We start from the raw sequence: 288,358 nt of genomic DNA, 5'->3' as shown, positions 1-288,358 counted from the left end.
TCTTATCCGATCACCATTTGGTCTAGGATGCATGTGTGGTATAGGATTGTTTGATCCATATCTGCACTCAATATGTCTATGCCCATACATTCCACATGTGTAGCAATGACCTTCAAACTTTCTAAACACATACCTAGCATTAGTATTGTAATTTGCATTTCTGTTAGGTTTGTTTCTACAAAAATTTGCAGCATGACCAAGCTTGTGACAAACAAAGCAGACAGGTTTAAAAACCTTCTTACCGGTAGTCTTATTGACTTTAGAAGTAGTTTTGTTCTTTGCACTGGAGGATTCACCTTTTTCAGTTGTATGAAAATGAAGTCGAAAGATGTCACCCTTCATTCTATGTGATTGAATTTGTTCTTCCAGCATGGTAGAACTTTTGATGAACTTCTCCAATTTCTCATTGGCTTCAGTAAGCTTTTTGACAAGATCTTCATTATGCTTAGATAGGTTCTCTTTCAGAGACGATGCCAACACAAGATCTAGCTTTAGGTTCTCCTTTTCTTTTGTTTCAGCAATCAAGTCCTCATGTATACTATCTTTTTCCTATTTGATCTTTATGATTTCTTGATCTCTTACCTTGATAAGATCTTCATCAGCTCTTCTGGCTTCTAGTTCTTGACTCATGCGGATAGTGAGACCTTCTAGTTCTCTTCTTAGATTCAGTTTCTCACCATTCACCTTTTCAACTTCATCAGCTAAAGCTTCAATATTGGCTTCATATGAAGAACTATTATCAGATATTTCTAGCAGTTTTTCAGATAACTCTGTCCTTTTGGCTTGAGAGACTTTCAGTTTGTCCCTAAGGGATTCAATTTCATTTCTGCTAGCTTCTAGATCTCTAACCATCTCAAAGTAGTTCTTGTCCCCCATGGTAGTTTCAAGATTCCCTTCTAAGCGGTTAGGCTTCAAATAAGTTAGGCTCTGATACCAATTGATGGTCTTGAAAAGCATTGAGAGGGGGGGTGAATCAGTGACACCAAAACAAACACAAATTCAAACACTAACCGGTAGATGAACTTAACCAAGAATTTGAATAAAATACATGCTATCCAAAATGAAATGATAGCATCCACATAAAAGTAGAACATCCACCATAACACAAGTGTTTATACGTGGAAACCCCAAATAGGTAAAAACCACGATGAGATGGAACTCACAAGTTAACTATCTATAGTAATAGATAACTGACCGGTTAAGGTCTTACAAAGTGCTCTACTAGGAGCGAATCTTGTTAGAGATCTCAAGCTTGATTAGAAGCTTATACCCTATTAAGAGTAACCTTGCTAGAGGATTTTAGAATCCAAACTAATGGATCACCTTGTTAGAGGATTTTTACAATGAAGCTTGTTAGAGCTTACCCGGTTAGGGGATTTGATTATGTTGTAATGATTAGAAAACAACAAGAAAGATTTGACCTGTTCTGAGTTGCACAAGACTTGCTTGATCAGATCATTCTAAGTACATTCGACGCTGCTCTTCATCTAAACACTTATCGCTCTTCTAAAAAATATTTCACTCTTTATGCATATCAGTATTCGCATAAATCTCCTCTTCTATATCAGTTCTCTCTCTTTTTAAATGATTCACTAAGATGTCTTTAAATAGACATACAAATCTTATGTCGGCCATAGGAACACAATTTCCTAGGTGCAGTGTATCTAGACAATTAAACATAACTCATCACAAAAATGACTGCCAAATAAACGGTGTTGGTAACTCATCACAAAAATGGATACCGGTTAGAACAATCAATACCGGTATCCAAACCGAACCACAATCTTTGCATGTCGTGGCGGTGTTTTGGAAATTCAATGCCCACTAAAGTTAGACTTTATTAGTGTTGCTTGGCTGCTCCGCCTATGCCATACCTTGCGCTTGCTCAGCTCCTCTTCAGTTTGATCATCAGTTATCTCTTTCATGATCTTTCCTTCTTTAGGCGCGAAAGGAGAATATCCACCGCGACATCATTTATTACCTTCACTATAACAAAAACAACATACAAGGACATACATACGCATTTTATTTAATTAACACATCTATTAATTCACATATGATATTACCCTAAATAATCCACATAGCAACAGGAACAAATCACATGGCTGTAGGAATAAATGGCATGGCTGCAGGAATAGATGGGCAAAGTTCAAACATGATTTCATAAGTTTAGGTTTAACACATGGAATACATATAGTCAATTTATAATACATAACTACTACTATGCAAACCAAAACATGTCAAAAACCTAAGAGTTTTGATGATAAAAACATGACAAAGTCTCAACTTATCATGCCCCCCAACTTTAAGAGCTTGCTGATCCTACAACAAAAGGAAAATTTTTGACTCTTGCAATAACTCTCAAATCACCAATGGTGCCCTGACCTGTCCCCCTTGAAGCCAAGTTCCAATAAAATCCTTTCATTTTTTTAAACCTGAACCATCTAGTTGATTCTTCTGTGACTGCATCATAGTTCTATTTCGTAGGCTGACATGCCAAAAGCAGCCACATAACGATTGGGAGCTGAAAGATCAATGGTAGCCAATTGTTGGCTTTCTCTCTACCTAACTGTATATATCTGGGGGCTCTTTGCATGGCTACTTGAAAATTCTATAGTGAATAAGGTTCTCCTTGCTTTAACTGTTCTGTTAAACTATTCCAGCGCTGAGTTAACCCTTCTATTGCAGTTGTCCTACCCATCTAAACCAAATGCTCATATGCCTGATAGATTTCTTCTCTCATTGGAAGCACTAATTTTCTAACATCATCTCTTACTAGTAATTTCTGCCACTCATAATAAATAACTCTTGGTGCTTTTGATTCTCTCCTTAATGGTAATGGACAGTCAAACTCTAATTTTTCATTTTCCTTGGCTTGTGCCCCCATGATGATCTCATTTTGGATCCATGACATTAAAGCTTTGATATGGATATCCCCAATATACAATAAAGGGTTCCACTCACTGTCTGAGGGTACAACATAGTTATGTAAGTACAATTCATATAGAAAATTCTTCATAGCCGGTGGAGAGGTTTGGTAAGCATAAAAGAATTCTTCAAGTGTTTCTAAGGAGGGGCTAAGGTCCCTAATAATGCAGATTAGTTTGAAGTTCAAATACCACTCCTTCAAGTGCACTGCATAAACCCTTGGAGGTGACCTACACTGCATCAACTCAGGAACCATACCAGCAATTATTTCTACATTAGCCTCTAATTCCTCAATTCTGTTATCTCTCTTTTCAATTTCTTTTTGTTGTTTATCAATAATCCCTTGCAACCTAGCCCTCTCTATTTCCCATTGTCTATAAAATGTTAAAGCAATAGATAAACTACTTAGGGATGAAGCAGGTCTAATAGGTGCTACCTTAGATTATGGGATTTCCTCAATAAACTCCTCAATCTGTGTTGGCATCTCTCCAATATTTTCCTCAGACTGCTGTAGAATGTCTCCAACAATCTCTTCAAACTACTCAGGAATATCTCCTACAATTTCTTCAGGCTACGATGAAATATTTCTGACAGTTTTTTCAAGTTGTTGTGCCACAAAAGCAAGATTTTCTAGTCTATCCTCATCAACTTTTACTTGGATTTCAATATCTGCAGGGCTTCCTTCTTCTGAAGTTTCCACTGTAATAACCTATGTCGGATTACCCTCAGGATGAGCCTTTTGTGTCTTACTACGTGTTCTTCTCACATAAACCTTTGGAGTGGTTGGAGGAGTTTTTCTTTTTGTCCTATTCCTCTTGGCTATAGGAGGAATCTGAGTTACCTGCGGCTGGGCCATGGGTTCTTCATCTGTTTCATCCCTTTCCAACTCCTTCCCTTTTCTTCGAGGAACAGATGAATCTCTTTGAAGAGAAGTAGAGGGTTGTTCCACATTTGCCTCCACCGTCTCTTCCTCCATAATAACCGTGGCTCCTTCAACAACAAGCAAATCCTTGTCTTCAACAACTGCATGGGAAGAGGGTTCCGCAACATTTTCTTCTTCAACCGGCGGATTCTCTGCAATAGGGGCATCTTCAACCCTAAATTGCAGTATATCCTCAAATACGCCCCATTCCATTTGTGAAATGTCTCTCAAGGACCGTTATACAAGCGGCTTAACCAATCCATGATGGCTAACAAAGTGATTTCCATTTTTCCATGTCTCCTTAGCGCTTGTAAAAATGAGGTGGTATAAGAAATTAGGAACATTCACTCGTCGGCCATGTCGTAGATGACTAAGTAATTTAAAATGAGGTGAATGCAGATTTGAATATCGCCCCTCACATGTAATGTATTTCATAACATACAAAGCTACCTGAGGCAACTCTATTGGCAGAGAAACTCTTCTAGTTCCTTGTTTGTCCACCATTAGGGGTCCATCCATGGGAATTGTGAACTCTACCCTAGCACTCCTTGCATCTTTTGATTCTGGAAATAGTTCTCCTTCCTGCGGCAACCCCGTTACTTCTGCTATTCATTTCTTCGTAGCAATAACCCTCAAGCCTTTAACTGTATCTTCTCCTTCATTAAAGGAATGCATAAATTATGAAGTAATTTCCTTGTTATAATCTCTGATTTTCAAGAAGTAATCCATCCAGTCATGGTTCCTAAAATAATGCTCACAAGGAGCATCCTACAGCAACATTTCATGAACTATTGCTCATGGCGAATTGGATCACCACCAATCTCTTACTCTGCTATTTTTTACTCTGTAGCTGAGAAACAGAAGACCGAACTATCTAACAGACTTGCTAAATTGAAATTCCCATACATATCTCAATTCTGGTGGTAGAATTTATTATTCCCTTGCGTGAAATAATAGCATGATAAGAAATGATGGAAAGAAATCAATTCAGAGTACCAAAAAGGAAGGATAATCAATTACTTTGAAAACCGAACCATACAGCACCCCCCCCAACTTAACCTAGCACGTGTCCACACAAGTTGACGAGATTTCAGGGAGGAGTGGATTTAAAAAGGATATAATCATAATGAACTAATAAATGCATAATTAAAACAAAACACAATATACACATACCTATAGTTGTACGAAAAATGATGGCAAAATGAAGTGAAATGACAGGTAAGAATGTGGGATGGAATGACATGGATGGAATTTTATTTACGGAGAATAATATTCCCATAAGATATGAAAATATTTTATTATGAAGTGGCAAACATGTTCACCATAGAGGCTGCAGGAACTTTATCTTTATTACCTTGCTCAACTGCAGCAGGAAGCTGATGAGTTGTTGTAGGATCATTATTAGTTGTTGCAAGAACCTTGTCTTTTGTTGCAGGAACCTTTGTTTCATCCTGTCGAGCAAATTGCTGCAAGAACTCTTGTTTAGTGTTCATCTTATGATATAGACACAGTCGGTGACCATTTACTAAGAGTTTGAATCAAACAGGATCAATTATGGACAAACAAACAACTCCATTCTGGAAAACTTCTTCTATCTCATACAAACCTAACCACCTAGTTTGAAGTTTTCCCATAGCATCTTTATATCTAGAATCATACAGTAGTGCCCAGTCACCAGCTTTGAATTTCTTGTCCTTGATATATTTATCATGCCACTTTGTTCTTTGATTTTGAATCAATTCTGTCTATTGAACAACTGCTTTCCTCCATTCATCTAGAGCATTTAATTGTTGAATGCATTCTTTCTGTGCTTAAGATAATGTCATATTTAATTGCAAAGCTATCCTTAGATTTTTATGCTCAAATTTGATAGGCATCATTGTTGTTTTGCCATAAACCATCTCAAAAGGTGTAAAACCAATTGGTGTCATCCAAGTTGTCCAATATGCCCAAATTACTTCTGAAAGCCTATGAGACCAGCCTTTTTTATGAACAGATACTGTTTTGGTAAGAATAGCCTCAAGCTCTCTATTTGTAACTTCTACTTGTCCATTAGCTTGTGGATGACATGGAGTAGATTTTCTATGCCTTATATTGTATTCATTGACCAAAGTTGTTATCAATGTTGAAGTAAATTGAGGTCCCTGGTCTGAGACAATTTCCCTTGGTACTCCATATCTTGTAAATATCTCTTCATAAAGAAACTCAGCTACCTTATTATCTCTTACATGTGTCACGGCACGAGCTTCTACCCATTTTGTTACATAGTCTGTACATACCAAAATATAAGATCTGCCATTAGAAGGTGGATCAATTGGGCCAACAAAATCTAATCCCCACTTATCAAATGGTGCAACTGATATTTGTGGATATAGTGGCATCTCATCAAATTTTGTAGGTCTTCTCATTTGCTGACATCTGTCACATTTCCATGTGTACTATGTTGCATCCTTATGTAATGTGGGCCAATAGTATCTTGTATTGAGTATTTTTAGTGTTGTTCTTTTGGCAGCAAAATGACCTCCACATGGTTGATCATGACATGCATGCAGGATGTCATATGTTTCATCTTCTCTGACACATCTTCTCATGACTTGGTTAGGTCCAGTGTAAAATAGACAATTAGCAATCCATGAGAAGTTAAAAAAAATTCAACTAGCAACCTTCTTTCCTTAGGAGAGAAATAAATTGGCATCTTAGCAACAGCTAAATAGTTGGCAATATCAACATACCAAGGAGTGTGAGCTTGAATGAGAAACAAATGTTCATCTGGAAAAGTGTCATCTATCACTGTAGAATCTTCTTGTAATTGAAGTCTTGAAAGATAATCTGCAACCACATTAGACTTCCCTGGTTTATCAATAACTATGATATCAAATTCCCGCATCAATAATAACCAGTGAGCTAATCTACCAGTAATTGATGGCTTATTCATGAGATATCTAATTGCAGTATGATTTGTATGCACAAATATGGGATATCTTGTGATATAATGTCTAAATTAGTTAAGTGCATATATGACAGCTAGCATTTCCTTTACAGTTACTATGTAATTCAAGGTCCCTGCAAGTTCTTGCTAATATAATATATTGTATTTTACAATTTGTCAATTTTCTATCCTAACACTACTCCTATTGCATAATTAGATGCATCTATATGGATTTGGAATGGTAGAGACCAATTTGGGCCTTTAAGAACTGGTGCTTGAGTCAAAGCATGCTTAAGCTTTAAGAAAGCTTCATTGCATGTTGGGGTCCATTTAAATTCCATATCTTTAGTAAGCAGTGAATATAAGGGACTTGCAATTTTACTAAAATCTTTGATAAACCGTCTGTAGTATCCGGCATAACCAAGAAAACTTCTTACATCTTTTTTCTTCATAGGGTCATTGATATGTTGAATGACCTCAATTTTTGCTGGATCCACCTGGATGCCTTCTACAGAGATATGATGACCAAGGAATATTCCTTCTTCCATCATCATGAAACATTTTTCACTATTTAATGACAAATTGTAGTCTTCACATCACTGCAAAAAAAAATTTAGATTACCCAATGCTTGCTCAAATTCACAACCATAAGTTGTAAAGTCATCCATATAAATTTCCATAATGTCTTGAGAAATATCAGAAAAGATACTGATCACTGCTCTTTGAAAAGTGGCTGGAGCATTACACAACCCAAAAGGAAGAACATAATACGCATATGTGCCCCATGGATAAGTAAATGTTTTCTGCTATTGATCCTCGGGGGCTATCTAGATCTGATTGTAGCCACTGAATCCATCAAGGAATGAAAAATATCTTTTACCAGCCAGAGAATCCAATACCTGATCCACAAATGGTAATGGAAAATGATCTTTTCTTGTTGCTAAGTTCAGAGCTCTATAATCAACACATACCCTCCATTTTCCTCCTTTTTTAGGGACTATGACAAGAGGTGATACCCATTGGCTGTCAGAGATAGGATAGATAAACCTAGCTTTTAATAACTTCTATAATTTTTCTTTAACTATCTCTTTCAAGGCAGGATTGATTCTTCTTTGAGGCTATCTGAGTGGGCAACACTCTTCCTTTATATAAATACGGTGGGTGCAAACTGCTGGATCTATCCCACGCATATCCTTGTAATCCCATGCAAAAGCATTTTTATGAAGTTTCAGCAAGTCCACAAGGACCTCTTTTTGAGTATCTGATAGATCTCTATTGATATTCAAAAATTTATTCAACTCCACTTCTATCTTAATAGTAAGATCAATTTGGTTCATCTCAGAAAAATGAGAAGAAGATAATTCATGCGGCAACAGAGTATGCAGTATATCAGTGGTTGTAGGAAAGTCCAAACCTACAACATTCAGAACCAATTCCTGGAATTCGTGCTCTTCTATTAATTCATTTATCAAAATTTTATAAAAAAATTGATTCGTCATTATGTAATTGCATGAATGGCCCATCAACTTCCTCAGATTCTTCTCCCAAAATAGGCCAAATGGCTTGTTGTTGTTCAAGTTGGGGTCATGCTGGAGAATACAAGGCTAATGTTTTTGTAGAACTCCCATCTAAAATAGTCATATCCCCTGATCTACATCCAATATATGCATCAACTGTGGCAAGCCAAGGTCTACCCAAAATCACCAGATATCCTCCCAATGTTGCTTTTGGAGATAAAATCTTAAAGTCTACAGGATATTCTCAGGAATCCAAAATAACTACTACATCTTCAATGATACCATCAAGTCTCACTATAGAGCTATCAGCAAGCTGTAGAACTATGGGTATAGGCCTTAAACTATTGATCTCAAGTTGTTTCATTAATTCCCTTGTCATTACATTAATGGCTGCCCCTAAATCAATAAAAACATTTTTTATTTGACTGCCATTAATGACTAAATTCACAACAGGACTACCTGGATCAGAATACTTTGGAATGGCAATTTTGCCTAACATAATATCTGCCAGTTGACCCATAACATGCACTATTTGTGAATCCTTTTTCTTCCTATCAGGTTTTTTTAGACATGCTTCTCTTAGTGCCTTACCATATATGGGAACATCTTATTGCTTGCAACAATGGAATTTTAACACAAATATGCTTCAGTTGATCAATAATATCAAAGCTTTGTTGTTGTTCTATGGGAACTTCCTTTTCTTGCAATATGTGGGGGAATGGTGGCAATATTTGGTTCTGAGGTATTGTATTTGTTGGATGAGAGATTTCTTGTTCCTCGTGTACCTCAGTGATAACTGGATGAGAGGGATTAGACAGAGTTGTCCTAGATCAGAGGTGAATATCATTTAGAGATAAAGAATAGGCTGGGTATTGATTCAGATCAGCTGAATAAGCTTGTGGTTGTTGTTGAGACTTAATATTAGGATTTGGTAATGATTGAGTAGGCAACTGTGTTGGTTTAGGAGGTACAACAGTGGCTGCAGGAGGAGGCATTAGTGCAGGAGACTGTGGCTGATAACCAGAAGATTGAGCATTCCATCCCCCTCCATTGAGAAGTAAGTTGCCGATTCCCTTGAAATTGGTTTCCTTGGCCCTGAGGTGGGTACCAATTCCCTTGTGGCTACTGCCACTATGGCATTTGATTACCAAAATGCTGTCCTTGGCCTTGAGAAGCATACCAATTTTGATAATTACCAAAATTTTGAGAATATGGTGATTGCCATTGGTTATTCGGTGCATAAGAATTTCCACTATAACCAGGAAAAGAAAGTGGATCTGGAGGCATACCTTGTCGTTGGAAATTTGGTCTTCTTTGAGCAACATAGAAGACTTGCTCGTCCTCACCTTGAATTGGCTTGAAGTCAAGCACCTCCACATTTGCAACCATTTTACATCTGCAATCCTTCTTTCGTTGTTTACAATGAAGACATAATTCTGCAAGAAATGCATCAGCTTCCTCATGCTTCTTCTTAGTTGCCAGTGTATCCAACTGGGTAGCCATATTGTTTATAATGTCCTCCTTGAAGTCCTTTAACAAATGACTAAGTTCCAATCTAGAAACTCTAGTTCCAGATGCTGGTGATGGTGCTCCTGGTTTAAATCTCCCATTCTTCTTAGAAGTAGATCTGGAATACTTCTTGCAAATTTGTCCTATTTCAGCCCAAGTGGATTGTGTAATGTCACCTCCTCCCATAAGATCCAAAGATTCAGTGCATTCATCACTGATTCCCCTCAAAAATATCAACTTGAGGGAATCTTCATTGAGAGTACTATGCTTGGACTTTTTGACACTAAACAGGAACCTTTCCAGATAATCTTCAAGACTCCCATCTTCAGTTTGTGTCATTCTAAAGATATCATCACCATGACGATCAATACCTCTACAATAATCTTTGTATTTTGCAAGAAACAACCATTTCATCTCATCCCATGTATTGATTGTGCTACTACCCAAGCTCATAAACCATCTCAAGGATGACTCCTTCAAAATGGCAGGAAAATTTTTGAGTCTATGGGCATCTGTAGTATAGTCAAAACTCCTACAGAGAACATCAAACTCAAACAGAAATGTGTCTGGATCCTCTGTCACCAATCCATAGAATTCAGGGAGTGAAGATGCTAGAATGTTCTTGAGATTAGCATTATCATGTTGATCAGATATGGGAAACTCAAACGTTGGACCTGGTGGTGGTGGTGGATTATTCCCACTAGGAGGTGGGTTCCCTTGCATTAGACTTGTGGGGGTTGTTACTATAGGAAATTATTCTTCTTGAGAACTAAAGAGGAACTGAAGACTACCTTCCAGAAATTTAGATTCAGGGTGGTTCAAATTTTGTGGGGCTTGGTAAAGTTTAGCAAAAGGATTTATATCTAGGAAATTATCTTCTGCATGATTAGAATGAGTGGGCAGGAATCTACCTCTAGGGTCTCTTCTTCTTCTATACATGCAGATTCATGAAAAAAAATTTAAATGATCAGGTATACCAAAACAATAAACTAAAAACTGAAAAGAATAATAACCATAAGAGGTTATTAGTTTGACACCATCCCTAGTAGTGGCGCCAAAAATGTCTACTCCAACAATAATAATAATAACTCTAATTAAAGTCTCAACCCAAAGTTTGGACATTCATCTGGTAAAGTTACTATTTTCATGGCTAGTTCTCATTTAGTTATCAACCTAGGGACGTAGTACTTGAAATGGGTCTGCACTATATATGCACTAAGTTCCTTCAATGGATATTCTGCATTACTGCATCAACTAACATTATGCGAAAAGGAAAGGCAAGAATGGAAATTATGAAAGGCTACAGGAAAAACTTATAAAAACAATGCTGGAAAGATTTAATATCGATAACAGAAATTACTCTGTTCTGGCTTGGCTGCAGGAATAGTCAGTGGATCTGTTTCCAGTGGCTACAAGAACAATCAAAGCAAGAACTTCTACTGCAATTAAAGAAAAACTAATTTCAATGAGCACACATAGGATCACTCACCAAGTGGGCCCCCTTGGATGAGTGATATCAAGCTTCCATAAAACTACCTTTAACGGATCAGAACAAAAAATTTTAATCATTGCTTCCTGAAAATGATTACATATTTGAAAAGAAACTTAAGAATGCTTATTAAAAATCCTCTACTCTATTCCTTTCTCTTTTGTCTAACCTTCAAGAAAAAGCAAGAATTTATTATTAAAGAGAAGATCAACTACAATAGACAACACAAATCACGCCCAGAAGAAGAGGCGGATGATTGACTAATAAAGAAGATAACTAGAGCTTGGCTGCAGGAAAAGTGGATCTAAACCGAACCACAATCTTTGCATGTCATGGCAGTGTTTTGCAAATTCAATGCCCACTAAAGTTAGACTTCAGTAGTGTTGCTTGGCTGCTCCGCCTATGTCATACCTTGCGCTCGCTCAACTCCTCTTTAGTTTGATGATTAGTTATCACTTTCATGATCTTTCCTTCTTCAGGCGCGAAAGGAGAATATCCACCGTGGCATCATTTATTACCTGCACTACAACAAAAACAACATACAAGGACATACATACGCATTTTATTTAATTAATACATCTATTAATTCACATATGATATTACCCTAAATAATCCGCATAGTAACAGGAACAAATCACATGGTTGCAGGAATAAATAGCATGGCTGCAAGAATAGATGGGCAAAGTTCAAACATGATTTCATAAGTTCAGGTTTAACACATGGAATACATATAGTCAATTTACAATACATCACTACTACTATGCAAACCAAAAGATGTCAAAAACCTAAGAGTTTTGATGATAAAAACATGACAAAGTCTCAACTTATCTACCACAGGTTATCTCTTAGGCACATACCGGTTGACACAGAGTACCGGTTAGAGATAGACCTTAAACATACTAGTTAACAGTGTAAATCAATAAAGTTACACCGGTAGTCAATGTAAACATATGTATGTGAGAGTGTTTCATCAATGACAAGAAGTGATGAATACATGATAATCATCATCAAGCCAATAGTCAGTTTAGAGTTTGCATTGAGAGGTTGTTTTTGAAATTGGTGAAAGTTTATATCATTTTTCCATGTACTGATTCACCCCCCCCCCCCCCTCTCTTAGTAATTGACCAGATCCTTATTCTTTCATCATACCATCACAAGTATCGTTAAAATTTTCAATAATATATTATTAAGATAACAAATGTAATTCTAAATTTACTAAATTTATTAATATGTCTCTTACTTCTGTCAAAGCCACTGAACTTGCTACTAAAGCAACAACACCATGCTCCATTATCGCGTGAACAACAAGAGGACTCTCTAATGTCAACATCTGAAAATTAAACAATGTATATTGATCGATCACCAAAACTATCTATATTATTTAATAACAATATTAAAGAATAAATTTCTTACCTGGGTGAAAGATTCTCAATCAACTACACTGCGAGGTGTTGATGTTGAAGCTCCAACATCAAACTATTTGACATCCAAAATGAGTAATTATAAAAGCATTCACATAAGGTTCAACTATTCACATATAATAATTATATTTATTCACTCGTTCTATACATGTGGAGTCGATGAAGTCATGAAAAAGGGTGTTGTCGGAATGTTGCTAGTATTGTCAACACTTTGACCCTGATTTATTATTATAATCATTTACTAATTTAGATATATTTTAAAATTTCCATATAAAATATAATAAAAAGAATGAAATGAACTTGTAATGAAATTCACCTGGGTATCAATGCCAAATGTTTCATCCATCAAGGATTTTGTCATGACAATGTTCTATGTAGCAAATTGTGCTCGTGCACGTGCATGCTCACTGCTATTAGGTTCATAAGTGCAAAGAGAGCCACAAGATCGACAAAAATGAGCTAGAATTTGATACCTAGAAGAATCACCTGCATGAACCACATCACCCTCTACTAGAGGCCTGGCATACTACATAAGGGTCTGAGTGAGTGAGCTAATGGAGTCTAAGTTTCAAGCTCAACATTATCCTTCACAACGGAAGGCATAATGACATGCTCCACGATAGGTCTGGCCAAGGGTCTTGGTGGGAGATTTGAGTCACATTGTGCACCCGCTCTATCATGTGAGGAGCCACCACCTCTATCTTTTAAATCTAAAAAATCAAAATAGTTTGGGATCTCATTAAGGACAAACTCGCATTATAGTTTCCTCAAAAAGTATTGGGGTACCTCATGATTATTGCATGGGGGCTGATCAAATACCATCCACCACCTATCCCAAAAACTGTTCTTAATCCTTTCATGGTGACACCAATGGATAGGGAACCTCTTGCATCCAGGGTGTAAAGGTTGATTCGTTTGGGGGTCCGTAAAAAGGGCACACAAGTCAAATTTGCTAAAAAAAAATTCTTCACTGCTGCATATGATAATTTGTCAGCATTAAATTGTTTATGTTCTTCCTTTTTATTGGACCATTAATTGATTAACCCACTCACTGATTGTATGTGAGGTACAATAGATTGCAGAGAAATGCCAAGGTTTGTCCTATGGGAGTTTGTTCCAGTGGGATCTTTTAGCCTTGTGATTAAATCTTCAAGCTCTTTATGGCTATTTTCTATTTGCCCTAATAGGTTTTCTTGTGTACCTATGGGATGTCTAAGGATTGTAGGAGGTTCTTGATGTGCTTGCTCTTCATTATGGTCTTCATGAGGAGGTGATTGAGTGTTTTCAACATTTTCTTGTGCAATCTCAATTCTTGACAATTAAAATAAATTTAAATCAAGAAACCTACTCTAATCTTCAAATTAATAAAAAATTGACAATAAGAAAACAAAAATGCATACTGTAGACACTCAAAATTGTCCACTCTAATTAAATAAATATTTTATTTATTTAATTATCTAAGCCTAATTCTTCTATTAATTAAATAAATCTTTATTTATTTAATTAATTCATTTATCCTCTTCTAGCCTTATTTCTCATTTAAATAAATACATTTATTTATTTAAATTATCCTTTTCCTAAATTAAATAAATATCTTATTTATTTAATTGATCCCACTTCTTCTATAAATTAAATAAATCTTTATTTATTTAATTAATTCTTTAACCTTTTCTACCCATGACACATGTCATTCATCTCTTAATTCATACACTACCTACCCCTTTCATTATTTTGGTATTTCTTTTACCTACCCTCTAATCCTAGCCGACCTCCTTTTACACCTCTCAATCTTATCCCTCCATTTCATATTGTGTCTTCTATTTAAGGAGATGCCTTCTTCATTATCAAACCGGAATGAAGCTAATGAAGCATCCTAATCAACAATTTGGAGGACTCGACTACACTACGATCCTACTTGCAACCACATTCCGTTCTTTGTTGAGCTCTTGTGCACATAAAATCTGAGAGCAAATATATCAAGCAAGATCAATGGAGATAGGAAGAATGGAGATCAAAACCCTATTGGACATGTGATGGTATAATCTTTGTGATGTCATGTGATTTGCATTGTCTTAGGTAATCTTCATATGTTATGGTGGATCTTTGTTGATTGTTAGGCTAGGGTTTGGTGGTTGAATTCATTTAGCCTTTCAATATTGTTATTATTGTTATCCATTTTCACCGTACACACATACCTCTTCGAGCTCTTCGATGTCGTGGTGGCATTTTGATGAGAAATTGACAACTTAGGGCCCAATATCTTGCTTCTACAAAGCGCGAGCACGACTGTAGTACGCCTCCTCGATCAGACTCTTTTTGGACTTATGTTTGACTTCAGTTGACTATTCTATTGATACATTATTGTATATTGATTCAGACTTTATTTGATGTTATTTCATGTTTTAACTAGATATGCGATATATGCTATCTTGCAGTATTTCAGTACTTATGGTTAATGCTATTTTTATGGATTATTGTCATGGACTGACACTTTTACCTTACATATGTGATGTGTTATTTATATGTTGTGTGTTTTCAAGTGTATGGGATGCGAGGGGATGATTTTCCTTCACTCACTCTGGTGAGATAGGGAACGTCACGATTATCCTTCATCGGTGTGCATGTTGTATCTGATTATATATTTGTCTATATGCATGTGTGGTTCGTTGATGCAGGATATTGCAAGTACAAGTATCGGGTAGGTACGGGGTATCAACTCCACCTGGTTTCACAGGTCTGAGCATACCTTATTTGTCTAGTGGGAGTGGAGGAGATAGCAATTGGACCCTAACTTGACCCACATTCACACTCATGTGAGTGTTGTTAGTCGGTCATCTTTACCGTTTGACCAGTATGCGAGTCATAGTGTTTTAATATTTTCGCTTTGTGAATCATCTTTTGATCATTCCTTGTTTTGCATGCTTTCATCTATTTAAATGGTTGTTAAATTGAGTGAATGATGCTATTTTTGTGTTGACGTAATTAGTTGTTTAAATATGCCTTGAGTAATTGATTCAAATTAAATAGATAAAGTTTCTAGAATTGAATGTTAAAATGGCTTAATATGTTGTGTTAAATCGTATTAATATATTGGATAAATAAGTAAGTATATTCCTTTCTTTTTAAATTTCAAAATGTCATTTTGAGTTAAAATCTCTTAGAAAAGGGTAAAGGAAAAATAAATAATAAAGGCTTTTCCTCTCTACCTTTCTTTTTTGACTTTTGGTATTTAATTGTTGAAAGAAAAAGATTAATTCATGAGAATAAAGTAAATCAGATTTCCTTATTTGTTTATTAACTTTATTCTGATTGGGTGGGGAAAAACTTTTCAACCTAAATGTTTAGGTTGAAATATCTTTGAATATATGCCTATAAGTTCGCGAGAAGAGGGGATTCATTTTTGGAAGGTAAAATTTAAAAATTGTTTTGGAAGAAGGAACTAGGTTTGAGAATTTGGTTGCAGGGTTGAAGCTCTTCCACAAATTGCTTCCTAGATAGCTTCACCGGCTAGATAGCCTCTGCTTTTATTTTCATAAAAAAATTTAAATTTCTTCCTCTTCTTCCTGTGTGTTGTTTGAAATTTTTTTAAATGATTGTAGTTGTTTTGGAGTAGTTGCTATGAGATTTAATGGAAATTTCAGTTCATTATTTTTCTAGAATGCTTCTCCAATCTCCTTCCTTGTTTATTTCATGCTTTTAATTTAGCTTCAAATCAATTCCTCCATTTATGTCTCATGGATGGAATTGATTTTCTGAGTATGTTTTAGTTTTGATTTGTGAAATTTGGGGGGTTTATGCTGGCAAAATTTTGCCAAATTTACCCTCTTTGTGTTTCCAATTAAATTTCTTCCTCGGTGTTTTAAATTTAGAGGAATGAAGAATTTGAGTTAAATTTCCTCTTTCTCTGTTCTTTGCCATTCTTATTTTTGCCCAAAATTTTATTTGGGATTTGCCAATCTCTTTGGTTTTCAGCCAATTTGGCTTTATGGAAGAATTTCTTTTTAAAAATCGTGGTTTTTCATCCTCTGTTTTGTCGCAGAGATTTTGGTTTCTGGTAAATTTTTACCAGTAAATAATTTTTATGTTGGGCTTTAGTTTGTATTGAAATTTTTGTTAAATTAAAAAAAAAATTATTATTGTTATTGGGTCGCGTGGCGGGGAGCCGAGCTCAACCCGACCACACTACCCAAGCAGCGGTTGTTGCTACCACATACTTGTGGTAGCAGGCTTCATTGCCCTGCTATCACAAGCATGTGATAGCAATGCAGCGCTGCTATCACATGCTTGTGATAGCATGTGATAGCAGGGCAACTACCGGCGGTGGGCCATGGACCCCACCGCCACATTAAAATTATTTTATATTTTTTTTTATAATTTTTATAATTTTTTTTTTATTATTAATAAATTTTCAATTAAAGTATTAAATAGTATTTTAATACTTTTTGGTATTGAGTATTTTTTTAATTATTTTTTTAAAATGAAAAAAATAATAAATATAGTTAAATTAATATTATTGATGCGTATTTTAGTATTAAGTAATATTTCCAATCTTTTGAGTGTTGTAATTTAAACTGGTAAATTATTAATTATTAATCGATTATAATTATTATTATATATATATTTTTTGTTATATAATAATTGTTATTAATTTATTAATAATGTAATAAAGTGGTTTTATTTGTTGAGAATAAATGAGTTTTTAATTGGGAATATTTGTCCATTATTTTCATTATGATATTAAATGAATTAAATGGATTATTCAGATTAGTTAGATCCTTAGCCCTATCAGTGCAATGATGACTTGAATTTCTCATAATTTCATGATGTTGATTTGTTTAATTTGATCGATGAAAATTGCAAGTTTATATATAATTGTTGTTCTTTTAAAAGATTGATTGTGTTGGGTCTTAGTGATTTTAGCTTTTCTTGCAAGGAGGTTTAATTGGTTGTTATCCCTCGTTTATGTTAGTCATCCTGTGGTGACGTATTTTGGTATCTCTTGACCAAGCAATGTAGTATGAGCTCATTGTCGTAACCATGTAGTGCTTGATCCTTATGGTTAGTCAGGGGTTAGTATGTCCTTGTTTTTGGCCACTTGTATTTGGATAGTGGTGTTATGGCTTTTTGTTTCACCATAGGGTCCTCATAGAGTGACTATGTTTGTTGGTGTCCTATGAGAGAGTGGCTTTCAAGTGGGGGTCGCACCCGAAGTGGTTGGCAGGATAACCCCTCGAAAATCAATTAATAAGTGATAACCTAATAATTGATTAGGGGGTGGGTAGTTGTAATATTAATTAAGATATTGTACCCCGCACATGGTTGAGTGCTCATATAGGCTCAAGATGTAGTAGGAAGGCCTGGAATGAAAAACCTACCACCTTGTCTTCACGAAGGGTTGGTAGGGTCCGCATGAGAATTAGATGGAGTCGGGGGTTCGGGAAAGGTTACCAGGATAACCCAAGATGGGGGTCGGGACCTATGGAGACCTACCTAGGGTAACCATCTTAAGACATGCGATGACACTCTCTCTTTAGGGTCACTAGTGTATTGTGAGTTCAAGTCACATGGAGTATTGTGGAGTCATTTTGTACTGTCATCCTTGTCTTGTTTTCGCTTGCTTTCAAGGGTCCTCTGCTATCTCCTAGCACGGTGGGGTGATTCCATTTTGGGATCACATGATTGGGTGGTAGTACCACTTCCCATCAGATATTCTTGTCCGTACCTTCATGTGAGGATTGGCTTCGCAGGGGTCCTGTGGTTCGTGATTCATGCTCTAGCTCATGTTGGAGTTTATTCTTATGAGACCTATGTGGTCAATTGTATCATTAAATTTATGTAACCTTGTAATTGATATTGATGTTAACTTTAAATGTATATTGGAAACATTTGTTTTTATGGTCAATGTAATCCTAAGAGTTGGATGTTATTTATCATCTTTCAATATGATATGTGTAAATGCTTTATTTTAAAATAAATTATCTTGTTAATCTTTCAAACTCTTAATGGTGTAATCTGTTGTTGCATATGATTAGTTATGTTAATTGAGTAATGTTGGATTAATTGGATTAATCATAAATGTGTAATTTAACTTTTAGTTTTTATCTTCGTTGGTAACCCTTTAGGAATTCTGGTGTAAGTCTGCCGCTTGTGTTATTTTGTGCAATGTAGTAATTAATGCACTTATTGTCATTTATACTTTAAAAAAAAAAATTATTTCACCCCCTTGTTGCCTAGTTTTGTGGTATTCCTTTAGGGTTCCTGGTGGGGCATTACAGCGACACAAAGGCACAAGAAATTGCCAAAATACGGGCTTAGGAAGGAAAACTAATGCCCAAAATGCAGGTGACGGGTTTTGTTCAAAGAAAAAAATATAAGGCACGCACCTTATAATGCGCGTGCCCCATTTTAAAAAATTTTTGAAGTGTGGCACCTTTTTGGTACCACAACTTTGTGCATACGCCCTCCACATATATACTATATAGTACATCTATTCATGAAAGTTGGATATGTTGTTAAAAAGAGTTTATAGATGCCAAATTCAGGATTTGGTGCTCTGGATTGTTGTGTTAAGGAAGTTGCATTCACCAGTGTTTGATAGTGTTTCTGTGTGAAATGCATGCTCCGCATTTATCCACTTTGTGGTTTTTGATGTTGCAATTTTGGACATAAGTTGATAATGTCCTTAGATTAATTCTATTCAGTTGGGACGAGTACTTGGGCTTCAGAAACATGGTTTCAAAGTTTGATGGTGTTTCCTCTAGGTTTGATCGACCTTGGGTGTTTACACTTCACATTATTTCTTTGATGATTATGGATCAATGTATAATGTGTATGATGTTTACTTTGGTCTCAATTAAGATGTGTTCTAGTTCACTTTACATTATTTTCCACTGCAAGAATGTTCAGTGTCGACCTAATTTGAATTGTGTTTGGTTAAAATGCTTAGCCGACCTTGGGAGATTTTGCATATGTGAGGATGATATAAATAAAGGATAATTTATTGAGAATGATATGTGTGATGAGAGTGTGGAAATGTGAATGTAAAGGAAGTGATTCGTGGCATATGTGTATGTGATGAGGGTGTATGAAAGAGGATCTATCTCCCTAATCGTTTGATGAGTGTTGTTTGAGTTGGTGAAAAGTGTTGAGCAATGTGGAATTTCATGTGTTATCTATCGAAAGAAGTGAGCCGAAGGTATCTATAGATCTTACGGTTGCAGAGTTTATCAGTATTGGATTCTTTCTCTTTTATTCTTCTTCATCTGGACAATGATCCCTCTAGCAGTGAGTCTTTATTTCTTTCTTTGGGGCAATGAGCCCTATACTTGTGAGTTTTTCTTTGTAAAAATCACCTTAATCAGTGTCACCCTAATAGGTGTTCATATATTGAGAATATAATTATTCATATTTTTTCCCTTAACAAGGTCTTTTATGTAAAATATGGTGTTTCATTGTGTATGATGTATTTTTCTTTTCATATTCATATCTTTTTGTAGATTAAGTGATAAAAGTTAAGTTGTTGTGGATCCGATTTAAGGAAAAGCTTTTAGATTTGTTTGTACAACTGATTCACCCCTCCTCTTAGTTGCCTTGTGCATAAGAATATTCAACAAGTTGAACGTAATGAGTTGATTATTCTCTTTTGTTGATTTGATTGATTGGATAAGTTGAATGTTAGAACTAGGGTAAATGGTGCAAAATTAACAATAAATAGCATAAGTAAACAAATGTAGGATTGATAATCAAAGAACAAACCCAAATCTGGAAAGGGGATGCAAAGAGGAACCTATCATAAAAATTTGAGCTTAAAATAGGTGGATTATGGGGTTAGGCATCATAATCATGACAGGTGTTTGAGTGCATAATAGAGATCAAACTGAACACAGGAGCCTCTAATCTTCTATTTGGTCGAATTTTAGGTCAATACACCTGGACTATGGTGCTATGTTCCCTAATATTGGCAGGATATGGTGTTACATGCCCTAGTCCTCCGCTTTTCTATTGAAATTTGTCTCATTGGTCTTGTCTCTATCTGCACTGCACTCCCAAGTACTTGAAACCTATTTCCAAGGCTACATCTGTACAAAAGGAGATAAAATGGTTTTTGGATGTATAGGGGCTTGTCACAATTGAATCTCGGGTTGGAATTAACCCTACAATAATAATGAAATATAAATCATAAATGAAATGCTTGATGGAAATGCTTAATTGAAATGATTATACCTTCAATTGATGATACAATGCTCTTATGATAAGTCCTCCATTTGTTGATACAATAACATGATAAATCAGCTTAAGATCCATCAAAAATTTATCATGAAAACATAATAGAAGATGCCTTTGTTGTAGCATGTTACTCAAACTCATATTTTCTCTTGAATTACAATAATTGCTCTTGGAAGGAAAACTTGTAGATGTAAGAATGAGATGATGAAATGAATTAAGGATTATGCCTTATGTAGGGATATCAAAGTAAATTTATCTTTTGGCCAACTTAAAATAATCATTCTGTTCAAATTTAACATATATCTAGAAGTGGAAAGAATGACATATTATCCTCCCAAAATTCTAGCCAAAAACTATCAGACGTTGTTTGTGTAATCCCCAATTTCCCAACAAAAAAGGCCTAAATTTTTAGGGTCACCAGATAATAGAGCCCTAATACCATATTTGTAATTTATATGAAAGATGAAAATATTTAAGTGGCAGAAAAATGTGCATTGAACTTTAAAATGAGATAGGACCCATATAAGCTTAAAAATGAAATAAGATAAAGGGCACACTTAAAATATGGGCCCAAATAGGAGAATGTCGATGTATTAATGTAAAATATGACTCATAATATTAAATTAAATATTAGTTTAATGCAATAAATGTTGCAAATGTGAAGTTGATTGATGTTTCGGTATGGTTATCATTGATGTCAACATACTGATTATGTTTTTGTGCTTGGTTTTTGCTCTGGATGTTCAGACTTATTGTAGAGATATTCATGACATGTTGACACATTGTTGGATATTTCTTTGAGATTCTTCTTTTGTGGTTTGGTGGTTAGGAAGGTTTTCTCCAAATTTTATGTTGTGTTGATCATGCTTATCTGACAGAGTTTGCAGAGCTCTGCATTTCTCTACATCTTCAATTCTTTTGTTATGTTTTTGGTTTTATGCTTAGCTAGTGTGTATATCTTCGTTACTTTATTTTGAGACGTGTTGTTGTGCTCCAAAAGTGTTCTTACTTGGTTCGCTTAACCTCAGATGCTCTATATTTTGATCTAGTGATAGCGGCATTTGGATAACGTGTTGTTACATTGTGGATTGATCCACTTTTTCATTCCTCTCCATCATGGGAATGCTTAAGTGAAGACCTATTTTTGAATTATGTTTTATTATCTCCTTGGTCGACTTGAAAATTCTATTCTAGAGATCAGTATTATAAAGATCTCTTGTAATGAAAAATATATCAAGAAGCTTTGTAGAAGGAAGTTGATTGCAAAAGGAAGATCTATCTTTGGTGATGTGATGTGGCTAATCAATGTGGTTGTTTGCTGGTGTTGTTTGGTACTAGTGGTAGTGAGCCTAAGGTTTCTTGCGACATTGTAGAAGAGTGGCAATTGTGCCTTTTTTTTGGTGGATTCTTTCTTTCTTCCTCTGGGTAGTGAGCCCTCCTTTTTTGGCAATTTTAGTCAAGCAGTGAGCCCACCTTTAGTGAGCGATTCTAGCAGTGAGCCATCTTGTAAAAATCACCTTACCTGGTGTCACCCTAATAGGTGTTTTTATCCTAAGAACTAATTTTTTTTGTGGTTTTCCCCTCTTTGGGTTTTCCATGTCATATTTGGTGTCTCTTGTGTGTGCACTTTTCATGTTATCGTCTATTCATAGTTATGCAATCTAAGATTTAATTTGCCGGAGCAGTTTCTGTGAAAAAAAAAATAATTTTAATTGATAACTAATTCAACCCCCCCCCCACAGCTATCTAGAATGTTCAACAGTTGGCATCGGAGCTTTGGTTCCTAGAAAGTGAGACTAACCACTCGAGGAGATCCAATGGCACATAAATTGACTATCCCTACCTTTGAAGGATGTGACTATACTTTCTAGAAAGTAAAGATGTGAAGATATTTGATTTATATAAGTTACAAGACCTGGAAGGATGTGGAGACTAAATATTAGACATAAACAAATGGACCTACTACACCAAATGAGATTGAAGCTTATGAAGAAAATGAGCGAGCAAGGTATGCTATCTTTAGTGCTTTATCTAAAACTGAATTAGCGAAGGTTGTTGCTTTAGACACTATTTATGAAGTATGAGAAATGTTAAAAAGTATTTATGAAGGAAATGAAAGAGTCAAGCTATCTAAGATGCAAACTGCTAAAGGCACTATAATATCAAAAATATTATCCTTTGTAGTTAATGTGACAAATGATGCTTTTCCTCCATGTCATCGGAGGTCAAGATCCACCATCATGTCCTTTGGTCCACTCAAACCATCCATGTTAGCTCTGGCCGAAGCATTGCCAACTCTGCCAGCCTATCACTTTCGAGGACACAATCGTGGCGCGGAGACGTCTACATGGCAAGCTAGTGTCTCGCAAATCTGACAGTCCACAGGTGGTCATTTGAGCATTATGCCTGCACCCGAAAGAAATCATAACGCCCCTGCATGCATCCATCGATGTCTGAATTCCTTCCTGAGCCTTTATCTTTTACTGTGGAGGCATTTGAAGGGATTCTTTGGTAAGTTTGGCAATCTTCTTGTAGGTTGAGCTCTGGAGAACATTTTGGACAACATACTATCAACACCACCATTGTTGCAACGTTACCAAACATTCCAAGCATACCATTCCAAGCACTTCCAAGCATTCCAATCTTCGTTCGTGATAAGGGAGTTATCCTAATCCTCTCTCTTGCATATTTATCAACTTTATTTCCAATTTCACGTTCATTGTTATTCTCTTTATCATTTATCTTTCTTGTGGCTTTCTTGGGTTGTCCATGGAGGTGGAAACACCAAAATAGGGGTTTAAATTAGGCAAGCTCCAAAACACAACCCCCAACATTTTTCTTTCTTGCATGTGTGTAGGTACACTATCGTGAAGAGGAGATTAACTTTCAAGAGGCTTCATAGTGTGGACCTTTTGTTTGTCTATTTCTTTCCCTTTTCTTCTTTCATTCTATTTTGGTTATTTCATGTATCGTGTTTAACTAGTTTAGTTTCATTATTTTATATAATCTTATTGCATCATAATCGTACTTAGAGTTTGTTGTACAAACTTTGTACCTCGTCCATATAGGATGATAGCACATTGCGCTAGTGTCCCAGATCCACACGCTCGTCTCAAGGACAAAGGCTATGTAGAGTCGTCCAGAGACGCTTCTTGGGTGTTTGGAACTTCTTGCATAAATTTGCTATCCCCTGGCTCATCTTAGCACCAGTTCACAGAGGTAATTGGAAGGACAATTTGTTCTCAAGGATCCATCATCCTTGAGGTGGCAAATTCCCTCCATTACATTTTGGTGAACCCGACGTGAACCAGTATTATCTTTGCATTACTTTCTTTTCGCTTCATTTAGGTGCATTTAATCTTTTAAATTTTCAAAAGTTTAAAAATCTGAAAACCAAATAAATAAAAAAGAGGATAATCAAAAGCAACAAAACTTTCATTCGTATTTAGTTTAAATTTCTCCATTTTTTGTTTATCATTTAAAACCAACTTTATCATTCGGTGTCCCTGTAGTGTGGTCCTGAATGTCATGTAGCGTTTCTATGAGTTTTATGACTCAGACTACAACAGGAGTCGTAGTCAGGAGGTCGTCCAAGCTGAGTTTTCCCCCTGATCGTTATAGTCCTCCTCTACCCGGCACCATGCAGGATGAGCAGTCATCCAATCCCAATGATTTTTTGACCTCTAACAGTCTAAAATTTATTCTGACTGGGGGGGCTTCTCCTTCTAATTCGGAACCTAACTCTCCTAGGAATTCTACCTCGTCTTCCTCTCCTCTGGTCAATCAGGATTTTGCGGTCACTGTAGACTTTGAGAAGATCAATATGTTGGAGAAAAATCTGAGAGACTTTAAAGGTTTATTGAATAGACAGAATTTCCTCCCCTAGGCTGGGAATGTTGTGATTACCTTGAGAGACATTTTAATCTCTGACAAGAGAGGCCTGGAGATGTTGAGGGCCTTGTCCATAATTGTTAAAAACCATGTGCCCTGGCAGATGCACCCCTTGTGGATAATCAATATGATCCTTTTAGTTCCCAGGTTAGTGTTAGCATTCTAGGCCTGGGTGTGCACATGGTGGACTCCACCATACCTAGTGTTAGTGCTTCACTCACTCCTTTGGGCTATACAGGCATAGCTAGTAGTTTGACCTCTGCCAATGCTCGGGTTTTAGTAATCAACGCTAGTACTACATATGTCGGTAGCACTGGTCCTTCTAGAGGTTCCAATGGAGGTGGTGGTGGATCTGGCCCACCTCCACCTCCTCCGCCTTCAAATCCTATCCTGAATACAATCTTATAGAACATGGGACAGTTGCAGTTGCAGTTGACGAAATTAGCCTTTGCCTCTGGTCAATCATCTATATCTGCGTATTATAGGAAGAGTCCCCTTGACATTACCATCCTGAATACTATCCTTCCAATTGTTTTTGAGTCCTTGAAGTTTGATAGGTTCAATGGTGATGGGGACCCAAACATGCATATAGATTCCTTCATGACTATGTGTAGTGACTACCATAGTCTAGATTTCATGTTTCTGAAACTATTCTTGCGTTCCCTCAAGGGGACAACATTAGAAAGGTATAGCTCCTTAAGTGACCACTCTATTAGTACCTTTGATTAGCTTATGGATCTTTTCCTCAAGCAGTTTCAGGCGAACATTGGTAGCAGGGTCACTATCGTTGACCTTGTTCATTGTAAACAGAAGCCCAATGAAAAGATCATTGATTTTATTTTGATATATCAAGCTATCTCAACCAAGATTCCCTTTTCCCTACGAGATAGTGATCTGCAGAGGATGTTTATCGACAATCTACAGTCAGTATTGAGGGAGAAATTATCTCTTAACCGATATCAAAACTTCACTAACATGTGCTCTGCTCTCACTGATTACTAGCACACTATGTCGCAGTTCAAAGACAGTTCTTCGAACCCTCTTGGTGGGTCCTTTGCAAGCACGACCACAAATGGGTCCCGAAAGAATAAGGTTGTTGCTAATGTTGTACTTGTTCCTTTGATGGATGCTATGCAAGCCCTACAACATAATAGAGTCTTCACTAAGTTGAATGACTCCTACTTGAGCATAACACAATGATTGCTGAAAGACAACCTTATTACCCTTCCGAAAATAAAACCGTTGTTTGATAGTCAGCCTTATCTGCATTGGTATAATGGTTCAAAGTTTTGTCATTATCATCATGTGCCTGGTCACAACACTGAGTGATGTTATCATCTTCGACATGTTGTCGAAGACCACATCAATAGTGGTGCAATCAAGGTAGATGCATAGAAGCACAAATCAAACAAGTCTATTGATAAAACCAACAACAACTTGCAGATTTATACTAATCCTTTCCCTCCACATTCAACAAACTTTATCTCTACATCAGATCCTTCTTCGGATGATGGTCCATATGTAAACATGGTCACCATCACCCCTATTAGCTCACCTCCAGCCCAGAAGGGGAAGGTATCTGATCTATCCTTGTCATTTACCCCAATGGATGCCCTATATTATGGAGAGCCTACTCCTCTTTATGTCCCTGTCAAGCTAAACGATCAGAGTGTCATAGGTGTGATGGTTGACCCATCTAGCAAAGTCGATGTTATCACATAGGAGACTCTCTTTGTGAATTGTTGGCATAGACCGGAGCATGAATAGTGTCACGCAACTTTCAGGATGCATGATGGGTTCTCTATCCACCCCTTGGGTAGTCTCACCTTGATGGTCCTCGTAGGACCTAAGGTGGTGTCATCTATGTTTGTCATCATTCCTGAATCGGACCTCTTTCGAGTTAAGCTTGACGTTCCTTGGTTGATTGCTATGGAAGCAGTCCCCTCCGTTGTGCATAAATGTCTCAAGTTTCCCCATGAGGGCATAGTGCATTTCATTAGGACACTGGATACCAACCCTTGATCACCCTAGAGATTATTTGTTGGACCACTTTTGGCCTACTCTGGTGGGATCCATGCTTCCCCATGGTAATTTAATGTACCATTCTTATGATCAATATAAAATGGGGGATTCGGCCCCTACATCTGTGCATCCTAGTGTTTCATTGTGACCTCTTGCATAGACCTCTTCTCCATCGATTCTGGTCTTGGAGCGAGTAGTGCCTCATGTCTCCTCACCATCGGGGGCTAAGGCTAAGCCTGCTCCCTCAAATAGACCTCTACATCTGCCTAGGACCACACTAATGAATACTAAGAGGGGGGGTGAATTAGTATACAAAAAATACTGAACTCAAACACTTTATCAATCTAGCAGTAAACCGGTATAATAGTTTAACTAACAAACTGGTTAACACAAATGCAAACCAAACAACAAGTAAGGCATTCACCCATAGAAGCACAATCACCATAACACAATAGATTTTGACGTGGAAACCCAAATGGGAAAAACCACGGTGAGATGAAACTCACAAGTAACTATCTGCAGAATAGTAACCAGACCGATTAAGGTCATACAATGTTCTTTACAAGAACATATCCTGTTAGGAATCTCAATCTCTGTTAGGAGATAAGTCTGATTAAAGACTACTTGTGAGAGGATTTCAGATCCACAGATGTGAATCACCTTGTTAGAGGATTTACAAAGGCTTTTCTGGACCTACCCAGTTAAGGGTTTCTAACTTGTCAAAGATGTGAGTAATCAACAAGTGAATGATCTAGCAAATGACATAGTCTGCTTGGTTAGATCCATGATAGCTCATTGCTAATGCATTTCAGCATTACTTCAGTCTTTAGTAAATCCACACTCTATTACAACATACAGACTTGATCTTCTCTATTAAGATCACACATACAAGAACTCATCAACCACCAAAAACCCTAGACATGATGTCCATAAAAGAAATCTGATTTCATGTCGGTCCAATAGGATTACATTGCAAGTTCCTAGGTTCAATGTATCTAGGCACATTTGGTAACACAACACAAAATCACCATCAAAGTGTTGGTGGATGGTAACTCATCACAAAAATATACTGGTTGGTAACTCATCACAGAGTATTACCAGTTTATACAACTTTATCGATTACCGGTTTATACAACTTTACCGATTACCAGTTGGTAACTCAGAGTAATACTGGTTTAACTATTAAACAGATTACCGGTTGACAAAAATGAACACTGGGAAAATGATAACTACCGCTTCTAGTTCCTTTGCTCCTTTCCACTTGAGATCCTCGAAACACTTGAGGTCCTCATGCCACTTGAGATCGGTAAACACTTTCTGCAAGACACCGATAGTCTAAAGACTATAACATAATACCGATTTGAAACAAATACCGGTTGAGAATAACTCATACATACAAAAAGTGATCTCATAGCAAGTGTGTGTCCATGAATGACAATCACAACATAATCATAAAAAATGCCAACAATCTCCCCCTTTGGCATTGATGGCAACACTTAGGAAAATTTTGACATCTAAGTGTTTTACAAAAAAAAATATGCCATAATAAAAAATACTCCCCCTAAGCATATACACTATCCCTTTGTAGAAAATACAATGTATACTACTTCCTTACAGAGATAAACATGAGTATACATAGCATGCATCAAAATTTTAAATACCAGAATACTTCTCCCCCTTTGCCAACAATGACAAAATACAGTTGAATAACCCCTGTTTCTATTAGCTGAATAAATGTTTATGACAATAAAGAGTGAAATTTGTCAAAAATAGATTTAAAGTCCTGCATAAATTGCTTCATGGATAAGGAACATGACTCAAGTAATGAGGTAGCAACCTCACTCTCCATTTGCATCTGGGATACCTGTTCCTCCATGGCATCCAAGGTACTCATCTCTTGAGTAACCGTCAAGGCATCCATATTGAGATAGCACTTCTGAAGTATTTGCAGTCTAGGTAGTAGAACTAGTTGTAGTTCCTACAAATCCCTGGTCTGGTTGTTGATCTCCAAATCAATTCTTGCAACCTGAAGGTGAAACCGGTGAATAGTTTTCCCATAAGCGATCAAGGAATCATATGGGGTCTTGAAGGTGCTTATGAATGTCTGCAAATCAGTTTGCAGTTTGTCTTTCTGGGCAAGCACATCATCACAAAATAGATGGGGTTGACATATCTTACTGAGCAGTAATTTCCCCTCATCCATTGCATCTCTGATGTCCTTCTGTGCCTTTTGCAGATCAGATCGGATCTCATGTAACTTTTTAACCAAGGCAGTGTTCAAAGCCTTTTGATGCTCCTTCTTGGCATTAGCTTTAGCCACCTCTTCTAGGCTTTGTACCTGGTCCTCCACAACTGTGCATAAGAGTTTCAGTTGGGCCAGAGAGGAATCGGTACTTGGGAGGTTGGTACCAGATATCAAACCGGTAAGAGTGTCCACTGCAGCTTGGATCACATCTTGCTCCTTCTTCCTCCTTATCACCTCCAGGCGTTCTTGAGAAAGCTTAATGCTTTGCAGCAACTCCAATTTATTTGTAGATTGGAGGTCAATGGGACTGGTAATGTCAGCCAGTTTGGCTTGACTACCAGTTGCCTTTGGGGTCTCCACTTGAGTGCTCTATGTCGCTGCCTCCTTCTCTTTAGCCCTTCTCTTTTCCTCATCTGCCTTCTTTTTCTCCTCTTCCTTTGTCTTCCTTTTCTCTTCTTTCTTCTTCTCCTCTTCTTTCCACTTCTCTTCATCTTCATCCTGCTTCTTCTTTTCCTCTTCCTACTTCCTTTTCTCCTCTTCCTTTCTCTTCTCCTCTTCCTTTCTCTTCTCCTCTTCTTTTTTCCTCTCCTCTTCTTTTTTCTTTTCTTCTTCCTTCTCCGCTTCCTTCTTCTTCTTCTCTTCCTCTTGTCTCTTTTCTTCTTCCTTCCATTTCTTTTCCACTTCCTTCTCTTGTTTCTTATTTTTCTCTTCTTTCCTCCTGTCCTCTTCCTGTTTCCTCTTTTCTTCTTCTTTTCTCTTTGCCTCTTCATCTACCTATTTCTTCTTTTCTTCTTCTTGTTGCTTCTTCTCTTCCTCTGCCTATTTTTCTTGTCCTGCCAATTCAGTTGGTGTACCTGGAGTAACATCTTCACCACTCAAGACATCAACATCAATAGGTTCCATTTGATTAGTGACCGGTACTCCTTCACTGTCATATGCTTCATCCGATTGACTGATTTCTGGTTCTTGCTTAGCTTTTCGGTTGGCTTATGCCACTTGGTGCAACTTTAGAGCGGATTGAGCAAGAGAGTGGTTATCTTTAACCACTTCCGAGACTTTTTCTTCTAGCAATAGGAGTCTCCTTCTTCTCATGAAGAAGAGGCCCTTATATCTTTCCACCACTTCATAAAGTTCAGTTTTAGGCACATCAGGAAAGTATTGTGCAAATACTTCCTCTCTTATTTCCTATTCCTTCTCTATGGCAATGCGCCATTTGTTATCTAAAGAATTATATAAAGAATCAGGTGTCTCTGATTTAATTTTTGATGGCCACCGGTCATTAATACATAAATAATTAATGACTTCCTGTTCAACTTCTTCTTTTTCATCATCATTAAAATCATCAAAGCACTCTTTCAAATCACCAAGCACTTTTCTTCTAATATTCTTAATAGTTCTTTGACAATGTGTCAAAGGTTTGTAGGAGGAAATATGAATATTTACCGGTGCAGATGTTGTCAGTTCATTCTTTGTCTTTTTCCTCGTTTGCCTAGTCTTCTTAGGTTGTTCTTCAGACACAGTGTCCTCTGAGTCCGGTGTGGTGTCTTTTGTCTTTTACTTCCTCTCAAAGACTTTGGCGGGGGCAGCTTCTAGTTTCTTCTTTGCTAGTGACCGCTTGGTCACTTTGGGACTTGCTGTAGTAACCGGTGTCAATACTGAAGGCACTGCCTTTCCCTTCTTTACTAAAGGTTCTTCAACCGGTGTAACCCTTTCCAAATAGGTGTCGATTCTCTTTGCCTTTGGATCAAGGGGCGAGGCAAGTAGGGTAGAGGCATACCCATCTAGCATGTCATACATTACCTCATATCCCATGGGTTCTACTTCTTGTCTAGGCTCAACCGCCTCCATTATGCACTCATCAAATTTGATGGTGAAGCAGATATCATCTTCATATTTCTTGACAATATCACCTGATATTCTCACTCTTTAGCTCATTTTGCATCTGAACTCATTAAAGCATTTGTTCAGAACTTCTGGATAACTGGTTCCAACCGCTTGAAGGCTTTCCTTGATTTTCTTTGTAACTGGTTGGTCGGCAGACCACTGAATATCTCCGACTCCTAGGAAGTAACCTTGGAAGTAGAAGAACAACCCAACCAATAGTTGTCCAAACTTAAATCTCAAGGCATTGTCTTGTTTAATCGACTTTAGGTTCCCCAGAAGTTGCCTTTGCATACAAGTGCATAAATCAAATGATGCATCTTCTTTGATCATCTTGTAAGCAGCATTTATCGCTGCAGCAGAGATAGAGTTGATCCTGCTAACATAAAATGTCTGGTAACCTATTACCATGCAGGCATATTTGACTAGATCATCCTTGATGGGATTGATGGTCATTCCCCGTTGGTCGCTCATAGAACTGGTGAGCTTGGTCATTTTCGTCTTGTTGATCTTCCTTAGGGCTGGCACTTCACCGACGTTACAGAAACTGGTGATAGCATGAATCGCTTTTGGTGTGATGTCATGCGTCCGCTCTAAGTACATTTTATCACTATGCACTCTGCTCAGAATGATGCGGATATGATCATCTGAAAACTCTTCAAGGAAATAGACTACATTGTGAAGCTTCTTCTTTTCCAAGACATTGAATTATGGTTTGATCTTCTTGTCCTTTCTGCAAAACAAGATTAACTGAGAATGGATCATCAGAGATCCTAGGTCTTCAATTTTACAATCAATATAGTCTGAAATACCTTCCTCCACTATAACACCAGCGGGTATTTGAGATAGGGTATTATATTTTGCCTTTCATTGAATGAAGTCTACTGATTCAATGGGTGCACTAGATCTAGAGTGTGATGTGGAAGCCATGATAAACAGAGAAATTTGAAAAATAACTTCGTAAATCAAAATTTAGGGCTTGCAAATTATACTTCGCCACACACTCCTTCGGTTGCTGAAATACTGCTTTGTGTTCTACACTTGACCGATTGATATTTGCTTCTAATTATTCTTTAAGGTTTTGAAAAATTCTTCGAATCACAATCCAAATCACTTTTCATCACTCAGTGCTTAAAAAAACTTCTACTAAAAAATGAAAAATGACTTGAAAAATCTTTTTAAACAAGTTCTTCACCTACCATAATAAATGCTCCACTATTAGGGCATAAACCCTAATTTTCCTTTTACCATTTCTGGTCTTCTGCCAGTTGACAGGTATCACATATTGGTTAAGGTCTTTTATCAATGTAAACCGGGGGTTTGAAACATTTCACCGTTTGCTCCCCCTAAGCTTTTCTGATGCTGAGTTTTCCGGTTCAGTGACTTCCACACTAGGTGCAAAAACCGGTTCTTCTTGAGACACTTCTTCTGGCTTCTTCTTCCAGGTTTTCTTCATATCCGCTTGAATAGTTTCAACATCAATATTTCCTTCCGGAGTGACCGGTATATCATCCGACATGTTCTTTCTCGTTCTGCAGAATCTTGTTGTATGACCCGGTTTCTTGCAATGATAGAAAATCATTCCAGGTGATCTCCAAGGTCCATTGTTCATGTTTCCATTCTTCCTTCTGCATGTTGCAGCAGTGTGATCATTACCATGTCATATCAAACATATTTCTCTCCATCTAGTTGCCGCTTGATAGCCACTGCTTCGTGACTGATGATTATAGGTAGTAAACCGGTTTGGGCTCTGGTTCCCAGAGGGTTCAGAAAAAACTCTTTGACTCCTTTGAGGATACCTTCCGGTGTTGTGCATGACAGACCTGCATTCAAATGCTCTATGCCCAAACTTGTTGCATTCATAACAATTACCATTGAATCTATTGGGTGTAGGCTTATCGTTTAGAAAATAAGGAAAATTATTGTAAGCCTTACTTCTACATACATTAGTAGCATGTCCTTCCTTGAGACAATTAAAGCAAACAGGTTTGAACTTTTGCTTACCTTTATCCATTGGTGTCGGTTGCTTCTTTGATGCTCCATCTTTTGTTCTAGAGGTCTCACCTTCCTCATATTCAGAGAAACCAAGTCCATTTGTATTCTTTACCAGTTTAGCTGATTCAAGCTTTTGCTCTAGCTTAACAGAACTCTTATTGAATTTGGCAAGTATTTCCTTTGACTCAGTAAGTTCCTTGGTAATAGCAACATTAGATTCCTTCAAGGTTGCATTCTCAGAGATAGCCATGTTTATTTCACCTTGCATTTCCTCTTTTTCTACTTTGCTCTCTTGGAGATGAGCGGCAAGTGCACTGATCTCTTGCTTCAGCTTAGAGATCTCATGATCTTTGTCTTTTACCAGATCTTCAGCTTTCCTCCGATTCTCAAGCTCTTGACACATTCTGATAGTTAGTCCTTCAAGTTCCCTTCTTAGGTTGGCATTGGACTCATTCAGTTTTTCAACTTCTTGAACTAGGGCTTCCATGTCTGCTTCATCAGAAGAACTATTTTCAGTTAGCTCCATTAGTTTTTCAGCATGCTCTCTTCTTTTTGCCTGAGAGGCCTTATATTTGACTTTAAGTTCATCATAAGCTTGCTCAGTCTAAGTGAGCCGATGAGTAAGTTCCCTCACAGTGTATTCCCCCATATCTCTTTCCAAGTGGTTAGACTTATAGAAAGGTTGGCTCTGATACCAATTGATGAATACTAAGAGGGGGGTGAATTAGTATACAAAAAAATACTGAACTCAAACACTTTATCAGTCTAGCAGTAAACCGGTATAACAGTTTAACTAACAAACCGGTTAACACAAATGCAAACCAAACAACAAGTAAGGCATTCACCCACAGAAGCACAATCACCATAACACAAGAGATTTTGATGTGGAAACCCAAATGGGAAAAACCACAGTGAGATGAAACTCACAAGTAACTATCTGCAGAATAGTAACCAGACCGGTTAAGGTCAGACTGATTAACGTCATACAATGTTCTTTACCAGAACAGATCCTGTTAGGAATCTCAATCTCTGTTAGGAGATAAGTCTGATTAAAGACTACCTTGTGAGAGTATTTCAGATCCATAGATGTGAATCACCTTGTTAGAGGATTTACAAAGGCTTTTCTGGGCCTACCCGATTAAGGGTTTCTAACTTGTCAAACATGTGAGTAATCAACAAGTGAATGATCTAGAAAATGGCACAGTCTGCTTGGTTAGATCCATGATAGCTCATTGCTAATGCATTTCAGCATTACTTCAGTCTTCAGTAAATCCACACTCTGTTATAGCACACAGACTTGATCTTCTCTATTAAGATCGCACAGACAAGAACTCATCAACCACCAAAAACCCTAACAGCTACACACATATCCTAAAACCCTAGACATGATGTCCCTAAAAGGAATCTGATTTCATGCCAGTCCAATAGGATTACATTGCAAGTTCCTAGGTTCAATGTATCTAGGCACATTTGGTAACATAGCACAAAATCACCGTCAAAGTGTCGATGGATGGTAACTCATCACAAAAATATACCGGTTGGTAACTCAACACAGAGTGTTACCGGTTTTTACAACTTTACCAATTACCGGTTGGTAAGTCATCATAGAGTATTACCGGTTTATACAACTTGACCGATTACTGGTTGGTAACTCAGAGTAATAACGGTTGACAAAAATGAAGACTGGGAAAATGATAATTGTCGCTTCTAGTTCCTTTGCTCTGTTCCGCTTGAGATCCTCGAACCGCTTGAGGTCCTCATGCCGCTTGGGATCGGTAAACACTTTCTGCAAGACACCGATAGTCTAAAGACAATAACATAATACTAGTTTGAAACAAATACCGGTTGAGCATAACTCATACATACAAAAAGTGATCTCATAGCAAGTGTGTGTCCATCAATGACAATCAAAACATAATCATCAAAAATGCCAACACACACAGCCTCTAGCAGTATCTATTGTTCCTACGACTGTTCCTGGCAGAGCCAAGGGAAAGGCACCCATGTTGTCGAAGTTCGCAGCCTGCCCTCCCTTCAAGGTCCCAATGATGGTTGATATTCCTTGGCCCGCTCGTTATGAGAAAAGGGAGCTCTCTTCTCATGTCCCTTTGTCACAGCCTGTTCCAGCACCCTCTGTTCCTCCAACCGCTCCTTGAGCAATATGAGGTTGGGCGCCCATTGTTGTGAATGTGGTGCCTCTCCAGGATGCACCTCCTGTCTCATCAGTTAGGTCATCTCCCATCCTTGAAACAAATTCTGGAGGCCTCTCCTATGAAGCATGATGCTCTTAAATCTTCTCTGACTATGATTGGTGGTCCGCACCTCCATCAGAATCAGTGTGAACGTAAACGCTTTTGATGGGCCCGAGCTTGAGAGCGCGATGTTGCCTTACAATCTGCTAGTGTTGATCTGACACACAACACTGTTGTTTTAGAGTCTATTCCCTCGGTTACTCCTATCTCTACACCTGTTTTGGTCTCACTCCATGCTACTTCAGGGGCTTTAGATCAACCTCCCTCTAAACGGGTGTAGGTTTTCGCCCCTTATTTCGAGTCACCTCTTATTACTTATTTGTTGGACATGTCTCCCTTGTTTCGGCCCCTTAACATGGCACATACGCAGGTGGTACCTAGTGCAGCCTTGTCTACCCTCCCCACTTCGCCACTACTCTAGCATTGGAGTTTTCCTGGGGTCCTTCAATCTGCTACGATTGATAGGAGCCCTGAAACTCCTATCCTGTGTATATGCAAGTTTGACCAGGGCCCTGTTCTGGAGTTCTGACGATGCAAGTCTTCATAGGTATGTTCTTCATCCCTACCTTTGCCTATCTCAGTGACTATTGATTTGTCTATTTTTGTTTGCATGATCGAGAAGGTCCCGCCTTCCCCTGAGTTCATCACTGCCCCTCTTCCAGAGGTTGACAGTCTTGTTCTTGTTCCATCTTCTCCAATGAGTCACCTACTTCCTCCATGGAAGCTTGCATGTTCGACTCCTTGGAGGATATCCTGTCCTTGTCTACGATCTTCACATGATCGTTGACTCTTGCCTCCTCTGAGTCTGCAGACGAAGATGTCGTTGTTGCTTTGTCTCTTGCTCTCACTGTTGGTGAGGCGCCCAGTATGGCCCTTACGATAATCCATCTCTGAGCTCGCCCCCCTTCTCCCTATGACCTAGATTGGGAGGACGAGGCTCTTCTTGAGGATGATGATCTCCTGTCGTATGATCCTCTCCTAAGGGTTGATCATTAGAACTTTTATCTTTCCTCTACATCTACTTGCATGTGTGTGATTGTGTTTTCCTATGCTTGCTTTATCTGTTTGTTCCCTCTCGGAGGACCCAGGTCACTCTGTAGGTACTTGGATATGGGAGGTTGACTATTTTTATCCATTGTTCTCTCTTGAAGGACTCGAGTTACTCTGTAGGTGCTCGAATACAAGGGATTTTATGTTGTACACATTCCTCTATTTGTTACCTCTTTCTTCTATTTGTCGTATCTTGCTTTTCAACATTCAAGAATAATGCAAAGAGTTGGGGACATTCTTTGCCTTCTTCCATGTTGACCCAAATTTTATTTTTTTCTCTTTGTCTTCATGTTCTCTTCTTCAAATCCGAGAAATTTATAGGCACTATAACGATACACCCATCTCACAATGATACTATATGTATTTTTGACACTCTATGGGTTCTGATGCCAAACTATTGGATCCCCCTGCCTTCTTGCATTGCATTTTTGATGTTGTGTACATTTATGTGTCACTATCCCATGGTGGCATTCCACAAAAACATCTTGTTATGTTGATGTGCCACAACTACTCTTCTCCTTAGAATGACATGCCTTCCATGCCTATCATTCTAAGGGGGGCCATCATATCTACATTTTATCTTTTTGCTCTTGCATCAGTTTCATTTGCCAAGTTGCTTTTTCATGTTTGCCTAGGTGGGGGCCAAACCACTTGATCTTTTCCAAATATTGCCTACATGGGAACCAAACCATTCTTGATCTACATCTCTCTTGTTTGCCTTGGTAGGGGCCAATCTACTACTTACCAAATTTATCTTCCCTGTCGCATGGCTATCTAGCGTGTCTCTACCCATGTCGACAAATCTATCTTTATCTTACCTATCGCATGGCTATCTAGCGTGTCACTACCCATGTCGGCAAATCTATCTTTATTTGCCCTATTGCATGGCTATCTAGCATGTTGCTACCCATGCCAAAAAAATTTATCCTTATCTGCTCTATCGTATGGTTATCCATACCGACATATCATGCCCTATCGTATGGCCATCTATCATAATGCATATTGCTACCCATACTGGCGTATCTTATACCAATGACGACCGCTTATCTCGTATCCTTCCATAACCAGGGACTTTCCTCCAAGGCAAGGTTTGTTTTTGTTACGTTATCTTATTCCTTCCTTTACCTTAACATCCATCAGGCTAGTCTGCAGCTAGCATGTTTGCAATGTACCAAGAACCAATATTTATTCCAAATCATAGCATCATCTCGATGGGGGCAACCTCATCTGATCAACAAAAATCTGCCTCCCTATCGCGACTATTCTTTCTTTGTACCTTCCTCTACTCTAGCTTTGCATGCCTTGGTAAAGGCAAGCTCGCTAAAGTGGGGGCAAACTGTAATATCAAAAATATTATCCTTTGTAGTTAATGTGACAAATGGTTCTTTTCCTCCATGTCATCGGTGGCTAGGATCCACCATCATGTCATTTGGTCCACTCAAACCATCCATGTTAGCTCTGGTCAAAGCATTGCCAACCCTGCCAACCTGTCACTTTTGAGGACACAAGTGCGGCATGGAGACATCCGCTTGGCGCACTAGTGTCCCACGAATCTAAAAATCCGCAAGTGGCCATTTGAGCATTATGCTTGCACTCAAAAGGAATCGTAACGCCCCTGCATGCACCCATCGATGTCTAAATTCATTCTTGGGCCTTTATCTTTCACTTTGGAGGCATTTGAAGGGAATATATGGCAAGTTTGGCAATCTTCTTGCAGGTTGAGCTCTTCGAGACCATTTTGGACAATATACTAGCAACACCACCATTGTTGCAACATTACCAAGCATTCCAAGCATTCCAATCTCTGTTCGTGAAAGGGGAGTTATTTTAATCCTCTCTCTTGCATATTTATCAATTTTATTTCCAATTTCACGTTACATTGTTATTCTCTTTATCATTTATCTTTATCGTGGCTTTCTTGGGTTGTCCGTGGAGGTGGAAACTCCAAAACAGGGGTCTAACTTAGGTAGGCTCCAAAACACAACCCCCAACATTTTCCTTTATTGCATGTGTGTAGGTACACTACTGTGAAGAGGAGACTAACTTGCGGGAGGCTTCATAGCATGGAGCTTTCGTTTATCTATTTCTTTCCCTTTTCTCCTTTCATTCTATTGTGGTTCATGTATCGTGTTTAACTAGTTTAGTTTCATTATTTTTTGTACTCTTATTGCATCATAATCACACTTAGAGTTTCATGTACAAACTTTGTACCTCGTCCATACAAGACAACAGCATGTCATGTTAGTGTCCCAGATCCGCGAGCTCGTCCCAAGGATAGAGGCTCTGCAAAGTCGTCCAGAGACGCTTCTCAGGTGTCTGGCACTTCTTGCATATATTTTTTCTCCCCTAGCTCATCTTAGAGCCAGTTCATAGAGGAAATTGGAAGGCCAATTTGTTCTCAAGGATCCATCATCCTTGAGGTGGAAAATCCCCTCCATTATAGGCACCTATGAGAATTTGAGAATAGAAGAAGGTGAAGAAGTTGCGAGCTATTTTCAAAAGGTTGATAGTGCTCTGAATGAGATCAGAGATCTTGGTGGTGTTTTAGATGAGAAGGATGTGATACAGAAGATCATGAGAACCTTACTAGAGTAGGCCGAACATGGTCCATTTATTTAGGTAGAGTTATAGTGACAAGATATCAGCTATTACGGAGACCTATGATCCAACAAAATTTACTCGAGAACAGTTGTTTGGCACCTTACCTGCATTTGAGATGAGGAAGTTTAGTAGAGACAAAGAAAAATCAGAAACGGCCTTTAAAGCATCAAAAGATGCATATGAAGATTCAAATGATGAAAGCCTAGATGAGATGGAAGCAAAATTTGTGAGAAAACTGAAGAGAGATGCCGATAAGTATCAAGGTATGTTACCCCTTAAATGTTTTAAATGTAGAAAGATTGGTCAAATGTATGCATCTAGATGTCTAGAAAGAGGACCAAAACAAAAGTTTAAGGATAACAAAGTAAAATTCAATAAGAAAGCCTACTATGTTAGAGATGATGCTAGTATTTCTAATGGTGAGTCAAATTATGAGGATGGTGATTGTTTGTTCATGGTAGAGAAAGATGGAGCTAAATCTAATAAATCTAATATTGTTAAGATTGTGGCTTCAACATTGCATATTAGGAGAGATATAAATGAATGGTTGATTGATAGTGGATTTTCAAATCATACGAATGGCGACAAAAGTAAGTTTGTAAAGCTTGAGAGATATGATGGTGGTTATGTTAGATTTGGAGATGATTAGACTGCTCAAATTGTTGGAATTGGTTCTATTACTTTTGATGGAAAACATAACACTAACAATGTTTACTATCTAAAAGGATTGCATCATAATCTTTTGGGTGTTGGACAAATGTGCCAAAATGGTTACAATGTTGTCTTTCAGGATGGTAGTTAAGAGATTTGAAATTGTTATTGTTGTGGGGTAAAAGACTAGTACAAATATGTATCAATTGAAAGTTTCTACAAGATATTGCTTATTATCACAAATCAATGAGAGTTGGCTTTGGCACTAGAGGATGTGTCATATCAATTTTGATAATTTGGTGAAGATAAGTATGATAAAAGTTGTAAGGAACTTACCAAGACTAACTAAACTAGATAATAGTATTTGCAAAGAATGTCAAGTGGGAAAGCTATTGGCAACAACACAGCAAACTGAGAGGTGGTGAATCAGTTTGTACCAAAACTTATTGCAACTTAAACCACAAAACAGATCTGATAATTAACAATTAAAGCATGAAACAACACCACATCAATAACACACATAACACCAAGATTTTTGACATGAAAAAACCGGTTAAGGGAAAAACCATGGTGGGAACCTACCCACAATGAGATAATACCCTGTTAGGAGTAAATATGAATATTACAATGAGAATGCACGTACATTCAAGCGCACTTCCTAGAGCTCACTACTCAAGATAAGAAACCCAAAAAGGCTACAACCTTAAGGGAAGGCTCAATGACTTATAGGAAGTCTCACTGACTTACAAAGACATTTGGACTACAATCCGAATTACATGAACTTTGAAAATAGCATCTCCATATGCTTGAGTATAGTTTCAGTTAAGCGCACAGTCTTCTCTGCAACACTTCTCTTCTTCACACTTCTGAGAGATTAGATCACTTGTACACACATCCAACTCGATCTTATACTCGCATATACAACACAAACACTCGCAAACATACATCTTACATGATTATTACATATATTTATACAAACCCTCAACTCATATTTCAAGGTTGGCTAAACCCTTAATACAAATTATAAAATAATATCCTCGCATGCTACAACAATACATGCAAACCAAAACAATGTCGGCTAAGACATAGTCTAGACCCCAATCAATATAGCAAATACGCAACACCTCCAAAAATTATGCCTCGATCATCTGCAACATGCCACAATCACCAAGAATGTTGCATAACACAAAGAACATCACCGGACAAGGAAAATATTCAATAACACGCACAATAATCAAAGCAGACCGCCAATATGCATAGATCAAAATCTAGAGACATTCACAAGTAACGTGAATTGCATCACAACAACAATAACTCGGATTACCAAAATCATCATCATTTCTCTACCAGAGCATAGGAACATCAACATAACTGACTGTTAAACTAAAAGATTTTCTTGCGGTCCTCCAAATCATGAACTACTCAAATTGAAGACACTCATCAACATCCAAAACACATCCCACACATCCACAACCAAAGATAGAGAAATTTCAGAGCAATACTATAGACACCTAAAAATGGTCAACGCTTGCGAGGTCATACTTTAACATTTGCGCATTGCCTCATTTTAGGTTTTTGCGTCGCATTAACATTTCTCCTATGTCACGCACTTGGTTTTTATCATTTGCGAACATCGAGTCATTCTTCTACATTCTTCCTTTGTCTCGTGTTTGAATTTGGTCTTGTTGATAACACTATCCAGTCATGATTTTAATCGATCTTATCCTATTGCATCAATGTGCGTGCTTATTTGTCATCATTTTGGACATCGTCAATCCTAATTAAGGTTTTGTCCTCTTATTAATCTTATCATCAATCTTATCATTTTGGACATCGTCAATCCTAATTAAGGTTTTGTCCTCTTATTAATCTTATCATCAATCTTATCATTTTGGACATCGTCAATCCTAATTAGGGTTTTGTCCTCTTATCGATTTGTCATCAATCTTGTCATTTTAACGATCGATTTGTCATCGATCGTTGTCATGTTCGATCTTGTCATTTTGCGATCGATTTGTCATCGATCGTGGTCATTTTCAATCTTGTCGTCTTGCAATCTATTTTGTCATCGATCCTCGTCCTCTTGTCAATTTTGTCATTTTGCGATCATTTCGCTATCAATTGTTGTCTATCTCAATTATGTCAATTTGGATCAATTTGTCATTGTTCCTCATCAATTGGCGCATTTATCAATCCAAAATCAAATCGAATCGATATCAATTATCCTTTATCAAGACCTAATTGTCATCCTCGCATTGCTAATTCACCTTCTAGGGTTTCGTGATTTAGTCATTTAACCTTGCTTATCATTTTCTTCCTCTAGGATTACTAAATTATTTATTAATCCTAGGTCTTCTCATTACAATTAAATCTTTATTTAATTGGCTAATTATTCTTCCTCTTGTAAATTAATTAATAAATGGCAAATTATTAATTAATTTACCTAATTTCTTCTAGTTCCTAATTTCCTATTTTTCCATCAATTTCTAATTCCTAACTGTCATCAATTTCAATTTTCTAATTTTCTTAATTTCTAATTTATTTTCCCTCCTATTTCATCTCCTAATTCTATGGGAATGACATTTCAATTTGTCATAAATTGTCATAATTGATAATCAATCAATTTTGACATAGAATGTGTCATAATTTGTCATCAATTATCAATCAATCAAATTGTGCATGGAAAGTGCATAATTTGTCATATTGATTTGCAATTTCCATTTGAATTGCATCATGCTAATCTTGTCATTTATCCAATTCTTCTATAAATTGGATGATTTTCAATCAAAGCTAATCCTGAATCCCTAATCAAACTATCGAACTTATGCTTCTAGTACTCTTGATCAACAAACCAATATCAATCTTGCTTTCAATTGTATGTTGTGCACTTGTAAGTGAGATCCACAAATCCATTTGAAGAGGAAAGAAGAACAATGGAGCCGCATGGAAGAAGCATCCAAATCGTCATCTGGTTTGCATGAATATTTGCTTTTGAATGCTTTGTTTTTATGTCTCTATTGAGTGTGCTTAGGATTAGATCATCGCAATGTGCGTTTGGGATTGAGCTAATAATGAATAATATGTCTTTATATATATTGCTTTGATGATTCCTAATTCCGATGCTACAAATACAAAACACAAATCAAAATACTGAATAACACGAACAACTACATAACATCCTTAATACCGGATCTCATAACTCGATCAAATCATCATGTGGACCTCTACAAATGGGAATGAACCATCTACAGACAAAATACCAAAAACTCTTTAAACCACATCAGCTCATCTGCAACCCACATGCTAAACCAGCTCATCTAATCAAACTGCAACACTAGAATACATAGAAAATTGTCCAACAATCTCCACATATGTTGACATCAATGACAACATATCAGCCAATATCCAACAAAAGAAGACAAAAGGAACATTCAAAGGAAAGGAATAATTGTCTACCGGATTGTTGGATCTGATACACACATACCTATGCAGTTCAGCTAGAACAAGGAGTTTACAAGATGAGAGGTATTTCATGCTCTTAATTGATGATCATTCTAGAATGACTTGGGTTTCTTTTCTAAGAGAGAAGACAGAAGCCTTAGAAAAGTTGAAGATATTTAAAGCTATAGTTGAGAATGAATCAGATAGGAGAATCGAGTGCCCGAGATCTAATAGAGGAGAATTTATTTATGATGAATATGATACTTTATGTGAGGAATATGGAATTAGAAGGCAATTATCAGCTCCTAGGACACCTTAGTAGAATGGTGTAGCTGAAATGATGAACAGGACAATTCAAAAGGCGGAAAGAGCTATGATCAAGGAAGCAAGTATACCGGAAGTTTACTAGAGAGAAGCTATACACATTGTTGTGTATACCCTTAACAAAGTTTTATTTAGAAAGAAATTTGGGAAGACATCATATGAACTATGATATGGAAGGATCCCATCTATGAAGTATTTCAAATTTTTTGAAAGAACTTGCTGTATCCGGAGAGATGAAGGAAACCTCGGAAAGTTTGATAGCAGAGTAGATAAGGTATATTTCATGGTTATTTTACAAAGAGCAAAGCTTACAAATGTTATAACAAGAGTGAACAAAATTGTTGAAAGTGCAAATGTGAAGGTTGATGAGAATATTTCAAAAGAAGTTGTTATTCAAGCAAGGTACGAATCTGATGAAGGAGAAGAGAAGAACAGAGATGAAGAGAAGCAGAAAGAAACTCAGGTTGCTTCGGCAGTTACTATACCAAAAACCTCGAGGTATATACAGAAAAATCATTATGGGAATCAAATCATAGGAGATAAAAACAAAGGAGTCATTACAAGAAGCAAAGCTACTGATCAAGAACAAGTTATTTTGTGTTTACTTTTTGAGACCAAACCTAAGATGGTTGAAGAAGTCTGCAAAGATCAAAATTGGATGAAAGCTATGAAGGAAGAGATGGATCAAATTGAGAAAAATCAAACTTGGGAATTTGCACCTAGACCGGCAGATAACAATGTTATTGGAACAAAGTGGGTATTCTAGAATAAGTTGGATGAAGATGGTCAAGTTGTAAGAAATAAAGCAAGGTTGGTATGCAAAGGATACACATAGGTTGAAGGAATTGATTTTCAAGAAACTTATGCTCATGTTGCTACAATGGAGGCTATTAGGATGTTTTTGGCTTTTGCAACATATAAGGATTTCAAAGTCTATCAAATGGATGTAAACTCAACATTTCTTAATGGAGAATTAAAAAAAGTCTACATTGAACAACCAGAAGGATTCAAGTCATCAGATAATCCAGATGTTGTTTGCAGATTGAGAAAGGTGTTGTATGGATTAAAGCAAACACCTAGAGCTTGGTATGGAAGGTTAGATAAGTATCTATTGAATCAAGGATTTCAAAAAGGATATACTGACAACAATCTCTACTTCAAAGTTGAATCAAGTAAGATCTTAATTGTTGTTGTATGTGTGGATGACATATTTTTTGGTGGCAATGATGATATGTGCAAGGAATTTAAAATGTCTATGATTGGTGAGTTGAATTTCTTTCTTGGATTACAAGTAAATCAGAATAGTAAGTTAGGCATTTTCATTTCACAACCAAAATATGTTAAATAACTATTGAAAAAGTTTGGATTGGAGAATTCCAAACTAGTATGTACTCCAATGACTATTGGATGCAAGTTAGCTAATGATGATAAATCTCCTAAGACTGATGCAAGCAAGTACAAATCAATGATTGTGGGATTGTTATATTTGACTACTACAAGACCAAATATCATGTATGTTGTTTGTCTTGAGGCCAGATTTCAACAAGAACCAAAAGAGTCACATGTTGCAGCAAAAAGGATATTTGGATACTTAAAGGAACAAAGATCTTGGATTGTGGTACCCCAATGGATCAGAATTTACTCTAAAAGTCTATACTGATGCAGATTGCGCAAGAAGTGTTGATGACAGAAAAAGTACAAGTGGTGGAGCATTTTACCTTGGCTTTCGATTAGTGGCATGGCTAAGTAAGAAGCAGGATTTTGTATCTTTATCAACTGTAGAAGTTGATTACATTACAGCTGCTTCATGTTGCACTCAGGTACTTTGGATTAAAAAGACATTGAAGGATATTGGCGTATTATTTGATGAACCTGTCTCAATCATGTGTGATAATACCAGTGCAATCAATATTTCTAAGAACCCCATTTTGCATTCCAGAACAAAGCATATTTCTATTTCGTATCATTTATTGAAGGATAAAATTTTGGACAGTGAAGTAAAACTTGAATATATTGATGATTTTAGTAGAAGGACATGGGTATATTTTCTAAAGAGAAAATCTGAAGTTTTTCAGTCGATTTAAAGAATTTAAAGCAATGGTTGAGTTGCAGACTAGAAAGAAAATTAAAAGTTTGAGGATTGATAATGGCAGTGAATTTTTCTCTAATGATTTTGATAGATTTTGTAAAGATTGTGGCATTAACAGACAAAAAACAACTCTGTACTCTCCACAGCAGAATGGAATTGCAGAAAGAATGAACAACACACTGATGGAAAAGGCTAGGAGTGTGTTGAGTGGTGTTGGTCTAGAACAAAATTTTTGGGCTGAAATGGTTGCCAGTGCTTGCTACCTAATTAAAAGGTCTCCTACATCAACCCTTGTTGATAAAACGCCTATGGAAGCATGGTCGGGTCACAAGACTTCATTGAGACATCTTAGAGTTTTTGTTTGTGAGGCATATGCACATGTGCCAAAGGAGAAGCGGACAAAGTTGAAGAACAAGGTTGTGAAATGTATCTTCATCGGGTATAGTTATGGTGTGGAAGGATACAAGCTTTGGGACCCTATTGCACAAAAGGTAATTCATAGTAGAAGTGTTATTTTTAGACAAATTGAGTCTTCTTTTGCTACATTGTAGCCAAAACGGACTAAAAAGGAAGATGTGATTCAATTTCCTTCTACAGCTGAAAGAGTTTAATCGAGGCCACCAGATAGGCAAGAAGTTGAGGAGAGATCTTCTAGCTCTAAATCTTCAAAAGAGGAGGAAGAACCTCCAACTCAGCTTGTTCAAAGGTCTACATGACATAGACAACCACTTGAAAGGTATTCACCTGATGATTGCAAATGTATTTTTTCTTTGAATACTAATGTGGATGAACCGAAATCTGTAGAAGAGGCATTAGGTACGAATGATGCAGAATCCTGAAAGATTGCTATGGAAGAAGAAATGGCAGCTTTTAAAAAGAATGATACATTGGATCTTGTACCATTACCTAAAGGACGAAAGCATGTTGGTTGCAAATGGGTGTTCAAGAAAAAGATTAGTTTAGATGGAAGCATTGAGAAGTATAAAGCAAGGTTGGTTACAAAAGGCTACTCTCAGGTTGAGGGTGTTGATTATGGTGAGATATTTTCTCCTAATGCCAAAATGACATCCATTAGATTTTTGCTTTATATTGTTGCTACTTATGATTTAGAGGTTGAGCAAATGGATGTGAAAAATGCTTTCCTTCATGGTGATTTGGAGGAGGATATTTATATGACATAGTCGGAGCACTATGTGGTGAAAGGTAAAAGTAATTTGGTTTGTAAATTAAAGAAATCCCTGTATGGCCTCAAACAAAGTCCTAGGATGTGGTACTAGAAATTTGATACATATGTGTTGAGTTTGGGATTTGAGCGTTCTAAATCAGATCACTGTGTTTATTATAAATCTAATGGTGATCATTTCTTGTACATTGCATTGTATGTTGATGATATGTTATTCATTGGTAAAGGGAAAGGTATGATTTCAGAACTAAAGTCTCAACTCGCTGCTAAATTTGAAATGAAAGATCTTGGTGCAGTGAAACACATTCTTGGGATGGAAATTAGAAGAGATAGAGTGAATAGAAAGCTATGGCTAGGCCAAAGTAAGTATGTGAATTCAATGTTACAAAGGTTCAACATGCAGGATTGTAGACCATTGTGTGTTCCTTTTATAGTTGGAATAAAATTATCTATTGCAGATTGTCCTACATTCCCATCGGAGATGGAAGACATGAGAAGAGTGCCTTACCAATGTGCAGTTCAAAGTTTGATATATGTTATGGTCTATACTATACCAGACATTGCCCAAGCAGTGGGAGTTTTGTCTAGACATATGTCTAATCCTTGTAGAATTCATTAGGATGCAGTCAAAAGAGTCTTTAGATATTTGAAGGGTACCTCAGAGTATCCTTTGTGTTATCATGGTAACTTAATTGGAGACATGATTTCCCTTGATATTCATGGTTATGTGGATTCAGACTGGGTAGGTGATATTGATAGTAGAAGATCCACCAATTCTTATGTGTTTACATTATTTGGTAGTGCAATTAGCTGGATGAGTAAGCGACAGGTTGTGGTTTCTTTGTCTACTACTGAAGCAGAGTATATGGCAGCTACTCATGCTTGTAAAGAGGCCATTTGGATTAAGATATTGTGTTCAGACATTGGAATAAAACAAGGAGCCGTGACAATCAAAGTGTGATCTGCCTAACTAAGAACCTGACATTTCATGCCTGAATCAAGCACATTGATGTTCGGTATCATTTTGTCAGAGATATGGTCGAAGATGGCAGGGTGAAGTTGGTTAAGGTAGAAACTTTGATGAATGTTGCAGATTATTTAACTAAGGATGTGAGCACAGAGAAGTTCAGATGGTGCTCGGAGTCTATGGGCCTCATGGCCACTAGCAATTGATTTATTGTGTTGGTACTCCCTTTTCTCTTGCAAGGTGTTCGACAAGTGGGAGATTTGTTGCAAAAATGGTGTCTCAACCTTGCGTTTACATGAGGTTACTATTTATAGTAAGTTTTCATTTGAGCACGAAATGGTGCAAAATTCTCCTCGAAGCTTCAGTTGGCTAGATAAGCATTCTGGTAAAGTTATGTCGCAAGATCATAGCTAGTTTTGAAGATATTAAATTTTCCATTTTGGAGGGGTCCAATGAAAGGTTTAAATTTGATTTTGAGCACTTTAGAGGCCCCAAAACATCCTGAAAATTGGGTGTAAATGGTGTCACAATTTACGAGGTAATAGAGCACTTCACAAGCTTTCTAGCACTTCAAAGGGTTCGTCAATAGGACACACGGTTCTTAAGTTATGGCCTCCAAAATTTTGTACTCCTGAAATAGGAAATATAAAATATATCAGACACATAAATGAGTTGTAAAAAGGGAGGGACACGTCATAGGGAATCTAGAAGGGAGATAAGGTCGGCTACACCTTATTGGGTGGTTTTAGCCTATGGTTTTGTAATACCGTTTGACAGTTTCTTGTATTGTATCTCCTATATATGAGGTGTGTGAGATAGAGGTTGTGTGTAAGAGTCTTATAGCTATTGAGTTACCTCTGAATCTCTAATTAGTGGTACTCCTACGAAGAGCTTTCTTTGCAAGTATATTGTAATATGTTTTGATTGCAGAATAATATATTGGGCGACTTTTGGAGTGTGGGGTTTTTCTCCCGAAAGGGTTTTCCCCACATAAATCACTGTGTTATGGTTTGAATGTTATTATATCTATTTCTATTTTCTGTAACTGTTGTGATGATCTGTAAATGTTTTTGCATTACCCTCCTCTCAAGGTTAGTGTAGGAAGTTGTTTCACTACTTAACTTCCTTACAAAGATAGATTCCAACATCTTGAGGTAAAGGCACCCCAACTCCAAGCTAGGCCACCTAAAAATCTTCTTTGATCATTTCCTCGCTCAATTGTAAGATATTATCCTTATCTTGGCCTAAGTCAAAAAGAGACAATACAAAGTGAGAGAACACACCCATGTTATCTTTGTATCTGGTTTCTAAAACCAAAAACTCATCTCCAAGGATCCATTTAGTACCTCATATAACCAAGTATGTGTCAATTTTAAAAATGTGTTTCAAGCGCACATCTGAAATTGATCCCAGATAGGTCATTTGCCACAAAATTATTGTCAACCTAATTGACTTGTCCATGACTAAAGTGTTTGTCAAATACAAATAAGAAACTCTAACTAGTTTTACATGATTTTAAAAATGAAGCCTCGAGACTATAGTCAAAATGCATTGAGCTCACACTAGTGTAATCAACAAGAAAATATTCTTGCATTAATTCAGTTCATTCGATTTGGTAAATTGGTACCAAATCAGATAGAAGTGTATTAAATTTGAAATGTTTGTGCCATAGTAAGCCAGTGATGAGGTAGTTCACAAGTTGTCATAAATGACATGAAATTGGCTAGATTAATTCTCATGCGACTTAATTAATTGATACAAGTGTCACCTTTCTATTGTACAAGGATTTCATATCACAACTCAATAGAAGTGGTCCCACCTCAAAGTAGTGATGTAAAATTACTTGATGTGACTGCTATTTACTTATTGCATGGATTTTTTGATATAAAACTATGTTTATTTTTACTAGTCGGCGTTTTGGATCACACTTTGTGATCATCCATTAGGAAGAGGACAAAAATGAGTTATATTATAGATTTAAGGAATTATAAAGGATGAAGGTTACAAGATGGAGGAAAGAACTTAAAAAATAAAAAATCAAGAAAGGCACAAGGAAAATTAAAGAAGAGGAAAAGGTTAACATCTAGGTCAAGAAGAGAAATTCAACAAAAAGAAAACAATATAAATAAAGGAAAATAAATTACAAAGGAAACAATCCAAATAGAAATATCAAAAAGATCAAACAAAAAGGAAGTTGAACTACTAAATAAACGAAATAAACAAAAAAGAGAAAAAAATTGAGACGAGAAAGATAATAAAGAAAAATAAATGAAATAACAAAAAGAAAGAAAAGCTAAAAATATAAAGGACACCACAATCAAAAACAAAAAGAAACCATTAACTAAAACAAATATAAACAAATATTGAAAATAAATAAGAATAAATATCAAAACAAAAAATAAAAATAAAAACTAAAATTAAAAAATTAAACTAATAAGTAAAAACAATAGAAAAAAGAGAAAAAAATTAAATACGAAAATTAAACTAATAAAAAAAAAGAGAGAGAAAAAGTTAAATAAGAAAGATAATAAAGAAAAATAAATGAGGAAATAAAAGCTTAAAAAAGTCGAGGATAATACAATTATATATATAACAAAGTTCAAAACAAACCAAAGAATAAAATAAAAACAAGCATGAAAAACAATATGAATAATCAACAAAATTAAAAATTAAAAATAAAACAAACAAGTATAAAAGTAAAAAATTAAGAAAAACAAAAATAATAAAACAAGCAAGAAAAGAACAGATAATAAAATTAAAAAAACTCAAAATAAAGATAAAATCAAAGAATGACAAAATAAATAAATAAATAAAATGTAAGAAAAAAAAGGAAAGGAAAAAAATAAATAATTAACAACAAATTATCAAAAATTACAAATGCACTAAAAAAGGAAAGCAAAAACAATAGGCTAGACAAGTCAGCCAAAAATGGAAAGAAAATGGAAATAGAACTAAAATAAAAGAACAAGGTAAAAGGAACTCAAAAGATACAAGAATAGAGCAATGAAAGGAAGATAAATAGGAAGATAAAAATGTACGAGAAGGAAAGATCATGTAAATAAGGCAAAGAGAGGAAATGGTTGAGGAGTAAACAAAAAGGAAGGGAGAAGAACATTAAGAGAGCACGGGAGAAAGTTTTTAAACGAGAGAGTTTAGAAGAGGTTGTCAAACTAGGTTTATGTACCACCCTTCATCATGATTGAGGTTGTTAGTATGACTTTTAATGGCAATGGCTTCCTGATAAGATACATGAGGGATTAATGAAGATAGAGAAAAAAGACAAAACTATTAATTCCGAGTTCTATTCACTACCGTGTCACCTTTTGTTGTATGAGGGAAGAGGTAAATGGGACAAGGCTTTACAAATGACAATGAGGATGGGAAGAACAATAGAATACATGTCCAATGTTGGACATATATTTGAGATAAGCATTGCAACAATGCTAATTATGTTGTATTTCATAATTGTTTTGTTATAAGAAGCATGGACCATACTGAAGCATATATAAACAAGTTGTATCCCCAAATTGTCATAATTGAGGCCAAATGAAAGAAAATTAGATTTAAAGATTGATCACAACTAGGGTGATTGGTATCTACACACAAACCATACTATTTTTAGATTGTGTGGGTTCCTTGTTCCACTACACATCTTTCCCAAATGTGTGCCTTAGATAATAGCATACTTAGAGTATATGTGGCAGATGAATGAAGTGAAGAGGATGCACCTCAAAGGGAAAACGAAGGCAACATTTTGCCACATTTCATGGTTTTTGCAATTTGCACTTTAGATTAAGAAGGATTAGAAACCATATATTCAATCCCAAAGGGATACAGTCTATAAATAGGAACAACTAAAAATTTTGATCTTGAATGGTTCATCTACTAATTCCAAATGCAAATAAAAAGGTGAGATTTTAGGCATGAGGTGTAGTACAATGAGGATGTGATTAGTTGAACCATAGAAGTGTATAAAAGAAGAAGAAAGTAGGAAATCATCATGAGGGGGGAAGAGTAAAGAAATAAAAATAATTCTGATTATACAAAGGTATATTTTCAAATTATTGATCCTATTGAGAGGATCAATATGATTAGTGATAATTTTGAAAAGTTGAGTGGCAAGGCCCCTGCGGTTGAGAGTAGGCTTGTTCATAAGCCACCTCTAGTTGTGCAAATACCAAGGAAAACTAGTGTAAAAAATAATTGAGCTCGACACAAAATTTGTACAAGGTCCTTCTCTAGGTTCACCATAGCAATAGCCAGCCAAGAGACAAAGAATAGAGAAACCACACTTGGTTGCTTACTCTATGGTTGTAGGAGAAGAAGAAGCTAAGGTACTAGGTCGGTACAAGAAGAGGTTAATCAGCTTATGCCAACACCATTTGGCAAACAAATGCCACTCAAATACCAAAGAACAAAATAGACATGCATAGACAGGCCAAACCTAATGAACTTGGTGATGTGAGAGCATTGGCTTGTGCTCAATTCATAGCTAATGAAGTGTTTGTGAAAATCCCGAGCTTAAAGGAGTATGGCTTAAAATAAAGGGAAGAGAATTTTTTGAGAAGTTGGAGACAAATAAAATGGGCACTAACCCTTTAAAACATGATGAGATAGTTGCTTCAACAATGAATGAGGTTAATATTGATACTATTGAAATCACTCCCGACAAAGGAAAGAAAATGGTAGAAGAAAGTGGTGTCCTTCTCCTCCTCCCATGATGGACCCTTGCTTTTGCATTGCCCTTGGATGCAATCAAGGGTTAAGAAGATCATATTTTTGCAAATTAAATAGAGGTAGAGAAAGGACTAAAAGAATCAAGCTTCAACCCTATAGAAACCATGTGACAATGTGAGCCATTGCTCCTTCAACACAAGATGAGAGGGATTTTAATGGTTAAAATATTATCAGACACCTTTTCTCTTGAGGTGACAACACTAGCAGTTCATACTGCTATGCTCGGTCAAGTTGCAACCAAGAACCTACAAGATTATAATAATAAGCTCAAGGTGGACATGGTTAAATTGTATGATGCTAACAATAAGAAATGTCAAGGAAATACAAGGTTAAAGTGGATTGCAAGTACAAATCCTTCTAGCATGGTAGTGTATACACCATCCTCCCCTACTCCTCCATCTACAAATATCTTATAATACAAAGGGTGAATTGCAAGTAGAATTGAAGATGAAAACTCTAGCTTCCTTAGAGGAAATCCCTAAATATGTGGTGGAAAATATAATCAATAAGCTTGAGAATGTTCAAAGTAGTCATAAAGCATTGTGCTTAGCCTTTCCAAAGAGACACCCAAGTAGAATTGAAGATGAAAACTCTAGCTTCCTTAGAGGAAATCCCTAAATATGTGGTGGAAAATATAATCAATAAGCTTGAGAATGTTCAAAGTAGTCATAAAGCATTGTGCTTAGCCTTTCCAAAGAGAGAAAAAATTTCCATTGTTAAAGCTCAATTTTTATAGATGGTCACATAAGAGGGCTACATTGTCTACGATATGTCAGATTACTCAATATGAGCCAAATGCTCCAGAAGCCTTGAAGCCAACAAAGAAGATGACCAAACTTCTTGTGGAGGAATTTGGAAATTTGCAGACATTTTTCAAATTTTACATCATTGGACAATTGTCTAGATGCAAATCAACAAATAAATGATTATGATGAGTGGAGCTCAGAATTTGATTTATTAATATTGGTCATTGTATCATTTGTTGATTCAAGGGATAAAGTTGATTTAAAAAATATTAATATCACCTTGGATAAGGTCATTACATTAGAGCGTGATTTTAATAAATTTATCATGGAGACTAGATAAACATTGGATAGCAAGTAGCAAGAGCATTTGGCCAACATTCAACAAATTATTGCATTCAAGTGGTTACATGAAGTCATATACATCCAGTACATCCAGTAGCAAGAGAAGTATTGCAAGCCACTTATTGAATTCTCGCCACTCTTGGCTTTTTTAATTTTTAATCAGAATATCAACCTCAAAGAGCATATTTAAATGAAAATAATTGCAAAATTTGATTTGCATTTCAATTGGTCATCTTTGCAACTATCCTTGTTTTGATTTTTGGGATGAAGTAAATGTAGGGATTTGATTTACATCTCTATTTGTCAACAAAGAGAACTTCAAGTACCACATCATTAGACATAGATTTAATCAATTACCACTTCATCGGAGGAGATCAAATCTATTTTAGATCGATGTGCAGACATAGCTAGAGGATCATCAACAATAATGACATCCCAACTACCACCTGCAACAAAGGAGGACATCTTTTTTTCTTTTATAAACCTTTCAATATGCCTTTTTGTTATATTGTGACCTCAGACAGTTACCTACAAAAGTAACACTTGTACATGGACTGAAGCTCGCTGCTCCCTTGCTCTTATAAAAGGAAATCATGAGCCATTTTGAAGGGGTTGTTTGAAGTCTGAGTCTTAGATAGTCAAGTATATTAATTTTTCTTAAGTGTCATAGCAAAACAGTTTTTACTGTTATATGATATATTGTATGCCAAGGTTTTTAATAGAATGAATATATAATCTAGTGTTTATCTCAGATGTATCCATTTTCACTGTACAAGCCTTTGCAATTAATAAACAAGTTTTATTGGTTTCATCTGTTTACTTTCATGGTGTGTGTTTTTGCATCTTTTCAAGCAAAATATTAAAATTGCTCCAAGTAAAACATAACTGTTTGGGTGGAAGGTTTTCTCCAAGCAAAACTGTTGGTAAATCATGTATTGAGGGTATTATTACAAGTTGATAATACTAGGAATGTTATGATTTGTATGTTCTCAAAAGTTGACTTTGTAACCCTCACAATCGGTCAAACATCAGTCAAACATATTAACCCCTGAATTAGAATTGAATAACTGTCTAAATGAAAAAAGTTCATTTTCTTTTTTTTTCTTTTGTCGTAGATAGGTTTGAATTCTCTCATGACCAGCAAATGAGTAGGTTATCAAGTAAATAGTTGCAGCTACCAACATATTCTTAAAAGGAAATAATTAAATGTTCTAAATTAAACATAAGAAATTTACACACACACAAAATAACTCTACTATTTTCACATTTAGGCCAACTCCCAATGATCATATCAAAATATCAAGATTGGATCACAAATGATGAGAGTTGACACTTTGACATGTTCAAATTTGGGCCCATTTCCCACCTAGAAAAGGGCAAACTAAAGGTGTTTGTAAAGTGCATAAACCCAAGACATAGGATCAAGTCACCTCATTATCATATGACATGGATGTGATAAGGTCAAACATAGGTCTAAAATATCCCACAAGGAGTCGCACTAAAGCAAGGGCCCAAAGTGGAGTGTGAAATTGTAAAAGGATTATAGTGCATAACACTACAAATATATTTAAATGGTATTGTATCACTTGTTTTCCTTTCTTACATTCATGTTTATGTATGTTCTATAGCTTATCTATTACAAATGTTTATTTTTTCTCTTTTCTTCTTTCTTTTCTCTACCTTCCTCTCTCTACTTTTACTAGTCTCTTATCATCACTTGTTTCATATTTGCGACACCTTTACTCATATCCAAATTTAAGTAATGTCTCTTCATGTTGTTTTTTTTGGCTTGGTAACTACAACAATCTCTTTGTGGTGGATATTGCTCTACTAACAACTCGAATACCTAAAAAGCCTTGAGAAACAATATCCATGGGCTTTATTTTAGCTCGACCTAAGAATAAAAGGGTTGATGACCTTATTTTGTGATTGTTAATCATTTAGTAAGATAAATGCTTTTGTTGCTTGTAAAAAAATAGTAAAAAGGAGTGGTGCCATTTAGTTATTTTTTAATTATGTATGAATATATTTTACTATTTTAGAGTGCACATCCAACAGATGCCCCCAACAAACAAATGGACAATTAAAAAGTCTTGAAGAGAACTTTGGTATAACTACTAGATGGTTACAATCTAAGGTATTCAATGAAAATTTAGTATACATACAACACATAACAAGGTCATTCAATCTCCAATGAGTCTTTTCAATTACACATGTTTCAGTTTAGTGCCATCAAGCCCACTTGGCTCATTCTCCAATGAGTCTTTTCAATTACACATGTTTCAGTTTAGTACCTCAAGCCCACTTGGCAATGCTTTGGACAACCAAATAATGGCCTAAAAAGTATTGAAGTTGATAAGTTGAGGTTGATAAGGCTCACAAGTTCATGGAGAGGGCGAGGCAAATACACCTTTAGATCTAAAAGAGATTGAAAGTATAAACTTTGGTACAAGGAATGTCATGATCAACACCGAAATGACCATCACTTTATGTTGGCAACATGGTCTAAGTGTACTTGGGTAAAGAGAGGTAGCTTGAAATTTGAAATCCCTATTGTATGATCCATTTTAGATCATTAAGAAAGTAGCACATAATGCATTTTTATTAGAATTGCCCAAATATTCTCATCTTGTCTTAGTCAAAGGTCTCAACTATTAGACCATAATACGTCTTGATTGTTGGACCATAACAAGGTGCCTGATCAAGTTACATGACCAAGTAGCTCTACCAATTTTAACCTTCTCAAGTACTAGACCATAATACATCTCGATTGCTGGACCATAACAAGATGCCTTCATCAATTTACAAGACCACGTAGCTCTACCAATTTAACCATTGTGATATATATATATATATATATATATATATATATATATATATATATATATAGAGAGAGAGAGAGAGAGAGAGAGAGAGAGAGAGAGAGAGAGATGCATCTCAATAGTTGGACCATGCAAGATGGACTCATCAAGTCTTGATTACAAGACCACGTAGCTCTACCAATGTAACCATTGTGATATATATATATAGAGAGAGAGAGAGAGAGGGAGAGAGGGGAGAGAGATGCATCTCAATAGTTGGACCATGCAAGATGGACTGATCAAGTATTGATCACTGGTTGGACCATAATATGGCATCTTCATCACAAACACAACAAGGTGTCTTGATCAAGTTTCATGACCAAGTAGCTGTACCAGTGTTTTTTAATTTTTTCTTTCTGTTTATTTTTTGGGTTTGAGAGAGAGAACAATACATTATTTTTCCCTCAACACATAGTTGCATATAAAGAATTCTTAGGTGATAAACACATTACAAGTTATCATAGTTGCATATAAAGAATTCTTAGGTGATAAACACATTACAAGTTATCATAGTATCTATTAGTAACAATGGTCAAGGCAAGCATCCATACAATTTTTATCCATGGCAACGTAGAGCAAAGTCCAGATGTAAAAGATACCGAGAGAGATCTTGTGTTGTTAATACAATTTGTATTTTAAAGACGCCCAAGGGTATGGAAGAGAAGTGGGAGGGAGTGGCCGATGAAAGATGGATTTTCAAGCAAACTCGGTTTTCAAATTATCTCCCAATCATAAACGGCCATTTAGCGAGAGTAGGTGAGAGATCGTTGAGCTGTCTCGGTGTCAAATAAAACTAAACAACGGAAAAACAATCTACAAGCTAGACCCCAGAAACAAGCAAACTTGCAAGATGATTTAAGCCTGCAAGATTTTAGAATTCATTTTGTGCGTGAGAGAGCTGCCTTTCGTCTAAAATAAAACTAGACCCAGAAAAGCAAACTAGAAACTGCCTACAGTGAGAAGCGACAAAACTTTGAATGTGCAATTAAACTGCTAGCTGAGAGATAATAGGTCAATGCAAAAGCATGAACAATAAGGCAATCAGGACTCAGCTGAGAGCATAATATATAAAATCCAGATCTAAAAGCAAATATTAAGTCAAATAAATATATAAAAAAACTTTTTTACAGCACCTACAATATATAAACTGCATAACCAAAAAATGTTTGGCAGCTCCTAAGAAATGTTTATAGAATCCACAAAACGACCAAAGGGTTAAAATATGCAGATAAAAGAATTCCTTACAGAAAATACATTTGGGCAACAAGATTTTGTATATATGACATAATGACCCACAGGTACCCGCCAAGTAGATGAATTTTAAACCATCTATCTAAAATGAACCTCTTATTAAAGTATAACAGGTTCTGAAAAGTCAGTCAAATTTCATTAAGTCTGGGCTTAATTTTGAAAAATGGATACTCCAAAAATTCAGATGACATACTGATACACATGCACAGCATATAAAAACTACACCGCTTGTTTATTACCTCTTAAATGAGTTGCTTGATAACAGGAATACGCTGCCTCCTCTCACTCACGAGACCTCCAGCCATGCCAACTAATATTGAATATGACAATTAAATCAAAGAGCATGTGCATCCTAAATTAGAAAGGAACTAATGACCCTAATTCCTGAATTCAAATAATGATGATGAAAGCATGTCAAGCAGAACGAAGAGATAATGTATCTGCCTGGAAATAGAAACCTGCAAACAAATAATTCAAACAAGACTATGAAGGATTGGTGTGAACATCAAATAATATACGATGTCTTAAAAAAATAGTAGAATCACCACCCAAATCTCATTCCGAACATTTAGTTTCAAACTGGAACCATAAACTTCCAAATATCAGCACAGTACATAAAATTGGCTTTAGATCCAAGCATCATTTGATTTCAACGACATTATTAACATCCGTTGCCCCTGGCTCTGTCACTCCATCAGACCCAGCCACATGCACTAACAAGCTAACTTGAATGCAAGATAATATGTGTACAACGTAACCAAAATAATCCAAAGCAAAACCTTCAAATAAAAAAGAAACAAGTGAATTCAAAATTCTAGTCATCTGGGAATCTAGACATTTAAGATTATATGAACTATCTTTATTTTATTGTTATTCTACAGTTCCATTCATGGCAAATCCTACAGCAGTCCAAACTGAAAAGGAACCCTTCTTTTGCAGCTGACATGGTTGAAACTGTCGTGCAGCAATCCCGACAATTGCCATTGCAGCAGCACTTGGCATCATTTTCATTGGTCCAAATAGTTGTGGAAGACTTCCATGATTGATTTCCTTGTTAACTAATGAACTATGATGCATCTCCCACAGGGATGATGCAATCGGACATGAGGGTCGCCAGCGTTGAATCCAAGGATGTGATAATATGGAGGCCACATCTATCTTCTTTTGTAATCTTGAAGAAGCACCTTTACCAGGCGAAGAAACTTTTGTTTGCAAATCTATACTATTTGTAGAGTGTGATGAAGGATCCATAGTATTTTGTCCCGTTGTGGTACGGTTTACGGTGTTATCATCAAGAAAACTAGAACTCACTTGATGGTCAATGCAATGAGAGTGTTTATGAAGACAAGATGCCATTGCATCTACTTCGTTTGGTATGGGTGACTCGCAATTCTGCTTCGGGACATCTTTTTCACAAGCAGTTGATCTGTGATGTTCCAACACTTCCTTTGATGCCCTTGTAAAATCTACTGTGTGATGTAAGCTAACCAATTCTGAATTTCTGTTGCCTGAAAATCCACCACATTGATCAAGAATTTGCATCTTTTGCCCCTGGGTATCAAGTACCATATCTGAACTGGTGGATTCTTGCATTTTCTCATCAGAGTCAAGTGTCCATTTTAATCTTTTTCTCCATCTTTTTCGTGTGTTAACCATGCAAAATTCTGGGGATGACCGAATAACTGTATCCACCGGAGTTTCTATTATCGAAGGCTGTAAATTATGGTGAGATGAATTAGTCTTTTCTGGAGGCAAATTCTCAGTTTTCGAGTTACCAAGATCCCTGTCTTGTAAACTCTGCATCACCTGACATTAACATGGTTATAACGGAATGGTTAGTTCACTCAAAAACACAATAAAACTAAGTTCAATCAATTCTAAGTTCTTATTAGTGCATAATATATCCACACAAAAAGCATGAATTTCAAAGCATCAACTCTGATTTTTAATAACTATGTTTTACATCCACACAAAATATTAAAAAGCGCAAGTTTCAATGTCCATTGAAAATCTATACATATGAGTGGCAGACTGGAAAATCCCAGCTCATTAAAAGTGCAAAAATGATAATAAAAAAACTCTCATTAGTTGAATTTTTGTTCTAACGGAATGTTGACCAACACAAAGCTTTAGAATATTCTCATTGAAGCCAAAGCCCACTACCAGATTAAAAAGAAGTTCGAGATGCACATTAAATGCTGAAGGATGTTCTGCTGAAGTTTCGACACATTCCTTGAGAGACCAGTAACTATACTTAAAATTTAATTCACCAATAGAAATGCCATGACTACAACCGAAGAGCAAAAAACATGTTATGAACTATTGACCCACAACGAAAAAAGAGATGATACATTAAGGTTTATGTATAGAAAACTCCATTAGAGCAAATTTTTCCTTCAATATAAATAACAAACCTCCACTATCAAACTGTAATGTCCCCAAATTGGGATAGACCTGTTTTTGCCCATATTGACAATTCCAACAATGTGATTTATCTTTTAACAATAACATACTAAAGTAACTTCATCTAATTATTAATAGACTTAACAATCAATGAATACATACATGGAGTAATGAACAAATACATCATATGGAATGATAAACATTTTTAATAGCTAACTACCCCATAACCAATCATAGTTTAGTTAGATAGGAAACCCTCGAAAGGGCACCAGTGAACTGCTCAGCCCAACTAAGCCCAAGAGCACACAGCGTCTCACTAAGAAAACTCGCCCCTCGGCCAACAAGGGGCAACTGTTGAAATTAGCCTTTCAGATTAATATAAGAACCCAGAAATCAGAATTAGCTCCTAATTAGATTGTTTGCTAATAGATAGAGATAAGCAAAATGAACACAAAGACACAAGTAACCTGGGAAAACCTCCCTCTAGGAGGAAAAACCCAGCAACAACAGATCCTCAGATCTGATTAGGCAATAACCAATTGAATTTACAATGAGCTTCACACTTGAAGCTAAACTAATCACAGTAATAATTCTAACCTAGGGCACACTGTAATAGAGAGCTTATCTGCCGATGTTACAGTCACAAGAATGAAGTTTGATGTCCCTTAAATGGAATTTGCAGACCTCCAAAGGTGATCACTGTGCTCCTGAGCAAGTTCGCTATACTACCACTGCAATACCAATAGGGTTTGCTGTGTATTGATGATGTTCGCTGTCTTCTAGATATGTTCGCTGCTCACTAGATATGTTTGCTGTCTTCTAGATGAAATTCGCTGATCACTGAAGGTAGTTCGCTGCTTGATAACAGAGATAATATTCGCTGAATGTGTATATGCCTTTAAACCTTGCAAGTAGCTGAAATATATATGAGGTTCATCTTTTTACTTATCTCTAGGTCGGCCCATTTATCCTTGGGCGCTAAAACCATTTTGCATATAACAATGATGTGGATAGGTCCACACGTTTGGAGTGTAGGCTTAACTTAGTACATTTTAATATAGGGTCGGCCCTATAATGAAGCATGAGTTTCTTTTATGTTTGGCGTGGAGGATATAATGGGGCTAGCCTTATTTGTTTTACACATAAATACAATAGATAGAGCCCTGCCCCATCAGGATTCGGATGATGCCTGAAGGCAATCCGAATCCTATTTATTTTCTAACCTAGTTACAAAATCAACAGCAACGACATCCCATTAGAGACAATTCCATCCCTTGGGATGGCCTACTTAGCTTGGGGGAACCAGTAAACTGCATCTCCCAAGCTTATTTCCACCAACTTCACATTTAATTGATTGTGGGATAGAGTATATATATGATCAATTACATGTATAATGCAAAATGGCTATATGCCTGAATGTTATTCACTTATATCAGATCTCCACTTGATCGATTTATATTTGTATGACTGATTGATTGATTCAATGAATTCTTTTGATTGGATGATTTGAGGTATTGGTGAGTGATGACTAAGTGATTGTTGATTAGATGATTGATGAGTGATGATGTAATGAATGCTGGTTTGATATATGATTAAATGAATGCTGAATTTGATAGAATGATTTCTTTTGTGGATTCATGAGTGATGATTGATGGTTGAGTGATCCTTCAATGCTTGGAATGAATTCTCCTTTGTACCATAATGGTGAAAGAGTCACCACCTTTCATAAGAATTGAGTCACCACTTTTCATTGTTGCCTTCAAGAATAATAAATTATTCTCCAAATTGATCTTCCTTCCATCCCCTCCTCAAATGAAACCTTCTGCCCTTTATAACATCCAAAGGGAGATTCACATATCTTCATCATGCCTTCCCTTTGCAAGGGTCATGTTGTGACGTTTTCACATATCACCTCATTACAAATGGGGACCCCACATTTTTCTTTTTGGGTAGTTGTTTTGCTTAGTTGTCTTTAGATTGGCAATAGTTCGAGTCTTTAGCCTTTGCGTATTAGAGGGTTTGGTTTGGTTAGTCTGAGGTGTAGTGAGTCTTAGGACTTAGGAGTGCAAGGTTTGTCCTTAGGGTATGATTGAGTCAAATGGTGTTGTTTGATAAAAGCTGCTCGATGTTGTAGAACTTGTTGATATTGTCAAAAGTTGTCAATATTATCAAGGTTGTCAAAGATGCAAAAGAAGTTGCAAAAAATGATGTCAAGACAAATTGTTGAAAATGCAAGTTCAAATTCGGAATGGAAAATTTACTTGAGTCAGTCAGGAACTGCATCTCGCTTTACAATGATGAACACTAAAAAATTGTCAAGTGCAACATTGAGATTGTCAAAATGCAAGGTCTTGTTGAAAGTGTCAAGTTTTGAATATTGTATTTATGTCTAGGGGATTGAGCAACCTAAGAATTTTTTCACTAAGGCAAAGTGAGGTGGATGTTGATCGAATTACAAAACTTCAATGTTCTTAGGGGAGTCTTTCATTAAAAAGTGGGGAAATCTCCTAAACTCCGATCAAGGCATATGATAAAGAATGTCAAACTGAATGGAAGTCTGACATCAAATTGTTGAATTTCAAAGAACTTGGACCATGCAAATTGTGGAATTTTGATAAACTCCGATCATGAGAATTGTAAAACCTCTTGAAACTCTGCCAGCCAAAGGAAGGATGTTGAAATGCCTTGAAGTAAATGCCAATCTTGGAGAAGATTGCAGAACTTGTCAAAAGTCCGTCTTCATTTGGCAAAATGTAGGACTTTCAAAAACTCCAACAAGGAAAGGAGAAAAAGTGTCAAATTGGACTAAAGTCCGACATCACATTGTAAAAGTCTTACAAACTCTGATCAGCATTAATGAAGAACTGCTTCAAACTCCGATCAGCGATAATGCAGAATTGCAACAAACTCCGATCAGGTAAATATGCGGAACTCTTTGAAACTCCGCCCTTGCACATCAAGAGGGTAAATGTAATCCAAGTCAGCCACGGGTAAATGAAAGTTTGGAACTTCCGTAAACTCCTCTATATTGGTAGGATATATTGCAAAACTCACATAAAGTCAGACATAAAATTGACAAGAGTGCAAAACTACACACAAGTCCGCCATGGAGTAATGTAAAACAGAAACAAAGTCTGACATTGAGGGTTGAATAATGTAAAACTTGATATAAGTCCACCCTTACAAAATTGCAAAATCTTTACAAAGTCCAACCTGCCACTTGTCATGTTTATTAAATGAAGTGATTTAGGGAATTGTAAGGTCGGCTATGGGTGAAGGTGTAATGTCCCCACCCTTAGGAAATAGGGACAATTAAATTATAATTCAAGTGCAAGGGTTTCCTTTCCATTAACCTTTGCCAACATAAGCGAATTAGCTAAATTTATGCCAGAATTATAATGACCACTGACTTGTATACTGATGATTGGTTTCTTTGTTCAATGAGTTTGATGTATAAGGATTCACTTCTCTTAAAAGAATTTTAGACTATGCAATGTTAAGAGATTACATCGATAGCTGTATATCAATCTAATATAGACTAAAAAATATGAGAATGGTATCTCTGAAACATACTGATCCTTATCTGATCAAGAGTAATGCTGCTCCCAATAGTGCTATATAAAGATGCAAAGGGCTCCCTTTGATCAACCCAATTGCTTATGTGTCTTGTGAAATTGCGATATACTACTTATTGGTCAATCAACATTAGCTGGTATGGCTTTACTTCTATGCAACAATGAACTTGTTTGGGGTCTGATAAGACCTTCTGGCCTATACAAATGCTGGCCTGATCTACCCTATGCACAATAAGACTGCTGCACAACTGGAGCGCTCTATAAATGGATATGAAGTCGCAATAAAAGTACTTGCCTTGATATTCCCCTTCAATCCTTAATTTATATCTTCTTATCAATGAGACATATCTCTTTGTGAGAGGTAGTGTCTCTTGATAAAGCGCACCATTTGATATAACAACTATGTCTTTTCTTAGTCGCTGGATTTAGGGAAATAATAATAAGCCTTGTATAATGTCATCTCTATCTTGACCGCTAATACAAGCTTGCAGTTGCTTCCTTTATTAAAGTCTTTGCCTTCAATACTCAATTCGTATTGCTGTATATCGTATTGCTGTGTATCTAGCTTCTTCGACCCATATATATATTGATCCTTGTTCATGAATGTTTCTCCCACGATAATGATTGATGGTTGCTATTCTCTAACCCGTGACAAAGAAACAATTACCAAAAAGTATTCAAATCGCAGCATCAATGATATCAATATGGTCGTCCACCTTAAGCAGCTCCTGGAAGATAGTCGTTGTTCTTAGGATTGCTCTGTGTATCAATTGTTCTTTATATATTCTTTGACTGGTTCATTAAAACAGATACATGAAGTGCCCGATATGTCTTTCATCACGATTGCCAGCTTGATGATGTAATTCGACTCCTTGGCAATCGGCCTTTTGATATTAAGCTTCAAGCGCTTATAAAGGGGTGGGTTGCAACATCATTTCAGTTCAACTCTAAGAAAATTTCATCTGCAAGGCAACACAAATAGGGAGCAGAGATAAAGTTTGACTTGCAGATCTGAAACAAGGTTATTTGCAGTTCTAGAGATGGAATTTCATCAACCTATAAGGCAGATTTCTGATTGAACATAGAGTGAACGTACCAGGGTCTAAAGCATAGTTTTAAGACTCGTGGACTCGCAAGTCCAGTGGCACCACGAGTTGACTCGCCATGGACTCGCAAGGCAAGTCCTAGCGAGTCTTTTTGAAAGACTCGTGAGTCAATGCGAGTCTTTCACTTGGACTCGCGAGTCTTTTGACTAGACTCATGCAACCCAGAAAACAAGTCAAAAAATTATCTAAATCTTTTTTTTCAAGTCAGTCTCATTCCCTTCATCAGAATATATACATGAAATATAACATTTAAGTATAAGAAAAGAAAAAGACATATTATCAGAGTTACCCGAGGATGCGTCCCTGACCTGAAAACCCCCGTCCCCGTCCCGAGGACGTTTCGGGGACTTGGGGACGGCCAGGGGACGTTTTCCCCCGTCCCCAAATTGCCCTGTATTTTGAGGGGACGTCCCCGAAACGGAGGGATGCCTGCCCTAGCTCTGGGGAATGTTCGTACGTCCTGGGGACGGCTGGGGACGGCTGGGAGGTCCCCAATCCGTCCTAGGGATGGCCAGACGTCCCCCATATCTAAGGCCCTTAAAAAATATTAAAAAAATTTAAATAGTTGTATTTTCAATTTTTTATTTAAATTTTCTAATATAGGCCCCTTATTAATTCAAATTGTTATTAAAAATAAAAAAAATTAAAAGATAACAATAATTAAATTTTAAATTTATTAATTTAATTCATAATTTTGACAATGAAACTATATGGCAGCAGTGTAGCCTTTGGGCATTTTGACACAGACATTAGAAAATCGCCAAACTCGGCGAGTCAATAGAAAAATAACAACCAACACTTTTATTAAAGAATAAGTTTTTTTGGCTTCGCGGGGCCCTGCCCCTTGACCCCGCCCTGTATTGTGACAGGGAGCGTGCAAGGGGCGCTACCCCCAAACCCCCGTTGAAAAATATGGGGGGAAACTGTGTCGATAGAAGTAGGGAAAATTTAACCTCCAAGTCTATTGATATGCATATTGACAATGTGAATGAATTGAAATTTTGATTTATAAATGCATAATTGCATATTGTCTATTGAGTATTAACAATGTTGTATGTTCAGAATTTACATTCTTAAATGTTTTCAACTTTTCATAGTATCATACACATGCTATATCCATGTTTTATTGTTTTCATATGAATATATTATATAATGTATGTATGCATGCTTTATCCATGTTTTCATATGAACATTTAGAATTTTGAAATTTTCCTATATATTTTAAATTTTTCCTATGTTTTATATAGCCGTCCCCTTTGCCGTCCCCCGTCGTCTCCAAATTTGGCAAAACAAATTGCGTCCCAAAAAAGCGTCCCGCCGTCCCCTGCCGTCCTTGTCTCAGAAACTCGGGTTAATTTTTGCATATTATACTTTAAGTTATATTTCATGTATATATTGGCAGGATGTTTGAGATGTTTGAGAGTGGTTTCAGATCTCTAGGAATTGTAATGCAAATTTTAGGTTTTAGAAGATCTTTTAAATTTTCAGACTTGTCAAATTTCAGTAATCAGTAGGCTCCTATTAGAATTCTCTCGCCCTCTCTATCTCACTCACTTTATCTGCCTCGAATTTTAGACCTATCTATCTCCCTATCACTCTTCCTCTATCCCCTCTCTCTACCACTCTCTATCTCAGCCTCTCTTCTCTCCCCCAAGATCTAGACCTATCATTATATGTAATTTTGTATACATTTATAAACTTATGCTTCTATTATACATTTTAAAGTTTGAAACTATGAGTATGTACTACGAATGATGAAATTTCAAATATTGAGTGTTTGGAGATCATATGACATGTGTAATGTTTCAATTATGGCTCTTATGTTCTCTAAATGCATTAATTTCTTTATGTTTTTTTGTAAAACTACGGGTTTTTTTTTGCCGAGTCTTTTGCGAGTCTTTCACGAGTCCAATGTTTTGGTTTGCCGAGTCTATGGTGAGTCCGAGTTTTAAAACTTTGGTCTAAAGGATTGACTTGATCAAAATCAGAAGATAAGTAAAGGAAATCAAATCTGGAAGGGTGGAATCTGGCCTGTGGAGTTACCATTAGGAAGGGTTCTGAAAGTTTGATAATTGTAATGCTAAATGTTGAAATATATTTTATTACTATTGATTCCTAAATATTTTCTTTTTAGGTTTGACATTAGAAGAGGGAATATGGAGCGCGAAGACAGACTTATCGACATAAAGAACAAAATTTACAAGTCTGAGGACTATTTCAATCAACATCGTGAAGGGGCTCAGTGCATTCAAGGTTAAGAGGAAGTCAACATATACCCCTTTCACCTTCATGAAGGAGAGAGACATCATGACATCAAGGAATTCAACATGTGCAAGACAAGGAATCAAGTGAGAGGACTCAACAACTCAACATGAAGAAGTGAGAGGACTCAACAACTCAACATGAAGAAGAATCGACATAAGGAGAAGGCTTTATCACAATCTTCAATTTCCTTCGGAAATCTAAGAATCATTGCTAGTATAACACTAAGTCCGTAAACGTAAGTCCCCTTGTGATTCCAGCAATATCACATCATAACACTAAGTCTATCCCGAGCATTAAGTTGCATTGTTCGCATTGTAAACCTTGTAGTCATCTCATTTGATTATGTTGTATAGCATATGAGGTTTCTTTGTTCAAGAGAGGATAAAATACTCGGTATTCTATTATATGTTCGAGGTGCATAAAAACACATCAACAAGTCGCAACCTTTCATAATTACCACCCTAAGTTGCCGAATCAAGTACTGGAATAGGAACAGATACATGGGTACAAAATGCTGGTACGGCAAAAAAAAAAATTGGGAGTTGGGTACATAGTATGTTCATACAAATGTGTGTGTGTGTATGCATACATGTGTGTGTGTATATACATATATACATATATATATGTGTGTGTGTGTGTATATATATATATACATATATCTTTGTGTGTGTGTGTGTTTAGCTAAAAAATAGAATTAAGTTTAGAATGCCATATACCAATACATATGCTAAACAAAACCATTACAAATTTCAAATTTCGAAACATAACATACTAATTTAAGTTCAGTTTTCAATATCAGAAAGATCAAACTAGAATCTCATGATAGATAAGTTTTGAGTTTACTAATCAGCAGTGTGGGTCTTAAGAATATCAAAAAGATCAAACTAGAATCACTATACATTTCAGAAACATTTTTAAATCTAAAAACACGAACCCCAGACATACCCACGGGAGATTCATTTCAGAATCCGATTCTGGTACATTTTGTACCTGGAACCGCCCGAAAAATCCCACGATTCAGCAACTTAGTTACCACCCTTTCAAAGGGTGGCAACCTTTCATCATTCATGTTCTTGGAAAGTCAATTCCTTATTTTCTGCTCATTCCTTTCTTCTTCCATTAATCCTTCCTTACTCCCTATGCTCCATTCTTTCTTCCTCCCTCCATTCCATTCCTTGATCAAGGCCTTGATCAATGCCTGCACTTTTCTATATTAAACTCAGAATCAGAATTCCTACTCCCTCCACTTCATATTAATTATTTACTCTCGAGTCTTTTTATACCTTCATATCTCATTGAGGAGACACATCTCTTTGGAAAGAGACATCCCTTTAAAGGGTCATGTCTCCTCATTGCTGTCTTATTATTCAAATCAGATCTGCACTTCTCATTCTTGATTAACAATCCCCTTTCAAATGAAGTTCTCTTGTCCCTTTTATACCTCTTGTTTGAGGGAGTCACGACTTTTCATTTCATGCCTTTTGACCATTCAAACTTAACTAGATTTTAATTATTTTAATTTTATTCTTTTATATCTTAATTTTATTATTAGTATTTATTATTAAATCCTATTTCAAAATGGGGACATTACAGTCTGCCACGCCCAAGATTGTTTGTCCTCAAGCAATGGTCATGGAGTGTTCAAGAATCAAGATGATTCCCAATATGAGATGGCTTTGGAAACACACATGGAATAAACTTGCTGAAAACACACATCAAACATGATGCGAAGCATATTCAAGACATAAATCGGAAGGTACATACACATGAAGTAATCATGCTAAAAACATGACAGACATGGGGCAAACACATAAATACATGAAGCACAAAGCATATATAAAACACACATGGAGTAAACATGCTGAAAACACATCAGACATGAAACAAACATATAAATACGCATAAGATACGAAACATATCCATAAATACACATGAAGTATAGACATAAATACACGTTAAGGCATGGCATGAAGCATCTATGTAGGACATGTAAGGCATGAAGCTTCTACATATGACATGTAAGGCATGAAGTAATACATGTAAGGCATGAAGCATAAATACATGTAAGGCATACACATAAATACATGCATGGCATGAAGTGTACATGTAAGGCATGAAGCATCTACGCAATGCATGATGTAATAAACATAAATACACATAAGGCATATAGTGTATGCATAAGGCATGAAGCACACATTTGAAAGGCACACACATATAGAAGTGCAATGTTGGCCTATTTGATTTTATTCTTTGATTCACTTAAGGGGTTGAATAGTTAACCCTAATTGTATGGGGGTTAAGTAGGTTTGTCTTGCAGTTTGACAGGATTAATGCTTTGATACCAATTGTAATGTCCCCAAATTGACAATTCCAACAATATAATTTATCTTTTAACAATAGCATACTAAAGTAACTTCATCTAATCATTAATTAGATTAAGAATCAATGAATACATACATACATGGATAGTGAACAAATGCATCATATGGAATGATAAACATTATTATTAGCTAACTACCCCATAACCGATCATAGTTTAGTTTGATAGGAAAACTTTGAAAGGGCATCAGTGAACTACTCAGACCAACTAAGCCCAAGAGCATGCAGCATCCCACTAAGACAACTCGCCCCTAGACCCACAAGCGGCAGGAACGTCCCACTAACACAATTCCACCCCTTGGGGTGGCCTACTTAGCTTGGGGGAACCAATAAATTGCATCTCCCTAGCTTATTTCCACCAACTTCACATATATTTGATTATAGGACAGACCATATACATGATCAATTACTGTATAATGCACAGTGGTTGTATGCCTGAATATTATTCACTTATATCAGATCTCCACTTGATCTATTGATATTTGTAAGATCGATTGATTCAATGAATATAATTTGACATATTGGAGAGTGATGACTAAGTGGTTGTTGATTAGATGATTGATGAGTGATGATATAATGAATGTTGGTTTGATTTATGATTGAATGAATGCTGATTTTGATAGAATGATTTGCCTGATGAGCTAAGCATTATGAACTAGGAGGCCAAAAAAGAAGATTTGACTTCAATCAACGATAAAATACTCCTACAACAAAATCTAGCAAAATGGCCTGCAACACTACAAAGTGATCGAGAGCAACTTTCCAACAAAATCTTGTTTTTAGAATTGATGTTATAATGGAAAGTTACAGCAATTTGAAAACAAAAATCATATTAGGGCTTTAGGGGTGAATTTAGGCCCCTAGGGACTAGATGTTGGTTGCCCCATATGACCTCTAGTTGTGCTTTAGGTTTTGAAATAATGCCATTACCACCTAGGAAGAAAGCTAGTGAAGGTCAGGCAGTAAGCCTCGCCATCCACCTAGGTGGGGCCTGAACTTAGCCTTCTACTATGGTAGGAACCCCCGCTATGACATGTTTAAACACTACATTGATTTATTTATCAAAGAAATTCAATATTAAAAAACAGAAATTTATAATTATCGAGTTGTATCCTATTATATAGACTGATGCCAAAATGCAAGCCCACAAAGAATATGTCAATTTATTCAACGAATATTCTACCCAAATTCTGCCAACTACTAGTTGACACCTATGATGATACAGCTGTGTACGGATTCCTACGACTGTACAAATTCAGTACACTTATATGGCCAGTTTCCTACATAATCTTTAAACTTAAGCCAAAAATGCCCAAAAATTTCTACTCCAAAATATCAAGTGTCATTTATGAAAATCGAGGCTTTTGGGCCTTCTTGACTCAATGGTGAGGTCTATTTTACCCCAAGGTGCACCCAGCAAAAGTTGCTTCTACCATATTATCTCCTAGATTTGAAAAGGGGTTTGCAAATTTGAAGCTCTGATACCATGTTAAGAGTCACCAAGAGACTCATGCTCCCAAGATCACCTGCAAAACCAAAATATACCTTTCACAAGAGAGTAGCAAGACCCAAATATTGCTTGATTATACACACATTGGATTGATTTGAGATATATTGATCAAATGTACATAGATCCCTTGCTTACATAGGCAAAGTGAAAAGATAATATTAGACAAGATTGTAATCAGTGTTTTAATCATATGACATGAGACACAAAAAGTAAATGACAAGATAAGATAAGATCACATGAGACCTAATACTTCTAGAAGGATTCCTAGATTGTAATATCCCCTTCCTAAGCACTAACAACTTAGTGACCAAAATATACCTTTCACAAGAGAGTAGCAAGAGCCAAATATTGCTTGATTATACACACAATGGATTGATTTGAGATATATTGATCAAATGTACATAGATCCCTTGCTTACATAGGCAAAGTGAAAAGATAATATTAGATTGTAATCAGTGTTTTAATCATATGACATGAGACACAAAAAGTAAATGACAAGATAAGATAAGATCACATGAGACCTAGTACTTCTAGAAGGACTCCTGGATTGTAATATCCCCTTCCTAAGCACTAACAACTTAGTGACCGTAAGCCTATTCAGCTAGTTCTTGTAGGCTAATGTGGTTGGCTTAGGGTGTTATGTGACTTTTTCTCCAAGAGATGATAAAGTTAGAAAATAATTCTTTTAGAATTAAAAAAGGGAGATAAAAATAAAGGATATTATAATCCTTTGGTTAAAGAAATATTAGTAAAGAATGTTAATGAAGACTATCTTAAAAGAGAGTTATGATTATATTTATGAAAGGGTGACCTTTTCGAAAGGGTGTGATGGTTTGGAAACCACCCCTTAAAAGGTTATAGAAGTCATTTATGTGAGACTTGGAAGGGGGCATGGAGATCACTCATGGAAGAGGAAGAAGGTGGTGGCTTGGTGGGCTATGTGCATTAGTGAGAAGGGGCACACAGTGTATGTCCAACTCGGGGTACAGCAAACACCCAGGAGTGTCCTAGCCAGGGTTGTGTTTTTCATGGGTTGTGTTTTTCATGTTGTGAAGGCATTTGGGGTTTTGTATAACAACCGTGGGTTCTGTATAAGAATCGGTTTCCTCCGTGGGGTGCCATGGCCATAAAGGACCTAAGCCCACTGGAATCTTCTTAGAGTGAGAATGACCGTTCCAAGTGCTCAAGATTAAGATAAGTATTGGAACCCTTGATTCTATAAGATATTGAGAAGGTTTTATACATGATTTGATGATAATATGGTTGAGTTATGTTGCTATGTTATTCAGTTTATTATGCTAACAATTGAATTTATAATTCTTATTAGATTATTAAATGTCAGTCAATTTGTCTATTTACATCTAATTCAATATTATCACATCTTATAATTGATCTTAACTTTAATATTTAATCTATTAATTTTGTTGAAATTACTTAAGTCTAGGAGAAAAGTGCCATTACATAGGGAACTCTTTGGGTCTTGGAGACCCTGCAGTTCAGCTTATCCAACACTTACAGTTGTTGCTTTGAGATCAATTCAATTAGATATGTATTATGACACTTTCGGGGGCAATTTTGGACAATTTGTCTGTTTTTAACCCCTTTTAGTAAGTGTCAACCTAGGCACCAACTTGGTCAGTTAGCAGCAGTTTCACTTTGGGTTAGTCGGTGATTACATTTAATATTATTTATTTGGCAATCCAAAGAATTGTTTTTAACAACGTTAACTTTATAAGTTAAATTAAATATTTAACTAACATTATTTAATATATATTTAAGTGACTTTATAAAGTTGCATTAAGAGGACATAAGGAGACACTTTGAAAGTGAATTTAAGTTGCTTTTAAAGGGGGACGCCAACATGGGAGATATATGGGAGTTTTAAAATAAATTTAAATTCCCAAAGCTGGGCATGGGAATTGAAGGAGGGACGGGAGATATAAGGGGGTATTAAAATAAATAAAATAAATTTTAATTCCCAAAGCTGGGCGTGGGAATTGGAGGGAGATAAATAGCCCTTTTAAGCTCATTTTTGAGATTCATATTTTGGAGATTTCATGAGAGGATATTGCTGGTTTTGACATTTCTTTTAGAAGAATTTTGGAGAGCTTGTTTTGTAGGTTCAGTGTCCCGTAGGACGAAAACCCTTGGGACAATCAATGGATTGGACGAAAATCCAACTCCATTATGGGTGGATTCACTTCAGGATTCACATCCAGCTTCATTGCATGGGAAAATTGTGAAATCTTCCATGAAGACAATTTTCAGATGTATTGATCAAGTTTACAAAATAATGGTATTCTAAGAAATATAGATTTATTTAATTTTTAGAATAAAGACTTTGAAAAGAAAAATATTGATAATATGAATTAAATAATTTTGTAAATGCCTTTATTATGGAGCTGGCAGTTATATTTCTAAGAATTATTGAATTGGGGTTATTATATTTCAAAGGGTTAAAAAGTATTTGTGAGGAATTTGTGAAGAGGGGTTTGAACTCCTTGCCACTAACCACCCATTATATATGTAAGCCTCATTCATTGATTTGGAAGTGTGTAATGTTGTTTAAGAAGTTTAAAGAAGAAATTACCTCAGCTATAGGGATTATATTGTACAAAATATACAGATTTCATTATTGTTTCAGTTTACCAAGGTATTAGTAAGGTATCAATAGCAACACCAGCACTCACAAAGCTTCCAGACTTATACCATTGTCATAACCCCATTCAATTGCTAAACAAATCGCACCAAACTGATGTCTATGTCCATAGGCATTCCATGGGTGAGAGGACCGGTATAGTTAAGATTATCGCTGTCTAAAAGAAGAGCAATCAGATCGATCACAAAGTTAATTAGTTAAGCTAAACAGAGGCTAAGTCCAATTAGGGGTATGATTAGTTAAGTTGTTTGAAAGAGACATGGTTAAGGAGATACAACTCCTCACATCATGACCACTTGAAAAGCTATTAGAAAAGGTTCATGGTTTAGTTAAGATTATCGCTGTCTAAAAGAAGAGCAATCAGATCAATCACAAAGTTAATTAGTTAAGCTAATGATATTGTCCATAAACAGAGGCTAAGTCCAATTAGGTGTATGTGTTGGTGTTGGAAATAAGCCACACCCGGACCGATGATGGACTGGTCCAAGAGGGGCCAGTAGCTCAGTGGTAGAGCACTCCAGCAGCGTATGGAAGGTCCTAGGCTCGAGTCCTAGCTGGTCCATGTCTCAACATGGTATCAGAGCTCAGGCCTGTGAAGTTTAATTTGGAGGTTGGAGAGGGTTGGAGAATTCAGTTTTTTTAGAATTTTCAGTCTGAAATATGTAATTGTACGGCCCTTGGTTGGCCTCAAAATGAGGACTATAATATATGGATGGAAAGATCTGTGTTTCTAGTTTTCAAATATGTTTATCTCATCAAATTTGATTCAGTTTTGTGCAAGATATGACAACTTTGGTGCAGGTCACTTGAAACCCTACCTAGGGTTAGCAGTTTTGGGAAAAATGTCATAACTTTTGTTTTAACCATTGGATCTCGCTATAACTTGGAGGAAATGTTTGTAATTAGCTTTTCTAACATCTCACCGAAGAGATTGGATAAATTTGGTAAATTGCAAAAGTTACTAACGACTATGTGTGGCAGATCATAATGAAAGTTGGATCTCGCTATAACTTGGAGGAAATGTTTGTAATTAGCTTTTCTAACATCTCACCGAAGAGATTGGATAAATTTGGTAAATTGCAAAAGATATTAACGACTGTGTGTGGCAGATCATAATGAAAGTGTTGATCAAAATTATGAAAATGTTCTACATCATTCAAAGGGAATTATGATGAGAGATGATTCATGCGTGATATTTCTTATATGGGCTCACTTTATGAAAGGAAATGTTTTAAACTTAAGGACGAAAGCACAATAAAATTGAATTAAAGGGAGAAATAAAGATGCTTATAAACGAATTGATGATTGAGACCAAATGCAGAGGGAGTCTGACATTTCAAAAGAGAACAAGAGGTTGATACAAGAACTTGAGCTTCAGAGGGAGAAGATGGTTCAGTCAACTTGTGACAATTTCGATCATAGTGATTGAGAGGGATTTTCACTATTGAAGGTGAAACACTTATGAGGTAAATAATGCTAAAACACATGTATGCAAGTTAGAGAAAGCATTGTATGGATTAAAACAAGCTCCCAGAGCACGGTACGAAAGAATTGACAGTTACTCATTAGAGATAGGTTTCTCTAAGAACATTGCTGATCCAAATCTATATTTCAAAATAATCAAAGGTGAAATGTTGATACTCATATTATATGTAGATGACTTATTAATTACAGGCAAAGATCATCTCATTGCAAAATGCAAACAAGAACTAGCTTCAAAGTTTGAGATGAAGGATTTAGGTCTACTCCATTATTTCCTTGGATTAGAAGTATGGCAAAAACCAGATGGTATTTATCTAAATCAAGGTGTCTAAATCAAGGTAAATACACCATTGACATTCTGAAGAGATTTGGAATGATGAATTGTAAGCCAATGTCATCTCCTATGGAAACAAACCAACATAAACTAAAAGAAGCTATAGCAGATTCCAAATTTGCAGATCCAACATTATACAAACAGATTATTCGATCATTAATGTACCTAGTCAATACCAGACCTGATATATGTTATGCAGTAAATGCACTCAGCCAACACATAGTTGAACCCAAAGAAATACATTTGGTTGCAGTAAAGCATATATTGAGATATCTTCAAGGTACCTGTAGCGTCGTAAATTGTACGCACTTGCTAGGGTGGTACAATTTCACACCTAGTTTAGCACCCGCCTTGGCGCATTTTGCATTTTGCATTGCATTTCCCCTTTAGCACTTAATTAATTAAATTAATTAGGTCTAAGGTTCTATTTTATCATCTCCCATATCATAAAGTTGGGCCCTTTTCATTAAAGTGTGCCCCTTTCATTTTATTCCTCTAATACATCATTTAATCAAAAACCCTAATTAGGTCCTATTTTGAACTTTAAGGCCTGATTTCGAGGGTCAAAACATCTTGAAATCAGCTGTAACTTCGGGATTCTCTCTAAAATCATCATATCCGACGGCCCTGAAAATTTGGTGAAAAGTTGTCGGGACCATGGCGTCCGGAGTGCACATGGTCCCGGACATTTTTCCCGAAATTTTAGGAGCGCGATCCAATCATAAAATAAAGCTTAACCCCAAGAAATTGGCGGGAGATTCAATCTCTAGGTCGGCCAAAACTTGAAATTAAGACCTAGGGTTTCATATATAAAGGCTCTCTTTCTTCATTTGAAAGGATCCGGAATTTTGGTTTTCAGGGACCTTCTATGCAGCGAAAGAGCAGATCTTTGAAGACTTCAACAACATTCAACATCCATCCATCGAGCATTCATCAATTTCATTCATCCATTTAGGGCTTTGAAGACATTGAAGAGCAATAAGGGATCACCGACTGAAGATTGGCTTGTACCCCTCCCTTGGGGTTGGGTATGATTTCATGTTGTTTTCATGTCTTTGCATAAGCCTCATTATATCATTTGTATTCATGCTTTAGATCACTTTGCATCTTGATTTGGAGCATTTACATTATCATTTACAAGCAATTAGGGTTTACTTTCTAGGTTGCTCTAGTTTGCTTACTTGCATTTTAGGATCTTGCACACACACAAGGTTTGCACACACAACTTTTACTATACAACTTGGCTATTCGTGGAGGTGGAAATCACCAAAGCGGGGGTTTGACTAAGGCAAAACCCTATATAGCCGCCTACAACCCCTTTTCAGATATAAGTGCAGATTTCCGAATTCGAAGGACGCCGCAAGTTGCAGATCCGACGAGAGCAGACTGAGACGGGACAACATACCAAATTGCAGAACAGAAACCTAGGACAGGGGCGTGGGGCGCCCTGGTCCTGACAGGACAGGGGCGCTAGGCGCCCTGGTCCCTGGGACAGGGGCGCTGGGCGCCCTGGTCCCTCAGACAACAACAGTTTTCAGCACTTTTCGCCAGCTTTCAGGTTGCCAAAAGGAGCAGTTTCAGGTGCAGAATCAGGTCAGTGGCGCATGCGCCCCCGTCCCGAACATTTCCACTCAGATTTTAACCCCAGGTACACATCTGCATTCTCCTTTTATCCTTGTGTTTACAGCTTTTCATCACTTAATCTCAATCTTGCAATCTTGTTACTAGTTCATACTTGCACTCTAGGGCTAGTAGTTGAACTTGCATCATTTTATCTATCATTTGCAACAAAGGAATAGAAATCCTAATAGGTAGCCCGTGGCTCTCTCTCTCCACAAAAAGAAGTAGCCAATTGTGTGATACCTCTAGGCTCTTTCGTATTCCACAAGTGTGTGATTGAAAGTGAGATTAGGGCATGTTTGCTTAGTGTCACTTTTTCCCCTACACAGTACCTTGGACTATGGACTACATTATGAACACACTGCATTGAACCTACATGGATACTCTGATTCAGACTGGGCTGGAAGTGTGATAGACAGGAAGAGCACTTCAGGATGTTGTTTCAGCTTGGGATCAGCTATGGTATCTTAGATCTGCAGAAAACAATCATCCGTAGCTCAGAGCTCCACAGAAGTTGAATATATAGCTGCATCCATGGCAGCTAAGGAAGCCGTATGGTTGAGGAAATTGATAGTAGGACTCTTTGGTGAAAGTCTGAAGCCTACTATCATTCATTGTGACAATCAGAGCTGCATTAAACTTTCAGTGAATCCAGTTTTCCATGATAGATCCAAGCACATTGAGATCCCATATCACTATGTAAGAGACATGACAGAGAGAAAGGTAATAAGACTAGAATATGTCAATACAGGAGATCAGACAGCTGACATTCTCACCAAACCCCTAGCAAGGGTGAAAATTGATCACTTCAGGAGGTATCTTGGTATGGTTAAAATGTAATTGATGTCTAAAATTATGTAAACTTCTTGGTCATATACTTGAGAATATGAATTATGTAACCTTTCCCTGTGTTCATTTCTAAAGGATGACGATTCTTTAGTTAATGAACACTTGTATTTTAACATTGTAAGGTGACGATCTCATAAATGTTTGGAAGATCATATAAACTAAAAATCAAACAATTTGAATATCAGTAATATGATAAGTTATAGTAGACATTATGTAAGTGGATTAATGTCAGTGCACATACTATAACAGGGATATCAAAGTGAGTATATCCTTAGTATCACAGGCTGATACTTATAACAGGGATATCAAAGTGAGTATATCCTTAGTATCACAGGCTGATACTTATAACAAGGATATCAAAGTGATTCCTAGGTTCGAGTCCTAGCTGGTCCATGTCTCAACAGTATGATTAGTTAAGTTGTTTGAAAGAGACATGGTTAAGGAGATACAACTCCTCACATCATGACCACTTGAAAAGCTATTAGAAAAGGTTCGTGGTTCATCCAGGAGACATGGAAGACTGATATTTTTAATTATTCTATCTCAAATCCAAGAGCTCAAGGAGCCATGATTTGCCTAGTACTTGGAAGGCTCCTTATGATAACTTTCTTAGTGGGCCAGCCACGATCTGCCTAGTACTTGGAAGCATCAAGAAGTTGGGAACATTGATGGCACAAAAAGTAAACATAGTGACAAAACAATTTATTTTGGACTTCGTAGTCATCCCATTGCAAAAGAAGGCATACGACACACTCCTCGAAAGGATGGTTGATTACAGCCAAGGCGAATCATAACTGGAAGCAAAACACACTCTCGATCAAGAGTAAAGGGAGGAAGTGCCTCATCAATTGGAGGAATTAGGCGGTGAGCAAGGAACTGGCATCCTCCAAATCAGAATCCGAAGATGGAGAGTGGGGGATAGATGAAGGAAAACAATGGAACCTAATGACGAAGGGGAAGACTACTCTAAAAATGAGACAAGTTCCCGGAATGGACTATTCCACTAGCAAATGGAGGACTACGAGGTATATTTGCCAACATGTAATTTTCTTGAAGCTACAACCCTTAGTGAAGAGAAACCAATCAAAGCGTGTAAAGTTATGAAGGAACATCTTATAGTACGGAGATGGAAAATGGAAGGAAAAAGAAAAGGGAATCGAAGAGAATTAACAAATTAAGAAGGCAAAATATGGAGTTGGCCAATGAGAAAAAAATTTAAAATGGGGGTATTAGAATGGATGACACCCAACACGGGTATGACAATACTCATGCATGGCCTCCAAGGAGTTTTATAGTATGGCATCCAAGTCTCATTTCGTAAGGCAACATTGGAGGCCATCCAACAATCTTGGTACGACAAGATTTTGGCAACTACAATCTAAGGAACAGCATACAATACAGCATTCCCAAACCCTCACCATACAACAACTCCCTTCTCCACTCATACAAAGTAGTTCCGTACAGCACTTGGTTGCTACTCCCTTATGGTGGTTCCTTCGCCATGTACATCATTTACACTTTAGCGTACGAACCCCCCAACTTTTCCTTGTACGGCTTGGTAAGCAGTTGGCATGTGTGGGTTCGATATTACTCTACATTGGGAGTCCCTTCACCAAGTACAACATTTGAATCCTCAACCCATACGGCACATAAGTCTTATCCATTCCATACAGCATTGTTAGAAGTACGATTGAATGGACCGGAATACTAAGAGGGGGGGTGAATCAATATTCTCACAACAATAAAACTTTCCACTGATTTTAACCTTAGCAATTAATCTCATCAACATAAAACAACAAATGCAGTATAAATGAAAAACATAATCACAAGATAAACACCAATTTTTTATACATGGAAAACCCAAATGGGAAAAACCACAGGGAGGGTTAACTCTCAAGATAATATAACTAGTTATATGGTGTTTACAAAAGGGTGGCTCATTGCCGGTTGGCACACTGCCTGATAACAATGCGGCTTACTGCCGAATTACAACATGGCTTACTACCGGAATGCTCACTGCAATAGAAATAGTGAACTGAGGAAAATTGCATCTCCAAATACATGAAGTCAATTCCAAGGTAAGCTCAAATATCAAAACAACAACTTACAACAAATCCAGTAAAGGATCTCTCCAACCTATCCACAAATGCCTAGAGCAAATCCGGTAAGGGATTACTGCAACTCTGTCCACGACTGCACTCGTACTTTCCACACACACACCTTTGCTTTCCACTACTGATAACGCACACTGCTCGCATACACTTTGTTTCTCTGTCTCTTACTTCACTTGAATGCCACACTCACTACTACCATACCAATACACACATCCACATACATGTATATATATCGGTAGGCATATATACCAAGATAATATGTCGGCCAAGCACAAAGGGTTTATAAAAAATAATGAATTGCTCGAATCAACACACTACTTAATTATGCCTTAACCAAAAATAGATAACCAAGTCGGCCTTCACTAATCTTCTACACGCTTCCTTCTTACTTACTGGAACACACGCTTCAATTACAGGAACAAAACAAAGGTCTACCAGACCCATAGACACAAATTCCAAGCACAACAACTTTCGTCTTCAAGATACAAATACCACAGATTCTGGAGCATAGAATTTGTAGAACATATTGCAATACCAATGTTCGGATAGCAATTCAACTATCACAACTAATACCGACAAACCATGACCAACAAAACACTAGATTCTGAAGTAAAGGATCTTCTAGAAACAACTCCACCTGTCTTCCATTGCTGCTCATCATACTACATCCAGTCCTAACCGGATCACGGGGTTTGACATCAATGACAACATTCACACAAATATAACAGGCATATTAGTGTCCAACCTAGTATACAACAACATAACCACATACATCATTCTTGTCGAACTATATGGCTTCCTGTCAACATCTCCCACATACAGCAAGGAAGCAACCATGCATAGCATCAAAACTTGTCACACCACGTATGGCTAAGATCTCAATACGTACAACTTCCTTGGTTAAATATTTCCATACAACATCATAGATTGCATCGACCAAAATCCATATAGACAACACTCTAGGTGGCAAGCAATTACCCGTATGGTAAGCAGTATCTCCCCTCATACAACATCTTCATGGCAAGCTCACCATACGGCAGCTATATACTGTACGAGTACAACTCATAGAAAAGATCCTCCACATTTGGATGGATCTTCTTGGTTCGTGATTTGGCAACATACATGGCTCATTTGCACCATACAACTTCTCATTTATCATGTACGGCAACAACAAGTGATAGGATTGGTATGACAATATTATGCAAGCTCCGAACAACAACTTCTAGTACGGCCATATTTTTTGAAGTGTAGAGCACAACTTGATTAAAATTTTGACATTGAATCGTTGTTTTTTGGCACTATAAGCATTACTTTGGCATCTTAAAATATCAAAAAAATGATGTGCGCCATGGAGTATTGTGTGGTTTTGAAGGTCTTAATTTGGTGTTGGCTACCCTAGGACCCTACGAGGTGCACTGGTCCTCGACCCCGTTGGGGGTGTTGAATTTTAATATCTCAGATTAACAGTAAAACAGAAAATGGAATTAAGGTGTTGATTTTGTTAAATCAGATTACTAGATTTGATGACTTAAACCAAAAAATCAATAAAGTAAATGCACAAGAAGACTCAACATGAATTACCCTGGGAAAACCTCCACATCTTGAGGAAAAACCTAGCAAGAACGATCATCCGGTCTGATTATGTATTGTATCCAAATTGTAACTGTACAACACTTAGCTTTTAGAGCTTGATGATGATGTCTAGGTCTGTACAGCTTTTAGAGCTTGATGATGATGTCTAGGTCTGTACACCAACTTGCCTAGATCAGCCAACAATCTGAAGCATTTGATTCGTCAAGGATGAAGGGTTTCGTGCTTGCAGCCCATTTGGATTCATGCCTTTCAACATCAATGAGTCTTTTATAGGTTCGCATTCTGATTGAATCAGCCTTGCTCAGATCTGCACCAGGTCTATCCTTTTAATTCGCTTTCTTGACTGAAGCATGCACCAAAGGATTCGCTCTAGATCTGCTATTTTCGCATCAGGTATCTGATATAGGTTGCACGATATTTTGCACCAATCTTCTGATCTTTATCACACCAAGCATCTGATAGCATTCGCACTAATAATCAATTATAATTCGCAAGTAGCAGAGGGCAGAATTCAGACTAGTATTGCAGAGGTATTTTCGCCTTGTGGTTGGAGTGTATGTCAAATGACATTAGGTGCGCTGTATTTATAGGAGGTTGGTGCCTTATTGGGTCGGCCCAATAAGACCCAATAAGGCACCTTTTGGCGCCAATAACAAATTCGATTTTCCATTATAAAGTCGGCTTAGTGAAGAACCTTTCCCGTCATATAACTAAGCCTTGAAAAAGGCTAAGGTAAGGTGCGCTATCAAAGGAGAAAAGTGCCCAGCCCTATATTATTTTAGCTCATTATTTTTCGAGCTAAGTTACAAAATAAACAACACTCCCTCTTAACTAGGGAGAAAAATAATTACATAACCAGATTTTCATGTCATGAAAATTTATAATTGTTATGATTAGGGTCCATCCCTAAGTGATACATTCATTGTGCAATCTGTAATCTGAACTCAGCCAGCACTCCTTAGAGAGGATCACAACAAGTAGCCAGTAACCATAAGTAATAAGTAACCAAATCACATAATGGTAACTCATCATGGATCCTTTTATAATATTCATCTTGCCTTGCCTGTAGAGGATGAATCCAGAACTTTATCATGTACACCTACAAGACATGAATACAAACACAAGTATATATATGCACATCATGGACTCTTTCCATGATATCTATCACGCATATACACCATTCATTGCCTGCTAAGAATGATGAAGAACTTCCATTTCAATCTTCACTGAGAGAAGATTGCAGCACCAACTTTATTTGCACACGAGTATTCTCCTTAATCTTCTCCCAGAGAAGAATGCATTAACTTTACCTCAATCTTCTCCCAAAGAAGAATGTAACATCAGAAAATCATAATCTTTCATCTTTCTCACAAGCATAGAATGAAGTTACATAAACCATAGTCCTCCATTTTGCACACAAGCAAAGAATGAATAAACATAATCTTCTGTCTAGTGCACTTTCCATCCAGCACACAAGCATAGGATGAAATTCCATCTAGCACACAAGCATAGAGTGGATCTAGCACCTCTTTCATCCAGCACACAAGCATAGGATGAGATTCCTTCTAACACACAAGCATAGAGTGGATCCACCTTACATTGCCCGTAGAGGGTGAAGAGGATCTTTTCTACCATCTTACATTGCCCGCAGAGGATGGTAACAATTACTCTTCTCCCTAAGAAGATTACACTACCACCTTACATTACTGTTGTGACCATTTCACACATCGCCCCATTGCGAATGGGTACCCCTACTTTTTGCTTTCTAGGGTTTGTTTTCTAGGTCTTTTAGGGTTTTGTCTGTTAACCTTTAGCTTTCGAGTGTCGCCAAGGGGATCACCTGGATAGCAGGTTCTGCTTGAGTGAGGTCAAGTTGATGAGTGATGAAGTCTGGAATGTCCTAATCCTGAAATTTGGCTAAGTCTGGAATGTCCTGATCCTGAAATTTGGCTAAGTCTGGAATGTCCTGATCTTGATTGACTAAGCCTGGAAAACTGAAAAATCCTCCAAAAACTAGATTTTGCAATATAGCTCCTAGAGGTCTGAAACCACTCTCAAACATCCTGAAAGTATATATGGAATATAACTTAAAGTATAAGTTCTTATACTTAAATGTTATATTCCATAAAGTGATCCTGACGGAGAGTTCAAAAAGTCAAATTTCGCTCCTGACCCTTCCAGAGGGTCCAAAGCGAATTTCGCTCCTGACCCTTCCAGAGGGTCCAGGGCGAAAATCAACCTAAGACTCGTTTCTTGCCTTATTTGACCAAATTTTGACTTGCAAGGCATTTTGAAGGGAAAATTGGAAATGTTTGAAAACCTTGAAAAAATGATGGATTCTAGCCTGGAAGAGGAATTTCGCTCCTAACCCTCCCAAAGGGTCCAGAGCAAAATTCATCATAAACTTCATTTGCCACCTTGTTTGAGCTTGAAACCTTGTTCCTGGCCTTGAAAATGATCTAACCTTGTCTTGTGAAATGATTTCAAACTTGAAAATTGAGTAGTTTAGCCTGGGATGAAGATTTCGCTCCTGACCCTTCCAGAGGGTCCAGAGCGAAAATCTTATTTGAGCTTATTTGTCACTAATTTTGGCTAACTTTTTATGTGCAGGGTCTCTTGAAATGAAGATTGAACATCATTCAAAGATTTGGAAGCATGCAAAATGATGAATTCTGGACAAGGAAGGCAATTTCGCTCCTGACCCTTCCAGAGGGTCCTAAGCGAAATTTTGAATAGCTCTCATCTTGTAATGAAAAAAGTCAAGTTTTGGGCATGGATGAAACAACGACAACTCCTTTTTGCCTCCTGAGGATGTTTCAACTTGACAAAATGAAGGATTTTGGTCAAAATAGTGAAAATCGCTCCTGACCCTTCTAGAGGGCCCAGAGCGAAAAACCCTAAATCCATCTTTTTCTCCAAGTTTTGAATGAGACTAAGCCTTGTCTACAGTGAAACAACCTATTTGGAATGCCTGGAAGGGATCTAGACCTTTAAAAAATGAGAATTTTGAGCTCAGGAGAGAATTTCACTCCTGACCCTTCCAAAGGGTCCAGAGCGAAATTCCCCTAAATACACTATTTCCTAATTTTGATGAGCCAACTCAGTGATACAAGGAAATGGACCCTGGAGATCGCCTTGAAGGAGTTCAATGATCAAGCTAAGGTGAAATTTTGGCCTAAAATTGAAAAATCGCTCCTGACCCTTCCAGAGGGTCCAGGGCGAAATTCACATTTTCACCTAATTTCCTGACTTGATTAGGTCGAAACAAGCATAAGCTCGCCTTCCGGGAGATTTTGGAGTCAAGGTATGAGATATTCAAGTCTTAAATTGAAAAATCGCTCTTGACCCTTCCAGAGGGTCCAGGGCGAAATCATTAGGAAGCTTCACTAAGCCTCAATCAAACCTTGATATTCCCAAATTTCGCCAAATTTGCCAAATTCAAAATGTTTGGGAGGTTGAATTAAATTCGCATTTATGAAGGCATTGGCAATTTAATAAATTAATTTTTAGGCCTTAAAATAATTAAAAAATCCACCTTGGAGGCATTAAAATTAATTTTGAAAATGAAAAATTAAGTTGAGTGCTCAATATTTGTTATTTGCATTTATTTGCCAAGTCGGCCATCCTTTGAAAAGGATTTTGTTTTATTTTATTGCTAATTTGCTAGGTCGGCCTCAACAAGGATTAGGGTGAGCGCCCTATATAATGGGGGAGTCTTGCTTCAAGTTTCAAATCATTCATTCATCCCTTCTAAGTGCGAAATTGAGGAGCAATTTGAAGAGCGAAATCTTGCAGATTGGAGGCGAAATTTTGCTAAGTGTTGGAGGCTAGTGGAAGGCGAAAAGGGCTGATTGAGGCATATTTCATCCAAAAGAAGGCCAGAAATTCAATCTTTTTCCAGCAAGTTTTGAGCTTCTTTCTTCCATTTTTCAAAGTTCATAGTTACCCTTTCAAAGGAGGAGGTATGAAGAATCATTTTGAAATTCTTATTCAAGATTTATTTTGATTTCATTGCCATTAATTTGAAAAATTAGAATTCTAGATTTATCATGTCATTTCCAAATTAATATCTTAAATCATTCTCTTGGAAGATCCTAAATTCTATGCTTTAAGGTTTGATGCTCAAAGACCAACTTTAATCTTTTGTGTAGGCATCAAATGGCGAGCCCGGAGTCGGAAGATCAACTACTTAGCAGACTCTCAACGAAGAAGATCGGGCAAGGACAAGGGCGACCTCCTCCCGTCTAGCAATGACAAGGACGGACTTCCTCGGTCAAGCATCATCAGGAAAAGCTCTTCCAATCCAGCATTCTAAGGCGAGGTACATCATCATCCTGCACATCAAAGACAAAAGAAGTCAAAGCAAGGGTTCGTTGAAGAAGCAGATAGTTTCAGATGAATTGATCAAAGCTAGCTTCTCAGCATCATCGAATTGGATATCTACCAAGTTGCCAGGTGTTAGACAAGGTGGCATCCTAGTCATCACTCCTCCAGTTGGGTTGGTCCACCTCAGCATGTCCAGATCCAATGTACCTGACTCATTAAAGGTGGCACAAACTTCGATGTACCTACCCCAGCTATCCATTGGTCGAATATTCCAGAGAAGACATGTGTCCAATTAATACAATTATTTCATTGGTCAGAATTGAGTTTGTTGTAACAAACCCTAATTAGGGTTTTCATTGTAGAATCTTGGCCATTGATCTCAAATTGATCTTAGCCATTGAATTGTATTAAAGGGACTATATAAGCCCCGACTCTTCATTTGTAAAGAAAAATAGAAAATAGTTAGTCAATAGTGGAAAAATAGTGGGTAAATAGTTAGTGAATAGTCAGTTAATAGTATAGCAATTAGAGTAGAGTAGAGAGAGAAGGCAAAGATTGTTGCCAAGATGTTGTAAAAGACTTGTAAAACTTCATTGGAGAAATGGTGAAATCTATGGATCGATTCAACAAATTGCATGGTCTCTATACTTCTCAGTTTTGATTTCATGTTATTAGATGAGTGGAAGAAATGTGTTTGATTGATGGTGAAATTCGTATATCCATACTACTAGCAGTTTGTTGATTGCAGACTTGCCTTGTGTAGTCAACTGGAATCATTCAGCTTAAGCTTAACTTCAATTGTCGCTTCTTCACTGATATGCATCAGCTTGATGGTGTCTATGCCTGTAGCGATGATCTGAACATCATAAAAGCTTTCCTCCGAAGATCGCACTAACCTTGTGGAGATGGTCCTGGGATGTCAAAACAAGACTCAGTTAGAATTTCATCAAAGATCATTCATTGCTCCTACATTCTTAGTGTCAGAATTAGATCCTTTCCTCGACTTCGTCCTTTTTCCTTTTTTTCAAATCTAAGCCAGTAAAATCTTGTGATTCCAGCAAATCAGACGTTTAGGTCATCAAGTGTAAGTCCACTTGTGATTACAGCAAAATCACATCATACCACAAAGAGCTTATCCACACGTAGAGATCCTACATACAAAGAACCTTGAAGTCATCCCGATTGATCCTTTTCGCGACACCTTCAGCATTCGGAGACTTTATTCAAGAGAGGATAAGGTACCCTTTAGGTATTTTATTCTGTGTTCGCATGTGCATAAAAAACACATCAACAATTACCCGCAGAGGGTGGTTGATGAAACACAATGCATCACTGAGGTTGAGACTCCTTCTCAATCAAGGCGGTGTTCTCCACAACTCCAAGTCTATCTTCTGAAGTACTCAAGCTTCAAAAGACTTTGTGAGAACATTTGCAACACAAGATTATCCTGCCATAAGACGCTGAATTTTCAGGTATCTCTATAAGTCTCGGATAATAAATAATTATAAGAAACCATTCAACAAGAATTTGAAAAACCACACAATTTCCTTGATACAGTTCATGCTCCAATGAATTCAACTTCAACAGTACTCAGTGTGACTAAGGACTATTTGTTGTAGTCCAAAGAGATCATAGGGTATCCAAGTTACAACAAGAGATTGAAGTGACTTCCCTTATCTGAGATACTTCAGAATCTAAGTTAGCCTTCTGTAGTGATTACAGTCTTCCGCTCACAATCATTTGAGATTTTCAAAATGCAACAAGATATGCTTGGCAGCAACAACATGCTTCAACCTTGATCATGAATTAGCTAAGGCATCCACCAATCAGCTGCTTGTCTTCAGATGGATATGCAAAATCAGACTTTGCTACAGACATCCTCAATCTTTATGTTAGTTTTCATAAAGGTTTACAATCCATTATTCCAAAAAAAAGTATACTTGACTTGGAATAATTTGGTTAGATCCTTGACATATTTCTAATCCTAGAAGACAATAAATTTAGATCCTTGCGCTAATTATTCCTTATATTCCAATGATGAGAATAGAGTTAAATCATCACATCAAAAACCAAAATACTTCAAAAAAAAAAAGGAAGTTAGAACTTTACAAAAAAACCTAGACTTAACAAATGATTGTCGATTCTTTAATACCAAGTCTTTATTGAAGATAGGACTCCCTCTTAATCCTTAATCAAATAAGAATCAATAAAGGAACCAGAAATCAAACTAAAGATGCTACTTGCTTTTCTCTTACTTTCACCTTCTACAAGATGAGTTTTCAGAAAACCTTCATCTTTAACCCCAAGAGGCTGAGATACAAACTAGATCCCATCCGAATAACCATGCCTGAAAGGATCCTTATATACTTATAAAAAAAACAAGCGTGAGATTCAAGCAAGCAAAATTCATAAGCCAAATCATCTTTCAAACTGAACAACTGAAATTGAGATTTCTTAGAAACCCAATCACAAGATATAGTATGACTACATACATATGATTGATAAATATCAAGTAGAACAGAATCTTCATACTTTGCTAAACAAGATCCTAATTATATTCAGCTTTGGTGGAAGTAGAAGAAATTAACGAGTAAAATGCTTACCTCAACCGAAAGAGATCTCAATGCTAATCACAGAAGGAGACCACTGACTTATTCATCTTTCACTCTTCCTACATATGCTATTTACAACAATACATTCTAACTTCTACTATGTAGGAAAGAGCATCATCATAACCAATTAACTGAACGCAAACTATCATGCAGTTATTTTAACAGATAACTGACACATAATAAAACTGCATTTGTAACAACATTTAATGACATGAGCTCGAATGCAATGGGGACGATATAAGGATGATAACTCGGGATAACATAGGCACAAACTTGCTTGCAGACCTACAAGGATAAACACCTGTCACAGGGAACCCCAAAACATGATTGGTCCAATATGGGTTAATTCAAAGAGAATATCATTTTCCTTTCACACAACCCAACAGGGGTTTTACAAAACTAAGTAAGCACAAACCCATAGGAAGCAAGTATTGATAATGAAACCCTTATTATTACAACTTGACAAAGAAACCCCATATAAACAAATTGACAAAGTTATTCAACAGGAATACTTAACTTTCAATTATCATAAAGTCTCTCATCACAAAGTTAATAAAGAATTAAGAAAAATACACCTATTGATGTTTAGATGACACTGACACTGACACTGGAACCGAAAGCTTCCCCAAAAGAAACTATCTTTGCAGTCTATCTTCAAAAGCCATAATTCACAATCTCCTCTTGATGTGCCTTAGCACAGTCAGCTAGGGTTTGAAGATTGGTGGGAATACAACTGATTTTGTTAGCAATACAAAATAGTAGTTGCATGTCTAGTAGCAAAATAAATCTACCATACTATCAAAGATTCAATCATTATTAAAATTGGATTGGATCACATCAAGGGTTAAGAATCATGAAATATGTACCAATCTAGGGTTTAGACCAATTCTGAAGATCAACAACTCTGAAGATCTGAATAAGGTAATAACTCCACAGTAAACACTTTGCATTCCAGAGATCTGAAAATCTGAAAGGAGAAATATCAATTACTTCCTTCTTTGGTTCTTCACTCGAATATCCACAATCTTTAATGAATTAAAGAATGACTCCTTGATGAGGAACCGATGATGCCCTCTAACTTCACCCCTGTCATTATCTTAATAAAAGACAAACAGCAACCTGAAGGTAAGAGCTTACTGAAATCTGAGGGTTAGTATAACCTTAGCTCTGATACCATGTTGAATTTTAATATGTCAGATTAACAGTAAAACAGATAACAGAATTAAGGTGTTGATTTTGTTAAATCAGATTATTAGATTTGATGACTTAAACCAATAAATCAATAAAGTAAATGCACAAGAAGACTCAACATGAATTACCCTGGGAAAACCTCCACGTCTGGAGGAAAAACCCAGCAAGAACGATCATCCGATTTGATTATGTATTGTATCCAAATTGTAACTGTACAACACTTAGCTTTTAGAGCTTGATGATGATGTCTAGGTCTGTACACCAACTTGCCTAGATCAGCCAACAATCTGAAGCATTTGATTCGTCAAGGATGAAGGGTTTCGTGCTTGCAGCCCATTTGGATTCATGCCTTTCAACATCAATGAGTCTTTTATAGGTTCGCATTCTGATTGAATCAGCCTTGCTCAGATCTGCACCAGGTCTGTCCTCCTTTTAATTCGTTTTCTTGACTGAAGCATGCACCAAAGGATTCGCTCTGGATCTGCTATTTTCGCATCAGGTATCTGATATAGGTTGCACGATATTTTGCACCAATCTTCTGATCTTTATCACACCAAGCATCTGATAGCATTCGCACTAATAATCAATTATAATTCGCAAGTAGCAGAGGGCAGAATTCAGACTAGTATTGCAGAGGTATTTTCGCCTTGTGGTTGGAGTGTATGTCAAATGACATTAGGTGCGCTGTATTTATAGGAGGTTGGTGCCTTATTGGGTCGGCCCAATAAGGCACCTTTTGGTGCCAATAACAAATTCGATTTTCCATTATAAAGTCGGCTTAGTAAAGAACCTTTTCCGTCATATAACTAAGCCTTGAAAAAGGCTAAGGTAAGGTGCGCTGTCAAAGGAGAAAAGTGCCCAGCCCTATATTATTTTAGCTCATTATTTTTCGAGCTAAGTGACAAAATAAACAACAGGGGGCATTGCCCCCAAAACCCCATTTGATTTGGCAAGTTCAATACAAGTTGAGGTTGTCCAGTCTAAATCATTGTCTACACTCTTTTCGTCATTCTTTTCGAATATTACTTGATCTATACTTGTCTGGAAAGAACACTCCAATACTTATGCAGCGGAGTGTACAGTACATTAAGATTAGGCACTTCAAACTTATTCAACCAACTGCAACTACAACAACTATAGCAATTCCACTATTCAGTGGGATAAACAAATACGACACTTTCACTTTTTTCAATGAGAGGAGCATATACATCAAACAACAAGAAAGAAACCACCAAGGTACTACAATCCAGAGCAATTACAAAGTTAGCTCATATGCATTACAACATCATATAAAAAATTTAGGTTGAGAACACGATTATACTAAGAGGGGGGGTGAATTAGTATAACAACAAACTTTTACTTTTTCAACTTAATATCATAAGTATCTAAATTAATCTCATAAACATATTCATAGCATATTATCATGCAGATGAGATCTAACTATCATGTAACACAAATAGTAAATAAGATATATGTGAAAACCCTTACAAGAGAAAACTACAGCAAATTAAAGCTTTTATGTAAAATTTCTGTTTACTAAGTTTGTAGGCACCAACCTACTAGAGGTTTGTGAGAACTTTCCCACTAGAGGCACCAACCCCTCATTCAATTCATGAGCACCAACCCCTCATTCTCTTAGAGGCACCAACCCCTCATTCAAAATTGTCTTCACAAAAGTTGTACCTTTCTTCTTCAAACTGAAATAATTCCTTCTTCGATTCTGCTATAACTTGATCATAAATCCGCCATGGAAACTTCTCACAATACCCTCTTCAAAATGCTTCGTAAATCTGCTCCAAAGTCTTCTTTCTCTTTGCATGAAATCCTCATCAATCTTGTGTATATGCTTGATCCTCTTCCTTATTCACCACTCTCTCTTCTCAAGATCTTACTCTCTTTTATATCTTAATACCTTCATGAAAGGATGCAACTCTTCAAAAAGATACAACCACTCGAATGGTCATGTCTCTATCAAATCTGTCTTGATTCCTTACAGTCACATCTGCAAATAATCTTCTTTAAACTTTACTCTTCATGATATGTCTTCCACTTCACAATATACTTCAACTTTTGTCATCAAATCTGATTCTACATGATCTGCTTAATGCTCCACAACTTCTACCCTTTTCATACAATATTAGACTTGAAAACTTTATCACTCACTCATGCTTCTTGTCATACCATACTCTCTATCATTGTTGACCATACCACCAAGAGGCCATACTATTTGAAAAAGCCAAAAGCCAAAATCAGGCCATACAAATGCCAAATTTCTATCGTCAAGTGGGCAACAAGATTTTCAACTAATGCTAACCTATTATTCCAGCACAAACCTAGCCATACAAATGAGTATTGTACACATCTAACATGTTGTACTACTATATTGAGTGATATTCCATTTCTAATCGCTTGGGTCTCAAAACAAATTCAATCAAGTTTGCAATGATTCCTAATATAAATCAAATTGTACCTTTTCTAAGACTGGTCGTAAGTTTTTCAATGAAATTTGTGACATCATACCTAGTCAATATGGTGGCTGTGCAAATTGTAGAGTAGCCATCAAAAACTTTAAAATAATTGGAAAGCCATCATTAACTTGAAAATAATTGGAAGTTCAAATGTTGTGTCACCACTTCCTGCAAGTCGTACTCCCTCTAGATGTGTTGCAATTTCAATAATTTTTAGGTACATTTCATCTTTAGTATTTTGGTTTATATCGTTTCATGCAGAGTTATTAATTTATTTTAGTTTTCAGGATAATATTTTCAGTCTCATGGATTTGCAAATAATCATCGTATCACCTTTGCTTGCAACATTAAATATTGTAAAAACTAGTTAGTTTGCTGCCAATAGTTTATTTAATTACTAAGATCCTAGATAGTACACTGTTGGATCCCTTCTTTCATTGTAAGATCCTAGTCAATTCATTTGTTGGATCCATTTTATTTTCATTATATTATCTGCCAACTCGCCATGTATCAAAATCAGGTGATATTGTCTATCATTTTAGTGTTGACACAATTCCACTTGTACTTAACTAGTTTGTCTTGATCGGAATTTACATATCATTATCTATCATTTTGGTATTGATCAATTTTATTCCTTTGCCTCTATTGTAAATTGGTCAACTAGCTGCCAATATCATTCAATTTAACTCCATTGTCCTCATTCTAGTTTCAAAATGCTCTCACCTTGCCTGCGTCAAAAACTTGGTGACCAAAAAAAGCTAGGATTCGACTAATTGCAAACATTTCTTGTGGATTTGAGCTAATGCCCTATGAAGGATACTGCATGGCGATTCAGTCTTCAAACGCAAACTATATTTGTGAAACATTCGAATTGAAAGAATGGACTGCTGCATGAACACAGAGGATGATGCTGTCATGTGAAATCAGACATGGGAGCTTGTTGATATGCCAAAAGGAAAGAAACCCACAGGCTGCAAGTGAGTATTTCAAAAAAAGTACAAGGCAGAGGCATTGATTATGAAGACACATTTGCTCCAACAAAAACATTGAAAACAATCTAGCTTATTTTTTGCACTTGCCACACAATTTAGCTGGTGCATTCATCTTTTAATGGAGATCTTCAAGAGAAAGTCTAAATGCATCAACCTTAAGGATTTGTAGTCAAGGGCAAAGAAAACTAAGTATGTAGATTAGAAAAATTCTTGTATGGTATGAAGCAAGCATCTCGTGCATGGTACATCAAGATTGTCGAAAATTTATGCACGTGGGTTTTCTTGTAGCCTTTCAAATTATAATTAGTATATCAATAAGAACATGGAGAGATTGTAATCTTGACTGTATCTATTGATGAAATTGTCATCACAAGTGAAGAAACATCTATATAAGTCACTTTAGATGAATAATCTTGGATTGGAGGTGTGACATACTCAAGGTTGTGTTTTTATCTCTCAAACAAGGTATGCCAAGGAGTTGCTAGAAAAATTCAAGATAACTAAATTCAAACCAATAGTAACACTCATTGAAGCAGTCCTCTAAAAGATAAACGAAACTTTACAGGATATGGTAGGAAGTGTCATTTATCTTACCAGCACTAGACCAGCTCTGGGATTTTCAGGGAACTATCTCTCAAGATTCATGACAAAGCAAAGATGGTACGTGCAGAATGGTAATCACTTTTGACAAGATACACAAAATGCAGATTGGGAAGGATATAATGATGATCACAAGACAACACCTAGATATATGTTCAGCGTGGGCTCAAGAGCTGTCTGTTGGCTTAGCAGAAAACAACAAAATGTTGCTATTTCATCTACAGAAGCAGATTACAAAGCAGCACAAAGAGCTATATACAATCAAATACCCCATGTGGAGTGTTCTTCAGCTTAGATGTCACAACTAAGGGGTGCCTGTTCACACTACTTTTACAATACCCATCTCTTGGGTCCATGTGCTTCAAATAGTAGGAACAAAGTCCTAAAATTGGCATACAAGAAAAGGCCACAAGATTCCCCATGTGAAGATAAAGATTTGTTAGCAAATTTGTCATTAATGTCAAACAGTTGCAGACTCACTAAACGTATCGATTGCTTCTTACACAGTTTGCATTGATTTCAGATATGAAAGTTATTGGATTGGAATGTGTTTTACCTGTCAATACAGCATGAGTGCCATCACATGATATTGTTGTTCATGTTGCTGATAAGAACGCCTTGTATATGTCATCGGATATAGAAGACTGATTATTCTGTACACATTATCAGGTTACTCCAGACAGACGTTTCTAGTGTTTGAAGGATTTAATTTTGTAATAGAATTTTGTGTACTTCATGGCTTTGTCTGTACAGATGTGAATATCGTGTATATTCTGCTGATTTTCAGATTGTCTCCATGTATTGTTGTGTAAACATCATGAAGATCCAAACATTGTTTATAAACGTGATTACAGTAGGATCGATAAGGTTTGTGCTTGGTGATTCAGTTGAGTTTGTTCTCTGGTTGCTTTGATAGCTGCGAACTAAATGTTGTTTATCAAGCAAAACATATTCTTCAATGATGAAATGTACTGTTTGGTTGTAATTACCAACTAACTGATGGTTCAGTTGTAAACCATTTTCAAACTAGTTGAAAGTTCGATGCAAGAAGAGAGAATTTTATTGTCTTAAGCAAAGACTCATAAAGTGATTAGTTCGCTGAGTTGAATAACTGTTTGGACAGTTGCAAACTGCCTTCAAAACTGTTTTATAACTATCAACTGTCTGGACTTTGTTCATAAAAGAGAGTTGTAGTAACATGGTTTCGAAAAAAAATGAGTTGATGACTGCAATGTTTTTAAAACGTTGAATATGAGTATGATTTTGAGATAAGAATTCTGATACAGTGACTACGATAAGACAAAACTCTCTGCAGATGACAGAAGTACAAACAAGGGTAATGTTATTCATAAAAGTTTGATGAACATCTTGGAGTCATATTATATTGATGACATCGTTAAGTATTACGTTGAATAATACTTGTTTGCAGACACAGGTTGATATGAAGTGTGAATAACAGCAGTGACATTTTTTGACATTCTATCAATATATTTGGATTCAGAGTTTGTGTTGACAGGAGTTGTGAAGGTTACAAATTAATTTGAAGTGTGAATAACAGCAGTGACATTTTTTGACATTCTATCAATAAATTTGGATTCTGAGTTTGTGTTGACAGGAGTTGTGAAGGTTACAAATTAATTTCAGATCATAAACATCTTGTTTCGCAGATTTATAAGGTTACTAAGTACAAGGGTGTTCTACAGAATCTTATGAGAATATTTTTCAGTTTATAATCATTTGGTTATTCACATTCAATTCTGTGAATGTAATGACACAGATTAAAAAGAAACAACTGATAGAATGTTGAATTTTTATATGTGATGCTTCAAGTATACAAAGTTGGTGCTCAGTTTGTTATGTTGAGACATTATAGTGAGTTGGTGCTTGTAGAAGGGATTTGGTGATTCCTTGGGTTGGTACCCTAGAAGTTTGTAAATCATTTTAACTGTGAGGCTGGATTAGGACAGTAGATCCTAGCAGCATTTCTCACCGTGGTTTTCCCATCTTGGATTTCCAAGTATTCTCATGCATTGGTCTCATTGTGTGGCATTGTTTCATTTTTCAGTTTGGTGCTTTCATTTCAAAATTAAATTTAAAAGCTTTTAATAAGTTTTCCAAAAGATTTAAATTGGATAAGAGGATAAGTTTTATTTACTACTGATTCACCCTCCCCATCCCACTTCCCCCTCTTAGTAGTAAATTTGTGTTCTACAATTGGTATGAAAGCCTGTGCTTAAAAAGGACCTAATTAGTCTAAGTAGATCTTGGCTATAAAACACATGGCTAGTTTGGAAAGATCCTCATCTAATAAAGCACCTTTATTTGATGGTACCAGATGTTGATTGTAACTAGGTAGAATGCGGATTCCAACTGCCTTAAGGCAACATTGGAATCTGCCAAGGGCTGGACCCTTCTCTCCCTTCTCACACGCCACTCTTAGGGCTGAGCCCTCTCTCTCATGCCAACATAAAATAGGGCAGACCCTATCCTCACGCCACTTGATGTGGCTTTATAAAACATGCTAAGGAATAATAATAAATAAAATAAAAAGGTTATTTTATGCTAAGCCGACTTTAGAGGTTTATACCTAGAGGAAGATATATATATGAGTTCATCAAGTGAAGTAAACACATTCTATATATCACACATACAATGCGATCTGCTCTGCTCCTAAATGTGATCTACCCTCCTACACTTGGCGAATCTGCTCCTTGGTGAACTGCAAGAACATTTAGCTACATGCTGCTTCAGCCTATCGAAGTTATCTTCTGCTGGTGGATGTCTTGATTATCTACAACTAGGGCATCACTCTACATCACCTTGGCAACTTGCTGTTTGGACAGCAATCAGAGATAAGTGTTGTAATCAGAATATTGTATTTAAGGCATAATCAGATCTGAGGATCTTTCTTGCTGGGTTTTTCCTCCTAGGAGGTTTTCCCAGGGTACTTGTGTGTTGTGTGTTCATTTTGTTCATTTCTTAACTTTTACTTAATTCTGGAAATTCCTAAGTACTAACAACAATTCATATAATCTGGAAATTAAGTTAAATTCCTATTTTCTGAGTATTGAATTAATCTAAAAGACTAAAATCAACACCAAAAATACATTTTGGAGTATAAGAATGGAAAGCTATCTATCTTCTTTAGGATTTTGTTAGGCCGTAATTAGGAATAAAACTTTTTAAGTTATTGTTATGTCATTTTTGTTAAGTTTGGAGTCGGCCGTGTGGGTTCCCGTGTCAATTACGATGGTTGGTACCACGGCCAACCGTCAGATAGTATATATTGCCATGTAGGGGAACCCCGGCAAGAATGTTGATGTACTGAACATTTTGGAATGCAATAAAGGATATATTTTTCTTCCATATTATTGTGACTGTTACTTAATCAATGTTATGGATATAATTGTAATTGTTGGTTAGATGTTCTGTATGCATTTACTATTTATTCCACGAACTTGAACAACTCACCGTATGAAGCAAACATTTTGGCGTCGTTGCCTATTTGAATTCCGGAGATCAATATGGCGGCAGGCAGTAACCATTAATGGGCCGACCATTCCAACAGCAGTTAAAAGTCATTGAAGGTGATACACACGAAGAGCCCACGCAGGCGGAAGCTAGGGAGGTCAACTGACGGAGGATTTGGTGGAACTATGGGACGTTTCCATCACTCAATACGTGTAGAGGGAAGCTCGGGATAGAGCGGTCCCTGAGGGCACCGAACGTGAGGAACTCACAGTAAATTCTATCGTGTTTGATCTTCTAAGGAGCCTTCATAGACTATTGGCACGGAACCTCATTGAACGGCAAGCGCAGAGGGAAGAAATCAGTTGGGAACGTTGTCGGCAGCAAATCCTGCTATAGTACGAAGAAAGGAGCCGTAGGGAAGAGGAAGAGAGGGATACGAGCAGACGTCGTAAACCTGGCAATTAATACCCCTACATCCCAACAAAGACCGACGGCGTGACACCAACAGAGGAGTAGGCGTGATGCAGGAGCATCCCCAGTTCATAGCAATCTTGCATCAACCAAAAATATTTGCTTTCTGTTTTGCAGTTTCAGCATTTCTTTCTATATTTTCCCGCATTTGGCTCATCAGATCGTGTGGAGTTGGATTTTACTTGAGGACTTGATCGTCTACCTTATCCCCAAACCGTGGAGCATTTGAATCCTTTTTCCGGCAAGTTATCACTACCGGTTTCCGAGACAGTTTTCTGGTACCGGTTGCCTGGTTGTAATCTACCGGGATCTATCAGATCCCTTCCGTAACTTGTAGAGCCCTGAGTGTTGATTCTGATGTTCCTTGGCATGTGGCCGACCTTTCCCTTTGATCTACACTTCATCCTTTGGATTTTCCGGAGGAATTTCTTTGGCGGAGGCCGACCTTGTTGTTTTTACACGTTAGGTCTTGTTCTTCGACATTTGATCCTTTTTGGGTCGACCGGATCCCTTTGGATTGTATAAATCATTGTAATTGAGCATTAGAATGTAGTTCAAGAAAAGACATAGGACATGGAGGATAGATCCTAAGATTTGAGGTCCCGGTTGTGACTTGTTCTGTCATCAAGCATGTTTTAGCAGGCCAATGAGCCGGTTACTGTAACCCGGTTGCTATCGGTTGATTGTAAACAGTTTTCATGATATAATTCATTCAGTTTTGCATTGCCTCCATCATATCCTTGTGTTTCCGTTGTGTTTACTCTTGCTGACCGGCCCGGATTGATCTCTTTGAGGTCCCTCCTAACCAGTGACTGCACCAAGTGGTATCAGAGCGAGCTTTCGTTCCGAAGATTGCGTTGTCCTAAGAAATTTTGTTGTAGGATGGCGGACTGTGGATCCGACCTGCAGGTGCAGAGGACTAGCATGGAAATGGCGCAAAGAGGAAATAGGAATGGTGGAGTGCATGGGAATGCAGACCCTATTGTGATAGAAATGTTGCGAGGAATAGCAGCCCGGTTGGAAGTCGTTGAGACAGCCTAGAGAAGAGGCTGACATAATGAAGATGTAAGTGAAAATGAAGGAGAAGAAGCCCCGGCAGAACAAGCAAACCCACCGACAATTGCTCCGGATGAAGAAAGGTTTTTGAGGGTTTTGAGTAGGGTGAATACTAAACCTCATTTTACCTCATCGAAATATGATGGAAAGTTGGATTTAGATGAATTGATGGATTAGATCTCAAAGATGGAGAAATATTTTGATTTTGAAAACATTGCAGAAGAAAGGAAGGTGAAATATGCCTATACCCGGTTGAATGGTCATGCATCTCTTTGATGGCAGCATTTGCAGGTTGATAGACAGAGAAGAGGTAAAGAGAAGATCAAGACATGGGCTCGGATGGTTGCTAAGTTGAAATCAAAATTTATGCCAGTTGATTATCAAGTGAATCTAGTGTGAAGGAGTACACCGAGGCATTTTACAAGTTGAATATCAGATCCGGACATGTTGATGATGAAGTTGAACAAGTTGCAAGATATTTGAATGGATTGCGGATGTCTATACAAGATGAACTCAATTTGATCAAATTGCAGAGTGTCGAAGAAGCCAACCAGTATGCCCTGAAAACAAAAGAGAAGCTAAACAAAAGACATGAGCTGAGGCAGAGAGGCAGAGGTTGAAGGTTTTCCGGAGGGAGATTTCAAGGAGGAAGAGGATATACCGGAGGTAGAGGAACCTGTACGGATCAGAACAAGGACAAGGAAGTGAGCAAAGAAGGTAATTCATACCGGAAAGATGATAGAAATTTCTACCTGAGGAGAGAACCCTATAAGTGTGGAGGAGAAGGACATTGTGCTTTCGAGTGTAAGAAGACAGAGCAGTGGAGGGGTTTAAGAAAACCCCACCGGATCAACTAATAAACCGGAAGATGGAGAACTGTTGATGATGAGGAGAGCTTTGTGTCATACCGGGAAATATGAAGAGCCCTTGCAGAGGAAGAATCTGTTCAAGACCAGATGTAAGGTATCCGGTAAGTGCTGTAAAGTTCTCAATGATAGTGGTAGTTCAGATAATCTTGTTTCCGAAGAGATGGTGAATAAATTGAATTTGGAAAGATTGAAACACCCTAAGCCTTATCAGATAGCATGGATTCAAGATGATCATAAATTGTTAGTAAGTGAGCAATGTTTGGTGAAATTGAAAATTGGGAATTATCATGCTGAAGTCTTGTGTGATATTATGCCTATGGATATTTGTCACCTTTTGTTGGGCAGACCTTGGCAGTTTGATAGACAGGCAATACATGATGGGAGGAAGAATACATACACTATTGTGGCCAATGGGATGAAGCAAACCTTGTTGCCCTTGGAGGAGCCTTTGAAGAGTGAAGTCTGTACAATTGCTAGAATCTATTTGGTGGATGGAAGGAAATTCTTGGATGGAATGAAACATGAGAATGTGTGTTTTGCCTTAGTTCCTAAGAAGACTAAGAATCCGGAGCATGAAGACAAACAACCGGAAGAGATAAAAGATTTGCTGAGAGAATATGAAGACATCATTTCAGATAATGTGTCTGATGGATTACCACCTGTGAGAAGTATCAGTCATTGCATGGACCTAGTTCCCGGATCTAGTTTGCCTAACAAAGCTGCACACCAGATGACACCGGCGGAGAATGAAGAGTTGAATTGACAAGTGCAGGAGTTGCTGAAGAAAGGTTTGAACAGAGAAAGTCTGGGCCCTTGTGCAGTACCAACAATATTAGCACCTAAGAAGAATGGAGAATGGAGAATGTGTACTGATTCTAGAGCAATAAACAAGATCACAGTGAAATACCAGTTTCCTTTGCCTAGGATGGATGACATAATGGACTGTTTGAGCGGAGCCAAATACTTTACAAAAATAGACTTGAAGAGTGGATATCATCACATCAAGATCAGAGAAGGAGATGAGTGGAAGACAGTTTGAACAGAGAAAGTCTGAGCCCTTGTGCAATACCAGCAGTATTAGCACCAAAGAAGAATGGAGAATGGAGAATGTGTACTGATTCTAGAGCAATAAACAAGATCACAGTGAAATACCGGTTTCCTTTGCCTAGGATGGATGACATAATGGACTGTTTGAGCGGAGCCAAATACTTTACAAAAATAGACTTGAAGAGTGGATATCATCACATCAGGATCAGAGAAGGAGATGAGTGGAAGACAGCATTCAAGACAAATGAAGGACTGTATGAATGGTTGTGATGCCTTTTGGGTTAACTAATGCACCGAGTACTTTCATGAGGCTGATGAATGAGGTATTGAAGAAATTCTTGGGTAAGTTTGTTATGGTGTATTTGGATGACATTCTAATTTTCAATAAGACAAAAGAGGAGCATTTGTTGCATTTGAGACAAGTTTTGCAAAGGTTGAGAGAAGAAAAGTTGCTGATAAATCTTAAGTGTACTTTCATGGAGGAGTTAGTCTATTTGGGATTTGTGATATTTGAGGATGCTTTGAAGATGGACCCTGAGAAAGGAAAAGCAATTGTTGAATGGCCTACACCAAAAAGCATTGGAGAGGTAAGATCATTTCATGGATTGGCTAGTTTCTACCGGAAGTTCATTAGAAATTTCAGTTCAATTTGTAACCCTATGACTGAGACAATGAGGGGAGATAGGAAGGACTTCAAGTGGACCACCGAAGCAAACAACAGTTTTGAACTGTTGAAGCGGAAAGTGACTGAACAACCTATGTTAGCTTTACCAGATTTCAATAAAGTATTTCAAGTGGATTGTGATGCAAATGGAACAGCAATAGGAGCAGTCTTGAGTTAGGAAGGGAGAGCAGTAGCTTATTTCAGTGAGAAATTGAATGATGCCCGAAGGAGATATTCAATTTATGATTAAGAATTTTATGCCATAGTTCAAGCCTTGAAGTAGTGGATACATTACTTGTTGCCTAAGGAGTTTGTGTTGTACACAGATCATCAAGCTTTGCAGTATTTGAACAGTCAAAAACCTTGGAGAGCATGTAGAGAACCAATTACGGTAGACAGAAGCAAGTGGTTGGATTACTTCATTCAGGATGGGATGTTATTCAGAGGAGTTTAGTTGTGCATACCTAAGAGTTCTATGAGGGAGAATCTGATAAAGGAGAAACATAGTGGAGGATTAGCCGAACACTTTGGTGTTGATAAAACAGTAGCAGTGGTGAGTGAGCATTACTTTTGGCCCCAGATTCATAAGGATGTTAGGAAATATGTGCAAAGTTGTAGAGTTTGTCAAGTTGCAAAGGGTAGTAGTCAGAATGTGCGATTGTATAAACCTTTAACAATACCGGAAAGACATTGGGAAGATATAAGCATGGATTTCATACTAGGATTGCCTAAAACACGGAGAGGGAATGATTCTATATTTGTGATAGTGGATAGATTCTCGAAGATGGCCCATTTCATACCTTGTAAGAAAAAGTCAAATGCATTACATATAGCAGACCTATTTTTCAAGGAAGTAGTGAGATTGCACGGATTACCTAAGCTTAGTTTCAAACAGAGACACTAAGTTTGTTTGTTATTTTTGGAGAACAATCTGGAAGAAGATGAAGACAGATTTGAAGTTTAGTTCTACTTTTCACCCACAAACTGATGGACAAACAGAAGTAGTTAACCGGAGCTTGGGAAATTTGTTGAGATGTTTAGTTGGAGACAAAACTAGAAGTTGGGATTTGATTCTTGCACAAGCAGAGTTTGCCTACAATAATTCAGTAAATGGGAGTACCGGAAGGACACCTTTTGAGATTGTTACCGAAGCACACCCTAGAGGTATATCAGAATTAAGAGATATTAGCAGTGAAGACCGGAGAAGTTCAGAAGCAGAAGAATTTGCAAATCACAGGAAAGACTTACATATTCAAGTTAAGCAACATTTGGAGGACATGAACAACAAGTATAAGGAGAAAGCAGATGAGAAGAAGAGACATAAGGAATTTGAAGTTGGCAATGAAGTAATGGTGTATCTGAGAAAATAAAGATTCTCGGTTGGAACTTATAACAAGTTGCAGATGAGAGGACCTTGCAAGATTTTGAGAAAATTCAGTTCTGGAAATGCATATGAAGTGGACTTACCGGATAGTCTGAGTATTTCACCTGTATTTAACATTGCAGATCTTCATCAGTATCATGAACCAGAATTCAGTGAGGACAGTATTGCAGACTTGTAGAAACAGTTGCCCCGGAAGGAACCGGATCAGATTGAAGACATTTTGGACAGTAGGATTGGGCATAGTACCCAGAACAATCGGTATAAGGAGTATCTTGTGAAATGGAAGGACAGATCAGTTGAAGATTCATCTTGGATTTCTCAAGCAGAGGTAGACTGCCTTGGTTTTCCTCTGACCCCAGCAAAGTGAGAGACTCACTTTTTCAACAACCCTAGATGTCTGATGCAGGAGCATCCCCAGTTCATGCCAATCTTGCATCAACCAAAAATATTTCCTTTCTGTTTTGCTTTCTGTTTTGCAGTTTCAGCATTTCTTTCTGTATTTCCCCGGATTTGGCTCACCGGATCGTGTGGAGTTCGATTTTGCTTGACGACTTGATCATCTACCTTATCCCCAAACTGTGGAGCATTTGGATCCTTTTCCGGCAAGTTATCGCTACCGGTTTTCGAGAGTTGCCTGGTTGTAATCTACTGGGATCTACCGGATCCCTTCCATAGCTTGCGGAGCCCTGAGCGTTGATTTTGATGTTCCTTGGCGTGTGGCCGGCCTTTCCCTTTGATCTACACTTCATCCTTTGGATTTTTCGGAGGAATTTCTTTGTCGGAGGTTGACCTTGTTGTTTTTACACATTAGGTCTTGTTCTTCGGCATTTGATCATTTTTGGGCTGACCGGATCCCTTTGGATCGTATAAATCATTGTAATTGAGCATTAGAATGTAGTTCAAGAAAAGAGATAGGACATAGAAGATAGATCCTAAGATTTCAGGTCCCGGTTGTGACCTGTTCTGTAATCAAGCATGTTTTAGCAAGCCAGTGATCCAGTTACTATAACTCGGTTGCTACCGATTGGTTGTAAACAGTTTTCATGATATAATTCATTCAATTTTGCATTGCCTCCATCATATCCTTGTGTTTCCGTTGTGTTTACTCTTGCTGACCGGCCCGGATTGATCTCTTTGAGGTCCCTCCTAACCGGTGACTGCACCAAGGCGAGGGGTCGGGGTACGAATAGCCCTACGTATCAGGGAACAAGACAAGCCGAGACGTCGGCTGAGGGAGATTGTTGAAGGCTTGGAGGGCCCAAAAAGTCAGAGCAAGAGTTGGAGCCGAAGTCGGGAGAGGTAGAAACCACATACGTGGAACCAGTTGGTAGAGGTTGCGAGCAACCTACCACTGTCAGACGTAGCGGAGGACAATCTCACCGACCAGGCCGCTCACTTGACGTCGAGTGAAGAGTCTAAAACTCAGTCCGAGAGCAATCCGTTAGAGCACTCCAACCACGACAAAGGGGTTGTACGGGACCTGCAGGGTGAGGTCACCGAACTCTTTGAGAGTAACCTGTACCGAATTGGAAATTTGTCCCTTGGGGAATACTCAAAAATAGGTCAGACCCAGATACCTCGGGAAGGAGGGAGTATAGGAGTGAGGATGACCAAAGCACTGAGGACGCGGGTGGACGTATAGAAGGCTCGTGGACGGAGCAATATGGTCTGATCCGATCGAACGCGTATGGTACCTTTCAGGCATATAATACCTTCCAGGCGGCACATAAAACCCTCCAGATCAAGACAATGGCACACACCCCAAAGAAACAGAAGCTTCCAAGATTCATGGGAGACGGGTCAAAGGACCCCGTACGACACTACAAGACATGCATAACCATCTGGGAGGCAAACGGCCAAGACGACCAAGATTACTAGTTTAAAGCATTTTTGGCCACCCTTCGAGGGATAGCAATTGACTGGTACACTGACCTTGATGCCAGCATAAAACCTCATGAAACAATTTGAAGGCCTTCCAGGAGGAATTCAAACTCCTACGTGACGACAATGAAATTGTGGCGGAGATTTACAATACCAAACAAGAAAAAGGTGAAAGTGTCCAGGCTTATAACCGAAGGTTGAAGGAACTATTGAACAAAATGGAGAACCCGCCAGCAGATGGGCTGAAGAAGAGATGGTTTGTCGAAGGGCTCGTACCATCCCTCAGGCGGAAGATGAAGGTGGTCCCTCTGCTATCATATGATGAAGCTTACAACTGAGCGATGGATATTGAAAGCAAGAGGAAAACATCAAAGGGGAAATGGGAGGGCAAGTGATGATGACAATACGGACGGAAGTAGCGACGACGAGTCCAAAACCGTACAAGCTCTTCGGAAGGACATGTTGCGAATGATGGAGTTGAAAGCTGATAAAGAAAGTGGCAGAAATGGCAAGGAACTTTGGTGCACCGACTACAAGGCAGAAGGGCATACGAAGAGAACATGTTCAAAGAAAGCTTTTTGTGACATATGTCAGGTACTGAGCCATTCCACCAAGGAATGCCCATACAAAATAAAAACACAAAGCACACAAGTGCTCTACACTCAAGGCGAGCAAGCTACTCCACCAACCACACCACCTAAACAATCAACAAACTCGAAGGCTTCACCAAGAGGATACCGCAATAATCGGTGCGGGAACAACCGTTCCAATAATAACACGCCAAGGAGCAAAAATTCAATACGATACAAAAGGGCGGCCCATGATCCAATGTTGGAAATGTAACGAGTGTGGCCACTTTGCTCGGGAATGTCAAAACGGGAACAATGGTGGAGATTTGTTGTGCAAATGGTGTGGTCCTGGAAATCATGAGGACATTGACTGCCTGAAACAAAAGGGAGTAAATATGTTGGACGTGAAGGAGCCAGATGAGGAGGTACTAGCAATCACAAGATTGCAAGGTAGGAAGGCAGTGTACCCCAATCCCCGTACGGAGAAGGAGAGACTCTGGGAAGCAAAGGCCGATGTGGAACGAGCGATGGCGGAAGAACGTAGGGCCTCACAATACTGCCAGTACCCCACTCTAGTCAGAGTCCAAGAAAACTATCATCAAACAGATGTTGCAAACCATCGTACCCGTACGCATGTCTGACCTTCTGCAAACAATGCCACAATTGAAGATGGCTCTTACAAACATAGTCGGTGACAACATTGCCAACCAGGAACACTGTCAGATGGCAGCAAAACCATCTAGCGCAGACCCCATGGCGGCAACAGAAATACCTGCTATAGACCCCATGCTGCTCACCGTAAGCATTGTTCGGAAGTTGGCCGTGGTCGAGATGGAGATAATGGGACAGAAATTGACGAACACGATTGTTGACGGTGGCTCCGTAGTGAACGTGTTGTCAGAGGAGACATGCAGGGGTTTGGGCAAGCCAACTCTCTGGCCACCAACATTCCACCTGTTCGGTGCCGACCAGCATGGAATCAAGCCCTTGGGGACACTCATGGCACAAAAAGTTGTCGGTACCCAGCATTTTTTCTTTGACTTCGTGATCACACTGTTGGAGAAGAAGGCCTACGACGCCCTTCTAGGAAGGGGTTGGCTGATTATGGCAAAGGCGAACCACAACTGGAAGAAAAACACACTCCATCGAGAGTGAAGGCTTGAAGTACGTGATAGACTTGAGGAATCAAACTGTAAGTGAGGAATCGGTGTCGTCCAATTCAAACTCAGATGACTCGCACAATTGGGAATGGGGCTCACAGAACGGCAGGAAAAGGATGGAACCTGATGATGAGGAGGTTTTGGAACTGGAGGGATGCTCAAAGGATGAAACGAGTTCCCTCATCAGGCTCTCCCATTGGCAAATGGAAGACTATGAAGTATTTCACTTCGATTGCCACATGTTGCAGATCTGCGAGATCGGGGAATCAAGTGCAAGTACGGAAGATGCAACTTTTCCCCTAGAGTATGGGGAGTACCATGAGAAGGTAGCATGGGTGGATGATAAACCCGCGCACCAATTTGAACGGGACAAAGTCATCAAGTACGAGGAGTCCAACGTGAAGAAAGTGAATTTGGGGAATGAGGCCGATCCGAAGGTAATCCTGGTTGGGGAAGATTGGAACCCCGTGCTGAAAGCGGCGGCATTTAAAATTTTCCTGGAGTACAAGGATGTGTTCGCGTGGATGTACAAGGACCTAAAAGGAATACCCTCGAAACTGTGTACATAGAATACATCTCGTATCGGGTACCCAACCCATACGAAGGAGGCTGTACAAAATGAATAAGAACTATGCAGCAAAGGTAAATGAAGAAATTGAAAAGATGTTGGACACCGGACTCATCTTTAAGGTAGAAACTAGCAACTGGGTTTCGCCAATTGTCATCTCCTTAAAGAAGGAAGCAAATCAGATCAGGATATGTGTGGACTTCTAATGCTTGAATGTCGTGACCATCAAGGATCCGTTTCCAATTCCGTTCACTGACAACATTTTGGAGGTAGCATGCCACGAGATTTACTCATTCCTGGACGGATTTTCTGGATACAATCAGATCAACATTGCCGAAGAAGATAAACTGGAAACAACATTTATAGTGGAGGATGGAGTATATGCATACAATCGCATGCCATTCGGACTATGTAATGCCTCAGCCACCTTCCAGTGAATTATATTGCACATCTTTGACGGGATGTTGGTTGGAAGCTTCAAGGCATTTTTGGATGATTGGTCTATTTACAACAAGCAAGAAACTCATTTGAACGCACTCGGGGAGTGCATGGAGAGGTGTAGGCGAGCCCGGTTGGCCCTGAATCCCAAGAAGTGTCGATTCATGGTATCGCAGGGTAAGTTGTTGGGGCACATTGTGTGCAAGGAAGAACTGAAGACGGACCCTGACAAGGTAGGGGTAATTGTAAACATGGAGAGTCTGAGGGATGTCACGGGGGTAAAATCCTTCCTGGGACATGTCGGCTATTACAGGAGATTTATCAAAAGTTTTGTACAGGTGTCATGACCTCTGGATAAGTTGATGAGAAAAGGTGAACCATTCACATGGGGAGCAGAACAGGAGGAAGCATTCAAGGAACTAAAATCCCGATTGGTGAGTGCACCAATCTAGTGTACCCTGATTGGGACAAGGAGTTTCATGTCCACGTGGACACCTCCAACTTCCCCATCGGTGCCACTCTGGTACAAGTAGGCGTACAAGGGCTGGACCACCCTATTTTTTTTGCGAGTCGTCTGCTCTCCAAGGCCGAACGAAACTATAGTACAACAGAGAGGGAGGCACTTGGGATGGTGTACTCAGTGCAGAAGTTCTGCCACTACCCCTTGGCGACACCATTCACCTTTTACGTAGACCATCAAGCCCTGATGTAGGTGAACAAACCAATAATCCAAGGACGAGTAAGTCGATGGTTGCTACTGCTCCAAGAATTCACCTTTACAATCATCGTATGCCCTGGGAAGAGTCATGTCATAGCGGACCAACTATCAAGAATCAAATCCAGAGAGCCTGGGGAAGGAGTAAATGAGGATTTTCCCGATGCCCACTTGTTCCAAATAGTTGTACTACCTCCTTGGTATGAGAGCATTGGCGAGTACCTATCTACCTCGACGTTTCCATGGGACATGCCACAAGGGGAACGACATAAGCTGGCACTGAAAAGTAAAACCTTTCAACTGATCAATGGCCTACTGTACAAGATGGGACCAAACCAAATCCTCGAAGATGTGTGATGCAAGAAGAAATTCCAAGTGTATTGAAGGAAGCTCATGACGGATTGGCCAGAGGCCACGGCTTGATGCTACCGCACGTAAGGTTTTGTTGGCAAGACTGTGGTGGCCGACCTTGCACACTGATGCGCGCGAATGGGTGGTCGGATGTGATACATGCCAACGTACAGGGAAACCCCTTAAACGGGACTTCATGCCCTGTTCCCCTCCCAGCCGCGGGAACTATTTGAAAGATGGGGACTGGATTTCATAGGACCTCTCAAGGTGAGCAATATGTATAGATGTCGGTACATTGTGGTAGCCACGAAGCACTTGACAAAGTGGGTCGAGGCTCGAGCTCTGTCGGACAACACTGCCATAAGTACGGTGAGGTTCTTGTACGAACAGATTGTGACCAGGTTCGGGATCCAAATTCAAATCACGTGATAGAGGGGTTCACTTTGTTAACTAGGTCATCCGGAAAATGACGTTTAAAATCTTTCACAACCTTTCAAGCCCCTACTACCCCCGAGCGAATGGCCAGGCGGAAGCCACAAAAGAGGTGCTAGTGTCTATCATTTATAAATCCTGGGGAGTTGAACGAGTGGATTGGGAGAAATGTCTACCAACGGTACTATGGGCGTACTGTACCACGTACAAGGTGACCACGAGCCATACATTGTTCCAGCTCATGTATGGCCAAGAGGCAGTGGTACCAGCGGAGTACACCATACCAAGCCTACGGATTGTTGTTGATAATTGGTTAGGAGAGGAGAGTTTGTATACTCGACTTATGAACCTCACCAAGCTAGATGAACATCGGATGATGGCACACTGGGCGATGAAGTACTGGCACAATAAACATCGCCGACGGACAAGCTTCCGTCCCAGACAGTTGGTCCTCAAGTATAACGGCCGCAACGAACTTCGTCCTAGGAAGTTCAAAGTTCATTGGCTGGGGCCCTATAAGATCAGGGAAGTGGGGAAGAATGGAGCAGTGAAATTGTCTACCCTGGATGATAATCCAATTCGCAACCCTGTCAACGGCTCGAAACTGAAACTGTATCGGGAACGTGATAAACCAGTCCTATCAATCAACATGTTGGGATACACCACGAAGGGAGACTGGACTATTGGAAGAAGGAAGTAGAGGAAGATCTCGTGGTCGCTGCAAAACCTTACAGACATGATGAAGACTAGGCTAAGCCACTTACGTTCATGGAAGAGCGACTTGTACCGAGGCAAGTTGAAGGCATCGCGATGCCCAGAATCCACCACAAGCACCTGACAAACGCCTATTTTGGTGATCCGGCAACATGGGTAAGGATCACGGGACACTAGAGAAAGAGGACCCCATATGAAGGACTCCACGAAGGGTATATTGCGTACTACATTGATGAAGAAGCGGAGGCCAAACAAAAGGCGAAACTTGCCTGACAGGAAGAGGAGCCAGCCGACCTGGAGGAGGTAGACTTGGAGTACGGTGCAACCTTGGGACCGTGTCTAAAAATGGCACTATAAGCCGAAGATTTGTTTGTGATAGCACTACATCTTGGTGAGCAGGAAGCCGACCCCAATGCACTTTACCGAGTGATCCCTAGCCCCGTGGGCACACCACAGGTGGATGGCGAGAAGGTGACATGGTACCAACAATATGGAGGTCGGTACGTAGATGGAAGCTACAAAGGGGTAGGGCCAGCACCATTGGTGGATAAAATATGGGACTTGGAATATGTGGGCACGTGTTGTCCCGAGGAATGTTACAGGAGACTTCCGCACGTGTGTGCATGGCTTCATGACTCGGAGATTAGAGTCCAACCTTAGGAGGATCCAACCGGGGTAAAGAGGAAAATGGAGGATTTTGATGACGGAACTGATACTAAAGGATCCAGCAAAAAAGATGAAGAAAGGAGAAGTAGACAATTGGGTAAAACCAAGTAAAAGAGTCAAACATCTGGCACAAAAAGCCAAATTGCACAAGCTAAGGAATATAGTAAAAGCGCATAAAAAAGAGGTGGGACCCTCAAAGGTACAGAAAAGCAAAAAAGCAAGCAGTCAAGGCAAGCAAGCAAGTCCAGTACCATGGCCACTTAAAGGTACGAGGATTGAAATTTAAATATATTTGCCAAGTTAAAAAATTAAAAGGGTATTTTAAAAGGAGAATACTAAAAATAGAAAAAGCAAGGCATGACTTAAAAATTAAAAGGGGTTATTAAAAAATTAAAACAAAAGGTAATTATTATGAGGTTTGCAAAGGAAAAATTGAAGGTGGTAAAAAGAAGATTATTTTATAGGAAATTATTTCAATTTACCCTAACCCTAAGAGGGGAACTGACACAAGGCGAACAGGATAGTATATAGAAATCTGGCAGTAGCCGCGGTGTGAAGCGAACATTTCTGGCGAATTCGGAATGGAGATGTATCATGGACATTCATGAAAAGAAGACTAACAAGAGCAAGTAGGGGGTCAGACATCACCGTGTGGATGTTGTACTTGATGAACGAGCTGCGGAATGGCACGGTCTTCAATTGGGCATCATTCCTTTCTGAGCACATCCGCGAATGCCTAGGGCTACAGCACAAGGTTTTTTATATGTCGCACTATGCCATTGCCATGTTTCTGGATGTTGTTCATACAGGAGTGCCACCAAAGAAGAGGGGTGACTTGCAACTGTTAGCCAAACTAGAGCCATATAAACCTCCCATCTTTTATTGGACGCATCTGGACATCATGACAACCGACGGAGAACCACAGAGGAAGAGACGTCGGCAATATGTGGGGCAATCTCGCAGTGTAGGCAGCGGGGATAGTGAAGATGATGTCGTGGAGGCATCCTTGTCAGATGAAGAAAGTGGAGATGATGACACTATTCGCTTGGCTCCAGCTGCAGGCCGACTGCCAGCCGAGGTTGGAATAAGAGGTGGTGATAATCCAATGGACAAGGATGTGACAGAAGGGGTAGGACACAGTAGCATGGCCATGGAAGTGATGATGGTCGAGAATCCTCTTGACAGACCATATGAGATTGAGCAAACGAAGGATGTATTAGCCCCGATGATTGATGTGGTGGACGTGGAGGCATCACCGCCACTGCCACCTAGGGTGACCTCTGGACAGGAGGAGGTCGTCCCACAGTTGAATCCCACCCGTGCTGACCACCAAGAGCAGACAATCGACTCTTGGCTGCTGGAGACCCTTGGGGCACGAGTGGAGAAATTGCCAAAGTTGTCGATGTCACTTGGCGGGGATGGAGGACTTGATACTAGCAATCTGCAGATTGGCGGTGTGGAATCTGACGGAGGGAGGGATCTCCCGACTCATTGGACAACTGTGGAGCATACATTGCACAGAGGAGTTCAGGAAGGAGGGCGGAATCTTCCTCTCCTCACACAGAGGAACTGATACTTCGGCTGGAGAAACCCGACTCCGCAGGCCCATTTGGCACTTTGTAGCGATGTGCGTCCCAGTTGGAGGGAATGGAGAAGTTCCTGAGTGACGTCGACCACGTTGTGAAGGGTGTGGAAGTTGGACATGATCCGAGGATAGCTCAAGTGGCTGAGCGCCTTTTATCCTTTGTCAAGGAGGACTATGAGGGGGGATTCTTTTGATGTTTCACGGCCAAAGGATGGCCGAAGTCAAAGACCCCTGAGATGACTGATGCCTGGATGAGGAACATGATCGTGTCAGAGGAGACTAGGATTTATGGTTCTATGCGTGGAATGGAGACGGCCTTCCGAGACCTAGTCTTGAAGTATAGGAGGATGGCAGTGGTGAGGATGGAAGCCATGAAGGCCCAGTGGGATCAGGCAGTGCGGGAAGTCAAGGGTGTCAGGAAAACATTGGCCCACCACATTCAGCAGGGTCAGACACAGTTGGCTCAGGAGCACTCTCTGATTATCGCATTGGAGGAGACAGTCGCCAAGAACGTGCAGGAGTTGGAAGTGAGTGGTAAGGCGAAGGATGAGCTGACAGCTAAGGTGGCCGAATTGGAGGCTAGACTGGCCGAGAAGGAGCAGCAGTTGCAAGAGCAGGGGCAGGAGCTTCAGAGAGCCCACAACAAAATTGTTGAGGCTGCTCATATGGTTAAGTTGGCCCGAGGGCGAGAACTGGAAGCCACACAGCATCTCCAGCGAGTGGGCACATCTCAATCATCTGTACTTCCAGGGACGCCCTCTCATCCCTCTCCACATTAGTTGCAATTGCTTCCATCAGCTTCCATTTGTTTGTCATCTGGAAGACGACTTCTTTTTGGGGGGGGCTGATGTTAGGCTGTAATTAGGAATAAAACTTTTTAAGTTATTGTTATGTCATTTTTGTTATGTTTGGAGTCGGTCGTGTGGGTTCCCATGTCAGTTGCGACGGTTGGTACCTCGGCCAACTGCCAAATAGTATACATTGCCATGTAGGGGAACCCCGACAAGAATGTTGATGTACTGAACATTTTGGAATGCAATTAAGGATAAATTTTTCTGCCATATTATTGTGACTGTTACTTAATCAATGCTCTAGATATAATTGTAATTGCTGGTTAGATGTTTTGTATGTATTTACTGTTTATTCCACGAACTTGAACAACTCGCCGTAGCAAGCAAACAGATTTGATGTGTGGACGCCAATAGTAAATGGTTAGAAAATGCCATCACATACTTTAACTAATCCTGCGAAAAAGAGAGATTACGAAAATAATGCTAAGGCTAAAAATGCTATTCTTTTGTGGATTATCTTACACTGAATTTGTCCAGGTGATGCATTGTTAGATAGCCAAGAATTTATGGGATAAGTTAAAGAGCATCTATGAAGGAGACGATGAAGTGAAGCAAGCAAAGTTGCTAACTTAAAAAACTAAGTTTGAAGAATGGGCTGACAGCTAAGGTGGCCGAATTGGAGGCTAGACTGACCGAGAAGGAGCAGCAGTTGCAGGAGCAGGGGCAAGAGCTTCAGAGAGCCCGCAACAAAATTGTTGAGGCTGCTCATATGGTTAAGTTGGCACGAGGGCGGGAACTGGCAGCCACACAGCATCTCCAACGAGTGGGCACATCTCAATCATCTGTACTTCCAAGGACGCCCTCTCATCCCTCTCCACATTAGTTTCAGTTGCTTCCATCAGCTTCCATTTGTTTGTCATCTGGAAGACGATTTCTTTTTGGGGGGGGCTGATGTTAGGCTGTAATTATGAATAAAACTTTTAAGTTATTGTTATGTCACTTTTGGTATGTTTGGAGTCGGTCGTGTGCATTCCCATGTCAGTTACGACGGTTGGTACCTCGGCCAACCACCAAATAGTATATATTGCCATGTAGAGGAACCTCGACAAGAATGTTGATGTACTGAACATTTTGGAATGCAATTAAGGATATATTTTTCTGCCATATTATTGTGGCTGTTACTTAATCAATGCTCTGGATATAATTGTAATTGCTGGTTTATTCCACGAACTTGAACAACTCACTGTAGAAAGCAAACAGATTTGATATGTGGACGCCAATCGTAAATGGTTAGACAATGCCATCACATACTTTAACTAATCCTGCAAAAAAGAGAGATTGCGAAAATAATGCTAAGGCTAAAAATGCTATTCTTTTGTGGATTATCTAAACACTGAATTTGTCAAGGTGATGCATTGTTAGATAGCCAAGAATTTATGGGATAAGTTAAAGAGCATCTATGAAGGAGACAATGAAGTGAAGCAAGCAAAGTGGCAAACTTACAAAACTAAGTTTGAAGAATTGAAGATGAAGGACGAAGAACAAATTCCAGACTATCTCCTCAGGGTTGATGAAATAGTAAATGCAATCAAGGGCCTTCGAGAAAAGATGAAAGACTTTGTGGATGAAATAGTAAATGCAATCAAGGGCCTTCGAGAAAAGATGAAAGACTTTGTGGTTGTTCAGAAGGTTTTAAGATCTCTTACCTTCTAGATATGATGCAAAATTTTCTACCATTGAAGAAGCAAGAGATCTTAGTGAGATCACAATTGATGATTTCCATGGTATTCTAACTGCTTATAAAAGGAGGTTGATTGAAGAAGACACGAAGCGAGAAGCTGCTTTTAAAGCAACTAAAAAGGTCAAAGAAGAGAGTTCAAAGTCAGATAGTGACATGGATAATTAACTTTCAAGCCTGGTAAAGAAACTAAAAAAGGGTTTTAGAAAACACAAAGGGAAGCTACCTTTCAAATGCTTCAACTGTGGAAGAATCGAGCACTTCGCTGCTTAAGTGTCCATATGCCAAGGATGATCAAGACAATGAGGAAGGCTTCAAAAAGAAGAATAAAGGCTAGTCTTTGTACAAAGAGCGAAATTTCTCAAAGAAGAGTTTATGTATCAAAGAAGAAAGTTAAAACTCAAAGGATAGCGAAGAATCAGATACTGAAACCTTGTTTATGGCAATTGGCCTCACAATGTAGATCGAAGTGATGAAGAGGGTGAAATGAGTCTTGAAGGAAAGCTATTGTGTGCATTAGAAGAAATCAAGAGGTTGAAGAAAGAGAACACACAACAAAAAGCTTCAGCATTAAAGGAAAACGAAGACCTAAAGAAGGAACTTGAAGAAGGAAACCAAATGATCACCAAGCTAAAAGCTGAAACCGAAGAAGGTAAGAAAAGGGAAGAGGTAATACTTTCGAAATTTTTGTCTAAATCTAAAGAATGTGTGGTTTTAGAAGATAAAATGGTGGCTTTACAACATGATCTTGAACAATATAAAAGTGAGTCAAATAGGAAAGAAAAATTTGTTAAAAGTGCTAACATGTTGGATGAAAAGTAAGCTAGTCAGAGGTTTGATAAAAAAAAAATCTGGCTTGGGTCTTGATAAAGGTCAGAATTCTAATAACCCTTTCAATAAAAAGGAAACTAATGATAGGTTTGTTAAGGTTCAGAGACAGAAAATCCACAATGGCATCTACTGACACAAAGAAGGGCAGCAAATAAAATTTATTCTTTCTATGGTTATTGTAGCTAATTGTAGGGTTGTACCAAGAAGGAAAATCAGTTTTGTTAGTCAAAACTCTTTTGATTCCTTGAAAGACTTCAGTCACAGGACAGAGAACAAGGTCATGAAGAGTGAAGTAGAAAAGGTGTGGAAAAGGAAAGAGAAGAAATCCATGATTGTTTACACTGCATTGCATGTAAAGAAACAAAATCTCTAGATAATAGATAGTGGTTGCTCCAATCACATGACAGGTGATAAGAGTAAGTTTACTAACTCTACTAGTTGGAATGGTGGTAAAGTTTGGTGATAGATCATCAGTGCAAATTCGAGGTAAAGGTTCTCCAAGCATTAATGATACTCTAAAGCTTCATAATGTATAGTATGTAGATGTGTGATAATGGGTATTTTGTGATTTTCAATGCTCGAGGTTGTGAAGTTAGAAAAATTAATTCAGGAAAATTAGTGGCTGAAGGAAAGAGAATTGAAAGTAATGTGTATGATCTAAGAGAGGTTAAGGGCAAAAAATGTTTGTTGGGTCAATATGATGAAAGTTGGCTATGGCATAGAAGATTAGGTCATCTGAATTTTGATAATCTTATCAAAATTAGTTCTTTGAATTCAGTTAGACACATGCCTAAAATTGTAAAGCCTAAAAAACATTGTCTGTAAGTAATGCCAACAGGGAAAGAAAACTAGAATAAGTTTTAAGCCAAAAGAATATTCAAGTTTGCAACCTCTAGAGTTAATTCATACTAATCTTTGTGGACCAACTAGAACTAGAGGGTTAAAAAATGAAAGTCTTTATGCTATTTGTGGATGACTTTTCCAAAATGACATGGGTGACTTTTCTAAAGGAAAAATCAAAAGCATTTGAAAGGTTTACAATCTTTAGAGCAATGGTTGAAAAAGAAAAGTGGTTTTAAAATTAAGTGTCTCGGATCTAACAAAAGGTGGTGAATTTGTTTCTGACGAATTTGATGAATGTTGTGAGAAGCATGGCATCAAAATACATTTTACTACAACAAGGACACCACAACAGAATGGAGTAGTCGAAAGAAAGAATCGAACGGTTAAGGAGATGGCAAGAACTCTTCTCAATGACGCTAAAATATCAAACAAGTTTTGGGTAGAAGCGGTTCACACAACTGTATACACTCTTAACAGAGTAAGAGTTAAGGCCTAATAGTAAGAAAACTCCTTATGAACTATGGTATAACAGAGTTGATATTGTTAAGTACTTCAAAGTTTTTGGAAGTAGATGTTTTATTAGAAAAAATGAAAATAATTTGGGAAGTTTCAATTCTAGATGTGATAAGGGTATTTCTCTTGGTTACTCTACACATAGCAAAGCTTACAAATGTTATAATGCTAGATTGAATAGGGTCATTGAAAGTGCTAATGTGATAGTAGATGAGTTTGTGTAGGAAGATAACTCTAAATAACCTATTGATGACAAGGAATCCGAAAATGTTGCCAAGGATATGGAAAATAAAGCCACTGAACATGATGTTGATGAAACAGGATCTGAAAATTGTGGTGAAGTGAATCCTGAAAATGATAGTGAAAAGGTTCCCTCAAAATTTGTGAAGAAGAACCATCCTGAGTAGCAGATCATCAGTCACAAAGATGATGGCATTCAAACACGGCAAAGAGTTGCCAAACAATGTAATGAAGAGGTATACCTTTCTTTGGTTTCCGAATTTGAACCTAACTCTTATAATGAAGCTAGTACAGATTAGAATTGGATTAATGCAATGAAAGAGGACTTAAGTTACATAGAGAAGAAAAAAATATGGGAATTAGTTCCTAGGCCTATTGATAAAAATGTAATTGGTGCTAAGTGGGTGTTTAGGAACAAATTGAATGAGGATGGTAAAATTATTAGAAATAAAGCTAGACTTGTGTGCAAAGGGTATGCACAAATTGAGAGAATTGACTTTGACGAAACATTTTCTCTTGTATCCCAATTAGAAGCTATTCGAATGTTTTTGGCATTTTCAGTTCATAAGAATTTTAAAGTTTGGCAGATGGATATTAAATCTGCATTTCTAAATGACTATTTGGAAGAGGAAGTATATATGGAGCAACCAAAAAGGTTTCAATGTCCAGGAAAGGAAGATTATGTTTGCAGGTTGAAGAATGCCTTGTATGGTCTCAAACAAGCTCCTAGGGATTGGTACTCCAGACTTTATCAACACCTCCTTCAACAAGGTTTTAGGAGAGGTAAAGCAGGTAGCAACCTATATTTCAAGTTAATTGATGATAATGTATTTGTGGTAGTAGTTTATGTTGATGACATTGTTTTTGGTGGTGATGACAATGTTTGCAAAGATTTTGCTACTCAAATGCAAACAGAATTTGAGATGTCTATGATAGAAGCACTTTCATTTTTCCTTGGATTGCAAGTGTCTCAATTGGATAGAGGCATATTTTTATCTCAAACCAAATATACCAAAGAGATGCTTAAGAAAATTCAAATAGAGGACTGCAAACCTGTAAGTACACCACCAACTAATCACGGGTTGTAAGTTGAGTAAAAATGATGAATCACCAAATATGAATCAGACACAATATAGGTCTATGATAGGTAGTTTATTGTATCTTACAACATCAAGACCTGATATCATGCAAGCTATATGCATGGTTGAAAGATTTCAATCTGCCCTTAAGGTTTCTCATCTTATTGTTGTTAAAAGAATTTTTAGATATCTAAGGGGCACTGGTTTATGGTTTATGGTTTATGGTATCCCAAGACTAATGTTGTTAAAAAGATTTTTAGATATCTAAGGGGCACTAGTTTATGGTTTATGGTATCCCAAGACTAATGACTTCACTTGACAGCCTATACAGATGCAGATTGGGCAGGTTGTATCAATGATAGGCGTAGCACTAGTGGTGGTTCGTTCTTTTTCGGAGATAAGTCGGTTGCTTGCCTAAGAAAGAAACAAGAACCTGTGACTTTGTCCACTGCTAAGGCTCAATATGTTGCTGTTGTTTCATGTTGCACGCAACTTTTATGGATGAAACAAATTCTCAAGTCTTTCCATTTTTTGTGACAATAAACCTCTTTCCATTTTTTGTGACAATACTAGTGCGATTAATATTTCTAAGAATCCAGTTCTTCATTCCCGCACTAAACATATATCCATTAAGTATCATTTTTTTAGAGAAAAGGTTGCAGATCATGAGGTTCAACTTGAATATGTTCCTACATAAAACAATGCGAGACACGCAATGGATTTCAAAGAATTGATTGATTATCAAAATGAGCAAGACGCTCATAAATAATACAAGGATATTTACAAGAATAGCAAGTTTCTAATAAGAAACTACTGAGAAGATCGAAGACGATCTGACTAAAATAGAATATACACTATTGAGCATTAATACTAAAATTAACATTATTTTACTATTCTATTACCCTCCCTTAATGCTCAATCTATTAACTACACCTATAGACCCCCTGAATTTTACAAATTTATCAGGACCAAGGGGCTTGGTGAAGATGTCTGCTGGCTGCTCCGAGGTAGGAACATACAGCAACTGGATGGATCCGTCTTCAACCAGCTGTCGAATATAGTGACAATGTGTTTCCACATGCTTGGTTCTTTCATGGAAGACTGGATTCTTGGCGAGTTTGAGCACTCCCTGATTATCACAGAACAAGGGAGTAGGACCTGCCTGGGGGACATGCATATCCGCAAGCATTCGTCGAAGCCAAACCGCCTCACAAGATGCCTTAACTGCTCCCCGATACTCTGCTTCTGTCGAGGAGAGAGCCACTACCTGCTGCTTCTTACTAGTCCATGTGACAGCACCAGATCCCAAACTAAACACATACCCTGCTGTAGACTTACGGTCATCAACCGAACCTGCCCAGTCAGAATCTGTATAACCACTGAGTATAGGATCAGAACTCCGAGTGTACAGAAGTCCATAATCAGGAGTGCCACTCACATAACGCAACACACGCTTCGCTGCTATCCAATGATCAGCCTTGGGAGCTGTCATGAAGCGTGAAATGTAGCTCACTGCAAAACTGATGTCAGGTCTAGTGGCAGTAAGATAGATGAGGCTGCCCACTAGTTGCCTGAACAGAGATTCATCCACAACTGGTGAGGATGACTGAGCTGAAAGTTTGAGCCCGGGTTCCATAGGAGTAGAGGCAGGTTTGCAATCCTGCATTCTGAACCTGTCCACAAGACTTCTGGCATACTTGGACTGAGAGAGAAAGATACTGTGCTCAGTCTGCCAGACTTCAACTCCTAAGCAATAATGTAGAAGTCCCAAATCTGTCATATCAAAGGTGCGGCACAAATCCTGTTTGATCCCAGTGATCAAATGTGCTGAACTGCCAGTAATGATTAAGTCATCCACATAGACAACTACAAACAGAATATCATTACTAGAATGCTTGATGTACAAGTTTGCATCAGATGGACTCCGCTGAAAATCATGATCTGTCAGGTACTTATCAATTTTCATGTACCAAGCCCGAGGAGCTTGTTTCAGACCATAGAGTGCTTTGACTAGTCTACAGACCTTCTGTTCTTGACCAGCAACCTTGAATCCTGGGGGTTGCGTCATGTAGACTTCTTCTTGTAAGTCACCATTCAAAAAGGCACTCTTGACGTCCATCTGATGGACTTTCCAACTGAACTAGGCTGCCAAGGCAAGAACGAGCCGTATGGTACTCATTTTGGCTGTAGGAGCAAAAGTCTCCTCATAGTCAATGCCTTCTTTTTGTGAGAACCCACGAGCAACAAGGCGAGCCTTATACTTGTCTAAGGTTCCATCAGCTTTGTATTTTACTTTGTAGACCCATTTGCAGCTAATGGGCTTCTTCCCTGAAGGAAGATCAGAAAGGGCCCAAATGTGATTCCTCTGAAGACTCTGGAACTCAGCTTCCATAGCCTGTTCCCACTCAGGTATACCTTTAGCCTCTGAGTATGTCTGAGGCTAAAAAACACTGTGTATGTTAGCCATGAGAGCAAAATTGACTGTATGCTGTTGTTTGCTCTTATTACGGGAGGTTCTACCCTCAATGAGCTCAGTATCCCTGAGATCACCAATGGTCTTGGCCCACCATTTAGGCCGAAAAGTAGAAGTGCGAACATCTGGAGGAGCTGGAAGAGGCTCAGGATCAGGAACAGGAGCAGCAGGAGGAGGATTATTCTCCGGAGGGAACTTAGGTAGTGCATCATCGAAAATAGATTCTGCATCATCCCTCCCATCAGGCGAACCTAATGGAATAAGAACACTGTGAGGCTGATCCTCAGAACTTTGCTCAGAAGAAGGTGACTAAATGAATCCTCTGTCTTCATCAAATACAACATCACGACTGAAGATAAAACGTTCAGTGTCTATATCTATCAGTCTGTAGGCCTTATGGTGATCACTATATCCTGTCATCATGAGTTTCTGACTTTTAGAATCCAACTTGGAGCGCTTAGCATCTGGAATCCAAACATAGGCAACAGAGCCAAAAACCTTCAGGTGGCTGATCTGAGGCTTCCGACCAGACCAAACCTCTTCTGGAGTCTTCCCCTTAACAGCCTAAGTAGGAGAACGGTTAAGAAGGTAGACAGCAGTAAACACTGCTTCAGCCCAATACTTATTCAGAACACTCCTGTGTTGTAACATAGAGCGAGCCATCTCAACAACCGTACGATTGCGACGCTCGACAACACTGTTTTGTTGAGGAGTGCAGGGTGTAGTCAACTGGCGTTTGATGCCATGGGTATCACAGAAGTTGGAGAATGCAGAAGAACAAAATTCCCCCCCGTTATCTGTCCTAAGAGTAATGATACTATGTCCAGACTCTTTTTCAACAAAGGACTTAAACTTCTGAAAGATACTAAATACATCTGATTTATGTTTAAGAAAGTACACCCACATCTTTCTACTAAAATCATCTACAATAAGCAAAAAGTATTTGCAACCAGTAACAGAAGATGTATTCATAGGACCACAAATATCAACATGAAGTAATTGAAGTACCTTAGATGCGCGCCAAGACTTTCCATGTGTGAATGAAGTCCGATGCTGTTTGCCAGCTTGACAGGCGCCACATACTCCAAGATGCTAAGTCTGAATATCAGGTAACCTTGAAACAAGTCCCTCCTGAGAGAGCTGAGAGAGATACTGAATGTTGAGATGTCCATATATCTGATGCCACAAAGTGCTGAGAGGAGAAATACGAGCTGCCAGAGCCACTTCAAGAGAATCACCAGTGTCAAGAAGCCTATATAGGCCATGATCCTCTAGACCAACAACAACAGTAAGACGAGTCTCCCGATCAATGATGGAACACTTGTGAGCACTGAACACCACATCTAGCTGAGGAGAATTCCTCATAATCTGACTGACAGAGAGCAGATTAAGTTCCATTCCAGGAACATAGTACACATTCAGAAAAAGGAGAGTCCTGCCACCAGACTATATCTGAACAGTGCCTCTGCCAACAACTGTATACTCCTCACCTCCGCCAAATACAACGGAATCACTGAAAGGTGAGAAGTCTGTAAACCAGTCACGCCGATGAGAAAAGTGACGTGACGCACCAGAGTCGATGTACCAAGCAGAAGACCTGACATGATCTGAAGACCTCTTAGCCATAAAGGCATAAAAGGCAGACTCTTTCTGCTCGGAATGTTCAGCAACATGCGCCTTCTGGTGTGACCCTCCCTGCTTCTTTTGTTCAGAAGCGAGCCTCTGACGGCAATCTTTCTTCATATGGCCGTACTTGTGACAGTAATTGCACTGCACATTCTTCTTCTTAGCTCCATCCTGTGTCTGAGAAGAGCCTTTCTGTTGAGAAGACTGAGAGGACTGAAATTTGCCTTTATCCTTCTGAAAGGATCGAGTTGTGAAGGCATTTTCCGAGGAGGCTGATGTAGTACCACTACCAAACTGTTGTTTCCAGCGATCCTGCTGTAGAAGTTTGGTGCACAATTCTGAAAACTTCAGATCAACATTAGTGGAAGTAATATTGAGGGTCTCAATGAAGTGTTCATACGATTTCGGAAGACTTTTCAGAGTGATTACTACCATGTCTTCTTCCTCCATAGTCCGACCAATAGCTTCGAGCTGATCTCGAATGTCTTTAATCCTCGTGAGGTGTTCCTGTAAGGACATACGTTCGTCCATCATAATGGAGAACAACTGATTCTTTAGAAAGAATGCTCGGCTCTTGTCGGATGTCTCATGCAATTCCTTCAGATGCTTCCAAATGTCAGAAGTTGTCTTGCCGGAAGGAATCTGCGGTAACTGATCATCAGTCACTGAGAGTTTGAGAAGCATAACTGCCTCCCGATTGCGTTCATCAAACTTATCTTGGTCTGCACCAGGTGTACCAGGACTGAGCTCTTTTCCCAAAACAAGCTGGTCAAGACGCCTATATTCAAAAATGGTCAACATACGCTATTTCCAGATGTTGTAATTGTGACCATTAAAGCGTTGACTGCCTTCTAACATCAGATTGGTGAGAGAAGCCATTTGCACATTTCCCAAAAAAAAAATTCCGGCTGACCCAGAAAAATCCAAAGACAACCCAGAAATGCGTGCGAAAAACCCAGAAGGAATCTGCTGTCAAAATCTGGATCCGCGGGCTCGAAAATCGAGGCACAAAAATCGAGGCACGAAAATCGACACCCAGAAAAAACGGACAACTACCCAAATTGGTGTTCGAAAAACCCACCAAGAATCTGCAAGAAAAATTGATTTTCGATAAAAACTGAAAGGTTAACACATTAATCGAAAAATTTCAGGGTCGTGGAAGCCATGAAACGCCCAGAAAATCTGCAGACCGAAAAAATTTGGCACGGGGAAGAAGATACAGTCGCACCACCAGTAAAGATGGCCTCACGCGGTTTGTTTTAACCCACAGAAACCAGCCCAGAGCACGCACAGGGCCGCGGACACCGCCGGAGACAGAGCCGCGATCGCCGAGGGTAGAGGTCGCGACGCCGAGGGAATGATGCAGGTCGCGGAACAGTGCAGGAGGTTGCAGACGAAACGACGGGAGACAACGACCCTGCAGGTCGCGCGAACACAGGTCGCGACAAAACGAGACGACCCTGGAGGTCAAGAACACAGGTCGCGGGAAAAAAACGCGACGACCCTGCAAGAACACAGGTCGCAGGAAAAAAAAAAACGCGACGATACAACCCCAGAAGCTAGGCAAAAAACTTTGATGAATTTTTTTCCAGAAAATAATTTCGAAAATTTCCACTAATTGGAAATTAGGATTAAAAAATTTTCGAAAAAATTTCTCCTATAGCTCTGATACCATAAAACAATGCGAGACACGCAATGGATTTCAAAGAATTGATTGATTATCAGAATGAGCAAGACGCTCATAAATAATACAAGGATATTTACAAAAATAGCAAGTTTCTATAAGAAACTGCTGAAAAGATCGAAGACGATCTGACTAAAATAGAATATACACTATTGAGCATTAATACTAAAATTAACATTATTTTAATATTCTATTACTACAAAGAATCAATTGGCAAATATATTTACCAAACCACTTCCTAAGGAAATTTTTGAGACCCTTCATCACAAGCTTGGGGTTGTGGCCTCTCCAATCTCAATCTATTGATGGCATTTGCTTAGGCGGAATGTGTTTTGTTGCTATTCTCTTGTTTATCCCCCACCGTTTGTCATTGATGTCAAAGGAGGAGAAAGTACTTTATTGTTTGCAGATGCATTTGATGGGTAATTTAGCTGTTATGTTCAGATGGTTGAATGTTTCTTTGTTGATGAGATGTTTCAGATATTTGGTTGCAAATTATGGTGATGAGATGTTTCAGATGTTTGTTTGCAGATTATGGTGATAGTGTTTCAGATTTTGTTCTCAGGCTCTGGTGATTATGTTTTCAGACTAATACTTTTAGATTTTTGTGTAATCAAAAGCTGATATCAATGCCAAAGTGGGAGATTGTTATCAAGTTTGTCATTGATGTCAAACAGTTGCAGACTCACTAAATTTATCTATTGCTTCTTACACAGTTTGCATTGATTTCCGATATGAAAGTTGTTGGATTGGTATGTATTTTATCTGTCAATACAGTATGAGTGCCATTGCATGATATTCTTGTTCATGTTGCTGATAAGAACGCCTTGTATATGTCATCGGATATAGAAGACTGGTTATTCTGTACACATTATCAGGTTACTCCACACGGAAATTTCTTGTGTTTGAAGGATTTCATTTTGTAATAGAGTTTTGTGTACTTAATGGCTTTGTCCGTACTGATGTGAATATTGTGTATATTCTGATGATTTTCAGATTGTCTCCGTGTATTGTTGTGTAATCATCATGAAGATTGAAACATTGTTTATAAACGTGACTACAGTAGGATCGATAAGGTTTGTGCTTGGTGATTCGGTTGAGTTTTGTCTCTGGTTGCTTTGATAGCTGCGAACTTAATATTGTTTATCAAGCAAAATACATTCTTCAATGATGAAATATATTCTTCAATGATGAAGTGTACTGTTTGGTTGTAATCACCAACTGACGGTTCAGTTGTAAACCTTTTTCAAACTAATTGGAAGTTCAATGCAAGAAGAGTGAATTTTATTGTCTTAAGCAAAGACTCATAAAGTGATTAGTTCGCTGAGTTGAATAACTGTTTGGACAGTTGCAAACTGCCTTCAAAACTATTTTATAACTATCAACTGCCTGGACTTTGTTCATAAAAGAGAGATGTAGTAATATGGTTTCGAAAAAAAATGAGTTGATGACTGCAATGTTTTTAAAATGTTGAATAGAAGTATGATTTTGAGATAAGAATTCTAATACAGTGACTGCGATAAGACAAAACTCTCTGCAGATGACAGAAGTACAAACAAGGGTAACATTATTCATAAAAGTTTGATGAACATCATGGAATCATATTATATTGATGAAATGGTTAAGTATTACGTTGAATAATAGTACTTGTTTGCAGACACAGGTTGATATGAAGTGTGAATAACAGCAGTGACATTTTTTGACTAACTATCAATAAATTTGGATTCTGAGTTTGTGCTGACAGGAGTTGTGAAGGTTACAAACAAATTCCAGATCATAAACATCTTGCTTTGCAGATTAAAAAGGTTACTAAGTACAAGGGTGTTCTACAGAATCTTATGGGATTATTTTTCAGTTTATAATCATTTGGTTATTCACATTCAATTCTGTGAATGTAATGATACAGATTAAAAAGAAACAACTGATAGAATGTTGAACTTTTATATGTGATGTTTCCAGTATACAGAGGTGCTCAGTTTGTTATGTTGAGAGTTGACATTATAGGGAGATGGTGCTCTCAAAAGGGATTTGGTGATTGCTCGGGTTGGTGCCCTAAAAGTTTGTAAATCATTTTAAATGTTAGTTTGGATTAGGGCAGTGTTGTGATCATTCCACACATCGCCCCATTAAAATGGGGACCCCCTCTTTTTGCTTTTGTTTTGCCTTTTCTTCTCTCTGTTTTTAGGGTTTTGATTAAGTGAGTGAGTCGTCTGGACTAGGGTTAAGCCTTAGGGGTTTCTTTTGGACATTTTCAAGTCGAAGTCCAGTCAAATTTTGAAAGATTATTATGCATCCTCCTGAAGATTGCAAATTTTGAAATAGGATAAGCCTGCTAGGAAGTCAAGTATGTCTCAGGTTAGGTCCAGTCAGGATTTTGAGGGTAAATTCAAATTTTTCTAAGTGCTAGCATTTTGAGGATAAAATTGTATATTTTGTCTAAGGTAAATTTTGACCAAATTTTTGGAAGCAAGATGGCTGACCCTGGCCTTGAAGATAACCTAACCCCGCATGATGAAGTGATTTGAAGATTTAAACTGTGGATATTTTAGCTTGAAAAGGAGAAATCGCTCCTGTCCCTCTCCCAGGGACCAAGGCGAAAATGACATTTGGTGCATCTTGGTTACTGACTTGTTTTAATTGTTTTGTGCAGGGTCTCCAGCGGAGGTGAGTGGACATAACTTAAAGATTTTGGAGATTTTGAAGACTCAAAATGATGAATTTTGAAGGTTTAAGGTGAATTCGCTCTTGTCCTCCACTGAAGGACCAAGGCGAAATGGTTTGCTTAGGTCATTCTTGGCCTTGATTGATCAAATTGAAGCACCAAGGATACAATGATGGATGAAATCAACATGATAGAACACCCAGACTTAGTCAAAGGCGATGAAAGGTTGAACGTTTTACCTAGCAAGATGAATTCGCTCCTGTCCCTCACCAAGGGACCAGAGCGATTTTCTTCAAACACACCTTCTTGGCCCCCTTTTTGGACTTGGGCTCTCATTCACCAATTGTCAAAGGATGATATTTTCCCCAGCAAAGGAAATTTGAGATGAAAATTGTAATGATTTGGCCTTGAGGATAAAAGGCGCTCCTGTCCCTCACTGAAGGACTGGAGCTTGAGTTTCTAAATTTGCATTTTCCTCACAAGATTTAAGTGATTTCGCGACTTGAGGAGGTCAAGAGGAGTATGTTTTATTCGTTGAATATAACTTGAGTGGCCTACAAAGGAGAAAATCAATTCAAGTTGCAATAGGCGCCCCTGTCCCTCTCCAAGGGACCAGAGCGATTTTCTCACAAGACAAACTTCTAGCAAAGGAAAAGCAAGTTTCATGTTTGAGATGAATGAAGAAAGGCGTAATCAATCCATTGAAGATAATTTTGAAAGTTTGCAAAACACAAGTGAGTTCATAATGGCCAAGGCGCTCTTGTCCCTCACCCAAGGACCAGGGCGAAAAACACCTTATCAAGTCTTCCTCCCCAAATCGGGACGAATCCACACCAAGGCATGAGATGGCGATGATATTTAAAGTACTTCAAGGAAGAATGAAGTTGCAAAGATCACAAAACTTGATGAAAATTGGCTAAGGCGCTCCTGTCCCTCACCAAGGGACCAGAGCGAAATCTTCAAATATGCCCAATTTTGGAATGCTACCTTCGTTTCCAAGACTCAAGATGGAATAAGGAACGACGTTTTACGCCTTGAAGGTAATTCGAGGTTGATAGGATCAAGAGTGTGTGCAATAAGCTAAAAATCGCTCCTGTCCTTCACTGGAGGACCAGGGCGATTTCTATAGAATCAACCATTTTCCTCCAAAGCCACGCCAAGACAAGGCGATACAAGATGAGAAATGCCCTTCGAAAGATGATGAACAAGGAATCGACCCCAAAAATCAACTATCTTAAGCTCAAAATGCAAAAATCGCTCCTGTCCTTCACTGGAGGACCAGGGCGAAAATCTTGAGAGGGTCAATTTTTGTCTTGGAGGAACGAGTTAAGCATGCATAGAACGAGCAATAATGATCATTGCCTACCTCACATCATGAATTGGCAATTTGGAAAATGAAGTCCAAGGACAAAAGGTGGGATCGCTCCTGTCCCTCACCAAGGGACCAGGGCGAAAATGTTTTAAAGCAAGCTCCTTCCAAAGGTCACATAAATTAAACTCAAAATTCCAAGCTAGAGTGCCATTTTGAACGTCAAGGATGGGATTTTGAACGTAAAAAACTAGAAATGTGAGGTCTAAAATGTATGGGCGCTCCTGTCCCTCACCAAGGGACCAGAGCGATGTTATTCATGTCTACTATTTTCCCATGCTTGAGCACGTACTTTGAAAAACTCGTATTTAATGCCAAATTCGCTAAAACCTTGAAATATTCTAATTAAGTTGGCATTTAATAAAGGTGCATTGGTATTTAATGATTAATTTAAGCCTTTAAAAATCGAAATTTTTAATTATAAAAGCATTTAAAATTAATTATTATTTAATTAAATTTAAAATTAGAGCGCTTGGGGTATTATTTTAATATTTTTATAAAAGTCGGCCTCTTCTTTTATTAAATTTTGTTTATTTTTTTGGCCTATTTTCACCAAGTCGGCCTATGAGGAATGAGGTAATGAGCGCCTATATAGTAGGGGTGTTTTGAAGCATTTTAATCCATCATTTAATCATCCATTCAAGTGCGATTTGAAGAGGCAATAGAGGAGCGAATTTGGATTGAAGGCTAGAGGTGGTAATGTTAATGCTTGCGAAGTCTAGAGGAAGACCATTTTGTTGAAGGGAGAGCCTCGATCAACATTTTGCCTAGCGAACTTGCCTAATTTTGCATTATTTCTTAGAATTAGTTCTCTAGAAGAGGTATGGTGAGATCTTCCTAGCTCAATTTTGAAATTTTGAATTTTGAATTTCCAATTGCGTAGCTATATTTAGGAAATGATAATTCAAAGATTTATCATGAAATTTCCTAAATTTAAAACTTGAATCTAGTCTATATTTCTACGTTGCAAAGTATATTGCTCATTATGAAATGTTGTGTAGGTATCAAGATGGCAACCCCAAAGGCAGGAGCATCCACCAGTCGTCCAGCCCTCATGAAGGAAGATCAAAAGAATGAAGAATTGGAGACCAAGATCGTGTCAAAGTGGAGTAACATTGGAGATACCAACTTGGGAAACTTCAGTGTGAAGAAGTTTCGAGACGTCCCTTACATTGGAAAGCCATCACCTGTCGCAAGGAGAATAATTGAAAGTGGCATTATCAAGGCGGCCGGCTTCCCTCCAGCAGTCCAGTGTCATGAGCTGATGATCGAGTGTGCCCGCCATTATGACCCACAATCAAGATCAATCGTGTCCAAGGAAACACTTTGGCTTACCTTTCAAAAGAGGCTATCAGTGAAGCTCTCCATCTGCCAGAACATAAAGATATGATTTACAAAAGCTTGGAAGGAGCTAGATCCATGTACGAAGATGATCCAGACACTTGCTTGAGCATCATCAATAAGAATTGGTTACTCAAAAGTCGTCCTCGCCTGAGCAAGATTCCCAACACACCACATAGGATCGACTTCCAGGAGGAGTACAGAGATTTGATAACTTTACCCAATCGAGTTACAGGGGCTCCTCAAGCCTTCTATTTTGAGAAGTGGATGTTCTACTTCATCCAAGTGATAGTTCAAGGGAAAGGAACAATTCATTGGGCTAGAATTATTAGCCATTGCTTGGACGCGCAGTTAAGAAGACTGAAGGCTACCAAGTCATTCCACATGAGCTCGTACATCATATATGCCTTGATCAGGAGTTTTGAATATGCAGGACTACCTCACAGAGGAGTGATCGGAAGAGGGCCCGAGGAAGTCAGAGTTTGTGAATCTTATGTTCATTTGCATCATCCACCTGGAAGTAACTACAAGTTAGTTAATGATACCTTCACGATGAACATCACCAGGACATTGCAAGGCAGGATTCACAATCGGATATCTCAAGATGCACAAGAGCTTGTGAAGAGGTACGGTGCTTGGTTTATCCAATTCCAGAAGTTTACATATATTAGAGTTCATGGGTGTCCTTCACCTCCATATATGTTCCCAAGATATCCGACAGACAGAATAGTGTTACTGGAAGTGACTAGGCAGTTGGCAGCTTATGCAAAGGCATTCAGACACAGGCATGGAAATGGAGTTCCTGTGCCTATCATACTAGGGAATTCAGTTGAGGTATGTCCTAATGCTCTAGCCATGGATGATGCAGAGAAAGAATTGGCCTTATATTCATTTTCATTCTTTGCCTTGAGAGAGAACTTTGATCCTTATGGGTATATAGAAGAAACAATTGGTAGAAAGTACAAGCACGAATTTCAGATAGAGGACTTTTTGATGAATCTCTCAGATGATTTAGAAGTGAAAAGGAAGATGCATTCCAGGATACCTTTGGATCTCATCAGGAAATGCAAAGTTTACAGAGTGGCTGATCAAGCTCAGGACAGTGGCAGACATCTCCAATCATCTTATGACCGAGAAGACAAAGCAGTAAAGATAGATTGGAATGAACCTGAGGTTTTTGACTTAAAGGCTTTGATGGCTCCAATTTTGTCTTGTACTCGCAGATGGGTTGATGTGCAACATCAAAAGTTGAGAGAACAGAACATATCTATGACTTTTACTTTGGAGAAAAGGCCAGGGGAAGGAGGGGCAAGCACAAGCGAAGGCAATCCTCATCCTAGGAGCACAAATGAAGACAATCCTCGCCCTAGATGCGTAAGTGAAGGCAATCCTCATCCTAGAAGCGCGAAGAGGAAAGAAAGACCTGAGAAAAGGGAACCCTCCAAGAAGAAGCAAGAGGCCCATCGAGATCACTCATCTGGCACATCTTCCCGACATGAAAAAAGGACAAGTCAAGGATAAGAGAAGAGGGTACTTGAAGTTGAGGAATCTATGGAATCAATGGTCCAGAATGATAAACATGAAGAAAAACAAGCACCTCAACGTACATCAAGTCAATCTCCCCAAGTCAATGAGCTACATGAAGACAAGAATGATGATGAAGTGACATCTCCTCTCCGAGAAGAAGAACCATTACCTAAAGAGATACAAGTCAGAGAGACAAAGTCCGCCATTCCAGATTGGTTAAAGGAAAGGCTAACAAGGGTGATTGTGATCGAAGACAAAGATAATGTGATTGATTTAGAAAGCCTTGTTGGAAATTCTCAGGGAGTAACAGAGAGAAGGAAGGCCACCAAAATGTCCAAGATGATCAGAGATGAGACAGGGTCCAGGAAGTTGCAGATAGCTACACCGGCAGTAGACAAGTACGAAGGTGAAATCCTTGCAGAAGATACGATGTAAAAACATTTGAACTTGGTCCCACTCACAGCCGAGCAGACACTGGATGAGGCAACTGATTCATTTGAGGCACTTAAAGACAAGCTTAAAGAAGAAATGGAAAAGAATAGGAAGCTTGAGCGAGAGGCCGGTGCTTGGAGAGGCTACTTTAGCCATCTCAATCAGCCTTTGGGACGTCAGGATCCAGCAGTATCTCCTGTGCAAGCACTTCCCCTTGAATCAGTTGGTGAGGCAGAAAGAGTTAAGAGCTTGGTCCAGCTTATGAGCTCTTGGATTGACAAATCCCATACCGTTGCCATTGAGTTCGCAACAAGAATGATGCAGACTACCCATCGAGCTATCCAGGTCCTTGAGATCATTCACAACCTAATGATAACAGTAGCCGCCTTTGCCCATACTAGAGATGTTATCATTCCTGTTCTGCAAGTAATCAGGCAAACACCAAGAAAGATCTTAGCACAAGAAAAGATAATGGATGGAGGAGCTCATAATTTACTCCAGTGGTCAACTCTACTTCAGATGAAGGAAGTTCTTTTCGAAGACATTAGTACGAAATGCAATCAAGTTGAGGAGGTCATCCATCCGATTCAGGACAAGGTGTTTGAGGTGTTATGTTCTATTCTTGGCAGGAGGATTGAAGATGAGACCTATGTGAATCTTCAAGAGTTGGAGGATAAGGTCAAGGTCATCTTTTGCAAAGATGAGAATGTTATCACAGATGAGCAAAGAGATCAAATGTTCGCTACTATGCTCCTGATTGAGAAAATCAAGGAACTCGAGCCTGGATGGGACATAGCTCTTCTCAAAGCTTTCGATCAGGTCATCCACTTGGAGGAACGAATGAGGAATCTTCCAGAGATTCCTATTGCTGAGATCGAGGGAATTGTGTCTAGATTCACTGCATATGCTAAGAAGGAGCATTGGAAGGGAAACAAGGTTCTAGAAGAGAGGTTGTTATAGATGATGTGGCACTTTAATTATCATTGGTCTATGTTTCCTAGATTTTTGTGCCAATTAAATATTTGGCTATGCATTTAATATTGTTCAATAAAAGGGGAACTTTTTGTAATAAAACCCTAATTAGGGTTTAGGTGTCAGAATCTCAGCCGTTGATCTTCTTTTGATCTGGGCCGTTCATTGTAATTGAGGATGCTATATATACCCTCACTCATTTTCATTTTGATATAGAGATAGATAGAGAATAGCAGAATAGAATTAGAGCTTTTGGAGAGAAGAAAGTTATTTTGTAGCAAGATTGAGTTTTGAGGAGAAAATTTCAAGCAATTGTTGTCTATTTTGGCTTTGAGATTAATAAAATTTTGAAGTTATGGTGTTTTATTGCAAACCTTGTGGCTATTTTCATGGTTGCTTACTTTCTTGAATCATTCTTGGTCGAAGTAGTATTTAAATTTGAAGGACTAAGTGTTGAGCTTGATCTTTGGTGAGATTCACATTCCAAACCACTAGCTTCTTAATGATTGTAAGAACGCCTTGTGTGGTCAACTGGAGATATTTGGATTACTTAAACCTTCAATCATCATTGAACCATTGATATGTACCTTCATGGTAGTGTCTACGATCCTTGATGAATTGGAAAATCATTAGTCACCTTAGAAGATCGCATCAATCTCAGTAGAGTTGTAATTCCTTGGCAATACTGAAATTGGTCGAATCTTACCAAGTCTAGCCTACATTAAGTCATTCTTAGGATTAGATTAGAATTCATCTCTTGCAAACCCTACCTTTTGATCTTTTGAACTTGTTAGTTTTAGGAAACCCTGTTCCTCTACGGAAACGTAAGCCCCTTGATGAAACAGCATTCACAACGACCACTGGTGCTTATCCACACGTAGAGACCCTACATCAAAGAACATTGGAGTCACCCTGATTGATCCTTTTTGCGACATCTTCAGCAATCAGAGGCTTTATTCAAGAGAGGATAAGGTACCCTTGGGTATTTTATTTTGTGTTAGGCAGTGTACAAAATACACGTCAACAGGCAGTAGATCCTAGCAGCATTTCTCACCGTAGTTATCCCAGCATGGGTTTCACATATTCTCTCATGCATTGGTCTCATTGTATGGCATTGTTTAATTTTTCAGTTTGCTGCTTTCATTTCAAAATTAAATTTAAAAGCTTTTAATAAGTTTTCAAAAGATTTAAATTGGATAAGAGGTTAAGATTTATTTACTACTGATTCACCCTCCCCTCCCCAACCCCTCTCAGTAGTAAATCTGTGTTCTAAAAGATTAATAGTTGGTTTGTAAACAAAAAAGTTTCCATGTGACGGTAAAGAGTAAGAGAGCATACCCATTGGATGTAATGGAACCATAGGAAGAAATCTAACATTCATGAAACTGGTCTCAACTTTAGCATTTGTTTTCCTTGGCACTATTATTTCATGTGAGAGAGGTCTAATATATAGATCTGAAACATATGCCCAAATTTTTACTGTGAATAAGAATTTTACTCATGGAACAAAAAAACATTTTTAGAATATAAGTTGGCCATTAATTGGAGTTTTCTATCAAATTGAAGAACACTGCAAATTTAAAGAAATGGTGAACATATAAATATTACATTCACTGTTAGAATTTCCAATTAGCAAGGAATGAAAATGAGTAATGACTCAAAACCATAAATTGCCAAAGCTTCTTATGAATGACTTGTTGATTGTAACTAGGTAAAATGCGGACTCCAATTGCCTCTCTTCTGTAGGGTTTGTCCATTCTTCGCTTGTGTGCAAGAATGGAAGGTTCCATTCTATGCTTGTGTGCTAGATGGTAAATAGTAATTATGTAAAGACCTACTTGTGTATTACGCCTTCTATGCTTGTGTGCTAGAACCATCCTATGCTCGTGTGTTAGGTGGAAAATGTAATTCTATGCTTGTGTGCTAGATCCATTCTATGCTTGTGTGCTAGATGGAACTCTAAAGGTTCAGTTTATGTATTCTTTTCTTCCCTAGTTAAGAGGGAGTATTGTTTGTAACTAGGCTCAAAAAAGGGGATTCAGATTGCCTAAGGCAACATCCGAATCCCTAAAGGGTTGGGCCCCCTTTCACCAAGCCATAACGTGTAGGGCTGGTATTGTTTGTAACTAGGCTCGGAAAAGGGGATCCGGATTGCCTAAGGCAGCATCCGAATCCCTAAAGGGTTGGGCCCCCTTTCACCAAACCATAACGTGTAGGGCTGGACCCTACACGCCAAAGAGGGTAGCGTGCTCCTAAACAGGGCCAGCCCTATAATGAACACGCCACACTAAACCAATTTGGCGCCAAACATATATATTTAATGAAGGCCAACTTAAGGTTATATGCACATATATATAAAGATCATTGGCCAAGTTCATTTCATCCATTCATTCATGCAATCAGCGAAATCCATCAGCTCCTTGGTGTGCGAAATAAGAGGTGAACTGGGCGAACTTAGTCAAGGAAGACAAAGCAATTTCAGTGCTCCTTGTTCTGTTAGATGGTGCATTAAAGAGCGGACTTGGTGAACCTAAAAGGGCAGATCTGAATCATTCAAGTGTGCAGTTTGAAGATTCCAGATCTGAGACACATGACTTGAGCTAAGTATTGTATTGTTACAATTCAGAATCGAATACATAATCTGACCTGTGGGTCTTTAGTGCTGGGTTTTTCCTCCTTGGAGGTTTTCCCAGGGTAATTGAATTTGTCTCTTGTGCACTTGGTTTCTCTCCTTAGTTAACTTGCTTATCATTTATTTAATGTTAATCTGAAATTAAAGTCTGATCGTTGGTCTGAGACACAAAAACTAACACGGTATCAAAGCCAGGTTCGTACTAACCAGTGATCAGATTTAATCATGTAATTTCAGTCTCTTGTTCCTTCCTTCTTTGGTGATAGGTCCAAATAGAAATCAGATCTAAAGCAACATTGAAACCAAGAGAAAGAATTAGGTTATGGCATGTTGATCAATGAATTAGGTCTTCAAATTGTGAACATCTTCCTTAGGCTGGAAACAAGTTTCAATGATCAGCGAACCTAATGCAAATGAGGGCAAGAATTAGGATATGATTCACCTTCGACCAACGGAGAAGCCTGAATGGTAGTATTTGCAATTCATGTGGAAGTCTTCGTCAAGTTGATAGTGAATCTGACACATTCAGATTTGATCATGAAAGGTTGTGTCCCTTTTAAAAGGACAGATATAATGAAGAGTTGCACTCTCTCAAAGGGTGCTAATTGTGGAAAGGGCATACATGATGAAGAGGTATGATCTCTCCCTCACATTGAGAGATATAAAGGAAAGGAATCAAAAGCATCCAGTGACATCACCATGGATCGGATCAGATCACAACTGTTATTAAGTTACAGGCAATAACATCTTTGTTCTTTGTGGTATGGATGGGGATGAGTTGAATATGTATGCTTAATATATGAAGCCTGATAAATTTAATACCTGATAAATTTAATAGTAATATTTAATGTAATAGGTATGACAGTTTAATAGTGCTTTTCTATCACTGACTGTTCATATGACGATTAAGTAAATTATGTGATGGAGTCTGTAATACCTTTCAATCTCACCATCCAATTATGGAGGGAGAATACAAGGAAGCAAGAGCACTAGGCTCCAGCAGGTACGCCAACCTCAAGTGTGGGATACCTGCTCTTGGGCTTGTTGGAGAGGGATAGTCTCGAGGAACCTTGGGTGATTCTCCTTGAACTCCATAATGGGAACTGGTGTAGGGAGAGAAATGTTATTTTTGAATCCTTCATATAACTATGCAATATATAAGAATGTTAAATATATAGTCTATCAAGGCATAATGAAAATGTTGACTGATCTATTGTGCAAGGTACAGACCAAGCTTAGTTGACAATAGTGTCCCCATATTATAATCACTATGCACAGATCTTAATATAAGAGGGTCCCATTAGGGGACATCACACACACATACACACATATATATACCACCAGCAGTTGTTGGAGTATGGAGTGCTGAAAAGGGAAAATTCGAAAATAATATTAGACTATTGTCTTATGCTTGATCCGAAGATTAATTCCTTTGATGTATTTGTTGTTGGATGACTAGAGGTTTGATCTGAAATATCTTTATATCCTTTATTAGAATTATTTTGATTATATATACTGCAGCTTACTAATTGCCATTGATTCATGGAAGTATAGTTCTCTATCAGGCTCTCGCTATCATTGCTTGGTTAGTATCTTCATTGGTAAGTATACTTCACTCTCTTTGTAAACATTCTATGTCACCATCATGTGGTACTTCATTATTAAAAGGTATTAGTACTTCCTCATCTATGATCTGATTGAGTTTTGACTATCAATTGAATGATTCTATAATAGTTACATAAAACTCACTTTTCAATTGAGTATTTGTTATCATGAAGTGTGAAGTATTATGGAAATTAATGATATACACTATATCCTCAATTGCTGACTTAGAATTGTTCTAGTTGATAACTATCGTACTTTTGTGAGCTATTTGTAGACTCTATTAGGTCATACTAATGGTTAAAATCATGTACTCTCAAATCTGTGGAAACCCTAGTGAGGCAGAAAATGAGCATGACTTAACCCTTATGAGTTTCTTTGTACATCCTTCATGAAAATTAGATTTTTGTTATAACCTGTATGGTGATGTACAAATTTCAGGTTGTATGTTACAGGCCGACTCTTTTAATTTGTGTCACATAAGTATTGTCTCAGCATTCTATGTATCATTAGTTATATTGTTAAAGGGATGCATCTAACTTATCATGAATGTTGTGATCCTCACCCAAGGTCATTTTTATATAACCTCATATAGTAGATGATGTATGGCAAGGGCCAAGGCCATACTGACATTAGAAATCCATAAGCTTGGATTGATGTGGCTTCAGAGGGAGCTTTGAAATAAGGCATAAGGATCTTCACACCCAATTAGAAGAAGTTTGAAGATATGTCATGATCATAATTGTGCCATGGGTCCAATTCATAAAAGGTGAAGTTGGCATTTCTCATTCTTTTTTATGAATACTTATGATACTATGATGCTGGGCTATCAGTCTGATATTGAGGATTAAGAGGGAGCCCTATGATCTTCAATAAAACTCTTGGTATGAAAGAATTGACAATTACTTGATAAACCTAGGGTTTTGTAAAGTATCTAACCGTATTTGAAATGCTAATTCTGATTTCTTATGTGGGTGATCTAACTCTGACTGATAAAGATAGTCTCATAATTTGATATAATAAACAATTAGCTCAGAACTGAGATGGAAGATCTAAATCTAAAATGCATTACTTCTAAGTTAGAAGTGTGGCAAGGATCTAATAAAATTAATCTAAGTCAAGTTTTCTATTGTTATGTTAGAATTATGGATTGTAAACCTATATGGAAATTAACTTGAAGAAGTTGAGTATGTCTGCAGCCAACTATGATTTTGCAGATTCATCTGAATAGAGGCAAGTTGATTGGTGAGTGCTTCAGCTAATCAAAGCTAAGCATATTGTTGCAGCCAAGCATATCTTGATATATTTGCAAGACAATTGATTATGGGCTGAAGCTGCTATCACATTAGAAGACTACTTAGGTTCAGATTGGTCAAGAAGTGTTATGCACAAGGAAAACACTTCAAGCATTCACCCGCTGTGATCTCTTGGACCTACAGGAACAGTCCTCAGTTGCATTAAGTATTGTTGAAGCTAAATACATTGTTGCAAGTGTTGCATCAAGAGAAGCAGTGTGGTTTCTCAAAATTTTTGTTATGTTGTTTTGATTTATTATCGGGGTTGTATAGAGATACCTGACAATTCGGTGTTTTATGATAGGACAATCCTGTGTTGCAGATGTTCTCACCAAGTCTCTTGAAGCCTGAATACTTCAAAAGATAGACTTGGAGCTGTGGTGAACACCGCCTTGGTTGAAAAGGGAGTCTCAACCTCAGTGATACATTGTGTTGTATCAACCACCTTCTGCAAGCAATGCAAGGTGGTATTGTACTCTTCTCAGGGAGAAGATCAAATGTAACCATTCTCTATGGGCAATGTAAGATGGCAGAAAAGATCCTCTCCACCCTTTGCGGGCAATGTAAGGTGGATCCATTCTTTGCTTGTGTGCAAGATGGAAGATTATGATGTTACATTCTTCTTTGGGAGAAGACTGAGGTAAAGACAATGAATGATGGATATGCGTGATGGATAGCATGGAAAGACTCCATGATGTGCATGAATACTTGTGTATGTATTCGTGACTTGCAAGTGTGCATGTTAAAGTTTTGGATTCACCTTCCACAGGCAATACAAGATGGATACTATGGGCTACTATTTGTGGCTACTTGTTGTGATCCTCTCTAAGGAGTATTTGAAGTTGACAGCTAAGTTCGGATTACAATTTAAACATTGTATGTATTACTTAGGGCTGGGCCCTAATCTTGTAACCTGGTTGTAAGATTATCTTTTTCCCTAGTTAAGAGGGAGTGTTGATTGTAACTAGGTAGAATGTGGATTCCAATTGCCTTAAGGAGCTTCAAACCTCAGTGATTCTCTTCTGCAAGGTTTGTCCATTCTTCGCTTGTGTGCAAGAATGGAAGGTTCCATTCTATGCTTGTGTGCTAGATGGAAAATAGTAATTATGTAAAGACCCACTTGTGTATTACACCTTCTATGCTTGTGTGCTAGAACCATCCTATGCTCGTGTGCTAGGTGGAAGATGTAATTCTATGCTTGTGTGCTAGATCCATTCTATGCTTGTGTGCTAGATGGAACTCTAAAGGTTCAGATTATGTATTCTTTTCTTCCCTAGTTAAGAGGGAGTATTGTTTGTAACTAGGCTCAGAAAAGGGGATTCGGATTGCCTAAGGCAACATCCGAATCCCTAAAGGGTTGGGCCCCCTTTCACCAAGCCATAACGTGTAGGGCTGGACCCTACACGCCAAAGAGGGTAGCATGCTCCTAAACAGGGCCAACCCTATAATGAACACGCCACACTAAACCACTTTGGCGCCAAACATATATATTTAATTAAGGCCGACTTAAGGTTATATGCACATGTATATAAAGATCATTTGCCAAGTTCACTTCATCCATTCATTCATGCAATCAGCGAAATCCATCAGCTCCTTGGTGTGCGAAATAAGAGGTGAACTGGGAGAACTTAGTCAAGGAAGACAAAGCAATTCCGGTGCTCCTTATTCTGTTAGATGATGCATTAAAGAGCAAACTCGGTGAACATAAAAGGGCAGATCTGAATCATTCAAGTGTGCAGTTTGAAGATTCCAGATCTGAGACACATGACTTGAGCTAAGTATTGTATTGTTACAATTCAGAATTGAATACATAATCTGACCTGTGGGTCTTTAGTGCTGGGTTTTTCCTCCTTGGAGGTTTTCTTAGGGTAATTGAGTTTGTCTCTTGTGCACTTGGTTTCTCTCCTTAGTTTACTTGCTTATCATTTATTTAATGTTAATCTGAAATTAAAGTCTGATTGCTGGTCTGAGACACAAAAACTAACATGACTAAGTGTCATTTATCAATGTTAATTGCTTTCTGCAATCAATCTCCATTAAGAATACCTGACTCAAATTTCATAGTTTATAAGTTTCTGCAACTGATTGCTTTTTGATAACCTTTTGGGTAGGATGCCTTTCTTTCTACTGCCATTAAGTAGATTCTATTAAAAGTAAATTATTTCCCCATTTACGAAACCTGATTCATATAAAACAGAGAGTACACTCCCTGTTTCCTTGATGCTGAGGACTCGCCTCAATGGAAGTCAATTTAAATAACATTTTTTTAACTGCCACTTACAACTTAATGTAATGTCCCCACTCTAGCAGATTGACCAAGCATATGTGCGTTAGCCTAGCTCTACATGGTCCCGAGGGCTAACGAAGGGTTTAAAGGGATCCTGGAGTGTTTTGGCCTAGTCATTTCCAATTTGGGCCAAAACGAAGTTGATTTACTTAGTTTCAGGCATACTTACTATTTTTAGTAAGTCAGCAGGACACAACGGAGGCTAGTTTTGGTGATTGGATTTGATACTCCTTGGCGAGAGCTTTCCGACGAGCTATCACTCACGCTATTCGGAGTCCGATTGCTAATATATTTTAATGCCTGAAGTTTTATTAAAGTAACATTTAATTTAATTGTAAAATATTAAAGTGTTACTTTAATATTTATTTTATGGAGATATGTGTAAATCAAAGGGGCAACCAAGGGAGACATAAGTGAATATTTTAATATGTTTTATATTGAACATGTTTTATCCCACATTGTTTGAGTGAGTTGGGTCGCCCCTTGGAGAAAGAATAAAAGGGAGCTTTTGTGGCTTCATTGGACAGGTTGAATATGAGAAGAATTTGGTGTGTGAGTTGCAGATCCGTTCTTGGCATTAGAGGACGTCTATCCTCTCTTGTGACATTCTAGACGTCATTCCCTTGGGGTTTGGCCTTTGGAATCCTTTGCGATCAGCTTCATTTACAGGCAAATTGGGTGCATTTTTCAGCCACAGGCAGCAGCATTATTTGGTTGCATTTCCAGCTACAAGCAGCAACATTATTTGGTTGCATTTCCAGCTACAGGCCGCAACACTATTCACGCGGGGTACTATTCACGCGACACTATTCACGCGGCACTATTCACGTGGGTACTATTCACCTGGCACTATTCACGCGGCACTATTCATCTAGCACTATTCATGTTACTGTAGCAGTAGAATTAGAAACTTTTGTTGGAACATTATGTCAAAATGCTGGAGTATTTAGTGAGTTGAAAATAACCTGCTTTGTATTTGAGTTTGTTAATTCTGGAAATAATATTATAACAGCAGTAGTTCAATTTCCAGCTTGCCTATTATTGTAAATTCTTTTTAGTTCATGTTATGTGGTTTCATACCTGTGCAAAGACTTAAAACAAAAAAAAACACTGAAACATTAAACGGAGGAATAAGGAATTGGCTGCAAACTGTTTGACTAAATTCCTATCAGCAGTGGGGTTAGTTTTTGGGCATTCTAGGGTGCCCATTACACTTAATAATTTTCATTTATGTGCAACTAACGCAATGAGGGTAACAGGAGATTACCTCTAGATCTACTCCATGAACCGTCCCTGCATAAAAATATAGAAAATGAGAACAAGCTTTAAAAATGTACAGCGAAACATATGCATGAAAATCTACAACAATATTAAATACCCATTTCTAAGAACAAATCATGAGATTTGTATCCTCATGTAATGCAAGTGTCTACTGGTAACTGCCATTATATCAAAACCTTCTAGAAAAAATTTAGTGGCCAACATTCACCAACGGGCTATGCATTAACTTAATATTAAGATTCACCTAAATTTATATGAACAATATCTTTTTATTTGAGATTTCAGGAACCTTTTGTCTAGAACATGCAAAATCTTAAAAAAACTAGAAAATAAGTAAAGATTTTTAGCAAACTTTGAAATTTGAAAATTCAAAGCTAAAAACGATTTGCCAAGATATAAAAATCTCTAAAAACTGTATGGCTCCATTGAAATTTCATTCACAACAACAAATAACTAGACAATTAACTGTGTGCACACCTTCACTTGGAGAACCTAATTTGAAAACACCATCCTTGACCTGATCGAGCTGCCTTTGTAATCTTTCCACATCTACCTTCCTAACTTCTACATCAGTGCTAGAACTTTTTGAAGCACGTATGTATCCTTCAGCACCCTCATTAAAATTGTGATGTACTTGTTTGATAGAAGACACAGAAGGAATTTGTAAGGACTTTACCATTTCTGCTTGGCTTATGATTACAGGAGCTTTTAAATAATCTGTAGTACATGAATCAAAATCTCTTTTCTTTGAGTTTATTTGAGCCCTTCCCATTTGCCGGCAGTGCTCTGTTTGAGTATTGTAGTAGGGCTCAACAATAGATTCACAGGAGTAGCTAACTGTGGAGGATGTTCTAGAATCTTGGACTTGCATTTCGACAAATTTCTGGAGAGAATGAACAGGAGGGGAATTGACTTGTTGTTGTTGCAATGAAAAGTTGGCTCCTGACTTCTCAGTCCCTGATGAGGCTGGGCTGATGAATTCTCTACCATACCAGGAAATATCAGCCTCTGATGACTTGAAATGAAGAAAATTCTGATTTGATGATTTAGCAATATTTCTAGGCATCTGGTCATCTGAGTTTGCAAGTAATCTAGAAGGATCTTGGATATGACTTATGGGAGCAGATGATATTGGCAAAAGACCTGATCTGTTCTGCAATGTTCCTTTAGTTACCTGCAGAGCAGCCCCAACATTACTGCATAATGATTCACCAACAGTAAATTCGTGAATACCTTTGTCCTCTTCTTCAAAGAAACTTTGAAAATGAGCTTTACCTGTCACATTATACTGGGAGCGCTGAAACCATTTCCTTTTGTGATCCAAGCTTGAGGAATTTTTGTTGTCACTTTCAACATTTCCCTCACTGCCCAGAGTTTTCTTCATGTTGTCATTACTAAATGCTGAAATGTCTTGCTGATGCAATATCCTGCCTTCTCTGCTAGATGCAGGGAAAGGGGCCTGGATATTATCAGATATTGTTACAAGATCCATCGATGAATTAGTAGCTGCACTTGCCACCTTATCAAACATTACAGACTTAACTGTTAATCCTCTGCTTTTATCTGTAATAGGTGTCCTTCTGTATAATGGACATGAATTCCGTCTCTCTACACACCCCTCTTTATCAGACCCTTCAGCAGGAATAAAATTTTTAGTTCTGAACTCAGACACCCTTAAGTGCTTTCTTGACTCTTGTGGCATTCTCTGAATATGAACTTTGTTTGTCTTATGAGAAAACCCTCCCTTAAGGTGTGTTGCTCCCGGTGGCAAGGGTGGCTTTCTTGTACTAATAGGTTGAGTCCTATATACAGGAAGATTATTTGCAGCAGGCACAAATGCACATTCTGTCTTACTGTTCTCCATTACTCCTCCAGTAAAGATTGTAAGTTTATCGTTTCTATATGGTGAAAAAGAATGTTGCACAGCTATAGGTGGCATAGAGAGCATATTAGCAGATTGCGCCTCTGATTCATTTATAGCTGAACTTGAATTCTGAGGCTCATTTGAAATTTCCCTCGACTGAAAATTGAACAATCTCACAGGCATGACTCTTGAAATATCATTTCTGCACATTGAATCTGCAATGTCTAAAGTTCTCTTCTCTTCTAAATTGCTGAGTTCTGTGACCATCTGTTTTTGCCTTGTCTTTGGCAATTCACGATTGTCTATTTTAGTATCACTATGTTTATCTGTGTCTTCATCTTTCGGATCAGAATCAACAAGTCTCAAACTAAAGTTACTCAGCTCAATTTTGCTGCCCACAAATGAATCGTTTTTAGTCTTAGATTTATGTGGCAATACACTCTGTTGAGCTTCTTCAGAAAGAGTTTCTCCTTGTACAGTTAGCCCTTCTGGAAAAAGTGATAATGTACCAGCACTCCTAGACACTGAATTTGTTACTGAATTATTTAAGGACAAGCTGCCTTGACATGGAAGGTCTGCCATGCTTACAGTAACAAAGTCCAAACTCCCCAGTCAGGTCACTCCTTAAAGCCAAGAGTCCCTTCCAGCCATCAGACAGAATGTAAATCGCATTTCAAAGGTCAATTAGCTCTCACACAAAGTCAAATAGAGGTTATGCAGGCCAGTCATCAAGAGAAAATAGAAAAATGCCATCTTCCATCACTGCACATGCACAAACATAAAAATTTGATAATTGCTTCAAGCATGGCTTCTCATCCAAACTAATTATTACAGTTGCTTCCTTTTCAGTCACAGCAAGTCCTTGGCATCTAAGGAAAAACCTTGAGAGGCAATCCTTAACATTGATTAAAGCATAGTACTGTACTATCATCTAAAAACTCGTGCCTACTATTGGTTTAAATAATTTAAGACTGAAAACTTTCAGAAAGAAGATTTACAATCATAATGCATTGTGCATATCTGACAAATGACCACCAACTGTAACCACACTTCCATATCTATGATAGAAGTATGTAACAATGGACTAACAAACTAATAAAATACTTGTATGCGTGGCTTCACTCAGAATGTAAATCATATTTCAAAGGTCATTATTGATTCTCTCACAAATTCAAAATTAGGTTCTGCAGATCAATCCCCAAGTGCAAATAGAATAATGCCAACTCCATCACTGCACATGCACAAAATAAAATATTGATGATTTCTCCAGGCATGCCTTCTCATCTAAACTAATTATTAGTCTATTTTAAGCTTGTTGCACCCCATGAAACTCAAAGCCTGTACTTACTTTTTCCATTTACCGTAAAGAACATAGTCCTTGCGTTTAAAATAACTACTTGTGGTTTTACCAATCAGCTTGAAAGGTCATTCATGTCATAGTTTTACTCTTCAAATTAATTATTTTTGCAGGTTGATAAAGATTCCCACTGCATGGTGTGAAATAAATATGACATTTGAAGGGTAGAAAACAGCATCAGCAGGAGAGGGTGAAGTGAAAAGTGGCAAAATCCTTGAGAAATTCCAACCTTAAATTCTGCATGAACATTTGGAACTGGCGGAACCACTCAAAAAGTTCCACCTAGTTTGAAAAAGGTGACAACATCCAACAATTATTCACCTAAGTTGGCTTAAGTGAGCAAGATGTCTGTGTGGGCTTAAGAGTATCATGTTTCTGCTTGGGAGGGATGGATAAAAGTTCTGCCCAAATTGTCATAAGTGGTGTAAGTAAATATTTTTTCTGCCCAGAAAAAGTGGCAGAAGTGTTATTAGCACACTCCCAAGTTGGTTGAGCCATCAAAAAGTTCTGCTCAACTGAGGAAAGGTGGCAACATGGCTTAATTTTTTTGCCTCATAAACATGGGCTCGTGATTACAGCAGTTAAGCAACTTCAAAACCCTGCTCGACTTGTAAAGTGGCACTAATTAAAATGAGTTCCACCTAAGTTGTAAGGAAAGTTCTGTAAGTGTAGACAAATTCCACCCAGCACTATATAAATTGGCAAAGTCAAGCATGATCTTCACTCGAAATGTTTTAATAATGTCAAAAAATCCTACCAATAATTTTACCTAGTGTTGAAACATTGTAGCATGCATAAGAGGCATGCACTTTAATTAGCTAAGCCCCTTCATTATTCTGTCAGCGAACTTTAGCCTTGGTCACACCACATCTAAACTTCACAAACACATCATAAACCTCCACCTAAGTTCAAACAAAAATTTCCATTGGTTGCACCAATCAATGTCAAGTCAGCCATATCCGCATGGAAAAAAATGGTGCTACAATTTGCAATTGGCCAAGAAAGAAAAATCAATTGTAAAGCATGGAGACTTCAAGCAATTGATGGAAAATAAATCACCACCGACACTTGTGCATCTTTTCGACTCTATTCTAGACATATTTATTTATGTCAATCCTACTATTAATCAGAATTATTTCTTTTATATTTGCTTTTGAGTTTCTTTCTTTCTATATTTTCAACAGCCTTCATGCATTTCACTTCAAAGCTCATTTTTTGGGGAATGAATAAGATCATTTTATAGTCCCATAGATTGAGCATTTGTAAGCTATAACTAAGTGCTTTAAATGAATGAACGAATGCTTTTAATAACATCCACAAGAACAACCAATCTATGAGAATCAAGACCCAAGGATAGGAACGAAGTTGCTTTGCTAACAAACACCCTTGATAAGTGCTGCCCTTATTAAGGTAATTATTATATTCTATTTAATGGTCATTTAGTCGTTTAGGTACTTTCTATTTTTTCTTACTTAATTTTTGTTTTAGAATCTCCTATTTGAAAATCTCTATTTAAGGAGTTTAATCTCCTTTGTAATTTATAAATTTACAATTACATGGTATCAAGGTGGGTTAAGTTTCGACAAATTTGAAAACAAAAAATCGTGGAATTAAAGTGCTGCAACAAGGGTTTCGTTTTTTTACATCATGGATTCAAATTTTTTTGACTAAATTTTTGCAATAAAATTTGTGGGTTCTGTTTTTGACTGATTTTTTGACCAAAAATCAGGGGTTTTAATTTCTGGGTTATTGCCTTGAAATTTGTGCCAGTGCCAGCTGCTCACTAAAGATTTTGATGGTTTTTGACTAAAAAACCAGACCTTTTTTGCCGAATTTTTCCATAAAAATCGAAGTTCATTGTTTAAGTTGTTTTTTACCTCGTTTTTTGAATTATTGGAAAACGGCAGGAATGACATGCATAAGGCCAAAAGACCAACAGATCATGCCAACTCATGTGCATGGTACATTGATTCTAGAGCTTCAAATCATTTCACACACAAGAGACATTGGTTCATGGGGTACAAACCCCAAGGCTTGCACTGATTCTATGATATTTGGAAGAGGTGAAGAGTATACAATTGTGGGCAAGGGCAACAATCAGATTACATCTAGTGGGAGAAATTTCATATTTCTCAATGTCTACTATGTTTTGAGCATGGAGCTCAATCTGCTATCTGCAAGTCAGATTATGCGACGCTGTCTGAAGTTGTATGTCATCTTCAGTGCACACAAGTGTTGCATTGTTGATAAAGAGTCCAAGAAGCCAATTGTTGTTGGCCTTGAAGATCATGGATTGAATAGACTAGTTGACACCGGAGATTGCGGTATGGGCATCTCAACCTATCCTATCTCTCTCAGTTGGCTTGGGAGAATCTAGTAGATGGTTTACCAAAGATTCAGTACCAATCACATGGTGTATGTAGAGATTGCTAGGCAAGGAAGCAACATCGCACTCCTTTCTCAAATGGAGACGCTTAGAGAGCATCCAAGGTCTTGCAGCTGGTTCATACGAATGTATGTGGACCAATGAATATAGCATCAATCACTAGTGCCAAGTATTTTCTTCTATTTGTAGATGTGATTTCGGTAGGAAAATGTGGGTGTTTTTCTTAAAGGCAAAATCAGATGTGTTTAGTGAATCCCAGAAGATTAAAGCATTAGTCGAAAAAGAGTCGAGATGTCAAATCCTAACTCTTAGGTCAAATAATGGGAGGGAAGTTTGTTCGAATGAATTCACCAACTTCTATGCTAAACACAACATTAAGCGTCATCTTACTACACCTTATACCCCTTAGGACTAGTGCTGTTGAGAGAAGGAACTGTACAATCATAGAGATGGCCAGATCTACGTTAGAGCATAGAAATGTTCCTAAAAAGTTTTCAGCTGAGGTAGTGTATACTATAGTGTACAATCTAAACCAATTTCCCACACAGCCATCAAGAAGATGACCCCAAAGGAAGCATGGTATGGGAGGAAACCAAAAATCAGCCACCTCATGTTTACAGGCTACAGTGACAATCATAAGGCCTATCAACCAATTGATAAGGACACTGATTGTCTCACATTCAGTAGAGATGGTGTGTTTGACGAAGAAGGGCCCTTTCAGCTCTCTTCTCCTCTCACAAGTCTTGAAGATTAGCCTCTGAAGGATAAGGATTTGGGTGTTAAGCTTCCATTGGCTTCATTTGAAGGTAAGGATTCTAATGATTCCAAACATGCACTTGCGGAATCTCCTAGGCACGACATTGTAACACCAAATTTCCCTCGGGACAACTTGGATCAGCATCCAGATGATTTCATCTCAAGCAACCCAAGTCATGATTGTCTTGATTTGGAAGATGATGGATCTACTCTCTAGCCTAAGTGGTGGGAAAAGCTCATCGGTGATGTTTGGGATAATGAGCTTGTTGAGGGTCGATCATCCAGAGGCAAGAGCAAGAATAAGAATACAGTGAACTTTTCTCTTATGGCCAACATTCAGAGTGTTTATGAGCCCCAGACTTATCCAGAGGCAAAAGGTAAACCTGAATGGGAGAAGGCTATGGAAGCTAAACATCATAGTCTTCTAAAAAACATTAGATCTTCCACCAGGGAAGAAACCCATTGGCTGCAAATGGGTCTATAAAGTGAAGTACAAAGCTGATGGAACTCTTGATAAATACAAAGCTCGGTTGGTAGCTAAAGGCTTCTCGCAGAAAGAATGCATCAACAATGAGGAAACCTTTGCTCCTACAACAAAGATGAGCACCATCTTAACTGGTTCTAGCCATGCACCACAGTTTGGCTGGAAAGTCCATCAAACGGACATGAAGAGTGCCTTCCAAAATGGTGATTTGGAGGAAGAGGTCTACATGATGCAGCCTCAAGGTTTCAAGGTTGCCGAAAAAGAGCACCAAGTATGCAAACTGGTGAAGGCTCTTTATGGCCTAAAGCAAGCCCCCAGGGCATGGTACATTAAGATTGATCAATATCTAGTTTCACAATGCTTTTAGAGAAGTCCTTTAGATCCCAACTTGTATGTCAAGAGCACTGGTAATGACACCATTCTTCTTGTCATCTATGTGGATGATATCATCAAAACTAATAGTGGAGCACAGTTGCTTGAGCAAATCAAATTCAATTTGTGTCAAGTGTTTGATATGACAGATTTGGGACTTTTGTGTTATTCTCTCGGCGTAGAGGTTTGGCAGACAGGTGGCAGCATTTTCATTTCTCAGTCAAAGTATGTCGGGAGTTTGTTGGATAAGTTCCAGATGACAGATTGCAAACCTTTATCTATACCTATGGAGAAAGGGCTCAAATTATCAGCCAAATCAGCAAAAGCAATGATCCTTGGCTGATTGGTTTTACAGACTCGAATTGGGCTATTTTTGTTGATAACAGGAAGTCTACTTTTGGGTATGTCTATAGTCTCGGTACGGGTGCAATCACATGGACCAGTAAGTAGCAAGCAGTAGCTCTTCCCTTAACACAAGCAAAGTATCGATGAATTGTTAAATGTAATATCCCCTACCTGATTAACATAATTAATCTATTTCAATATACTAAAATTGATTGAGAGACTAGTCATGAAGCCAGTCATTGATATTCTTCAATTTATTAGTTATTAACAAGTGCTTATTATTTTCCTAGTTAGCTTATTAATTTTATTATTCATAGTTCTTAATATAGATATCAGACCTTACTACTACTTCAATTTTAAGAGAGAAGGGTCTATGCATGTTACCAAAGTGCTTAGAGACCAAATACAATAGGTTCCCTCAAAGTTTACAGATCCAAGCCCTTAACTATCTTGGGTCTATACCCTCAAGGCTTATGGGTCATTGATCCCCACCCTATCTTGGGACTTAACCTATTGCTTGGATTTAGACTACCCCTCTTTGGAACATCTCATCCCCATCTTCTTAAACACTGACAGTATAACATGTTTTAGACTATAAGTATACTAAGTTCTCATGTGTTATGAATATATATATAATTAGGTATGACTGTCATACATATTGCAGTCTATATTAATATTACTATTAAATTCTGCATAGGAACATTATCAGGCATCACATATTAAGCACATCCTCATGTATACCACCAAGAACTCTCACTGGATCCTTTAATTCCTTTCCTTTATATCTCTCAGTGTGAGGGAGAGGTCACACCTCTTCATCATTTATGCCCTTTGGCAAGAGACACACCCTTTCACCATTATCACTCTTTGAAAGAGTAAAAACTCTTCATTATTTCTGCCTTTTGAAAGAGACACAACCTTTCATAATCAGATCTGCACTTCTTATTTAAATCAGATCTGCACTTTTGATTTTCAAATTGTCCCCCTCTCAAATGAGGTTCTCTTCTCCCTTTTATATCTCATTGTTGAGGGAGTCACAACTTTTCCTTCCATGTCTTTTGACCATTCATTAACTTAATTATATTTAATTTTATTCTTGTATATTTTAATTTTATTTTATTATTTTTATTCTTTTGTATTTTAATTTTACTATTATTATTATTATTAAATTATATTTCAAAGTAGGGACATTACATTAAAGCAGCATGGGAGCCAGTATGGCTACGAGAAGCAGTGAGTACGTCAGTCTACACATTCAACATAGTTCACATCAAAGGTGAAACCGGTAAGACCCCTTATGAATTATGGTTTGGACATACACCTACTGTTAAATATTTCAGAATTTTTGGAAGTAAATGTTATATCAAAAGGGATGATTCAGTTTTACAAGTTGATGTGATTGTGAAACTTGAGTTGTGTTACAAGTTGATATGAATGTGAAACTTGAGTTGTGTTACAAGTTGATGTGATTGTGAGACTTGAGTTGTTTTACAAGTTGATATGATTTGATATGGAAATGGATTTGATATGATGTGGAACTTGATTAGATTTTCAATGTTTCAAGTTGATATGAATTTGATTTTGATATGAATTGATTGTTAGGACAGGTAGATGAAAGTTGGTTGTGGCACAAAAGATTAGGCCACATTTGGTGAAATGAAGCAAAAGCGATTATTTTTGGACTTTTGACCTCGCGAACTTTATATGGTCCTAACCATCGTACCTTGAATTTGCCTGGTTTAATCTCATTACGCCCATTATATTTCAGTACCAATTTCTGCACCCAGTGTAGAGACCCCTGAATCGATAAACTGAGCTTTGAAAAGCTTAAGGGGGAACATATTGGTAACAATGTTTCGGACCCCCGGTGTATATCGCTTGATAGAAGGCGAGATTCTATACGTAACATGCCAACAGTAATAGAAACCTCCCGGGGGGGCCACCCACCCACCCCAACTATAGGCGGCAACTATCTCCTCCTGGGGCGACTTCCGAGATAAAGGAGGGGCCACTTCTGATGGCCATAATGAAGCAAATCCAGAGGGAGAGGTCTTTCGGGTCTAGTTGAGTTTAACATGTTCTTAGCAGCCCAGCGGTGCCTGTCGATCTACCTGTTGTTGTTGACTCGTTCACTGACCTCCCTTTCCAAGATGCTTGGATTCGTTAGCCTCAACCCCTGGAACCAGGCCCATCCTCCTCCCACCTTTGCAGCTGCGGAATCAATCTACGAACACCTGACCTGCCGAGTGGATGGGAATAGGAATCATTAAATAAAGTTCCTCGATTCATGACCAACCCTACAATCGAATCTATCTCGTAATTATTAGCGGCAAGACAATTCTAGTTGTTACGTATCAAGATAGATCGATATCTGACACGCCCTCCTATATTATTGTCCAAGATAAATCATTTTCGTGTCAAGGATCGATCTGTCCTTCCACCATCAACAATGGGGAGATCGATATCTGGCACGCCCTTCTATATTTTGGTTGTCGGAAATATGTTGGGTTCTCCACATCACATTCCTTTGGTTCCATCGCTCGGATCGGAGAAAAAGATAGAATGGAGTAGCGAATGAGAAACCCTACCGATTGACCTGCTACCCCGAAACTGGGTGATTGATTCATTCATTACTGATGGGACACCTCTCGTTTCTACCGATACTTCCCACTTCGGAACCAATGGCCGGAGAACCGGGCCCGAACTTAAATCGTTATAGTATAATTCAAGAAGGGCCTTCACCCTTGTTTTGTGACAATCAAGGGGTGCTAAAACTAGCCAAAAATCCACCCTTCCACAAGCGTAAAAAGAACATGTCGAGCTTCATTGTCATTTCATCGATCAGCTTGGTGAAGATGTAACTATGATATTGCAGTATGTTCCAACTATGGACCAGACTGCAAACATTCTAACTATGGACCACACTACAAACATCCTAACCAAGTCTCTTAGCCCAGACAAGTTTGTAAAATTTAGGGGGCAACTTGATGTAATAGTAGAATGACCATTAAGGGAGGGTATTAAAGTAATTATTATATTGTATTTAATGCTCATTAGTCATTTAGGTAGTTTATAATTTTTCTTATTTAGTTTGGTTTTGTTTGTAAATCTCTATTTAAGGAGTTTAATTTCCTTTGTAATTTATTGATTTACAATTACAGCCCTAGCTATCCCTAATTGTTACCCATTTCCCTTTTTAATCCTGGATCTTCTAGTAGGAATCTTGGTAAAAAATTCTATTGTTTTCACTAACCTCAAAGTGCAAGAACAACATCTTCTTTTGACATTGTCCACCTTCAAATCTTGCACCTCAGACAACATAGCTAATACTTAGTTGAGCTATCAACATTTCTACTTTCCATTTCATTTCTTCTCCTATACATGCTTTTTCTCATGGTCACAAGTCAGATTGAATTCTTAAAATAGCATTCTCTCCTTGGCCCAAGTTGCTTTGTCCATATGGTTCTCTTGACTCTTTTTGACTCTTTTTCTCTGGCATATCTTTTGATTCATTCATTGGTGTTTGGGACACCTCTTGCATGCGAATAGTTGCCTATAACCTCAATAGGATAGCAGTTACTACATTTATGCTACAAAAAATAAATATTGTCCAAGTTGATAAGCCTATGTTTGTATTTTCATGGATTAAACTAAAAATTTGTCAAACTTTGTATTGATGTTCTCATAGCTTTGTATGCAACCCATGTTCCACCAAGTTTCTACTAGTATAGGGGTGACACGCTATGTTCCTCAATAGGATAGCAGTTACTACATTTATGCTACAAAAAATAAATATTGTCCAAGTTGATAAGCCTATGTTTGTATTTTCATGGATTAAACTAAAAATTTGTCAAACTTTGTATTGATGTTCTCATAGCTTTGTATGCAACCCATGTTCCACCAAGTTTCTACTAGTATAGGGGTGACACGCTATGCTCCTCAAGGTTGCATCCTCGCCATTTTTTGACATGTCCCCATACTGGAGACATCCTAAGGACTCAAGGACACCTCAGAAACGTCCCCCTGTCGTCCTCGAGAAAAATGAATTTGGTCCTAACATCAAGTTCTTCTTGGAGATGGCTACACAATTAGGGACATCAATGACATCCTTGACTATCCTATGAATAGCCAATCGTCTCCTTTGCATTACACGATTTTTATTATTGAAAAAGGCCCAAAATATATTTTAAGTATTTTATTGTTCTTTTGCGGGCCCCCACACCACTCTCAACACTAAATGAAAACTTTTATTCAGCAAAAACAACAAGTTTTCAAGCTCCTTTATGGTGTATGATAGTCACATGTTATCAAGGTTGGCTTTGCAAGATTTCAAAGCAGTTTTCAGCCATTTCAATTGGTAAAATAGCAAGGTTTCCAAGATAAAATCAGGGAAAGCAACACCTAGGATTTCAAGCTCCATTTGTATCTCTCAAGGTGGTGTTTCATAACCAAGATGGAGATTTTATATTTCTGGGAACAATTTTTAAATGTTTTTGCAGTCAAAAAATTGCAAGCTTGCAACATATAATGGCAAAGGTTTTAGTCTTATTGAGGCAACCTCCCTTCAAATCTCAATAAAAAGTCAAGAACTTGTCGTCTCTTTTGTCAACCACTACAATTCTGAGATAATGGAGATAGGCTCATTGATTGCACAAGTTCAAGGTAGCAACATATTTTCTATCTTTTTGCCATTTTGTAGCTAGAAGTTCCAACCTTTGGGATTTTTTTTGTAAATGTTGTGCATTAAAGACCTATAATGTATATGATGAACGCCTTATCGATGTATAAGTATTAGAAACTTCCCTAATTTTTCTACCCTCCACAGGGTAGAATGAAACTTAATTTTGACCAGGCCTCAAGAGGCAACCCTAGTCTTTTGGGGGCTGGTTGCATAATAAGCAATGATCTAGGGAATTGCTGCTAGGTAGGTTCAATCAAACTTCCAAAAGGTATAAACAATGACACTAAATTAGCAACCTTGTTGGAAGGGCTCAAAATCTATGTCAACGAAAAACTATCCACTATTGACATAGAAGGGGACTCATAGATAGTCATTAGTTCTATCACCTTCAAGAAAGCTATCGAGAAGCAAACAAGACCACTAGTTACCTCCTAACCATGCCATTGATCAAAACGCAACAAGGATAATCTTGATAGAGCCAAAGTTTTACAACTGGTTGGTATCGACCGTTACAAGTGACTACACACAACATGGTGATGGAAATGGCTACGGTTTCAATCAGTAATCCTACCACTATACCCTTCATGAAACGAAATTGGCTCAAAGTATGACCCCAAGATCACACATCCTTGTAAAACAATGTAAAGCCCTTATTAATATGCACACGCTCATATCATCAATGCCTTAAAGGATGGATAAGAGACTACATTTCCCAAGGTGCATATGCAGATGCAACCAGAAAACCTTGGACATGCAACTAAGGAGATTATTGACAATGCCACTAAGCAAGCTTGAATCGACCATCAAAGTTGTCATCACAGAAAAATCATTTAAGAGCCACCTACATCCACTATTAGGATTAAGCTGCTATCTGACTTGTAAATCCTATGCCATATTGCATGGTTCCAATATCCTTGGAAAGTGTCCAAGGCACTTGGGTGTATTAGGAAAAACATTTTTTGTAATATTTATTCTCACAATTGTTTGTAAAATGTTCATAACAGGTGATGGGTTCAACTAGCAATAGTAAAGGTGGGTTGTGAACACAACTATTTAATGTCGTTTTCCCCAGATGTGGACACCTAGAATGGGATAATTACTGGCATGAAAAGAGGAAAAATGAGTGACCTTTGGGCTTCTCCAAGTGGATGCTTGGAAGAGGCAATAGGTGTCTCTTGGTATTTCATCATTTAATGCATTTAGTGTAATATTTATCCTAGATATTTGGGTGCCCAAGTTGGAAGGGAATGTATTGGAGCCAAAACCGGTGTCCTTTCACATTTTGCAAAGGTAATCCAAGGGGTCAAGACATTTGGAATGAAGAGTCTTCTTTGGGCACCTTGTTTGGTGTTTTAGAGCTCTTCTCATGTCCATATAAACAACTCTTTTGATGTAGAATTGGGGATAAACAATTGAATGTAAAGTTACTATGTTTGAACAAGGACAGGTGGAGGCATAAAGAGGTTGTTCACAAGTACAAAGGGAGGGGAATGGAAGTGTGTAACATATTGTAATCTTATTTCAAAGATAATGTATACTTGGCCTCTTTTCTTGGGATCCTTTTTTCCTGAAGGGTTTCTCCACATAAATCCTATGTTATGTGATGCTCTTATGTTGCTGATTTTATTGTTATAAGTTCACATAAGATAGTGTTAATAAGCATGATATGATGGTTGTTTTTTAGCATCATAACGAAGAAAGATCTAAGGATGGTATTTCCACATTACGACAACTTAATTTTCAGATTTGCAGATAAGTTTCAGATTTTGAAGTTGTAGCAGTCCAAGCCTTGTATCTCATCCTTTGATTGGTTATTTGGAATTTTGGATATTGATTGCATTTCCAAACCTTGGTATTAGAACCTATACATTTCTCAACATTTGGTATCAGAATTGGAGGTTAAACTAGTTCTAGGTCTTCCTCCATTTTTTATTTCTTAGTGCCTTGTATCTCATCCTTTGATTGGTTATTTGGAATTTTGGATATTGATTGCATTTCCAAACCTTGGTATTAGAACCTATACATTTCTCAACATTTGGTATCAGAATTGGAGGTTAAACTAGTTCTAGGTCTTCCTCCATTTTTTATTTCTTAGCTTCTATTAGAAAGAATTAAATGTTGTTGGAGGCTTATGGGACTATAATGAATGTTTTGTGAGTTAACTTTGTTTTGTAAATTTGTGAGATTGGGAGCCATCGATATTGTCAATGTGATCTATGTTGGGCATTAAAAGCTCATGATTGTGGATCTTGATGTAGTTGGTTTTGTTTTGGTAACTTGGAGCTCTTGTTTGATAGTATGTGTTTATCATCTTTTTTGGTGGTTATGTTCCTTTATCTTGTGGTCATGTGCAGTGAGAAGGTGTTCATGTTGGATGGGTACTTGTGACACCCTGGCCAAATGGAGAAACATCGACTATTTGGACTACAGAATGGAGTGCTTATGTTGGCTTCATGGTTTTAGCCCTTGGTTACATTAAAGCACTAGAAAATAAGCCACTGACCTCTTTGTGAGTTGTGGAGTTGATTTGTTTCATATGTTATAAGCTCCTATTGCGTTTGGAATTTCTCTTGTTTTCAATTGTTGGTTTGTAGATATGTGTGTATTCCATTGTTTAGGTGAGATGTATCATGTGAACGTATAGACATTTAAGTGGATTTCAGATTTACAGAGATGATTTTGCAAGTTTTACATGTTAACCAAAATCTATGGTACATACATATGTGATAAGATTGCATTCAGGGTGTTCTACATGAAGATAGTTGCAAGTTTGCATGGTTGCTTGGAGGGTTCTTATTGATCTATGGTTACTCCTATGTGATTGATCTATAGTTACTCCTATGTGATTTTTTTTGAAAAATCAAGTCTAGTGTTGATCTTGATGATTGAGTCTTGGCAATCCACATGTTATGCCTAATTATCTTTATGCCACATGATACTAGTGTGGGGTTGAATCTTTTCAGTTATTTAAGATTGGAGCACTCACTATGTATTTCTCCTTTGAGATGTTATATATGTGCAAATCTTAGAAAATTTCAGTGGAATTTTAGTAATGATATTGATCATAATGCCATGTATAACTCAATATCACTTCATGTAGGAGCTTGATGCAATTACATAAAGTGTTCTATCTTCTTTCTTTCAAGATTTTGGTTCTAAGTTGTTGTTGCGGTGTATAGTCAGCCATGGATAATCTTTGATTAAATGATGGATGGTCTTTTGCAATGATTGTTGGTGTCATGTGGAGCTTTTGGATGCTACCTTCAGATTGTAGTGAGAGTTTAATGGCATCTTGGGTTCTACTAGCAAAGAACTCTTGATTTGGAGATTGTTGGTGTCATGTGGAGCTTTTGGATGCTACCTTCAGATTGTAGTGAGAGTTTAATGGCATATTGGGTTCTACTAGCAAAGAACTCTTGATTTGGAGATTGTTGGTGTCATGTGGAGCTTTTGGATGCTACCTTCAGATTGTAGTGAGAGTTTAATGGCATCTTGGGTTCTACTAGCAAAGAACTCTTGATTTGGAGATCATGATTTGACTTTACCCTTGCGGAGCTCTTGGTGTTGAGATCTTTGATCATGTTGGGGCCACAAAAGATCTCTAGTTAGGAGATGGTTATCACAATACCTAGAGAGTTCAGTACATAGTTCAGTGGGAGCTTTGGTAGTGATGTAGATTCAGTATTAAATTATGGATGGTTATCTTCATGTGTTTGGAGATGTTGATTCTTGGTTTAAAGTATGGTTTGTATTTAGTCATTATGTACTCTCAATTCCAGATTAGAGTGTTTGCATGATGCAAGTTCTCTTGAGACCATGAGATGTTCTTTGGAGTGTATGATCTTCCTTTGAGGAGATGTTAGTACCTGATGTCATGATATGTTCCTAATTCGACAATTGGAACTTTGACGGTGGTCTTGTTTGTTCTCTTTGCTTGAGTATTAATCGTTTGCTTGGAGCTTCACGATTTTGCAAAGTTGCATTTAAAGTTGGCATGGATTGATTGATGGATGCTCATGGAGAGACGAAGGTGAGGCTAAGAGATATCGTATTTTTGGAGATCGTACCTTCAAAATTGGACTTGAGCATGTGTCAATGATGGTCACAATTAGGCCTACCGCCTATTAAGAAAATTAATGTTTACATTATATTTGTGGTGTTAGTAATTATGTGATTACTATTGTAATAGTGATGTTGTTAATAAACAACTCACTAATATTGGTTTGGATGGTTAGTTGTATATATTGTTGAAATAAACAACAATATATCACAATAGTTAGTGGTTAATGTGTTATACCCGTGAATGGTATTCCAGGATATTTGTTATAACACCTCCCTATTAAATAGGAGGTTGTTTCACGATGTAAGTGGCTATATATTAGCCATGTATTGAGTGTTCGGAAATATAGAGCCTATTATTCATACATAAAATTAAGCTACTTCCCTCTACTCTACCCATATTGTTAATTTGGTATCAGAGCAATCTGATTCTTGTGCACCTGTATCTTTGCACATTGCATTGTTAAAGTCGTAAGCAAAGATATTGCTTCACAGCTACGTGAGAGCAATATTTGTGTCGATATTATTTCCAAGCTAGAGATGTATATACTACATCTCACACAGCCCTCGATGCAGAAGTTAGATGGTGTTGAAGTTAGATTATATGGATCGTATCCCCAATGAACCATATATTCCAATACTTTTCTCGTATGTAAGGGCATGAATGTGCTTGCCAAATTTTCTTAGTAGGCAATAAAATTGAGTATTTTGGAGGCTTCATTTCATTGACCCATGCTGCTTTGGCTTCAGTAGATTGGGTGCTTTACTTTATGCATCGAACTTGTTAATATTGGTCAACTAATGCAAAGAGCGTGGATCCATACTGGCTCTTGCAGTGTTTTCAATCTGCATATTCTTTGGCATCTAGCCAAAGAAGTGTTGCAATGCCCACATGAGTTTAATGTGGTGGTCGCAGTTTTGTTATTTTTGATCGGGTTTGTTGACTGCAACCGCGTGTGGATCACTGTTGCAACCCATGCCTCCATGCCTTCATTACAGGACATCGTGGAGTATTGAGCACTATTCGTGAATTCTTTTCAAGCACCGATCTGAAGGTTTTTATTGGTCGGCTTTAGTGGCCAAAGTGCTTGTTGGAGCGGTTTGTCTGAAGATGCAACAGAGTCCTATCAGCATTGTTGAAGGTATATTTGACTACTAAAGCATTCATTGTATTTGTGATTCAAATGAACAAAGAGAAGAAATGCACGAGTGTAAAGTTAATGATAACTTCAACTTGGTATTGAAAGTCGTCTCCATTTGTATGCTCCATGGTGTCAAAACCGCACTTCTCCATCATCACATGAGTATTAAATTTTATTTTGGTCCATTAAGCTAAGTCATATAAATCAGGTTTAGTTTGTTTGTTAGTCTACGTAGTTTGATTTAAGCTTGTCGTATTTTTATTGTTATAATCAAGGTGCATTATCAGTTGAGCCCGACACCTTTGATTAAAAGAGTAATCATGGACAATTTTACTTTTATTGAGAAATTTGAAGGAAGAGACTTTCATACATGGCAGATACAGATGCAACTACATTTGATTGAAAAAGATTTATGGGATGTCATCAAACCGAACTTGGTAACACCAACTGATGCAGGTGAACTTGCTAAGTGGAATGTAAAAAATCAGAAAGCTTTGGGAACTATTGGTCTTGGCTTATCAAAAGCATATTTACACCATGTGGATTTTGCTAAATCAGCAAAGGAGATTTGGGAGTCATTGAACAAGCTCTTTGGATGTGAAGCAGAAAGTGTGAAGACAACATTGAGGCAAAGATTGTATGGACTGAAGATGGAGAAAGGTACAAAAATGGCCCATTGTATCAGTAAGTTTCACTCTCTTCTAAATCAGCTAGCTGGGATTAATGAGAAAGTAAAAGATGATGATGCCGAAGCAATACTTCTGAATAGTTTGCCTAAACATATGTCTAGAATGGTGTTCACATTAAGCAAGGTAACTATTAGTCTTGAAGGAGTAATATCTACTCTACTTGATCATAATGAAGACTAAATAAAGCAAGAAAAGGAAAGTACAAATCTCAGACTATTCCTTCAAAAGGTAAAATTAAATGTTTCTATTGTAATGAAATGGGACATGTAATCTTGAATTGCAAGAAGAGGGGACAAGATCTATTAGATCATAAACTGGATCATCATGCTTCCTTAGCTAAAGAAACTGATTGGGAAAACCATGCGAAAGATGAAGAGCTATCATGTCCTAGTGATGAAGAATATGTGCTTCAGATAACTTCAAAAATGGAGGCAGGAGGCAATGGAGGTTGGAGGACACTCAGCGTCCTCTCATCGGTCACCAACGATGAGGCCGCTTATCAGCTTTGGTGGCACTTTATTTTCTAGTATGCAGCATGATATGTTTTGTTTTTCAATGTTCTTGGTTTTGTGAATAAGTGAAATTTCACATTGTGGGGGGGAAAATAACCAATGTTCCATTCCCATTTGTGATATGTATAGTGTTTTCTATGTAACTTCCCTGATGTACAAGCATAGTGGCGAACAAAAGCACCAGAGTAAGTCAGTTCGTGGATCTTGAAAGGGTTTGTGGGAGGATCCAGAAAACCACACGAGGTGAACAGATGAGAGGAGGTTCCTGTTCATGTCAAGGTTTGTGGTAAGCCTGTTTAAAACCATGGGAGGAGAGAGCCTTTCTTTTGGATCAAGGTCACGAGTCACATAGTTGGACATGCCACAAGGGTGAGCATACTGCAGAAGAGTGTGTGAATGTTTTTCTACCATGTCAACATTAAGGGGGGGAATGTTAGGAAAATTAATGATTACATTATATTTGTGGTGTTAGTAATTATGTGGTTACTGTTGTAATAGTGATGTTGTTAATAAACAACTCACTAATATTGGTTTGGATGGTTAGTTGTATATATTGTTGAAATAACAATATATCACAATAGTTAGTGGTTAATGTGTTATACACAGTGAATGGTATTCCGGGATATTTGTTATAACACCTCCCTATTAAATAGGAAGTTGTTTGGCTATGTAAGTGGCTATATATTAGCCATGTATTGAGTGTTTGGAAATAGAGCCTATTATTCATACAAAAAATTAAGCTACTTCTCTCTACTTTGCCCATATTGTTAATTCTGCCTAGTAGCCCTTAAAAAGGGTCTAATAGAGCATAACCTTGTAGTCTTCATATGCACAAACCAAAAATAGTTTCAGATACCCATTTGGCCACTTCACAACATATCCAATTTGCAAGTGGGGTTGTTTTGGAACAAAACCCTCAAAAATTGACTGCTATTTCTGCAACTAGGACTAATTAGGCCTATTTTGCAAAGCAACTATGTGTTTACCTCCTCCCAAACTTCTAAACTCCACTCCTAGGCCTTGGGCATGTCACGGGGTCTGAAATCACCAATTTCAACGTTTGGAACCAATACCAATTCACCAATTTGTAAAACCCTATGTCTACCTAATCTTCCTAAGCCTAATACATAGAGATGTTAGGCTAGGGCTGCCTCAAACTTGATCCAAACACCATGCTCTACTCCTACAACCTCCAAAAACTTAAAATATGCTCTAAACACCTCCATTCCACCAAGTTTTAGAATTTTCCAACGGTGGAATGGGCTTCAAAACATGATTTCTCCTCTCAAACCCTCAAAACCTAGGGTTTCTGACTGCTCTGGGTAAAATTGCTCCAACTTCCACAAATCTTAATGAAAATGGACCAAACCAATTGCAAACAGCAATAGACTCAGAGTACCATCGAACCAAACAAGTTTTGCATCATCTACAGGCCGTACAAGCCATACAAGCTGCTGCAACAGCAAAAACACAAGATAAAACACAGAAAACAGAGTATGTTTGATATTATTTGATCACCAAAACATCAACAACCTTGTCCACAAACCTTACAAGGCATATTTAAGCCTTTTCCAACCAACAATCATCAGTTACAACTAACTTTTGAATGACTTGACTGTTCAACTTCCATGTGCAACCAAAAATCCAAAGTTGCTCAAGCAACTTTTGCAATATTTACAAAATTTGACAACATCACATGAAACCGACCCCACATGAAAAACAAATTACATGGTCTAAATAGACCTTATTATATGATCAAAACACAATACTAAAGCAAAATTGACAAAATTGCCTCATGGAGACATGAACCCAACTAGGTGCTTTTGCACCAGTGAGGCAATAGAAAGATAGAAAGATCGAGGATGGATGTGAATCCATTATGGACCTAAAGATAAGATTGTCATTTATTGTTCACTTTAATTGCTTGGTGTTGTGTGCACATGACAATCTTGTATCCCAACCTTGGTCTGATCGCTGATAATCAAATGCATTTTTTTATTTTGTATCGTGTCTTCTCATATATGTTAGTCTTGAATATTGAAATTCTAAGGACTTATTTAAGAAGATACATGATTATGTGGATTTCCATTGTTCTCCTTGTTGTTGGTCTTGAGTTATGGATCTAGTTTTGAGGACTTACTTGGAGAGGCACAAGAAATGGATTGTGGCTTTGGGCATACTCCCTTTATTGTGGAAATGATTGGTTTGTTTGATCTACCTTTGATTTGAATGTTAGATGTTGATATCCTTTTAGTATGAAAATGGTGGAGGAGATCTTACTTTACACAACTTGATACATGTTAGTCTAGAACAAGCATATGTATTCATTTGCAAGTTCTCTCTTTGGTCTTGTTCTTCTTATTGAAAATTTGTATTCACATGGTTGGGAGTAAAGAACTTGGGAGCACCATGGGGACTAGTGGTGAGAGAGGTATTGCAGCATACTTCTTTGTAGCATTTGCATATCATTGTATGTTTCTTTGACACTATGTAATAGAGTGTGATGTCCTCCAAATAAAGGTGTTGAAATTTTGTAATTAATTAATAAATAAATAAATGGTTCTTTTAAAAAGCCATTGATTATGAATTAATTAATTAATCAATAAGTGACTTGTTAAGTCAAACAAATAAATAGTTAAATTGTTTGAAGCTGGCAGAGATCATTTAAGGTGGCAGATTGATTGAATTCGATATACAGAAGAATTGGATGAGTTAATGTCTTGTGTGAGACAGTTGAGGACGACACCCCTCAACCTCTAGAAGCCTGGACGAAAACCCGGAGCTTCACAATTGCTACTAAACGTTAATACTTCAGTGCTGGAAGGTAGTGTTTTTGTGTGAGGAAATCGCACAACTTGTGACTCGACTATCATCGAATATTCATACATGTTGTGACCATTTCACACATCACCCCATCACAGATGGAGACCCCCTTTTTTGGTTGCAGTTTCAAGTTTTGGGCAGTTTAGTAGTAGTCTAGGTCTCTCCTTAAAATGAAATGAGTCATATCAGCTCTCAAGAAGATTGGATTGGTGATTAAGATCAAGGTTGACAGGCAATCGTTTGAAAGATTTGAATTTGATTGCTTGAGTTTGAAGTGATTTTGTCATTTGAAAATCGCCTAAGTATGAGAATGTTTTGGATTACAAAAGGTGAAGCATATCCTTCCTCCATCCTTCATCACCTTCATCTCCCCAATATCACTCACCTCCTCTGCATTTCACCTTTCATCCCTTATCCCTCCAAATTCCCAACATATCCTCCTTTCTTCCATCCTCCATTCCATCTTCCCTTCCCAACACCCTTCATCCTTCATCCCTTCCTTCCATCCTTCCCGATTATTTCATCCCTCATTCTTTATCCACTTCATCACATCCTTCATATCCCTTATGCCTCCCTCACCACAGCATCCCTCACTTACCATCCCTTACCTCCCCCTTTACCTCGACATATCCCCTTCCTTTCATCCTGGACATCCTTATCCCCTTTCCTAACATCCTACACCTCTCTCTCCCAAGCGGCACTTCATTTCTTCACATCCCACATCCCCCTTGCCATCACGGCATATCTCCTCCAATATCCCTCCCATCCTTTTCATCCACGACACCATATCCTTCACCCCCTCCACTACTGCTGCATGTGCCTAGCTTTCAAACACCCAATAAGCATGGAAGAGATCGTCAGCGCCAACAAGGAGAAAGGAAGGCCAACATGGACAAAGCATTTGATTTAAGCATGAACATCTTTTTTGGCACAAACTTTGAGGAAAACTCCTCCAATGAGAAAATAGACACCACATGGAATCACAACAAACTTTCCTCTAGAAGCTTGTTTCCTTTATCTCTTTCTTCAGAAGCAAATTCAATGAATCTAGAGAGAGACTTGAACAATAAAAAGATGTTCATGTTTAACTAAGGAGAGAGACTTGAACATTTTTATTTGGAGCTCTATATAAGCTCTACCTATTTCAATTGTAACTAAGGAGAAAGACTTGAACAATTGTTGCTATTTTGCTGCTGGATTAATATAAAGACATTGAAATGTGGTGATCTTGGAGCATTTGCATGGTTGAATGATAGAACGTTGTGCATGATTCATGGTGAAACTCTTATATCATGCTACTTGTGCTTGGCTGATTGTTAAGTTCTTTGTGTGGTCAACTGAATTTTCATATAGACTTGACCTTAATTACTACTCAATCATTGATATGCATTCAAGTGATGGTGTCTATGTTTGTTGATGGTAATTTGAAAATCATTCAATTCCCTTATAGGAGATTGCACTAGCCTTTGTGAAGATATTCTTTGTATGTTGAAACAAAGACTAGTTGAGTTTCATCAAAGTTGTCCTCCGTCCTTGCATTCTTAGGATTAGCTTAGTATTCTTTAAACCTTTCAACCTTTTGCAATTTTTTTATCAATCATCCATTAGTAATAGTAAGCAAGAGAGCAGGCATCACATATCATTCGAAAGACCAAAATATTCCTTGAAATCAAGAAGTTTATCTCCTAAAGAACATATACGTAAGACCCCTTGGAGGAGCAGAAAATACATCAACCAATTGAGATATCTACACATCAAAACCTGACTATAGAAACTTTGGAGTCATCTTGGTTGATCATATAATTCAACATCCATGAAGACTTTGATCAAAGAGAGGATAGAGTGCCTTTGGTGTTTTGTTCTGTGTTAGAGGTGTCTAAAAAACACGTCAACAATACAGACGTCGCATAGGGAAATCGCACAGTTTGAGACTCTGCTATCATCAGATTTTCATAAAAAACGTCTTTCATAGTGCGTGTTGAACGTAGTCAGAAATTATGTTGTAATCGTATCTCATTCCTCCCAATATATTTAAATAGAGTCAATGAAACATAATGTTGTGGATGTCCAGAGTGCATTAAGTTATTGATTGTATGAACCAAAACGGGTTGGACCAAATATTTGATCAAACTTGTTCAAGCCAATGCATCAATGGAGGAATGTTGCATTGGAATGAGGCGGAAGGTATGCGTATGATTATTATTTTTGAACACCCATATTCTTCATTCATCCACACAGAAGGAAAATATACATAAGTTCATTCGAAGTTGTTTGGTTCTCGTGAACATCCACTTCAAGTTATTTGGTGATGACTATATCAGTTATTGATAGCAACAACAATGATGATTGTCATATAGACTATATTTGAAATCATTGATTGTCACACCTTGGCGGAAGGAAGGTGGAACAAAGATTTAGGGGTATGAATGTTCGGGTTGAATTCCACAAACACTTTCGTGCTTAAGCATTGCGATTACATGTCGGTGTTCATGTATGCCCTGCAAGTCAAGATGTACTTGCTCAATGAAAGGGTACAAACAAATCTGGTAGTTGTGTTGCTAAATAGTAGATTTGATCCTTTATGCAATGATGGGTTGTTTCTTATTGCTACGAGTTATTTTTCAATTGCCATGGACTGTATTTATTTTGCCACTAATAATATGGAAAACTTTGTGTGCATATTGGATGTGGTCGTGCTCTTGGGAGAGGCCTAATTAACCATTGAAGGCTGTTTTCATGTTAAGGTACACGCTTTAAGCTCTTTCTATGGGAATTCTTGAAATTCATGGAGTATTGCTAATTCATAATAAAAAAGAATTTGGCAAGTTGATAAAACATATTCTGAATTTCTATCAATGATTTTTGAAACTAGTTAATTATCATTCTCTATCAATGATTTTGAAACTGGTTAATTATCATTCTCTATGTGTTATTTTGGCTTATACAAAACATCTAGAATCTTGGAATCTTTCAACTGTTTCTTTGTAAACTAAAACTATTTTCAAAACAAACCTATCTTATCGAACCAATTCAAGAGGTGCCATACAATTCGATAGATCTATCTAGTTAGGATCATTACATAGAGGACTTAGCCGCATCCTCTATGTGAAGTACTTACCATAGATAGAGTTGGTCTGCTTTGATCTATTTTCAAATTTGACATTACTAGTGTAGTGGGAGTTTCTAGATATATGTCAAATCATCATCTTTGACATCTTGGTTTGTCAATTACTGATGTGATGATGAGTTTGCACGTTTCAGTGGATTAGGATCTACAAGTTATGCAGTTAGGTGGGTTGGCCACCCATTTGGTTGTAGTGGGATGACTCAGATATGGAATGTTTGTATCCATGAGATTGTTTCGATGTTAATGTAAACTTTGTTAGTTGGCCTTGTTTATGGTCATTTGTACATTGGTATGTTGCATTGAGAGGATGGATATACAAAGACTTGATTGCAAATTAAAGTTGTGTTGTGATGTTTTCACACATCGCCCCATTGCAAATGGGGACCCTTGCTTTTTTGCTTTTTAGGGTTTGTTTTTTGGTCTTTTAGGGTTTTGTTAGTTAGCCTTTGCATTTTGAGTGCTGTCGGGGAGATCAATAGGATAGCAGGTCCTGCTGGAGTGAAGTCCTGATCCTGAAAATTTGGCTAAGTCTGAAGTCCTGATCTTGAAAATTTGGCTAAGTCTGGAATGTCCTGATCCTGAAATTTGGCTAAGTCTGGAATGTCCTGATCCTGAAATTTGACTAAGTCTGGAAACTGAAAAACCTCAAAAAACTAGATTTTGCAATATAACTCCTAGAGGTCTGAAACCACTCTCAAACATCCTGAAAGTATATATGGAATATAACTTAAAGTATAAGTTCTTCTTTCTTATACTTAAATGTTATATTCCATAAAAATTATCCTGATAGAGAGTTCGAAAAGTCAATTTTCGCTCCTGTCCTTCATTGAGGATCTAGAGCAAATTTCGCTCCTGTCCCTCTCCAAGGGACCAAGGCGAAGCGCTCCTGTCCCTCACCAAGGGTCCAGGGCGAAAAGGCTTATATGAGTCATTCCTCACCTTGTTTGGTCAAATTGGAACATCAAAGGCATGGTGAAGGACGAAATGAGCATGATAGAGCATCGAGACAAGACAATGAAATGATGAAGTTTTTGCCTAGAAGGTCAAATTCGCTCCTATCCCTCACTAAAGCACCAGAGCGCTTTTCTTTATGTGCACAATTTTTCGACCTTTTTTGGACATTAACTTTTATTCATAGCATGAAGTAAGGTGAAATCTTCCCTAGCAAAGGAATTTCGAGATAAAAAGTGAAGCATTTTGGCCTAGAAGACAAAATTCGCTCTTGTCCCTCACTGAAGGACCGGAGCTTGAATTTCAAATTTGCACTGTTCTTGCAGGATCAAGACAATTTTATGATTTGAAGAGACCAAGGAAAACATCATTTATGCATTGAATATAATTTGGAAGGCTAACAAAGGACAGATAAGCTTGGATTTGCAAAATCGCTCCTGTCCCTCACCAAGGGACCAAGGCAAAACGCTCCTGTCCCTCTCCAAGGGACCAGAGCGAAGTTATCAAAATTCATTATTTTTTGCCTTATTTTAGCAAATCGCACTAGATGCCAAGTTCGCCAAAAAACTTCGAAATATTTTTAAAAATTCTAATTAAATTGGCATTTAATGAAAAGCGCATAGCATTTAATAATTAATTTTGAGCCTTGGAAAATCGTTTTTTTTTTTATTAATTGAGGCATTTCGAAATTAATTATTATTAAATTAAAATTTAAAAAGAAGAGCGCTTGAGGTATCATTTTTTATTGCTTAATTAAGTCAGCCTTCTCCTTTTATTAATCTTTGTTTATTTTTTCCACCAAGTCGGCCTATGGAGAGATGTAGAAGGTGAGCGCTCTATATATTGGAGGTGTTGTTTCACAATTCAAATCATTCAATCATCCTTTCAAGTGCGAAATTGGAGAGCAATTTGAGGAGCGAAATCCAAAGGAGTGGAGCGAATTTCTACTAAGTGTGGAGAAGCTAGTGGAGGGCGAAATTCATCTTGAAGGCTATTAGAGAGGCGTATTTCTTGCTAGTTTGGAGGATAATTTCCAGATTTTGAAGACATTTGAAGGCCAATTTCCAGATTTTTTGAAGAGGAAGGTGGAGTTCTTTTCCAAGCTAAAGGAGGTGCATTTTATCCAAGGGAGAGCTTTGATCTACACTTTGCCTAGCAAAATTCATCTATTTTTACATCATTTCTTAGAGTTTAAAACTCAAGAGGAGGTATGGCGAAATCATCTTGACACCCTTATTCAAGGTTTGATTTTTTAGACTTTTTATGGAAAAATCTAAGTATTACATGGTTAATTAGGAAATGATAACTCAAGATTTATCATGAAGTTTCCTAATTAAAATCTTGAATCTTCCTTTTAAAGTTTAATTTTTAGATTTCAAGATATATTACTAATTTTAATATTTTGTGTAGCCATCAAATGGAGATCCCGGAGTTGTAAAATCAAGCCAAACCAAGGACGGTCTCCTCCAAGGACGATCAAGCAAGGACAAGGGCGACCTCCTCCAGCCTAGCATAGACAAGGACGGCCTTCTTTGGACTAACGTCATCAAGGGCGACCTCTTCCAATCCAGCATTCCAAGGCGAGGTACAACAATCATCCTGCAAATCAAGGACACAAGAAGTTAGAACAAGGGTTCGTTGAAGAAGCAAATAGTTCCAGATGAATTAATTAAAGCTAGCTTCTCAACAACATCAAGTTGAATATCTACCAAGTTACAAGTGTCAGACGAGGTGGCATCCTAGTCATCACTTCTCCAATCAGTGTGGTCCACCTCAGCATTTCCAAATTCAATGTACCTAACTCATGGAAGGTGGCACAAACTCCGATGTACCTACCCCAGCTATCCATTGGTGGAATTTTCTAGAGAGGACATGTGTCCAAGCAATACAATTTTATCATTGGTCAAGCATTAAATGTTATGTAATGGTTGTAACAAACCCTAATTAGGGTTTTCATTGTTGAATCTTGGCCATTGATCTCGAATTGATCTAAGCCATCGAATTGTATTGAGGGCACTATATAAGCCCTGGCATTTCATTTTGTAAAGGTGATAGATAGAGTTAGAATATAGTTGGAAGCAGTTAGAAGACAGATAGAGAGTAGTTAGAAGGTGATTAGCTAGTTGATAGAATAGCAATTAGAGTAGAGTAGAGAGAGAAGGCAAAGATTGTTGCCAAGATGTTGTTGTAAAAGACTTGTAACTTCATTGAAGAAATGGTGAAATTTATGGGTCGATTCGACAATTTGCGTGGTCTTTATACTTCTCATGTTTGATTTTATTATTAGATGAGTGGAAGAAATGTGCTTGATTGATGGTGGAATTCATATATCCATACTACTAGCAGTTTGTTGATTGCAGACTTGCCTTGTGTAGTCAACTGGAATCATTCAGCTTAAGCTTAACTTCAATTATCGCTTCTTCATTGATATGCATCAGCCTGATGGTGTCTATGCCTGCAGTGATGATTTGAACATCATAAAGCTTTCCTTCGAAGATCGCACTAGCCTTGTGGAGATGGTCCTGCGATGTCAAAACAAGACCTAGTTAGAATTTCATCAAAGATCATTCATTCCTCCTACATTTTTAGTATTAGAATTAGATCCTTTCCTTGCCCTCGTCTTTTTTCCTTTTTTCAAATCAAAGCTAGCAAGAGCCTGTGTTCCAGCAATATTCAAAGCAGATCAGACGTTCAATCATCAAATGTAAGTCCCCTTGTGATTCCAGCAAATCACATCATACCACAGAGAGCTTATCCACACGTAGAGACCCTACATACAAGAACCTTGAAGTCATCCCGATTGAACCTTTTCGCGACATCTTCAGCATTCGGAGGCTTTATTCAAGAGAGGATAAGGTACCCTTGGGTATTTTATTCTGTGTTTGATAGTGTACAACATACACGTCAACAAGTTGATATGTTGATGGCATGAAGTTCTATTTATGATGGTATACCCTAGTTTGAGGTATGTTTAGCTTGGATGATTTGCAATTTGCTATGTTTGCTAGTCCAGCTAAAATAAGTTAGGTAGCTACTCAAAGCCTTTGTAATCATTTGAATTTGATGCTTGAGTTCATGCAAAGATTGGTGCAAGTTTTAGTGACAATTGATATGGTTCACCTTGGCATGTTCCTTTTTCTTCCATAACTAGCATGTTGGAGGATGTGTTGGAGGATGTGAGGAGTTTTTTGCTTGACATTGATTATCATGGTTGCTTTTGCAGGTATCAAGATTTAGGTGGTACATGATTGGCTAAGGGATGTTTTTCCTTTGTTTGTGATTCCCATGGGTATATTTACAATGTATGATATCAAGTGTGAAAATGTTTGGATTAAGGTGTCATCTGCCTTGTAAATCCTGTGTCATATTGAATGGTTGCAACATCCTTGGAAAGTGTCCTAAGTATAATGTCCCCTTCTTGCACCTAGTCCAATATGAGGTTTCCATTAGCCTATTCCCCGATTCCAATAGACTAAGTGGATATGGTTAGGGAACCCAATGTCCTAAGGAGAGCTCTAGCAATGGTTTTCAGTGCATTCCAACAAAGTTTCTATTTTTCACATATGGCTATTTTTCGTAGGTGTTATTTTCAGCACTTGGTCTTGGCTTCCATCTTCTCTCAGTTTAGTGCAATGCTTCCCATTTCTATGCCTCAGTGAGTTCTAAGGTTTTCAAGTGATATTTAATTTGTCACTTCAGTTTTTTTATAAAGTTACTTTATAACTTAAGTGAGGGTGATGGGATCATAAAGCGTTCCCTTTGTTTGGCACCTAGGAAAGTGGCAACTTTTAAGTTGCTTTTAAAAGACAAGTTGGGTCTCTAAAAGTGACGTCAAGGTGATGGAGACTTAGCAAAATAAAAGATTAAGTTGTTATGATCTGTGGTTTGGAAGGAGTATAAGTGTACACATGTTGTATCAAATTCCAGAGTTTCAAGGGTTGAGCTTCATCACACAGAAAGTTGGTAATGACAGATTGTCCACTATGCGAGTTAGCTCACTCGATTGTTGTTTAGGATTGATGTGCCAAAGATTTGTAATGTGTGCTCACTGAAGACAGCATGTGGATGACCATTGGGACCAAATAAGTCTACATTGGGCAGCGCATAGCATGTCCCTTATTATGAAGTAACATGTGGGCTTTTGGACTTGGCCTATTACACGTTTGATTTGGGTTTATACTTGTGGCCAACTTGCAGATGCATTGATTTTGTTTTGAGCCAACATATGAATGTAATAATCATTGTATCATATATGTAGTGGAATTAGGTTCATTCCTAGGGTGTTTGTTGATGTAATTATCCAATAGTGAAATGATTGATGTAGTATGTGGGTGATGCTATGTGAGTTGCATCTCAATCATTGTGCAATTTCAATTGAAGATCATATGCATTGTATGAGGTCATTCTAAAAGTTGTTCTAATCAAAAGCAAGTTGTGCACTCAATTTGAAGTTTTGTAATTCATGTCCCTTGTATTTTGAAGAGATTGGTGTCTCACATGTTGAGTTGGTGCTCAAATCTTGGTGTAGGGGATTGGTATCTCCTGTAGGTTGGTGCCTACAAATGCAATCGGGGATCAGTGTGTCTGCTAGGTTGGTGCCTACTTCATAATTGTAAATTCCTTATTATACTCTTGCTTTTTGAGGCTAAATTTGGGCCATAGACATTCCGAATTAATTACTAATTCCCTATTATTCTAAGGGGGCCCTACTATTTTCTATGGCCTTTCCAAGCAGCTATTCTCACCATGGTTTTCCCTGGTTTTCCCTTTCCAAGTTTAAACTTGGTGTTTTCACGTGTTGATGTGTGTTTATGGTTTGATAAGTTGCTTTATCATTAAGGAAAGATTAGTGAACGATGCTACGATATTTTGGATCCATGCTTGAGAAGGTTACTAATGGCAATTAATATTTAATCAAGTTGAAATTTGCATATACTGATTCACCCCCGCCCACTCTCAGTATATCTATGTGCTTAACAATTGGTATCAAAGCCAAGTTCCTTGGAAGAAGCTTAACAACTTGAGGTAAATACAGGATGACACACTTAGTTTCTCAAGGTTTGTCTTCAAACAAGGCACCACTTTTCGATGGATCCAACTATGCATTTTTGGAGTGTAAAGATGGAAGCATATTTGATGACCCTAGGGTTTGATGTTTGACAATCAATTGTGGACAGCTATGAATTCCCTAAGAGTCCTCTAAGACATCAGACTAAAAAGAAGGCTTGTGAGAACAATGCTAAGGCAAGGAATGCTATTTTATGTGGTTTATCTAACTTTGAATTTGTCAAGATAATGCAGTGCATGCCTACGAAGGAAGTGTGGGTTACATTGCATAAAAATCTATGAAGGAGATAACAAGGTCAAACAAGAAAAGCTTCAAACTTACTGAACTCAATTTGAGAGTGAAAATGAAGGAAGAAGAGAACATTGCTACTTTCTTGCTCCGGGTTGATGAAGTTGTCAACTCCATCAGAGGACTTGGTGAAGAACTGAAGGAGATGCTAACTATGAAAAAGAAGGTACTTAGATCTCTTCCCCCAAGATTCAATCCCAAATTTTTGGTTGTTGAAGAGGCCAAAGATTTAAATACACTATGGATGAGTTACATGGTATTCTAACTGCTTATGAGATGAGAATTGATAATGACAAACCTTCAAGGAAAGAAACTACATTCAAGGTATACAAGAATCTAGAAGATCAAGATTTTGATGATGATTCAAATCTGGAGGAAGCAAACTTTGTCAAAAAGTTGTAGAGATGTTCCAAAAAATTAGAAAGGTAAGTTACCTTTCAGATGTTTTAATTGTGGTGAAGTGGGCCATTTTATGGCCAAGTGCTCATACAAAAACTCTAATAATGAAGGTCAAAAGAATGGGAATGTCTTTTTCTAAGAAGAAATTTTTTTGAAGGAATCAAAAAAGTTTCTTTATCAATGTGGAAAGTTGCTCAGCCGATGATGATGATGATCAAGGCACTTCTGAGAATGAGGAAGAAGAGGATCTATTCATGGGTATGAAGACTACTAAAGGAGATGCATGAGAAATGAAGTCCGGAAATGATGATGAGGTAGGTCTTGTGGAAGAACTATATTGGGTTGGCAAGAGATTAAGAGGCTAAAAAAGAATTGTTGAAGAAGTGACAGCCAAAGATAAGTTGAGTCAGAACCTTGGGAAGCAAAGAAGATGGTCATTGACTTGAAGATTCAAGTGGAAGAAGCAAATAGGATAGAGGTTATGACAAAAAAATTGCTGCTAACAAGAGACAAGGACTGTGAAAGTCTTGAGGCAGAAATTGTGACACTAAGGATCTCGAAAAGGCCAACAATCAATTAAATTTGAAGTTTGGGTAAAGTACTAAGATCTTGGATCAAATCATAGAAAGTCAAAGATCGCCACATATCAAAACCAGCATAGGTTTCACTGAGACAGAAGAACAAGATGACTCAACAGCCTATCAAATCAATCTGTGAAAGTCCGAAAGAGAATGGAACCGAAAGTTCAAAATCTAAACCATTAGTGACAACAAAAGAGAGCAAGAAGGTTATGATGGTTTCGCCCATGTGTGCAGACAAAATAGGAGATCCGGAAGACAAGCATACAACACCAGGTTCAACTATTCCTTTTCTGGTTATTATTTCAATTGTAATCAATTTGATCATAAGTCTATGAATTGTAGAAAGGTTTCAGCAAGAAGCAATAACTTTGTTAGCATAAATATTTTTGCACAAGTGTTTTATTTCAATATCATTTGTCATGAGTGCAACAAGTTTGGGCATGTTGCAAGTGTTGTTATGTAGCTAGGTCGGATCCCTTCTAGGGCCGACCTACTGCAAAAAATGCCAAGTGGCCTGTTGGCCTTAACATTTAGAAATCTCAGTTGTAATATCCGATTAAGGGCAGGCCCTAAATAGGGCGAATGATTAATATATAACTTGTAAATTGTAAATAGGTCAAGACCTATTCGATGTAACTTGTAGATGAAGTATTCAAATTCTTGTGACTTGGTGCCAAAATGAATAAGGCCGACCAAGGTTTGTTGTGGGCTTGAACTCATATAAGTAAGATCATTTGAGGATCACAAAGGCAATCAACCAAACGAATACTCCTACCTCTGCTGTGCGAACTTCCTAAACAGCGAATTAATCATCTAAGGCAGCGAACTATTCAGTGAATCATCTTCTAACTGGGCGAACTTATTCACAGGCCTGCCAAATCCGCTCTTAAGTCTACCGAGCCTTCTCCTAGGGTGTCGAACCTGCATCAAGGGTGCTGAACCTGATTCAAGGTTGCTGAATCTGCTCCAGACCTGAAGACATTCATCCTAGGGCATGCGAATACCGCCATATGGTCTGAAATCTGCATTCTGGGCAAGTTGATCAAGTCTGATCTGAGTTGTGAATCAGATGAGTTACTTGTATGCCCTAGAGGAGCTATATTGTAATTTGCTGTTATATTTAACCTAATCGGATCTGAGATTTCTTGCTGGGTTTTTCACCTCCAAGAGGGAGGTTTTCCCAGGATAGCATTGTGTTGTGTGTTGCATTTATATTTTCTTTGTTATTTTCTTTCAGTCTGATTACTAAAATCAACAGCAAGAAACTATAGAAGCAACTTTGTGGGTCCTCCTAAGTCGGATGCTAAAGGAAACAACTCATTAAGTCAAAACAGTGAATCCTAGAAGGTTTGGAAGAAGAAACCAGAAGAACAAAGATCAAAGAAATTCATGGTAGCTCAGACTACACTTCATGCTCAGAAGGAGAAGAATCTATAGATCATTAACAATGGATGTTCAAGTCATATGACCAAAGACAAAAGCAAGTTCATGAAATTCAAAAAGTTTGAGAGAGGAGTTCCACTTCTTGGTAATAAATATATCGCCAAAATTACCATTAAGGGTACCTTAAGTCTTGATGGTAGAAAGACAAAGTTTTGATGTTCTGTATGTAGAAGGTTTCAAACATAATCTTTTGAGTGTAAGTTAGATGTGCGATAAAGGCTACAATCTCTCATTCAATGCAAAGATTTGTAGCAGACGAAAACCAGATTCCCAACCAAAGAGTATTCCACTAAGAAACCTTTGGATCTGATTCATATAGATCTGTGCAAACCTATGAGAACAAAGAGTTTACAAGGTGACAGGTATTTCATAATGCTTATTGATGATGATTCTAGAATGAATTGGATTACTTTTCTAATAGAGAAATTAGATGCTTTTAGGAAGTTTAAGGTTTTTAAGGCAATGATAGAAAATGAAATTGATAGAACAATCAAATGCTTAAGATTAGATAGAGGCAGAGTTTACCTCTGACAGATATGAAGAATTTTGTGAGATGCATGGGCTCCGGAGACAATATTCTGCTCCTAGAACTCCCCAGCAAAATGAAGTTGCAAAAAGAAAGAACTGAAATATTCAAGAGATGGCAAGAACAATGTTAAAAAAGCATAGTTACCAAATATGTATTGGAGAGTAGTTGTTCAGAGAACAGCATATATTTTGAATAAAGCTTTAGATCAAGCCCAGGACCACTAAGACTCAATATGAATTATGGAAAAGTAGACAGGCATCAGTTAGACATTTCAGAATTTTCGAAAGTAAGTGTTATATCAAAAGGGATGAAGGACACTTGGGTAAGTTTGATTCCAGATCTGACGAAGGAATTTTTCTTGGTTATTCTATGACAAGCAAAGCATATAGATGTTATAACAAAATATTGAAAAGAATAGTGGAAAGGGTCAATGTGAGTGTTGATGAAACAATACAGTCAACTAAAGTCCAGATCAAGATGACAATGACGAACCATTCCACAATGGAGATGAAGGCACAGGAAGCGACTCAAAAATTACAAGTGCTAAGACTCCATCTAAGTATGTGTAAAAGAATCACTTTGAAGATCAAATCATAAAAGATAAAGACAGTAGAGTTCAAACCCAGAAAAGAATTAGAAGGAAAATGAACAAGTTCGCTTTGTCCTACTATCGAAAATTGAACCAAATACCTATATAGAGGCAAGCAAGGAGAAAGGTTGGCTAGAAGCTATGGAGGAAGAATTAATTTAGATTAAGAAGAATGAGACTTGGTAGTTGGTTCCAAGACCTAAAGACAAGAATGGTATAGGTACCAAATGGGTCTTTAGAATCAACTTGAATGAAATGGAAAAGTGATCCAAAATAAGGCCAAACTTGTATGCAAAGGCTATGTCCAAGTTGAAGGAATTGATTTTGAGGAGACATTTGCTCCGGTAGCAAGATTTAGAGGCAATCAAGATGTTTTTGGCATTATCAGCATTTAAGATGTTCAAGGTATATCAAAAGATGGATGTTAAGTCTGCATTTCTAAATGGAGAGTTAAAAAAGGAAGTCTACATTGAACAACCAAAATAGTTCTAGTGTTTGAACAAGCCAGAGTTCGTGTGCAAGTTAAAGAAGGCTCTCTATGGACTCAAGCCAGCCCCCAAAGCATGGTATTCCGGATTGGATAGATATCTGCAACAACAAGGATTCAAGAGAGGTAGTGCAAACAACACCCTATACATAAAAACAAAAGGTAATCAATTACTGATGTTGTTTATGTTGATGACATTATTTTTGGAGGTAGTAGTGATGCAATATGCAAGGAATTCTAGGATGCTATGTAGAAGGAGTTTGAGATGTCAATGCTTGGTGAGTTGTCATTCTTTCTTCACTTATAAATTTCTCGGTTAGAAAAGGGTATATTCATATCTCAAACCAAGCATATAAAAGAAATGTTGAATAAATCTAAAATGGAAGAGTGCAAACCGATAAGTACAACTATGGTTACTAGGTGTAAATTTAGCAAGGATGGTGAGTCTACTCCAACAAATCAGACCCTGTACAAGTCAATGATTGTACTTTACTATATGTTATTGCTTCTAGACCAGATATCATGTAGGCAGACAGTATGGTTGCTAGATTTCAAGCAGTACCTAAGGAAACTCATGTCAAGACAGTTAAAAAGGATATTCAGATATCTGAGGATGAAAAAATGGATTTTGGTTTGTGGTATCCCAAGAGTGAAAATTTCAATTTGACTACATACACAAATGCAAATTGAGTTGGAAGTATAGATGACCATAAGAGTACAAGTGGTGGAACTTTATTTCTTAGTGACAGTCTTGTATCTTGGATGAGAGAACAACAAGATTCAATATCCCAATCTACAACAAAAGCAAAGTGCATTGCAGTAACTTCATGTTACACTCAGGTCTTACGGATGAAGCAAAACTTGGAGGAGATGAAAGTAGACTTTGATGAACCCATTTCCATTCTTAATGACAATACAAGTGCCATAAATATTCCAAAGAATTCAGTGATGCATTCAAGGACAAAACATATTGCAATTAAGTATCATTTTCCGAGAGAGGTGGCAAATAAAGAGGTGAAGCTAGAATATGTTGAGACAAAAGAATAAGTTGCATTCTCACAAAACCTCTTCCAAAAGAGACTTTTAAATATCTCTAGGCAGAATTTGGGAGTGGTTGCTCCCTCCTCTTAAATCAAGAGGGAAGTACAGATTGAGGGGAAGTGTTAACTTCCTATCGCAAGCAAACTTGGTGCTCTTGTGGATTGCTATTCAAATGAGTAAAGACACAAGGGGAGAAAGATACCCTGGATGAGAGGAATCCAAAATGCTATATCTTTCAAATGAGTATTGTTGTCCTTTGCCATTGATGTCAAGGGGGAGAAAGGAACCTGTTGTCATTTTATGATGCCCTAGGTTCATCAGTGAGAACCGATCAGAGATATGTTCTATGGACCAACGTTGAATCAGTTGATCAAAGAGAAAACAATGGAATCATAAAGTATGAAGTGTTGTCTTGTCGGAAGTTCCTTTCCCAAGCCTTCTCTTCCTCTCTCTTTCCCAAAACTCTGGAAATGTTCCCTTCCTTGGTCTCTTGTTCTCTTGCCCCGAAACTCTGAAACCCCGAAGTTCCCAAGTTGCTAAGCCTTGCCAACTTCGGTGACCCAAGTCTCCGAAGTTCCTAAGTCTTCTCTTCCTCAACCCTGGAACTCCGGAACCCCCAGGTTCCCAAGTTCCTATTCTTCAACCCCGAAACCCCCAGGTTCCCAAGTTCCTTGTTGTTCAACCCCGGAACTCCGGAACCCCCAGGTTCCCAAGTTCCTTGTTCTTCTACCCCGGAACTCCGGAACCCCCAAGTTCCCAAGTTCCTTGTTCTTCAACCTCGGAACTCCAGAACCCCTAGGTTCCCAAGTTCCTAGTCTTCAACCCCGAAACCCCCAGGTTCCCAAGTTCCTTGTTCTTCTACCCCGGAACTCCGGAACCCTGTTGACGTGTATTTTGTACACAACCAAACACAGAATAAAATACCCAAATGGTACCTTATCCTCTCTTGATTAAAGCCTCTGAATGCTGAAGATATCGCGAAAAGGATCAATCAGGATGACTTCAAGGTTCTTCGTTGTAGGATCTCTATGTGTGGATAAGCACCAGTGGTCGTTGTAAATGTTGTTTCTTCAAGGGGTCTTACGCACTTTCTGAGAAAGCTTGTCCGTGTCACTTTCTTTTGATTTCAGGAACAGGATTTTCCTAATACTAACAGATTCTCAAAAAATAGCAAAAGATAAAGGTTTCAAGGGATGAATGCTAATCTAATCCTAAGAATGACTCAATGTAGGCTAGACTTGGTAAGATTCTACCAATTTCAGTATTGCCGAGGAATTACAACTCTACTGGAATTGATGCGATCTTCTAAGGTGATTAGTGATTTTCAAATCATCAAGGACTATAGATACTATCATAAAGATACATATCAATATTTCAATAATGATTGAATGTTCAAGCAATCTCAATATCTCCAGTTGACCACACAAGGCGTCCTTACAATCAGTAAGAAGCTAGTGGTTTGGATATGAATCTCACCAAAGATCAAGCACAGCACTTAGTCCTTCAAACTTAAATACTACTTCGACTGAGAATGATTCAAGAAGATAAACAACCATGAAGATAGCCACAAGCATTGCAATAAAACACCATAACTTCAATATTTTATTGATCTCAAAGCCAAATAGACAACAATTGTTCAAAATTCTCTCTTCCCTACTCAATCTTGCTACACAATAACTTTCTTCTCTCTAAGCTCTTCTAATTTCTAATCTCTCTTTCTAATCTCTAATGACAAAATGAAAATGAGTGAGGGTATATATAGCATCCTCAATTACAATGAACGGCCCAGATCAAAAGAAGATCAATGGCTGAGATTTTGACACCTAAACCCTAATTAGGGTTTGTTACAAAAAGTTTCCTTTTAGATGAACATTATTAAATGCATAGCAAAATATCTAATTGGCACAAACGTCGAGGAAACATAGACCAATGAGAATTAAGATGCCACATCATCCTATAACAACCTTTCTTCTAGAACTTTGTTCCCTTTCCTATGCTCTTTCTTAGCATATCCAACGAATCTGGACACAATTCCTTCATTCTCAGCAATAGGAATCTCAGAAAGATTCTTCATTTGTTCCTCCAAGTGAATGACTTGATCAAAAGCCGTGAGAAGAGCCGTTTCCCATCCAAGTTCAAGTTCTTTGATCTTCTCAATCAGGAGCATGGTAGTGAACATCAGGTCTCGTTGCTCATCTGTGATGACACTCTTCTTTGCAAAAGATGACCTTGACTCTATCCTCCAACTCTTGGATGTCCACATCTGTCTCAATCTCGATCCGCCTGCCAAGAATGGTACACAATACTTCAAACACCTTATCTTGAATTGGATGGATGATACCTTCAACTTGACTGCATTTGGTGTTGATGTCTTCAAAAAGGACCTCTTTCATCTGGAGTAGAGCTGACCACTGTAGTAGGTTATGAGTTCCTCCATCCATTATCTTTTCTTGTGCCAGGATCCGTCTTGGTGTTTGTCTTATTACTTGCAGGACAGGAATGATAACATCTCTAGTGTGAGCGAAAGCAGCTACAGTTATCATTAGATTATGAATAATCTCAAGGACCTGGATAGCTCGATGAATTGTCTTCATCATTCTTGTTGCAAATTCAACAGCTACCGTGTGGGATTTATCAATCCAAGAGCTCATAAGTTGTACCAAGCTTTTGACCCTTTCTGCTTCGCCAACCGATTCGAAAGGAAGTGCTTGTAAAGGAGATACTGTTGGATCCTGACGTCTCAAGGGCTGATTGAGCTGACTAAAATAGCCTCTCCAAGCACCGACCTCTCTCTCAAGTTTCCTATTCTTCTCCATTTCTTCCTTAAGTTTGTCTTTAAGTGCTTCAAATGAATCGGTTGCTTCTTCCATTGCTTGTTCAGTAATGAGTGGACCAAGCTCAAATGTTTCTAAGTCATACTCATCTGCAAGAATCTCACCTTCATACTTGTCCACTGCTAGTGTAGCTATTTGCAATTTCCTGGATCCTGTCTCATCTCTTATCACCTTGGACATCTTTGTGGCCGTCTTCTTTTCCATTACCTCTTGAGAATTTCCCAGGAGGCTTTCTAAATCAAATACATCTTCTTCCTTTTCAACCACAATCACTCTTGTCAATCTCTCTTTTAACCAATCCGGAATGGCAGATCTTGTTTCTCTAACTTGTATTTCCTTCAGCAGTGGTTCATCTTCTCGGAGGGGAGATGTCACTTCATCATCATTTCCCTGATCTTCCTGTAGCTCATCAATTCGGGGAGATTGACTTGATGAATGTTGAGGTGTCTATCCCTTCTCTGGCTTATCATTTTGCACCATGGATTCCATAGATTCATCAACCTCAGGTACCATCTTCTCTTGACCTTCAGCTTGACTTGCCTTCTTTTCATGTCGAGAAGATGTGCTTGATGGGCGATCTTGATTGGCCTCTTGCTTCTTCTTGGAAGATTCTCTTTTCTCAGGTCTTTCTTTCCTCTTTGCGCCTCTAGGATGAGAAGTGTCCTCACTTACGCTTACTTCTCCTTCTTCTGGCCTTGCCTCTAAAGTAAAAGTCATTGATACATTCTGCTCTCTCAACTTCTGATGTTGTATATCCACCCATCTGCGAGTACATGATAAAACAGGGGCCATCAAAGCTCTCAAGTCTAAAACCTCAGGCTCGTTCCAATCTATCTTCACTCTTTTATCTTCTTTGTCATAGGACGACTGAAGGTATTTCCCATTATCTTGGGCTTGATCAGCTACTCTATAAACCTTGCATTTCCTGATGAAATCTAAAGGTAGCCTGGAATGCATCTTTCTTCTAACTTCTAAATCACTTGAGAGATTCATCCAAAAGTCCTCTACCTGAAACTCATGTCTGTACTTCTTACCAACTGTCTCCTCCATATAACCATGAGGATCAAAATTCTCCCTCGAGGCAAAGAATGTGAATGAATATAAAGCTAATTCCTTCTCTGCATCTTCCGAGGCTTGAGTATTAGGACATACCTCAACTGAATTCCCCAATATGATGGGCACGGGAACTCCATTTCCATGCTTGTGTCTGGATGCCTTCGCATAAGCTGCCAACTGTCTGGTCACCTCAAGTAGCACTATCTTGTCTGTCGAATATCTCGGCAACATGTAGGGAGGTGAAGGACACCCATGAACTCTGATGTATGTAAACTTTTGAAACTAGATGAACCATGCACCATACTTCTTCACAAGTTCTTGTGCATCTAAAGATAGTCGATTATGAATCCCACCTTGCAATATCCTAGTAATGTTCATCGTGAAGGTATCATTGACTAACCTATAGTCACTCCCAGGTGGATGATGCAGATGAACATAAGAGTCACAAACTCTCACTTCTCCGGGTCCTCTTCCGATCACTCCTCTGTGAGGTAGCCCTGCATACTCGAAACTCCTGATCAAGGCATATATGACATATGAGCTCATATGGAATGATTTGGTAGGCCTTAGTCTTCTCAACTGCACATCCAGACTATTGCTAATAATTCTGGCCCAATGAAGCATTCCTTTTCCTTGGACTATCACTTGAATGAAGAAGAACATCCATTTTTCGAAGTAGAAGGCTTGAGGAGCCCATGTAACTCGATTGAGCAAAGTTATCAAATCTCTGTACTCCTCCTGGAAGTCAATCCTATGCGGTGTGTTGGGAATCTTGTTCAGGCGAGGCCAACTTTTGAGCAACCAATTCTTATTGATGAGATTTAGACAAGTATCGGGATCATCTTCATACATTGATCTAGCTCCTTCTATGGTTTTGTAAAGCATATCTTTATGTTCTGGAAGATGAAGAGCTTCACTTATAGCTTCCTTTGAAAGTTAAGCTAAGGTGTTCCCTTCCTTGGATACGATCGACCTTGATTGCGAGTCATAGTGGCGGGTACACTCGATCATCAGCTCATGACACTTGACTGCTAGAGGGAAACCTGTCGCCTTGATGATGCCACTTTCAATTATCTTCTTCGCAACAGGTGATGGCTTGCCAATGTAGGGGACCCCTCGAAACTTCTTCACATTGAAGTTTCCTAAGTTGGTGTCTCCGATATTACTCCATTTGGACAAGATCCTAGTCTCCAATTCGTCATTCTTCTGATCTTCCTTGATGAGAGTCGGGCGACTAGTAGATGCTCCTGCCTTTGGAGTCGCCATCTTGACACCTACACAACATTTCAAAATTAGTTCTCAAGCATTATATCTTGAAGTGTAGAAATTAAGACTCAAAAGGAAGATTTAAGATTTTAATTAGGAAACCTCATGATAAATATAGAGTTATCATTTCCTAATTAACTCATCAATCACTTAGACTTTTCTAAAAAAAGTGTCCAAAAATCAAGTCTTGACCAAGGATGTTAAGATGATTTCGCCATACCTCCTCTTGAGTATTAAACTCTAAGAAATGATGCAAGAAAAATGGATTTCGCTAAGCAAAGTTTAGATCAAAGCCCTCTCTTGGATGAATTGCGCCTCCTTTAGCCTTGAAAAGAATAAACTCCACTTCTTTAGCTCTCAACACTTGAAAGAAATTCGCTCCAAACCAGCTCTATTTCGCACCTCCAATTAGCTCTCCAATTTCGCACTTAAAAGGATGATTGAATGAATGATTAAACTTGATCAAAGCATCCCTATTATATAGAGCGCTTACCCCTTACTTCCCCTAGGCCGACTTGGCAAAAAGGAGGTAAAAAAATAAATAAAATCTCAAAAAAGGGGGGCCGACTTGAAAAATAAAAGCAAAATAATGCCTTGAGCACTCACCAATGAATTTTAATTTAATAAAAAATTAGTTTTAAATGCCTCCAAAGTAAAATTTCAATTCTCTCAAGGCTTAATATTAATTTATTAAATGCCAAAATGCTTTTAATTTAATGCGAATTTAATTTTAATTTTCCAAATACCTCAAATTTAGCAATTTTGGCGATCTAATGCAAATTGGAGAATATCAATTTTTAAAACAAGGCTTAATGAAGCTTGCAAATAATTTCGCCCTGGACCCTCTCTGAGGGTCAGGAGCGATTTTCCAATTTTAGCCTTGAATACTTTGCATCTTGACTTGAAAATCTCCTAGAGGGTAAATTGATATCCAGTTAAGGTGTTGCACTTCAAATTTTGACATTTTGTATGAGGAAAATAGGTGGAAATGTCAATTTCGCCCTGGACCCTCTCCAAGGGTCAGGAGCGATTTTTCATTTTTTAGTTGTAATCCACCTTAGCTTGATTGTTGACCTTTCAATGTCACTTCTAAGATCCATTTCCTTGCACTACCATGTTAATTCATCAACAATTTTGAAGGAAATAATGTCCTTAGAGGAAATTTCGCCCTGGACCCTCAGCAAGGGTTAGGAGTGATTTTCCTAATTTTGCTCAAAATTAGCATTTTTCAACGTTCAAAATCTCTTCAAGACATTTCAAATAGGTTTTCTCACTAACTTCCAAACTTTGCTCTATCCAACTTGGGAGAAAAAGTGCAATTTTGGTGTTTTTCGCCCTGGACCCTCAGCAAGGGTCAGGAGCAATTTTTCAAATTTTGACTACAAATCCTCATTTTCTCATCAAAACACTTTCTCACCAAGCTAGATCATGTTTAGGCCTCCAAAATAAGCAAGAAAATATCCTTCCAAATTTTTTGCCCTAGACCCTCAGCAAGGGTCAGGAGCGATTTTTGCAAATTGGGCTCAATTCTCCATCATTTTTCATTAAAACTTTATTCACCACTAGGCAATGTCCTTCCTCTAACCACTCCATCCAAATTTGCTTTGTTGTTGCAAGGTAAAATGAGAGTTTTCAACATTTTCGCCCTAGACCCTCAGCAAGGGTCAGGAGCGATTTTCCATTTTTAGCCCAAGATCATCAAGCTTTAAAGGCAAATCATCATTCATCATGCTTTTGGAGGTCTTTTCTTCTTTCGCCTAACCTTGCCTTAGCAAAATTTTGAAGGGAATATGTAGTTTTTGTGATTTTCGCCCTGGACCCTCTCCAAGGGTCAAGAGCAACTTTTTGGTTTTAGGCATATTCCTTCATCTTTTAGACTTCAAATCGCCTCTAAGGCATAAACCATCATGTCGTCTTCCTATCCAAGCAAGATTTTGCCTTAATTCTTCAAATAAAGGAGAGAATCCTGGAAATTCGCTCTGGACCCTCAGCAAGGGTCAGGAGCGATTTTCCAATTTTGGCTTGATTGCTTCTTTGTTGATCGTCCAAGTTATATTCAACGGGTAAAACATGCCTCCTTTCATCCATTAAACCATAAAAATCATTTTGACTTTGCAAGAAAAAAGTGCTTTTGGGAATTTCGCTCTGGGCCTTCAGAGAGGGTTAGGAGCGATTTTTGCAATTGTGACCAAAATACTCCACTTTTCATCTTAAAACCTCTTTGCTAAGGAAGATGTCATCTTGCATCATGCTATGAATAGGCTTTCATGCCCAAGAAAAGTCAAAAAATATGTTTGCAAAGAATTTTGCTCTGGACCCTCAGCAAGGGTCAGGAGCAATTTTACCTTTCCTGGGCAAAACTCCTTCATCTCATCATCTTCAATCAAGTCTGGATACTTTATCATGCTCATTTCATCCTTCATCATGCCTTTGACATCTCAAATCGACCAAACAAGGCTAAAAATGACCCCCATAAGATTTTTCGCCCTGGACCCTCGGCAAGGGTCAGGTGATTTTGATGATTTCAACAAGATCCTTCATCATTTCAAGTTAAAACTCTTTCAGGCGGGTGGAGGAGGTCATTCATTTTCCATTCATGCTCAAAACTTGGTCCCTTTCCACTGCAAAATGAGGGAAATCAAGATTTCGCCCTAGACCCTCAGCAAGGGTCAGGAGCGATTTTGATCTTAGTGCTCAAAATTTATCATTTTTCTTGTCTTCAAAACTTCAATTGCCTTAAGTCACGTCCAATCATCCTTCCGGGAGACCCTGCACAAAACAATTTAGAAAAGTCAGTGACGAATAAGCTTTAAACCACTTTTTCACCCTGGACCCTCAGCAAGGGTCAGGAGCGAAATTACCCTTTTAGGCTAAACTGTTCAAAATTTGAGTCTCAAATCACTTCACAAGGCAAAGTTAGGTCATTTTCAAGGCTAGGAACCAGTTAGCAAGTCCATCAAAAAACAAGAAATTGTGCTTAGGATAAAGTTCGCCCTGGACCTTCAGAGAGGGTTAGGAGCGAATTCTCTGTTTCAGGCATCATCTTACTTTCCAAAAATTGATCAAAACTTACCCAGGCAAGAACACACAATTTCTCCTTCAAAAATGCTAACACTTAGTCGAAATTGGACTTTACCCTAAAAACCCTTATTAGACCTAACCTAAGACCTATTTGACTCCTCTGGAAGGCTTACCTTATTTCAACAATCTCAATTCTTCAGGAGGATACTTAACAACTTTCCAAAATTTGACTGGACTTAGCCTGAATGACGCCAAAAAGGAACCCTTAAGGTTTAGCCCTAGCCCAGGATCACTCACTCACTCAAAACCCTAAAAAGAGAGAGAAGAACAAGTAGAGAGAAAGCAAAAAGAGGGGGTCCCCATTCTAATGGGGCGATGTGTGAAATGATCACAACAAACCCCCAGGTTCCCAAGTTCCTTGTTCTTCAACCCCGGAACTCCGGAACCCCCAGGTTCCCAAGTTCCTTGTTCTTCTACCCCGGAACTCCGGAACCCCCCAAGTTCCCAAGTTCCTTGTTCTTCAACTCCGGTCTCCGAAGTTCCCCAACTATGGTGACTCAGGTCTCCGAAGTTTTCCAAACTACTTCCGACTTGCAACACTTCTGGATGGCGTGATCGACACTCAAAGCTTTAAATGTTGAAGGGGAGGGGGGCAGGTTGCTCTCGCAATCAGAATGTTGAGCAAAATAGAGGTACGGTGCCATGCTTGGTGACTTGTGTCATGACTGCATACTCTGACTTTGGAGGGTCAGTCAATCCACCCTTCTCAGAATTGCCTTTTGTGGGTATGGCTAGGTTGCTTGCATGTACAAGTCAAGTGCATGCACTTCCCTACACTCCCAAACTGACATACAGGGGTCATGATCACTCTTGTAACCATTTTTCTATATAAAGATTGTTAAGCCTCATTGTAAAGGGTTCTCTCCCTGCTGCCTTGAGCTTTCTTATGCTCTTCTCTTCTCTTGAAGACTTGTAATCTTTTGCATTTCTGCGACTGTAAGATTGGCCTTTGGCCTTGTCATTAATTGAAAAATCTCTATTCTTGCCTTCCTTCAACTTATGTATGATGTGTATGTGTTCTTGCCTTCATTATAAGTGTATGTTTGTGGTTTCCTTTCACATGTATGCTGTGTTAACTGGTTTTCTGAGTATGACTTTGTGGGAATCCTTCTCCCCTCTTAACACTTTGAAAATTCCACCCTCCACACATGCGTTTGGGTCACTCATGCAATTGAAGCTTGTGCATCTCTTAGGCTTTTCAGTTGATTCCTGGTGCCATTTCAGGTGTATGTTTGTGGTTTCCTTTCACATGTATGTAGTGTTAACTGGTTTTCTGAGTGAGACTTTGTGGGAATCCTTCTCCCCTCTTAACACTTAGAAAATTCCACCCTCCACACATGCGTTTGGGTCACTCATGCAATTGAAGCTTTGTGCATCTCTTAGGCTTTTCAGTTGATTCCTTGTGCCATTTCAGGTGTATGTTTGTGGTTTCCTTTCACATGTATGCTGTGTTAACTGGTTTTCTGAGTACGACTTTGTGGGAATCCTTCTCCCCTCTTAACACTTAGAAAATTCCACCCTCCACACATGCGTTTGGGTCACTCATGCAATTGAAGCTTGTGCATCTCTTAGGCTTTTCAGTTGATTCCTTGTGCCATTTCAGGTGGGGAGAAGAACTATCTCTTCTTGGTGCATCACCTCCTTCTATTTCCAGCATTCTCTCTTCCCTTTACCTCTGCAAATTGTTAGGATAGGCTTAGGAGTTAGTTGAAGTGTTGAGTTGGTTCAACACCTGCACCTGGAGCGAGAAGGAAGCCGGACTTCTCCGAAGATTCAACCCCCTCGCACAAGGTCCCACACTTCAGGGTTGTTTCCATGTTTCACAAGGTTGTTGAGTTGATAGCTCAGCAAGGGTGCGAGCTTTTGTGATAACAGAACCCAAAATGCCATATCTTTCATGTGGATCAAATGCTCAAAAGCTTCAGTTGTATCACAAAGGGTGAGTTCCAAATAGGTTTGGTTTGTGTCGGTGTGCTAACAACATTTTTTCGTTTGCCATCAATGAGAAAGGGAGACATTGTTGAACATATGTCAAAGGTATGTCAAAGGAATTCAGTTGGTATCAAAAGAGCTCATTGTGGAGTCGAACCAGCATGTACTTATATACCCACAACTATCATAATTACAATTGTCAGTTTCAGTATTTGAGTTTCAGAAGCACAATGACAAGCTATGTTGGTAAGATCAATTGAAGTATGTTTGTAATATCATCTTGCATCCATTACACTTGTCTAAGGTGATCTGGAATGATCTGCAATATGTTACCGAGGTTTGTTTCTCAGACAATGTGTTACACTAGCAATTTGTTTTGTTTTGCATTCTACCATACTTGAGAGTTATGACCTATGATTTGGAAGGAGTATGTCTACACATGTATCAAATTCTAGAGTTTCAAGGGTTGAGATTCATCAAACAAAAAGTTAGTAATGATAGTGTTCACTATGTGAGTTGGCTGACTAGGTTGTTCCGGATTGATGTGCAAGAGGTTTGTTACGTATGCTCATCAGAGATAACATGCGGATGACCATTGGGATCAAATAAGTCTACATTGGGTAACACATAGTGTGTCACTTCTCTGAAGTAACGTGTGGGCTTTTGGACTTAGCGTATTAGATGTTTGATTTGGGTTTATACTTGTGGCCAAATTGCAGATGCATTAGTTTTGTTCTAAGCTGTCATATGAATGTAATAATCATTGTATCATATATATAGTGGATCTAGGTTCATTCCTAGGGTGTTTGTTGATGTAATTATCTAATAGTGGAATGATTGATGTGTCTTATGTAGGTGATGCTATGTGAGTTGCATCCCAATCATTGTGCAATTTCAATTGAAGATCATATGCATGTATGAGGAGGTTCTAAAGGTTGTTCAAATAAAAAGCAAGTTGTGCATTAAGTTTGAAGGTCCATAATTTGGTGCTCAAATCTTGGTGTAGGGGATTGGTGTCTCCTACAGGTTGGTACTTGCAAATGTAATTGGGGATTGGTGTCTATGGTAGATTGGTGCTTACTTTATAATTGCAAATTCCTTATTATATTCCTACTTTTTGAGGCTGGATTTGGGCAAGCAGCTATTCTCACCGTGGTTTTTCCCTTTTCCCTTTTTGGATCTCCACGTAAATCTGGTGTTCCCATTTGTTAATGTGTGTTTGTGGTTTGATAAGTTGCTTTATCATTAAGGAAAGATTAGAGAATGCTTCTATGATATTTTGGATGTATGCTTGAGAAGATTAATAGTGACAATGTTTACACAAGTTGAAATTTGCATATATTGACTCACCAACCCCTCTCAGCACACATTCAGTGCATTCCAACAAAATTTCTATTTTTAACATATGGCTATTTTCATTAAGTGTTATTTTTAGCACTTGGTTGGATGTAAGCTTGAGAAGGTTACTAGTGACAATGTTTACACAAGTTGAAATTTGCATATATTGACTCACCAACCCCTCTCAGCACACATTCAGTGCATTCCAACAAAATTTCTATTTTTAACATATGGCTATTTTCATTAAGTGTTATTTTTAGCACTTGGTTGGATGTAAGCTTGAGAAGGTTACTAGTGACAATGTTTACACAAGTTGAAATTTGCATATATTGATTCACCAACCCCTCTCAGTATATATGTGTGCTTAACAATTTTCAGTGCATTCCAACAAAATTTCTATTTTTAACATATGGCTATTTTCATTAAGTGTTATTTTTAGCACTTGGTCTTGGCTTCTATCTTCTCTCAGTTTAGTACAATGCTTCCCAGTTTTGTGCCTTAGTGATTTCTAAGGTTTTTAGGTGATAGTTCATTTATGTCACTTAAGTTCTTTTATAAAGTTACTTTATAACTTAAGTGAGGGTGATGAGTTCATAAAGTGTTCCCCTTGTTTGGCACCTAGAAAAGTGACAACTTTTAAGTTGTTTTTTAAAGACAAGTTGGGTCTCTAAAAGTGACGCCACGATGAAGGAGACTTAGAAAAATAAAAGAGTAATGTTATTACCTCCTAAAGTGACTCTAAAACATAAGTTGGAGATAAATTGTTTTTTAAAATGTTATAAAGTGAGCTCAAGAAATGGGTCGAACCTTTTAGGGTTCATTTCATCTTGCTTTGAAAAGTGGAATTGGAGGAAATTGTATTCAAAATCAAATGAAGGTTGCCCTAACTTTTCCTCATATTATATATTTGAGTTTGAACTCTCATTTTCATATAGATGAATTGGCAACTTATTGTTATACTATTGGAATGAGCTCAGAGAGTTCTTTTGTTGGTTGAGGCTGAAATCCCTCTTCTAGGTTGTTGGTTTCGACAATGAAACATCGACCCTAGCTGGTTGGTGCTCTTGGTTTCACTTCCAAACAAGAAAGGAGGGACTCCAAAAGTAAGGCATTTCACTTCCCAAGCTCACATGCCCCTACTCAGAATGGTACGGCCTAGGAATGGTACAACCTCATGGAAATGTCTACATTTCACCTCGAGACTAGTACATTAGCATGGATATAGTGTATGGCCTCCAACAATGCTAATAACAAAGTTCAATCATCATTCAAAGTCTACTGTTGACATCTTGCCAGGAGAATGAGGGTGTAGAACTTGCATAGAGGAGCTAGTGTGACCTATACAACACTCCCAAAACTCATCACAAACACTCCAAAATCTATTGAAAATCAACACAGCAACATCAAACTCTTTAGCATGTCAAAAAATATAAAAACGTCCATCTTAAATAATTAACTTGAGAGCTTCACTTGCAGCACAACTATGAGTTCAAGATGAAATCACCAACTCTAGCTAGGAAGGTTCTCATCCTCAAAAAATAAGAAATTCTCAAACTCCTCAGAAAAAAATAAGGTATGAAAAATGGTAACCCTTTCCTCTACACCTCCTTTTCTATCTTTCCCTAATGAATAAAATATTAATTTTCCTTTTTGGCTCCATATTCACTTTAATATTTAAAAATCATTTTAAAAAGTGCAAAATGACCACCTTTTTCCTTTGAGCCTAACACCTCCTTTTTGCACAACTCATAGTCATTTTTCTCTTTTTAAATAATTAAATAAGTTGTCAATTTAAAATATAAGAAATATTACTTTTGACAACTCACTTTTATTATTTAGTTTTCCTTTCCATTTTTTTATGCCAATTAGCTTACACAAAAATATGGGAAAGAAGCTAAGGGCTAATCATTTTCTTATGTGTGGAAAGGGGCCATTACAAGCAGCCTGATCTCTACATTTGTAGGGTCTCATCTCTTGAACATAGCTATTGAAACACAACATCCAACCCCATAAAAGAAATAATTTTTGTTTTGTAAGATATCAAGAGTGTACCTTCTCATCCTAGCTCGTTAAATAACTCAAGCTCTCTAATCAAAGGTAGGACATTCTTCAAATGTTGGCAATAATTGGACCAGTTCACTAACAAATCATAAGATAAAATAGAACCAAAAGAACCACTTACTTGAAATGATAATTCATTATTTACAAAGGAGATGAAAACTCCTTAAATAGAGAGTATAGGCGATGTTTTTGTAAAAGACACGAAAACAAAAGACAAAAAGGAAACTTCCTAAAACTAACTAGAAGACAAAAGACATAACCGGAAGTTACTAAAACAGACTCGCTGACATACAAAATAGAAAGTTACTAACTAAACTATTTAAATGACTTAAATGACCATTATAAGCTAACACCCTCCCTTAATGGTCATTCTACTATTGACTACCCTATAGAAGACTTTGACATAATTTGCAAATCATTTGGCCACAAATGCATAGAAAACTGACTCCTCTTCAAAATGTTATGTGACATGAGCCTGCTAGTGAGACCCTCCCTGGTTGGATTTATGATCAACCAACCAACCAACCGCTTTCTGCAGAACTCTTGTACATGACCAAGTGTACCTCTATTGAACCTCTAAGTACCTTCGAACATGGTGTTGGGTAACAAAGCCATCCCTCCTGCTATCGAAAGGCATGGAAACCAAGATCAGCTTCTCAAAAACCACAATTTTGCAAAAAATTGTCAAAAGCAGCAACATCCACAATTTTGTAAAAAAATTGTCAAAACTTTTGCAAAAGAATACTGGTGCGACCCAAAACAAGCAGCAAGAAACCACAATTTTGTGGAAAAATACCCAAACCCTCAATGAGATGCTGAAATCACACACATTTTGAGAAAAATGAGCAAAAACCTTTGTTTTGTGGAAAAACGGTAAAAAAACCTTCGTTTCATGGAAAAATGGTAAAAAAACCTTTGATTCATTGATAAAACAGTAAAACCCCATGATTTTCAAAAAAATATCGAGATTTTTTTTTTAAAAATCATTAAAAAACCCGCCAAGAATTTTAGGAAAAATCATGCAAAAAATCCTTCATGATTTTGTTTTTTAAATCAAAAGATTTTAAAAATGTCAAAAACGACAATAGAAGACCACGATTTTTCATAAAAAATCATTTTAAAAAACTTCTAGAAATTTCTAGATAATTGAATGATGAAATTTTTACTAAAAAAAAATTGCCAAAAAAGAACCTATGCTTTGATACCATGAAATGATAATTTGTTATTTACACCAACACCAACATAGCCACTCATCAACTATTTTATGCAAAACCCCCTCAAATAATATTCTATATTGTGAATATCTCTATATTTTATCTATAATTTGGTGTCTACGATCGATTTAGCTTACATTCAGGTTAGTTTAGATCTCAGCGAGCTCCCCCTCCAAATTGGAAGAGAAGTTTAATCTCACACACTGCTCCTTTTTGTGTTGCCCTGCAAATGACAAATTAAAATATTGACACAATTGTAGCAACTCCCTCAAGCTAAGAAACACAAGGACAGAATCAAACAAACAAGCATCTCCACTTTTAGGGTAAGTCTTCCTTCGAGTCACCTCCACCGGAATGAACCTTGATCTCCTGAAATTAGTCTCAAGGGGATCTACTTCATGAAGAGAATAATTGGAATCCAAGGAAAAACCTCATAGGCAATCCTTAACATTGCCAATAACATAGTGCTACATTGTCCATAATATAGTGCTGGTCCTGCCATCTGAGATTGAATTTGATAGTTTATGACTGTAAATTTTGAATAGGAGGCTATAGCATCATAACGCATTGTGTATATCTAACAAATGACCACGAACTGCAATAACATATCCATATTTATGATATAAGTATGTGACAATGTGTTGTGCGTTGCACACGCCCCCTGTCACCGACAGGGTCCCCCTTTCCAGTTTTGAGTTTTTTGATCGTCATCCCGAGAATTGAATCAGAGTTTCTCGTATCTCCTCGAGCGAGTTCGTGATCAGTCCGTAAGCTGATCAACGTTGGAGTAGTGAACCAATGAGCCCTTTTGACTGATCTGGCTTTCGGGCGTAAATACCGAGAGTTTGTTCCAAAATTTCAAAACTTAACATAATGCATCTCCTTTTCGGACCCCAGGTCCGAACTTGGCGAAAGTCAAGTTAAGGTAAAAAAACGTTATGCGCTCCTCTTTTTGGATTTAAGTGTCCGAAAGTGAAAATTCAAAATTTAAAAGCGTAAGGTGGAATTCCATTTTCGGACCCCAGGTCCGAAATGTCCAAAATCAAGTTAAAACGTAACGCTGCGCATCCATTTTCGGACCCCAGGTCCGAAATATCCAAAATCAAGTTAAAACGTAACGCTGCGCATCCATTTCGGACCTTAGGTCCGAACTTCAACAAAGTGAAGTTTTAAAACATTGTGCAAACATCGCATTTCGGACCCTAAATGACAAAGTTAAAGTTTTTTTAAAAAAGCTACATAAACACCGTTTTCGGACCCTAAGCTCTGAAAAGGGCGAAATAAGTTTTAAAAAGCAAAAACGCACACCATACATACTTCGGACCCTAAGCTCTGAAAAGGGCGAAGTAAGTTTTAAAAAGCAAAAACGCACAACAAAACGCATACTTCGGACCCCAAGCTCCGAATAAAAAGGGCGAAGCAAGGCTTTAAAAGCAACCATATTAAACACGCGCTTCGGACCCTAAGCTCCGAAAAAGGCAAAGTTGGGTTTTTTAAACATAACAAAACGCGCATTTCGGACCCCCGCGTCCGAACTTAAACCAAGGCAAAGTTGGGTTTTTTTTTAAACATAACAAAACGCGCATTTCGGACCCCCGCGTCCGAACTTAAACCAAGGCAAAGTTGGGTTTTTTTTTAAACATAACAAAACGCGCATTTCGGACCCCCGCGTCCGACCTTAAACCAAGGCGAAGTTAAGTTTTAAAACATAGTGCGAACAACGCGCATTTCGGACCCCCGCGTCCGAACTTCAACAAAGGCAAATAAAGTTTTAAAAACATAGCGCAGCATCCATTTCGGACCCCCGCGTCCGAGCTCCAACAAGGCGAAGTTAAGTAAAAACATAGTGCAAACAACGTTTTCGGACCCTAAGCGTCCGAAATTCCAAGATGAACGTTTAAAAGCAAAACATAGTGCGATTATCGTCTCCAGACCCTAAGCCTCGAGCGCTGGCAAAGGCGAGGAAATTAACCCTGTGAGATCGCATTTCGGACCCCAGGTCCGAACCTCGGCGGGGATGGAAGCTGAAGGCGACACAATCATTTTCGAACCTTAGGTCCGAACACAAAACGAAGGCAAAGTTAAAAGCCAATGCGATCATCTCTCCCGACTTAAGCTCCAAGCTTTAATGCAGAAAGCGAAGTCCAAAAGCAAGCGAAACTTTAACGCAAAAGGCACAGTTTGTAACGCGGAGGCCAGGGCGAGCACACCCGCGAAGGTTAGATTCGAAAACCTCCAATTCGAAATTCGAAAGGAACTCTTAAATCCGAAAGCAAGGAGGTAAGACACCGCATCATCCTCCCATCAACCATTTAAAATTCAGGTTGTTAGACACAGAACCATGTGAAATTAATAAATCCTCTTTCATCTTCCAAACTGCGAAAATTTAAACAGGAAGGATAACCGTTGGGATTCAAATTTTGCAGGGTCATCCGCTCGCCCCGCACGACAAGGTCGGGTAATCACCCATCATTCGCTCCAATCAGGTAAGTACGCCTTATCGCGTACGGTCATTTAAAATGTGTGAATCAAATAGGCAAAATACGCAAAATTTGAAATGCTTAGAGTCTGCATCTCCGTCATTCGAACATCCAAAATTTAGGATTCATACCCGAGGTTTGACCGGAAACTGCATCTCTTTTCAAAATTCTCATGTTTTGCCTTTGTTAAAATTAATCAAAAAAAAAAATTCGAGAGTAAGAATGCTTAGTCATGAATCTTCAGGAATATGATGTTGTAGAAGTTAATCAGATTGTTAGCCCAGAGTGATATTTAAACTAATCTCGGTCTGTTGAAACACTTCTGTTATTATCTAACCCGCATCGTCATTCTCGAGTCACCTTGTAATCCGTGTCTGGCTGTGCAGGATAAATGCCTAAATCAGCGGCAGAATCATCAAAAACACCCGCTGCAGCAGAAACCTCACGAGCATCCAAATCAGACATCCCACGGAAAGTTGAAAGAATGAAGTATCAGTATCAGAGGGGAGGGTTAAGAGAGTCAAAGGTCCAGAGTATCTGGGACAACATTGGTGACACCGACCTTGGCCACATTGATATTCAGGATTTCAGGGATCGGGTCTTCTCACCCAATGCATATGGCAGGCCTAGGCAAATGCTGGAAAGTGGCATCGCCCAAGCAGCAGGTTTTCCTCCAGCAATCCAGAACTATGAATTAGTAGTGGAAGCTGCTCGGCATTACGAGCCAAAGTCCAGATTAGTGCTTCTGGAAGATATCACTATTGCCGACTTCTCCCCTGAGGCTATCGGCGATGCATTTGATATCCCCTTTCCAAATAATCCCATAGCTACAACAATGGACGAGGCACAGGGGGCGTATGATATGAACCCAGCTCGATGCAGGGCACTAATTAACGAAGAATGGTTCAAAGAAAAAAGGCCTTCAAGCACCAGGATTGTGAAAAAGACCCCCAGAAGTGACTTTCATAATGAACATGGCGATATGGTCACCTTACTTAGCCGAGTCATGGGACTCCCTAAGTCCAACTACTTTGAAGAATGGATGTTCTATTTTACAGAACAGGTCTTTGCCGGAAAGTCTAAGTTTGACTGGGCTCAGATCATAAGTGATAACATCCATGCTCAGCTGATTGAGCTTGAGACAAAGAAGTATTTCACCATGACCTCCTATTTGGTCTATATGTTCGCAAAGAACCAGCCACTGCCAGGATTAATAATGAAAGGTGAGATCGGGAATGGGCCTGGTCAGGTAAAGGTTTATGATTGCTACCCGCAGCTGCACTACCAGGATATAGCTCAAAGGGAAAAGAGCAGCCCGGCTTACGCAGTTGGACAGTACGAACGTGTCAACGACGCCTTCACAATGCGCCTAGTCAGGCTAATGCAGGGAGGGTTACACATAAGGCTCTCGGAGCAAGCTACCATTTTAGTGCAGAGGTATGGGGCCTGGTTTATTCAGTTCCCAAGATTCTCCTACATCCGAATTGCTGGCTTCGAAGGTGCCCCCCTTCGACTTCCGCGGTACCCAACCGATAAAGTAGTCCTCATGGAAGTGGCAAGGCAATCACGCCCTGCCGGCATATTATTACGAGAAAGCAAGCAGGCTGGATTCGCATTTCCAATGATCATAGGCAACCATGATGTCCAATTGAGAACTCCCACCCTAGCAGAAGAGTCCCTTGCAGAGCTAGCCTCTTATGGCCTACAGGAACATTTCCCAAGAAAATGTTTTGATCATGACAATTTGGCAAAGAGAGCTTACGGTAGGCGCTACAGAGCAAAGGAGTCAATTGAAGATTACTGGAAAAATTGCTCCGATGACTACGAAGTCAGGCGACGGGAATATTCTAGATTGAGTGTGCAGCAAATGCGACTCTTTGAGTACCGTCGGGTCCCGGATCAGCTCACAGACTCGGGGAATTGTCTCCAAGTCCGGGAATTCGAAGCAGTGAGGCATCTCTTGCCAGGCGTCGATTGGTCTCGAGACCCAATCACGGATTTCGAAGCAGTCATGGCAGCCCCGGCAAGATACACAGATCAATGGTTACAACACCAGATCGAGAGGCTAGTCCATGAAGGGGTCCAGTTTACTTACCATCTGATGGGCAATTTCGACTCTCAGTCTTCCGAAGATGAAAGGACATCAGCTGAAAAACCAGAGAAAAGGAAGAAAACTAAGGCTTGCAGAGGGACTCGGACGTCCAAGAGAACAAGGAGGGAGAAGATTCCCATAAGAAGGCCAGAGACCGCTTCATCTTCAGACCCCAGTTCGCCCGATGGTGCCATAGATTTGGATTGCATACCTGCTCCGCCTTCCCAGAGCGACATAGAGGCATTCCAAGCCAATGATCCTCCTGCTCCAGATATGCCGGACACCGAGCAAAAGGGCCCCAATTCGACCAAGCCGGGTGACCAGATAGAGGAAGGAGAAATCCCATCCACCCAGGGGATCGAAGTGCATGAACCTACCCAGCAGAGCCGCCATGAATTACTACTCCTCCATGCAGCCAAGGACGACTCAACTGTCGAAGGGGAACAAAGAACAGACGAGATCCATGAGCTCGAGGGAACCAAGGAGCCACCATCACAGGAAGATATCAGACAATTATTCAGTGAGATAGGGGAGAACTCAGATGCAAACAAAGAGCTTCCTCCTTCTTCCACCCCTCCGATGGCGGGACAGCTGTTAATTTGTGATCAGCCAGTTGAAAGTATGGGAGCACAAGGTGCTAACTTAACCCTATCCTCAACCCAGACGGTGCCTCAAGAGTGGCTGATCGCCAGAGCTCAGCGTAGGGCCGCCACCAAGGCGCCCATCGACCTTGAAGACATCTTCTCACGAATGGATCAAACAAAAGTAAAAGGGAAGAAGAAACCGAGAACATACTCTAAGATAACCAAGGATGGGCAAAGGAACCGCACTCTTCATATTGCTACCCCGCCCGTAAACAAGCTAGCAGATCAAATAACCCTTGCAGATTATAGCATTACGACTGTCCCCATCGGACGAGCTACAAAAGAGCAAGAAAAGGAGGAATTTAAGGACTCGGTGCAAAACATACTCAGACAGCTCGAGGAAATCACGGCTGAAAAGGACATGTATCGAGCCCGTGCTGAACAAGCCGAGGGATACATCGATAAGCTCCTACGGCCACTACACAACCCCTCTGAATCCCATATTCCCCCAATGGCATTGGCGCAGAGGACCACAACTGAATTTGAAGGAATCCGGGATACCGCAAAGGCCGTTAAGGAATGGGTGCAAGACATCAAGAAAAGGGGAGAACAGATCCTCAAAGAAGTAAAGGAAATGGCTCTCCATCGAGAGCTCACTCTCGTCAGGTTGTTGGAAGTAAAGAGAGAATCCCTTCACATGCATGAAGTAGCGGCCTCTACCCTTCCCCTCCTAAGAGCTCTTTTCTGGACACATACACAAATTCCCACACTGCCTGACATCTTGAGTCCCCATAGCATCAGTGTTCTCAAGGAATGGTATTGGACCGTCACCATGAAGAACGATGCCCAGGAAATTATTGACAAAGAAAATGACGCGTGTGAGGCGATTCTGGGGAACATGCAAGAACTAGGCAAGACCATCCTCCGATCAATGGTTTCAGGGTGGATAAATGACCTGTCCGACAGTGTAATCCGGCCGGATTGGGAGGGAAGATTGGGAGCAGATAAGGCTTCTTATTCCATTGAAGACTTAAGTTTTGCTGGTCAGTTCCATTCAGACATATTATGCTTCGAGCGTAATCGCTCCAGCTGGAAGGACGGTTTAAGGCACGTGGACCAGTATCTCGAAGGCATGCAATACAAAATTCGCCACCCTCCCATGCCCCCTTTTAATCCCCTCTTCCAATTATGCATCAAGTTTCAGGAATATGTCCGCGAAGAACGAGCAGCAGGTCGTGATTTATGGCGAGAATACCTGCATGGCGAAGACCAGTTTCTGCAAAAGGAATGTGAAACCAGAATAGAGAAAGCAGTTTCTCAAAAATGCTTTCTTCCCCCCAAGTCTTAAAAAGTGCACTTTTGTCCCAAAAGGGTGACAGTTGACTTTTGGTCAACATATTGTAAAGTTTTTTGTGCACCTCCCCTTTTTGGATTATTTCAAAGTTGTAATTATCCTTTGGTAGTTATTGCTCCTTTTGAGTAATTGTAGATATTTATCTCCCTATTTATGAGTGTGGGTCCCTCTTTTTGTAAGGATGAATCTGGGCCACTTGTTTAGATTAGATCTTGGCCATTCATCCATTTTTGGAAACCTATTTAAGGGGACTGGTTTTCCCTCATTCAGAAGGAAGTTCTTGAATTGTTGCGAAAGCTCTGAAGAAATTTTGCAGGAATTAATACAATGGATTGAAATTACCTTCAAATTTCCTTGTGAGTGCATGGTCTCCTTCTTCATTTAAATTAGAAAGCTTTTAATTATGTCTGTTCATTTTATACAGCAGTTCTTACCAAGCATCTGATAGAATCTCCACAGTCCATACCATTAGAGGATAGCTGATTGCTTTTTTTCCTTTCTGCATGGTTAATCTGGGCTATTTTATGATTCAGTTCGATTATCAAAAGTACACGTATCATGAATATAGAAGTTCTAATATTGTATTTGGTAATATGAAAATCTGGTTTCTCCTTTGAAGATTGCACTAAGTTTATGCAAACATTGTGTCTGAATGACTGATGATGCTTAACCTGGTTTCCTGGAGGTGTCTGTCTGCTTGGGTAAATCTGTTGTCCTAGTTAATATTTACTGTTCTCTCTCGCTACCCTTCCTTTCTTTCCTCCCAATTTTATCCTTTTTTTAGAAATCCAGTCTTGCTAAGTCAGCTTCAAATAAATCAACATCACCTGAAAGAAAACCAAAAGAGGTCCCTGGGAATTCGCATATGAAATTACCAATCAAACGTAAGCCCCCTTGTGTTTCCAGCATAAACACATCAAGCCACTGAGAGATCCCGCAGTCAAGACCTGACAAAAGAAACCTTGAGGTAGTCTCCTTTGATCAAACTTAGAAAAACAGCATTAGAGACTTCCTTATCTCAAGAGAGAGTAGGATAATCAGTCGGCTATTCTATTCTGCGTTGGCCGTATGGAGTTTGCAGCAATGCGATTTCAGACACGTCAACACAATGAACTGACAAACTAATAAAATAGTAGTATGCATTACTTCATGATGATACGAGAGTTCTTCAAAAAATACTGAATTAAGTAGCAAATGAACTGGTCCAATCTGTAATTCAGAAACAATGTTTTCAACTCAGCACACACAGAGAAACCCAACTAAATGGCATAAACTGCAAAAATACAACTTCCTTGCTTATGGCATAAAATTATAAATCCTAAAATATAACTTCCTTGATTATGACATGAACCCCAAATAATTTACTTCTTTGTTTCCAAATAAAACTAATTGAAATTTTTGCCCCCACGGGTTAGTAGAGTTGGTCAAGTCTTGGGTGTTCATGCCTGAGGTCTTGGGTTCGATTCTCTGACCTGAAATTACCCCGTCACGGACACTTGGGGGCGGTGCTGGTTATCCCGTGGCCGTAGGGACTAATCTCGCCTCACCGCTCGCGGGGATACCCTTCGAAATAAAAAAAAAACTAATTGAAATTCAAAAACAAAGCAACCACTGAAAGAGGATTGCCAGTCAAAATTCAATTTCATACCATGGTTGGCAGGAAAGCCAGGTTTTCAAGTTTAGACTCTAGATTCATTACAAGTTCAAATTTGTAAAAGAAAACCGTTTGAACGAGTGAAGATTTCAGTGGGAAAAACAAGAAGTTCAAAATTCAAATGATATTTCTCATAAAAATCAGGAGGTTTAAGTTTGTTCTCAAAGATTATAAAAATTCTACGAGACAATTCTCTTGAGAAAGCCTTCGCTGAAGCACCATAGAAATGCTGCTACAGCATTCTTGGCTGATGTTGCCGTGTCAGATTTTTCGACAGATTACTTTATTTCTGTCAAGAGTAACAGCATATTTCTCCAGGTTTTAGTACCTGCAATTTGATAGATCATAGGATATTTCTCCTATTATATCTTTGCATTTCTGCCATGCTTGGCGGCCAAGATCAAAACCCAACACAATATCTAGAGGACATATTGACAAAAACAATTTAAGAATGAGAGGTCCTAGAATCATAGAAGCACTAGTATAAAGAATATTTCAAAAGAGATGGGATGATTATTAACTAAATTTAGTCCAAGGGATTGCGGTGTAATAGTAATGGGGAAGTAGGAACATGATTCAGCCAATATAACTCCTACCAACATATGGTGAGGTTTGGAGTAACCTCACCAAATTTTGACAAGCCAAACAAAGAATTAAATTTAATATTAGCGAGCAAAAAACGTCATTGCCTTGGAACTTTTATGGTACAAAAAATCCTTTCCCTTGCTCTCTCTACTCCAACATTGGATACTGTTTAACTATATAGAAAAACAGCACATACAAATAAAAACAAACTTGGGGCCAAAAACGAATGAGAACTAAAGATCCTAGAATCATATAGCAATAAATAAAAATACTTATAAGGCAAAAGGGGGTTGGCGGCTGCGGCGGGGAAGTGCAGTTTAAATTTAAATCTAAAGTGCAAACCATATTTTCTTATGAAATTAGAATTAAGATGAAACTTTAACTAATTATAGTCCCGCGGGTTGTAGTATAATGGTTATGGGGGCAGTGGCATGACCCAAACTATAACTGCAACAGGCATATGCTAGGTTGTGGTGCAATAAGCTATACAAGACTATTACTAGCATCTGATGAGGTGGTTAAGTAAGAACTGTAATAATTAAAATTTAAATCAATACAAACATTTTTTTAAGACCTCAAACTTATTCAATCATAAGACTGAGAAACAACTTCCTGGACAATTGCGAACACATCTTCAAATATGTTCCGGAAGCTGTTTCACAAACTAATTCTCTAGGTACTAAATAAGAAAAATGTAAATCGATGGCAAGAAAATTAGCCCTAAGAGCTAATTTTACCAGAAGAACTTGTAATTCCAACTGAGACACGGGGCATTTAAAGGATCTCCTCGTTATTGACAATCCAGAAGCCTTATATTTTCAATTGGGATTAGTTTCCTGATGGCTCCCGATGCTTGAGTTTCCATTAATCTTCCTTTTACATAAAACAATCAAAGCGTTTATGAAAGTTTTTAATTGAATCTAGAGCAGGGACGGCTCCTTATCTCAGTAAATTATCAGAAAAACAGAACACAGAAAGTAAACTTTCAAGGAAAAATCGAACTATGATTTTTGTCGTGGAATTTGCCTTTTCAGACAGCTGCAAAACGAGATTTGAAACATGAAATCAGAGCAGCTAAAAGCTATTAATAATTACTTAACCGCCTTCAAATCGACCAAAAAATAAGAAAAGACATCATAACGGGCTCGTCCTAGAAGACCTCTAAATAAGCTTTTAATAGAAGAGATTCGAACCGAGATCTCAAATGCTAAAAACTAGTAAAATTTCATCCGAAAAAGAATAGGACAGAACTACAAAATTTAGTTTACTCTGCAAATGTGAGGAAAACTAAACGAACTAATTAATGTCACATAGGTACCTTGCAAAAATTGCAGTGTCCCCGAAAGTTCCTGAATTCGTATCTTCTAGCAGCTTCCAGAACTTTTTCTGAAAAAATGAGAATGATTTTCCCAGAGAACAAGGGCCCGGTTTTTGTTGGGCTGGCACCTTGAGAACGGTAAAGAAGATGACTGGCTATAGGCGGTTGCCTTCGTTGGCAACGTCATCAGTCCGGCAGTACGCCCAAACATTATCAGAACGACACCTCATAGACATCCCCATGGGGGGATAACGCGGAATCTGCCTTTTTCTCCTAAATGGTTACTTGGAAGTTGCGATTATGTGTTCTAAATTTGACGGTCACATGTGGCAATTTTTTGGGGGTGTGGGCCTTGGGAGGGCATGTCACTGTTGAGAGAATACGGACGTGTAAGTATAATGTCTAGAAAGATTTATCGTTGGATCCTATATACAAGTATTGTGCAATGATTAGTTTTTGCTATTTTAAAAAACACACACATATATATGAAATTATATTTATTATGAAATGATTTTCATTTGTAATAATGAGATAGTTTTAGTTCCATTTGATTATGTATTCGTTAACAATTATTTATTGAATACAATAAATTCATAATAAAATTAAGATTTAAAAATAATAATATTTAATTGTTTTCTATATGTACAAAAGTTTCAGATTGAGCTTGACTTAGATATGTCTATGTTTCAACGAAGGATTGTTGATGCTTAGTTGTTGTGTAAGACATTCGACAATATGATGACTGAAGATGAAATTAAAATGAGGAAACAAAACAAAAAAAGATAAGCAAGCAAACAAATCTTCTTACCTCAAATGAAGCTTACTCCTTCAATAGAGTGGAAATGGAGTGCACCCCTCTCCACTTGATATGCTCTCAAAATGCTTGTTTGATAATGGTTTATAGTGTAGATTGCTCAAATTTAAACTGGCATAATAAGTATAGCATTGATGGATTTTGTAAGGCAAATTAGTAGCATACATTTAGTAAATAGATTATTAAAAATTGAAGGATAAGACTTCAATTTATAGTTTTTTAATGGCAAAATGGAGTGTTGAGATGCATTGTGAGATGGAGGGTTAAGATTGGGTGAGAAGATGGAGGCCTAGTCAAGAGAAACGCTCAAGAAAGTGAGATGTAGCATGGAAAAGAGGGCTAGGTGTGAGAACACATAGAGAAGCACACAAGGTTGACAAGTCGAGATGTTTTAGCAAGTGTAAGAGGGGAGAAATTAACAAGAGTGAGATGTGGAGAAAAGAGGAAATTGTAGGGTGGCTACACATGTATAGAAGAATCTTGAAAGGAAGCAAAGGTGCAGAAAACACTTCTTAACACTAAACTACTAGGGGAAATAGGGGTAAGTGCACCAAGATGGTGAACAAAAAAGTGGCCACTAGCTAAAAAAGCCTAAAATGGATGAAACGCGTACATATTTTTAATAAATTTAAAAATTGTGTACGTGTTAAGGCTCAAAAAAATTGAGCCAAAATGTGTACATGTTCTTTAAATTAAAAATGTGTACGTAGAATTGGTTTGCTAATAGAAGAAATGGAGCTTCGGTTTTCCCCGCAACCTGGGGCTTCCACGAGGCTCTGCGGATTCCATCCCAACCACAATGCAACCAACTGGGCGTCAGTGGTAAAAGGGGGTGTGGACAGGTCTTGGCATGTGGAAGCGTCGAGGAAATACCAAAAGAGCATATTTGGATCCTCGGCAAGTAGACAAGGTTTAGATGCTTTCGATGGTCGTGTATCTGACCATCGTGGTATGGGGTTTTGCTCCCGTTTGCGTCCCTATGCAGAGACTAGTCATAGGTTTGGAGGGTAGAAGTATGTCGGTTTGAATCAAGGAGATTTTCATTCTCAACCAGATGGTGTTTTGTTGCCTCATGAAAAAGATTTTGGGACCACCTCGGTTACGGCCATATCCCCAACGACCTCGCCGACTGTAGTTAAGTTGACAGAGGAGGTAGAGAGGGAGGTCGAGCATAATGAAGTGGTGTTTGCTGGCTTAGGGCTTATTGGGCATTTTAGAGGACTGTGGCCAAGTCTTGGTGATCTCCATAAATGGATCTCAAAGCACTGGGAACCCATTGTGGATGACTGTGTGCAGATTTATCCTCATGCTCAAGGGTTTTTTGTTGTGGTTTTTCAAAATGTGGAAGATAGAAACAAAATCATTAGTGGTCGTCAATGGTGTTGGGAGGACAGTCATCTATTGATACTTAAACCGTGGCATCCATCTTTCAATCCTGAGTCAGAATCCTTTGATCACACCCCTTTGTGGATTAGGCTTCCAAATCTTCCATTGCAATTCTGGATTGGCTCGTGTTTTGAAGCTATTAGGAACTCTTTAGGTAAATTTTTAATGACTGATGAAGGCTCTCTCAATTTGTTACATACTACCTTGTTTTGGTTGAGATGGACACGTCCAAGGATCTCCCTTCAGATATTTCAATTTCTACTTCTAAAGGTAGTTGGCTTCAGTCGGTGGATTATGAAGGAATCCCTTTCAGGTGTAGGCGTTGCTACAAGGTTGGCCATAGTACGGAAACCTGTGATAGGCATAGGGGGAGGAAGATTGCTTCTTGGTGGAAAGAAGTTACTCCCCAATTTTACATGGTGGATAAGGCGGAGGTGAATCTGAAAACCTCTCAAGATGAAGGGGGTTTGATCAAAGATCCCATTGTAAAGGCTCCTGTATTAACAACTGTCGAGCAAGGCTTGCCTTGCAGTTCAAATGGTGGTGTTCTACGGGGTTGTAGCTCCACTCAGGCTACTAATGGGGGTACACAGATGATGGAGGGTGGTTCAAGCTCTATGGGGGGCTATGAAGTAGAGCTGGTTGGGGGGATTCAGACCGAGCTTATTTGTCGAGTTAGTAAGGGATTAGATGATGGGGGTGTTCTTAATTTGAAATCTTTGGAGAATGCCAAAGCGAATGGATGGATAGAGGTAAAGCGGAAGAAGAGCAAGCGGGGTAAGGAGCTATGTATCTTTTTTGACCCCTCTCTAGAAGGGGGGATGGCTTAGGGGAGGAGGCTCCCTAATTGTAGCCCCACCTGGTTCGGGCCAGTTCAAAATCTCGTGTTTTTAATAAAAAATCATTACTACCGATCAGGAAAAAGAAATGTGTACGTGTTATTTAAAATAAAAACGTGTACGTGTTATGGTTAGCAAGCAAAACATGTACGCATTTTGTTTACATTAAGCTGGAAAAAGAACATGGCCTTGGATGTTGATTCCTTTGGCCTTCCCTTAATTTTTTTTCACCAAGATGTATACATAAAATATAACATTTAATTGTAAGTTAGATAAAAGGACAAAGAGAAAATATAACTTATACTTTAAGTTATATTTTATGTATATATTAGCAGGATGTTTGAGAATGGTTTCCAATCTCTAAGAGTCATAATGCAGATTCTAGATTTTAGGAGATCTTATAATTTTTCAAACAGTTTAATTTCAGTAATCAATGGGCTTATATCATCATTCTCTTTCTATCTCTCAATATCACACTCTCTATCTCCCCCAAGCTCTAGACCTATCTATTTTCCTATCTCTCTCCTCCTTATCCCTCTCTACCTCTCTCTATCTCACTCTCTCCTCTCTCCCCTCTCCCCAAGCTCTAGATCTTATAATTTCTTAGTCTTAGTCAAATTTTAGTCATCACTAAGCTCCTATTATCATTCTCTCTATCTCTATTTCACTCTTTTTGTCTCCCTTCATCTCTAGACCTATCTCTCTTCCTATCACTCTCCCTCTTCCCTTCCCTCCCCCATCCCTCTATCTCACTCTCTGCTCTCTCCCCGAGATTTAAACCTATCTCTCTCACCCTTCTTTGTATACCCCCTTTGTTCTCTTCATTCCTCACACACATTCTCTCCTCTCTATCTCACCTCTCTCCCCCCCTACTCAAATCTCTCTATCCTTCCCTCTCTACTTATCTATATCTCTTCTTTACCTCTCCCTACATGCATCCTCTCTCTCTCTCTCTCTCTCTCTCTCTCTCTCTCTCTCTCTCTCTCTCTCCACATACCTCTACCTCCTCCCTTCCTACCTCTATGCATCTACATAAATATTCATCTCTCCCTCTCTCCCTCTCTCTCCCTCCCTCCTCCCTCCTTCCCTTCCTCCCTCCCTACCTCCTTACAAAGAATAGAACACATTTAGATAGAGAAAATGAAAATGCAAATAATATACCATAGTGAACACATAAAATATGTGGCGAAAACCCATTTGGGAGAAAAACCCCACACTCCAAAAACATAGTACTTTGTATTACTGAAAAATGGTGAGTCCAATACAATCTAAGTACAATAGCTTCTTCAATAAGAGTCTTCGCATCACCCCAAAAATTGGATTGATTTTGCTAGCATAACACTTCACCTACAGATTTATTAGAAGCCACAATATGGACAATTTGAACAATAACAACACTTTGATGCTTTTACAATTTGCAAGGAGAAAGAGACCAAAATGGATGCTTAAGTCCAAGTGGCACTAATTTGAACCTGTAAGAAATCACAAGATATGCACAACAATTGCATGCATGCAACCTGTTTGCATGTGAAGCGTTGTCACAAATCATCATATATAATCTTTCATCCTGGGCGTCTCCCTTCCATGTAATCAAATTCAATCAAATTCCTCAACATGTGAGCACCCTCAAGAATGCATGGATTCTTACCTCCAGGAATAGCCAGTTGTCATAGATTATCATAAATTTCCATAGGTAAGTGTATCATAGAATATTATCATAATTTTGTCATTACATGGCACTTGTCACCATACCTCACAAAAATACAATGTCCTCTAAGTGGAACACCTACCTCCATGTGAGAATAGAGTTCCATGTCATCTTCCTAATAGGATGACAAGTCAACATGCCAACTCCCACTAGATGATGAAATAGCATGTGCAAACAAAATTGTCTAGTAGGCTAGTAAAAATGAACCAAATATTAAATAAATAAGTATAATTACCAATGTTAGGACTTGCAAAGTTTGAGACACCTTAGTCCCAAAACTCTCCCACTTGTCGGAGACCTTTCAAGAACCTATCAATCAACTGCAGGGGGCTGAGAGGCACATGGAACTGGAACACCATCTGAACTTCTCTATGCTCACAGGTTTTGTCAATGCATATACAACATTTGTCAAATTGTCAACCTTCTCCACATTTATATTCCCATCCTCTTCCACATCTTGAACAAAATGAAACTAAACATATATATGATTTCTTTTGGCATGGAAAGCCAAATACTTTGCTAAGCAAATGACACTTTGATTGTCACAACATATAATATTCAATCTTGCATCAAATCCAATATCTAAACACAATCGTTTAAGCCAAATAACTTCCTTATAAACATAATTAGGTATCATATATTTTGCTTCTATCATGGACAACATGATTGTACAACTTGTCGATTACTCGTCCAACTAATAGCACCACTGAACATAGTAAAAAGTAACCATTGGTGGATCTTCTACTATCAATGTCACCTACCCAATATGAATCTACATATCCACGAATACTCATAGATAGTTGAGTTCCTATAAGATAACCATGAAAACATAAGGAATACTCGAAAGTACCCCTCAAATATTTGAACACTCTCTTAACTGCATCCCAATGCACCCATTCAAGATTAGTTATTTTTAGACTTAGGATTCCCACAAATTGGGAAATGTTTGGTATAGTATAGACTATTGCATACATAAAATTGCAAAGAACACTCACATGTGGTACATTGGCCATTTCTATCATGCCCAAACTTTTGGGCACAAACGAAATAATTTTTTTTTAAAATACTTAACCTAGTACGACTAACTTAATTAAAATAATGCAAACTAGTTTGGTCTTAACTATGTTTTGAGTGAATCAAACAACTAAATTAATTACGCGATAAATAATCTAAGTTATAAGCGAGCTAATATTTCTCCAAAAGAGTTATTACTATCTTCCATTAATAAACAATTAAACTCTCTTAGCAAATAAACTCAAACTTAATATATAATCTCTAAATTAATTGATCAATAATCTCTTATAGTTCTTTAATTACCTAGGGTCTAAATAAATTGTCCTAGTTATTAGATTAAACAAACCTATTAAATAAATTTTTCATAAATTAAAATACCTTATAATTTAAAATTTAAAAGGGCCAACTTGACCCTACATATATCATTTTATTTCCCCAAGGGTTTATCCTACCCAAGAGTTTTAAATTCTTCTTATTAAAATGCTTTTACATTCATTTAATAATTAAAAGAGCATTACTTAATTTACAAATAACTATTTTGATTCCATGTAAATATATATATATATATATATATATATATATATATATATATATATATATATATATATATATATATATATATATATATATATATATATATATATATATTCCAATTGAAGGGGGGTGATTTTTTTCTTTATTTTATTAATTTACCCTTTCGTTTTAAAAAATCCTACAAAGTCACATGCTAACCCTAACCTCTTTTTTTTTTAACACCCTCCACACACATATCTTATTTTAAAATCTATGTGTGTTTGCCCTAACCCGAAATTAGGGTTAGGGCATGTGTGTTATAACATTCATATCTTTTTTGTGAGCTGTGTGTGTGTGTAAAACTTCTCTTTTTTTTTCTTTTTTTTTTTGTGAGTGTGTGTGTGTGCAGGTGCGGATGCGGCAGCCCGAGCTCTAATTCCTTGGCGGAGCCGAAGAGGGAATGGCGGAGGAGGTGGCGGTTCCCACAGGCTACACCCGCAGGCTGGGGACGGCTTCGCCCACGGCTGTGGGCTCCACAGCTTGTGGACGTCGCCGCCCACAGCTATGGCCTCCGCAGCCTATGGACGCCGCCGCCCACAGCTGCGGCTTCTACAACCTGTGGACGCCGCCGCCCATAGCTGCGGCCCACTCCATCTCCCAATCAAATTTTTTTTTTTAAAGGTTTTTTTTTTGTGTGTTTAAAAATATGTTAATAAACACACACACACACACCTTTTTTTTGTTTAAGAGTTTAACGTGTAATAATTTCTTAAATGTCATAAACCTGCATTATATATATATATATATATATATATATATATATATATATATTTATATATATATATATATATATATATATATATATATATATATATATAAAGAACATGTAAATACATTACTGGTTTTTTTTTTTTATAGTAAACAGATTTTTAGAATATACATTTAAATGTATATATATATATATATATATATATATATATATATATATATATATATATATATATATATATATGTTGTTGTTTTTATTTATAACTCATTTAGGCAAACTTATGAGATTACCTTTTTTTTTCTTTCATAGCTTTAGAATGCATGCAGGGATTTTCCTATTAAAATTTTGTAGTATGTTAAAGGGAAAATATCTTTTTATTTTATAAGGCTGGAATATGTATGTTTTATATTTTGTTTTCTCTTCTTTTTTTTTTTTTAAAAAGACATTCTGAAAACTATTATTTAAAATATTCCTAAAACAACAACTCAAATGTAATCTATTCTGGTAAAATCATAAACTAGGACTATTTGCTAAAAAAAAATTTGATAAAACAAGCTACTACAATAAGATTTATTTTCTGCATTAAATGGAAAAATAAATGACTGATTTATTTTATTTGCAGCAACATAAATAAACATAATGAACATGTAGTAACAGAATAAATTTATTTGCAGAATACACAAAAATGCAACAACTTTATTTCCTTTTTTTTTAATGAAGATTTTAATACAAGCTCATATATTTCTTCTTCCCTTTTGCAAAACTAACCAAATAGGAGAAATACATTTCTTTAAGCAAAATAAAATACAAAATAAATAATAATACAAATGGGTTTGAAAACCCAACTAGTATTTCCCTTCCATAGGAATATGGATAAAATAAATACACTTCTTGTCTTTTGGAAAATAAATACAACAATAGTTTTTTTTTTGCTACAAAATAAATACATTCTTTCTTTTTTTTGAAAACTTTTTTTGCAACTTAAAACAACAACTATTCCCTTCCTCTTTTCTTTTCCATCCCAAGCAACCTGCAATAAAAATGCAACTTGACCATGGAGAGCTCACCTCCCAGCCTAGGCTTACTAGAAGCCACCCCCAAGCTTGGAGAACCAAGCACTAGACGGGTCACAAACAAACAAACAAACAAACAAACACAACAAACACTCAACATGCATCTTCCCATCCCAAGCTACACTCTCACCACAACTTGTGATGAACTTTCCACGGGTGGAAGTGGACCAAGTACCATTGGGGAGATTGCAAGCATAACACAACTCAAGCCACCTCATAGCAAAACAAAATACAACAAATTTCATCTCCACACCTTATGCCCCCCAAAGGCATAAAAGTCATATTTTCTCCCCTTATGACCCCCAAATGCATACACAAGGCTATGCAGCAAGGGTCACAAAGGACACCCTTGAGATCACTCTCCATAAGGAGAGCCTCTCACCTAAGGCTGTCATACTTCTTCCACCCCAAGACCATCCTACTCTCCCAAGAGTAGGAGGCCTTGGACACTCCCAAAACAAGAACACATAAACAAAGAACATGGAAATGAAAATTTACATTTTTCTCCTACAAAACAAATTACATATACACATCTCTTCATACAAGAATTTCTTTCTTTCAAAAACAACATAAACAAAAGGAAGTAAAACCAACCTTAATCTTCCAATAGGTATGTTAGACTTAGTTGGGGATGTGCTGCCCAAATCCACACAAACTTTCCACCAACACTTCACCAAAATTCTATCCTACAACTAATTTTCAAACAAAATGCATAATCTCCAACAATGGAGGGTGGGTGATTACTCACTAAGTCCCTAATCCTTGCCTAAGAAGGCTTCTCTCACACTTCCCAACCCCTTGGGTAAGGTGAGAGTTCACATTGGTTGCTCTTCCCAACCTCTTACATATTACTAAAACTGGAAAGGAAAAAGGTGAGAGAGGATGGGGAAGAGAGTTTGACATCAAAAGGGAAGGTTGTCTATCCTAGGAGGAACCTTCTAAGTTGAATTTTTGCTCACCTTAGGAAAACCACTTTTTGAGGTGACTAAACAGTCACATGGGAGTAGTCACATGGTTAAAAATACCCCTAACCCATAGGTCTACCCTTTAGATCTTTGGAAAAGCCCTAAAACTGACCCTAGGAGTCCATTTGACCCCTTAGAAACCCAATTGAAGTTAACCTACAGGTCAAACCTGAGTTGACCAATCCCAAGACTCCCTACCCAAGACAAATTTGGGACCACACTCTTGTGTTTGAATGGCTTTGGTAGAAACAAAACTCCCTCCAAGAGACAAGTCAAAATCAATGACAGTAATCATCACATGTGTCAAGTGACACAATAAAATACAATATAAAAATCACACATGGAATTTGTCTCTTGTAAGTTTACACAATTAAATAAAATCAAATTAACACACATGCATCATTTACTTTCACAAATAAAATACATTACAAACGGGGTGTTGTCTCTCCAAATAGACAACCCCTGGCTTAACAAACGTACATTGGTCTAGGTTTGATTCTCCATATTAATTCCATGGTCACATGGATAATTTTCCTGCGCATCTCAATTAACACATTAAAAATTCCAAATAGTCACAACTATATATAATTAAATACATGGATTTCATTGCACATCAAACACTCATACATTTGACAATAATAATTCAATATCCCATTCATTCAAATTTGATTCCACATAAGCAATCATCATAATTCTCAAAATTGAACCATTCATAAAATAAGCATCATTTTTCTATCATCAAAATGAAGTCCTGCAATTCCAATAATAACATTCACCATTTCAAAGTAATTCTATTCTAACAACATATAAAGTTTCATAATCCTAATGCATAAAATGAAGCATCAATATACGTCAATGTGATCCAAATCATGGAATCATATAGGTCCTAAATCCATAATGCATAAAATAAGGCATCTATAAAAGTCTCAATATGAAAATAACTGAAAATGTCAAGCTGAGTCGGGGTAGGGCCTCACAATTTCCTCCACCTAAGTATGAGATTTTGGACAATACTCCTTAAATAACTTCATTCCTAGTACAATAGGAACTATCATGGATCTAGAATTTGTCATGCTAAATCTTTCCAAGACAAAATTCACATACTTACTTTGGTTTTGTGTTGGATGGAAAATTAAGGTTTCACAAGTTATGCTTTGTAAACTAGGAAACAACCTACCTAACTTTCACATGCATTACATTAAAAGGAGGATAAACACAATAGATCTGTAGACACCTAAAATTGTCTTGTCTTAATTAAATAAGTATTTATTTTATTTAATTATTTTATCCTAAACCTTCTATTAATTAAATAGATTTTTATTTTTTAATTAATTCATTTATCCTCTTCTAGCCTTTCCCTATTTAAATAAATATTTTTATTTATTTAAATTATGATTTCCTTAAATTAAATAAATATTTTATTTATTTAATTTGTCTCACTTCCTCTATTAATTAAATAAATCTTTATTTATTTAATTAATTCATTATCTTTTTCCTTCCATGACACATGTCATTTATCTCTTAATTATCCTACCTACCCCCTTCATATTTTATTATTTTTCCTACCTACCCTTTAATCCTGGTTGACCATTTATTTTTTCACCTCTTAATCCTATCCCTCCATTTTTTGAGGTGTCTTCTATATAAGAGGATCCCTTCATTCTTTCACAACCATAACTAATGTGTCAATCAAACCTTCAAGTGATCAAGCAACTTCATAACCACAATCTGTTCTTTGTTGAGCTCTTGTGCATATACAAAACATGAGAGAAAATATATAAAACAAGATTACTGAAGATAGGAAACAATGGAGATCAAACCCTACTTAGCATGTGAATGGTATTATCATTTTATTTCTTGATTTGCATGTTCTTAGGTTTCTTCATTGGTGTATGGTGAATGCTTTATTGTAGAACTGGGGTTTTCTTGTGGTTGGATCATTTGTGGTTTTGCAATAGTTTATCATCATCATTTTTCACAGTATACATTTTGGCATGCGCGGTGGGACTCTTGTCCCTTGTTTGAATATTTTTTTGTAATTTTATTATTTTTTGTCAAGTTGTAGGTCAGATCAGCAATGATTACAAGCAAAATCGCATTTATGGATCTTCTTTTTGCTTCTGTGTTTTTCTCTGATTCTTTGTTTTTGCACGTTCACTAGAATCACATCTGTGCACATTATTTTCGCGTCTACGTTTGGTATAATCATGTCTAGGTATCTTATTATAGCATTTTTTATTCAGATCTGAGGCACTATATCTTTGTTTTTTGTGTTTGGGTTTCTTATTTTCGCATCTGCATAGCATACAATTGCATTTTTTTTGTTGCATCACATTTTTGCTTTTTGGGTGTTGCAGGATCACAAGTTTGCAGGTTCCATATAATTGTATCTCATGTTATCAGAATTGCATCTATGTTTGGTATTTTTGTGTCTATGCTCTCTATCGGTTTTGCAGGTCACAAGTTCTTTCCGCATTTGGGTCAGTTCTTTCCACATCTGTATTCGATATAATCGCGTCTATGTTTTGACATTTTCAATTTTTTAGTTTTTCTGCTTTTTCATTTAGGGTTTCAATTTTCAATTTGGGATTCATACTAACCCCTTACTTGGACTAATGAAGTGGTGCAGTCTAAACTGTATTGTCGAAGGCCCCCTTTTTCACATTTTGATTTTGATTTTCTAAATTTAACCTAACAAGTGTGTTTGCAAGTGGGGGTGATTATGTTGGATATTGTTGAGAAGTTTGTTGGAGTGTGTGTTGTCATTGATGTCAACATATTCTTCTGTGTATTCTAGTGTTGCAGTCAGATTGGATGAGTTAGTCAGCATGTTGCAGATGATCTGTTGCGGTTTAATGGGTTTTGAGATAAGTATCTTTAGTTGATTCAGTAGAAGTTTATGTGATCTGCCTAGTGATTTGATTGAGTTATGTGATCCGATATTGTGGTTAGTTTTCAGTTGTTTGTGTTATTCGGTGTTTTGGATTTGGTTCTGCATTGCTTCGGAATTACAATATCTTGGTTTGCAAATTTGGCAAAATGTTTAGGATGTTCTGGTGTGTCCTCAATTCAGATGGTTTGTGATTTGGAGATACGAAGTGTATCTTTCAGCTTGGTAGTTAGTTGAGTTGATGTTCTTAAGGTTCGGTATAATGCTGTTGAAGATTCTAGTAAGTGGTGATGTTGTAGTTGTTGTTGTGGCAATTCATGTTGCTTGTGGATGTTTCCAGATCGTGTTATATTTGTGTTGTGGGTCCGCATTAATCATTGTGTGCATTATTGATCATTTTCTCGATCCAGTCATGTTCTTCATGTTATGTGACATTCATGTTGGTTGTAGCGTGATTGTTGGTGATGTTGTATGTTCGAGGAGCTGATTTGGGTCCAAAACATGTCTTAGCCGACATTGTTTTGGTTCACTTTTTTTTTTTTAAGAGTGTGTGATTATATTTTATAATTTGTGTTATGGGTTGAGTCAACCTTGAAATATAGGTTGATGATTTGTATAAATATATGTAATATTCATTTGAGAGTTGTATCTACGTGGTATCTATGAGTGTATGATCGAATAGGTGTGCGAGCAAGTGTTTTGATCTTTTGGAAGTGTGGTAGAGCAAATCAGACTATGCTTAACCAGAACTGTAACCAGGCATTAGGAGATGCTATTTCATCAGTTCATAATTCTCCGAATATAATCCGAATCTTTTTGTATGACAGCGAGTCTTCCTCAGGGTTGTAGACCTTTTTGTTTTGTGATTTGAGCAGTGAGCTCTAGGCAGTGTGCCCGAAAGCATGTGCATTCTCCATTCTAATATTTCACTTACTCCTAACAAGGTATTTGTTGGGAAAATGGTGTCTTAACCTCGCATTTACATAAGGTTACTATTTATAGTAAGTGTAGACGTATAAATTTGACCACTTTCTTAAATAAGTATTTAATATTTATTTTAACCCCATCCCCCCTATTAATTAAATTCTATTTAATTATTTTCTTCATTTTCATCTATTTGATTAAATAAATTACTCAATTTATTTAATTAAATTCACCTAAACATTTTCTAGCTTTTAATTAAATAAATCACTTTAATTAATTAATTCTCATTTCTTCCTTTTTAATTAAATTTACATTTAATTAAATTGATCCTTGCAAATAAATAAATCTAATTTATTTATTAAAATCCCCCCACTTGTATTTATGGAAGTTGCATCTATTTTGGTTGAAATAAAGTAATTTTATTTTAATTAAAATCATTTTTCCTCATCCACTTGCATTTTCCTACATCTCTCACTTGCCTCCTAAAACCCTTTCTAGATTCTTCTAATCAGTTCCAATTTAGCCTAATTCATCTCCTAATTATTGTCACATTCCTAAGCAAAGAGAAGTCACTTCTCAAAGCCTCCAAAGTCTTCAATAACCATTAAAGGCTTTGTGTCTTCAAATGGTTAACCTCTAAAAGTCTTCCAAACCATTAAAGACTCTTACATAACCATTTATGGTTAACTCAACCTTCTTGCACGGTTAGAGACTTTATCTCTAACTTAACCCTCAACTAACCCAAAGGTCTTATCAAGCATTCATGGCTTTAACCTTGGTTATCCTATTAACCCTTGCACAAGAGTTTACCCCTTGGGTAAAAGCTTTATCCATTGGATAACCCTAACCCAACCTTAACCCTTACTTCCTAAGGTAACCTTCATGTCTTCTCAGACATTTAATGCTTCTTGCATCTCCTCTCAAGCAACCCTTTGTTGATAATTGTCACCATTTCATTGGTGAGAATTATAAACATGGATTGATTAACTTTCAATCCTAGCCCTTGTTAATATTATTCAATATTAACCATCCATTGCCCTATTTTCCCTATAAATAGAGCTCTCATACTTCATTTTTCATAATATCCAAGTTTCATGCATCGACATTATAGTCTAATTTACTAAACATGTTAGCCTCTCTTTGTTAGAACATCATCATAGCATTTAGGAATATTTTAATATCACAAGATATTCATGTTAGGATAGTATATCATGCTAGGATAATTTTCTAATATTTTATCATATCATCATATTCATAATAGCTTAATCATCATATTTTTAACATCATATATATCTTAGAATGCATTCATGCATATAAATCAAATATCACTCATTCTTGGAGTTATCATTCCTAAGTCATTTGCTCAATGATCTGAGAGCAAAACATTGACTTTAGGGATCCGGTGAGATAGAGAACAATGGACACCCCTTGGGAAGTTGAACTAATTGAATTAGTTCATATACTTGCACCAAGAGTCTCATTGGTGTGTGGGTCTTTCGGATTCGATTTATTCATTTTTATCATCGTATTTTCTCACATACATTTCTGGCGCCCACCGTGGGGCACGCCCCCATAAGTAACATCATTTTTTGTGCAAACTAAGGATTATAAGCACGTTACCCTTTTAGTGCATCTAGAGTATACTTTAGTGCATATGTGGTAAACAGTAGCGCATTCATCACATTGTTTAGCTCATAGGACCCATGTTCTAGCGCTTTTGAACTTCCTATTAGCCCATAACCTTCTTTGTTTCTTTTTTACGCATAGAAGTATCAGTGTATCACATTCGGGCATTAGGGTAGCGCGTAAGAGTCATCTTTTAGCGCTTTTATACCATTCTATAGCGCATCTGTGCAGAAATTTAGCGCATAACTCTGACAGAGAAAAATAAAGTTTGTAACGGAGTTAGAAAGATTAGGCTTGTGTAAGCACACCTAAAAAGTTTATTTTTCACTAACTTCCTTTTATTGTAGGTTACTAATCATTTCTTGCAGGTTGGAGGAGTTAGATTTAGGAATTTTTATTTCTTTCTAGCTTTTCAAGTTGGATTAAAAAGAACTCATTTCTCTTTGGTTTAAAAAGAATCTCATTTTATTTTGGGCTTAAAATAAATCAAATTTTTTTTTCGACTTAAAAAGGAATCTCATTGAAAGGTAAAAAGAACTGATGAATAACGATGAATAGTAAATACCCAACAGATACTAAGAGAGGGGGGGGGGGGGGGGGGTGAATCAATATGGACAAAAACTTCTTAAACAACTTAAACTGCAAAGACTGCACTAACTGGTAAACAATATCACCAATCTAAATCAAGGCACTGCCGGTAAAACACAGTATGACTGTAAAAGACATAAACCGATAAGATCTAGATTTTCTCAAAACCTAATATCTCATCTCAACTTCACCCATATGCTTAAGCAAGTAATACATCAGAAATACAATGACCATTGGATCAGCTTGCATGACCACTTAACATAAAACACTAAAACATCACATGAAAAAGCATCACACATAACACACTGATTTCTCACGTGGAAACCCAACTGGGAAAAACCATGGTGGGGATGAATACCCACAAGTTGTTTTTGAACTCTTCTGAAGTTCGCTCTGTTAGGAGCCCAGTTCGGTTAAAGACTTTACAACTGGTTCTGCTAAGAACTGATCCTGCTAGGGATCACCCGGTTAAGGGATGGCTAAATACTCGGTTAGAGGTTAAAACCCTGTTAAAGGTTACCTTGTAAGAGGATTTGAAGAACTCAATGATTTTGAGTCACCCTGTTAAAGGATTTACAAAAAGCATGTTAAAGCTACCTGGTAAAGGGATTTTCCAACTGTTGAAATGGTTAGAAGTCAACAGGTAATAAATTGATCTGATAACAACACTTAATGCCAAGGCAGATCCACTTCAGTTCCTTTACATCTGCAATCACACTCTGCAGGTCTCTACTCACTTCTCTGGTCTGGCAAGAATCACCTCACATGCAATCATTTGCCAACAACTTCAAATAAAAATCATCATCGACCTTATAGACAACAATTAGGTCGGTGGCCAAAACCTAAAACCCTAAGAATCTCGGTTAACAATACATTCGGTCCAATCCTAGCCGTTTAAACACATTACATAGGGTAAAACAATCTTGAACAAATCTCAAGACGTTCTTCATCATCCATTCTTCACCGCTTCTGGAAGATGATAACCCATCACGCGCTCTCCACCGTTTACTAAGATTTTGCACATTCTTGAGGTAGATAGAATCAATCTTCTTCATGCAAGATCCTCAAGGAGATCCTTCACGCGCATGAGGTTGACATGACAACGTGATCTAATCTTCATTTCAATGCTAACTCATCACAGGATGTCATCGGTCAAATCACATAGACTTGGAATGCATCAACCGAAAACCCTGAAGCTGAGACTACCAACCGGTAGTCATATCAAATGAAACTCCGATACAAAATTTGTATATACCAGTTCACACTCCAACATACCGGTTCACTTTTTGCATATACTGGTTCATACCATCATACCGGTTCACTTGCCAGTTTGCTTACTTCAATATATCAGTTCATACTTCAACATATTGACATCAATGACAACATACAATCCCATCATGTCATCAAATTTTGCACATATGCCAACAATCTCCCCCTTTGGCATTGATGGCAATACACAAAGATATCTCTACATCTTCTTCCATATTATATGTCTTCAATACTGCAAATATCTTCTCTGCTTCACATCTTCTCCCCCTTTGACAACAATGCCAAAGTGGAGGCACAAACATCCATGATCTACTATGTTGCTCCGCCTGAGGAGTAGCATCCTTCAACACATCAATCCTGAAAAGATCTGACAATGCAATACATGACTGATGTGGAGCACATACCTTTAGTTCACCTCTTGAAGGAGCAACACCCCTAATTCACCTCTTAAATAGGTAAATTTAGCCTTCGGTAGAGGCTTGGTGAATATATTTGCTAACTGCTCTTTACTGGAAACATGTTCCAATACAACTTCTTTGTTTTGAACTTTCTCCCTCAAGAAATGATACTTGAGCTCGAAGTGCTTGGTTCTAGCATGCAATACCGGATTCTTGGAAATATTAATTGCACTTGTGTTATCACAAAATATACTCATCGGTTCAGATACAGGGACTTTGAAACCACTTAATACATGCTTCATCCAAATTGTCTGAGTGCAGTTCATAAATGTTGCTACATATTCTGCTTCTGTTGTGGACTGAGAGATACAACTCTACTTCTTGCTCATCCATAAGACTAGTCTACCACCGAGAAAGAATGCACCACCGGTTGTGCTCTTCCGGTCATCCACATTACCGGCCCAATCGGCATCAGTAAACACTTTGAGATTGAAATCATTATTGTATGGATACCACAATCCATAATCTACAGTTCCCTTCAGATATCTAAGAATCCGCTTGACTGCTACCAAGTGGGATTCTCTTGGACTTTTCTGGAAACGTGCAGCAATGCCCATTGCATGTGAAATATCCGGTCTGTTGTGTACTACATAGTGCAACTTACCAATCATTGACCAGTATTCCTTCTCATTCACCAACGCTGAGTCATCTTCTTTTGATAATTTACAACCAGTCATCATCGGTGTACCAACTAGTTTGTTGTCTTCCATGCCAAAGGTCTTCAACATCTCTTTGACATACTTGGACTGAGTGATAAAGATACCATCTTTCATTTGTTGAATCTGTAGTCCAATGAAGAACTTAATCTCTTAGATTAGTGACATCTCGAATTCCTTCTTCATTTCATCTGCAAACGCATGGCTCATCTTGTCATCTCCACCAAAAATTATGTCATCAACAAACACTTCACAGATCAGAATCTGATCTTCTTCTATCTTCAGATAGATATTACTATCTTCACTTGTTCTTTCAAATCCAATCTTCACAAGATGGGAGTGTAAACGTTCATACCATGCTCTAGGTGCTTGCTTCAATCCATACAAGGCTTTATGTAGCCTACACACCATATCATTGTATTTTGATAGGGAAAACCCATCTGGTTGCTCTATATACACTTCCTCTTCAAGTATTTCATTCAGGAATGTAGATTTCACATCCATCTGATACACTTTTAATCCCTTAAAGGTTGCATATGCAAGTAGCATTCAAACTCTTTCCATCCTAGCTACTGGAGCAAAGGTTTCTCCATAGTCTTCTCCTTCTTCTTGAGCATATTCCTTACATACCAATCTTGCTTTGTTTCTTACCACTGTGCCATCTTCATTCAGCTTGTTTCTAAAAACCCATTTGGTGCCAATAACATTTTTGTGCTCGGGTCTAGGTACCAAAGACCATGTACCATTTTTTTCTATCTAGTCAAGTTCCTCTTCCATAGCCTTAATCCAGTCTTCATCTTTGTGTGCCTCTTTAAATGTTTTGGGCTCAAATTTAGAAATCATGCAAGAATTCTCTCTGACCTTTCTTCTTGTAAGTATTCATGCATCCTTATCCCCTATGATCTGCTTTGGATCATGATGCAGCTTTACATACCTAGGAATAATCTTAATTGATTCCTCTTACTTTTCCTCTTCATCCTCATCTTCATCTTCATCAGCATCTACTGGTGTAGTAGCACTGTTACTTGTACTTGGTTGTTTTGTAACCGGTTCCTAGAAGGTTATATCCGGTTCATCTACCGCTCGCTCGCTGTTGGTTTCCTCAGGTTTCTCAGAGGTTTCATCAACTCTAACAATGATACTTTCAACAATTCTCTGAGTCCTATTGTTAAAACACTTGAGAGCTTTGCTCTTGGTGGAATATCCTAGGAATATTCCCTCATCACATTTTGCATCAAACTTGCTCTGGTATTCACTTCTCTTGATATAACACTTGCTACCAAACACTCTAAAGTAGCTTACTACTGGAGTCTTACTGGTCCAATACTCATAAAAATTTTTATCCTTACCTTTCTTGATGAGTACCTGGTTCATACTGTAGACTGCAGTGCTCACCGCTTCTCTCCAAAAAGTGTGAGCAATCTTCCCTTGAATCAGCATCGTTCTGGCAGCTTCAACTACAGTCCGATTGTTCCTTTCTGCTAGGCCATTTTGCTGTGGAGTTTAGGGGGTAGACAGTTGTCACTTGATGTCGTTCTCTTCACACTACATATTGAATTCACCAGAAGTGAACTCACCTCCTTGGTCGGTTCTAAGGCATTTAATCCTCTTACCGCTTTCCTTTTCAACTAGTGCTCTTAAGGCTTTAGACTTTCCAAAAGCTTCAGACTTGTCTTTCAAGAATGTGACCCACATCATTCTTGAGCAATCATCAGTAAGAATCATAAAGTACCTATCTCCCTGAACACTCCTAGTTTTCATAGGACCACACAAATCAGTGTGCATAAGATCAAGTAAATTATTTGTTATGAAAGATTTACCTTTGAAGGTTGAGGAAGACATTTTCCCTAGTTGACATTCTCTGCACAAAGGATTCTCCGGTTTGTTCAACACAGGCAATCCTCTAACTGCCTTGATCTTACTGGCCTTCACAATATTATCAAAATTTACATGGCAGAGTCTCCTATGCCATATCCAACTGTCATCAAACTTAGCCATTAGACATTGACTGATATTTGTATTTAACTAAAATAAGTTACCTTTGGTCTGCATACCGATGGCCATCAGTTCACCACTCTTTCATTTTATTTTGCACACTCCATCTTCAAATTCCAGAGTGAGTCCTTTATCATTCAACTGGGCAACACTCAAAAGGTTATGCTTGAGACCTTCTACCCAATACACATTATCAACACTGCTTTTTCCATTTAGAGAGATGGACCCTTTGCCTTTTACCATACATGGTGCATCATTACCAAATCAGACTACACCTCTATCGTACTCTTCCAGAGACAAAAACTTCCTCCGGTCACTAGTCATGTGGTGAGAACATCCACTATCAATAATCCACTCATTAGAATTGTCAAAGTGGGAGATAAGAGCCTTCTTGTCTGACACATCTTCCTTAATGGCTACAAACATTATGTCTTCGCTTTCTTCATCTTTTGATTCATCATTAGTGACACCTTCATCGACTGCAACAAGACAGTTTCTCCTATTTCCTCCTTTGAACTTTTTAAACTTCTCTTGTTTGTCCTTATTATCACTGTTGGGACAATTGACAATAATGTGTCCTATCATATTGCAAGAAAAACATTTCAAAGGGAGCTTACCTCTGTATTTTCTAGTTCCCTTAGGAAAGTCTCTTGGCAAGTGGAGCTTCAAACTCCATCAGGATCTCCTCATCATCCATATCCCTACTTTGTCTAGGTTCACAGCTGGTACCAACCTCTTTTCCCTTTCTAGATAGTGCAGCAGATGCTCTAAAGGCTGATTCAGTCTTTTGAACACTGCCATCATAACTGTTTAGCTCGTATGCGGTCAACTTAGCAATGATGGAGTCAAGGGATACCTTTGTCTTGTCAATAGATCTCAACTCCTGAATAGCGGCAACCCTTATTGCATAGACCGGTAATAAGGATCTCAAAATGTTGCTAACAACGGTGGAATCATCCATTGTACTTCCTGCACTCTTGACGTCTCCAACAATAGTTTTAATTCTTATTCCATATTATTGAATGGTCTCTCCTTCAACCATTTACATGTCTTCAAATTTTCCCCTAATGCTCTCTTCCTTAGCTTGCTTCACACGCTCATCACCGCCATAGATAGTCTCTAGGGTATCCCATACATGTTTGGGATTGTCTTTGTCTTGAACATCTATAAACTCGATATCAGATAGACTGCTGGTGAGAGCTTCCATGACTTGCCCATTCTTCTGAATTTCTCTTCTTTGATCATCGGTGAGAGCACCAGTAGAGACAACATAAGTATTCTCAACATAGTTACAATGTTGAGCACCCATGCTTTTGATGTAGAACTTCATTATGTCCTTCCATTTCTTAAAGTTATCTCTGTTGAGCTTAGGACCTTCCCTCTTCATCATTAGAATAGGATCTTTTCCCCAATCGGTTAAGCTTATAACACAGAGGACCTGGAGGATGCTCTGATACCAATTGATGAATAATGATGAACAATAAATACTCAACAGATACTGAGAGGGGGGGGTGAATTAGTATGGACAAAAACTTCTTAAACAACTTAAACTGCATAGACTGCACTAACTGGTAAACAATATCACCAATCTAAATCAAGGCACTACCGATAAAACACAATATGGCTGTAAAAGACATAAACCGGTAACATCTAGATCTTCTCAAGACCTAATATCTCATCTCAACTTCACCCATATGTTTAATCAAGTAATACATCAAAAATATAATGACCATTGGATCAGCTTGCATTACTGCTTAATAGAAAACACTAAAACATCACATGAAAAAGCATCACATAACACACTGATTTTTCACGTGGAAACCCAACTGGGAAAAATGACGTGGGGATGAATACCCACAAGTTGTTCTTGAACTCTTCTGAAGTTCTCTTTGTTAGGAGCCTAGTCCGGTTAAGGAATTTAAAACTGGTTCTGCTAGGAACCGATCTTGCTAGGGATCACCCGGTTAAGGGATGGCTAAATACCCAGTTAGAGGTTAAAACCTTGTTAAAGGTTACCTTGTTAGAGGATTTGAAGAACTCAATGATTTTGAGTCACCCTATTAAAGGATTTACAAAATGTCTATTAAAGCTACCCGGTAAAGGGATTTTCCATCTGCTGAAATGGTTAGAAGTCAACAGGTAATACACTGATCTGATAACAACACTTGATGCCAAGGCAGATCTGCTTTAGTTTCTTTACATCTACAATCACACTCTGCAAATCTCTGCTTACTCTTTTGGTCTGGCAAGAATCACCTCACATACATTCATTTGCCAACAACTTCAAATAAAAAATCATCATCGACCTTATAGACAACAATTAGGTCGGTGGCCAAAACCTAAAACCCTAAGCATCTAGGTTAACAATACAGTCGGTCCAATCCTGACCATTTAAACACATTTCATACGATAAAACAATCTTGAACAAATCTCAAGACATTCTCCATCGTCCATTCTTCACCGCTCCTGGAAGCTGATATACCATCACGCGCTCTCCACTATTTACTAAGATTTTGCACATTCCCGAGGTAGATAGAATCAATCTTCTTCATGCAAGATCCTCAAGGAAATCCTTCACACGCACAAGGTTGATATGGCAACACGATCTAATCATCATTTCAATGCTAACTCATCACAGGATGTTGTCGATCGAATCACACAGACTTGGAATGCATCAACCGGAAACCCCGAAGCTGAGACTACCAATCGGTAGTCATATCAAATGAAACCCCGATACAAACTTTGCATATATCGGTTCACACTCCAACATACCTGTTCACTTTTTGCATATACTGGTTCATACCATCATATCGGTTCACTTGCCAGTTTGCTTACTTCAATATACCAGTTCATACTTCAGCATATTGACATCAATGACAACATACAATCCCATCATGTCATCAAACTCTGCACATATGCCAACAAGAACAACAAATCAAACACATTTACTTTCTTGCAAGATTAAGGAAAACACTTCATTTGGGTTATAAAAAGAACAACAAATTTTCATTTCCTTGCAAAAGTAACAAAAAAAAGTAATCAATTTTTCCATTTATTTTGCAAAGTGATTTCCATTTCAAGTAAACATGCTTTACTTTTTGTTGACCGGGATTTCAACTTCCTAGTTAGACAACAAATTTCTTTGTGGGGTAAAAAGAAAATCATGCTTGTTGGAGCAACATCTCCAAATATATCTTAGTTAATCATTGCCTTGAAAGTTAAAAAGAACATTGTTTGCCTTGTCTTGAAAGTGGAAGGTATATGCTCCCCCCTTAATTGGGTGGCCAAAAAACCAAACCACTCTTTCATGCTTTGTTTTACTTCAAGCACTTAAATCCTTTATAAGGCCTACCCTCCCGAGTTTCCCTTAAGGCGCCATTAATGACTAGTGAGAGGGGAATGACCTAAGTGGGAAACAACTTTTATCGCCAAGTGTTCCAACCCACTATAATCAAATGTGGAGGTTGACGAAAGTCCCCTTCAACTGTTTTGTTCAGTGATTAGTCTTCCCCCAGTATCTTTAAGATTTGTAAAGCCTTTGTGCTAAGGGTTGGGAAGCCTCCCAAGGGAGTTTATCACTGAAGACCGAACGAAAGCCTGATTATGAACCTTAGCATTGGAAACTTTGAACGGAGTTAGTTTCCAAACATTGGCAATATCATAGTGCAAGGTTGGGGAAGAATCCACCCCCAAGATTACTCACCATATATCTCCCAAGATAACTACTCAATTGTGAAGCAATTCAAATTGTAAAGTTGTCATAGATTCAGGGTCCACTGATAACATTGTATCTTTGGAAGCAGTAAACAAGTTGAACTTGGAGAGAATACACCATAGTTGTCCATATAAGGTCAGTTGGTTGAACAAGGGGCAACACATACTCATTAATGAACAAGCATGGATATAGTTCAGTATTGGGGGGTACAAGGATAAAATTTTGTGTGACATCCTTCCAATGGATGCTTGCCATCTTTTGCTTGGCAGACCATGGTAGTTTGACAAAAAGGCTCATCATGATGGAGAAAAGAATTCTTACTCTTTCCAAAAGGATGGTGTAACTTTTAGGATACAGTCAGTGGTAGAAGGGGATCTACAAAATGTAGGATCTAGTGTGATTATGGTAGGGGAAAAAGAATTCCTTGATACACTAAAGGAGGAAGGTATCCCATGTGCAGTACCTACTATTTTATCCTCAAAGAAGGATGGGAAATGGAGGCTTTGTACTGATTCTAGGGATATAAATAGGATAACCATCAGATATATGTTTCCTATTCCAAGGATAGAGGACCTAATGGAATATTTAGGGGGAGCTACCTTTTTCTCTAAAATTGATCTCAAGAGTGGGTACCATCAGATAAGGATAAGAGAGGAGGATGAATGGAAGACTACATTTAAAACCAATGAAGGGTTGTATGAGTGGCTTGTGATGCCTTTTGGTCTTTCAAATTCCCCTAGCACCTTTATGAGACTAATGAATGAAGTGTTGCAGGAGTTTATAGGGAAATTTGTGGTAGTTTACCTTGATGACATATTGGCATTTAGTAAGAGAAAGGAAGAGCACTTGAAACACTTGGAGGTAGACTTGAAATGGCTGCAGGAGCAGAAGTTGATAAATTTAGATAAGTGTGACTTCATGAAGCAGGAATCAGTGTACTTAGGCTTTGTCATCTCAAAGGGTGACTTTAAGATGGATTCTTCCAAGGTATCAAGGAATCCTTTCTTCAAGCATACACCTTCATCATCAAGCACAAGAAAGGGGTAGCCAATAAGGTTGTAGATGCTCTAAGTAGGAGGGTGTTGACAGTGCAAGAAGTGCAGTTGCAAAGTATGGGTGTTGAAGCACTCAAAGAATTGTATGAAGAGGACCAAGATTTCAAAGAAATATATAAGGTATGTTGTGAGTTTGCAAATTATTTTCATGGAGATTTTTCTGACTACACCTTGCAAGATGGTCTTTTTTTCTAGGGGTGTCAGTTATGTATCCCTAGGTGTTCAATGAGGGATAATGTAGTAAAGGAGAAACATAGTGGTGGTTTAGGAGGTCACTTTGGGCTAAATAAGACTTTGGACCTAGTTAAGAGATTTTACTTTTGGACAAATATGCAGATTGATATCAGAAAGTTTGTGGAGAGTTGTACTACGTGTCAGAGAGGAAAGGGGGTCTCAACCAATGCAGGACTGTACCAACCTTTGCCTATACCAAGTAGACCATGGGAAATTTTGAGTATGGACTTTGTGATGGGATTACCCAAGACAAAGATAGGTCATGACAGTGTGTTTGTTGTGGTAGACAGGTTCAGTAAGATGACTCACTTTATTCCTTGTAAAACCACAAATGATGCTAGCTATATTGTAGGATTGTTTTTCAAAGAGATTGTTAGAATCCATGGGTTGCCTTTGAGTATTGTATCTGATCGAGACACAAATTTTGTAGGGCATTTTTGAAGAGCCTTGTAGAAAAGGTTGGGTACCAATTTATCTTTTATCTCGGCCTATCACTGTCAGACCGATGGGCAAACTGAAGTTGTGAATAGGTCATTGGGAAATCTTCTTAGGTGTTTGACAAAGGATCTATTGATATGTGGCGACTGATCAAAAAAGTACTGTACACTCAGCATGTATTATCGTCAGGGTCCGGGGCTGGGCCAGGCCCCGGGAAAGCGGGTGAAGCCTGCTGCAGGGGTTCAAGGGCGGTAGCCCCCGAGAATTTTTTTTTTTGCTATTTTTTTGTTGATGAAAACCGACATTGTAATAAAACCCTAAAAAGGCTAACTTTGTTTGTTGCCCTAAAAAATGCATGTTATAAGCGGCTGGGATGCTTAAGGCATTGCAAGGTCGATGTATTGTTTTTGCTGGATAATAAGAAAGATTGGGCAGTTGTGTATGGTGGACGTAACCCATTCTAGGTGAACCACGTTAAATATTTGTGTTATCTGTGTCCTGTTTTATTTCTTTATCTTTTGTATTCAAATCTGCATATAATTGTTAGTTCATATTTGCTTCGGATCTGCTTGAAACCCTAACAGGATCATGGCAGTGGTTGGGATGTGGTGATACCTCAGGGAGAGTATGCCTATAATGATTCAACAAACAGAAGTACAAGTCTGAGTCCTTTTGAGATTGTGTATGGTAGTCAACCAAGAGGAGTCTTTGAATTGAGAGATGTCCAAGGGTTAGACAAGAGGAGTGGACATGATGATGAATTTGTAGAGGCTATGAAAGAGGTGCATCAATAAGTCAGAGATACCTTACACCATAATAGTCAAAAGGTTAAAGAAAGAGTGGATTGGAGAAGGAGAGATGTGCAATATCAAGTGGGTGACATGGTCATGGTTCATCTTAGCAAGGACAGGTTGCCCAAGGGAAGCCATAGTAAGTTGATGATGAGAAGGATTGGACCTTGTAAAATTTTGGATAAATATGGTCCTAATGCTTACAAAATTGAGCTCCCTCATGATGTTGCTATTTTACCTATATTTAATGTTTCTGATCTAACATTGTATAGGAGTCCTACTACAAGAGAATGTGCGGGCGAATCTGTTCAGGAAAGTGAAGAATGGATAAAGCACTTACCACCTAAGGAACTGCCTAAGATGGAGTGCATTTTGGATAGCAGGGAAGCCAAGAAAACAAGGCACAAGACCTATTTTGAGCACTTAGTTAAATGTCAGGGTCTTCCTAACTCAAAAGCTACCTGGATACTGGAAGAAGATATCAAAAAGAAGGGTGGTGATTTGCATTAGTTGGTCTCTAAGAGGACTTGAGACAAATTTCACCCGAGTTGTATGGTGCAGGAGCACCTACCTATGAAGGCATGAACCAAGAACAAAATGATTTTATATTGCCTAGAAGGAATGTAATAAGACCCTATAGGTCCTTTTTGTAATTCAATGACCTAGGAGTGTGACAAGTTTGTCCATGTTTGGGTCAAATTGTCATCTAGGGTCTGGTAGAACAAATTGAGTCAATAAGGGTCATAATGGTCTAAATTGAAGGATCAAGTGACCACAAGTCTATTTGAGTCATTTTTTATGTTTTATAATCAAATTTAATCATTTTGGGGTACTATGACAGTGTGGAGTCTAAGTTGGTTGAATTATGCAAAAGTTGTCATATTATCAATTTGTTGTCATGACAATTTTGCACTTTTTGTAAGTCGTGATTCTCTAATGGTTAGTCAGTTTGAAAAATAGTTGGAGGAGTTTGTGGTCATTTGGGAAACACCTTTAAAGGCCCCAAACATTGAAGAATGTATGTTGGGTTGAGTTGGTTGATTTGGAAAGAAATCAAAGCATCAAGAATTGTTGGAAAGTCGGAAAATTGTCTAAATTTTGTTGATTGTATACTGAAGGTGGATTGGCAAGAATGCTCATGGCATAGATCCTGTAACTAGTTTTTTTTACCTTTTTTTTGCATTCGGTGTGAAGTCTTGAAGTGATAGCTGCCCCATTCTACAAGCAAATTGCTATCGGGTAGCCTAAAACCCTTAAACCTCTAGGATTTGACTATAATAATGGGTTTTGGCCTATCAATCCTTAATTGAACACTCTATCATTATAGGAGATGATAGGCCACTATATCATATGTCAGTACCAAAAGCCATCAAGAGGATACAACAGGGTGAAGAGGATGAAGAACTAACCCTAGGTCTGGCATCTCTATGTGACATATCGGTTTGATGAGTGCAGTGTGTGAGAATTGAGAGGTAGAGCACTAGAAAAGGGTTTGAATGTGTAGAAGAGTACTTTGGAGGTTTAAATAACATTTCATGGTCAATGATGGTCACCCATTAGGAGAACCAAACCATTTTGTGAAAGGTGTTCAGTTAAATAGGTTTAATAACCCTATTAGGTTTGTTAGTGTAGTACAAGTTGGGGTATCTTCAAGTTGATCCAGTACTGAAAATTGAGATATTGTTTAAAACTCCCAAAAGGGTATCTGAAAATACAATTTTTTTCACTATAACCTTAGGGTGTCAAAATTTATCACTCGATTCCTTCAAATGGATGCCTAATAGCAACCAATTCAGTTTGTAGGCAAGTGAGTAAAACAAATGATGTTCCAGTCGATCTAAACCATGAAATCTTGTTTCATTTGTGTTAAGGTGTTGTGATAACACCCCTCCAAGGATTGTTGCATTGAATTGGTCAAGTGGGCCATTCAAACCCTAAAGCCTAGTAGTAGCCCACTCATGTATGCAAGGGTGTGTGTAGTCACACAAGAACTTGAGAAGTTTTAGTTATCTGTAAGTGGACATAGAGGAGCCTTGGGGTTTTCCAAGGTGTTTTTTGGTGTCATCGTACCATTTTTTGATTTGGTGTTGTGTAAGGATCTTTGGAATTAGGGATTACCAGTTGAGTTTGTGAGCCTTAGAGATTGGTTGTTGAAGGTCACCTCCTTCCAGTCTGTTTCCTCCTCATCATGTAGCCCTTTCTTGTTTTTAGAAATGAGCTCTAGGAAGTGTGCCTCAATGCATGTGCATTCCCCATTATAATATTTACACATACTACTGCAGAGTATCATTTTATTGTGGGTAGGCCCCCATTGTGGTTTTTCCCTTAACTGGGTTTTCCACATCAAAAAATTATGTGTTATGTGTGTTGTTGATGTGATGATTATCTTTGTTATTGTTGTTCATGATCAGATCTAAATTTAAGGTTAATTTGGTTAAGTTTGGTGAAAACCGTTTCACCCCCCCTCTCAGTTTTCCTCATGCTTTGATGCCAACACTTAATGCCTGGTTATAGTTCTAGTTAAGTACATAAAAACTTTCATTTCCTTCTTCACACATTTTCTCTGCCTCTGAAAGATTAATACATTATTTGCACATATATTCACTCTCATCCATAGCACACTCAATTACATAGATATTACATTTATGTATACATGACATCAACCTTGGAAAGATCATCAAGGTCGGCTCAACACTAACCACCTAATTAGAAACATATGACCACACATATTAAAATATCACATGCATACCAAGCAGTGTTAAGCAAGACATAGCACAAACCCAAACATATCACCTCGAACATGAAACACCTCCAAGAATTATGCATCAAACATCCGCAACATGCTACAAGCATCCAGTCAGCCAAAAACATGAAGAATAATAACACACCAAATAAAATCATCAATTACGAGCTCAATGATCAATGTGGACCACCAACACAAAAGACACACGATCCAAAAAAATCCACAAGCATCATGAATTACCGCCGCAACATCCACATCAACACAAATTATTAGAATCACATCATCATTATACCAAACCTCAAGAACACTAACTTCAATGACTGTAAACCTTGAAAAATAACTTGCGGAGCTCCAAAAACATGAACCACTTGAATTGAGGATACACATCAATGTCCCAAACATATCTCCAAATCTGCAAATTAAGTATTAATGCAAATAAAAAAACTGACACTCCATCACCACGAAACAACTGAAAAAGCAACTAAAACATAGATACCCATAACTCAAGCAAATATTTATGCGGACCTCTGAAAAATTGCTTTGAATCAACTATAGACAACCCTCTAAAAACCCTTTAATCCACAAACTCTGATCTTCAACATGCTGAACAAACTCACTTACTGAACTTCACTGCATCACTATCACAGACAGAGAAATATGTTGACATCAATGACAACACATCTCTCATATATCTCTCAAGCACATATTTGCAATGTACTCCCAATAATTTCCAACATATAGATCAAAAAGACAAAGCCTTCATTAGAATAGAAAAAGACAGTCATAGAGCAATAAATAGGAATGCACTCATTAAATAGTATTGGCAGTACTTTCATTATCATTGAAAGTAACAAGAGAAGCTTGCAGTTGTGAGAATGATAGAGTTCCAATGATAAAATACAGAGCCAAAGAGATCAATCCCTATTGTTTTGAGATGGTGGATAGGTTACTAGGAGAGAGGTTTTGCAATATATAGCATCATAAATTGTCAAAAGGCCAATTTACACCTTATGTTTATGCCCCTACTTTAGCGCATCTCCCCCTCATATCCTATATTGGTTCATTGAGTGCCTTAACTCCAACTTTTATGTCATATACACCTTCTAATTGATCCTATAGAGTTGTGTCCTTCTATTTCGGGCTAATTTGAGGTCCTTGTCCTGGTCTCCCTTAATTGGACCCAATTTTTAAGAGGAAGATAGGACCTACCACTCCAATAGGAAATGAAATTGGTGGCTCTATGTGACCATTGGAGGTCGGCCTAATCAATAAATTCACCTTGGATTTAATATATATAGGCATTTGATCAACCTAATTTGATAAGTAGCAATTTCATTCAACCAATCAAGCATTCAGGCATTGAAGTATTCATCATCAAGCATTTCCAACAATCTTCAAGGCTGCATTTCCTTCATTGAACCATTGTGGAGCAAGTTACATCATACATATGCAAGAATGTGCATGTGATTATGATTTTATCATGTTCATGCCATTTCATACAACATATGAGATTATATTCAACAAGCAAAGCATCATTATCAGTCATTGCAGAGCTGAGGTATATCTTTCCATTGTTTATTTCAGTATTTAAAATATTTCATTCAAGGTTAATTCCTAAATCAAGGTTTGACTTAGGTAAACCCCTATTCCCAACCCATTTCCCTTCTCTAGTGTGCACAAGAACAGATACATAACTGCAATCTTTAGAATTGGCTTTATTTATATTGATGAATCAATTCCCCATTGGAGTACGAAAAGTGCAGAGGACCAGAGTGACAGTTACTACGGTCCTGACAAATCAGGAGCTCCTTCTAGGAACAGTTCTGAATACTCTTATAATCCTCAGATCCAGGTTTGTGGCTCGATCCGACGACTGTAACTCATTGTTCATGCATAATTACTTCAATTTCAGCCTATTTGGCCTAATTTTAGTATCTTCAACAAATCAATTCAACTCAAGAGAAAGAAGAGGCTCATCCAAGGTCCTCAGAATTTTATCAACATTTATACCTCTTAGGTTTAGACCTATCAAATTGCTATCTTTCCCTAATGTAATGGTCCCTAAGTAAAAATTAGTGGTTTTCATCCTTCATATGGGGGAAGCCCTAATATTTTCACCATTACATTTTTGGTGAACCCGACTCCTTACACATTTATCTCTGATTAATGCTCTCAAATATTAGTGTTTATGCAATTTAAAATTCAAATTTACATTTACAAGTTTAATTTCCAAATGAATTTAAAAAATTTAGAGCTTAATTTCACAAAAAACCTAATGCTTAAATTCTAAAATTGAGCTTGTGCATTGTCTAATTTGAATGAATTATTCGGATTTGATTTAGAAACATTTAAAATTTACATTCATAGATCTTATTTTAATAAATTTACATAAATTTATAGGTTTTATTCATTAAACACCCTAATTTATTTTGGTTAATAGGATTTGTGGGTCACATAGTTCATCACTTCAATTTTTAGATTTGATTTTAAACATTAATAATGACACTTAATAGATCTGATTTATCTAATATTTCACATGTGATTACTTTTGTTTTCACTTACATTTATCATAATCATGTGTTGGATAATGGCTTCTTTCATTTCACATTTCTTCTTTTCATTCATAGAACTTTGACATACTGCATTTTTAGAATCTCCAAATTACTTCCTTTCAATCAATTAGATCTCAAAGTTTTCATTTATAGTGCATGTTGTTTTATTGTGATATTTTTCAGGAAAATGCATTGCATATATAAATCACATTAAAGCTTTTGTAGACACTAATCCTAGAGATGTTAATGGAAAACCTATTCCTTGTACCTCTCCTAGGGTATCTAATATGAATGAAGAACAAGCTAATTCTCCTATCAATGAACTCTCTAATGGAGAGAAAGCATTAAAGAGCTACATGGCACCAACTTCTTCTCATGCACATACCCTAGCACTATTGGATATTAGAGTTGTTGTCATTGATGTCAACATATTCATGTGTTGCAGAGAATTGGGGTATGGCAGTTAGTTGGTTTCGATGATTTGTTGTAGATGATGTGGTTTATTGGGTTTTGAGATGCTTATCTCTAGTTGATTCAGTATGAGTTTCATGATTCTATAAGGTGATTTGATTGAGTTATGTGTGTTAGGTCCCAGAGACAATTGAGAAGGGGGGGAGTGAATCAATTGTCAAATAAATTCAAATCAAAAACAACTTAACCAAACTTAATGCTTAATACCGATAAACCAAACTTTATGTTGATAGACAATTTATCAGTTAATTGCAGTACCGGTAAAGATTAAAGCATGAAACATAAAGACAATAGCATCCACAATACATAACACCAATATTTGTATGTGGAAACCCTGTAAGGGGAAAAACCACAGTGGGAAACCTTACACACAATCAGATGATACTACTACAGATAGTATGTGTGTACAATAGGGGGTCTGCACATACAGAAAGGCCAAGTGCCTAGAGCTCACTGCTCAAACACAAATAGGAGTCACACTGACTATAATTGGATGGTTAAATCCAATAATGATGTACTACTTAAATTAACATTTTCATATGCTGGATTTAGTACCGGTTCAGTTCTGATATGCCTTCATAAAAACCTTCCTTCAACCTTCAAATGATGTTTGCGTGTATAGCTCTGCTTATTTTCACATATACCGAATTACAATCCTTTTCCCATTCACACACTGATCTCACAAATGAGATCTTACATTTATACCATAACCTAAGACCAAAATGTATAAGTCGGCTTTACAAAAGATATTACAATAAAAATATTTTATAAGTAAAACAATAACTGATGCAATATCCGATTCAACATGTTGGTCGAATGCATTTACAACATCAATAAATCATCTCCATAGCGTGTCGTACTGATCTAGAATAGATAAGCCTGTCGGTGCTTATCCTGGACCTATTTGCCGGTAACAACAAATATGCAAACATGAATATACCAATGAATAAATCTCCAATACAAAGTGTCCAAACGATGTCTTCGACATAACCAAGTATTTTCCATGTCATTCCAAGTGTCGGTGAACAATATATCCTACCAGTGAACCAGATACCGATGACTGTGCATAAGTCACTTGCTTGCCGGTGAACATTGCCAATTCTCCAAATGCTGACCAGAGTTGATTAGTGTTGACATTAATGACAAAACCATATCATATCTAAAATACCAACAATCTCCCCCTTTGGCATTGATGGCAACACAAGATGGAAAAACCATCAAAGTGCCAAAACAGAAATGCCAAATACCAAAAACCAACAATCTCCCAAAAGAGATCATAACCAGAAATCAAAATTAAGATACAGAGAGTAATCAATCTCTCCCAAAATAAAAATCTCTCCCCAAGGGATAGAGTCACTCCCCCTAGGAGTAACATGTGCTTTCCTTGATTTTTTCCATATCAATCTCTCCCCCTTTGACATCAAATGCCAAATCTTGGCTTATGGTATCCTAGAGATGAAAAATTTGAATTATGTGCATACACATATGCAAATTGGGCAGGAGATGTAGATGACAAAAAAAGCACCACCGGTGGAGCATTTTTTCTTGGAAACAGATTGATTTCTTGGTTGAGTAAGAAACAAAGTTGCACATCTTTATCAACGGCTGAATCAAAATATGTTGCAGCAGCAACTAACTGTACACGGGTATTATGGCTTAAGCAAATGTTCAAATACAAAATACGAACTTATTCAGTATACCATGTATTCCCCCTGAGAAGTAGCTTTCCTCATCAGAGCCGGAATAAAATATTTCTCTGTTAGTTCTGTCGGTTGATAAAAAACATCAACTATCTAAGTTTCTACTGGTGGGGGTATGACCCCAAGCTGATCTCTGAGATATTAAAAAGTCGCCTTAGGCAAAGGCTTAGTGAAAATATCTGCAATCTGCTCTTTAGTATTCACATAAACTAGTTTTACTTCTTTTACTTCAACATTCTCTTTCAGAAAATTTAGTTTGATAGAAACATATTTAGTTTTAGAATGTAGTACCAGATTATCTGATATATCAATTGCTATTATGTTATCACAATAGATAGTTATAGGTTCCTTGCATTTTACCTTTATGTCTTTCAACATTTGCTTAAGCCATAATACCCGTGTACAGTTAGTTGCTGTTGCAACATATTCTGATTCAGCCGTTGATAAAGATGTGCAACTTTGTTTCTTACTCAACCAAGAAATCAATCTGTTTCCAAGAAAAAATGCTCCACCAGTGGTGCTTTTTTTGTCATCTACATCTCCTGCCCAATTTGCATCTGTGTATGCACATAATTCAAATTTTTCATCTCTAGGATACCATAAGCCAAGATTTGCAGTGCCTTGTAAGTACCGAAAAATCCTTTTTACTGCTGATTCATGATTTCCTTTAGGATTACTCTGAAATATTGAAACAATACATACTGCATTCATAATATCAGGTCTTGTTTGTGTCAAATATAGTAAACCTCCTATCATAGATTTGTACCTAGTCAGATTAATAGGTGTAGATTCATCCCTTAGTGATAATTTGTCATTTGTAGTCATAGGTGTGCTTACCGGTTTAGAGTTTTCAATCCCAAATTTCTTTAGTAACTCTTTCAAGTATTTTGATTGACTCAAGAATATACCTTTATCACTTTGTGAAATCTGCAATCCTAAAAAGAATTTTATCTCTACAATCATAGACATTTCAAATTCTTGCTGCATTTCAATATAAAAGTCTTTACATAATCCATCTCCTCCTCCAAAGATTATATCATCAACAAAAACTTCTATAACCAAGATGTCATCATTTGTCACTTTATAGTATAAGTTGTTGTCAGCATTACCTTTAGAAAAACCAATCTTCAAAAGATATTTATCCAATCTAGCATACCAAGCTCTTGGAGCTTGCTTCAACCCATACAAATCTTTCCTTAACCTGCAAACCATATCTTTGTTATTTGTCAAAGAAAATCTATCAGGTTGCTCAATGTAAACTTCTTCTTCAAAATCTCCATTCAGAAATGCACATTTAATATTCATTTGATATACTTTGTAGTTCTTGTGTGCTGCAAAAGCCAAGAATAATCTGACTGCCTCAATTCTAGCTACCGATGCAAAGGTTTCATTGTAATCAATTCCTTCTTTCTGTGAATATCCCTTACACACTAGTCTTGCTTTATTTTTGATTACCTTACCATCTTCATTAAGTTTTTTTCTGAATACCCATTTTGTTCCAATTACATTTTTGTCTTTAGGTCGGGGAACTAATGTCCATGTGTTATTATTTTTAATTTGTTCTAGTTCTTCTTTAATAGCTTTAATCCAGTGTTTATCTTCACATGCCTCATTAATTGATGTTGGTTCAATGTGAGAAATAAGACATACCTCTTCATTTGCCAGTCTTCCTCTTGTCATAACTCTTTGATATTTGTTCCCAATTATCTGATCTTCAGAGTGATTCAGTCTTACATACCGGGGTGTCTTTGTAGGTTGTTGTTCTTCAGTTACAGTGAAATTTTCAGATGATACCAGTGTAAGTGGATCTTCATTCTGTACCAGTGTGTTCAGTGTAGGCTCATTTGTCAGTATCTCTATTGTCGGTTTAGAGTCTATGTACCTTGAAGTTCCTCTAAACTGTTCATCAATCTTCACATTTGTACTCTCAATAATTTTCTGCATTCTCTTGTTAAAACATTTATATGCTTTGCTCTTAGATGAATAACCAAGAAATATTCCTTCATCACTTCTAGGATCAAATTTGCCAATATACTCATCTCTTCTAATATAGCATCTGCTTCCAAATATTCTAAAATATTTAAGAGTAGGAGTAATACCAAACCATAGTTCATGAGGTGTCTTACCAGTTTCTCCTTTGATGTGAACTTTGTTGAATGTGTAGACTGTTGTGCTTACTGCCTCTCTCCAATATACATGTGGTAGATTTGCTTTTGATAACATACTTCTAGCTACATCCAAGATAGTTCTATTTTTCCTTTCTACAACTCCATTCTGCTGGGGTGTCCGGGGTGCTGATAATTGTCTTCTAATTCCATTTACTTCACAAAATGTATTAAATTCCTTAGATGTAAATTCACCTCCTTGATCTGATCTCAGACATTTGATTTTCTTTCCGATTTCATTTTCTACCATTGCCTTGAATAGTTTGAATTTCCCATGTGCTTTTGATTTTTGTTTGAGAAAAGTAACCCAACACATTCTAGAATAGTAATCAATGATTAGCATGAAATAACTGTCACCTTGTAAGCTTTTAGTTGTAGCTGGACCACATAAATCAATATGAATTAAGTCAAGAGCATTATTGGATTTTTCTGTAATACTTTTAAAAGATGCTCTAACTTGTTTTCCAAATTGACATTCCTTACATACCGAATTGTGAGGTTTAACAATCTTAGGTAAATCTCTATCTACTTAAGTAGTACTGATTTTCACAATGCAATTAAAATTTACATGACAAAGTCTCTTATGCCATAACGAAATTTCATCAATATGTGCAATCAAGCATGTCTTTTCATTGTTACTCAAATGAAAGATATTACCTCTAGTTTGATTACCAGTTGCAATTTTCAAACCAGTTCTGTTCATAATTTTGCATTTCCCATTCTTGAATTGTAACTAAAATCCTTTTTCAACTAATTGACCAGCACTCAAAAGATTGTGCTTTAAACCTTCAACATAGTAAACATTGTCAGTATTATGCTTACCATCAAGAGATATAGTACCTTTTCCTTTGATTAAAAAAGCTTTATCATCTCCAAATCTTACTAGACCTCCATTATATTCCTGAAAAGTCAAGAATTTTCTTTTATCACCAGTCATATGATGTGAACATCCTGAATCAATGATCCATTCATCCTTAACTTCAATTTTAGCTGCCAGGGCCTGCTCTACCGGATGAACAGTAGGTGTCGGTTGATCTTCTGTTATAGCAACAAAGACCCATCCATTGTCTGTCAGATCCTCATTAGAATCATCAATGACTCCTTCATCAACAAGATAACAAGACTTGTCTTTATTCTTCTTAAATCTGTATCTCTGATATTCAAGGTTAGGCTTGTATGTTCTTCTAGCTTCTTCTTTCAATCTTGCATGTCTATCAGGGCATCTTGAAGCCATATGACCAATCTTATTACAGTTAAAACATTTAAAGGGTGCTTTACCTTCATACTTACTTCCAATTGGACCTTTAGGCATTTTCCTTGCAAATAGTGCTTCAAGTTCTTCATTTTCTCTTCTACGTTCTTCAAGTTCTCTTGCATAAAAGGCTTTCCAATTAGACTTGTCAACTGATGTCGATGATGTCGATGCCTTAAAAGCTAAATATGTCTTTATAGTAGCAACAAGACCAAATTCCTCAATCTCAAAAGCTGAAAGTTTTCCAATCAATGTATCTCTAGTTACTGATGTATTAGGCATTGTTCTTAATTCATTTATAACAGTAACTCTCATTTTGGATGCCGGTGGCAATCCTCTTAAAACTTTTGAAACAATCTCATCTTCACTTAAGGTTCCTCCACAACATTTAATACCCAAAACAATTTCATTAACTCTTTCCATAAAAGCAGAAATTATTCATCTTCTTCCATTTTCATATTTTCATACCTGACCTGGAAGCTTTCAAGTTTTGCAATTTTTACTATGGAATCTCCTTCATTCAATGTTTCCAAATGGTCCCAAATAGCTTTAGTAGTAGATCTATCTGATAATCCCATGATTTGTTGATCTGATAATACGCTCAAAAGTGCTTCCCTTGCTTTGCAATCATTTTCTTCATCTTTAGCCAAGTTAGGTGGATTAGGTTGATTCTAAGTAGGAGCAGTATAGCCATTCTTTGTAACTTCCCAGATTTCCTTTCCAATGCAATTTAGATGTGTCTCCATCCTGATCTTCCATATGCCATAGTTGGTTCCATCAAGTTTAGGACTGTCCATCCTGAAATAGTTAGAAGACATTGGATCTCCTCAAGCCGTTAAACTTCTGCAAAAAGAGGACTAAGCTCTGATACCAATTGTTATGTCCCAGAGACAACTGAGAAGGGGGGGGGGGAATCAGTTGTCAAATAAATTCAAACCAAAAACAACTTAACCAAACTTAATGCTTAATACCGGTAAACCAAACTTTATGTCGGTAGACAATTTATCAGTTAATTGCAGTACTAGTAAAGATTAATGCATGAAATAGAAAGACAATAGCATCCACAACACATAACACCAATATTTGTACGTGGAAACCTTGTAAAGGGAAAAACCACGGTGGGAAACCTTATCCACAATCAAATGATACTACTGCAGATAGTATGTGTGTACAATAGGGGGTCTGCACATGTAGAAAGGCCAAGCGCCTAGAGCTCACTGCTCAAACACAAATAGGAGTCACACTGACTACAATTGGATGGTTAAATCCAATAATGATGTACTGATTCAAATAGCATCTTCATATGCTGGATTTAGTACCGGTTCAGTTTTGATATGCCTTTACAAAAACCTTCCTTCAACCTTCAAATAATGTCTGCGTGTATAGCTCTGCTTATTTTCTCATAAACCAAATTACAATCATTTTTGCATTCACACACTAATCTCACAAATGAGATCTTACATTTATACCATAACCTAAGACCAAAATGTATAGGTCGGCTTTACAAAATATATTACAATAAAAACATTTTACAAGTAAAACAATAACCGATGCAATATCTGATTAAACATGTCGACTTAATGTAGTTACAACATTAATAAATCATCTCCATAGCATGTCGTGCTGATCTGGAATAGATAAGCCTGTTGATGCTTATCCTAGACCTATTTGCTAGTAACAACAAATATGCAAACACGAATATACCATGAACAAATCTCCAAGACAAAGTGTCCAAATGATGTCTTCGACATAACCAAGTATTTTCCATGTCATTCCAAGTGTCGGTGAACAATATATCCTGTCGATGAACTAGATATCGGTGACTGTGCATAAGTCACTTGCTTGCCGGTGAACATTGCCAATTCTCCAAGTGCTGACCAGAGTTGATTAGTGTTGACATCAATGACAAAACCATATCAACATATACAAAATACTGTGTAGGGGAAAAAGCGAGACTAGGTTAACATGCCCTAATCCTACCTTTTGACACACATTACGGAATGCGAAAGAGCCTAGAGATATCGCACAATTGGCTACTTCTTTTTGTGAAAGAGAGAGCCACGGGATATCTATTAGGATTTCTATTCCTTTGTTGAAATTGGAAGATCAAATGATGCAAGTTCAATCCCTAACCCCAAAGTGCAAGTATGAACTAATAACAAGATTGCAGAATTGAACTTAAATGATGGAAAGCTGTAAACACAAGGATAAGACAAGAATGAAAATGCGTACCCGGAGTTAAAATCTGACTGAAAATGTTCGGGACGGGGGCGCGGGCGCCACTGTCCTGATTCTGCCCCTGAAACTGCTCTGGAAACTGCTGTTTTGCACTTTGGAAAAAGCTGTCAAAAATGCTGAAAATGCTGTCGGACCAGGGCGCCCAGAAGGGACCAGGGCGCCCAGAAGGGACCAGGGCGCCCAGAAGGGACCAGGGCGCCCAGAAGGGACCAGGGCGCCCAACGCCCCTGTCCTGGCAGGACTAGGGCGCCCCACGCCCCTGTCCTGGTCTTTTGTTCTGAAATTTGGTGGGAAGGCCGGTCTCAGTCTGCTTCTTCCGGATCTGCAACCTGCGGCGTCGTCCGAGTCCCGAAACCTGCAATAATATCTGAAAAGGGGAAGGGGCAGCTATATAGGGTTTTGCCTTAGTCAAACCCCCGCTTCGGTGATTTCCACCTCCACGAATAGCCAAGTTGTTTTGTAAAATGTATTGTGTGTGCAGACCTAGTGTGTGTGCAAGGTCCAAAATGCAAGAAAGCAAACTAGAGCAACCTAGAAAGTAAACCCTAATTGCTTGTAAATGATGATGCAAATGCTCTAAATCAAGATGCAATGTGATCTAAAGCATGAATAAATGATATATCAAAGCTTATGTACGGACATGAAAACAATATGAAATCATACCCAACCCTCAAGGGAGGAGTACAAGCCAATCTTCAGTCGGTAATCTCCTATTGTTCTTCAATGTCTTCCAAGCCCTAAATGGATGAATGAATGAATTTGATAGATGCTTGATAGAGTGATGTTGAATGTTGTTGAAGTCTTCAAAGATTTGCTCTTTCGCTGCCTATGAAGTTCCTCGAAACCAAAAATCGGATCCCTTCAAATGAGGAAAGAGAGCTTTTATGTATGAAACCCTAGGTCGTAAATTCGTATTTTGGCCGACCTAGAGATTGAATATCCCGCCAATTTCTTGGGGTTAAGCTTTATTTTATGATTGGATCGTGCTCCCAAAATTTCGGGAAAAATGTCCGGGACCATGTTGCACGGGCGCCATGGTCCCGACAACTTTTCACCAAATTTTCAGGGCCGTTAGATATGATGATTTTAGAGAGAATCCCGAAGTTACAGGTGATTTCGAGATGTTTTGACCCCCGAAATCAAGCCCCCAAGTTCAAAATAGGACCTAATTAAGGTTTTTGATTAAATGATGTATTGGAAGAATAAAATGAAAGGGGCACACTTTAATGAAAGGGCCCAACTTTATGATATGGGAGATGATAAAATAGGACCTTAGACCTAATTAATTTAATTAATTAAGTGCTAAAGGGGAAATGCAATGCAAAATGCAAAATGCGCCAAGGCGGGTGCTAAACTAGGTGTGAAATTGTACCACCCTAGCAAGTGCGTACAATTTACGACGCTACAAATACAAACAATGTGATCCAAAGTAGTGACTGGTTTTTCAGTGTTCTATGCTGCAAAATTGTGGTATTTAATTCATATTGCTCCAAGATTATGATATCTTGAGTTGTGGATTTTGGTGAGTGTTTGGGATGTTCATGTATGTCCTTAGATTGAATGGTTCATTATTTGGAACTTTGCAAGCACATATTTCATTTTGTCAATTGGTGTTCTTAAGCTCTGGTGATGGTGTTAATGACGATTCTTATTATCTGAGTTGTTGCGGTGATTGCAGTGGAATTCATGTTTCTTGTTGATGTTCTCTGATAGTCTCCTATGCATTTTGGTGGTCCATGTTGATTGTGGTGCACGTTAATGAAGATTGTATTGGTCTGGTGTTATTCTTCATGATATGCAACATATTCGGTGGTGTAGTGTGTTGTGGATGATCTTGGAAAATTATTTGGTGGTGTTGCATGTTCGAGGATTTGATTTGGGTCCATTCCATGTCCTTGCCAACATTGTATTGGTCCAGTTATGGATTTATATATCGTGTGATGTAATTTTGTAATTAGGTCTTATGTGTTGAGCTGACCTTGAGGTTAAGGTTGATGAATTATATAAATAGGTGATGTAATCATGTAAGTTCTATGTATGTGATTGTATTTATGATTTGAGAGAGTATTGTATGATAGAAGAAGTGAATCTATCATTTAAAAGTGTGGAAGAGAAGAGAAGAATTGTTGTGTAGACAGTGTGCTTAATTGAAACTGTAATCAAGCATTTGGAGATGCTATTCTTTCAGTTCATGTAGTTCGGATTGTTGTCTGATCTTTGCAAGGAAGTGAGCCATCCCAGGGTTGTAGCCCTTTATTGTTTTGAGCAGTGAGCTCTAAGTAGCATGCCCAAATGAATGTGCATTCCCCATCATAATTTTTTCACATACTATTGCAGAGTATCATCTTATTGTGGGCAGGTTCCCACCATGGTTTTTCCCTTAACCGGATTTTCCATGTCAAAAATCTAAGTGTTATGTCTGTTAATGATGTGGTGACTATTCATGTTATTGTCATTCCTAATCAAATATGAAGTTAAGGTTAATTTGGTTCAGTTTTGTGAAAACCGATTTAGGCCCCTCTCATTTTTCCTGTTGTATATCAATCAAGTTTCATTTCTTGAGAGAGAAGGTGAATGAGAAAGAAGTTAGATCGGAGTATGTATCTACAAAGGAACAAAGTGCAGATATATTTACAAAGCCTTTGTCTGCTGAGACATTTGTATATTTGAGAGAGAAGTTAGGGGTGATTTCCCCTCTTCCTATGAACTAGATGCATTGTGTTGCATCGATACAATGGACTTCATTGTCCTATCCTATTATCCAGATTGATGAGTGGGTGCTACTTCTCCAAGGGAGTAGTCAGTGTATGGTTCAGTTGATCAGATTTATGAGTTTATCCTAAGGGGGAGAGACTGCCTTTCTGTAGGGGGAGAGATGTATGGGAGAATAATAATTTGTATGAGTCTTTGGCATTGTTGTCAAAGGGAGAGAGATGCATGTGAAAAAATGTTTTATCTTTCTATTGTAGATGAGTTATGTATGTATGATCTCAGGGGGGGATTGCTGGAGTTATTTTCTTTCTTTGCATTGATTTTTTTTACATTCATATGTTTCCATCAATGCCAAAGGGGGATATTGCTGGATTTTAGAGTTGTTGGAATGTGTTGTTGTCATTGATGTCAACATATTCCTGCATTGCAGAGAATGGGTGTATTGGAGATAGTTGGTTTTAGTGATCTATTGCAAATATGCTAACGCGGTTTATTGGGTTTTGAGATTCTTATCTCTAGTTGATTCGGTATGAGTTTCATGGTCCTATAAGGTGATTTGATCGAGTTATGTGATCCGGTGTAGTGGCTATTTTTTCAATGTTCTATGTTGCAGAGTTGTGCTATTTGATTCATATTCCTCCAAAATGATGATATCTTGAGTTGCACATTTTGGTGAGTGTTTGGGACATTCATGTGTGTCCTCAGATAGGATGGTTCATGATTTGGAACTTCACAAGCATATATTTCAGTTTGTCAGTTGGTGTTCTTGAGCTCTGGTGATGGTGTTAATTATGATTCTTATTATTTGATTTGTTGTGATGATTGCGGTGGAATTCATGTTGCTTGTTGATGTTTTCTGATCGTGTCCTATGCATTTGGGTGATCTGCATTGATCATGGTGCACAATAATGAAAATTTTATTGGTCTGGTGTTATTCTTCATGTTATCCGACATATTCGGTGGTGTAGCATGTTGTAGATGATCTTGGTGAATTATTTGGCAGTGTTGCATGTTTGAGGATTTGGGTCTATGCCATGTCCTTGTCAAAATTGTATTGGTCTAGTTATGGATTTATGTATCATGTGATGTAATTTTGTAATTAGGTCTTATGTGTTAAGCGGACCTTGAGGTTAAGGTTGAAGAATTATATAAATAGATGATATAATCATGTAAGTTGTATGCTTGTGGTTGTGTTTATGATTTGAGAGAGTAGTGTATGAGTGAACAAGTGAATCTATCATTCAGAAGTGTGGAAGAGTAGAGAAGAATTATTGTGCAGACAGTGTGCTTAACTGGATCTCTAATCAGGCATTTAAAGATTCTATTCTTTCAGTTCATGTAATCCGGATTGTTGTCTGATCTTTGTAAGGCAGTGAGTCTTCGTAGGATTGTAGCCCTTTATTGTTTTGAGCAATGAGCTCTAGGTAGTGTGCCTGAATGCATGTGCATTCCCCATTGTAATCTTTTCACATATTACTGCAGAGTATCATCTTATTGTGGTAGGTTCCCATTGTGGTTTTTCCCCTAACTGGGTTTTCCACACCAAAAATCTGTGTTATTTGTGTTGTTGATGTGGTTATTATTTATGTTATTGCTATTCCTAATCAGATTTTAATTTAAGGTTAATTTGGTTTAGTTTTGTGAAAACTGATTCACCCCACCTCTCAGTTTTCCTGTTGTATATCAATCAAGTTTCATTTCTTGAAAGAAAAGGTGAATGAGAAAGAAGTTATATTAAAGTGTATCTACAAAGGAACAAAATGTAGATATATTTACAAATCCTTTGCCTACTAATACATTTGTATATTTGAGAGAGAAGTTAGGGGTGATTTCCCCTCATGTTGTGAACTAGATGCATTGTGTTGCATCGATCCGGTGGACTTCATTATCTTATCCTATTATCTGGATTGATGAGTGGGTGCTGCTACTCTAGGGGAGTAGATAGTGTATGGTTCAGTTGATCAGATTTGTGAGTTTATCCTAAGGGGGAAAGATTGCCTTTTCATAGTGGGAGAAATGTATGAGAGAATAACTATTTGTATGTGTCTTTGGCATTATTGTCAAAGGGGGAGAGATGCATGTGAAAAATTGTCTTATCTTTCTATTATAGATGAGCTATGTATGTATGATCTTAGGGGGATATTTTTGGAGTTGTTTTCTTTCTTTGCATTGATTGTTTTTCATATTCATATGTTTCCATCAATGCCAAAGAGAGAGATTGTTGGATTTTAGAGTGTTTGGAATGTGTTGTCATTGATGTCAACATATTCCTATGTTGTAGAGAATTGGTGTATTGTAGTTTGTTGATTTTGGTGATTTATTGCAGATGTGTTGATGTGGTTTATTGGGTTTTGAGATGCTTATCTCTAGTTGATTCAGTATGAGTTTCATGATGATATAAGATGATTTGATCGAGTTATGTGATCCGGTGTAGTGACTGGTTTTTTAGTGTTCTATGTTGCAAAGTTGTGGTATTTGATTCATATTGCTCTGGAATGATGATATCTTGAGTTACAGATTTTGGTGAGTGTTTGGGACATTCATGTGTGTCCTCAGATTGGACAGTTCATGATTTGGAACTTCACAATCATATGTTTCAGTTTGTCAATTGGTGTTCTTGAGCTCTGGTGCTGGTGTTAATGATGATTCTTATTCTCTGAGTTGTTATGGTGATTGCGGTGGAATTCACGTTGCTTGTTGATGTTCTCTGATCGTGTCCTATTCATTTTGGTGGTTCGTGTTGATTGTGGTGCGCGTTAATGGATATTTTATTGGTTCGGTGTTCTTCTTCATGTTATGCAACGTATTCGGTGGTGTAGTGTGTTGCAAATGATCTTGGTGAATTATTTGGCGGTGTTGCGTGTTCGAGGATTTTGGTCCATGTCATGTCCTTGGTGACATTGTATTGGTCCAATTATGGAATTTATGTATCATGTGATGTAATTTTGTAATTAGGTCTTATGTGTTGAGCTGACCTTGAGGTTAAGGTTGATGAATTGTATAAATAGGTGATGTAATCATGTAAGTTGTATGTTTATGGTTGTGTTTATGGTTTGAGAGAGTATTGTATGAGAAACAAGTGAATCTATTACTCGTAAGTGTGGAAGAGAAGAGAATAATTATTCTGCAAACAATGTGCTTAACCAGAACTATAATTAGGCATTTGGAGATGCTATTCTTTCATTTAATGTAATTTAGATTATTGTCCAATCTTTGTAAGGCAGTGAGTCTTCCCAGGGTTGTAGCCCTTTATTTTTTTTGAGCAATGAGCTCTAGGAAATGTGCTTGAGTGCATGTGCATTCCCCATTGTAATTTTTTCACATACCACTGTAGAGTATCATCTTATTGTGAGTTGGTTCCCACCGTGGTTTTTCCCTTAACCGGGTTTTCCACATAAAAAATATATGTGTTATGTGTGTTGTTGATGTGGTGATTATTTATGTTATTATTTTTACTAATCAAATCTTAAGTTAAGGTTAATTTGGTTGAGTTCTGTGAAAACTAATCCACTTCCCCCTAGTTTTCCTATTGCTTTGTTGCCAACAAGCACAAGGGGAGCAAGATCAAAAGATTGATATTTCAATCTCTCTAGATCCTCCCTATTCTCCTGGAGCCTATCTTAGTCATAAAAACATTTCTAGAGAAGATGATGTTGTGCATTTTATTCATGATCTGTCTCCCAACATAACATTAAGCAAATATGAGGCCTTAAACGATAAGGATCTTCCTTCCCAATCTACCAAAGAGGATACACATGATGATAGAAAGGAAAATCCTCCACCACAAGATATTCCTTCTTCATATACTTGTCCCTTTGTTACCTATAAACATAGGGAAATTCATTATAATGTCCCTCCTCCTTTTCAATTAACAAATTCTTATAGGGGTGGATTTAATGTAATATCAAATCAAGGTTTTAGAGGACAAGGACTTGGAAAATTTGAAAAAGGAATTAGAGTCTCTATAAACCCCTCCTACATAAGTGTAAAGCGGAAAATCGCTGTCGAACCCTAGTTGTTCTCCCCTCTTCCAACTCCGAGGAGAGAGAAGGGAGGTTCGCTAGGGTTTGATGGGTTTTCACTTAGGGGGAAGACTTTACATTCAAAAGAGGGGTTGAAACTCATAAGATCCAATCCCACACAATGTAAGATTGGATGCTAAATGAATTTCAAGGGTTAGGAAAGCAAGGCTACCCTCTTTTGTAAAGAATGTTGATTAGGGAAATTAAGCTAAGGATGCATAGAAAGTCATAAAGATTCGCTTATAAACTGAGTTTAGGTTATAGGATGAAGCTGCGGACCTGGAATTAGCAGTAGAATGTCGATACGGCGCTGTCCTGCAAATTTGAGAAAAAGTTGTCGGGACGATGGCGCCCAGCGCCACGGTCCTCCGAAAAATCTGCGAAACGAAGGGGGATCGGTTCGTCTCTCCACAAGGATTCCAGATCTCCAATCTCAGCCGCGTACCTGCAACCTACACACAGAAAAGCGAAGATGATTGGGGGGTTAGGGATTAGGGGTTTGCCTTTAGGTCAAACCCCGGTTTTGGAATTAACCAAGAAGTGAGCAAGAGCTGTAAATGTAAATGACTGTAATGTAAAACAAGTACTAATACCTTGTTCTAAGGATGTTTGTATCCTTATGTGCGAAGGTTTAGATGTTGTATGTTGTAGTATGTAGCATGTAATAAGTGATCTCCTCTTCAATGGTTGAATCCTTGACTTGAATGCAACACTTAGCCTTGAATGGAGACTTGAAATGATCAATTGCTTGAATGCTTGAATGCTTGAGTATAGTTTCCACGCTTTGTACACATATCCTTCTCATGCCAAATGAGAGAGAAAAATGTCGTTTATATACTTGTCAATTAGGGCTGATAGACTGATTTTCCCGACCTTAGGCCGACCAGGGAAGTATATTTCCAAATTGCAATCAAAAAGACCCGATATCACTTAGGAAACCGGGCCCAAAATAGGACCCAGGGACCAGGGCGCTGGGCGCCCTGGTCCTGAGGGACCAGGGCGCTGGGCGCTCTGGTCCCACCTCCGGGACAGCGGGGTGCAAAGGAGGTTCAGGCCAGGGTGCATGAAAAATGCAGTTTTCCGTGTCGTGAGCAAGTTTTGGGGTCTCCATTCAGTTTGCGTGTTGCGTCGCCATCGTGAAGACCGAAATGCAGTCGAAATTGCAAGTGTCGCAATTTTAGGACGCTACAATAAGCTATCACAGAAGGCCTAGGACATTATCATAATTCTCCTATGGATGAGTTACTAGGATTCAAGACTTCAAAAATTATCTTGCAAGACAAAAAACCTATCATTAATCTTAAAGTGTTTCTTCTTCAAAAGATCCTTTTTTGCTCATATCACCAAAGTAATGATCACACTACCAATGATTCTCGTGATTTTCAAAATGGAATGCACAGAATCATTGATAGAGTTATAGTTAAAAGCACAGATGAAAATCCTTCTTCTTCTAAAAATCCTTGTCCTACATCACAGGAGACAAGGTCTAATCCTACTAATGATAAGGAAAGATTAGCAACTAGAATCTTTTGGAAGTTAAAGTATGATAAGAATTTTGTTTTTCCTTTTGTCAAGTTTAGTAAGAAGCATAAAGAAGGTAGTAAGCATTGTCTTTTTCATCATGGCGGTTCTCATTCTCTTGGAAAATGTAAAGCATTTAAGGAATTTGCTCAAGAACAATTTGGTAGGGCTCAAATAGATCTTTCAGCTGATATTGCTCTCTTTCTTGGTGAGAAAGTAGTGCCTTAGCACTCTTCTCACCCTCCATGTTGCTCCTCACCTTATGACATAATTAGTTAACTTAATTGGGGGCTCATTGTCGTAAGAGGTGACGGATTTTCAATTTCAAATATCTTGGGGTAGAAACATGGTTCATTCTCGCCTCTATACTTCAGAGGCAAGATCCTTATCCTTTTATTTCTCTTTACCTAAAAATGTCACTATTCCCTTTAAGGATTTCATTTTTCATGTTTGGATATCCTTTATTACATATAGTGGTATGTCTTTTATGGTTAATCTCTCTCTTTAAGAGAAATATGTGATCCTTCATATTAATGTTCTCTCTCTTTCTCTTTTAAGATTACCTCTTCTTTAGAGTTGCATGTTGGCAATATTACATTATTACAGACAATGAAAGATTGTTGACATTTCAATAAGGATATTAAGAAGGTTGTTGATGATTATGGACATAACTGATTAAAGATGTTTTACTATCTTGATATTATTATTTTGTCATTGATGTCAAGAAATTGATTTTCTAATTCAATATGATGTTGCCATATCTTGAGAAGTATTATATGAAGATTATAAAGAAATCAGTAAAGACACGGGAAAGAATATGATGAATAAGGCGATAAGTTATTTAGTGGGCAACTCTACCGAGTTAGACAATTATGAGATCTTGATGTTTTAGATTGTTTTAACATCATACATATGTTGTAAAATGTAAAGGTTAATACTATACTATGTTATCAGGCAAAGAACCTAGTCGATAAACCCTAAGGAACCTAGTCGGTAAACCCTAAGGTTATCGCTATCGGTTAATGAAGGTAGAATGTCTATCGAGTGAAGTTTGGTATTCACCGAGTTGTAACCGAGCTATAACAGAATGCATTAAATGTTTACATGTGATATTTAATGAATGATGCTGATGAGCTGGAGCGGATCAATGATTGGTAAGCCGTGGAAGAAGTTTGTTAACAAATCTAAGGCAATGGAAAGTCGACAGGAAGATCTACAACTCAGATTGAACTACATTACCCTAACACAAGTTCCAAGGTGAATGTACAAGTTCCAAGGTAGGGTAAAACATTTTCAAATCGAAAGATACAATGAACCTGGACAAGATTGAAGATCTTATGGCTATGATTGATCATGGGAAATGTGATCAAGGAGATTAAGCGGTTAGAAGATTGTTTATAAATAGGAAACTGTTGATAAACAATATATGTGGGCAAGTGTATGCACAAGGATGCTACATAGTGATTACCGAGCACAAAAGCTTAAAGACCTGTTAGAATAACAGAGTATTGATGCCCAGTAGATAGACAAGATTAGTTCTATGTCTAGATTGTAATGAGCAAATAGGAATCTGCTTTAGCATATTAGATGTGAAGTTGTAGACAGATTTTATTACTGTTATTTTGTGAAAGTGACAGGAAATCTCTTAACCGAGTGGACTTAACAGTCTTATATGTAAATCCTCTAACAAGGTGACATTTTGATTGAGTGTTTGATATCCTTTGACAAGGTCACTTCTAACAAAGTGAAGATCCTAACAGATCTGAGGGAAATCCCTTAACCGGGTCACATCTAGCAATGTGTTTGTAATCTTTAACAGGATTTGCTTTTAACCAAGCATACTTTAGAAGAGTATATTTCTTAGTGGGTCCGAAATCCCACAGTGGTTTTTCCCTATTTGGGTTTCCACATTAAATCTGGTGTTATGAGGTTTATATTGTTCATATGCTTTTGAGTTTGCATGTTTGACAGTTTTTGGTTATATGACTGATATATATGTTACCGAGGTTGAATCTGAGGTTTTTATGGATGATTAAGTTTGTATGATTCACCCTCCCTCTCATCTTGTTGGCTATTGGATCTGTACTTATATTAAGTATCGGAACTATCATTGCATTTAGCATATATAAATATCATTGCATTTAACATATTTTAACATATATAAATATATTTTCTGACTTAGTGTGAGTATATTGTGCATTTTCTTATGTTTAATCTCTCCTTAGAGGTTCTGTAATTATTCTCATTATCATTACACTTAGGGGGGGGCAATGCTCTCTCTCTCTCTCTCTCTCTCTCTCTCTCTCTCTCTCTCTCTCTGGATCTATTTTTCTTTTTTTGAGTGCCATTTTCTTATGTTTTGATGTCATTCCTTGTGTGAAGTTGTTTTCTCAAGGATTCTCTATTATGCAAGAGGTGTATGTCCTTGGCTACAACTTCTTTTTCACTTGGAAATGTACATCTCTTATAAATTTACCTCTCACATTGGCTAAAAAGTGTGTCATCCTTCATCAATAATCCCTTTCACCTAGAAATAGGGGGAAGGTGTGCATTCTTGTTTTCCTTCCCTTATTTGGCATAAGATGTTATGTTTGTTCAAACAACTCCTCTTGGAGGTAGATGTATTTTTGAGGAAAGATCTCTTCTCCTCCAAGGATTCTCTTTAGACCTATTGTAAGATATCCCTTTTTCAAATATATTATCCTTGCTTATAAGAGTATTCCCTCTTTAGCTTGGATTTATGACATTGTTGCCTAAAGAATATCTCCTTGGTGTTAAAGGTGGGTATCCTTGCTCCTTGTTTAAGACATCAACATAGGGATATGTTGACATCTTAAAAGGGGGCATACATATCACCCTCTTTGTACCATATCTTTTGCATATCTTAAACAAGGTGTTCAAACTCAAAAACAAAGAAAACAAAATTTTATACGAGATGCTTTATGCCCAAAACCAGATGCAACATTTGATATATGTCTTAGACAATGTGCAAATCACTAAAACTAGAGAAATCAAACTCTTACACAAGATGTCCTTGAAACTAGGCATGTATCTATCTTGAATGGGGCTACATATTCTTGAAACCAAAGAAAACAAACTCTTAAATAAGATATTCCCAAAACCAAACATTCGCCCATTAACATTTGCATTTACATTATATGTCTTAAATAGGTTGATGAATGCTTGTAACTAGAGGAAACTGTTGGCAATATGCTAGATTGGGTTAAGTGTTTTCATTGATGTCAACAATGTATGCCGGTTGGATCTATCCCAGTTAGTCTTGGTGATCATTTTGGTTTTGGTTGTGATTCTGATCCAGTATGATTAGGCCTCTGGAATTGGGTTGGGATACTTATTCTGATGGTTTCTTGCTTTCTATATTCTGGTGGTTTCATGATTTGGTTATTTATTTTAGTATTTCCAATTACCAGCTTGTTCTTGGCTTTACTGGCTAGCTTTTGCCTTTACCGGCTTCTGGTGTTCCCAGTTAGCTTTACCGATATGTTGTTTTGGTGACTTGGTCAGTGGATTTTGGGTTCGGCTTATGGAATCAGTTTCTTTCATGCTGTTGGTGCCTCTTGATCATATCCCGAGGATTTGGTGACTTTGCTTTGGATGGTGTGCTTTTACGGTAGTTTTATTTGGATCTGGTTAGAGTTTCACTAAGGGTTTCTACCAGCAAGTGAAGTGTTGGTGTAATTATTTATTCATGTTGGATATTATTACACTTTACTTAAGTTTACATAGGTACATGCATTTTCTAGTAGTTTGGGTATGAGACACTTGGGTGTTTGTGCCACATTGGAATAGTGTGTGTAGGAGAATTTCCACCTTTTATGGTCTTATCTTGTTGTTACATTCCACATTCGGTGGGTGATCCACCTCATGTGGAATATTATATTGTTTCTCTTACCTACCCCTACTTATCCCTACCTACCCTTGTTTCTTATTGAACCACATGCCATGTTTGTGTGCTCACTTATCCATATAGTCTTGCCTATATAAGCAGACTCATATTCATTGTATGTAACTAATGAACATAATTAATCATTTATCTATTGATGAGAATACAATTTCTTCTTGTCCTATATTTTGTCTCTCTATTTTGTACTTTTCATTGAGCTCTTGATCTTGGCAAAATCTCACATGGTATTAGAGCCATTAGAGCATCATTGATTCATCTTTGAGAGTATTGTTGGAGGATGTCAAGAGGCAGATCTGAGGAGAAACATCGTTTGGAGGCATCCTAGACCAGATCCGACCTTGCCATCGCGTCCGAGTGATTGTTTCTATGAATTTCGACTATAAATTCGCCTATATTGGGTGAAAGTCAAATTTGGGGCTTGGAGAAACACTTAGCCAATTTGACTAATAAGCGGTACAAATTTCTTTTCTTTTCATTTTCTGCAAATTTTTTAAATTCCATATTTTTTAAAATCGCACTTTATATTCACATTGTAAAAGTTTATTTGAAAAAATAAAAATAAAAAACAATATCAAAATATCATTTGTGGGGGGTCCATTGTTCCCCCCACACATTGTCATACCACAATATTATACATTTTTTGCAAGGGCCGTACTCAATTTCAGGTCCCCACATGTTGTCTTTTCTCTTGTCGGGCCTTGTCGCCGCTCCCCGTGTTTCCACCACCTTGCCGGTTCTCTAGCGACTCCCAACCTCCTGGCTCCCGACTTCATCCATCGGCGACCACTGCTTCCTCGCTGACCACCTACATGAAGGATTCTGTGACCTTGCTCCCCTCCGGTGCCTATTCTCCCCACTCTGCTCTCAGTCATGTTGTGTCGGCCCTCGCAATGCTGCGAACAATTGCCATCTCCTCGACGTCCTCAATAGTTTCTCCGTCGGTCCCACCACCAACCGGTCCCACTTCGTCCACCGGCAACCAAGACACCACTGCCATGCAGTGCCCAGTTAGCCAACTAGGACTGCCACATAGATCCACATCACCTTACACACAGGAGGTCATACTGCCACGTGTCGATCCTTTGTTCAAGCTACACAATGCCTACATTTGATGCTTTCGCTGAAATGTTGATGATAGAACAAACTAAGTTGATAAGAATGAGCATTCTTAAGACTTCTAAGTCTCAAGCATTAGTGGCAAATCAAGGGAACAAAGGAAATCAAGGAAAGGACAACTAAAATAAGAAGAAATGGAAATCAAAGCCTAAGGACAAAGCACCACCTTCTCCACAACAAGGAGATTCATCCTCTTCCAAGAAGGACAATTAACCAAAGAGGGAGAGACCTACTTGTGCCTATTGTAAAAAGGTTGATCATGAGGAGCGTTGTTGCCATTATAAGAAGATTGATGAGCTCACACACATCCTCAAAAAGAACAACATTGATTTGCCTAATTCCTACAAAAAGGAGGATTCATCACCTTCCACTTCCTCACACTCAAAAGGGAAAGGGCAAGCATTCATGGCTTCAACAAGTGGGAATACTCACTCTTTTGGGAAAAGAAAAGGAAAAGCTCTTTGTGCTACTACAAGTCATGATTCAGGGAGATGGCTTCTAGATTCAGGGGCTTCTCATCATATGGCGTCTTCGCAGTCTATGTTTTCTACATTTGAGCCTTGCACCATGCTGTAGATTTTGATGGGAAATCATACATACATGGATGTGATTGGGAAAGGATCTATTGACATTGAGGATAACTCCTTCAATGATGTGTTGTGTGTACCCCATTTGAAAAACAATCTCATTTCCATCTATCAAATCACACACGGGGCAACTAAGAGAATTGTGGAGTTCACACCTGAGTCCATTTTCATTAGAGACTTGGAGACTAGAGCTATCATTGTGACTGGGGTGGTTGATCACGTATCTCGGTTATACTCCTTTTCAGATTTTGTTTATGAGGATGATTTTACATATGATGATTCTACACATGATGATCACACTTGTGATGATTCAGATTTTGAGAACTTTGGGTACTTGAACTTGGGGATTTTCACATGTGACCCCGTTCTTGAGCCTTATGTTTCATCTCCTCCTATTGATATTACATCACCTATTGCACCTGATGATGCAAAGCAACAATTTTTCCTTCTTGTGATTCAGTGTAGCAGGATATATCTTGTCTTCCAGCTTCAGTTTCAAGGGATGAGTACTTGACAAACATGGCAGGTTTGTTTGTGGAGTCCTACATTGCAGATTTGGGAGACATCATTGATGACATTCATCTTCTCTTTGATGAAGATTATCCTTCTTTGATTGTTGCAAGGGAACACTCTGACCCTCTTGTTCATTCTCTACATGATCATTCTTTCGAGGTTGACATGCTTGTGGATATTTATGTACAACAGTTGGAGGAGGTCTCTTTATGATTAGAGGAGACACGTGAGTCTTTGGGACTTGTTCTACATTCATGTCCACTAGATCTTGGAGTGCCTTTTTCAGCAGTGTGGAGCAGTTCACCACCTTTGGAGGGGGTATCTTTCATCATCGACATGGGGACACTTGAGCAGTTTTCAAAGACTTCATTCATCATGAGTTTTTTTCCTACATCTTCCCTTCATGATTGGGGAGACTTCATGGATACACCTTTATTTTTGTTTCTTCATAAGGGGAGGAATGTTCTTCGACATTCCTAGAGAATTTTATTCATTCATTCTCAAGCTTCTACCATTGGTGCAGATTCTACATTTAGGGGGGGCTACCTAGCTTCTCTTCTTCTCTCATATGGGGTGGACTTTTTCCTCACATGGGGTTTTGTCCCTCACATACTTCTATGAGAGTTTCCTTGTATAGTTTTTATCTCTCTTTTGGGGGAGGGTTTTTTCCCATTGGGTTTTTCTCTCTTTCCCTGCTTTGTGAGAGATTTCATTGCATTGGTTTGCATGCATTTGCTTTTGTACATGGGTACCTAATATGGCCTCGTAGTCGGAACCCATTTTGCATTGCTTAGTTGCATTGTAGACTTAAGTGCATTCCCCTAAGTTGCACTTAAGGGGGGTGTTGGTGTAATTATTTATTCATGTTGTATATTATTACACCTTATTTTAGTTTACTTAGGTACATGCATTTCATGGTAGTTTGGGTATGAGACACTTGGGTGTTTGTGCCACATTGGGATAGTGTGTGTAGGAGAATTTCCTCCTTTTGTGGTCTTATCTTGTTGTTACATTCCACATTCGGTGGGTGATCCACCTCATGTAGAATATTATATTGTTTCTCCTACCTACCCCTACTTATCCCTACCTACCCTTGTTTCTTATTGAGCCAAATGTCATGTTTGTGTGCTCACTTATCCATATAGCCTTGCCTATATAAGAAAACTCATATTCATTGTATGTAACTATTGAACACAATTGATCATTTATCTATTGATGAGAATATAGTTTATTCTTGTCCTATATTTTGTCTCTCTTATTTTTACTTCTCATTGAGCTCTTGATCTTGGCAAAATCTCACATGAAGCGTGTTGGATTATGGTCTTAGCGGAATTCCCAGTGGAAATATTTGTTTGGTTACTTGATTTAGGTCCATGCTATGTAATGTAAATCATAATATTGGTACAGTGGTATCATATGATGTAATTTTATAATTATGGGTTATGGGTTTAGGGTTTAGCCGACCTTGTCAATAAGGTTGATGATCCTTATTTATAGGTCACTTGTTCATGTAATTCGACAATAGATGGGATATCGATGGTTGGTTAAGTCTGCATTATCAGAGAAGGATTAAGTGCAAATAATGTCATATCATTTAGGTGAAGGTTGGAAAGGTCTTGTATTGTAGAGAAGACATTAGTGCTTAACCAAAAATGTATTAGGCATTAGTAGATGCTACTTTCACAGTTCATTGTATTCTGGATTGTAGTCCGATGATTTTGTAAGTCAGTGAGACTTCCCTTTGTGATGAGTAGTGCGCTCTAGGTTGTTGACCTTTCTACATGTGCATACCCCATTGTAATTATTCATAATACTGCTACAGAGTATTCATCTGATTGTGGGTAGCATTTCTCACTATGGTTTTTCCCTTTCCAGGTTTTCCACATCAAATATTGGTGTTATGTGTGTTGTTCTTTCATGTTATATTTTTCATTGGGTTGTGCTCCAGTTTAAGGTTTATAATTGAATTTATTTCTTTTATTGTTAGTAAACGGATTCACCCCCCCCTCTCAGTTTACTGCTAGTATCAGTGCTTCCAACAATTGGTATCAGAGCAAGGTCCTCTCTACAAAATCTTAACTGCTTGAGGAGATCTGATGGCAACTGCATCTAGTTTGACATTCAATCCTTACCAGAAGGAGAGTCCCAGATTTGATGGTACAAATTACAAGATATGGAAGGAATGAATGAAGATTCATCTCAGATGTCTTGGAGTTGAAGTTTGGGAGATAGTGGAGAAAGGGTATATACCTCATGATCCTAATTCTGGAATACCGACACCTACTGATGAACAGAAGAGAGCTGAAAATGATGTAAGAGAAAAAAAAGCATTGTTAAGCACCCTATCTGATGAAAAGCTATTGAATGTCATAGATTTGGAGAATGCTAAGATGATCTGGACAAAGCTTGAAACTCTTTATGAAGGTGACCAGGCTATGAAGATTGCAAAATCTTAAAGGTTTATGAGTAAGATATGAAACTTTAAAGATGGAAGAAGATGAGAATATAGGTTCTTTTATGGATAAAGTCAATGTGATTGTCACGAGTATCAAATGTTGTGGTGAATCTGTTAGTGAGGATGAGATAGTGTCAAAAGTTCTAAGAGTTCTACCTCCATCTTACAAGATGAATGCTACTGCTATCAATGAACTCCAGAGAATGTTAAGTACCCTTGTGACCAGAGATACACTACTTGGGAAATTGACTGCTTTTGAACTTGAAGAACTTGGATATTAGAGTGCTGCTAAAACTGAGACTACATTTAGAGCATCTGCATCCGGTAAACAAAAGATAGATTGGAAAGAGATGTATGCTAAGGATATGGAGGAAATTGAGAAAGAAGAAAGAGATCTTGAAGAGTTGGAAGCCCTAATTGCTAGAAAAATTCCTAAAGGACCATTTGGAAGTAAGTATGAAGGAAAAACCCCTTTAAATGTTTTTCATGCAATAAGATTGGTCATTTTGCATCTAGATGTCCTGAGAGAGTTTCCAGGAATCATGAAAGATTTATGAAGAATTATAATCCTAATCTTGAATATCATAGTAGACCTAGATTCAAAAGGAATAAAGATAAATCATGTTATTATACTGGTGGTGGTGATGATATTTCCGATGATGATGATGATGATGATGATGATGATGATGAACCTGTGAGTGGATCCGGTAATCGTGCTTCATCCAACAAAGATTGGGTCTTTATTTCTATCAAGGATGATTCTCTAGAATATGTCATTGAACCAACACATACTGAGGAAAAGGCCTTGGCTGCTAAAATTGAAGAAAAGGATGAATGGGTTATAGACAATGGTTTCTCACATCACATGACTGGTGACAAAAGAAATGTTGACATTATACACTTAGATGAGAATATTTGATGTTGTCATTGATGGAAACCAACTGGTAACATGGTTCACAGGTTACATTGGCAACAAACATCATCTACCGGCATCGAGAGACACTACATGCTTATTCACACCGGCATCCAGTCTACACTGATAGCAGATTATACCGACACTCTAATCCAACTTGAAATAATATTGTTTTGTATTGTAATATTATTTGTATAGCCGACGTGATGTATTGTAAAGACTCATATATGTATGAGATCTTCTAGGTCATTTTGAAATGTAATTAGGTAATGTAAGGAAGCGATATTTGAGATATGATAGGTTATGATAGAGAATGAACTGTATATACATTTTGATGTAATTATCCTATGAGCGAATAAGAGTAGAGCAGAGCGAAGCAAGGTTTATGGAAAAGGTATCTGACAAAGCTTAAACTGGTACTGAATCCAACATTCCAGATGCTATTTTGAGCAGTAGATTGTTATTGGATTTAACCATCCAATTGTGTAGTCTGTGTGACTCCATTTTTATTGTTGAGCAGTGAGCTCTAGGCTGTTGGCCTTCCTACATGTGCAGGCCCCTATTGTACAAGTAATATTTATTCATATTGGCCAGTGAGTAAATATTGTGGGTCACAAATCCCACCGAGGTTTTTCTCCTATTGGGTTTCCTCGCCAAAAATATCTATGTTATGGTGTGCATTGATTCTTATCTTTTGTTTCTCTTTGTTGCACTATTATTTGTTTACCGGTATATTAATTTGGGTTATATAGTTGCAAACAAGTTTAAATCTTACATCTACCGGTTAGACAGTGATTCACCCCCCCACTCTCAGTGTCTTTGGGACTGACCTAGCATCTAACAATTGGTATCAGAGCCTAGTCCTCTATTTGCAGAAGCCTAACAACTTGAGGAAGATTCTGAAACCGACACTGATGGAAAGTTTGAGACAACAGTTGGAAGGAGCTCTTGAAGATTTTGATGCAGAAAGATTGAAGAATATCAAACTGGAAGATGAACTCAGAACTGTTCGGGAATTTATCAAAGCACTTCAAGATAACCTGGCTATAGAAAAGAATAAGAGAAAATAATTACATGTGCAATTGCAAAATCAAGATGATGAAGAAAATGAAACTCACAAATATATTGCAGAGAAACTGAGACAAGAGAACAGTAACATGAAGAATGAGATGAAATATTTAACCATGTGACTATGCAAGGATATTGAAGATAGAAAGAGGAATGAAGAAGATTTGGCCAGAAGACTTAATGAAAGATTAGATGAATCTCTAAGGCTTAGTTATGAAAATGATATGCTTAAAACAAATTTGACTCACATGCAACATGACAAAGAGGAACTTATGAGACAAGTTAGCACTTTGGAAGGTGAGTTGGTCACTGCAAATGAATACAAAAACAAATTCAAGGATAGTTTAGATAAGCTTGATGATATGCTGAAAAGTTAGAAACCTAATGGAGAAACAATTGGACTTGGATTTGAACATGGAGAAAGTTCCAGGACTGCAAACAATCATGATCACAACAAACTGGTAAGGCAACCTAATGCTTATAAATTCAATGGAAAATGTTTTAATTGCAACAAATTTGGTCATAGAGAAAATCAGTGTAGATTTAAGAATGATCAAAATACAAACTCATCCACCGGTCAATGTTCCAAATGCAATAAAAATGGTCATAACTCGGACAATTGCAGAATGAATGTGAAATGCTATATTTGTGGTAGATTTTGACATTTATCTAATCAATGCAGAACTCAAACCGGTCAAGTTTATGGAAAAGCTATTTAGAGAAACAATGTAACTTGTTATGCATGTAACAAGATTGGGAATTTTGTAGAAGCAAGAGTGTACCGACAAACAATAAAGGATCTAATGACAAAGGCAAAGAAAAGGTAAATGAAATCAAGCAAGAATTCACTAAACAATGGATCAAGAAGAGAGATAAGAGGAATGATGAATCTGTCACTGCACCGGCAGGGGATTCTTCATCTAACTAAGGAATAATCCTTAGGGGTAAGGCAACTAATTAAAAATCATGGATTTACACCTCAATTGGTGGTAAGACATTATATTTCTTCTTTACCGACAGATATGTGGAAATTCACTTCATCGAAGCATTTATTGCGGTTGCAAGTTAACTTTTTGGTTATAAAGCATGGTAACTTCTCATTTCATCTCACCAAGCATTCAAGCAATCGAAGAAGAGCGAAATTAAGAAAAGGCATCCCAAAGGCGAAGCAGCAAAAGGTTTTTCAGAGCATTCAAGGATTTCTCAACTAAAAGGTATTTATCTTACACAATAGCTTCTTCATCTTCCGTTCCTGAATTCGTTGCAAACCCTACCATTGTGGAGAACATAAAATGACCTAGACCCATTTTCAAGATAATCCCTAAGATAGAAAAAATGGATGACTCCATTGGTGCATTTTCTAAAATCCCAAAGGGAGTCGCGTTTGCTTTAGACCCTAGGGAATACATACATTGCTACATTGAAAGTTTAGGGTCTGAAGATTTGAAGAATATGTTCATAAATGTACTCACTTAACATGGGGTAGTTAAACCAGAACACAAGGTTATTGAGGATTTAGGGTTCATTAACATCCTCCATATACCAGAATTCTCAGATGAAACCATCTGCCATGTTCTTAGCAAGGTTCATGGTGAATTTATGTGGTTAGACTCAATATTTAAGATCACTAAGGAAGCTATAAGGGCTATTACTGGTTTACCCTCCACCGGCACTAGGCCTGACAAGAAAAAGAAAATTTCAAACAGGGAAGTTATGAGCTTAACCAGAGCTACATTTGACAACAAGTCACTTAGGGTCAATGATATTAAAGATAACAATGTTAAATTTGCAATTATGGTCATTGGTTATAAAGTTAATCATACTAACAGACTGAATTTTGTATCTAGTTTATGCATTCATAGTGCTCATGAGATGATCTTGAATAATGCTAAAATTGGCATTTGTGAATGGCTAAAGGATGAATTGCTAGAGAATTTGAGCAAGATAAAAGGAGATAAGAAGGGAACCTTTAAATTTGGAAATCTGATTGTGTGTTTACTGCTTTACTTCTCAAAGGAGATTCCTGGTATTGGACATAAGGATTTTGCCTATGATATTTTTGTTGGAAAATAGATAAAGGAGGCAATTATCGACATGGGATTTGATAGTGACAAACTGGTAAAAGAGTGCTTCAAGGATTTTCAAGCAAAAATGAAGCAAAGGGAAAGGATTCCCCAAAGCATTGTTGATAAGTATGATAAACAAATATGCTTTGTGATTAAAAGAGATGAAGTTTGGATGGAGGCAGTTAGAACTAGAACTGTCAAGATTACAAAGATGGGATATGAGGTGGATTCACACATCTTGGATTCATATGCTAAAATACTCCTAGATGCTCCATCGGAACTGACAGAGGAGATATTTGGAAATGGTGAAACAATTGAGAAAGGTGTTGAAGTTAAGAAGCAGAAGAAGATAAGAGACAAGGCAATGAAAGATGCTTCGACGTTTGTTGAAATTGTTAAGAAAGGCTTATTGAAACTTGATCCGATGAAGGGTGTTTCTAAACAAGAAAGAAAAGAAGAACAACAACCGGTAGCACATATCTCCCTTGTGGCTACCTCATCTAATTCTGACAATGATAGGGCAATTGAATTCAAAAGAGTGGACAAAAAGAAAAGAAAACCCTCACTGGCACTTGCTCCATCTCCTAAGAAATCAAGGACACTCAGAAAGAAGCAACAGGCTGTAAGAGAGCCCATTGGTCAGAAGAAGAAAGTTACTCCAAAGAAGAAATCTGAACCAAAGGAACTAGATACTCTTTCACCAGAAGATTTAGTCAATGATTTGTACTTAAGACTAGAAGCAAAGAGAATGTTTGTTATGGAACTTGATAAGAAATTGAAGGTAGAAGCTCTATTAGCTATGCATCCTATTAATTCCAAGTAGGAAATTTATGACCTTACATCTGAAGCCAATAGAATTGTTTTTGTGAGTGGTCACCGACAAGTTAGTCTTATGACCGATAGAGTTAAAGAAATTGCAGATGAAATGACTGATAAATGGGATATATTTTTTGTGGAGAGAGAGAAGAAAGAAGAGAAAGACATACAAAAGATGGATAAGTCATTTACTAAGGTATATCAGAAGACATACAAGGGTAAGGGTAAGATTGGGAATATACCGGATATTACAGTTAAGGATAATCTACCGCCACCAACACAAGACACCCCACCAATAACTTTATAGGCACCAACACAAACAGATAGTCATCCTAAAGAAGAGAAGGTAGAGGAAGTAACAAAAGATGACATTAATCCTGAGTCAGACATTCTATTCACCATGAATGTGGACACTCTAGATATCAATATTGTATTGGATAAGGATACTGCAAAGGTAAAGAAAGTTGAAGCTACAAATGTTGAGGTCTCTGAGTCACCAGTAAACACTGCTGACTCTCAGCAGAATATTGAGATACTGACAGAAGCAGAAGCTGAAGCAAAAAAGGGACAAGAACAGAATATATGTGAATCGACAGAAAGTAAGACAAATAGTAAGACAAAAAGTAAGGTTGAAAATAAGACTGAGGATAAGAATGAAGATAAGAAGGAAGAAAAAGTGGATAAACAAGAGGTTAAGGATGGAAGCAAGGAAGCATAAGTGGTTAAGGTAACTGTGCAGACATCCAGAGAAGAAAATAAACCAATTGCAGAGCCAAGCACTCCGCCTAGCACTTCTACTATGGATTATAGACCAACGAATGTTACAGATGTACTTTTAGATTCAATAAAGAGGATTATAGAATGCAATGCCTTAGCATTTAAGGCCATTGATGATACTTTACCAATTTTGCAAATGATTGTACTGGCATGTAAAGTTGATCATATTGATGGATCTTTAGGTAAATTGGACACTGTCCAAATTCATTGCTTCTAACATTCAAACTATGGATAAAATAAATGAAGAGACCATTAAGGGAAGAGTGAATAAGGAGAAAGATGAATTCTTTGATAGGACAATAAAGGACTGTACAGGACAGATTGATTCTTTGTTACCGACACTAAATTCCACCATTCTGGAATACAAAGAGTTGTACAGGGAAGCATGCAAGCCTCACCATTTAATAGAGGATATTGATGAGGAAATAAAGAAAACACAAAAGGAAATTGATGATATAGCTGATAATATGATTGGTTCTTCATAACTTACTTCAGTTTTGGATCAAGAAATGGAAACCTATGAAGAGAAGATTGAGAAACTGGAAAGGGAGAAAGAAAGGCTAAGAATGAAAACCCAGGAGTTGAAAAACAAGCTTGGTCCTAGACCAGACAACTTATTAACACATCGGAATGAGATGTCTAAAGCGACTATTCAAGGAGAAAGATCAGCAGAGAAACAAATGCATTATCTCACCGGTATGATATGACAGACTGAGACCATAATTTATGATAGTACTAAGTTTTTGCAAGGTCTTAACTTAGTTTTGGCAGACATTTTCTAGATTGTACATAACCGGCTACAGGTTTCTAGGTAAATTTTGAATTCTTTGATTCTTTTGACATCCTTTGTCATTAATGTCAAAGGGGGAGTAGTGGTGTATGAGAAAAAAGTATAAAAGGAGATCATTTTCTCAGGGGGAGCACACTCAATTTTTGGACTTCAAATTTTGGATATCAGTTTTTGGATTTTTCTCACGAGTGTTTCCATCAATGCCAAAGGGGGAGATTGTTGGCATTATACACTCAGATGAGAATAGTTGATGTTGTCATTGATGGAAACCAACTGGTAACATGGTTCACAGGTTACACCGACAACAAACATCATCTACCGACACCGGTAGGCACTACAAGCTTATTCACACCGGCATCCAATCTACACTAACAATAGATTATACCGACACTCTAAGCTAGCTTGAAATAATATTGTTTTGTATTGTAATATTATTTGTATAGCCAACGTGATGCACTGTAAAGACTCATATATGTATGAGATCTTGTAGGTCATTTTGAAATGTAATTAGGTAATGTAAGGAATATATATATGAGATATGATAGGTTATGATAGAGAATGAACTGTATATGCATTTTGATGTAATTATCCTATGAGCGAATAAGAGTAGAGCAGAGCGAAGCAAGGTTTATGGCAGAGGTATCTGACAAAGCTTAAACCAGTACCGAATCCAACATTCCAGATGCTATTTTGAGCAGTACATTGTTATTGGATTTAACCATCCAATTGTGTAGTCAGTGTGACTCCATTTTTGTTGTTGAGAAGTGAGCTTTAGGCTATTGGCCTTCTTGCATGTGTAGGCCGCTATTGTACAAGTAATATCTATTCAATTTGGCCAGTGAGTAAATATTGTGGGTCACAAATCCCACTGAGGTTTTTCTCCTACTGGGTTTCCTCGCCAAAAATATCTATGTTATGGTGTGCATTGATGCTTATTCTTTTGTTTCTCTTTGCTACACTATTATTTGTTTACCGATATATTAATTTGGGTTATATAGTTGCAAACAAGTTTAAATCTTACATCTACTAGTTAGACACTGATTCACCCCCCCTCTCTATGTCTTTGGGACTGACCTAACACCTAACAAGAAAGTTCTTATCACAACAAGAATTTGATGATGAATTGGTCAGATTTGGAGACAACAAGGCATGGAGGATCAAAGGCAAAGGAACAATATCATTGGATGGTAAGACTAATAATGATAATTTTTATTATGTTGAAGGCTTAAAGCATAATCTTTTAAGTGTAGGTCGGATGATGGATAGAGGATTCTATTTGCAATTCAAGGATGGAAAATGTAAGATCATTAATAAATCTGGATTGGAGATTGCTTCCAGAACTCAAACTAATGGTAATATATTTCATTTGAACTCCAGTGAGAAGGCTTGCTTGATTGCTCAAATTGATGAAAGTTGGTTATGGCATAAGAGGATGTCTCATGCTAGTTTTAATTGCATAGTAAAGATTAGTTCAATACCGACTGCCAGAGATTTGCCTAAGATTGTTAAACCTCATTATCCGGTATGTAGAGAATGTCAAATAGGTAAGTAAGTTAGAACTTATTTTAGAAGTGTACATGATAAATCTAATGAAATTCTTGATCTTATTCATACTGATTTGTATGGACCGGAAAGGACTAAAAGTTTTCAAGGTGATAGATATTTTATGTTACTTATTGATGACTATTCTAGAATGATGTGGGTGGCATTTTTGAAAGAGAAATCTGAAGCTTTTGAGAAATTCAAAATATTTAAGGCTATGGTTGATACTGAGATAGGACTGAAGATAATGTGCTTAAGATTAGATCATGGCGGTGAGTTTACATTCAGTGAGTTCAACAACTTTTGTGAAAGGAATGGTATTAGGAGACAATTTTCTGCACCTAGAACCCCACAACAGAATGGATTGGTGGAAAGAAAGAACATAACAATTTTGGATGTTGCAAGGACTATGATGACTGAAGATAAATTATCAGATATCTATTGGAGAGAGGTTGTCAATACCATTGTATACACTTTCAACATAGTACACATTAAAGGCGATACCGATAAGACTCCTTATGAACTATGGTTTGGTCATACTCCTACTGTCAAATATTTTAGGATTTTTGGAAGCAATTGTTACATTAGAAGAGATGATGCATTAGGAAAGTTTGATCCTAGAAGTGATAAAGGAATATTTTTGGGTTATTCTACTAAGAGCAAATCATATAGATGTTATAATAAAATATTGAATAGGATATTGGAAAGCATAAATGTCGAGGTGGATGAGCATGGCAGTAATCAGATCAGAGCATATGATTATGGACCGGAAGATGATTTTATCAAACTTGAATCGATAATGCAAGAATTAGTTCAGAATAGTGAACATGTGACTCTGGTATCATCAGAAAATTCAACAATGACAAAGGAACAACAAAATGTGTCAGCGAATCAAGAAAATTCAAAGACTCCCACATATGTAAAGCTAAATCATTCTGAAGATCAGATTATTGGAGATAAAAGGAAAGGTGTGACGACTAGAAGAAGGTTAGCTGCTGAAGATATATGTTTAATTTCTCAAATTGAACTGTAATATTTCATTGAAGCAAGTAAGGGTGAAATTGGTTAAAAGCAATGTAAGAGGAATTAGATCAGATTGAGAAGAATAAGACATGGGAATTGTACCTAGACCTAAAGACAAGAACATTATTGGAACTAAATGGGTTTTTAGGAACAAATTGAATGAGGAAGGTCAAGTGGTGAGGAACAAGGCTAGATTGGTTTGCAATGGTTATTCATAGGAAGAAGGAATTGATTACGGGGAAACTTATGCCCCAACTACTATAATTGAAGCGGTAAGACTTTTTATTGCTTATGTTGCACACAAGAACTACAAAGTATATCAAATGGATGTCAAATGTGCTTTTCTAAATGGAGATCTTGAAGAGGAAGTTTAAATTGAACAACTTGATGAATTTTATTTATCAGAAGACAAGGACATGGTTTGCAGATTGAAGAAAGCTTTATATGGACTAAAACAGGCCCCTGGAGCATGGTATGCTAGATTGGATAAGTATCTTTCAAAGCTTGGTTTCAGTAAAGGTAATGTTGATAGTAACTTATATTACAAGATTGAGCATGATGACATATTGATTATTGAATTCTTTGTGGATGATATCATTTTTGGAGGAGAAGAAGGTCTACGCATGAAATTTGCTAATGATATGAATAATGAATTTGAAATGTCTATGATTGGTGAGATAAAAAAATTTTTAAGTTTGCAAATTACTTAGACTGATAAAGGTATTTTCATTTTTCAAACTAAGTATGTGAAGGAGTTACTTAAGAAATTTGGACTTGAGAATTCTAAACCTATTGGTACTCCTATGATAACCGATTGCAAATTCTCAAAGGATGATGAATCACCTAAGATGAATCCGAGCATATTCAAATCAATGATTGGTGTTTTGTTGTACCTAACATAGACAAGACCTGATATAATGAATGTTGTTTGTATTGCTTCTAGATTTGAGTCAGATCCTAGAGAAACTCATGACATTGTTGTCAAGAGGATATTCAGATATTTGGCAGGTACAACAGACTTTGGGTTATATGCTCAAGAGATTAAAAAATGGAGATCAATTTGTCTATAAAAAATGGAGATTAAAAGCTCAAGAGAGTATCCAGAGTAACCCTAGAGAGGGAGTGATATGGACCAGTTCGCCTAGGGGTTGGATGAAAATCAATTTTGATGGGGCCTCTAAGGGAAACCCGAGGGTTGCGGGATGTGGAGTGGTCCTAAGGGATGAATGGGGAATATGTAAAATCATAAAATGTATTCCTATAGGAAAATAGACCAACCATGTTGCCGAAGCCATGGCGTCTTATCATGGGATTATCCTTGAGAAAGAAGCCAAATGCACTAAAGTTTGGTGTGAAGGAGACTTCTTAAACATTATCAATTGTTTAAATATGAAATTCCCGCCGTCATGGTCAATTAGTAATGCTATTAAAGCAACTAGGAAAATCAACGAAGAGTTTGAAATGTGTGTTTTTACACATGTTTATAGGGAGGCCAACTCTTGCGCTGATTGGGTAGCCAACCTGGCTTGCCAATCGGGAGACATCATCACTAGTTATGGTGAAATGGAGATTGCAAGTGAAATTAAATCCTTGCTCAATCAGGACCGAAGCTATACAAGGCAACACGATACTTTTAATAATTATTTCTAATGACCTTTCCGCCTTTTTCGATGTAGGGCTTACTTGAAGATAATGAGCTATTAAATAGGTGTCATATCATCATTATTTGGCATGGATTATGGGCGCTCTTACAGAATAACCACAGAAACCAGAGGAAAAGTTATCAAAATGAGAGAAGGCATTGCAAGGAAGGAGCTGGAAAAATGGGAGGAAACAAGAAGAGATTTGAACTTGCTTCCTGCTCTGAATGGAGAAAGAACGAAGAAGTCTAGAGTATCCTTCAGTAGGGGGGTCTCAATGTTTTCATGGAATGACTAAATGGGAAGGACCCCACAATTACCAGCTACTTCACCAAGAACTGGAAAAATGGAAAATTTCTGATTGGATCACATATGATGAATGTAGACAAAGAGGTTATTGCGGAGGCCACGGGGATGACTACCGAGGGTATGAAATTTTACAGGGACAGAGGGATATCAGATAAAGCCGCAAACAAGTTTCCTGTTACGGATGGTGAGAGAAGAAAGATGATCAAAATTGACAACTCCTACCACTCCCCAAAGAGAATTTGCAGGCCATGGAGGTTTGTCTTATTTGCTTCTATTGAATATATTACCTTAGATGGTAGGTTTACCAGGGCTTATGGGCATCACTTCGTCCTTCTTAACCATTTCCGTCATGGAGAAAGGGTTAGCCTTCCCTATTACCTGGCCTGTTCAATGGATCATACTATAAAGGAGATCCAGAAGGACCCTAAAGGCGATCATGCCCTCCATCAAGGGCTTATGGTCCTGGTTTATAAAATGTTAAAGGGGAAGTGCATTGAAAAGCCTATTAAAGGCAAAAATGCTAGAGATGAGACTACGGAAAGTAAGGATAGTGGTTTCAACTTTGATTATGAGACCAAGGGAGAGTCAGAAGAAACTAGCAAAAAAGGGAGGATTAGGGCCAAGAAGAGGAGGATTATTGTGGAATCTGAAATGTCAGACTCTGAAACTGATTCCCTTGAAGAAAAACCTGTTAAAAAGAGGAAAGGGAAAGCCTCTGGAAAGAAGGCTTAGAAAAAGAACACTAAAAAGGGTAGCAATTTTGATCTCAATTATGTTCTGGTTGAGTCTGAGGAGGAGGATGATGATAATAAGAGGATTGATAGTCAGGACAAAGAAGGGGATGATAACCCGGTTAAGGATAATTTGGAAACCGTGGAGACCGTGGATACCACTAGTCTACATAACGAGGAAAAAGGGGGTCAAAGTGATAGTGGTGACAAAGATACCATTAAGGCTTTCTGTGAGACCATCACTACTTTGGTGAAGGACATTAATAGTTTGAAAACTGATACATAGGCCATGGCAAGAATTACAGTTGGTGACAAGCCCATGGCGGAGCATGTTAAAGAGTTAGTGGCCATTCTGCATAATGCGCAAGCTATTGAATGTATGGTTGGAAAAATCTTAGCCATGGAGAAAAAGGTCAATGAGATGGGAGATAGAAAGGAAATGGACAACAAACTGAAAGATTTTGGTAGCAGAATTGACAAGCTGGAGCACGATGTCAAGCAGCTTGCTGATCAAAATTTCCAAATCCTTAAATCTTCGGTGGACAACATGAACATCTTTATCAACAGGTTCGAGAATAATGCAGAGAAGGATGGTGATAAAGAGTAGGTGAACAAGAAGGGTCATGAAAGGAGGACCAGAGCCAACACAAAGAATAAGGTCGACATCGATGGTTGTGAGCTGGAGGATATGAAGACCTCAGCGAACAACATGAAACAAATGGTTGTTCACGCTGAGGAGATTCTGAATAGTATTTAGTTCCAGTTGTTGTCCTTGGTTCTATCTCTTTGCTGTCTTTTGCTTTCCTTTTGCTGTCTATTCTGAGTTTTATGTAATGATGTATTAAGTTGTGCCCTTCCGGTGGCTTCATTTTGACTTTTTGAAGTGATCAGGCACTTTTTTTAGCATTTCTGTTTTCCTGGCTTGTAAAAGGTTCGGGTACCTTTCAAATACCTATTTTTACTTAATCAAAATAGACTTTGGGTTATGGTATCCAAAGAATGATGACTTCACATTATGTGCATTCTTTCTTGGGAAGAAGTTGGTTTCATGGCTTAGTAAGAAACAATCATGCACTTCATTGTCTACAACCGAAGCAAAATATGTTGCAGCTGCTACCAACTATACTCAGATTTTATGGATGAAACATATGTTAAAGGATATAAGGGTAAGTTATGATGAGCCTATTGTTGTTCATTGTGATAATATTGCTGCTATTGATATGTCAAAGAATCTGGTATTTCATTCCAAATCAAAATACTTTTCTATAAGGTATAATTTCTTGAAGGAAAAGGTTGAAGCAAAGGAAGTCAGATTGGTTTAAGTGCCTACTAAGGAACAAATGTTAGATATTCTAACAAAGCCATTCCCTAAAGACACTTTTGAATATCTCAAAGATCAGTTGGGGGTTACCAACCCTCCGGAAGAGACTTAGTGATGCAAAGATGCATCAATCCACTGAGTTGATCCGACATGCTTTTCTGATCTGGGTTGATGAAGATGGTGCTACTATTCAAGGGGAGTAGTCAGTTGTTTGGTTTTGTATTCTTAGTTTAGTATCTGTCCTTTGTCATTAACATCAAAGGGGGAGAAGGTATTCATGTGAAAACTGCTATATCTTTTGATGGTTTTGGAGTTTGTTGGCATTCCTTGGCACTTGGATATTTTTCACATTCAATGTTGCCATCAATGCCAAAGGGGGAGATTGTTGGCAATATGCTGGATTGGGTTAAGTGTTTTCATTGATGTCAACACTATATCCCGGTTGGAGACTATCCCAGTTGGATCTATCTCGGTTAGTCTTGGTGATCATTTTGGTTTTGGCTGTGATTCTGATCCAGTATGGTCAGGTCCCTAGAATCGGTTTTGGATGCTTATTCTGATGGTTTCTTGCTTGCTATATTCTTGTGGTCTCATGATTTGGTTATTGCTTTTGGTATTTCTAGTTGCCGACTTATTCTTGGCTTTACCGAATTGCTTTTGCCTTTACCAACTTTTGGTATTCCCGGTTAGCTTTACCGGTATGCTATTTTGGTGACTTGGTCAGGGATTTTGGGTCCATCTTATGGAATCAGTTTTGTTCAGGTTGTTGGTGCTTCTTGATCATATCCCGAGGATTTAGTGACTTTTCTTTGGATGGTGGTCCTATTTGGATCTAGTTAGAGTTTCACTAAGGGTTTCTACCGACAAGTGAAGCGTGTTGGATTTTGGTCTTAGCAGAAGCCCTGACGGATATATTTGTTTGGTTACTTGATTTAGGTCCATGCTATGTATTGTAAATCATAATATTGGTCCGATGGTAGCATATGATGTAATTTTGTAATTATGGGTTTATGGGTTTAGGGTTTAGTCAACCTTGTCAATAAGGTTGATGATTTGTATTTATAGGTGACTTGTTCATGTAATTCAACAATAGATGGGATATCGATGGTTAGTTAAGTTTGCATTATCAGAGAAGGATTAAAATAAAGTCATATCATTTAGGTGAAGGTTGGAAAGGTTTTGTATTGCAAAGTAGACATCAGTGCTTAACCAGAATTGTATTAGGCATTAGTAGATGCTACTTTCACAGTTCATTGTATTCCGGATTGTAGTTGGATGATTTTGTAAGTCAGTGAGACTTCCCTTTGTGATGAGCAGTGTGCTCTAGGCTGTTGGCCTTTTTGCATGTGCAGAACCCATTGTAATTATTCATAATACTAATGCAGAGTATTCATCTGATTGTGGGTAGGGTTTCGCACCGTGGTTTTTCCCTTTCTGGGTTTTCCACGTCAAATATGGGTGTTATGTGTGTTGTGCTTTCATGTAATATTTTTCATTGGGTTGTGCTCCGATTTAAGGTTTATAATTGAATTGATTGCCTGCTATTATTAGTAAACTGATTCACCCCTCCCTCTCAGTTTACTGTCGATATCAGTACATTCTAATAGAAACAAACTCTTATATGGGGAGCTATATACTTGAAAATAGACATCACTTGCACATACACACAAAGATGATTGGAACTAGCAGAACACAACTAGACTATTCGTACTCTCCTTCCAAACACATCTAAAGTGTTTATCCATGTCCTTTCTCATCATTCTTCTCATGGATCTCATAGAAAAACACATATAACATGTATCCATGTTCTCTCGTTCGTTCTACTCATGAGCTCATAACTTTTCTATTTGTAGCTAATGGATGATGAGTGATTTTTCTCTTTTATGTGATCACTTGTGTTCTTGAGATGACATTTTTCATGAAGGAAATTAGTGGTTGAGACATTTTAATATCAAGGTCTCTTCGACTAGTTGACTTGAGGTCTTGTTTTTGGTTTTTAACTTTTGTGTTGCGTATCTTTTTATCTTTGTCTTTGTTTTCCTTTTGTTTGTATTTTGTTGCCTTTTCATTTTTGTCTTGCTTTGTGTGCCCTTGTATGTGTTTGAGTGAGTTAAGATCCTAATATTGGAGGCTTAGTTCCTCAAAATTAGTAATGTCTTATACTCCTTGTGATTGTGCTACTCATTTCTCTTTTCTTCCATCTCCTTCGTCTCTCTTTCATTTTCTTTATCGTGAGTATTTGCGTAGGCTCATACTATCATTAAAGTGGGGGCTAAATATAGTGTTGTAAATTATCAGTAGGCCAATTTATACCTCATGTTTGTGCCCCTACTTTAGCACATCTCCCCCTCATCTCCTATCTAGGTTTGTTTAATGCCTCAACTCCAACTATTATGCCATATACACTTGCCAATTGATTCTCTAGAGCTATGTCCTTCTCCTTGGGGCTAATTTGAGGTCCCTAATTGAGGGGTGCCCTATTCCTAGGACCAAAGCATCCAATGCTTTGGTCCCCCTCAATGGGACCTAATTTTTAAGAGGAATATAGGACCTAACACTCTGATGGGAAATGAAATTGGTGCTTCTATGTGACCATTGGAGGTCGGCCTAATCGTTAAATTGACCTTGGATCTCATATATAAGGGAATTTGATCAACCTAATTTGATAAGTAGAAATTTCATTCAAGCATTAAAGTGTTCATCATCAATCATTTCCAAATATCTTCAAGGCTACATTTCATTTATTCAACCATTGTGGAGCAAGTTACATCATTCATATCCAAGAATGTGTGTGATTAGAGTCTTGTCATGTTCATGTCATTTCATACAACATATGAGATTACATTAAAGAATCAAAGCATCATTATTATTCATTATAGATCTAAGGTATATCTATAGCGTCGTAAATTGTACACCCTTGCTAGGGTGGTACAATTCTACACTTAGTTTAGCACCCGCCTTAATGTGTTTGCATCTTGCATTGTAATTTCCCTTCAAGCATTTAATTAATTAATTTAATTAAATTTAAAGTCATTTTTCATCACTCCCCACATCATAAAATTGGGCCCTTTACCCTAAGTGTGCCCCTTTTTATTTTATTCCTCCAATAAATCATTAAATCATAAACCCTAATTATGTCCTATTTCGACCTTTAAGGCCCAATTTCACATATCAAAACATCTCAAAATCATCTATAACTTTTGGATTCACTCTAATATCATCATATCTAACGACCCTCAAAATTTGGTGAAAATTTGGTCGGACCATGTGCACTTTGCATACGGTCTTCAATATTTTTCTCAAAATTTTGGGAGCACAATTCTATGATATTATAATGCTTAACCCCAAAAGATTGGCAGGAAATTCAAATCCCGGGTCGACCTAAAGATGAAATTAAGATCTAGGGTTTCATACATAAGAGCTCTCTTTCTTCATTTGAAGATCTAATCTAATCGAACTAAGATATAAGAGCAAGGAAGTTTTGGCGAAGCAAGCACAAGGAGCCTTCTATGTAGTGAAAGAGAAGCCTATGTGGAGTCTTAAACAAAAATCAACAACATTCATCAAGCATTCATCAAGTATTTGTCAAGAATTCATCATAAATTAGGAGCCTTTAAGACATTGAAGAATAATAGGAGATCACCAACTGACGATTGGCTTGTACCCCTCCCTTAGGGGTTGGGTATGGTTTCATGTTGTTTTCATGTCTTTATATGATATTTGTTACATTAATTTACATATTTAAATTCATGATTTAGATCACTTTGCATCATTGATTTAGAGCATTTACTTTTTTAATTACAAGCATTTAGGGTTTACTCTTTTGGGTTGCTCTAGATTGTTTGCATTCATCCTAGGGTCTTGCACACACACAAGATTTCTTCACATAGTATTTTACTATACAAATCGACTATTTGTGGAGGTGGAAATCACCAACACAAGGTTTTGACCAAGGAAAATCCCTATATCCACTCAAAGTCCCTTATTTTTCAGTTGCAGGTGCAAAAACAGGTACCTGGAAGGCTTCCCAGATCAGCAAAAGGCACCAAAACTGTCCTAAGGTCTTAGATCTACCCTAATCCATCAGGGACAGGGGCGTGGCACCTTGGTCTCCCTCAATTTCAGTGATTTTTGGCAGGGTGGTGTCTCAGGATCTCAGAACTGTACTCTCTCAGTTGCAACTCTCTGTCAGATCATCAGGGATAGGGGCATGGCGCCTTGGTCCTAGTTAGTTTAGTTCAAATTTCAGCATCAAGTATACCTCCAAATTCCCCCCCTTCTTTGCTTTTAGTATCTCAGTTTCAGATCTGTGAGTTTATGTATGCTTCATTATTCATCTCCTCATCTAGTTGATCAATCTTTCACATATTTCCTTCATTTACAACAAGATGAATAGAAACCGTAAGAGATAATCCTTGGCTCTCTCTTTCTCTCAAGAATTAGCCAAAGTGAGCTATCTCCCTAGGCTCTTTCATATTCCCAATGTGTTGGCTAAAGTGGGATTAGGTCCGAGTCACTCGGTCTCTCTTTTTCCCCTCCATAATATCTTTCCATTGTTTATTTCAATATTTGCAATATTTCATCCCTGTCCCTGTCCCTGTCTTTGTCCCTGTACCTGCATGGGAGCATCATCCTGAATATCCTCTATGCGAGGCACCTGCTCAGTAGGATCTGTAAACCTAGGAAAAGGATGTTGTTGGAACCAATCTATGTATTGGAGCGATACCCCCGCATCCACAACATCATCCATATAGTCCCATCTAAGGCGTTGTAGACCAGTCAACTCCTGCATAGCTAAGGCATAAAACAATCGTGGACACCATCCCTATCTCTCCTCATCCGCATAACCCACATAAGTTGTATACTCCTGCGAGATCCCCTGAGGCCTACCACACTGCCTCATCACTTGAGAGACGATGAATCGCTCAATAATAGTCTGTGATATCCCAATAAGTGGGTGCGTAACAAAAAGGTCCCTGCAAACCAATCGCCAATCATCCCATGGCTCCAAACCTTTGTAAGGTCTCCACACTACGGCTATCAGGTCATCTAACTGTTGCCGCCAAAAATCTATCTTGCCCAGATGGGGCTGCATGACATAACCGACATACCTATATATAATCGGTTGCCCAAGCTCTCTACTATCATCTACAATAGGCTGACAAACTGGGAGGTGCTCCCAAGCCCAAACCTGTAAAATGAATACACCTACGACCATGCTCCTGCCATCTCTATATACAATCTCATGCATCTCGCGATACATGTGAGCCAATATACAAGAACCCCAGCCAAGCCTCTGAGGGGTCTCCATCAATCTCTCTAGCATCCTGCCCCATCCACACTCAAAACCCTGTTGCCCTCTATCTAGCATTAGAAAACAGTCAATAGATCCTGCTAGAACACACGCCAGAGGAAACTCCTCATTGTATCTGCTCATCATAATGTCCCAACTAATGGAATAGGTCAAAATATTGACATCCCTGAATACATGTCTAACCGCCTGTAGTCCAAGTAACAGTGTTGCATCATAATCCACCTTATCCCCAGCAAAAGGGATACGAAGGATCCTATATACATCCTCGGGAGTGATGGTCATCTCCCCCACTGGCAAATGAAATGTGTTATGCTCTGAATAGAAACGCTCAACCAATGATGTGAGCATTCCGTGATTCACATGGATATCTGGTAAACCAAGAAGATGAGTCAAACCGTACAAATCAATATGAGCCTGTTCAACCTCTGAAAAATGTCGTACTAATGCCATGGTGGGAGGATAAACACATCTGAAAAGTACAGGAGGTAATCAAACCTGCAAAAACCCAACAATGAAGCATCAGAAAAAATTCCAAATGAGCCTACAAGAGAAGTAAAACATCACGCAAATCTAACTAAGTCAAATGCAAAATCAACATTTCAAGTTTAGACCTTCAAAAATGCTCACTGTTTCCCGAACGACAAAACATTGAAGGGCAGCATCTCGTACAAGTCAGGATTGACCTTCGTATGATAAAACATCCACAAACGACAACTTATTAGACCCCGCATGACAAAATGGTCTTTTTACAGACATGTCGTAAGACACGAGGGTGGGGTCCGAACGACAATTCTAATGGCCTCAAACGACAAAATAAAATTTAACAGTTACTCATACGAGACAGGATCCTATCTCGCATGATAAAACGTGAAACCCGACCCCAAACATGCCAAAAACATGAAAAATGAACAAAAAAATTCAAAATTGAGAACATAAAGAGGCTTAAGATTGACCACTTACCGTTGGCTCATAGTTTCGGGGTCGATTCTGATGTCTTTGGCGCTCAAATTGATGCTGACGAGTAGGGACCACTATTTTCTTCGCAGAAGGCTTTTTGAATTTTCAAACTTGGAGGGTTAAAATGATTTGAAAATGACACTTTTGTCCCATATATAGCCAAAACCTAATTTTTCAACTTGCTCCGATGGACATGAAAATTGTACCCTTAGCTAATTTGCCCATTCTGATTCCATTTTCGGGATTGAAATCAAAATTTGAGATCATTTTGCTAGTCAATTTCACAATTTGGACCACTTAGCGCTTTTCATCAAATGCTCATTCTTTCCTCAAATTGTGCTCAATTTCTCATGAATCAACGCTGAATCTCAATTTTATTCTACATATCAACTTTATGCTTAGTTCAAAATTAATCAACGCCAAATTTTTAAAAATTCCTCATGATCCATTTGTGCTCAAATAACTTATCATCGCCAAAAATTGCCTATAATGTACCCTCGTTATCTTTCGATTTCGTTCCCGAGGGGGCATACTCATGACCTTATGATCTCACATCTCACATGTCGAGAATTTTTTTTATCTTTATCAAAAGTTGAGCAAAAATCTTCTCAACTAAAGAAAATCAATCAAATTCTTATTGAAAAGGGGCATCTCAGCTTCATCGCTTCATATCAAGTTGAGATCTCTCGATCATCTGAATTGAATCAATCGCTAGGGGCATATCAGTTCCATCGCTTCAAATCAAGCTGATATTTGTCTTCATCTGAATCAATCTCTTAACGTTAATCAGTTTCATCACTTTTCATCAAGCTGACTATTCATTTAAACTCAATCAAAAGTTTAAAGAGTATCTTTGATCACACGCTAAATCTAAGCAGGTGTTCAGTTTCATCGCTTCGAATCAAGCTGGATAGTTTATTTTTCACTCATCGTATCTTGATGAATCAAGTTTAAGATCGATTTTTATCTTCGCTCGTTGTGTCTAGATCAATCAAGTTCTAGATCAGTAAGATCCGCTTCTTGATCAATCAAGTTCAAGTTCGGTATCTTTTGTTTTCTATCGTTCCTAAGTTCAATCAAGTTCGGGATCGGTATCACTTTAATCAGACTTCATCCAGCTCCATCGCTTCAAATCAAGCTAAACGCCTTGCTCTTCATCTGGTTCGTGATCAATCAAGTTCAGGACTGACATCTCCTAGACATCACACATTCTTTGAACCAACACGTTGCTCGCACATTAATTCAAAGAGGGACAAACGTAATACCCTAAAAAAGGTCATCTAAACCATGGGCCCCTAATCTCGACAACATCACCAAGGTCCTAACCAAAGGCAATTAAATCAATCTTGAGCACATTATTAATTCTTTAATCATCAAAAATCACATGGCAAATCAATTACTCAATATTAATTAAATATTTATTTAATTTAATTGAATCATTTCCAAGAATATCATTTTGATCAATTATCATATTTTAATTTATTAAATATCCTAGCATATTTAATTAATTAATAAATTTACCATTTAATCATGCAAAAGGAATTAATTTATTACAAAAAGAAGGAATTAATTACAAAGCAAGAGTTGAATTGAAAATAAAACAAAAAGAATTGAATTGAGAGAGAAATCAAACTTGAGATATTATTTCTTTTTCTAAATTTAGAACTTGAAATCAGAAAAGCAATTTAATTGAATTATTGAATTATTCTCTAAAATTAGAATTCAAAGTTTTTCAGAAAAAGAAGTTCAGTTGCACTGAAAAGACTCTTTTCTTGAATAAATAAAGAAATTATCTATTTTTATCACAAATGCATGGAATTAATTTATTATTATTTCCAATGCAACTTGGACTTCTAATTTGAATGCATTTCAATTAAACTATAATTGGAATCTATCTCAAGGTTAACTAAACATGATTTCTCAATTATTTCAATTAATCCTAAATTGAGCTTTTTTTTCATCATCTCTCTTGTAATTCTCTATAAATTCATCCTTCAACTCTCATTCCAATTCGCCCCAGAGATTTTTGAGAACACGCTTGGAGATTATTATCACACTAATTTCGCTCTGGAGTCATTGAAGATCATTGTGTTTTTTCATTATTACTTGCATCCATATTTAGTTTATCCATATTGTTTGAATTTGTTATTGCTTGAATTATTCATCCATTTTGCATCCATATAGTTAATATCATATAGATTAAATCCTTCGTCTTGGTGTAGTCTAGTCACTGGTATTGCTTATAAAAATCTGAGAGCAATCTTATACTTGCATCTTTTAGAAGGCAATTAGTCAATTTGTTATAGTTTAATATTTATTGATTATTTGTTTACTAACCATACATGTAATGACTTAATTGAAGTGTTGTGCTTGCAGCTACAGACCACTTTTTTCACACACACAAATACCCTTTTGGGTCTTTTGTCAAACTCACCAGTCAAAATCTGAAACAGATTATCTGAGAAAACAATTCCAAAAAAATTTGAATCTTAAATTAGCTCGAGATAAAGACTTCATCCAACCAAAATCAGGCAGTACCATCACATTGATCAAAGTTTTACCATCTAACGGATCCTATCACAAACAAAATATCAAGTTTAATCCTTAAGTTGTCAAATCGATTTTCCATATCGGGAGACTCTTATCCATATCATTTGACACACTTTGTCATGGGGGTGAATCTAACTAAACCTCTACTTGATGAAGTAAGCTTGAGTTTTTCAAACAAAGTATCACAATCCAACATCAAAGGAAACCATTGATCATTTGTGTATGACCACTCCTCATATTTTGAGAAGAACGAGTCTTCATCACAAAACTAAGTTGAAGAGGAGACAACCTAGTTCTAAGACACTTGCAAAAAGGAATAAGTTTCTCTATATCAATCGCCAACCTTTTAAATCACATCGCGCATTCTTGCGTCACATGGGATTGTATATTCAAGGCAAATCAAACGAGTTTGACAAATAACCTTTAAGAAGCAGAGCTTATATTCAGAAAGTGGCATTCAACCAACGCTTAAATCGTGGAGGAAGAATCAACCCCACTTTATTCCCACAGTTCTGAATCACTTATAACGAAGCTCGACCTGAACCACCAACCCCTGAGAGAGAAGAAGAAGACGAAACTCCCTTTGTAACCGAAAGTTTTTATTGAGGAACATATTCTATCCACCAAACACCACCAAGAACTCCGATAGAAATATATGCTCGTTGTCACTTGCTCTCAAAGAAACAAGCAAAGCGAATCACAACCAGAGTCAAGTATGGGTTGTAGATTATCCAACCCTTTTGAGTATACTAATCTGGGAGATATAGAGATCATTGAGGAACTTCTCCAAGAATGTCAAGAAAACCCCTCATTCCAAAGGCTCATGGAAAGACTTATTGAAGAAGACAAAGAAAAATATATGCTCAAGCTAACTAGCAAAGGAGTTAGACTTCTTGACGATTTTGATACCGAAAACTTAAGGAATGTAGATGAACAAATTTTTAGAATAGGGTCTAGAAATTACACCTATCAAGACCAACAAAGAGAAGAAGAAACGCATGACCCAGAAATCATACGTGAACAAAATAACACACCCGAACACAACCATGCCCGAACTCAGGATAATCTTACTGAAAGGGAAGAAGCTTTCCCTCGATGTACAAATACACCCATGGTCGCTCTTACACAACAAATTCAAATGTTGCAAAGGCAAATCCAAGACATGCAACAAGGCACCACAGTGCGATACTCCTTGGACAAGATTTGTCCTTATCCCTTTGATAGGAGATTAAACATGATACCTTTTCCCCCGAATTCAGATATACCAAAATATGACAAATATGATGGTAAAAGTGATCCCCGTGATCATGTTCGAGAATTTTGTACCATAAGCCTAGAGTTTTCTCACAATGACACTTATTTAATGAGAATATTCCCAAGAATTTTGGGAGGGCAAACAATGGAGTGGTTGTCTAAACTTACACCTCCCATTAGATCATTTGATGAGTTGGTAAAAAAATTTATCGCACAATACTCCTATAATATTCAACACGCAATCACCATGTTGGATGTATGTGACACCAAACAAAAAAAAATGAAACATTCATGGTTTTTCTTCACCGTTGGAGACGTATGGTTTCGAGATATCCTCGAGACGTGCCTAAAAAAGAAAAGATGGTGATCTCTATCGACAATCTAGATAGTGAGATGAGTTATCAACTCAAAATATAATGCATACCATCTTTTACCAAGTTAATCAAAAATAGAATCTAAGTAGAGGAAGCCTGGATCAAGAAAGGAACATTAAAGTTCTTTATAGAAGGAACTAACTCATCCAACACGCACTCCTTTAACAATCAAAACAACAACAACAACAACACCTTAGACAAATCTAGATTTTGGACAAGAAACAAAAATGTTGTTAATGAGGGAGGAGCTGATGCTAATGATATAAATTCCAAACAACCACTATTAGCTTTATCAGGTAATCCACAATCTAACAAAAATAAAAAAGGTGTTAATCAGGGCACTAACACTTATCCACAAAATACCAATCAAGGACCTTCAATTTTAAACATTAACAACAATACCCAAGGCAACAAAAATAACCAAGGAAACAATGTTAACCGAGGGAATAATACAAATCAAAGAGGTAACACCAACACTTTCCCAAATAGACGCATCTACACACCATAGGGGAAAACCTTAGAATCAACATTTTGAGAACTCCTGGCAAAGAAGATTATCACATTGCCAGCCATAAACAACTTTGAACCCCATATCAAACCACCGTGGTTGAATGACTCACATTTCTATGATTTTCATCGCAACAAAGGAAATCACATAAATGATTGCATGAGGCTTAAGAATATTGTTTAGGATATGATCGATAGAGGTGGTTTAACGGTTGATGGTCTCAAAATGAATAGTGACCATGACGCCTTTAAAAATCCTCTTCTGAATTACAACAAAGAAGGAGCTTCATCATCAAATGATACAAGGGGAGCTTGTATAAATCACCTATACGACAACACCATCAATCACATATCGACAGATGACAACCAAATAAATGTCATAAAAATCAAGGACAAACAAGACCATGCATCAATCAATGTGACAACCAAAGCTCAAAAACATGTCTTGAAAGGGCATACATCAACATTGACCACTATCCCCAAGACTCAATATGATTTAGTTAATAAATTGTGAAGAAATCTTGCTCAAATATCCATACTTGAGTTACTCAAACTCTCTCTGAAACATAAGGACATCTTAGAACAAGAACTAGTCAAAACAAATATTCCTCAAGATCTAGACATTGATAAATTCCAAGCCATGGTGGCTCATATGATAGGGCCTCATAATCTCACCTTTTCCAAACACAATAATATCTCTTTGAGTCATCCACATAAAACTCCCCTTCATATTGAAGTCTTAGTCTACAAACATCGAGTTAAAAGAGTATTAATAGATGGAGGAGTTGGTCTCAATATTTGTACTTTAAAACTTATCTGTGCATTAGGCTTCTTTGAACAGTCTATTGATCCACACAAAAAGATCACCATCAAGGCCTATGATGATTAAGAAATATCATCCAAAGGGACAGTTATACTACCTATTTAGGTAGGACTGATACAAAGTAACACTATGTGCCAAGTCTTAGACATAGACTTAACATACAATATTTTATTGGGTCGTCCTTGGATACATGAAACGTGAGCAATGCCTTCAACATACCATCAGTGTGTCAAATTCCCATATAATGGACATGATATTTCCATATTTGCTGATAATAATCCTTTTCAACATTGCAATGCTATGGGAGTAGCTCAAGACAGCCTGGTTCCACGCAACAGGGAAGCTCTGACTTCCTCGGCGTTAGATCATCATCAAGAAAAGATCAATTCTTTATCCATGGACTTCAAACAAAAGATGAAATTCAAAGAGCAAGGCATGGGAGAATACTCTTTCGAACCCATGTGTCTATCTAAATTGCCAAAATCACCAAAATCTCATGGGAAACCTTCTACATCGACAGATCAAGCAACACAGGCCATCACTAATTTTGATGGAAAATTTATCCAATTGGGCACACTACCAAATTAATTAGAAGATAAAGACATCCCTATTTGACTATACAAGGATAAGGAAGAGGCCAGAGCTGCTACTCTAGAGGTGGCCATACCAACACAACAATATAAAAAAGGATTCTTGATCATGCAACGGATGGGATACAATGGCAAAGGACCTATAGGCAAGCGTCAAGAAGGCATTACAGAACCCCTAGAACCTCCTTCACAATTTTCTCGAGACAAAACAAGACTGGGATATGGATGCAGCATACCACCTAGGCACAAACAAACTAAGTATCAAAAACCTTAGTGGAAAGCAAAGAAAAAATAGAATGAGAACTCATGGCAAGAGGCACTACACCAAGTAGCAGAAACAACAAGGAAAGAGAAAGAGCACCAACAAAAGAGAAATGACAAGAGGAAGTAGTCATTAAAAGGGAAGAAACATCTTATGAGAAAGTATATCATGTACAGGAACCTATTCAAAACAAGGCAAAGTCATCACCCGAAGAAATCACTGCTCCCCAAGGAGAAACAGTGTATGAACAAATGCAAAGGGTACAAGCAAGTTCTGATTCTGAATCAGAAAAAACTACAAGACTGGTATCAATTATTAGAATTCTCACCCTATAACGTGCCTATCAGCAACACTGAAAGACTCTAGGACAATACTTCTGAAACTGATTCTAATGACTATGAATGGGGTTGTTGTTCAAATATTACTGAGGATGTCAAAGAAGGTACTATCCATTCACACACACCCCTTTCTCAAGAGGGACAAGGTGCAGAGTCTCAATTACTTGAATTCAAACCACGACATATCTATGAGGCTAAGGAAAATGAGCAACGGCACTACGAACAAGTCTACACCAAAGATGATACCATTGAAGACCTTGACAATATCATTAACCCAACCAACATCCCAGACAACTTTAACGCTACCTCTATCATGACATTGACCACAGCCGATCTTGACCCACCAAATGACTCTCTACCACTTGTTCCTGATCTCATAAACTAGGAAGAACCTGAACACCCTGATATACCTATTTTCCCAGATGATGAATCCATTATCCAATACCTATGTACAGTCAACCCAGAATCAGGCTCTACCAACAAACAAAATAATGATATCTGCAATTGGGAGAGTGCCAAGTCTCTCAGTCCCAAAAATTAAATAAACAAAGGATCTAATGATGAAAACTAGTCAATGGCAGCATCACTGAACGACTCTGAAAGACTCAGTCCATCATTACTAGATCACAAAAAATTCAAAATAAAGGATGCATCTGGGGGTGAAAACATTTTTAAGGAACCTAAGGATGGGAGATTTGACACTCTTCCTGAACACTATCAAGAGCGGTCACCCATATTGATTGATCCAACTCAATCAATAAACATTGGTACAAAAGCAGCAGCTAAAAACATACACCTAGCAGAATCACTGACACACGAGGAACAACAAGAGTTTATCAGATTCTTCAAATAAAAGCAAATCAATTTTGCCTGGTCCTATGCTGATATGCCCAGGATAAATCCAAACCTAATCATGCATCGTTTATCTATTGCTCCAAGAGCTAAGCTTGTCAAGAAAAAGTTAAGAAAGATGAATCTACATGTGGCATTAATGGTCAAAGTTGAACTAAAGAAGTTATTAGACGTCGGATTCATTCGACCTATAGACTATGCTGAATGGATTTCAAACATTGTACCAGTTTCAAAACCAGATGGAAGCATCAAAATATGCATAGATTTTAGAGATGTAAACAAAGCCTGTCCAAAGGATGAATTTCCTTTGCCTAGCATCAACATAATTGTGGACCTAACAGTAGGCCATGCAATGCTATCATTAATGGACGATTTCTCTGGCTATAATCAAATCAAGATAGCTCCAAAGGATCAAGATAAAATTGCGTTCACCTATCCTTGGGGAATGTATTGTTGGAACATCATGCCTTTTGGCTTGAAGAATGTTGGGGCAATTTATCAAAGAGCAATGACGGTAATCTTTCATGAAATGATGCATACCTTCATGGAGGACTATGTGGATGATTTACTGGCTAAGTCATTCACCCGGGCAAAACATCTGGGCATATTAGATAAAATATTTCAAATATTGGAGCAAATCCAAGTCAGGCTAAACCCTAAGAAGTGTGTCTTCGGGGTGACATCAGGTAAACTATTAGGCTACATTGTGTCTGCAAAAGGCATTGAAGTAGATCCAACGAAGGTACAGACCATCGTGGAGATTCCACCTCCCAGGAACATTAGTCAACTCATATCTCTACAAGGATGGCTACAGTCTATCAGGCAATTCATATCCCAACTAGTAGATAAAAGTCTGCCATTCAATCATCTGCTACATAAGAACATACCATTCCGATGGGAAACCAAATGTGTGGAATCATTCTATCAACTCAAGCAATATCTAATGAATCCACTAGTTCTGGTACCACCTATAGTAGGGAAGTTGCTCATTCTCTACATATAAACAATGAAAGTATCATTGGGGGCATTGTTGGCACAAGAAGATCAAGAAGGAAAGGAATTAGCTATATATTACATTAGCAGAACATTAAATGGATATGAGCTAAATTATGCATTCATTGAGAAGGCTTGTTTAGCTATGGTATTCACCTCTCAAAAGTTTCGCCATTACATGCTAGCTCACACAATCAAGCTAATAGAAAAAATTGGTCCTCTCAAGTATACTCAGCAAAGCAGCTCTTACAGGCTGACTGGCTAAATGGGTCATGATTCTCAGTGAGTTTGATATCCAATACACAAAGAGTCAGGCTATCAAGGAACAGGTAATTGCAGATCAATTAGCTAAAGCACCACTACCAGATAAACAACTAATGCAGATGGAATTTCCAGACAAGGATGTCCTTACCATTACACTCAAGCAATGGACCCTATACTTTGACGGTTCCTATACCCAACATGGATCGGGTGCTGGCATCTTGTTCGTCACTCTGGAAGGACACACAATTCCAAGATCGTATAGACTCATGTTTCCATGCACTAATAATATTGTTGAGTATGAAGCCCTAGTCATAGGAATCAAAATGGTCGTGGAATGGAGAATCACGGAATTGAAAGTCTAAGGAGATTCTCAACTAGTTATAAATCAGATCAATAATGAATATTAGGCAAAGGATGACAAGTTGATGCCATACAAAGATTGGTGGATGACTTCAAATAGTACTTTGTATACATCACCTTTGAGCAAATACCAAGGTTGGACAAAAGAGCGGCTGATACAATGGCCACTATCGCTTCACTACTATAAATTCCAGAGCAACAAAGTCGTTATGAGTTTCTAGTAGAGCAACTGTTTTCCCCAGCCTATGACAATTCTGATTCCCATGTCATCTATGCCTTAACCGGTTCAGACTCCCCTCTATAGGGGAAAATCTATGAATATCTTAAAACCAATACCCTACCACTCAACTTATCTCATAACCAAAAATGCAACTTTATCCGGCAAGCCACTCGTTATACCTTAACCGTTGACATACTTTACCAGCGAGGTCTAGATGGTACTCTTCTTCGTTGCCTTGATCGTAATGAATCTAACTCTATTTTACACAAGATTCACAAGGGTATATGTGGAACGCATTCAAGTGGTCCTACTCTCACTAAAAAACTTCTCAGAATGGGATATTACTGGCTAACAATGGAGAAAGACTCTTATCAATTTGCAAAGAAATATCCTAAGTGCCAAATTCATGGCAATCTTATCCATGCACCAACACAGGAGCTGCAGCCACTTATGACATCTTGGCCTTTCTGTCAGCGGGGACTTAATTTAGTAGGGAAAATCCATCCTTCCTCTTCAAATGGACACAAGTTCACTATCACTGCAACAGGGTATTTCACAAAATTGATTGAAGCGGTCCCACTGACCACAGTAACTGGAAAACAGATTGCCTCATTTATTCTCAATTATCTAATTTGCAGATATGGCATTCCAAGTTCCATCATCACAGACAACGGGCATCCCTTCAAAAATCAAGATGTGCAAGAACTATGTGAGCGATTCAATATCTAGCATCACTTCTCTACACCTTACTACCCATAGGGGAATGGTCAAGCAGAAGCATAAAATAAAACAATCTTGAAAATCCTAAAGAAAACAGTAAATGATGCGAGTAAGGATTGGCATATACAACTCAATCCAGCACTCTGGGCATACTGGACTAGCATTTGGACACTTACAGGGGCTACGTCATATTCATTGGTGTACGAATCTGAGGCAATTCTACCTCTTGAGGTAAAATTCCATCACTCAGAGTATCTTTGAAGGGCCTCATACCAGATGAGTATCGGGTAAAGAGATTGCATTAACTAGAGATTTTAGATGAAAAATGACAACATGCCTATGATCATCTCAAAGCATACCAGCAGTGCATGTGCAGAAGCTATAACCACAGAGTCATACCTAGGATTTTTAAATTTGGTGATCTTGTACTCAAAGAAAATCCTAGAAATCAACAGGATCACGAAAAGAAGGGGAAGTTTGAACCTAATTGGTTAGGTCCCTATGTCATCATATCAGCCTATGGATCAGGCGCCTATCAACTAACAACTTTAGAAGGAGACATGCTTGATGAACCAACCAACAACATCCATTTGAATAAATTCTACACTTGAGTGGTCTAAATCCACGAAAAAGTGAAAAATACAAAAAAATCAAAAAATCAAAAAAATACAAAAAAATAAAAAACAAGTGGTGAAAACCTGGCAACAGGCGCTATTTGCATGAGAACATCTCCTCTATCTATCATTACTCATATCTATTACATCCATCCAAAGTCAAAGCTAATGGCCATCGCCCAACACTTTTCATGGAGCATTATCCTAGACATACTTAGCGTAGTCATTGTCCTTGATTATCTGAAGATTAGTTCATCATATCCCACCATGGCTTTGTGATGACTGTGTATATCCTCATTGATAGATATCTATATCTAGGGGAAGTTTTCTTCTCAAATTTAACCATTCCAAACAACGAACAAACAAGAATCACAACACGCTATGAAAATCTTGTCAACAACAGATCATTAGGCAAGAAAACAAAGCAAAAATCCCACTAAAAACTTTAACACACACATGATGGATGATTTTCTGAATTATAATTTGTTTACATCTAGCATGAGGCTTTTACTATTTTGTATCTTAAAATTTTTGAATCATTAGATCTTCTGAATTTCTCAACGATGCATCGAGCTAGAGGAGGCAATAAGGGAATCTGATATTTTTCTTAGTTTTCTATATGTGAGGCGATCACTTCTACGGTGCAAATTTGTCTTGCGACATGATTGAAAACATATCATTGAAGACATTGTTCCACTTTGCACATGCAAATGGTTAACTCTTGTCTGTTTTACGTAAGAAACACTCAAGTCGTCTTGGTTTAATTATACCTCGGTGCTTGTGTCATCTTGCCATATCAAAGTCTATGTAAGCGTTACTCAGGTCATTATGGTTCAATTATACCATTATTCTTGTATAAACTTCCAACATATCAAAATCTCAATGATGACAAACTAAAAGAAAGCAAAAACAAGTGACTAAATAGGAATGACAAGAAGAGAATGAAGGTGATCATTTAGTTGCATATCATTTTAATCTTGCATTTAGTTGCATATCATTTTCAACTTGCACTTAGTTGGATATCATTTTAAACAAAACTTGCATATCAT

At 37.7% G+C, this 288,358-nt stretch overlaps 1 protein-coding gene across 3 annotated transcripts; it reads right to left on the bottom strand.

The window, feature by feature from the left end:
* Positions 1–57,994: 57,994 nt before the first annotated feature.
* Positions 57,995–201,813, bottom strand: LOC131030844 (uncharacterized). 3 transcript variants are annotated; one of them, XM_057961773.2, is made up of 5 exons: positions 201,630–201,813; positions 199,545–199,635; positions 141,285–143,433; positions 140,794–140,819; positions 57,995–59,276 (listed from the first exon to the last, which is right to left on the bottom strand). In XM_057961773.2, exons 3-5 carry the CDS (start codon positions 143,251–143,253, stop codon positions 58,341–58,343), a joined length of 2,931 nt encoding a protein of 976 aa, XP_057817756.2. In that variant the 5' UTR covers positions 143,254–143,433; positions 199,545–199,635; positions 201,630–201,813; the 3' UTR covers positions 57,995–58,340. The 3 variants fall into 3 exon arrangements, with proteins under 3 accessions (XP_057817756.2, XP_057817755.2, XP_057817757.2); XM_057961772.2 differs by lacking the exon at positions 199,545–199,635; XM_057961774.2 differs by lacking the exons at positions 199,545–199,635; positions 201,630–201,813 and adding an exon at positions 174,660–174,758.
* Positions 201,814–288,358: the final 86,545 nt, after the last annotated feature.

Source organism: Cryptomeria japonica, chromosome 4 (genome assembly GCF_030272615.1).
Source record: "Cryptomeria japonica chromosome 4, Sugi_1.0, whole genome shotgun sequence".
NCBI classification, from domain to species: domain Eukaryota; kingdom Viridiplantae; phylum Streptophyta; class Pinopsida; order Cupressales; family Cupressaceae; genus Cryptomeria; species Cryptomeria japonica.
The sequence above is the reverse complement of the archived record's forward strand: the minus strand, read 5'-3'. Positions and strand labels throughout refer to the sequence as shown.

Excerpts from the sequence above, each read along its gene's own strand:
- LOC131030844 (XM_057961773.2), bottom strand. The coding sequence starts at position 143,253 with ATGGCAGACCTTCCATGTCAAGGCAGCTTGTCCTTAAATAATTCAGTA. Across the intron at positions 140,820-141,284 it reads ATTAGGTTCTCCAAGTGAAG|GGACGGTTCATGGAGTAGAT; the intron begins GTGTGCACACAG and ends ATTTTTATGCAG. Across the intron at positions 59,277-140,793 it reads TTCATGGAGTAGATCTAGAG|GTGATGCAGAGTTTACAAGA; the intron begins GTAATCTCCTGT and ends TGTTAATGTCAG.